Raw genomic sequence first — 288,358 nt, 5'->3', positions numbered from 1 at the left:
GGCTCGTGATATGCCCAGTGAAGAAAATGAAATAAAAAACCCCAGTGGGTTGAAAACACAGTCCTGTGCTGAGAGGTTGCACCTTATTGCTTAAATCCATGCTCCTCTGGCCCTTAGATGCTGTTGTCGGTTGGCATCAGCAAAGACACGCAGAGCGGCGGGGCTTCAAACGCGACCGGACTAGCCGCCTTTAGATCCACAAACAGGTTGCCCTTGTTGAATGAAGCCACACAGCCAGAGGTATAAATTCAGTGATTTTATTCTGGAGAAAGTAGCAGCCTGAAAGCCAGAGCAGTGTCCTCACTCTTCGTTTGCCCAATGCGTTTCGTGCTTCGTCCGGTCGCGTTTGAAGCCTTGCCGCTCTGCGTGTCTTTGCTGACGCCAACCGACGACAGCATCTAAGGGCCAGAGGAGCGTGGATGTAAGCAATAAGGTGCAACCTCTCAGCACAGGACTGTGTTTTCAACCCACTGGGGTTTTTTATTTCATTTTCTTCACTGGGCATATCACGAGCCACTCACGGAAGCAACACTGGCCCAGCACTACTATGACCATCAGGCAGTTCTTGCTACCACGCCCACTGAGGCGAGCATCACTGAACACAGGTGCTGGTAATGGACTGCGTGACTGCCTTTAAGAAACCAGCCCGTGATCAAGTGCTCAAGAAGCACGAAACGCGTTGGGCAAACGAAGAGTGAGGACACTGCTCTGGCTTGCTACTTTCTCCAGAATAAAATTGCTGAATTTATACCTCTGGCTGTGTGGCTTCATTCAACAAGGGCAACTTGTTTGTGGATATATATATATATATATATATATATATATATATATATATATATATATATATATATATATATATATATATATATATATATCCCACGTTTGCAGTCTCCAAAAAATCCGTGTCCACGGAAAACAGAAACCACGCAGATCCAAAGTCAGGCACAATAGTTGTTATTTTATTTTAAAGCCGAGTCTTCACAAATATCTGACGCGTTTCGGGCATCCGCCCTTGCTCACAGACAATCAGTTCAATAAAATGAGCCCATTTTATACAACATGACTTTCAATTGGCTGCATTTTTTTCACCGTTTTTTTGCACCATGTGACATTTAGAAAGTGAAGACACACTACTCCAACCTCGAAAGTCTGTTTTCCAAACAATACATTCAAGACCACATTGAATATGTTGTGCAATTCAGTAACAGGTTAAAATCCAAACAAACTCAGGATCCTTATTCAGTATGAAATACATAAAACTCCATATTCATTGATTCAATAATATCCAAACATAATTGACTGTGCAAAATACGCAATAAAGTGCAAATATATTCGATTAAAATTCAATATATATACAAATAATGTGCAAATTACGCAATGATGTAAACACAAAAAGTTGTGCAAATAACGCAAAAATTGTCAATAATTGAATTTGATTATTGGATACAAGTATCGAACCATGGAGATAAAAATACAAAAAATATCAAAACGCATAAAATGCAATTAGCATAATCGAAATGATGATCCTATTGTATTGTTAAACACCTGAGAGTTGAGATATAATTATAAAGCATTGCAAGTGAATTCACTGTTGTTAATCGTATGGTCCAAACAGACATACCTCAGAGTCTATGTCTAATTAATGAAGTGAAAGAAAACACATTAATCTATTCCTAAATCATGTAGTTAAACACATTAGGAAAGATAGAATTGTAAGTGTAAAAAGAAAGAAAATGGGATCAAAAAACTGGAAATTCATAATCTATATACGTGGAAGCAGGCAGGGCAATACACTCCATAGAAATTTAACCTAATACAATACAAGATGCAAAGTTAAAGGAAAACATGAAGATCCTCAGTTGCATTAAGCCCATTTGGGAATCTGCTGTCTAGTTTTAAAATATATTCCGATTCTAGTCTTCTAAGCATTTTATCACGGTCACCCCCTCTCTTGATTTTAGGAACTGAGGCAATAACAAAGTAATTGAGGCATTGTAGATTGTTATTATGACAAGCCTTAAAATGCCTCGCCACCGGATATGTTGCATCATTGTTTACAATGGCACGTAAATGCTGGAGAATCCTAACGTGTACTGGTTGCCGGGTGCTCCCGACATATCTTAGATCACAGGTACACGTTAGTACATAGACAGCAAATTCAGTTTTGCATGTGAAAGATCCACGTATATTAAATGGAACTGGGCTAAAAGGTGTGCAATATTGGTTGGTGTTTTTACCAAATTTGCACGCTCTACATGTAAAGCAACGCTTAAATCCCGGCCGGGATTTCAACCACTCTTCTTGTTTTCTGAGCTCGGGAAACTCATGGCAAACTTGGGTCCTTAAAGAGGGTCCCCTCCTATATGTTATTATGGGCCCATCAGATAACCTGGGTTTTAAGACCAAATCAGTTTTTAATATCGGCCATCGTTCTTGAACAATGGACCTGATTTGTCTCGCCTGTTTGCTGTAGGCTATGATGAGTCTGGGGGTCTGGCTATTATTAGTCGAGTCACTGTCAACAGAAGAGTTAGATGTTGTTAAAAATAATGACTCACGCGTTCTAGCTTCCATTTTCCGAACTGCCTCCCTCAAAATGGACTCCCTATAGCCTCTTTGTCTGAATCTTTCCAGAGCTTCAGTTGTACATAATTTGAGATCATCTGTTTCACTACAAATCCGTTTGAGCCTCAATAATTCACCAAACGGAATATTATCGATAACATGTTTGGGATGCGCACTGCTGGCATGGAGAGTATTATTTCCAGCAGTGCTTTTTCGATAAAGTTTAGTGGCCAAATGATTCTGATGTACAAATACTTTAACATCCAAAAAAACAGCTTCACATTTGCTGATAGAAGAGGTGAATCTAAGATTTTGCTGATTGTTATTTAGTGCAGTAACAAAATTAGTCGCACTGGCAACATCACCACACCATAAGATAAAAACATCATCAATAAATCGCACCCAAAGTGCCACATGTTCTTTGTAAATATCGTGGTGCGTTAGTCTGAGGACATGCTCCTCCCACCAGCCTACATGTAAACATGCATAGCTGGGAGAGAAGCATGCTCCCATCGCCACACCACGCTTCTGAATGTAGATATCATTACCAAACAGAAAAAAGTTGTTATTGAGACACCAACTGGTAAGCTCCATCAGTAATTTGTTATGGTTGTAACAATTAATCGGCCTTTTGCCCAGGAAAAATTCCAGGGCCCGAAGCCCAGATGCATGGTCAATGCTTGTGTAAAGCGATTCGATGTCTAAGGTGATAAATAGCATATCGTCGCTCCAACCAGCATCCTTGATCTTACCAATGAAATCCCCAGTGTCTCTGATATAAGTGGGAAGATGCTTTACCAAGTCCTGCAGGAAGTAGTCGATGTATTCAGTCACATGTTCCGCTACTCCCGCAATGGCAGAGATGATAGGTCTCCCAGGCACCGGAACAACTTGTTTGTGGACCTTGGGTAAAAGATATAATTTTGGTAATAATGGATGCTCAACATGAAGAAACTCAAACTCCTGTTTAGAAATCATGCCTTCTCTTTTCCATTTCATCAAGAGTTTTTTTAGGACTTCTCTTGCTTCATTGAAGTCCTTGATGGTACTTTTAGAGTAGCATGAAGGATTATTGAGCTGATTCATTGCTTCCATGATGTAGGCTTCCTGCGGCCAGATAACCACGTTGCCTCCTTTGTCAGCAGTGGCCACAATGATCCTATAATCATCACTCAATTTTTTGGTTAACAATGTGTAATCCTTTTCATGCTGGCTTTTATATCTTTTTTTGTGCTTGATCCTGTGGTGCAGCTTTTTAAGATCATCTACAATTATATCTTGAAAAACATCAATGGAATCCCTAGGCATTACCGGGATAAATTTTGATTTGGGTTTGAACGGACTCAGGCTGGCTCCAAGTTGTTCAACCGAGGCCATTCTATGTTATCTACTGGTGGTCGCCAGTAGATAGTTATAGTTAGGACCGTGTTTCCATAGGAAATCCACAACATTCTATTTTGAATAACTTTGGCGCCGGTTGACGAATCCTCGCGAAATTTTCAAAATAGGTGGGGCGCTCCGCACCGCTCCGCTCCTACCCTGAAAGTCTTGGGGGGATTCGTCAAGCGGGGGCTGAGAAAAAACGGGGGTCCCAAAACGTGTTTTCCCCATGCAGTTTTCCATAGGGACCTTTAGTCCAAGGTACAGTCCAAATGACTGAACAGAATTATTTGAAATTTGGCAAAGATAAAGTCATCAGGTCAGGGATGTGCCTTTTGCATAACTGGAGTCAATCTGTTCTGTAGTTCCTGAGAAAATTGCAGTTAAAAGTACATACATATCTATAGCCTCGCACCGTAAGCACACCGTACGCGCACGCTGCCGTGCGCGAGCGTAATTCTGATTGGTGGTTACATGACAGTAAACATTCCAGTCGGTCGAAATCAGGAAGTGTCGGCCGCCATTTTGTGTGTCTTGCACTGAAACACAAAGGTGAAGAACGTGAAAAGGGGGCAAGGTAGAGAGTTGCAGACCCCTAGCCTTTGTCAGGGGGTCCAAGAAGGACCCAGAAGTGTGAAAAATACTTTTTAATTTTTTTTAAAAGAATCGCGGGGTACGCGTACTGTGCGCGTACGGTACGCGTACGGCAGTAAAAAAAAATAAAAAAAATAGAATTAAAAATCAAAATTAAATGTTTAGATGTTAGGTGGCTCTAAAAAGAGCCGTTGTGTTTATGAAGTGTTTTTTTGGTACCTGCAAGTAAGTACCGATGCAGAGTCTAAAGTTCAAGAGGAAGACTCTGTTCCCTTCATCATTGAAATGTACACCGTCTACTCTATAAATGTCTTGCATGTTGTAACGCAAGTTGTTGTGGTATATAGAACCCATACCATAGTCTCTGAGGAAAGCAGAAACAGACTTATTGACGTGCTTTCTTGCTTTGTCAATCTGCGGACAAAATTGGTTGGACCAGTTCCACTTTTGCCTTTGGCATATATTAGAATTTACAAAGGCAGTTTGTGGAAAAAGTGACATCAATTGCACAAAGGTGTCCTTAATAAGCATTTCCAGACCTGCCCCAGATAAAGTGCCTAGGTCATTTCCACCACAGTGCACAATAATAAGGTCAGGCTGTGGAAGATGTAGAAAGGTTTTCACCAAAGGTATTAATTGGTGCCACTTTAACCCTCTCTGACCAATCCATTTAATGTCTACATTTGGCAAAGCAAGGTCTTTCACAATACCTCTTTTTTCTGCAAACTTTTCACTCCAGAAGACATAGCTATGACCTACAATCCACACTGTGAACATCTTTCAAGGAGATCTGGATGCACTCAGAAGGTGTCTTTCAGTAGAATGGCAATATAAAAAGAAGATAGTTGTAAAATGGAGGCTAACATATTAAAAAAAAAAAAAAAGAACTGATTGGCTGATTCAAACCATTTTACAGTTAAAACTAGGCTGTATGTTTAGATTTTTACAAGCATGTTGTGTATTGGTTCAGAAAAATGTGTACCCACAGAACATTACTTTGGATTTGCTGTTAGGTTTGAAAAGTCAAGCACTCTTGCTCTAAGAATTAGAAACATTGTGTGTTGAACTTATAACCTCTCTGCTCACACCAGTGTTCCATGACCTGTTGGTATGGTAGCAGGCAGAAGTCATGTTGGGGGAAGGAAGGGATCATTTGGAAAGGCACCAATAGAAATGTGTGTTTCCATTTGAAAAAAATGTGGGAAGCACTGTGATTTGGAGTTAACATGTATATGTGTGAATAAAGAGAGGGAAACATTGCCATTAACTGGTTCTGGTGAGAGGAGAGAGGTGTACAGCTCAGAGATTGTTGCTGTGATAATCTGCTGTTTGAGTGCCACATTTCTTTCTGAACTAACTACTTTTAAAGGTGAGTTATGAATTTGATAGGGGATGTATGTGGTGCATTTTGATATAAATAATAGAAATGTGATTCTTCTTTTAAAGTTGTGTTTCACATTTTGTGTTTTGGGAGATATTTAACTGTCTTGAACTTGTAAGATATTATTGAGTATGTCTTCACCATAAGTTAAGGTGTACTGGTATCACCCAGGAATACTGTTTTCTGCCTAGAATCACACCATGAGTCTGTGTGCACACAGGAATTGTTCTCAGAGATGTAATTTGTGTTGCTCTTGCTCTGTTAGCCTTGCACTCGCAGGAAAGGGGCAGCTTGTTTTCTTGAACTGTGATGGTTAGCATTCAGCAGAAATCACTTTCTCACAAATGAGAGGCAAATGCTAACACATTTGAAATTAGCATGGTACATTTTCCTTCCACTTTTAAAGTTGTGTTTTACATTTTATGGTAAGGAAGATATTTAAGTGCCTTGAACTTGTAAGATATTATGTAGTATGTCTTCTCTAGAGGTTAATGTGTACTGGTATCACCCAGGAATACTGTTTTCTGCCTAGAATCACACCATGAGTCTGTGTGCACAAAGGAATTGTTGTCTGAGATTTAATTTGTGTTGGTGTGGTTCTGTGAGAATGGCATTTATAGGAAATGGGCAGCTTGTTTTTCAGAACTGTGATGGTTTGTATTCAGCATAAAACAGAATCTCACAAATGGGAGGCAAATGCTAACACATTTGAAATTGATATGGTAGATTTTACTTTTAATCATGCAATGGGTAAGGTTGTTCCTACATGTACAAAACTCCAATTAACCCTTACCACACATGTACTTTTATATACATCACTCCAATGTTTATGCTGTTGTGGAAACGTCCATGCACATGTCTATTGTAACTGAAAATACACAGTCTGCAGAAGCAGACTCTTACCACACACTCAGCTGCTTATCTTGTACTATCATGCTTAGTGTTCACAACTGTGTGGTGTTTCAGATAGTAGTGAGTAACGCTAATACATTGAACATCACCAAGGCTCATTTCCTTTGCTGGAGTGTAGTACGTCATCCAGGTTACACATGTTCATGGTCTCAAAAAGCTGTTTGGGCATGTGCTCTTTTCTGCTTTTGAAAATTATAATGAAAATGTGTCAGACTGTTAGAGCAATTATCACTTGCTCTACCACAGTAGTAAGTGTGCTTTCAAATTGCAAATCAAATTTCGTTTTCTGCCTAGAATCACACCATGAGTCTGTGTGCACACAGGAATTGTTGTCAGAGATTCAATTTGTGTTTCTCTGGTTCTTTTACAATTGCATTCGTAGGAAAGGGGCAGCTTGTTTTCTTGAACTGTGATGGCTAGCATTCAGCACAAATTAATATGTCACAAATGAGAGGGCAATGCTAACACATTTGAAATCAACATGGTAAATTTTCCTTCCACTCCTGCAATGGGTCATGTAGTTTGTACATGTTCAAAAGTTCTATTAACCCTTACCACACATGTAGTCTCACCTACATGTCTCCAGTGTTTATGCAGTTGTGCAAGCGTCCATGCAGATCTCTCTTGCACCTGATAGTAGACAGTCTCCAGAAGCACACTCTTAGCAGAGAGCAAGCTGTTTCTTCTGTACAGTCATGCTTACTATTCAGCACTGTGTGGTGTTTCAGATAGGAGTGAGAAACGCTAATACATTCAACATCACCAAGGCTCATTTCCTTTGCTAGAGTGTAGTACGTCATCCAGGTTACACATGTTCATGGTCTCAAAAAGCTGTTTGGGCATGTGCTCTTTTCTGCTTTTGAAAACTATAATGAAAATGTGTCAGACTGTTAGAGCAATTATCACTTGCTCTACCACAGTAGTAAGTGTGCTTTCAAATTGCAAATCTAATTTCGTTTTCTGCCTAGAATCACACCATGAGTCTGTGTGCACACAGGAATTGTTGTCAGAGATTCAATTTGTGTTACTCTGGTTCTTTTACAATTGCATTCGTAGGAAAGGGGCAGCTTGTTTTCTTGAACTGTGATGGCTAGCATTCAGCACAAATTAATATGTCACAAATGAGAGGGCAATGCTAACACATTTGAAATCAACATGGTAGATTTTCCTTCCACTCCTGCAATGGGTCATGTAGTTTGTACATGTTCAAAAGTCCTATTAACCCTTACCACACAAGTAGTCTTACATACATGTCTCCAGTGTTTATGCAGTTGTGCAAGCGTCCATGCAGATCTCTCTTGCAACAGACAGTAGACAGTCTCCAGAAGCACACACTTAGCAGAGAGCAAGCTTTTTCTCCTGTACAGTCATGCTTACTATTCAGCGCTGTGTGGTGTTTCAGATAGGAGGGAGTAACGCTAATACATTCAACATCAGCAAGGCTCATTTCCTTTGCTAGAGTGTAGTACGTCATCCAGGTTACACATGTTCATGGTCTCAAAAAGCTGTTTGGGCATGTGCTCTTTTCTGCTTTTGAAAACTATAATGAAAATGTGTCAGACTGTTAGAGCAATTATCACTTGCTCTACCACAGTAGTAAGTGTGCTTTCAAATTGCAAATCAAATTTCGTTTTCTGCCTAGAATCACACCATGAGTCTGTGTGCACACAGGAATTGTTGTCAGAGATTCAATTCGTGTTACTCTGGTTCTTTTAGAATTGCATTCGTAGGAAAGGGGCAGCTTGTTTTCTTGAACTGTGATGGCTAGCATTCAGCACAAATTAATATGTAACAAATGAGAGGGCAATGCTAACACATTTGAAAACAACATGATAGATTTTCCTTCCACTCCTGCAATGGGTCATGTAGTTTGTACATGTTCAAAAGTCCTATTAACCCTTACCACACATGTAGTCTTACATACATGTCTCCAGTGTTTATGCAGTTGTGCAACCGTCCATGCAGATCTCACTTGCACCTGACAGTAGACAGTCTCCAGAAGGACACTCTAAGCAGAGAGCAAGCTGTTTCTCCTGTACAGTCATGCTTACTATTCAGCGCTGTGTGGTGTTTCAGATAGGAGTGAGTAACGCTAATACATTCAAGATCACCAAGGTTCATTTCCTTTGCTAGAGTGTAGTACGTCACCCAGGTTACACATGTTCATGGTCTCAAAAAGCTGTTTGGGCATGTGCTCTTTTCTGCTTTTGAAAACTATAATGAAAATGTGTCAGACTGTTAGAGCAATTATCACTTGCTCTACCACAGTAGTAAGTGTGCTTTCAAATTGCAAATCAAATTTCGTTTTCTGCCTAGAATCACACCATGAGTCTGTGCGCACACAGGAATTGTCAGAGATTCAATTCGTGTTACTCTGGTTCTTTTAGAATTGCATTCGTAGGAAAGGGGCAGCTTGTTTTTTTGAACTGTGATGGCTAGCATTCAGCCCAAATTAATATGTCACAAATGAGAGGGCAATGCTAACACATTTGAAATCAACATGGTAGATTTTCCTTTCACTCCTGCAATGGGTCATGTACTTTGTACATGTTCAAAAGTCCTATTAACCCTTACCACACATGTAGTCTTACATACATGTCTCCAGTGTTTATGCAGTTGTGCAAGCGTCCATGCAGATCTCTCTTGCACCTGACAGTAGACAGTCTCCAGAAGCACACTCTTAGCAGAGAGCAAGCTTTTTCTCCTGTACAGTCATGCTTACTATTCAGCGCTGTGTGGTATTTCAGATAGGAGTGAGTAACGCTAATACATTGAACATCACCAAGGCTCATTTCCTTTGCTAGAGTATAGTACGTTATCCAGGTTACACATGTTCATGGTCTCAAAAAGCTGTTTGGGCATGTGCTCTTTTCTGTTTGTGAAAACTATAATGAAAATGTGTCAGACTGTTAGAGTAATTATCACTTGCTCTACCACAGTAGTAAGTGTGTTTTCAAATTGCAAATCAAATTTCGTTTTCTGCCTAGAATCACACCATGAGTCTGTGCGCACACAGGAATTGTTGTCTGAGTTTTAATTTGTGTTACTCTGTTTCTTTTAGATTTACATTCGTAGGAAAGGGGAAGCTTTAATTCGTGTTGGTTTTATTGTGTTTTTTTAGATAGTATTATAAGATTTGAAAAGCTCCAAAAAAATATAGTAAGATATTTAAATTATATAAAGGTCTTTTTTTTAGTTTCTTTCAGGTATTGTTGAACAACAGTGAAATAAATTAAGGATGCCTATAAAATCAAGAAAGAGGAAAGAACAGAAAAAACATTTATATTTGAAGACAACTGGAGGACCCAAATTAGTTGAAGATCCTCATGTTGGAAAAAAGAAAAAGTCTTCTGGTAAGCAGACTAAGGAATTTTTTAAAAATATCTTCAAGAAAAGAAAACATTTGAAAAATGTCCCCACTGCAAATAGTGTTTCATGTAGAAAACAACAGGACAAAAGTGAGAAATTAATAAATGCTAATGTACAATCAGAAGCAGTAAAGATTGACTTAAAAAGAAAAACAGCATTTAAAGACATTCGTAGAAAAATGTTTCAGAGAAGAGTGAGGTCCAATTTGCTAAAGGATGTGAAAAAATATAAGAAGAAAGCGAAATTTTATAAGAGAAAGCAAGATATAGAATCAATTGAAGCTAAGGCTTTAGATTTAAAAAGAAAACTATTCATTTTAATTTTGAACAGGATCCGTACATTAGATAAAATGGTCAATGTAATGAAGTCACAAAGCAAAACGAAAAGAGTAGTGAAAAGAAATAACTTTTGTAAAGTGTTTTTAGGAGAATGGATGCATAGTTCAAGTACGGAACCATTTTTTAATGAAGAGAGTTATTTTCAAAGTAATAGTTTGCTGCATGCAGTTGACACCAGAGGTCGTGCTTATGAAGTGAAAGATGGTTGTGTAATGGAAAAGGAGAAAATGGTTCCAAGAAATGAGGAAGAAGTGATAGCTGATGAGGTTATGGGGAGACGTCCTAAAGCCCCAGTGTACACACTTGGAATTGTAGTAGTATTTGTACTGTACGACAAGAATCTATTGATAAATTACGTGAGTTTCTAAGAGAATATGATAAAAAAAGTGTTAAACAGAAGATTAAGGTGCTTCAAAGACTAGATCCATGTAGAGTGAGAGAGAATACTGGTTTGCAAGGACATTCTCTGGCTAGTCTTTCTAGGAAAGTTTGCCAAAGTGTTTTTCACCATTTTAGGATGCTGGCAGTTCATCATACTGAAATGAGAAAGTTTGTGAGAAGATTGTATTTTGCTAAAAGTCCAGCACAAAAGTTAAATGAGTTGAATAGGGCTTTGTTCCGTGGATCTGTATTAGATGTACAGAAGGTTACTGATGAAATTCAGTTTTGTTACTTTGGTTCGGAACAAGAAAGTGCAGGTAATGACACAGTTATTGAAGAAAATGTGGAAGAGAATGTAGAACCCACTGTTAGTAAAAATTTTGAAGATCAAATGACAAAATTTACTATCATCTCTAATGAAAGACCAAATATTACTTGTATTTGTTGCCGGAGAAGCCATTACAAAATTCAAACAAGAAATGTTGATCTGTATAAAAAAAGTGAAAATGAAGATAATTATAAGTGGAAGGATTTTGCAACATATATATTTCTGGAAAATAGTTTTGATTTGGGTGAAGATCAGCGTATTTGTAAATACTGTTATAACAAGTTAGAAGAAAATAGAATGCCAGCCAGAGCTGTACATAATAATTTAGAATTGGTTGATATTCCTGCAGAACTTAGGGGCATATGTATCAACCGAACTTTTAATCGCAAACGCTGCGATTCGCAAAAAACAGCGTTTGCAATTAAAAATTTGCAAAACGGGATGTATGAGGCAAATTCTCATCGCAAATTTAAGGAATCGCTAATTTAGCGATTTCTTAATTTTGCGTAAGCATTTAAGAAATCGCAAATTGCGATTTCTTAAATGATATGTAAAACGCACCAAAGCATTGCGAATTATCCTTAAGAAATCGCAAATTACCACCAACTTCTAGTTGGTGGTAATTTGCGATTTCTGTTAAAAATGCACTTTTTGGAATTTTACAAAGTGCCACGTGGCACACACACATGCCCTTAGGGCATGTATGTACGCCACATGCACACACATGATAATTTCAGGGGTGCATCAGGGTGTCATCATGACACCCTTGCACCTTTGAAATTATTCTCAAATTGCGATTAGCAAATTGCGAATCGCAATTTGAGAATTACTTCCCATTCATTCCTATGGGTCTCCTGGCCCATAGAAATGAATGGGAAGGTATTCCTTAATTGCGATTTCACAATTTGCTAATCGCAATTAAGGAATTTTAAGAAATCGCAAAAGTTTTGCGATTTTTTAAATACATCCCGTTTTGCAATTCTCAAATAGTGATTCTTTAAAACTCGCTATTTGAGAATCGCAAATGGAGATGTTGATACATATGCCCCTTAGTGATTTAAATACGTATGAGTCTATACTCATTCAATGTGTCCATCCGTTTCAGACCATAGTGCGTATGGAGCCAAAAACAGGTAAATTACCTCCTTCGGATTTACAAAGAGGTTTAAAAGGAAGAGTTGTCTATTTGCCATTGGATTTGAAAAAAAATATGGAAACAATTGATGCAGATAGATTGGAAACTGAACCATTAGTCATTCTGGTTAATGGAGTACCAACAAAGAATAAGAAAATTTGGCAGGAGCTGGTAGATGTACGAAAAGTACAAAGAGCAAATTTATATTTGAAAAGAAATAATAAATGGTATGAAACAATTTATATGAATGAAGATGAAGAAGATTTACTACCAGATTCAGGAATACCAGCTGGGCAAATTGAAAAAGTGGATAAGTCAAAAGAAGAAGAAATTTATGAACATTTCAGCATACATCCTCTTCATTCAAGAGAAGTTATGGCAAACACTATTGATCTGTTTCAGATGAAAAAAGCACAAGGAACTCCCGTGAGTGTATGGGAGGAGAGCTTGGAAGCTCGTTGTTTTCCCCAGCTGTTTCCTACAGGAAAAGGTGGACGATATGATGAACGTCCAGTACAGATTCCTGCTTCTGAGTATCGGACTACAAGATTATATGCAGAAGATCCCAGATTTCGTCAAAGTATTCCTTATTTGTTCCATCTTTTATTTGAAAGTGACTTGTCTGCACTATCTTATGCAGTAAATCACATTTTAAAAAGTGGAGTACATCTACATAATGTGTCTGCAAAGGATTTTATGAACAAAGTGCAACAGCGAGATGATCATTTGGAATCACAATTGATAAATTTGATGGCTTGTCAGCGTGGAACAAATGAATATTGGTACCGACGCCATGGAGAATTGAAATGTATGTTACGGAATTTAGGAAGTCCTACATGGTTTCTCACCCTAAGCTGTGCTGAGTATTCTTGGGATGATCTTCTGGATTTTCTTCGAGAGGCAAAATTCAAATATTGAAAACATCCAATACAAGACAGCAGGAGAATTGTGCTCATTGGATCCGGTTAATGTTTGCAGATATTTCAATCATAGATTTGAGGCTATGATGTCCTTCATCTGCAATAAAAAAAATCCACCTCTTGGAGAAGTTGTGGATTTCTTTTGGAGAAAAGAGTACCAAGCAAGAGGTGCTCCTCATATTCATATGCTGTTGTGGATCACGGATGCCCCAAAATTTGGAACAGATTCTGATGATGCAGTTTTAAGTTTCATCGAAGAATATGCAACATGTGCTATACCTAAAAGCACAGAAGAGAAAAACTTAAAAGAGCAAGTTTTACGTTTCCAAAGTCATCGGTGTGGAAAATACTGTCGACGAAAGTACAAGAGTAAAGAAAAATTCTACACAAAATGTCGATTTGGATTTCCACGACCTGTTCTTTCAAAAGGAAGAGTCAACAGTTTTATGTCAGCTGTGCGACATACTATTACAAGAAAATCTCCCAAAAATACGTACAACCTAAGAAGAAAAGAAGAGTCAAAATATATAAATGACTACAACCCAGTCATTTTATCCATGTGGAATGCTAACATGGATATACAGTATGTTGCTGACAATTCTATTGCTGTTGCTCACTATGTCACATCTTACATCACTAAATCTGAGAAAACTGAATTGAAGGAAATGTGGGAAGAGATTTCTCACGAGAAGACTGTCAGTAAGAAGCTATACAGTTTCAGTTTAAAGATGTTATCGCATCGAGAAATTGGATCCTACGAATGCTCAGATAGGTTATCATCTGCAAGTCTGTACTCCAAATCCAGAAGAATAATTTGGGTAAGTTTAGGCCTTGCAGGAATGCGAAATCGGGTACTGAAATCTGTTGGAGAAATTGAATATTTGGCAGAGAACAACCCGGAAAGTACAGATATTTTGAAACCAAACATGTTGGACACATATTACCCAAAAAGAAGCCGTCATCTTGAGAACATGTGTCTCTATGAAATGCTGCAGAAGTACATTTTTACACGGAAAGCCACAGAAGACATCAACAATGGAAAATATAAAGTCATTGGTGAGGAAGGATGTTTGGTGAAGCAAACAAAAGGAAGTTTGATTAATCACAGGAAGCTGAGTTGCGACATTTCTGACAAAAAGGAATTTTACTACTTAGCACTTTTACCGCTGTTTAAACCATGGCGTTCAGAGGATGAATTACTTGGAGATTTTCACAGCTATGAAGATTCCTTTAAAGCATGTAAAGATACGATTGAATGCAGTACTTTCACAAATTATGTACAAATGTTAAATGAAGAAATTGAACAGGAAGCTACAATTGCAGCTGAAGTAGCTAGAGACAGTTCTCAAGACAGCCAAAGTTCTGGAACGCTCAGTCAAGATCCCCTAGGACAACCAATCGTAGAAAATGAAGCTGCAATAGCAATGACTGAAGTGGAAACAGCTATGAATCAAGCTCAGGAAAATTTAATAGACTTACCAAATCTGGAACAGCAACTGAATGAAGAACAACAACAAATTTATGAAGAAGTCACAAAAAAAATTGATCATGGATTACTACATGAAAAGAAAGAGTGCTCATGCACATCATTTGAACCAATCTGGATGTATGTGAGTGGACAAGCTGGAACTGGAAAAAGTTTCTTAATTAAAGTAATCAGAAGCTACCTACAGCAAAAAACAGATTCTACTTTGTCTTGTGTTGTTACTGCTCCAACTGGGTTAGCAGCATATAACATAAAAGGAATTACCTTACATCGCTTGCTAATGTTACCAGTGGAGAATGAGAACAAAATAGAATATCACAAGCTAACAGGAGAAGCATGCTTCGAAGTTTCAAGAGTGTTGAAGAAGATGCAAGTTCTCATTATTGATGAGGTAAGCATGTTATCAAACTTAATGCTTGCCTTTGTGCATTTAAGAATGCAGCAAATTCTAAAGAAAGACTATGACGTGTTATTTGGTGGAAAACATGTTATAGTTTTTGGGGATCTTCTGCAGCTCACTCCAGTTAAAGGACAACCAGTGTTTAATACTGTGACACATGAAGACACGAAGAAGTCATTAGGAAGTATTGGTAATGCGAATATTTGGTCATTCTTTGAGTACAAAGAACTCACTACCAACATGAGGCAAGCAAATGATGAAGATTATGCAAGTATTCTGAAAGATATCAGAATTGGACTACTCACAGAAGTTGGCAGAAAAGCATTACAGAGTCGGTTGCTACATAATTTATTTCCAAGTGAAGAAATAGTTGCAGAGAAAATATACCAGAACATTGCAGAAAAAAATACTGTAATCTGCTTAATGCCAACACAACGTGAATGCTCGATATTCAATGAGGAACTTTTGAAATTGGAAAAGGAAGAGATTAAGAAAATGGAAACAGTGGACAAAATTCAGCGTGAAGGAATTACTATTACATTAACAGGCAAATTGAAAAATAAATTGGATTCTCTAGAGAAGAACATTTCGAAAACAGCTGGATTAGAAAAAAATCTTTATGTTTGTATGAACTGTCGAGTATTTTTAAGAAGAAATTTGGATGTAGAAAAAGGTTTAGTGAATGGAGCTATGGGTAAAGTTGTGGGTTTTGTGAAATACCAGAAAAAAGATGGGATTGAATTTTTAAAAATAAAATTTGATCAGATTGAAGACGTTAAAGACATTAGTCGTTGTTCAGTCCATTTTTTGCTTGTAAAAGACATATGTACGTAGGAAGCAGTTTCCGTTTTCTCTAGCATATGCTGTAACTGTTCACAAATCTCAAGGATTAACTGTAGATAGTGCTTTTGTAAACATTGGTTCTACTGTGTTCAAAGAAGGTATAGCATATGTTGCTTTGTCACGAGTGACAACATTATCTGGTTTATTCATGATAGACTTTGATGACTCAAAAGTTAGTGCTGATGCAAATTGTGTAAAGGAGTATAATAGATTAGGAAGAACCTATGCTCCTCATTTAGGTCAGTATCCTGTGTTTAAAAAACGTGTTGTTTCTCGGAAAAGGAGAATTGCGAATATTTGTAATGAGGATGTACAGAAGAGAAAACAAAAGGAGAGTGATGTGATTGCAAGCAAAAAGAAAAAGGACAATGTTGAAGAGGTTAATGGTTGTCATTTTGAAAATCGCTCTGGTGTCAACTGCTACGCTAATGTAGTGCTGAATGTTGTATTTTATCTTGAAAGTTTGCACGAGCAGATAATAGTAAATCATGAAAAAAGATTCTGTTCTCTGCTGAGTTTTCTTTTTGAGAAGCTGAGTATTGATAAAACTAAAATAGAAAGTGTTTCTGATGTTAGAAAACTTTTAGATGTATGTTCAGGATGTACACAGTTTACTCAAAATGTCCAGCAAGATTCACAGGAATTTTTGATGTATATGCTTATGGTACTGGAAGATGAAGGGGTAGAAATAGAAAATATGTTTGGTCTCTCTTATAAATGGGAACATAGTTGTGAAAACTGTTTCAACACATGCAGCTCTAATGTTGATTCAGAAAGGTTTATATATTTAACATTACCAGAGAGTAAATCAGTGACTTTTAGTAAATTAGTTAAAGACGCCAATCACAACATGGAATGTTGTAAATGTAAATCAGACATGTTTTCAACGTTATTTTTAAGGAAATATGGACAGTATGTGATTTTAATGATGCAACGTTGTAGAGCTGATGGTTCAAAATTGGACACTTTAATAAAGAAGTTTACAGGACATCAATTATCAATATCTGGAAAAACTTTTGTTGCAGTTGCAATAATTTTTCATGATGGACCTTCTATAACTTCTGGTCATTACACAGTTTATCTTAAATGTGAAAAAGGCTGGACACTGTGTAATGATTCTCAATTGATTTTCAAGCAACGTTTGCCTGCAGAATTACCAAATTCCTATTTAATTTTTCTGAAACCAAAATTTTAGATACAAATTGCAACATCTGAACAAATCATTTTTGCGATTTAATTGGATTACCATTGGATATTTCATCAAAAAAGAATTTAAAAATTACCATTTGGCCTCATGGAAAGGTAAAAATTTCTATTGTGGACTTCTTTGACAGATATTATTTTGGTGTATGAGCTTAAGCAACAAGATTTACAGACGATATTTATTGCGAATAGTTAGTGTTCTTAGATGATATTTTTATTAAATATGTTACATTTCTATAAAGGTATGTTTTACTGAGAAGAGATTCAGCGCTTTTTTTAAACAATCTTTCTGATTGTTAATTTTTTTGCCCGCTGTTAAGTGATGAATGCAATTGGTTTCACGATTTACAGTGAAATTCAATATATTCTGAAAACAGCAAAAAAAGGGCAAAATATTGTTTTTTAAAATATGAAAATATGTGTACTGTATTATAAAATGTATTGTTAAATATTAATACTTTTTTCTTTTTTTTCAGAGTGAGAAATAAAATTTAGAAAAATTAATCCTTTTTTCTAGCAATTAAAAAAAACATTTATTGATAATTGTTATTTTGATGGTCAGGTAAGTTTGAAATATCTGTATTTATCACACATTTACTTTCATGCTCCCTTTTTTCACTGCTCCTCACTCTGCTTTTCTCATTTCCGTTGTTGTCCCTCAAGGACTTTGAAGGGTAAAAAAAATTTTTTTTTTTTTTTAAAAACAAAAAAATGGGTGCGCGTACCGTACGCGCACGGCGGAAAAAAAAATTAAAAAAGGGGATTAAAAAAATTTAAAAAAGTTGTGAGGTAAGGTTGGCTCTTAAAAGAGCCGTTGTGTTAATACAGGGAAAGAGGAAGGAAAGAATGGCAATAATATAAGGTACCGCACTTGTGTTGCTGTATCTTATTGTCTATAAGACGAATACTGGACTCCCCAAAAGCAATAAGAGCATAGCAAGTATTGCACCGTATATGTACCCTCTGAAATCAAGGGTAACATCTGAACAAATCATTTTTGCGATTTAATTGGATTACCATTGGATATTTCATCAAAAAAGAATTTAAAAATTACCATTTGGCCTCATGGAAAGGTAAAAATTTCTATTGTGGACTTCTTTGACAGATATTATTTTGGTGTATGAGCTTAAGCAACAAGATTTACAGACGATATTTATTGCGAATAGTTAGTGTTCTTAGATGATATTTTTATTAAATATGTTACATTTCTATAAAGGTATGTTTTACTGAGAAGAGATTCAGCGCTTTTTTTAAACAATCTTTCTGATTGTTAATTTTTTTGCCCGCTGTTAAGTGATGAATGCAATTGGTTTCACGATTTACAGTGAAATTCAATATATTCTGAAAACAGCAAAAAAAGGGCAAAATATTGTTTTTTAAAATATGAAAATATGTGTACTGTATTATAAAATGTATTGTTAAATATTAATACTTTTTTCTTTTTTTTCAGAGTGAGAAATAAAATTTAGAAAAATTAATCCTTTTTTCTAGCAATTAAAAAAAACATTTATTGATAATTGTTATTTTGATGGTCAGGTAAGTTTGAAATATCTGTATTTATCACACATTTACTTTCATGCTCCCTTTTTTCACTGCTCCTCACTCTGCTTTTCTCATTTCCGTTGTTGTCCCTCAAGGACTTTGAAGGGTAAAAAAACATTTTTTTTTTTTTTAAAAACAAAAAAATGGGTGCGCGTACCGTACGCGCACGGCGGAAAAAAAAATTAAAAAAGGGGATTAAAAAAATTAAAAAAAGTTGTGAGGTAAGGTTGGCTCTTAAAAGAGCCGTTGTGTTAATACAGGGAAAGAGGAAGGAAAGAATGGCAATAATATAAGGTACCGCACTTGTGTTGCTGTATCTTATTGTCTATAAGACGAATACTGGACTCCCCAAAAGCAATAAGAGCATAGCAAGTATTGCACCGTATATGTACCCTCTGAAATCAAGGGTAAATGTCCAGAGGGGCAGAAGAGGGTGACGCTCCCACCGCAGAGGAAGGGCTCTGCTGAGCTGCCGATGATGAACTCGGCTGAGCTTCTGCGGATGGGCTCAGCTGACTTACTGGAGGGGTTGCTTCAGTATGTCGAGCAAAAGTCGCAGGATGTACATCCCGAATGTGTCTGAACATAGTGAAGATTCCAAAAGAGTACTTCTTCTTCGGATCTCCTCTAGACAAGACACTGCCACAAAGTTGGCAGGTGACTTTTGGAGCATTGACTTTCTTCTGCCCCTCTGGAAATGTAAAATATTGCCAGACAAAAGAATCCTTCTGTTTCCTCTTTCTCTGTCTGATAATGCTGTCCTGCTCACTCCTAGAAGTGGATTGCTGCTCTGCCATTGTATCACAAAAGTAGTTCAGGTCCTTCTCCTAGGGAATCACAAGCAATAATGAGGGGAATGGGTGTGGTGTAGGAAGATTCTGGAACTGAAAGTACTTTAAACCAATGAAAAGTGTTGTTTCTGGATCACATGACCTACCGTACACGCTCGGTAAGCTTACCGAGCGCGTACGGTAAAAGTACGCATGCGCGTACGTAAGACGCGCGCATGCGCGCAAGGAGCACGCGCGTACGACGCATGCGCGCATGCGCATTAGAGGCACATGCGCATGCGCGAACGGCAGTTCCGCGTAAGGAGCACGCGCGCATGCGCAAAAATAAAACGTGCGCATGCGAGTAGGAAGCCAGCGTGTACGCGTCGCAAACGAAGTTTGCATGCGTACTTAAATCGCGTACGCATGCGCACATGGAGCATACATATTACGTATCCACACCGTACTTATAACGTACGGAGCGCGTACCGTAAGCTTACCGTACGCGCACGGTAAAAATTCCTTAAAAAAAAAAAGTTTTAAGGTTTGTAGAAGATATTAACTATGTTGTTCAACTATATTTAAACATTTATTTAATAAAGGTGAAAAATTCCATATTGCAGGATACAGTAAATCTATGATTATATACATAGGTAGCATATTGTTTTAAACAATATAAAAAATTCAAAAATTAGCATTTAAAAAACCTTTGAAATTCACTGAAAAACCCATAGGTTTCACACACGTTATAGTTAGGAATTAGCATTTAAAAAACCTTGCAAATTCACTGAAAAAACCATAGGTTTCACACACGTTATAGTTAGGAATTAGCATTTAAAAAACCTTGCAAATTCACTGAAAAAACCATAGGTTTCACACACGTTATAGTTAGCTGGACATTTCTCTCGTAAAAAACCCTAGAAATTCCCCCGTTATAGTTAGTTCAGATAACTATAACTCGTGCACCCGCAATCCACTGTTGATGACGTCACATATTACATCACTCATGACATGGTCAGTGACATCACTGATGAGATCACTGATGACATCTCAAATGACATCACTGAGGTATGTTGGTGATTAAAAGACAGACTTTAGTAATGTGCAGATGTCTAGCTACTAAAGGTGATGTAGTACCACTGGGACCATTTATAAAGCACCCTATGGCATGGTATATGGTTAACCCGCAAATTTGCATGTTTTAATACGTTTTGCTGATGAGTGTTTCGGAAGATATCTGTTGAAATTAAACCTCTGTATGGCTATAGTGGCGCTTCCAGGTTTGCTGGGGCTCTTTGTTTTATTGCATAAAGTTAAGCAAGGGCGGGTGTGGAGGTGGTGTGGTGGTACTGGGACTATTTATAAACCGCCTTATGGTATGGTGTATGTTTTACTTGGAAAATTGCAGGTTTCAATACCTTTTGCTGATGAGCGTTCCGGCAGACACCTGTTGAAATTAAGGCTACGTATGGCTATAGTGGCGCTAATGGGAGTGCTGGAGCTTGTTGTTCTGATTTCGTAAGGTTAAACAAGGGAAGGAGTATTGCTGATTATAACACGGACATTTGTAACGTGCATATGTTTAGCTAGTAAAGGTGATGTAGTGCCACTGGGTCAATTTATAAAGCACTCTATGGCATGGTATAAGTTTTATCCGGAAATTTGCATGTTTTAATACCTTTTGTTACTGGGCGTTCTGGCAGAGACTTGTTCAAATTAAGTCCCTGTATTGCTATAGTGGCTCTACCAGGTTTGCTGGGGTCTTTCTTTGATTTCGTAAGGTTAAGCAAGAATGGGGATGAGGGTGGTGTAGTGGCACTGTGCCCATTTATGAAGCGTTTAAGGTATGGTATACGTTTTTCTCGCAAATTTGCATGTTTTAATACCTTTTGGTGATGAGTGTTCCAGCAGACAGCTGCGCATATCACACAACATTTCTGTGGATAACAAATCTTTGTGCTGATAGACACTCTTGCACTGTGGTAGAAGGCTGCCAGCATTGATGGCAAATTATGAAACTTGGTGCCATTGTACATTTAAATGGAAGCTTGGACCATTTCTTTGTCACTATGGTGCAGTGAGGGCTTTAAGTGGGAAAAAACTGGGGGTGCTCTAAAAGGGGCGGCGCAAACCTGTTAGAGGGGTGTGGGCTATCCAAGTAGGGGCGTGGTCTACATGAAGATAACTAGCATTGTGTCCTTAAGAAAATCCCCTCGAATTATCCTACGTTCGGGAAACACGCTCTTTAAAGGATTGCCCTTCCTCCTACAAAGTGGCTCACGTAGCATGATGTCTCCACTTCTCAGTAGTGAGCAAAATGAGCATGCACACATCGAGGGCCGAAAATAGAGCCCGGTATAGAACCGTTTCGAGTTTTTCTGAAAATAACTGCCGGTGCTCAGAGCCGGCCCACTTAAAGCCCTGCATCCATTCATCCTAAGCACTGCGTCATCCAACCATCTTTCAATTCATTCAGACATTCCTATCTACATACATACATACATCTGTCCCTGCAGTTATTCTAAGTATCTATCAGCCCACTCGCCTATGGTAAGCACTGTGCCATCCATCCAGTTATATGCCCATATATTAATACATACATCTGTCCCAGAACCAATCCTACGCATCTATCAGCCCACCCGTGTATCCTAAGTACTGGTCCATGCATCCATGTATCCTTCCATTCATCCATATATCCATTCATCCATCCATCTAGCTATTCATTCATCCATCTGGCCATCCATCCATTTGCCCTTTATTCAACTATCCGTCCTTATTTTCGTGCACTCTCTGCTGCCGATCCTAAATACTGCATATTATACTCCACCCAGCCTCTTAAGGGGCCGAAAAGGCTGGCGATAATCATTGAGAGGCAGATGAAGTTTCTGATAAAGAACAAGAAAGCTTTGTGTTGCTCTTTGTGGACCAGAGTTCACCACCCTTCTCTGGTGGTGTTTTAAACAAAGGTTGATGTAGGGAAAGAAATGTAAAGCAGCTTTTCAGTGTAAGACGTTAATTTAGAAAGATAACGGGGTATATTATCAAGAATGGCGTTAAAATTATTACTGCTTTAGCGGCAGGAAACTGCCGCTAAAGCGGCGATAATGGGCTTGATAATATGCCCTTGTCAATTCCTATAGCCGGCCAGTTGGTGGTGTGAAGCTGGGCTTCTATGGGAATTCACAAGGGCATATTATCAAGCTCAATATCGCCGCTTTAGTGGCAGTTTCCTGCCGCTAAAGCGGCGATAATTTTAACACCGCTCTTGATAATATGCCCCTAAGTGAGCCAGGCAAAGCGTGTGTTTTCGTAGCACTACAACAACACCCTGTGAAAGGTGAGAGCAGGGTTGTGTTGGAGTTGGCTGTGTGTGGTCGTATCCAAAGGCACAACCAGAGTGAAATTTCGGGAGAGGCTAGTTCTTTCAGCAATAGGCAGAGTGGAGCTGTAGGGGCTCTAAAAAGGGGTGGAAAAAAACAGAGCATCATTTACAAGCAAATGGTCTTTTGAAGACCTGTGAAGTACTCAGGTGCGGCTCTGTGTGTGCTATTGGGAAGCTGTCTCAGGGAGTCCGGGGCAATGGGCGTTGTGCTCCTGGTGGTCTCTCTGCTAATCACTCCACGATGATGTTGCTCCTGCGCTGCAAAAAGAGAAATTGTGAGAGAAAATGGCTCTCTTTAAAGGATTTATTTTCTCCTACAACGCGACTCACCTGGCATGATGTCTCCACTTTTTAGTAGTGAGCAATGTGCATGGTCTCACTGTCTCACTACAGTCCAATAAAAAAAAAAAACAACGGACTACCTTTGCGGGGCCTCTAAAATAGAGCCCCATAGAGATCCGTTTCGAGGCCCCCAAAAATAAACTGCCAGTGCTCAGACTACCTCCCCTCTAATTAAAGCTTTGTGTGTAGTGTTATGTTTGCGAAGTTTTAGATAAAATTGTTCAGCTAATAATGGTCATTTTTCTGTGTGCCATTTGGTTGATAATATCATCCTAAGTATATAGATTACAATTTTTAAAAATATTATCTATAAAGTTGTCTGCGGTGGGTTGCAGAGGGAGTGTGTGGGGTGGTGGGGTGTGGTGGAGAGGTGAAAAGTACGAGGTAGTGCAGTTACATGTAAATTGTAAAGGTGTATGTCAATAATTAAATAAATACTTGCTGTATGTTCTATGGCACTACCCGTCATCCTACTGCTCCCCTGCCATGCTCCACCACGTTGCAGCACTGCCTCTGGAAGCCGTCAGTAGAATTTATGTAATTGTATGCTATTATTGTAATATATTGATCTGATGTAAAAAATAATTGAATATATTATTTTTTCAGAAAATTATTTCGTTTGGATACAAATTTGAAAATGCCTAGAAGAACTGAGAAAAAAAGACAAGAAAAGAAGCATTTATATTTGCAGAAAAGATTTTGAATTACAAAATAATGAGAGCACTACACAAACAGTTTCTTCTGGTAAAAACTCGACAATTTCTGAAAAAAATATTACGAACATTTAATGAAAATAACATTACACAAAGGAAAAAGAAGAATTTTTCAAGTAAGGAGAAGGAGACTTCAATTTCAAATACAAGGAAAAGAAAACATGATAAAGAAATAGTATCTGTTACCCGGAGACAAAAACAATTTCAAGAAATTTGTCATAGACTTTTTCGAACTAGAGTGATTCAGAAATTAATGAGAATATGCTGCAAATATAAAAAGAAAGGGCTGCAATTCAAACAGAAGCAGCGTATCGAAAGTATAGTGGATACTGCTTTTACTTTAAAACAGAAGTTATTCATTGTGATTTTGAAGAGGATTAAAGTATTAGATAAAATAATCAAAGTGTTGAAAGAAAAAAGTAGAAGAAAAAGACTTGTGAACAGAACCAACTTTTGAAAAATCTTTAGTGGACATTGGAAACATACTTCTAGTAGTGAGCCTTTTTTTAATGAGGAAAGTTACTTCCAGGAAAATAGTTTACAATTTGCAGTTGATACTGGAGGTCGTTGCTACGAAGTTCAGGATGGTTGTCCCCTTCCAAAAGAGGAATTGGTTGTTAAAAGTGCTGAAGAGTTAATAGTTGAAGAAGCGCAAGGGAAACGTACACAAGCTCCTGTGTATAAGTGGGGTTGTAGCAGTATTTGTAGTATTCGACAGGAATCTATTGATATAATGCAAAATTTGCTATGAGAACATACACAGAAAAGTATTAAACAGAAGATTAAGTTGTTGCAAGGACTAGATCCATGTAATGTAAGAAAATATACTGAAAAACATGGGCATTCTCTGGCTTGTCTTTCAAGAAAAGTGTGTAAAAGTGTTTTTCATCACTTGAGGATGTTAGCAGTACACCATTCAGAAATGCGGAAGTTTGTAAGCAAACTGTACTATGTAACAAGTCCTGCATTATGTTTAAGTGAACTGAATACAGCTCTTTTATATGGTTCTTTATTAGATGTTCAAAAAACGTTTGATGATATTGAAATAGAATATTTTGGTTCAGAAGAGCAGTCAATAGAAAGTGAAAGTTTGACAATTACAGATGTTGAAGGAGATGGGAAAGTGATTAGGACTGATCAGTTTGAAGAAGAAATTGGAAGGTTTAATGTAGTGTGCTCTGAAATACCAAACAATGTTTGTGTTTATTGTCGACGTACTCATTATAAAAGTCAAACTAGGAATGTTGATTTGTATTTGAAAAGTGAAAAGGAGAACAATAGTAAGTGGGAAGAATTTGCAACCTACTTGTTGGTGGAAGGTCGATTTGAATTAGGTAGTGATCAACATATATGTAAATATTGTTACAACAAATTAGAAGAGAACAAAATGCCTGCTAGAGCAGTACATAATAACTTAGAATTAGTAGCTATTCCAGAGGAACTGGCAGAATTGAATACATATGAGTCGGTTCTAATTCAATCTGTTCATGCTTTTCAAACTATAATTCGGATGGAGCCTAAAACAGGTAAACTGCCACCAACAGACTTGCAAAGAGGGCTGAAAGGAAGAGTGGTGGACTTACCTTTGGATTTTAAGAAAAATATTGAAACTATTGCTGGAGAGAAAGATGACAATGAGGCAGTAGTCATTCTAGTAAATGGTGTACCAACAAAGAGTCGGAAAATTTGGCGAGAAATTGTGGATGTTAATAAAGTTGAAAAGGCTACCTTGTATCTTATAGAGAACAATATTTATTACAAAACTGTAAATGTGGATAAATAGGTAATAAGTTTAGAAAATGAATTTGAAATTTCAAGTGGTCAAATAGAGAAAGTGGACAAGTCAAGGACTGAAGAGATTTATGAAGATTGCACAATATGTCCTTTGCATTCAAAAGAAGTAATAGGAAGCAACATTGAGTTATTTCAAATGAAAAAAGCACAGGGAACTCCAATGAGTGTATGGGAGAAGAGCTTGGAAGCTTGTTGTTTTCCACAGCTGTTTCCTACTGGAGAAGGTGTACGATATGATGACTGACCTGTACGTATCCCAGCTTCAAAATATCAGTCAACAAGATTATATCATGAAGATCCTAGATTTCGACAGTGCATTCCATACATATTTCACCTTTTGTTTGAAAGTGATTTATCTTTTCTGTCGTATGCAGTGAACCACATACTTAAAACTAGAGGTTATCAATCACTTCTTTCTGCAAAAGAATTTGTGGAGAAAGTTGAAAAAACAGATGAAAATTTAGAAGCACAGTTAATCAATTTGATGGCATGTCAACGTGGAACAAATGAGTATTGGTATCGTCGTCATGGAGAACTCAAGTGTATGTTACAGAACTTAGGTACACCAACATAGTTTGTCACACTTAGCTGTGCAGAGTATGCATGGGAAGATTTGCTTGAGTTTCTAAGAGAAGTGAATTCCAATATTAAAAATGTTGAAATAAAGACTCCTGGTGAACTGTGTTCATTGGATCTTGTAAATGTGTGCAGATATTTCAATCATAGTTTTCATGCTATGATGTATTTTATCTGCAATAAAAAGAATCCACCTCTTTGAGAAGTTACTGATTTCATTTGGAGAAAGGAGTACCAAGCAAGAGGTGCACCTCATATACATATGCTACTATGGGTCAAGGATGCACCTAAATTTGGAACTCATTCTGATGAAACATTGTCTTTCATCGAATAGTATGTGACATGTGAGATTCCGAGAGAAGAAGGAGATAGAAGCTTGAGACAGCAAGTTTTACGTTTCCAAAGTCACCGTTGTGGAAAGTACTGCAGAAGAAAATACAAGTCTAAAGGAAAATTTTACACCAAATGTCAGTTTGGTTTTCCACATCCAGTCATTTGTAAAGGAAGAGTAAATTCTTTTTTTTCTCCTGTAAGGCACACAATAACTCGGAAATCTCCAAAGAATACCTACAACTTAAAAAGAACAAAAGTGTCAAAGTATATCAATGACTACAATCCAGTCATTTTAAAAATGTGGAATGGGAACATGGACATCCAGTATGTTGCAGATAACTCAATTGCTGTTGCCCGTTATGTTACATCGTACATAAGAAAATCAGAAAAAACAGAGATGAAACAAATGTGGGAAGAAATTGCCCAAGAGAAAAGCGTTAACAAAAAATTGTATAGCTTTACTTTGAAAATGCTTTCCCACCGAGAAATTGGATCCTATGAATGTTCAGACCGCTTGTGCTCTTCAAGTTTATATTCAAAGTCTCGAGGAATCATTTGGGTAAGTTTAGGTCTTGCCTGCCCACGGAATAGAGTGTTGAAATCATTAGAAGAAATTGAATACTTAGCAGCAAATGAACCAGACAGTACAAACATTCTTAAAACTAATATGGTCGACATCTGGAACAGCCATGTCTGTATGAAGTACTTCAACATTACAGCTTCAAAAGAAATGTTAAACAGAATTTAAAAGAAGGAAAATATGCAGTAGTTGGATGTCATGATTGTTTAGTAAAAGATGCAAAGGGTAATCTTATAAACCACAAGAAACTCAGTTGTGAAACTCCAGATAAGCAAGAATTTTACTATTTAGCACTTCTCCAACTGTTGAAACCATGGTGTAGCAAAAGTGAATTACTTGGAGACTTTGACTGCTATGAAGATTCTTTAATGCATGTAAAGATATCATTGCATGTGCAATTTTCCCTACATATTTAAAAATGTTGAATGATGAAGTTGAACAGAAAAAGACTATTACAGTTGAAATAGCTAATGAAAGTTCTCAAGATAGTCAAAGTAGTGGTCAATGTAGTCAAGATCCTCTTGGACAACCAATACTGGAAAATGAAGCAGCGATTGCTATGCATGAAGTTGAAATTGCAATGCAACAAGCACACAAGGTGGAATATTACATTGGAAGAGTTAGAAGAACAACTAAATGTTGAACAGAAAGAAATATATGTACAAGTGAGAGAACAGATAGAACATATTTGGTGCATGAAAAAAAAGAATGTGTGTGTTCATCTTTTAAACCTTTTCTGATGTACATCAGTGGTCAAGCTGGGACAGGTAAAAGTTTTTAATTAAAGTTTTGACCAGTTATCTTAAAAAAACTACTGGTTCACATTTATGTTCTGTGGTTACAGTTCTAACTGGATTAGCTGCACACAATGTTAAAGGAGATACTTTGCATAGGTGACTGATGTTACCAGTTGAGCATGATAGTAAATTACAATATCAGATGTTGTCTGGAGAAGCTTCTCATGAAGTGTCAAGAGTGCTGAAGAAAATGAAACTATTAATTATTGATGAGGTGAGCATGGTCTCAAACTTAATGCTTGCTTTTGTACACTTAAGATTGCAACAGGTATTAAAAACAGATTATGACGTTCTCTTTGGAGGAAAACATTTAATTGTATTTGGAGATCTGCTACAATTAACACCTGTAAAAGGAGACCCAGTGTATAAAACTCTTCTACATGAAGACACAAAGAAATCTCTGGGAAGTATTGGAAATGTTAATCTGTGGTTACATTTTGAATATAAATAACTCACTCAGAATATGCGACAAGCAAGAGATGAAGATTATGGAAATATTCTAAAAGATGTAAGAATTGGTGTTCTAAGCAAATGTGGTAAAGAAGCTTTTCAAAGTCATCTAATAAAGAACTTGTTTACAAATGAAAACACACCAGCAGAAGTAATGTACAAGAAAATGAAAGAAAAAAAGTCTATAGTTTGCTTAATGCCTACAGTGGAAGAGTGTTACACATTTAATAGAGAGCTTATGAAATTGGAAAATGAAGAAATAGTTCACATTGAAGCTATTGATAAAATCGAGCATCAAGGAAAAACAATTCTTCTTTCAGAAAAACTACAGACTAAATTGGATTCTTGGGAAAAGTCTGTATTAAAAACTGCTGGCATAGAAAAAAATGTAGATGTATGTTTAAACTGTTGGGTAATTTTGAGGCGTAATCTGAATTTAGAAGAAGGTTTAGCGAATGGAGCAATGGGGAAAGTTGTTGATTTTGTGAAATATCAAAATAGAAATGGAATTGAATTCTTGAAAGTTAAATTTGATCAGATTACAGAGGTAAGACAAATTGCGCATTGTGCTGTACGTTTTTTGCTTGTAAAAGACTTGTATGTTCGTATAAAACAGTTTCCCTTCTGTTTAGCATATGCAATAACTATTCATAAATCTCAAGGTTTAAGTATAGATAATGCTTTGATAAATGTAGGAAGAACTGTGTTTAAAGAGGGAATGGTATATGTTGCATTATCTCGAGTTAGAACGTTGTCTGGTTTGTATTTAATTGATTTTGTTGAGAACAAGGTTAGTGCTGATGTTAATTGTGTAGGAGAATATAATCATTTGAGAAGGCTTTGTGCGCCACGTTTAGGTGAATAGCTTATTTATGAGAAACGTGTTGTGTGTTCTAAATGCAAACATGGTGAAGAATCAACTATGGTTGGAAAGCAGAAACAAAATCAAGAGAAAAGAAAAGATGTAAAGAAGCAGAAAATACAAACAAGTGATGATGTTGTCGGATTCCAATTACAAAATGCTTCTGGTGTCAACTGCTATGGTAATGTTATTCTAAACGTTATATTTTATCTTGAAGATGTTTATGATGAAATTATGGAAAGTCAGGAAAAAAGATTATGTTCGGCACTTTATACTTTGTTTCAAGAATTGAGAACTGATAGAAGTAAGATCCATTCTGCTTCTGGTATTCGCCAACTGTTGGATACATGTACTGGATCTTTAATGTTCAGTGCTAATATACAACAAGATGCACAAGAATTTTTGGTAGGTATGCTTGAAGTACTAGAAGATGAAGGAATTCAGATTGAGAGTTTATTTGGACTCAGTTACAAATGGGAACATAAATGTGAACAGTGTTCGTTAATTTCAAGCACTGTAGTTGACAGAGAACGATTTCTATATTTGACAATACCTGACTGCAAATCTGTACCATTTTCCAAATTACTAAAAGAAGCAGATCATGAGATGATCTGTTCTCGTTGTAAATCAACAATGCTATCTACATTATGCCTACAAAGATATGGAAAATATTCGATTATAATGCTACAACGCTGTAGACCAAATGAAAGAAAAGTGGAAACCAAAATTAAAAGTTTTGTTGCTTGTCAAGTATCTATTTCTGGAAGAACTTTTGCAACAGTTGCTATTGTTTTCCATGCTGGAAGTACTACCACAAGTGGACATTATACAGTTTATTTAAAGTGTAATAATGGTTGGAGTCACTGCAATGATACACACTTGGAAATGAAACCGAGATTGCCTTATGAATTACCCAACTCATACTTGATATTTCTGAAACAAACATTTTAGATACACCATTCGGCTTTGTGGGAAGGTGTAAAGATACTTTACGGAATTCATACTGGATGCTTTCAAAGCGAAATTTTTGATACATTATATGGTGTATTGGGAAAATGTTCACAGAAACTACGAAGTAAAGGTAAGATTTGAAGATTGGAAATAGTATTGGATGTATTTGTGTTGATTTTGTATTATATTTGTGAGAATTAGGGATTTGTTTTTTTTAACAATCTTGTTGATTTTTTTTCCCTGCTGTTTATGATGAAACTACTCTGTCATCACTGTGAATAGTGAAGCTAAGTAGTAGCTGATGACAGCAAAAAATGGGAGAAAAATTGTTTTCTGAATGTTAAATTATTTTGTATTATTTAAATCCTCACTATAATTTGTGAAATATATCACATTACATAGTAGTTTTGCAGTTTATTGTATGTAGTTGAAAAGTTAGAAAAAACAGTAGTAATGACAACTAGCACAATAGTAGTTCGATATTTAAAAAACTTTTGAAATTCACTGAAAAAACATAGGTTTTACAGACGTTATAGTTAGAAATTTGCATTTAAAAAACCTTTGAAATTCACTGAAAAAACCATAGGTTTCAGGGACGTTATAGTTAGAAATTAGCATTTAAAAAACCTTAGAAATTCACTGAAAAAACCATAGGTTTCAGCGACGTTATAGTTAGCTGGACATTTGACTCATATAAAACCAGAGAAATTTGCCTGTTATAGTTAGTTGAGCTAACTATAACTCGCGCGCTCGCAATGCACTGCTGATGACATCACATATTACATCACTCATGACATGGTCAGTGTCATCACTCATGACATCACTGATGACATCTCAAATGACATCACTGATGACATCATCCATGTGATAGTCTGACACACCCCTTCACACTCTAATATAACCTTTAATACACCCACTCTAAAATACAGACTACCATTTTCGAAACCATAGACACACCAATACCAGATACTAGATACCCATCCACTGATTCCTATCTATATATTGTGAGCCGGAGATACACTGACACAGTCACTCATCATTACATCAATATAATATCCACTCATACACCTATACATACATTCACACAGTGCTACTGATCCATAGAGTTACTCACACATCTACTCAGTCATGCCAAAAATCAATCACACACCCATGTACTCACCTATTCAGATATCTACACACCACCTGACTTATTTATACACACACCACTTCCCTTATTTATATAGATACTATCACATACTTACTCTCTTATACAATCACTAATACAAGTACACATTCGTGTATGTAGACACTCTTGCAATCACTCTCTCTCACGTATAGTCAATTATACACCCCAACACTCACATATACTGTCTAAAACATATATAGTTAGTCACAAATATACAACTGAGACATCAATTCACTAATCAAGACACCTGTACACACAGTTAGCTACCCATACAGCCCTTCCAAGATGCAGTTTTGAATGTATAGAACCAGTGAAACAGCTATTCAGACATGAATGCAAAGAGTCAGACACCCCCCACCCACCCAGATAGACACTCAGACACCCATACAGATACTCATACAAACAATCAATAACCCATATAGACACTGATGTAGCTACTCATCAACCCATGCACCTGCTAACACACCAACTGAGAGACTAATAGAGACATTCACACAGTTTAGTCACTAATCCATGTTTTCAGTAACATACGTTCAACCAGTGACTTATAGAGTCAGTCATGCATCTACTAAAAAATCCATTCAGGCACTTATAGATCGACTCATTCTTTAATAGACCTTGGCATAGATATATAAGAAAAATATTTACAGTTTACATAAAAACACATTCACTGGATGATGTCATCAGTGATGTTATTTGAGATGTCATCAGTGATGTCATGAGTGATGTCACTGACCATGTCATGAGTGATGTAATATGTGACGTCATCAGCAGTGCATTGCGAGCGCCGAGTTATAGTTAGCTCACCTAACTATAACAGGCTAATTTCTCTGGTTTTATATGAGTCAAATGTCCAACTAACTATAACGTCTCTGAAACCTATGGTTTTTTCAGTGAATTTCTAAGCTTTTTTAAATGCTAATTTCTAACTATAACGTCCCTGAAACCTATGGTTTTTTCAGTGAATATATATATAAATAAATTAAAACTGTATGTGATACAATTAAAATTACAAATAAAATTAATATAGTTCAAAGTCTCACACATTACCCACATTAAAAGTAGACTAAAGGAAAAGCTATTTGAAAGAATCTGTTTAAGAATTATTCAAGGCCATCAGGGCAAGACTCTTGCAGAACAGAGCTGGCTCTAACAGGGGGCCTCCTGAAATGATGGGACCCTGGGCCAGAGCCCACTTTGCCCATGCCTTAAAACATCTCTGCCTGTAGCATTGCAAGGTGCCATGGTTCAAGCAAGGGAAATTGCCCCTTTGACCACTTTTTGGGTAGTACAATAGACCTTTATGATGGATCAATGGGCCCCTCAGGGATTTGGCCCCCGGTGCCACTACACCTGCTGCACCAGTAGTAGTACCTCCACTTTGTCTGCGGTGTGGTGCTTAGTCACAATCAAATTGAACTTTGCCTTCAGTTTTAAGACTTGCAAAAAGTGTGAAGTAACAGCAGTAACATTTGGTGCAGTTTGGAGACGCTGTTATAGCCCATGGCTTAGGCTCATAAGGAATGGCTGCGCCTCTCAACATTTTCAGGTAGCTTGGAGAGGGATTCCCAATATATAAATAAATAAATAAATATACACATACATACATATATATATTCACTGAAAAAAAACATAGGTTTCCGGGACGTTATAGTTAGTTGCACATTTCACTCGTACAAAACCATAGAAATTCGGCCGTTATAGTTAGTTGAGCTAACTATAACTCACGTCCCCGCAATGCACTGCTGATGATGTCACATATTACATCATTCATGACATGGTCAGTGACATCACTGATGACATCACTGATAACATCTCAAATGACATCACTGATAACATCATCCAGTGACTGTGTGTTTCTGTAAAGTTTAAATATGTTTTATAAATATACTGGCCAAGGTATATGGAAGAATTAGTGGGTGTATAAGTGTGGGGATGGAGGATTTAATAGGTGCGTGACTGACTGTATAAGTGATTGATTAAATGTGTCTTACTGAATTCATGGGTTAGTGACTAAACTGTGTGAATGTCTGTATCAGTCTGTCTATTGCTGTGTAAGCTGCTGCATTGGTTGATGAGTAGCTACATGAGTGTCTATATGGGTTATTGATTGGTCTCTTGAGTGTTTGTATGGGTGCCTGAGTGTGTGTGTGGGGGGGTGGGAGGTGTGTGACTTTGTGCATAGATGTGTGAGTTCTTTATTCACTGGGTGTATGGGTTCCAGACTGCATGTGGAAACAGCTGTATGGGTGGGTGAGTGTGTGTATGGGTATGTTGGTGAGTGAATGGATATCTCAGTGCTACATGTCCAGGTAACTACATATGTAAAACGCAGCTCATCAGACAGTTGGAGTATATAAATGACTATACGTGAGAGTCAGTGATTGTGACAGTGCTGTATGGATGAGTGTGTACTTGTATCAGTGAATATAGAAGACAGTAAGTATATGTTAGCATCACTATGAATAAGTGAGGTTGTGTGTGTATAACTGTATAGCTAAGTAAATAGAAGTGTGATTGATTCTTTGCATGACTGACTAGATGTGTGAGTAACTCTGGGTGAGTGGCGGTGTGTGAGTGTTTGTAGGTGTATGAATGCCTATAATAGTGTTGTATTGATGAGTCACTGCATGTATGAAAGACTGAATGGGTGAATGAGTGGATGTGTGTGTAGACCAAGGAATCAGAGTGTAGTAACTGGTATTGGTGTCTCTATTGTTTTGAAAATGGTAGTCTGTATTTTAGAGTGGGTGTATCAAAGGCTTTATTAAGGTATGAGGAGGTGCATCAGATTTTCACATGGATGATACATCAGTGATGTCATCAGTGATGTCACTGACAATGTCATGAATGATGTAATATGTAACGTCATCAGCAGTGCATTGCGGGGGCGTGAGGTATAGTTAGCTCAACTAACTGTAACGTATGAATTTCTATGGTTTTGTACAAGTGAAATGTGCAACTAACTATAACGTCACTAAATCCTGTGGTTTTTTCAGTGAATTTCTAAGGTTTTTTAAATGCTAATTTGTAACTATAACATGCCTGAAACCTATGTTTTTTTAGTGAATTTCAAAGGTTTTTTAAATGCTAATTTCTAATTATAATGTTCATTAAACCTATAGTTTTTTCAGTGATTTTAAATTATCATTCCATTCTCAACCTGGTGAAAACAGTCAATATCGCCAGTTTTCCAGCGATAGCTTCCGGCAAAAAAAAATCGCCACAAATGCGAGCAACAACTAACGCTAATAATATGCACAGTAGGCGTTCCTATGCAAAAATAACACGAAAACACCACTTCCCGATATTTTCAACAAGCAGCCAAATCTGCGGTGTGATCCAAAAACAGGCAATAAGCTGCGTTAGCAGTAGGGGTGGGCGGCAAATTCTGTTCCGCTCGCGGAAATTGCGAAATTTCGGCATTTTCTCGTTCCGCGCGGAACGTGAAAATGTCAAAACTTCCACGATCCGTGGAGGAATGGAATTAGGGGGGCATGAGGTATTTCAAACCTCACCAGGAAGCACTTGCATTAGCCCGTGTCCACTTCTCTGCCTCCATCCCTCACTCCCTCTCTCCATCCCTCCCTCCCTCTCTCTCTTTCTTTCCATCCGTCTCCTCGATCTCGATCCTACTGACTTGCTGGAAAACTTCCTCCATTTGTTCCCCAGTGAAATGGATCCAAAATCAAATGAAACTCTGTTGCTGGAAAAGCAGCCTGTTTCTTTCATTTTTCTCTTTTAATGTGCAGTGTCTGGATGGAGACACTTGCAGGAGCCCGAGTGTCAATGTCCACTTTTCTGCCTCCCTCCCTCCATCCCTCCCTCCCTCTCTCTCTTTCTTTCTGCCCGTCTCTACCGAGATCTCGATTTGAGATCGAGGTAGAGACGGACGGAAAGAAAGATAGAGAGGGAGGGAGGGAGACAGAGAAGTGGACAGTGACACTCGGGCTCCTGCAAGTGTCTCCTTCCAGATGCTGCACTTTGAAAGCGAAAAATGAAAGAAACAGACTGCTTTTCCAGCAAGTCAGTAGGATTGAGATTCTCGATCCTACTGACTTGCTGGAAAAGCAGTCTGTTTCTTTCATTTTTCTCTTTCAAAGTGCAGCGTCTGGATGGAGAAGGGCGGAAAAAAAAGTTTAAGAAAACGTGAAAAATAAATAAATATATAAAGCATGGCACGTTGGCCGGAAAGCGGCAAATAAATACAATAAATAAATAAATAAAGCAAGACGCGGTGACCAGGTTGGTTTAATTTATTGAAAAATCATGAATGAACAGGCGGTCAAGAGAGAGAAGCTAAAATGGGAGGACAAGAACTGATGCCCAGCAACAAACAGAGAGTTTGCTAATTCTGAAACCTACAGACAGAAGTAAGCGTGTAGATAGTGAGAACAGAGACAGTTCAGTTGCATTTCCATCAACTGCCAAGAGAGGCCTGTGTCATCACTTGGTCATCCTTAGGTCTTGCTACTACTCCTCTAAGCCTAGAGGCAGACGTAATAGCCAAGATCAGAAGAAGGCGATAGATTTAAAGCCAGAAAGAGAGATCGACCAAGGTCGGCCATTCATATCTCATGTGATGAAAATAGTATTGCAGTGCATGTGAAAATTAAAAAGGGAGTTGGGAGGGATAAATGAAAATTTTAATGTACATCTCTCTGCCAATCCGATTAAAAACGTGTAGCGGCAACTTTTAACAAATAGGTTGCGTCTCAAATAGGTCGACTAGTTTCAGCCTGAAGGGATTACGTTCCCGGCTTTCTTCAGGACCAGAGGTTGTAATAGCTACTGCAAAATAGTGAAAAGGAAAAACATAAAACAAGTTGTCCAACAATACAACCTGATGTGGTAAGATCTCTGGACAAGTAGGGTGTATTTCACTCCTGTCAGAAAAAAGAGAGAAAATACAGACATGTATGATCTAAATATATAGGCTGCACTCAGTTCAAGTCTTCCTCAAAGGTTTAGATGTCTCTCAGTATCAACGTTAGCAGTATCACAATGTATACCCTAAATGTAGAGAGCAGAAAACTCACCTTACTTGTGTGAGAATCTGACCTCACCTCACCCGGTAGCCAACTCAGGTAAAGGAGACCCCGCCCTAGAAGAGTTAATCATACACGGCGTATCAGTGGAAGATATACGAATCACTTAATATATCGTACATCTAAATTGAGTGGTCTTTTTAAAAAAAATTCTAGCCATGAATTCAGATAGAGGTAACAAACAACAGGATATCGGGTAGACAGCAACAATTGATGATCATGGTTCAGAAAAATACGATTAAGAATGACCCAAGCTACCTGTTGTTGCATTTATCAGCAATGAGAATTGTAACTTGACTTAGATGAACCCCAAATGAGGTTAACACTCAGCGTGAGAGTAACAAAACAGGTGGTTATATACCTCAACATCAAACACCGGTCAATGACGTGTACAGTGTGTAATCAGATAGACAGGTTGATACAAGTGCAGGGGGTTCGAGCATCAAAGATATGGATATAAGCACATAGTCCCCAATCTTATAGAGAAATGCGCATTGTGCCAAGCGGTTTGTAATACTAAGGTCGTTAGTCATTAAGTATGGCTAAGGCAGGCAATCGCTCTACTTATAGAGATAGCCGCTATCTGTTTAGAGTACCATCTAAGGCACGCTTAAGCATCGCAGACAATTTGACTGAGAAAGCTATGCGCAAAGACGCAGGAGTCGGTCACTAGAACCGCTTACCTCTCCGTCGGTGTCTCGGTCCCTCCTAAGTTTGTGGAAGGTACCGAGATTCCGACCGATGTGTATTTGAAGCGCCAGCGTATCACGGGACTCGGCGTGCTGCGTGCCTCGTACGCGCAGGGTGATGACATATACAAACTACAGGATGACGTCACCAGAGGGGGAAATGGTAGTTCTAAAGCAATCTCGTATTCGCGCTACGGAGTGTGTCAGCTCTATGTGAGGTAAAAAAGTCTTCCACATATTAAATGGCCGAGATAGCCATGAGGGCACACCAGACCATATGACTAAAATGAATTTGGGTCATACTGTCAATAGGTATGTCAGACATGTATAATCTTTCCAAACATTGAGGAGGAAAAGGGGTGGTAAAGCGTTGGAGCTTACCATGCTCTTTGCCTTCTCTCAGGTAGAGGCAGGTTTATCGAAACATATAAATGAGTGTTAATGCTTCTCCTTTCCCTGCCTCTTAACTCATATAGTAGTAAGACGCTTGCAAGCCTGGTTACAAAAGAGTCCAAGGAATCGAATCATTCAGACCTTTAGTGTCACTTTGCAGTTTGAAAACCCAACGTTGTTCTTTGATGAATAGAAACCTCGCTTTATCACTGTTGTGGGAAGGTATAAAGGGCTTCTCCAGCACAGTCCAAGAAAAGTCATCTGCTTGGTGGTTAAGCTCCACAAAATGTCTTGTGAGTCTCGTGTTTGTCTTTCTACACCTACCTGGTTTAATTTACTCTCACGCAAACACAGTAGCGCCACTTTACAGGCAATACTTTCGACGGGCGCAGCAAAATCTCCGCGAGCATGCGAAATTTCGCGTTTTCGCAGAGATTTCTTGCTGTTTCGCGGAATTTTACGAAAGGCAACTTCGCAAATTCTGCCCACCCCTAGTTAGCAGTCGGAATGTAACATCTGCCTTTTACTGGTGTAAAGTAGGACAACTACCTACAGTGTGAAAGGGAGCCCAGCCCAGAATCCCATCTGAAGACCTAGACATAGAGCTACTGATTAAGCATCTCCCACACCCAATAAGGCCACAAAACAAAACCCACTGCTGCCACCATCAGGACCTCCCCCCGGACCACCCCCCCTACTACCACCGAGGCAGTGCACAACAGGACAGCGAACCTTCCAAAAACGGCATGGCCCCTCAGCCACATATTAGCTGAATGTTGCAAGATGTGGCAACCAAACAGGTGTGAAGGACGCAAGTCACCCACTAATAATAATACACACAATACAAAGTGTAGCGGTGATGTGCTGGATAGACCTCACTATGCAGAGCACAAACCTCTCCATGTGTACATATACTGCTGGTGTTTGTAGTGTTGTGGACAGTGGATGCAACCATGTTACCTCAGGCAGTGGGGTAGATCTCGGTCATGTACCTGTGTCGTCGTCCCCTGTAAGCGGATGCGCAGTGGGCTGGTCCAACGTACGCCACTCCAGCGTAGAAGTGTGAATAAATAGGATGGGGCTCTGGGTGTGGTTCACTTGCGTGAAGGCCAATGCGTCTGCCAGAGCGGCGGCCCTAACCCTGCCATGTGGCTGCTGCCATGACCACGGGCCTCCTGGACACAAGCCCCCTGCGAACACAGCAGTACAGCACCGCAGAGGTACACACTACTGCCTTCGAGCTACACAGCGGACAGCAGGACTCACAATTCAGATGGAGTTGCCAATGCGGCCCGCCCAGACCACGCATCATTGCAGGCTGCCTACACGCTGAGCGCCAGAGGTACCACTAACTCAGTGCACCACAAGTCAACGCCACGTGGCCTTACTGAGGCAGAATTCATTAGATAAAAGACATTGCTACCAGTGCGGCCTGCCCGGACCACGCATCATCGCAGGGTGCGCACACGCTGGTTGCTTCAGGTGCCTCTAACTCACTGCACCACAAGTCATCACCATGTAGCCTTATTAAGGCAGAATTCATTAGACAAAAGACATTGCTACCAGTGCGGCCCGCCCGGACCATGCATCATCGCAGGGTGCACCCACGCTGAGTGCTCCAGGTGCCACTAACTCACTGCACCACAAGTCATCGCCACGTAGCCTTATTAAGGCAGAATTCATTAGACAAAAGACATTGCTACCAGTGCGGCCCACCCGGACCACGCATCATCGCAGACTCCGCACATGCTGGTTGCTTCAGGTGCCACTAAGTGTGCAGCTCAACTCAACGGCACGTGGGTATGGGCCCTAGCTGACCGCTGCCTCCGGCCTACACTGCGGTCAGCAGTGCTCACAATTAAAATTAAGTCTTGATTCATTAATTACAGAGTCTATTAGGCAACTAACTACAACGTCTTCAAAACCTAAATAATATCCTTTTAGTATCCTTGATTTAAGAACTTTTTTGACATCAATTATAGCTTTAGTACAATGACCAAATTCATCTTGCAAGTCCAAAGGAAAACTGCGGACAGCAGAGCTCACAGTTCGAATTCTGTTTTGATTTATTTATTGCAGAGTGAACTGTACTCTATGTTGTTGGATTTTCTCAAGAGGAAGTCACAAAAAGCATTCCTCGATGTCTGTGCTGACTACTACCTTCGATCTACACTGCAGACAGCAGGGCTCACAATTCAGATGGAGTCGCGATTGCAGATGACGCAGTCCAGTAGGCAAGAAACATTGCTGCCAGTGTAGCCCACCCATTCCACGCATCATTGCTGGCTGCGCACAAGCTGAGCGCCACACCTACCACTAACTGTACAGCTCAAGTCAACGTCACGTGGCTGTGGGCCCTTCCTGACCACTGCCTCCGATCTACACTGCGGTCAGCAGGGCTCACAATTGAAGATTAGTACGGATGCAAATTGTGTAAGAGACTATAATCGGTTAAGAAAACCAAATGCTCCCAATCTGTGCAGCTAAAGTCAATGCCTCGTGGCTGTGGGCCTTTGCTAACCGCTGACTCCGGCCTACACTGTGGTCAGCAGGGCTCACAATTCAAATTCAGTCTTGATTCATTAATTTTAGAGTCCAGTAGGCAACTAACTATAACGTCCCCGAAACCTACACATTTCGACAATGTAGTCTATACATATTTCATCTTTTGTTACCTACACTGCGGTTAGCAAAGCTCACAATTTACAGTGAGACATGATTTATTAATTGCAGACAGAATTGTACTCTATGTCCTCGGATTTTGTCAGGAGCAAGTGACAAAAAGCATTCCTCGATGTCTGTGCTGACTACTGCCTTCCATCTACATTGCGGACTGCAGGGCTCACAATTCAAATCGAGTTGCGATTGCAGATGACTCAGTCCAGTAGGCAACAGATATTGCTACCAGTGCAGCCCTCCCGGACCACGCATCATCGCTAGCTGTGCACATGCGGAATGCTTCTGATGCCTCTACCTCAGTGCACCACAACTCACGGACCCTTTATGATAGAATCTTTTGAGTATGATTTCAGATCTGCTGCCCCTACCTCAGTGTACCACAAGTCATGAACCCTTTACGATAAAATCTTTTGTGTATTATTTCACGTCTGGTGCCCCTAACTTAGTGCAGCACAAATCATTGACCCTTTATGATTGAATCTCTGTGTGTGATCCGATGATTACTGTTGTACTTGTTGCCAGCACCAACCATTCCCGGCGGGCTGGCTTATACTCACCCCACACGCACCCAGCACAGATGTTACTGGACATGTGATCCGGGTAATAAAAAGGAGTCGAGCGCACTTGCCCGTACCCAGTTCCACTATCTATCTGTGTCCGTGTGTTCATTATGTATGCAACATGATGCCCCTGGGCCTTACCACATTACAATGTGCTCTGAACAGCGTATGCAATCAACTTACCTTTGACAGTGGGAGAAAACTTTGGTTATGTAACTTTGCCTCAGTCATTGTACAAGGACGTACATAGAGACTGGATGATTAGAGTAGTGCAAGGAGAGTGGATAGTGAATTTATTAGTGCGTGGGGATTGGCGGAGTGATTGTATAAGTACATATGCCGGCGCAGTCTAACTCCAACAACGAGCTTGTCTCTAATTGGCTGCCTTCCATGACCCAAAAAGTGAAATTTGGGCTTTGCAGGACCCTGTATTGCTACAGCTGCAATACTCCACTGAATGTGCAATAAACATTCACATCCACACAGATGTGTCATGTCTACCATCTTTTTTGTATGGAACTATGGATGAATGTAGGGTCATTTATTCCCCGTACCTTCCATGTTGGCCATGTTGTGGCACTTGGCTCACAGAGTGACACATTTAGGCTTGCGACCCGGGTGACGGCAGCACTACAACAAGAACACCAGCATGGCAGTGTTGCTAGATTTTTTAAGCATTCTCTAGCCCAAAGCCAACCAAAAAGTAGTCCAAAGTAGCCCAATATTGCTACTTTAGGGAAGTAGGGACAGGGATATCGTCAAGAAGGGGGTGAATGCATTGGAATTGATGTTGCAGCAGGCTGCCCAGTAAATATTTGTCTAATAAAGCACTTTAACATACTACTTTGCTGGAGCACTGTATATATATTTATAATCTGGTAACTAGCACAAACCAAAATTTTACCGCACAACCGGGAAAAATGTAGCCCAATTGGGCATGATCTAGCCCAATATGGCAACAGTGCCACATCAGTTGATTCCTCATACAGCACACGATGGAGCCACGCCCATAGCACCGGAGTCATTCTTCACAACCTCACGCAGGACTGGCATATGCCAGGCCAGCCCACTCTGCTTAAGCTTACAGGGAAGGACAACAATGCTACATGGCCCAGATTTTCATTGTAGTGATCTGCTGGTCACAGGTCTAGTTGTCAGTATGCCACAGCCACTCCCTCATGGCTGGTATACACCCACACCACAACCATCCAGCACAGGCATCACAGGACACGTGACCCTACCAATAAAAAAGACCGGGCGCACGTGCTCTATGCCATTTTAGAATTGCTCCCACCGCATGCACTGTACTGGCCCGTCCCGGTGGTCCGGACACCTCATGTAGGCCTGGGCCATCGAACAGGGGGCCCTACCGCCACAAGTGTGGCCTCACTGGTCACTGAGTTAGTGGCAACACAAGGACTGAGCGGGTGTGCAACCTGCGATGATGATAGGTGCACTAGTATGTCTTCTGCCATGGAAAAATCAAGACGCAGCTCCAAATGTAAGACTTGTAGGCTTGAGGAGCATGGCTGCATGATGTGGAGGGTGCCCTGTCCGCGAAAAGGTGAGGAGCGAGGCCTGGGTGTGCAGTGGTGGGCAAATATGTCTGGGCGGTGGGAGTGGATGGGGTGTAGCAGCCTGGATGCAGAAACGCGGCACAGCAATTTAGGCGTACGCAGTCGTACATACTCTGCCATTACCAATTCTGTACCATGTTTCAGATGTGGGAGCTTGAGGGCTCCACTAGATCCCGGCACATGGTTAAAGACACAGCGGTGGCGTAAAGGTGAGCTGTGAGGGTTTTGTCCACAGTATGGATACTCACTGCCCCTCTTCATCTCTTCCTTTCTCTCCTTCACACTCTTTCTATCTCTCTCTTCCTCTCACACTGTTTCTCTCGTTCTCTCTCTCTCTCTCTCACACTCTTTCTCTCTCTCTCTTCATCTATCTCACTGTTTCTCTCTCTCTTCATCTCTCTCACTCTTTCTCTCTTTCTCTCTGTCTTCCTCTCACTTTTTCTTTCTTTTTCTCTCTCTCTCTTACTCTCACTCTCACTGTTTCTCTCTGTATTCCTCTCTGTCCTCCTCTCACTTTTTCTTTCTCGCACAATCTTATCTTGCTTTTTGTCTAGCAGGCCTGCGATGATGTGTGGCCATCCTGCAATCAACACTCAACCTAAATTGTGAGCTCCGCTGTGCCGCGTGTACAAAATGGGTGAGGAGGTTTCTTCGGCTCTCTCTCACTCTTTCTCTCTCTCTGCCTCTATTACACTGTTTCTCTCTTCCTTGTATCTCACTCTTTCTCTATTTCTCTCTTTCTCTGTCTTCCTCTCTCTCACTCTTTCTCTCTTCCTCACTCTCACTCTCTCTCTCTCTTCATTTCTCTCACTCTTTCTCTCTCTCTTCCTCTCTCTCACTCATTCTCTCTCTCTTCCTCTTTCTCACTCTTTCTCTCTCTCTTCCTCTCTCTCACTGTTTCTCTCTCTCTTTGGCTGTCTCACTCTTTCTCTCTGTCTTCCTCTCACTCTTTCTTTGTTTTTCTCTCTCTCTTCCTTTCAATCCCACTGTGTCTCTCTTTTTCTCTGTCTTCCTCTCTTTCTTTCTTTTTCTCTCTCTCTTCCTCTCACTCTCACTGTTTCTCTCTTTCTCGCTGTATTCCTCTCACTCTTTCTTTCTTTTTCTGTCTGTCTTCCTCTCACTCTTTCTTTCTCTCTCTATCTCTCTTTCTCTCCCCTTTGATGGACGCATGATGCACAATCTTATCTTGCTTTTTGTCTAGCAGGCCTGCAATGATGCGTGGCCATCCTGCAATCAACACTCAACCTGAATTGTGAGCTCCGTTTGGCCGCGTGTATGCAATGGGTGAGTAGGTTTCTTTGGCACGTGGTGGACCCTCTTTGACACACGCCAGTGGCGGAAGGTGAGCAGAGAGGCTTGTTTGCGCAGTGGCGGGCAGTCACCTCTGGGCAGTGGGAGTACATGGGGTGCAGCAGCCAGGGTGCACAGTGACTGTCATACACCTCTGGCCCGTTGAGAATGGATGGGGTGCAGCAGCCTGGGTGTGCAGGGGCGGGCAAACACCTATCGACAGTGGGAGTGGATCGGGTGGAGCAGCCTGGGTGTACAGCAGCGGGTAGACACCTCTGGGCAGTGGGAGTGGATGGGGTACACTAGCCTGGATACACAAAGGCAGGACAGCAATTTAGGCATGCACAGTTGTATGTACTCATCCATTACTGATTCCATACTATGTTTCAGATGACTAAGCTTGAGGGCTGTCCTATATCCTGGCATGTGGTTGTAGACACACCGGTGGCAGAAAGGTGAGCTGTGAGGATTTTCTCCACAGTGTCAACACTCCCTCTCCCTCTCCATCTCTTCCTTTCTGTCACTCTATTACACCGTTTCTCTTTTCCTTGTATCTCACACTTTCTCTCTTTCTCTGTCTTCCTCTCTCACTCTTTCTCTCTTCCTCACTCTCACACTTTCTCGCTCTCTCTTCCTCTCTCTCACTCTCTCTCACTGTTTCTCACTCTCTTCATCTCTCTCACTGTTTCTCTCTCTTCATCTCTCTCACTCTTTCTCTCTGTCTTCCTCTCACTCTTTCTTTCTTTTTCTCTCTCTCTTCCTCTCACTCCCACTGTTTCTCTCTTTCTCTGTCTTCCTCTCACTTTTTCTTTCTTTTTCTCTCTGTCTTGCTCTCACTATTTCTTTATCCCCCTCTCTCTCTTTCTTTCTCCTTTGATGGACGCATGACGCACAATCATATCTTGCTTTTTATCTAACAGGCTGTGATTCACAAACCGACGTACCCCCCAACACCACCACAGCTGAACACGTGTACAACCTGTGATGATGCATGGCCATCCTGACAACGCCTCAGAAAGTTGCTTCGACACGTGGTGCACCCTCTTACTCACACGCCGGTGGCGGAAGGTGATCAGAGAGGCTTCTTTCCTCAGCAGAGGGCAGTCACAGACACCTCCGAGCAGGAGTGGATGGGCTGCAGCAGCCTGAGTGTGCATTGCCGAAATAGAGAATTAGGCGTATGCAGTTGTATGTACTCTGCAATTACTAATTCTATACTATCTTTCTGATGACTAAACTTGAAGGTGCACTATGTCCCGGCACGTGGTTGGAGACACACCGGTGGCACAAAGGTGAGCTGCGAAGATTTTCTCCAGTGTCAACACTCCCTCTCCATCTCTTCCTTTCTATCTCTCACACTTTCTCTCTTTCTCTGTCTCTTCCTCTTTCTCATTCTTTCTTTCTCTCTCTTCCTCTCTCTCACTCTTTCTCTCTCTCGCTTCCTCTCTCTCACTCTGTTTCTCTCTCTCTTTTCCTTGTATCTTACTCTTTCTCTCTCTCACTCTTTCTCTCGTTCTCTGTCTTCCTCTCTCTCTCACTCTTTCGCTGTCTTCCTCTCTCTCACTCTTTCTCTTTCTCTCTTCCTCTCTCTCACACTGTTTCTCTCTTTCTCTCTTCCTTGTATCTCACTCTTTCTCGCTTTCTCTCTCTCACTCTTTCTCTATTTCTTTGTCTTCCTCTCTCTCTCACTCTTTCTTTGTTTCTCTCTCTCTCCCTCACTCTTTCTCTCTTTCTCTTTCTCCTTTGCTGGACGCATCACCATCTTATCTTTCTTTTTGTGTTGCAGGCTGTGATTCACAAATGGTCCAGTGATGACACAACATGGCTGTACTTAGTTTTATTTGTTGTTGTTTTGTTTTAATAAAATGTTTTATTTGTAAATCCATACATGACTAAGATTCTTATTTGTCCAACCTAACGTGACTGTCACATTTGTTTGTGGGGGTGGGAGTGAGAGGGGATGGCGGACAAGGAGCTCCTCCTGGGGGATGTCGGAGCAGTGTTGGGTGTCCGACCTGCATGATCGTTGCCTTCATTGCCTCTTTTCCCAGAGACTTACGAGCTGGTGGGCTGGCTAGTAGATGAAGAGCTGCGAGCCGACTGGCAGGTTTATAGAGGGAGAACCGCTGCCTATCAGTTCGCAGAGGGAGAGCTGCCGGCCAGCTCGCAAAGGAACACCTGAGGGACGACTGGTATAGGGAAAGGTGCGGGCCGTCAGCTTCCACAGGGATAGCTGAGGAACAGTGATGTGGGGAGAGGGAGCGTGAACGGGGTATCTCACAGAGAGAGACCTGTGGTATATTTCCAGTCTTGGCTTCACAGATCCAACTGCGGGCCCGAGAACTCACACCCGAAGAGCTGTGAACCGACATGTGGTTCGTAGAGGGAGACTTGCGGGCCCAAGAATGTTGTTGGAGGTATGCTGTTGATGGGGGAAAATGGTGCGTTACCTGCTGGTGTAGGGAGATGCAGCGTGAAAGAGGTATCTCGCACAGACAGAGCTCCGGTATATTAAATTGCCCCCGGGACCTTTCTTTTATATTTTCACTCGATGCGAGGCACAAGATGGCTGCTAACACTTCCTGGTTTGAAGTGTTAGTTGCCAATCAGACGCAAGCTCGTGCTCAGGAGTTAGGCACCGTCCAGATATATATATCTTTTTTTCCTTTAATATCTCAAACACTACTGAACGGATTTACACAATGTCGACAATAGAGAACTTTCTGGACCTTTCTCCCTGCCAAATTTGGCGTAATTCCGTTCAGCAGTTTGACCTGTAGCCTTGTCTAAAGTTTCCTATGGAAAATGCATTGAGAAAACACTTTTTCGGACCCCCCTTTTTCTCAGCCCCCCCTTGACCAATCACCCTGTAATATGTCTTCGCAGCTGGATGGCTCTGGTCGTGGGTGCAAATATCTCGCAATAAACTTGCTTTCAATCAACATTCAACCTTGTACGTCCTCCACACACCCTTTAACTTTCAAGATACGAGCTGATCAAAAAAGAGAAACTTTCTGGAAAATGTAGTAAAGAATCGTCAAACGACGCCAAAGTTATAAGCACATGGAGGGCTCCAGGAGGGGGGCCGCGCAACCCCCCTCCCAACATGAGTGCGGGGACCCCAGCGAGCTCCTGCAGCCCCATCGAACGCTGGCTATTATTTTTTAAGAAATGCCCCCGGACCTAGCTGACCCCATGGTCTCATTAAAATAAAATGCGGGAACCCATGACCTCAGCGTGAATTCCGCCGATATATATATATATTTTTTTAAATACTTTCTGTGGCCCTGAGGGTCCTTCTGGGACCCCCTAAGCAGGCCTAGGGGGTCAGGGTGTTTCTACCCTGCCCCCTTCTCTTGTTTTATACCTTTGTTTCTCTGTTTTCTGGTGACTCGCTTCTACCGAGTCACAAGATGGCTGCCAACACTTCCTGGTTTGGAGTGTTGACAGCCAATCACAGTGAAGCTCGTGCACTGGACTTAGGCTCCGCCCAGATAAGGAAACTTTTATTTTTCTAATTTCTCAGCAACTTCGGAATGGATTTACACCATTTAAAAAAGGTCGCTTTCGGATCCAAGCACTACCTTTTTGCCAAATTTGGGGTAATTCCGTTCTGTAGTTTTGACTCTAGCCTTGCACAAAGTTTCCTATGGGAAATTGATTTTTTGACTCTTATTCTTTGAATTTCTCAAAACAGAGTTACCCCATTTAAAAAAAGGTCACTTTCTGAACCAAGCTCTACCTTTCTGACACATTTGGGGTAGTTCCGTTCAGCAGTTCGGGCTGTAGCTCGTCGCAAAATGTCCTATGAAAATTAACATGAGGAAAACGCGTTTTGGGACCCCCTTTTTTTCTCAGCCCCCGCTTGACGAATCACCCCCAAACTTTCAGGATAGGAGCTTACCTGGATAGACTTTTTTTTGAGAATTTCGCAAAGATTCGTCAAACAATGCCAAAGTTATTAGCAAATGAAAAAATGCTTTTCCCATGGAAACTAGGTTGTAACTAAAACTACCTACTGGCGACCACCAGTAGGTAATATATATATATATATATATATATATATATATATATATATATATATATACATACATGTACATACACACACATGTGTTAGGCTTATGCCCCCCGGCTCTGACAGGGTGGCTTTGATGGAGCTGGAACTGAGTCTCCCTCTGGCATATGAACTCACAGCACTCCACCAAACAAGTACGTCAAAGCCTGATTCCAGGATTCAAAGCAATTTATCAGACAAACATGTACTTGGCAACCTACTGCAATACCAATCCCAATGCGATTCAGCTCCTCTTTGAGCCTTGATCACAGGAGAAATGAAAGTATCTGCATTGAGAATGACCACGTATTTTTAAAAACGCCTTAGATTAATTAATAGCGTTGTCCTCTGGTCATTCTTGCCAGCGTGCGCAGTGAATATTAATAGATCATTCAGGGCCAGATGTACAACCATTGATGTTTGCGATTCGCAAATTGCATTAAATTGTGAGTCGCCATTTGCGAGTCGCAAACATCAATATTCAACAGTGTCAGAGACACTGTTTGCGATTCCTAATAGGGTCGCAAATTGCATGTCTCATGCATAATAATGAGGCTGTCGCAATTTGCGACCCGATTGGGAATGGATGGCACTCCCTGGGATGGTGGCCTGCTAGGGTCAGCAGACCACCATGTCAGGGACTGCTTTCTCAGTAAAGCAGTTTTAAAAAAAAAATGCAGCCCGTTTTCCTTAAAGGATAACGCGATGTATTTTAAAAAAAAGAAATGAAACATTTTTGTTTCATTTTTTAAGGGCAGGTGGTGGTCCCTGGGAACCCCTTCCTGCTTGCGAATGGTTTACTACCCTCTTGCGAGTGTTTGACGATCGCAGAACACTCTTACATAGGGTCAGAGTCGCTATTAGGAAGGGACGCCCTTGGAATGCCCCTTCCTCATAACGAGTCGCTAACAATATTTTGCAAGTCGCTATTACATTAGTGACTCGCAAAATAGGGTCGGTACATTGTGCTACCATTTTTTGCCATTGCATAAGGGCAAAATGCCCCTCTGCGACCGCAAAAAACTGTCGTACATCTGGCCCTGAGTCCTCTTCAGTGTTAAAATTAATTTTAAATTTGAAGTAACACTGCCAATATCCTTATTTAGGCAAGTTGCGGTGCACAAACAATACTTCAGATTAGAGATAGCAAACATACAGTCTTTTTATTGTCTCCTGCTGAGCCTTTTAAAATCATGGCATCCGTAAGTCTGAAGAGGTTTCAGTTCACAACCAATTTCTTTGAATATGTTTATGTTATGAAAGAGGTTTTCATCTGAGACAACACCTAGGACGTCTACTGACCTTTGTGCGGTAGACAGGTCGAAACAGAGGGATATCTATCATTAGTGCAGTGTCACCGGAGTCCAAGAATACAAGGAACCCATTGCACCCTAATTATGGCTAATAGCCATCAATTGATCTGCACTCTACTTTTCTACACTACCTTTTTATGTGTATGCCACTGCCACACTTCTTATGCCTCTCTGTGCCCTTCCCTCTTCTGAGTACTTAAAAAATTATTTTTCCTTACCCATCCATCTCCTTTCCCGCTCTCCACCCTGCCCTATCTCTGATACATGTGGCACACTATACCCACGATGTCCTTCCTCCAGAAGGTCTCAGACTGCTGGGTACATCGACTTCAGTGAGCCCAAATCAAGCATGCTTGATGGAATCGTTTGCTCAAGACAATTGCTCAAGATTCTTCCACTTCCACTCTTTTTTAAACTATGGCTAGGTGTAGTGAGAGAGGGGACAGGCCAATAACTCCCAGTTCTGTCAGGAACTGATCCGAGGTTTTTATTTGTTTAGTTATTGCTACATGTGGTAGCTGTAGCTTAAATTGTACCAGTGGTTGTAAGTGTTGGTCAACAGAAAATATGACTTGTATAGCCTGATGGTTGGCTGATTGTGCAGAAGAGGAGCATCGGTAATGAAAAGTAGGAAACAGAAGGCGTACACGTTCTCTCCTGAAACCAATTCCCATATTACCGAGGAGAAGCCATGTCTCTCTCCCTTGGAACATACCGTTAAAGTTTATCTCTGCCGCCCTCGGCTCCCCGGGCAGGCAGTTGCAGCAAAAGGAGAAAAGTTAGAACAGATAAAAAACTGATCCTTTTACTAACACATTTTTAACACTCTAAAACTAGCACAAAGTAAGTTACAAAATATCCAAAGGTTTGGCTACCTGCACAAACCAATATTTAAAATGTAGCCCAATTGTGTGTGATCAAGCCCAGTTAGGCAACACTGCCACGCCGCATATGACTTAACCACGCATATACGTGGTAAAGGCACTTAGCGTTCTAGCATTGGAGCGAGTGTGCAGGGGTGTTGGAGACTTCCTGCAGACAACATTATTGGGAATGGTGGCTTGGTGAGTAGTTTCTTTACTTTTATATAGGTTTCAGGGCAGGGGGAAAAGGCGGTTTTAAGGGCTGGAGTGGTTTTAGGGGTCAGGGCAGGGTATTTGGGGTCAGGGTAGTTATTAGGGCTGGGGTCGGTTTTAGGGCTTAGGGTGGGGGGCTGGGGCTGGGTAGCTATTAGGGCTGGGGGCCATGTTATAGGGCACAGAGTGGGGGTTGGGGTAGTTTTTAGGGTGGGGCAGGGAGGTTTGCAGGACTCGGGCTGGATTTTTGTGCACAGGGTGAGGGGGCTGGTGTCTGATCTTTAACACGCATATGTCTTTATCAATCATGCCTTTACACCAAAAATTGTTGTAAAGGCATGCGTGATAAAGGCATGGGTGGTGAAAATGCAGTCATGGTTGAGACCGCGTTGTTTAGGCATGCGCTGTTGAGGCATGCGTTGTTCTGTGTTTGTGTACTGACTCAATAAAGGAATTGCTTGCAGTTGGGTGCATCTTGTGTCCTCTCTATGGGTATTGGAGAGTTTCTTTTCATAAATAGACGCCGTAGCCCAACGGCGCCTGCAAGTGCACCACCTTGAGAATATTAGTTCTGTGCCGCCAGGAGGAAGACGGGTGGCTGGAGCCATCGCAGATGAACTGCGTAGAGGGCCCGTATTGCTGTGAATACATGGTGACTTTGGGACTGCTAGCTGGTGAAATTGTTTTTAAAGGACACAAACAAGGTGAACCCACTTGGGCTTGAATGAAGATAAAATGGTTTATCATTTTTTGAAAAGCGGCTGCATACTAGAATATGTAATTGTAAGGACTGTGTTGTACCATCTTAACCACAATGCAGTGGGAACCAGCATGCATTGAGAACGTTTTCTATTGGTTGTCCTTCAGCAAGTATCAAACAACATCAGCTGCTTTCGCAAAATTGTTTGTTGCAGCTGGAACCCATGATTAAGGTGTTAAGACCGAAACGCGTTGGGGAGGCACACCCGTGTTTGTGTCCTGACTCAATAAAGGAATTGCTTGCAGTTGGGTGCATCTTGTGTCCTCTCTATGGGTATTGGAGAGTTTCTTTTCATATATATATATAGATATATATATTCACTTAAAAAACCATAGGTTTCACACATGTTATAGTTAGCTGGACATTTCACTCGTGAAAAACCATTGAAATTCCCCCGTTATAGTTAGTGCAGGCAACTATAACTCACGCGACCGCAATCCTCTGCTGATGACGTCAGATATTACATCACTGTATTTAGACACTTATTTACCCATGTCTTCTTCCATTAATTTTTAGCTATACATATATTACAAATATTTTTTTTTCAGAAAGACACAAATGTCATCAGTGATGTAATATCTGACGTCATCAGCAGAGGATTGCGGTCGCGTGAGTTATAGTTGCCTGCACTAACTATAACGGGGGAATTTCAATGGTTTTTCACGAGTGAAATGTCCAGCTAACTATAACATGTGTGAAACCTATGGTTTTTTAAGTGAATTTGCAAGGTTTTTTAAATGCTAATTCCTAACTATAACGTGTGTGAAACCTATGGTTTTTTTAGTGAATTTGTACGTTTTTTTAAATGCTAAGTTATGTATTTATTTATTTTTTTTAAGGTTTTTCACCGTGCGCGCTCCGTTACGCAATTCGCGTAATTTTTCCGTTTATACCGTACGCGCACGCTACGCGTACTCCGCGATTTTCCGTAAAAAAATTAAAATACATTTTGGCCCTTAGGGGTCATTCTGGGACCCCCTGACAAAGGCTAGGGGGTCAGGAACTGTCCACCCTGCCCCCTTTTCACGTTCTCCACCTTTGTTTTTTATCCCCTCACACTGCGAGACACAAAATGGCGCCGACACTTCCTGGTTTCGACCGATTCGAATGTTTACTAAGATCTAACAACCAATCAGAATCGCGCTCGCGCACGGCAAGTTTTACCGTACGCGCACGGAACGCGCCTATAGATATATATATGCTTTTAAATGCTATTTTCTCAGGAAATACCGAACAGATTTACACCAGACCTGCAAAAGGCACATCCCTGACCTGAGGACTACCTCTCTGCCAAATTTCAAGAAATTCTGTTTAGCCGTTCGGGCTGTAGCTTGGACTAAAGTTCCTATGGAAAAATCGTCAATCGGCGCCAAAGTTATTCCAAATAGAATGTTGCGGATTTCCTATGGAAACACGGTCCTAACTATAACTATCTACTGGCGACCGCCAGTAGATAATATATATATATATATATATATATATATATATATATATATATATATATATATATATATATATATATATATGTGTGTATTGTAGTTATAGTTAGGGCCTAGTTTCAATAGGAAAAGCGTTTTTTGTTTTCCCAATAACTTTGGCGCCGGATGTCTAATCATTGCGAAATTTTCAAAACTAGTGGTGCGCTCCGGTCAGCTCCTGTCTTGAAAAGTTTTGGGGTGATTCGGCAAGCGGGGGCTGCTGTTAATTCCCATAGGAAACTTTGGACATGGCTACAGCCCGAACTGCTGAACGGAATTACTGGGGTCCAACTAGCCCACCAGGTACCTCCAGTAAGCGCCACAGAGCCGCGTTGCAGAGAGGTGTAAAAAGGGGCATGACGTAGACCACCTCTGTGATCATTTTATTGAGTGTATGCAGACAAATGAGACATGCTCACAGAGCAACACCAAGCGCTGAACTACGTGAACCATAAGGCAAAGCGGGCCATGCCCACAGAGGCGATGTAGTATCTTATAAAGAAAAAAAAAGACTGTCTCACTGTGACAAAACGCCATTGAAGAAGGGAGACTTTTACCCGAAACGCGTCTGGCGTCACTGCTGGTGTTCCGGCTTTCATTGTGCAAGTTTGAAGCTGCAAGTAAACTCGTGAAAAGCAAACTTACCTGTGTTGGCTCTCTGTTTGGGACAAACCTTTCTTATGGATTTATAAAGGCTCGTCCAAGCCATGGAGAAGCCCCGCCGCACAACAGCGGACCCAGGCGGCATGAAGAGAATCAAACATTGTCGCCGCAATGGGAGGTATTTCGTACTTATTAGCAAAAGATAAGCAGTCTTGGTGATGTGACCCCGAACATCGACCCACTGTGGTCATTTTATTGAGTGTATGCAGACAAATGAGACATGCTCACAGAGCAACACCAACCGCTGAACTACATGAACCATAAGGCAAAGCGGGCCACGCCCACAGAGGCGATGAAGTATCTTATAAAGAGAAAAAAAGACTGTCTCAGTATGACAAAATGCCATTGAAGAAGGGAGACTTTTACCCGAAACGCGCCTGGCGTCACTGCTGGTGTTCCGGCTTTCATTGTGCAAGTCTGAAGCTGCAAGTAAACTCGTGAAAAGCAAACCTACCTGTGTTGGCTCTCTGTTTGGGACAAACCTTTTTTCTGGATTTATAGCGGCTCGTCCAAGCCCTGGAGAAGCCCCGCCGCACAACAGCGGACCCAGGCGGTATGAAGAGAATCAAACATTGTCGCCGCAATGGGAGGTATTTCGTACTTGTTAGCAAAAGATAAGCAGTCTTGGTGATGTGAGCCCGAACATCGACCCACTGTGGTCATTTTATTGAGTGTATGCAGACAAATGAGACATGCTCACAGAGCAACACCAACCGCTGAACCACATGAACCATAAGGCAAAGCGGGCCACGCCCACAGAGGCAATGAAGTATCTTATAAAGAGAAAAAAAGACCCGCTCACTGTGACAAAATGCCATTGAAGAAGGGAGACTTTTACCCGAAACGCGTCTGGCGTCACTGCTGGTGTTCCGGCTTTCATTGTGCAAGTTTGAAGCTGCAAGTAAACTCGTGAAAAGCAAACTTACCTGTGTTGGCTCTCTGTTTGGGACAAACCTTTCTTATGGATTTATAAAGGCTCGTCCAAGCCATGGAGAAGCCCCGCCGCACAACAGTGGACCCAGGCGGCATGAAGAGAATCAAACATTGTCGCCGCAATGGGAGGTATTTCGTACTTATCAGCAAAAGATAAGCAGTCTTGGTGATGTGAGCCCGAACATCGACCCACTGTGGTCATTTTATTGAGTGTATGCAGACAAATGAGACATGCTCACAGAGCAACACCAACCGCTGAACTACATGAACCATAAGGCAAAGCGGGCCATGCCCACAGAGGCGAAGAAGTATCTTATAAAGAGAAAAAAAGACTGTCTCAGTCTGACAAAATGCCATTGAAGAAGGGAGACTTTTACCCGAAACGCGTCTGGCGTCACTGCTGGTGTTCCGGCTTTCATTGTGCAAGTCTGAAGCTGCAAGTAAACTTGTGAAAAGCAAACTTACCTGTGTTGGCTCTCTGTTTGGGACAAACCTTTCTTCTGGATTTATAACGGCTCGTCCAAGCCGTGGAGAAGCCCCGCCGCACAACAGCGGACCCAGGCGGTATGAAGAGAATCAAACATTGTCGCCGCAATGGGAGGTATTTCGTACTTGTTAGCATAAGATAAGCAGTCTTGGTGATGTGAGCCCGAATATCGACCCACTGTTGTCATTTTAGTGAGTGTATGCAGACAAATGAGACATGCTCACAGAGCAACACCAACCGCTGAACCACATGAACCATAAGGCAAAGCGGGCCACGCCCACAAAGGTGATGAAGTATCTTATAAAGAGAAAAAAAGACTGTCTCACTGTGACAAAACGCCATTGAAGAAGGGAGACTTTTACCCGAAACGCGTCTGGCGTCACTGCTGGTGTTCCGGCTTTCATTGTGCAAGTCTGAAGCTGCAAGTAAACTCGTGAAAAGCAAACTTACCTGTGTTGGCTCTCTGTTTGGGACAAACCTTTCTTATGGATATATATATATATGTGTGTATTGTAGTTATAGTTAGGGCCTAGTTTCCATAGGAAAAGCGTTTTTTGTTTTCCCAATAACTTTGGCGCCGGATGTCAAATCATTGCGAAATTTTCAAAACTAGTGGTGAGCTCCGGTCAGCTCCTGTCTTGAAAAGTTTTGGGGTGATTCGGCAAGCGGGGGCTGCTGTTAATTCCCATAGGAAACTTTGGACATGGCTACAGCCCGAACTGCTGAACGGAATTATTGGGGTCCAACTAGCCCACCAGGTACCTCCAGTAAGCGCCACAGAGCCGCGTTGCAGAGAGGTGTAAAAAGGGGCATGACGTAGACCACATCTCTGCAACGCAGCGCAGTGGCGCTTACTGGAAGCACCTGGTGGGCTAGTTGGCCCCCAGGGGCCCTTAGGATTGAAAGGGAATTAATTCTCTTTCAATCCTGAGTGCCCCTGGGGGCCAACTAGCCCACCAGGTGCTTCCAGTACTGGAGGTACCTGGTGGGGTAGTTTTAATCCCCCTGCCTTATTATGTAGTAGGGCCTTACAGAGGAGGTCATTCTAATCACAGGTGTACCCTAACGCATAGTGTTCCCTAGTGTATGTAGGTGTTTTCACTGTATTCTATGTGTCTTTTAGCCTAGCACTGGCTCTAGGCCTGGTTAGTCAGAGTCAGTTACCACCAGTACCCATCTGGAAAAGTTGTGGGCACAGGATGATTTTGCAACAGGCCTCTTTCTGCTCCTCTGTTGGTTCTTTCTGCACATGTCTTGCTTCTTCCTGCACTTTTCTTCGTCTTTGTGGACTTCTGTTGCTTCTTTCTGCATTTCTTTTGCTTCTTTCTGTGCGTTTTTTCTTCTTTCTTCACATGTCCTACCTCTGTAGGCATAGTTAGAAGCTAGCATTTAAAAAAACCTTTAAAATTCACTTAAAAAACCACAGGTTTCAGGCACGTTATAGTTAGAAATTAGCATTTAAAAAACTTTAGAAATTCACTGAAAAAGCCATAGGTTTTAGGGAAAGTTATAGTTAGTTGGAAATTTCACTCGTACAAAACCATAGAAATTCTCCTGTTATAGTTAGTACAGCTAACTATAACTCGTGCCCCCGCAATGCACTGCTGATGACGTCACATATTACATCACTCATGACATGGTCAGTGACATCACTGATGACATCACTGATGACATCACTGATGACATCTCAAATGACATCACTGATGACATCACTGATGACATCATCCATGTGATAATTAGATGCATCTTCTCATACCCTAATATAACCTTTGATACACCCACTCTAAATTACAGACTGCCATTCTCAAAACCATAGACACTCCATCACCAATAACTACATACCCACTCACTATCATATGCACTCATACACCTATATAGACACTCACACACTGCCCCTCATCCATAGAGGTACTCACACACCTAGTCAATCATGCAAATAATTAATCACACTGCCATTTACTCACCTATACAGTTATACACACACCAGCTCAATTACTCATACAAATACTAGCACATTCTTACGCTCTTATACAATCAGTGATGCAAGCACACACTCATCCATACAGCCACTCTCACAATCACACACTTTCACTTCTAGCCATTTATATACTCCAACACACATATATACTGCCTCCCACAGTATATATATTTTTTTGTAAAATTGATTGTATAACTGACTGATTAAGTGTATCTTAGTGAATACATGGGTTAGTGAGTAATGTTTAAATATGTAAATATCTGTATCAGTCTCTCACTTTGTGTATAAGTGGCTGCATGGGTTGGTGAGTAGCTACATGAGTGTCTATATGGGTTATTAGTTGTTTTTTTGAGTATCAGTATGAGTTTCTGAGTGTCTGTATGGTTCGGTGGGGGTATTACTTAGTGCATAGATGCATGAATGAGTGACATACACTTGTATGTGTTGAAGACAGCATGTGTGCAGGACTGTATGGGTGGATGAGTATGTGTATGGGTGAGTTGGTGAGTGAATGACTGTCTCAATAGTGTCTTTATGAGTAACTACATATGTTTTAAACTAGTATATGTGAGTATTGGTGTATATAAGTGAGTATATGTGAGAATGAGAGATTGGAAGAGTTCCTGTATAAATAAGTATGTGTTTCTATAAGTGATTGTTTAAGAGAGTAAGTATGTGTAAGTTTCTGTAGAAGTAAGTGTGGTGGTGTGTGTCTAACTCTATATGCAAGTAAATGGATGTTTGATACTTTGTTTGCATGTGTGACTATGTGTGTGAGTAACTCTATGGATGAGTGGCGGTGTTTAACAGGATGTATAGGTGTATGAGTACATATGATGAGTGAGTACATGTATGAATGACTGTATAGGACTGTTGGTGAATGAGTGGATGTGTGTGTAGATCTTGAAATTACTGAATGGGTATGTTGTAACTGGTATTGGTATGTCCATTGTTTTGAAAATGTTAGTTTGTATTTTTGAGTGTGTGTATCAAAGGTTATATTAGGGTGAGAGGAGGTCTGCCACTCTATCACAAGGATGATGTCATCAGTGATGTCATTTGAGATGTCATCAGTGGTGTCATGAGTGATGTCACTGACCATGTCATGATTAATGTAATATGTGACATCATCAGCAGTGCATTGCGGGCGCGTGAGTTATAGTTAGCTGAACTAACTATAACGGGGGAATTTCACTGGTTTTATACGAGTGAAATGTCCAACTAACTATAACACCCCTGAAACCTATGGTTTTTCAGTGAATTTCAAAGGTTTTTTAAATGCTAATTTCTAACTATGCCTATCGAGGTAGGACATGTTCAGAAAGAGGAAGAAAGGTGCAGACCTAAGCAAGAGAAATGCAGAAAGAGGCAACAGTAGTCCTGAAATACAAAGAAAGGTGCAGAAAGAAGCAAGAGAAATGCAGAAAGAGGCAACAGAAGTCCTGAAATACAAAGAAAGGTGCAGAAAGAAGCCATAGATATGCAGAAAGTACCAACAGAGGTGCAGAAAAAGGCCTTGTTGCAAGGTCATTCTGTGCCCCCAACTTTTTGCTGACTGGTACTGGTGGTAACTGACTCTGACTAACCAGGCCCAGAGCAAGTGCTATGCTGAAAGGCACTTAGAATACAGTGAAAACACCTACATACACTAGGATACACTATGGGTGGGGTACCCCTGTGATTGGCATGACCTCCCCTGTAAGACCCTATTACGTAATAGGGCAGGGGGGTTAAAACTACCTCTAAGTCAGAGGTGCAGAAAGAGGCAAAAGAAGTACAGAAATAAGCAACAGAGGTATAGAAAGAAGCAAGAGAAGAGCAGAAATAGGCAAGTGAGGTGCAGAAAGAAGTAAGAGCAGTGCAGAAAGTACCAACGCAGGTGTAACAAGAGGCAAAAGAGGGGTGCAGAAAGAGGTAGGAGAGGTGCACAAAGAGGAAAGAAAGGTACAGAAAGAGGCAGGAGGGGTACAGGAAGAAAGAAGAGAAGTGCAGAAAGAGGGGTGAAGGGTACAGAAAGAGGCAAGAGAAGTGCAGAAAGAAGCAACAGGGGTACAGAAAGATGAAAGAGGGGTGCAGAAACAGGCAGGAAAGGTACAGAAAGAGGGAATAGGGGTATAAAAAGGCAAGAGAGGTGCAGAAAGAGGGAAGAGGGGCGTAGAAAGAAGAAACAGAAGTACAGAAAGAGGCAAGAGAATTGCTGAAAGAAGCAACATAAGTGTGAAAAGAAGCAAGAAAAGTACAGAAAGAGGCAAGTGAGGTACAGAAAGAGGCAAGAAAGGTGCAGGAAATGGCAAGAGAACAGCAGAAGGAGGCAAGAGGGGTGCAACAAGGGAAGAAGAGTGCAGAAAGATGCAAGAGATGTGCAGAAAGAAGCAAGAGAAGTGCAGAAAGAAGCAACAGAGGTATAGAAAGAAGCAAGAGAAGTGCAGAAAGAGGCAAATAAGGTACAGGAAGAAGCAAGAGGAGTGCAGAAAGAACCAACAGAGGTACAAAAAGAAGCAGGACACGTACAGTAAGAGGCAGGAGGGGTGCAGAAAGAGGCAACAGAGGTGCTTAAAGAGGCAAGAGGGGTGCAGAAAGAGGCAAGAGATGTACAGAAGGAAGCAACAGATGTGCAAAAAGAGGCAAGAGGGGTACAGAAAGAGGGAACAGGTGTGTAAAAAGAGGCAAGAGAGGTGCAGAAAGAGGGAAGAGGGGTGCAGAAAGAAGCAAGAGGGGTGCAGAAAGAAGCAAGAGGGGTGCAGAAAGAAGCAAGTGAGGTGCAGAAAGAGGCAAGAGAGATGCAGGAAATGGCAAGAGAACAGCAGAAGGAGGCAAGAGGGGTGCAAAAAGGGAAGAAGAGTGCAGAAAGAAGCAAGAGAGGTGCAGAAAGAAGCAAGAGACATGCAGAATGAAGCAACAGCAGTATAAAAAGAAGCAAAATAAGTACAGAGAGAGGCAAATAAGGTGCAGGAAGAAGCAAGAGCAGTGCAGAAAGAACCAACAGAGGTACAAAAAGAGGCAGGACACATACAGAAAGAGCCAGGAGGGGTGCAGAAAGAAGGAAGAGAAGTGCAGAAAGAAGCAATAGAGGTGCTGAAAGAGGCGCGAAGGGTGCAGAAAGAGCAAGCGAAGTGCAGAAAGAAACAACATAGGTACAGAAAGAGGCAAGAGAGATGCAGAAACAGGCAGCAAAGGTGCAGAAAAGGGGAACAGGGGTGCCGAAAGACGCAAGAGAGGTGCAGAAAGAGAAAGGAGGGTTGCAAAAAGAGGCAAGAGGGCTGCAGAAAGAAGCAAGTGAGGTGCAGAAGGAGGCTACATAGGTGCAGAAAGATGCAAGAGAGGTGCAGAAACAAGCAAGAGAAGTGCAGAAAGAGGCAAGAGAATTGTTGAAAGAAGTAACAGAGGTGTGGAAAGAAGCAAGAGAAATGCAGGAAGAGGCAAGTGAGGTACAGAAAGAGGCAAGAGAGGTGCAGAAAATGGCAAGAGAACAGCAGAAAGAGACAAGAGGGATGTAAAAAGGGAAGAATGGTGCCGAGAGAAGCAAGAGAGGTGCAGAAAGAAGTAGGAGAAGTGCAGAAAGACGCCAGAGAGGTGCAGAAAGAGGGAAGTCAAATGCAGAAAGAGACAACAGGGGTCTAGAAAGAGACAACAGAGGTACAGAAAGAGACTACAGAGCTGCAGAAAGAAGCAAGAGATGTGCAGAAAGAGGCAATAGAAGTGCAGAAAGAGGCAAGTGAGGTGCAGAAGGAGGCAAGAGAACTTCAGAAAGAGGTAAGAGGGTTGCAGAAACACGCAAAAGGGGTACAGAAAGAGGGAAACTGTGTGCAGACAGGGGCAAGAGAGGTGCAGAAAGAGGGAAGAGGAGTACAGAAAATGGCAAGAGAACAGCAGAAAGAGGCAAGAGGAATGCAAAAAAGGGAAGAAGGGTACAGAAAGAAGCAAGAGAGGTACTGAAAGAAGCAAGAGAAGTGAAGAAAGACGCAAGAGAGGTGCAGAAAGAGGGAAGTCGAATGCAGAAAGAGACAACAGGGGCTAGAAAGAACCAACAGGGGTGCAGAAAGAGACTACAGGGGTGCAGAAAGAAGCAGGAGAGGTGCAAAAAGAGGAAATAGTAGTGCAGAAAGAGGCAAATGAGGTGCAGAAGGAGGCAAGAGAACTGCAGAAAGAGGTAAGAGAGTTGCAGAAACAGGCAAAAGGGGTGCAGAAAGAGGGAACCTGTGTGCAGACAGGGGCAAGAGAGGTGCAGAAAGAGGGAAGAGGTGTACAGAAAGAGTCAAGAGGGATGCAGACATTTGCAAAAGAGGTGCAGAACGAAGCAAGAGCCGTGCAGAAAGAACCAACAGAGGTGCAGAAAGAGGCAAGAGGAGTACAGAAAGAGGAAGGAGCGTGCACAAAAAGGCAAAAGTAGTGCAGAAAGAAGGAAGAGAGGTGCAGAAAGAGAAAAGAAGGGTGCAGAAAGAGGTAAGAGTAGCGCAGGAGAAAGCAACAGAGTTGCAGGAAGAGGCAATAAAGGTGCAGAAAGATCCAAGAGAGATGCAGAAAGATGAGAGTGAGGTTGAGAAAGAGGCAAGAGAAGAGCAGAAAGTGGCAAGTGAGGTGCAGAAAGAGGCACGAGAGGTATAGAGAGAGGCAAGATAAGTGTGAAAAGAGGCAAGAGAAGTGCAGAAAGGGGCACTTGAGGTACAGAAAGAGGCTTTAGAAGTGCAGAAAGAGGCACGAGAAGTGCAGAAAAAGTCAAGAGAGGTGCAGAAGGAAGAGAGTGAGGTGTAGAAAGAGGCAAGGGGGATACAGAAAGAGGCAAGAGAGGTACAGAAAGAGGCAGGGAAGTGCAGAAACAGGCAAGAGAAATGCACAAAGAGGCAAGAGAGGAGCAGAAAGAGGCAAGAGAGGTATAGAAAGAAGTAAGAGATCTGCAGAAAAAAGCAACAGAGGCCCCGAAAGAGGCAAGTGAGGTGTGGAAAGGGGCAAGAGAAGTGCAGAAAGACGACAGTGAGGTGCAGAAAGAGGAAGAAAGGTGCAGAAAGATGCAAGAGAAACGCAGAAAGAGGCAAGAGAGGCACAGAAAGAAGAGAGGTTTGTGGACCATTAGTACCAATTTAACACCCACATTTAGCAATAAGTAACATGTGACCATTTCAGCTTTGCAACGGGCCTTCCACCACGCTGTAACACGTGACACTGCATTTTTGGGAACATTTGAGCCGTTTGAGCTAGAAACAAGGCTTTTTTGTTCAAGTCTGCAGATTAGGCAGCAGATGATGGAATATTTGGCAAATGCGAAAATATTTAATTATGTGAAAATTGGTGCAGCTGAACAGTCACATAATTCCAGTGGCCCTGCTCATAACTCTGACTAGGTCCAGAAGTGCTCCTCATTGAATTTATAGTTTATTTTCTATGGAAACGAGGAAGACTAAACCTGAGGTTACCACTCCACAACACAGACTACAATACCACATAATTACTCTCCAAAACACAGAATCCCACTCCACCACGGGGCATATCATCAAGGCCCTGCGTTAAAATTGTCGCCGCTTTATCGTCTGTTTTCAGGCGAAAAGTGGTGATAATTTTATCGCACTATCAGCAAGGTCACGCTATTGCGTGAATCCATGCCTTAGCGCCCTTTACCCTTAACGCCCAGCTTTGCATCTCTAATGAGATGCAAAGTGGGCGTTCCTCCCCAAAATAACATGAGAAATGATGCTAACAGACATTTCTCCTATCAGGAAGCTGATCGCTAACCTGCGTAGCGATAAGAAAAGCAGCGCTAACTGCGGTTATCGCTACTTTCCTTACGCCTGCTTTCAGTCTGACTTAGCCATTATATCCAATGAAAGGTGGATATAATGGCTAAGTCTGCCCTGCCCTATCATCAAGCTATCGCCAGACGTTGTGCGATTATCGCTGGATTTCCAGCAATAATTGCACATTTGCCAGCTTGCGCTTGGAATTTTATCACTTTGGAGATAAGCGTCGCTGATAGCGATAAAATCCAGCGATTGCCGGCGATAATTATCCTAGCGCTAAGCAATAATTATCACCTGCCCTTGCTGATATGCCCCTTAATTCCTATACAGTAAATACCACATACTTTCTATTCACATAATTTCACTGCATAACATACCACTTAATTCCACTACACACAACGTACATCCACTCTACACTAAAAAACATTAGCAAAAACCTTTTACATTTCCAACGCCAATAGCTCTAACTTTCGCAAAGCGAAACCTATTACATTGCAAATGCTTCTTTAACTAGTAGTCACGTTTGCAGAGTGGTGGAGAAAGGGTGCTGGGCCTCCAACCAGCGCTCAGGAATTCCGCTGTGTAGGAGTTACAGGAGGTACCAGGAGGGCTTCTTGGCCCCCAAAGTCCCTCAGGAGTAAAGTGGACTTCATCCCCAACCAGTACTGTCCCAGGAGGCGCGTTTGCAGAGCGGTGGAGAAACGGGGGACGTGGCCTCCAAAGACCTCTTAGCAATCCCACTGTGGGGTACTTAGTGGAGGTAATAGGAGAGGTAGTGGCCCCCTTTCCTCACCACTCTAGAAACTCACTCCCTAGCGCGCTCTTGGTTGGGGATTAAAGTCCCCTTCGCCGCTGAGGGTCCTTAGGGGCCAACTAGCCTACCTGATACCTCCAGTATGCCCCAAATAGTGGAATTGCTGATAGGCGGACACATGTCATGCCCCCTTTGTCCACCACTCTGCAAACGCGCCTCCTTGCACGTTCTTGGCAAGGGAAGCTGCTAACATGCAGCTCTCCTTGCCCAAAAGCAATTCTGCTTTGCTTTGTTGAAGCAAGAGCAGGTTACCTGCTCTCGCTTCAACGAAGCAAAGCAGTGTTTGCTATGGCAGGGCGGGAGCAGTGCTCCCGCCCTGCCATTGCAAACAGCAATGCCCCGAGGGTGGCGGTCCCCAGGGCCATCTAGGGCTCTAGGAGGGGGCCGCGCTGCCCCCCTCCCTACATTTGCACAGCCCTGGGGAGGTGGTGGTCCCCAAGGCCGGGGAGCCGCAACGGACCCCCATATGTAAATGAAATGTTCCCCGGGGAGGTGGTGGTCCCCGGGCCGTGTGGGGAGCTCGAGACCCCACACACATTTTTTTCACAATCAGAACCCCGGGAAGGTGGCGATCCCAGGGCTGTGGGGAGGCTGCATGCCCCCACATTTAATTATTAAAGCCTCAGGGATGTGCCGGCCCCCAGGGCTGCATGGGGGGAGGCATAAGCCCCCCACACCTTTTAATTTTAACAAAGCCCTGGGGAGGTGGTGGTCCCTTGGGCTGCGGGGGCCACTGCGGGCCCTGGCAATATACTTTGTGATTGCCCCGGGACCTGGCCCACACAGGGGCTTAATTAAATGACCACGGTTTGTTTTTTCAAAATTTCCGGCTGGATACGCAAACCCAGCGCAAATTCGGCCATTTTTTTTTGTATTGCTTTTTTTGGGTCTGGAGCAGACCTAGGGGTTCAGGGTAGTTCTACCCTGCCCCTTTTTCTTCATTTTTAACTTTTTTTCCTTTTTCTTGTGACTCGGTTTTATCCAAGCCACAAGATGGCTGCCAACACTTCCTGGTTTGGAGTGTTGGCAGCCAATCAGAATGAAGCTCGTGCTCGGGAGGATTCGCGGCTCCTCCTCAGCGCTCAGATATCAATTTTTATTTTAATTTCTCAGGAACTACTGACCAGATTTACACCATTTAAAAAAAAAGGTTGTTTTCTGAACCAAGAGTTACATTTTTGCCAAATTCGGTGTAATTCCGTGCAGCAGATCTGGCTGTAGCCTGTTCCAAAAATTCCTATGGGCAAAATGTGTTTTGGGACCCCACTATTTCTCGCCCCCCATTTGACGAACCACCCCGAACCTTTCAGGAAATTAGCTGACCTGAGTGAAACATTAGTTTGAAAATTTCGCAAAGATTCGTCAAACCGCGCCAAAGATATTGGCAAAAGAAAAAAGTTTTTTGAATTGAAAGAAGGTCCTAACTATAATACTTACTGGCGACCGCCATTAGGTATATATTAGGCCTGGGTGAAAATTTCGTTCCGTTCGCGGAAATTGCGATAATTTGACATTTTCGCGTTCCGGGGAGAGCGCGAAAATGTTAAAATTTCCGCTTTCCGCAGCTTGGCGATAATTTGTTTCTTGCTCGCGCTGTAAAATAATACATTCTCGCGCGCGCGCGATCGCCTTACCTGAATCCCTGCGTTCGCCGACAAGTTTTCTTGATCCGGTCGCGTTCTCCATGAGATGTTGTATTGTTTTTAGCCATTTGCGCTGTCTCGCGACAGTTCGCGCCCGCAGTGACGTCATGCGTCGCGCGATCACGTCTTTCTTCTCGCGATCATGCACCGTGAGACAACTCAAAACAGGATGGCCGCGCCCGCGAGCAACCACATGGGTAAGTTGGCGACCCGCAACCATGCAGAAAATCTCGCGAACATGCGGGAAAAAAACTTCCGCATCTTCGCGATATTTCCGCTTGTTTGCGATAATTTTAAACATTTTCGCGATAATTTGCGAAAGTGGATTTCGCAAATTCCGCCCACCCCTAGTATATATGTGTGTGTGTGTGTATATATATATATATATTTTTTTTTTGAAACAGGTACACTTCTGTCACCCATTCTTTCTAGCTGTACTACATTTGTGGTTTGCAACTTTGTGGCCACCCTTTTTCTGTGTAACTATTTCAGATCTGCCATCGTAACAAAAAACACCTGTTAATGGGCTTCAGCTGTTTAGAGAATCCAAGGAAAATCTGGAAACCCACCCAGTGAAGCGGTTTACAACTCACCTTCCCTGGCACTTTGTCATATTGATTATTCACTAGGTGATTGTATGAAGAATGCTGACATCACGTGAAACTCTGTGGCACAGTGTGAGTTGGCAGGAGTGCAATTTTTAACAACTTGATATATCAACACTGCTTACACGGGCTTGAGAAGATCATCGTGGAAATAATTGACTTTTCTATTTCCATCATTTTGTTTCTGCAGACTCTAATATTCCCATTCATTTCTTTTCATGCTCTTTTATTTCTTTCACAGGAAGTGTGAAGTTTTAGACATGCATTGCAATGCTAGAAATTTTTACACTCTATGCACCTGCTGTACAGGATTGTTTACAAATTTGTATGTATCATGCAAATATGATAATCAAGTTGAGGCATTTGGCGCATGATTGTTTGTCTGATTATTGATTTAGTGTCTGCTTGTCCTAACATTATTTTCAAAATATTAAATAAGATAACATTGACAGTCAGATCTTATAAAAATTCAGTTATTGGACCATAAGTGAAAAATGGACTTTCCGCGAATTTGCAGCAATCAATCTTGAACAGAGGCAGTGGGCGAGATAAAGTGGCCTTCATCTTGTCACTGTTTAAGTCCCAGCCTTGTTCAAACTGCAATAAGAAAGAGATAATGTGCTGTTCCATAATGAAAATAAAAGTATGCTGTGTGCCATCTCTGAAACTCAATTACTGCTTTAGCTAAAGTTAGCATAGTGCCTACAAATAGCATAAGGGTGTTGGGACAATATGAAATCAATGACAATATTAGAGGGTTTTGTGCTGTTTTTATTTTCCTTTTAATGTTTCACTGCATTAGCTTTCATATTTTATGTGATTACCAATCGCATTTTTTGTGCTATGATTTTAAAATAAATACTTTAAGGTACATGTACTGTCTCTTAGTACAATCCTTGAGTGTGCTATTCATGAACGAAAGAGAGTTTGGAGTTCCACTGTGTCCCTGAAGTCATCTTTTGAGACTGATCATTACCAGGAAACAGCAAACAGTATTGTCCTGGGGTTGTGCAGAAATCTGGCCCCTACAACTCTGGGAAATAGACACCAGATAATGTATAAATGGCAGTCAATAATAAGGGCAATATTTAATACCCTTTGCACCGCAGTGTGGTAAGGTAATTTACTCCACTGCGTTGTGTGAAAGGGAAAGAGCAGAAATGCACCATATCTAGTAAGGTGCACTTCAGGCAGCCTAGTGCCAAAGCAGGCACCCTAGCACCACGCTGTATGGGTGCCTGCGTTACAAGAATTGTTTTTGTACAGGAAGGAATACCTTCCTGCACAAAAACAATCTCTTGAGGCATTTTCCTCTTACAATGTGTGCTGCACATTGCAGCACACAAAAAAAGAGGGAATAACTAGGAGAAAATAGGATTTTTCTCCTCGTTACGCCATCCTCTTGGAGGCATAGCGATTTCACGCAATCCAAGGTTTACAAACCTTTGTAAATCTGGGATTGCGTGAAATCCATGGGTGAATGCATGGGAATGCCCACGGAATGCCTCCCAGAATGAAATGTACCACAATGCAGCACAGGCTGCTGCATTGTGTTACCTTTTTTTTTATAAAGCCATGCTAGGTGGCGGAACTCGCCTCTTGCGTGGTTTTGTAAATATCTACTAGCATTGAGCGTCATGGATGCACCACAAGAATGATGCCCATAACACAAAATCTTAGTAAATCTAGCCCTTTTTAAATAGAGTTGAGTTGTCCAATCGTGAAATACAAATGTGGATGGTGCACAACAAAGGAACATAAAGGGAGAGATATTTATGAGTAGAAAATAAACAAGAAAAAATGGTGGAGCACCCAGAGCAGTGAATAGCAAATACATAGCTGTTGAAGGTTTCAGCTCTGCATGTTTTAGGACAGAAGATAAAAAATAATCTTTTATGGCAGAAACCATGCAGCATACATAGTCTGATAACCATCTGTTTTTATGTAGATAACAACACTGAGAAACATAACTAAAAATAACTATCTCGAATGTGGTAAACACAATCAAACATAGTTTCGAAGGAGCATGGTTCTTATCTTGGTTTATGTTTCCGACAGGAACTATCATATTTATTGGCCAACAAATGTCTGACGAAGAAGGATATAGATGCAAATATATTTCAGTTTATTGCATGTAGTTTTGTAGAGTTTTGTTTTTACATATATGCAACATAAAAACATTTGGAATTGAATTACAGAACAAAATAATATGCATAACAGTGATCAATTCGCTGCATTTACAATATAATTCCTGAAAAACCTTGTGAGTTGTCTGGCATACACTTCTTTCCTCTGAATTACAAAGAAAGAGTTGAGACCAGTATGGAAATAGGCTTGAGACTCACCAATTATATGTTGGCACACCCTCACAAAACCTGCGACATTATCAACTGACAACATCAGATCACTGAGGGGCAGATTTACAAGCCCCTTGCGACATCTCTACAACACCGTTGCGTCACTTCTGTGAGACAGCGGCATCATAAACAATGCGACATTATACGACATATTTACAACGTGATGCATCTAGGGAGATGCGTCATGTTGTAAAGCCCTGAGCGACATTATACCTGCGTCAGGTATAATGTCTGCAGGGTGGGCGCTCCGTCGCAAGGAAGCCTAGTAAAAGTGACGCAGATTTCACTGAGTCACTTTTACGACCACACTGCAGCGTAAGGAGTGGTGCAGCACAGCAAGTATAGGCCGCCCCTGAGCAGTGCTGGAGTTGCGTCGCACTTGCGATACGACTCCAGCACTGCGTCACCTTTGACCCCACAGATGAGTCATGCATCTGTCTATCCTTGCGCCATGGTGCGCTGCATTGTAAATGCAGCACATTCATGGTGGCGCAAGGCTATTTTTCCATCACGCACAATAACTGGTGCATCCCTGCTAATATGCAGGGATGTGCCAGTTATTGTAAATCTTCCCCTGTGTCATTAACTAGCTTGTCAGATTTTGTGGGGACCTGGTAAAATCTACTTAGTGGCAAATTTTCTACTGTTCAGCTAGTCTCAAAAACCGAGAGATATGTCTACCATCCACATTCCGAATAAAATTAGGTAGGTTAATCTGACAGGGAAGCTCTACCCTCAATGTCACCTCTGCCCAGGTATATTTATGCATCAAAAGTTCATTTCTCTACTATGTTGTCTTTTCCGTCACTTAATGGCATGGCAGAGTGCAAACACCAGAGACCAGAGCATTGACGAGATTTAAGATTTGAGACATGCATTTATTTGATTTCCTTCCTGGCAAGTCTAGTTTACCATGGAGCACAGTTTCAGCAGTGAGATGAATACTTCACGTGTTTCATCTAGTGCTGGTACTATAAGTGAGAACGTCAATTGCCATCAGTGGCAACACCGCCATTAAAAACCAGTAGAATTTAGAGGTTTGATACAGGGTTTGTGCAATCAGTGGTGGTGGGCCACCCTGCCGTAGAGGCACTTCCTTTACTGCAAAATCACTGATGTCACCCAATAGGATTTTTGTTTTGGGGTCTTCTTTCTGCAAAGCCAAACATAATGTCAGACAGCTGCCAAAGGACAGCCATCTGTTGGCACTTCCATTTTGGCAAATGTGCTTCTACCACATTGGTGGAAGTACTGTTGGCATAAAGATCCCCACTGACATAGTGGGATGTTTGAATACAGTGGGGTTTTCTCATTGGGGAATCTGACCTGGCGGGGTCGCTGGCCTCCCCTGGCAAACTTAAAATAACCTAGTTAGTCATTTATAGTGCCAGCACCACCTGTGCAATCTTTATTAACTTGGTCACCATCACTGCACATAATGTTATTTAACTGAGTCCCTATCAGAAGTCTCTATCAGTGTACCATTGCTAAATTCCAAGCCTTGATAGCCAGTTTCAACTGTGTTACTAGCCACTATTAGCGACTCACTTGCCACAAACTCCAAAGCTGTAAGTGCCACACTCATTTCCTCATCAGCATTCATTCCATCATTTGTTTTAGTTACACTTTTCACCCTAAGTAGGATCGGTATGCCCAGACGTGGGACCCTTGCTCACTGTGCTACCGGATTCAAGGTAGCCTGGCTGATAAAGGGTGACATACCCCGAAACTGAACCCAGGATTCTTGTTTCCTGTCCAGGGAGGACCTGGCGTGGCAGTTCAGTCTGGACTGTTCCCATGAGGCACAGGGTCAAGACTGATTTGCATGTGGCTGGGTCCAAACTGGGGTGGTGTAGTGGGCAAAAGAACAATGGAATTAACCCAGATCTCTTGACTGGGGGAGAATGTTTGAATCATTCAGCATTCCATCCATCATTTGTTCCAGTTACACTCATTTCCTCATCGGCAGTGTTTCTGTACCATTAGATGTAGTGTTTGGAACTCAGTCTCCACCGTGTGCCAATTATTGATTACTAATCCCACTAAAGTGCCCCAGCAGGACCATTGCAAGCTTCAGAAACATGGACACAATCCTGGTAGGACCGGCATAGAAGCCATTAGTAACAAACTCACATTAGTGTGGTATCATAGTGCAAATGTTGTAACTGTACCACGGTCAGCTACTGTGACAGAGACACATCTTTGCACCGAACAACCCAACCACCTGCAGTATATGTCCTGTCAGTATAGGTGTTAGTACCTCTATCAAAACAAACACAAGGTGATTGAGGGTCTAAGGGAACATTTAAAGACTGAGCTGGCGCCAGGTGAGGTGAGGCTGTTTGCTAGTGAATTATGGGTAAGCACAATTGAGCATGTGGCAACAAGTTGTATACTGTTTAGGTACTTGCAATGCTGGATAGCTTTGATCCACACTTTGCATAAACATTAGGCAGTAGCATTTGACCTTCTACTGTTCTTTTAAATGTCACCTTTCTATTTAGGTGCTAACAGCATTCTGTAATCCACTGAGGACCTAGACATCAAGTCAGAAGGTTGTATTTGTTCCAACCTTGTGTGAAGTTTGTCTCAATTAGTCACTACGCAGTAGCAATTATATATCTAGGTCCTGAGGAAGGCCAGGATTACATATAATCCATATGGCTGAAACATGTAGACCCTGTTTTTGGACTCATGCAGTTAATATTTCAGAACTGCATCTGCACTGTTTTTAATTTGTATATCAAGAGACAACGAATACAACTTTTTTCTCTTGTTACCCAATTTTACTTTCCACTTTCACTTTTCACACCCATGCACTGCGCCTATCACTCATATCCATCATAATTCTTCACATCTGTCAGATTTCAGGAAATACTAGCAACGCTACATTCCTTTAAAAACATCCCTGAGCTCCTCCCTCTCAGTGAGGAGGTTGTGGCCCTTGGTTACACTAGGTTTTGCAACCAGGAGGAGATCCCAGATGATGAAACATGCCACTTCGGTGAGTGATGGGAATCTGTCCTTTAAAAAGGATTTTCTTTGTTAAGAATTATTTGAGATTACAGTCTAAAGGTCTCTGCTTGTGCCTAGGGCCTGTTTAGGCTTGCTTGACCCGTGAATATTTTGTTGTGTTTATAGTTAGTACCTCTGTCAACATGAGTGCCAGTAGGTCAAGCCTTTTGCAACACAGTCATCAAAGTGTCAGAACCCGTCAACTTTGGAAATGGATGGGCACATGGGATATGCTCAATCCACAGAATATAAACAATGGTGCCATCGAATGTCCATGATCAGTAACTGTTCACTTATTCTTCCCTGGCAAAATATAGCTCTCCAGAGAGAGTAGCTCTATCCAGATACGATCAAGGAGGAAATGGATTTTTAAAGGTAATGTATAGGGTAAATGTTCTTTAAGACAAGAGGCCCTACTTTAATCCATACGGGATGGGTCCTATATTGCATTTGTTACCTTAAATAATTTATGTTCATATGCATCTGAATTGAAAAAATGTATATATTCTCTTAAGATGTTCTTGCTATGGCGTTGTAATAACCCTCAATCACAAGGAGATAATGGACGGAGCACTGAAACCTTTCAGACACTCACCACGAACTACAGATCTGGGTTGAATCCATCATCATTCTTTTGCTCACTTTGCCACCCCAGTTCAGACCCATCCATATGCAAATCAGTCTTGAACCTGTGCCTTATGGGAACAGTCCAGCCCGAACTGCCAAGCCAGGCCTTCCCTGGACCGGAAACAAGCATCCTGAGACTGGTTTGGGTGTAACACCCCTCATCAGCCAGGCTAGCTCGAATCCAGTGGCAAAGGACCCATGTCTGGGCACACCCTGCCAACTTAGGGTGAACAAAGCTAAAACAAGGACTTGATGGATGAAGTGCTGCAACTTTTCAAACACTCACATCCAGTCACAGATCTGTGTTGAATCAATCATTGATCGTTAGCTCACGTCCCCACCCCAGTTCAGACACAGCCATATGCAAATCAGTTTTGACCTTGTTTCTCATGGGTACAGTCCAGCTTGAACTGCCAAGCCAGGTCTTTCCTGGACCGGAAACAAGCATCCTGGAACCTGGTTTGGGTAACATTCCTCATTATCCAGGCTAGCTTGAATCCAGTGGCAAAGTGAGCAAGGGATCCACGTCTGGGCATACCCTGCCAATTTAGGGCGAACAAAGCAAACACACGGAAATGATGGATGGAGTGCTGAATCTTTTGAGACACTCAGCCCTGGTCACAGATCGGGATTGAATCCATCATCGTTCTTTAGCTTACATCGCCACCCCAGTTCAGATCCAGCCATAAGCAAATCAGTCTTGACCCAGTTGACAAAGCCAACACACTTGTCTTATCATAGATTTGGGACCACCTGAAAAAGGCAGACCTGTCTTATTTAAAATGACAACCTCCCTTTACTGTAAAGTTCGACCTGGTATAGGTGTTGGCTATTGTGAATTTAGGGGTCTTGACCCAGTCTGGGTCAAAGGTGATTTAACAATGTCACCAAAGTTAATTACATGTGCCTGATGTATATATTTGTAAATTACTATGTAGCATTTAATAGTATGTGTGTACTAAATGTACTTTTCCTTTTTCAAAGAAAAAAGAGTCATTGGACAATCATTTTGTTTTCTTGGATCAACACTTTGCTCCTCCCTACATGGATGCTAGGAGGTGCTTCAGAAACCCTCTCTGGGAGGGGCTCACAGTTTTCTTAATGTTCCATTTTTAATTCATGTTGGACCTGGCCCTTTTTGCAGGGTCCCACTCCCCCGAGTTTTTTGCCTCCTGTTGATAAACCTGTGTTTGTTGGCACTGGGTCTCTGTGCACTCTTTCCCTGCTAACCAACGGTACAGTGCTGTGCTCTCTCCCTAATACATCAAACAATTGGCATATACCTGATTGGTACATTTAATTTACTGGTAAGTCCCTAGTACATGGCACTATATGTACCCAGGGCCTGTAAAGTAAATGCTACTAGTGGGGCTGTAGTACTCATTGTGTCACTCACACGAGTAACCTTTCAAAACATGTCTCAGGCCTGCCACTGCATTCTGTAGGGAATTTTTAAACTGCCATTTCAAACTGGAAAAATAAACATGTTTACTAAGCATAAACCTTCCTTTTTAATGCATATCAGCCACCCCAAAGGTAAACCGTAAAAGCTCACAGGGCAGGGCGCATTATAAATTAAACGCAGGACAGGTGCACTTCAGGTTTGCATGCCATTAAAGTGAAAAAGTCTTATAGTCCTTTTTCAAGATTGTAAGGCCTGTCTTTCCCTTTGACTAATACTGGGTCACCTCATTACAGGTAATACGTGGTAATTGTGGCAGCACATAGAGCTATGGTGTTTACACTCAAATGAATTGTAATTTAAAACTCATCTTTAATGGTAAAGTAAGATTTTAACTCATAATTCCGAAAATGCCACTTTCAGAAAGTTGCCATAAGGTGATGGAGTGCTTGAATTAATCAGCCACTGGAATTCGCTCAGGCCGCATCTGTTCCACTGTTTTTCACTCCCAATGCCACTTCAGTTTGGACCCAGCCATCCTTGACCCTGCTCCTCCTGAGAACAGCCTAGCCTGAACTGCCAGGACAGGTACTCCCTTAACCGGAACACAAGCATCCCATCCATCACTGTTTTATATACCTACTTTAAGAAAGTTCGCATTTTCTTGTCTCAACCATTTATGTCTTCTGCCAGTGTCCTGGGTCACATGACTCTGTTGTTGGGGTTTGTGTATACCTCCCAGGCAGTGACAAGATGTTGGCATAATGGGCCATCATGGCCAGATCGCTGGGAGGAGGAATGTGCCCCACCCCACTTACCCTTCAAAAGGCTTGCCTCCATCACACACAAAGAAACTTGATGCCAGCCTTTGGTCACCTCAGACAGTTTAGAGCCTTGATAGGAGAAGGGAGAAACTTTCCAGAACTAGATGTAGGGGTAGGAGATGGAATTCCCTGTACAAAGGCTGGCATCAGGTGCAAATATTGGCCCTCCAGAGCCACTCTTCAGAACACTCCTGGGCCTGTGGAAATCAAAGCAGAAGGACTGCACTGCTGCTTCAAGACTGCCTTGCTGTCTGACAAGAAAGACTGGATCTCCTTCCTTTCATCACAGTCTAACCCAGAGTGCATCCAAGGGTCAGTTGGCTGACCTCCTGTATGAGCTACAGAGACACAACAAGCTCCAGATGCCTCCCTGCAAATACCCTGCTGACTTGAACCTACCTGGATCTGCAGCTGGACCTGCGTGAGCCCTACTGCTGTGGACCTCAGAATGGAATGATTCCTAATCCCCAAGAGTGGTTCCCCTCCTGGTCCTGGACTCTTGGCTGGAATCAGAATGTAGTCTTCTTTGCCTAACTGTGGGTTCCATCAAATCTGATGTGGCGCAACACAACCTGATGCAATACTTTGCATAGCAGCACTTCACAGCTTCTGATCGAAGTGAGATGCAACTCAACGCAGGATTGCAACACCGAGCAGCTCCTGATCAGAACTAATGCCGAGCGAAGCAAAGCCTCCTATAAAGGACATAAGGTACAACTTTTGCCAAGATGAAACTGGTCCTTCTATCCATCCCACGGTCTAATCTGGTCAGGCTGAACTTGTGACTTTTTCCCAGTTCCCAGACCAGCATGACCAGATAAGCACAGATGGTTATTTGCTCAGCTTGGTGCTATATAAAGTTTAAAATTGAATATCTCTGGGTCTACTGTTTGGATTTTTGTCATTCTGGTATCATTCGATTTCTTAAAATGTGCTCTCTTTTTCTAAATTGGTTTGGGATTTTTCTTGTGTTGTGTTTTCAATATCTCATTGTTTGTGTGCTGCCTAAAAACTTTACACATTGACTCTAGGTTCAGCCTGAGTGCTTTGTGCCACGCTAACAGAGGGTTAAGTAAGGTTAATTTAGTAGCTTTTATGATTTATCCTGACAAGGATTGTAGTTGTTGCCTGAATGAGGCTTCCTCCCCCTCAAACAAAAACCCAATTTCTTACAACTCTCACTAATGTTTGCAGCAAGAGGTTCCCTTTGATTTACTGGCCAAATGGGTCCCTGGCTAGTGCCTCCATGTTGGTTTGACCCAGATGCTGCTCCTTTTCTTTCGGGACATGATCACTCACCATAATAGACCTGACACTTAGATTTTGAACCTTGTGATTGTATTTCATAGTTATTGGTTATTGTTCTGTACTGTTTTGCTGAATAAGGAAAATAGAGTCAAATTTAATGAACAATTTGACACCGAAATTACTAAAATCCAATAAATATATGCAGAGATATGAATTTTTAAACTTTTAAGTAGTAGTGGCACCAAGAAGCATGAAGTACCATTGATAGTCAATGGCGCGCTAGACCGTAACCTAGGCACAATTTAACGATGACCTTGATAGAGCGCAGGTTGAATACACCAACCAAGTTCATTCCGACCAAAGATTTTACTTTTTTACTTTTATCCTTTAAGTCACAATCCACCACAGGGTTACACTTCTAAAGCCACCCAGGCCCTCGGGGATGCACCTAGAGACTCACAGGGTGGCAAGCAAAGGCCAACAGTAGGGCCCAGTACAGGCCTCTTGTTGCTTATTGTTCCACTGAATCTTTTAAAGGGGGACAGCTCTATGACCCTGGGAGTCCGCTTGTTTTTCCTGGGTACAAGAGACAACATGTCCAATAGTTCAGGGCTCTTCACAGACAGCAGACAGCAAGTTCAGTATTCTTCTGATGTTCCCCAAGTCCACAAGTGGTCTGAAGTGGGTGCCTGGAAATGCCATATTTATGCCTGGCACATGCTAGTGGATTGGAGTGAATCTTTGGCATGCCCTAACCAATGGGGTAAAAGTTTCTTGGCCAACCCTGCCCAATTTGGGCATTTTCAAGATGTTGAATGTCTTCGGCTACACTAACCTTGGGCTTTGACGGCTGGGGTTATATGTGTTCACTAAACCATGGTAATACTAGGGTTCTCCCACATCAAATACCAAACTCGAATATGAAGCAGCCACAGTGCCCCCAATAAACCTAGAGACAGAAGTCTAGCAGGAAAAAGGAGAGTTTTCTGGCAACCAGATAGTGGACACACAATAATTCTTTCGGCATCCTATTTTCAATTTTTTCAAAGGCAACCCCAGTATCCAGTAGTAAATTTATTGTATGATTAATGTAAAATCTCTTAAATCATTAAAAAGTGATGCATTGAAAATACCTCAAGACCAGGAGTAATGCCTGGTCCAATGATAAAGGCAATTATAAAGTCAGGGAAAATCGTAGCAGCAACAGGTTTCCACCAACATGTAATATAAAGTGCTTAATTATTGGCAACGTGCTGTCCATAATAGAGCATAATGCTAGGGTCTAATAAAGTGCAAGTGCCTGTGGATGAAATCAGATGAAGTGTTAAGCAGAGTTTGTATAGCTCCAGGAACCAAAGATGGATGTAGCGTTCTACTTAAACATTCAATCAGGTCCCTTCCTGGGTATATTGACCTAGCTGCATAAGTTGTCATCATTTGTTGAGCGGTAATTTGGTTCTTTTCCTAGGGGCTCGGAATATTATCTGGCCCCTCTGAGTAAGATGTAATAAACTCACTTTACATGCACATACTCAAACCCCGCCAAATGGTCAGATAGACGAACTAGTTCAAAACATGTCCATTTTCCAGCATCAGTCTGGCAAACCTTGTGAACTTCATTTAGACGTGTTTGTGTGAGGCTGATGTATTTACCAAATTTGGCCAACTCATTAGGCTCTTTTAAGAAGAAGACCAGTTTTTTTGCCTCGCTGCAGGTGAGAATTACGTGCACATGAAATAGTGGTTTTAACAAAGAACATCACGCTTACAACAATGCTGGGCATCAGCAAAGTAGGTGTTAAAATACTCGTACTTGTAGGTGAAAAGTCTGCAGCTAACAATTTTAGAGAGCTGACCATTTGGGATTTAGTACTTCTATCTGGAGGCCCATTAGCCTCCAACCATTATTTTCTTAAGACAGATTTTCCAGGGCGGGGTGGAGAGGTATGGCTGCGGGCAGAAGGGAAGTGGCTGCTTGGCTGTATCAATGTAGGATTTTTCCAAGGTCCCTAATGGCCAATAGTCCATGAGTTTCCCAGGTCACTTGTTTTGGAGAGTTTACTCCTCTGGATTTTTTTAATTGTCTTTAAAGCTACATGTGAGAGATTAAGCCTTTTCAGCTTCATTCTATCAATTTGGAGAGAGTTGACAACTCTTTAGACACAGATTGACCAAGGTTCTTTCTGGATTCAAAGATATACTGAAGGAGAACTTTTAGCACATTAGGTGGAGCTTTCATGATCTTGCAGTAATACTTTAAGAACAATGCCATGCAGGCCCACGATTGTCCCCCTATCCTGAAATCCAGCTTAATCAGGTATCCTGGGATGTATGATGGTAATTTAAAGACCCTTTTGTAGGCCTTGAGCTGAACTTTTTCAGTAACTTTGACAAATTGGCACTGGAAAGCTTCATGTCCATAATTGATCGTCGGGAGAAGTGTTGACCCTATTACATGTCTTATTGGCTTGGTGGAGGGGCTTTCAAGAGAGTTGTTGATTTGAAATATTCTGAAGAGAACAGGTTCCAACTTTCCTTCCAGGTGCATTAGATGTACTTTAGCTCCCCCTTTGACGACAATCAAGTTACTAGATAGTTATATGATTCAACACTTTGGCTCTTTGGTGGTCCGAGGCTCCAAGCAACTCTTATGTCTTGGAACTGTTTACGGTCAATTTGTAAGCTAAAAGAGTCAAAACAACTGCTTGACAGAGGAGGTATAGTGGCCATTATCCTACTCTATCTCAGTGAAGCATTCAACACGGTGAACCATGACATCCTCATTAATAGAATTTACAGTGAAGGTGTCATTGGTCCGGCACTAAACTGGCTCACCTCCTACTTAAAAATAGGACCTTTTAAGTCTTAGATAGATCCTGTTCTTCTGACATCTTTTCCCTGAAGTGCAGAGTCCTACAGGGTTCATTTCTGAGGCAAATGCTTTTAAACTTATATATGTGTCCATTATCAGACATAGTACAGTCATTTGGGATATTCCTGGAGTCCTATGCAGAAGACACCCAACTGATGCTCTCTCTAACCCATGGAGATGACTCCTATTCTCCCACATTGGGAACTTGTCTGGAGAGAGTAGCTGCCTGGATGGCAGAGTTCATGGTGCTAGGTAATAACCTCAATACCCACCTCGACTTGGATTGGCCTAATTGCTTAGGTGCCCCCCTTCGCCCAAGGCGGTTACTAAAAGCCTGGGGGTATGGCGGGGCAAATTATTACGCATGCAGGCTTAGGCCACAAAACTTTCTGCATGCTGTTACTGCATTCTTAGAATGTTCCATAAAATATTGCAAAAACTCCCCCTACACTCCAGAAGACTTGTAGTTCAGGCAGTCATTCTTTCTTACCTGGACTAGTGGAGCTCTCTCTATCTGGGAGCCTCAAAATCAATCATCAAAAAACGTCAAGTGTTAGCGGCGTATCATCAACACGGTGTGCAGAGGTGATGTGAAATCCAGCGATAGTGGCGTAAGGCAGCGATAGCGGGATGAATCCTGCGATGATTTTCGGCGAAAATGAAAAATCTCGCTAATACACAAGAGTGGACTTAAACTTAGAATCCACCTCCCATTGTAAGGATGGTTTAGTCAAGTTTTGATCAGGCGTACAATACCTGCGATACTCGCGGTTAGCGCTACTTTATTTATCGCTGGTGCTGCATTGTAAAAGTGCAAAGTTGTGCTTGCGTCGTTTTTCATGCGGTCTTTGTAAGGAATGTGCACTTTGCATGTCATTAGCGATAATTATCGCTGATATGCAAAGCGTTAACAAAGCGGCTGCTATCGCAAGTAAACTAGCACTACATCATCTTAGCGCGGCCTTGCTAATAGTGCGATAATTAAATTGCCGCTTTTCGGCCGAAAAGTGCTGATAAAGTGGCGAAAAGTCACTTGATGACATGCCCCTGAGCCTTTCATGCTCAGGTGCCTGCATCATAATTCGTGTGGCCATCTATGGTATCTTCTCTTTCCAGCCCAGATACAATTATGCATTGCCCTTTGAATGTAAGTATACAAAATAGTGATGACGGATTGCTTGTGTTCCGGTTTAGGTTTTCATGTATTGCCCTTAGTGGCATGGGTATCCACAGGTGTCACTGGAACCCACCTGTACCTGGATGATGAGCCCATTACTAGGCTGAAACTGGTCATGGGTTGCTTGTGCTCTGGTTCAGGGAGGATCTGGCATGGAAGTTCGGGCTGGACTGTTCCCATGAGGAACAGGGTCAAGGTTTATTTGCATATGGCTGGGTTCAGAGGTGGCTTCGTGAGCAAAAGAACGATGGGTTGGAGTGCTACCCCAAGCTTTTGCCAGTGGGTAGACTTATTGCACGCAGCCTCCAATCACCGTATGTGGTTTTCCTTTGACATTTCTAAAGCATTATAGCTGATATCGACAACAGTATTGTCTGAAAAAGAAGCAATATTTTGCCCGAGTTGTCATTTTCATCTCAGTAAACCTCCAAATCGTGATATCCACTTGCCAAGTGGCCTACTACTAGAATACCAAGTACTAAATAAAGTGCTAAAATATATCACAGCCATAACATCAAATACAAAAATATATTGTTCAGGTATGTTAATGTAGGGAAATATAAGTTCACCATACTCAATTCCTCATATATAGATAATACATACCTACTAATATGTGCTTACCTTCACAATATTCTGACAGTTTATATTCTGAATGCTGTGAATGATGTTAAAATTAGAAAACTGTCAACCTTAGTAGATAGACTTGCTACTAACACCGCCGGTGCTTTGAGCATTATTATTAAGGAGCTGCTTGTAATGAGAGCCATGATAAGACAGAACCACCTTTCTTTAAAAATGCTTCTTGTCAAGGAAGGTGGAGATTGCAAGGTGTGTCACGCATGGGAATGTTGTGTGAACATTTCGAAAATAGATAACCAGATTAACAGCTATGTTGCCAGTATCACTAATATCACCCATGAATTAACTGAACTGGAAGAGACAGGTCCTTGGGAGGCAATATGTTCTGTGGTTGGATCTATTAGAAAGGGATTTGCCAAAATATGTGAGATGCTAGGAGGCAGGTGGAGGAATATTAAAATTGCTTTTGACCCCTCTTCTGGTCATACTAATTGGTGCGGCATGTGTGCCTTTCTTTCTAAAACTTTGTAAAGGATTTTTATCAAATGGTGGGGTAAATTGTGGGAAAAAGAAGCTGTCAGCAATGAGTGGAAGCAAAGGGGAAAGAACAGATGTTAAAATCGAGGAGACTCAGAGTGAACTTTGTGACAACATAAAGGAACTGGAATGATCCAAGCAAAATTATTCCAGACTAATGACAACTATTCTGTAATGAATAAATCAATGAATGTGATGATTTTGAAATCAATGGGATAGGTGGCGGTTGTGAAGTCTGTTTTTCAGACTACACCGTACATACTGGTTGAGTAATTTGGATTTTAGTAAGTTAGGACAACTTTGTTATGTCGTCCATATTGGCCCACGACACCGTAGTTTACTATTATTTTGCTATAATATAGAATTGTAGGCCTTGCAGTGAAAGACTTGGACTTCCCCAACTGCAATGAATGAAATGTACTTTTCCAAGCACAACTTGACTGTCTCAGACAGAATGACATATTAGGTACCTAACCATGTTGCAAGTGCGGACTCTAGGTACACCCGACGTCACTGAGAAAACTCCGGAATGTAGTTTATAGAAAAAGTTTCTTTTTGCCTGGTGTGGCTGCTCTATTGGGCCGCTGGAGTGTCACCCCCCACCCCCCCTGAATGTTTTGCCCTCTCTGCTCCAGAGTCCAGCAGTAAATTAATCTAAGATTAATTTGGTTTATGTTGGTGTTTCCCGGCCGGGTGGGGCTTCACAGCAGGCTTGGTTTTAAGTAAAGTGCACATGCCAGGTTGGACAGGTGCCTTTCTGCGTCCAACATAAGATGCACACTTGAGGGTTCCACTATGTGCTACATAGTAGGCCGGGGGTGTTGGAGCTGCAACCCCTCGGTCTATTGAGGCGCTGGGTTTGCTTGCTCCAGCCAATCCTGGTGCTGCTCCCATGCTATTTGATAACATAAAAAGCAAGGAAGAAGCATCTGGATTGGCCCAGGAGACATAGGTCCCTCATATTGCAAACGGCCACTTTGGAGTTTAGCAGCACCCCGCAATTTTCTTTCTCGTTGGACTGGGAGACTGAGACAAAATACAGAGTGTGACCCAAAACTGAGCTGCCAGCTGCTGTGTCAGAAACACAAAGAGGACTCGTATATTGATTCTTAAAAATGTATGCCTTTGATATTTTGACGGGGCAAGGTGTTTTCACATTGATGAACAATAACACTTTTCACAAAATGCATAATAAAACCATGTGAACTTGTTAGGCTAGGTCAGAAAGTGCAGGACCACGTGTGAAGCAGCAGGTCATGGGCAAAATGGGGATGTGTGACAGGAGCCAAAGGAGAGAATTGTAAGGGTCTTGTGAACGTGGAGGGCTGAATTTGAAAGCTGAGTCCGTAGCATGTTTTGGGTTGAAAGGGGTTGTAACACTAAACACAGAATCTGCTGAAGTTCAAAAGCAGTCTCGGACAATATTTTTGGGACCAGTTTGTGTTGGAGCAATAAAAATAGGTCTCGAATACCCAAACAAGTCCACGATAATGGTACAGTGTATTGTGAGACAACTTGTGTTGGACCCATTAAAAAACTTGGCAACTCAGTAGGTTAATGTCCCTGCTCACCACCCGTATTACCATGGAATGAGTCCGGTTTAATATAGCGCTGACATGCTGCTTACCGCAGCCTTGGAGCACTTTGGAGCAGTTCAGACATTTGAAGAGAGTAGTTGTGATATAGACTCTGCCAGTGGTACATGAACCAAAGGGTTTGGTTGGGCATTGACTGTACACAGTGGTGTCTTTTGCTGCAATGCAGCAACGGCATCACATATTTTGTGTGGAGACCACTGGGATGGAAATACCTGAGAGCTGCTATACATTGTGCTGCTCCTACGTCTAACTGAAGCAGTTTATTACCAGTCATGCCCAGATTCCTACAGTAGAACTGAAGGGGCACACCATCTTTCAACATCACTTATAATGCTGACGAGACAAAGCTCGGTGGCTTGCACGTCATTTGAGCCATTTAGCTCATCATATATTCCCAAAATGGTGTGCCTGTCTCAGCCTTTCTTCCCCTTGTGGTTAATACAATGAGGATGACTAAGTTGGGCTGTAGTAATAGGTGTATATAGCGCTTCAACGTGCGAAGACTGATCAAACCACCTACGACTGCTCAGTGTTCCTCGCTTCCTTAAGGCCAGGATAGGGGGCAGAGCGTTCATGGTGTAAACGGCAAAGCTCTGGAATACTATGCCCCTTCACCCCCGCATGATGGAGCCAGAACAGGCCTTTAGGAAGGCTCTAAAAACCGGGCTCTTCAACCTGCCTTAGATTGACCCTCTTGTTACCCTCACAGCGAATCTGTAATCTAGCACCGGGACCCCTCTGTTGAGGCAGTGTTTGCTCTACAAACTACATTTAATTGAATTTAAAGACTGTGATAGCAATCACAGCACAAACACACTGGTTATTATTACCCCACACAGGCAAGTTTATCACAGGCAGATGCTTGGTAAAAGGGTAAGGGATGGAGCAACAGCTGCATCCTTGCAATCATGAAGAATGTGTCTTCTCAAATTGTAGAGGGGGCTACATTAATTTTGAGCATTACCCCCCTTTCTCCTTTTTTTCATTCCTTCTTATTTTATTTATTTAGTTTTGCCCTAACTGTTTTGTTCCCCTTCTCATGGGCAGTGGATGTCTGTGTGAGATCACAGGGTGTCCCTCCAACTATCATGTCCCCTTCTAAGCTTGTGCCTCTCTTCCCAGTGAGAGGCTGCAGGAAGGGGATGCTGGCTCATTGAAGACCAAATTAGTAATAAGTGCTTCAAAACTGAAATGTGAGGGGTGTTGTTGAATTTGACATGAGTGTGATGATGGGGTGACCAGGGTGAAAGGTTCCAAGTTTCCCAGGTGATGCGTTAGCAACTGATCCAGTCAGGATTAATTGCTTTGCATTCTGGGGATATATAGTACTGACTTTATATAACACAGGAACATGTTTAAAAGGCCCAACATGCAAAGCAAAAATCTGGACTGACTGAGCTATTCCCGCATGAACCTGGGAAACCAGAGAGCTCTATGACCTATATATTTATTTTTGTTTTTATTTTTATTGTAAAGTTTTCTATAGTGCCAAGACCCGTGAGGGTATCAGAGCACTTTACATTAAGGGACAAAGGAGATAAGTAGGAGACAAGAGAAACAGTGGCGGCTGGTGACATTTGAAAGTGGTGTGGCGTAAAGTTATCATGGTATTGCCCTGAGGCGAGCGAGCGAGCCCTAACAACTCCTCCGATAAAATTTTGAAAAAAGAGTGGATAAATGGAGCATTTTCAAGCAAATTTGAGGAAGCAGGAAGGTTGATAAAGCACTTGCGAAAGTATTATGACAGGATCTGTAATAACATCTTTATACCCATCAACTTTACCCCAACACAAGTACACACACACACTCAAACTCTTTCAAGTACACACATAAAGCACAAGTCACAAACATTTGTTTAGGCTTAAACAAAAAAGTATACAGAGACTGCTGCAGCTGCAAGCAGACGTGAAATACTCGATTTACTCACAAAGTGACAAACACAAAACCCGCAGCTAGACATACTGGGCCCGGTGCCACCTCATAAGCACCCCTGGTCACACCTTCCCCTTTCTGGGAGCTTCCAGGAGACGTGCTGGGCAGGATGAGGAAATACTGAGTGCTTGTCCCAGCAAGTCGAGTTTCTTTCTGTGTTCAAAAATTACCACCTTCCTTTTTCTGCCTCCCACTCATTTCTCAACTTCGCAGGACGTCACCGCGGGACACTCTTCTTTCAGTACCGGGGCCCGGCTGTCAATGGACAGGCTACAGGAGGGAGCCCCATCAATAGGTTAGCAGGAGCTGGGGGGAAATCCTGGCCTGGGGCAGCTCTGGTCTCTGACAGGAGCATGGTCATCCCGGGGCACCGTGGGAACTGTTGGAACAAACTTTTTGAAGCATATTAGGTAAGCGTTTTCAAGTGTGGGGCAAGGCTGCCCCCACAACCATATCACAGCTTGTACCCTGACCTGGAATACCAGGATGCGGAAATGGTCAGTGCAACCATGCAGAGAAGAGGCAGGTTAGCCATGGCTGGGCGCACCGGTCCAGGCTGAGCACCTTTGGAGCAGTCAAATCCGAGGTGGGCGCCTTCTAGGGTTTCTCAGAGACACTTTGAACTCTGTAACTCGGTAGAGGAACTCCCGAACTGGGTGACAGTTCCAGCGTGCTAGGTTTCCGTGTACAGCGCCTCCCACAAGAAGGACGAATGAGCAAGGGCTAGGAGTCTAGGCACTAGGCAGAACAGGAACGATTCCGCGTGAGCTGGGAACTCGAGTACTGAGTCACTGGGGCCTACCGGGGCCTCTCTAGCAAGAGAACAGTTAGTATGGGCTGGGAATATACATGCATTGTCTCTTGCAAAGGGGTCAGAGCGAGCAGTTACACTGCTTCACACACCCCACCCTCACACTGACATGCCTTCAGCTGCTCCCAGCATTACCTTAACTATCCCTTATTTTTCATATCTGTGAAAGTCTGAGGAAATCATACCCTATAATTTACACTCTTGCTCTAAAATCGCGCGCAAAAAAACTGCAGTCCAAATAACTTATGAGCCTGGTGTCCTCCGACCTTTCTAAGTGTTCTGCCCAAATTATGTGGCAAAATGCGCAATAATTTTATCTGTAGTCAATTCGAATTCGGAGGCGTTATTATCGTATATTCAATATTGTAAATATCGGTCTGCTTATAGAGACGAACACCCAGCTGAAAATGTATAGTTTCATTGTTCATCAAAATTCTAGATATAATTTTCACAAATAAAAGGAAAAAAAAGAAACTAATCTTCGCTGTCTTAGTCCTAAATTGAGTGTTGATCCTCGCAATGGTTTTTTCGATGGTTGAAAGCTCTCTACATAAATTTGAACCGGAAAAGTAACTTATGGAAGTGGAACCCCCAAGCCCCTCCGATCTTAATAAAGCATTCCAAGCTGAAATGGGTATATTTGTTTTAGGAAAGTTTTGTGTAGATTATTGAAAAAGGGCCAGCGTGATATGCTGTCCAAAAAATACAGTTTTCCAGGAAATACGATTCGACCGCAAACGTCACAATTTATAAATGTTATGCACATACAATCTACCCCAAATACTGCACACTTTTTGCCATTAAAGATATATTGTGTGACACAGCCATGACATCTTCATTTAACAATTCGCAATACTAGCGGGAGAGGGGAGGAGGTCGCTGGGGGTGGGGGGGGGATTACAATTTAAAAAAGAAAGCTAAGCTTACCAGACCAGGTCCGCGCGGCGCCTCTCTGCTTCTCGGCCGGGTCCCGTTGGCGCCTCTTCTAAGGAACAGCACTGGTTGGCAACCCCTCTAAACCAATACTGACGCTGCTCCAGCAGCGCCAGCATTGGCTTAGAGCAGGGTGACTCACCGCCCGCCTGCCCATTAGGAGACCGAGGTTTGAGCCTTTGCTAAACCCTCGCTCTCCTAATGGGCATGCGCCAGCCACAGCAGACAAAAGTGCGTATGTCTGGGCACGGAGCGAAAATTCGCCTCCTTCACCCAGCATGCGCACTGCTGCCTGCTGTGCGCTCTGCGCCACCCCTGGTCTGCTGTATCATGTCAGTCACTCAGCAGCATGACGTCGGACCGCCCTCCCCCTTCAGAATCTGAAGGGGGTGGGCAGTCCGAGTTCATGCTGACTGTGACTGACATGATTGTCAGAAAATTCTCCCTCGACGCCGAGGGAGCTGCCGGTGCGGGGGGCTTGTGGGGCAACGCCCCAGCACCCTTAATAGACGCTCCGCCACTGAAGAGAAACAGTCACAAATACGAGAAAGGTGCAAACAAGGAAGATTAACAGGTTGATAGGTTTGACCTCCATAGGAAGTCAGCAATAAAGTGGGCATCATAAACAAATGAGTCATAGTCATCGATAAGATCATAAAAGCAACAGTAATGATCTTAGAGCAAAAATGTGTTCAGCAGAAGTGTTTTTACTTCTTATTTGAAGGAGGCGGTAGACAGAATCAAATGGATTTCCAGGGGAAGAGAATTCCAAATTTTTGGCGCTTTACCCAAAAAGGCTCTGTTGCACGTTTTCTTTTTATGGAAAATCTGTGGTTTCAGCAGCACTGAGTAATTTGCGATGTTCTGCATCTGCCCCATAGTTTTTATGCCAAATACCAAGGGGTCTTGAAATGTACGGCTGAATGAGTCATGCACACAAATTATAGTTGTATTCTTGCCTCATAAGAGAGCAAGTTCAAGAATTTTAGGTCAAGGGAGATGTGCTTATTTATTTTTGTTCCTGTGACGAGTCTGGCAGCAGAGTTAAGGGAGGCCCGTAGAGGGGCTAGATTGTATCCAGGCAGGCCCGGGAGTATTGCACTCCCGTAGTCCAGTTTGGGAAAGACGGATAAGGAGACACACTTTATTCTGGTCCAGCATTTTCAAAACATCATCCACTATGTGAGTGACTGCTGATTCTGTTCTGTGACCTTGACGAAAGACGGATTGGCATTGGTCAAGGAGTTGGAAATGATTTACGTGGTTGCAGAGTTGGATCTGGATACATTTTTCAATGTTTTGCTAGAGAGGGAATGTTGGAGATTGGGCGGTAGTTGTTGAGGTTTGAGCAATCAGTCGTTTTTTTTTTCAAAATGGGGGTTACCCCTCCTACTTTTAGGCAGTCAGTGATAGTGCCTTGGTGGAGCGAGGTGTTTACGATCTTGGTCCATAAAGGGAGAATAGAGGATCTGTCCTCCTTGAAGATATTTGGCGATAAAGGGTTAATGAAGTGATTAGATGGTTTCAATGCTATAAGCATGTTGTGAATGTCACTTGCATTGAGGGGTGTGAACGTGTGCCAGGTGGTATTATTTTGGGGGGAATGCCCAGAGTGATCAGCAGGATCAGCAGATTGTGTGGGATGCGGAGAGATGTGTGGTATAGAAAGCAGGCGTTCCCTCACTGACTGCAATTCATTTTCAATGATTTCTGTTTTTCTCAAGAAGAAGGAAGGAAAGTCCTCACATTTTGGGAGCATGTTGGACTCAATGCAAAGAAAGTTTGGTATCCTGAGCGATTGTTGCTTGACAATTTCAAAACGTTTTTGGGGCGATTTCTTGCTAGGTCAAGCTGAATTCTAAAGAAGTTGACTTTTTTTTTTTTTTTTTTTTTTTTTTTTTTAAAAAACCTTTATTCGTGCATCTTAAAAGAACAAATACGGGCCTACAACCGTCAGGCCGGCCACGATACAATGAAGCACTGATACCCACATTAAATCCCCCGTGCGTCAACAGTCAGGATTAACAACAAGTTATGGATCACATGCTGGAGATATCTTTGACACCCGGGGAAGGAGAAGTGAAGGTTAATTTTAAGTTTTTTAGATAATTTTATCAAGAAAAAAGTCAATGAAGGATAGGAACAAAGGAGACTCGAGTCCGCAAGATAGCCTCACCACACGGGAGAGCAGCAACAGCAGTAAGAACAACAATTGAAGTAAAAACTCAAACAGTGAGGCGGTGCAGAAATATAAAAGGATAGTCACATGAGCAAGTACGCACCCCTCCGGAGCCGCCCCCACTCGATCCACCCCACACCCGGACCCCGAATCGAAGAAAGTAGAACGCAGAGACATAAAGGAAAAAAGGCCCATAGAACTAATTAAGAACAGAGTATTACCCCCCCACCCTACACCAATGCGGAGGCTACGGCCTACCCCCCCCCCAGCATAGTGCCTGTCGCCCAATGAACCCGAAATATAGAGGAGAAAGAAAGTAGGAATAGAGGAAAGAAAGTAAGAAAACAGAAAAGAAGGCGGGGAGGAGCCCACGGGACACCAGAGCGCCCCAAACCATCAGCCAATCATGGCCCCCACACACTGAGAGCCCACTACGCCAAAAAACGGCATGCAAAGATACCATGGCACCACAGTGTAAGCGAAGGGATACAAGTCGCAACAGTGCGCGCATAACATACATACAGTTCCAGTCCCAGGCCAGCCCGTCCATAAACCATGACAATAGAAATCAGTCTAGCCCTGGCCCGATCGCGGGCTTGGGATTAAACCAGCCCCTGCATGAAGGCCCCGTGTCCCGAACAAACAAAAACAAGATGGTCGCTTGTGAAAGGATGGTGAAGTAGGATCACGAAATGGCCGCCGCCCATCGATTAAGGTCCCTCTTTGCACCACATAAAATCCAAACCTGGCAAGTAAGGTACAGGAGTTCCACAAAAAGTCAGCAGTGGGCCACCGCGAACGGTTCCTCGAAGCCGTTAGGCATCTCTCAACAGGATAGTCCAGTGGACGCGGTGAGGCAGGCAACAATGAAGCAGGCAGCCATGACCAGGGGGACAAAGCATCCGCAGTTGAGGTGTAGAGCGGTGTACCCTGGGCGCCGGGAGCGCCAGGTGAAGGCACCAGTGTAACACAGTCACACACCGCCGTTGCGTCCCCGCAAGCGGACAAAAGCACCGGGAGACCCACGCCCTGTAGATGGCACACAGTGCGCTCACGACCCGCGGCCGACAGTATGGGGTCAAACCGCTCACTCAGCGCCTGCAGGCCAGCGCACATCTGTAGTTGGAAGTCCCGCAGGGCAGCCAGAACGGAGCCGCATGTAAGCGGAGGCTGGGCCCCCACAGCGGCAGCAATCCGGGACGGCACCGTGGAGCTGGTGTCCGGAAGAGGGGGGGCGAAGTGGGCAGCAGGCGAGACCGGAGTATCGCCCCCCAGCCGCAAGCAGGCACTAAACGCCATGTTTTGCCGCTATACGGTGCAATGGCCGGGGGGGGGGTCGTAGCAAGGAGTCAATTCCCCTCAGGTCTACGCCGCAACGGGAAAGGCCAACAGTCGCTTCTCTTCTCGCAGGTTCCCTCCGCCGCTGGCTAGGCAATAGGTGAAGGGGGCAGCTGCCTCCCACAGCGCGGTCCTCAGAGCGGGGCAGGGGACCCGCCGCACCGGGGCCCACCCCACAGCTCCAGCCCGTCCGGCACAGGGTGCAGAAGGTGTCCGGCCGTCCCTCTCCGGGCTCGTCCGGCAACGATCCGTGGTGCGAGGTGAAATCGGGACCGCGGGGCTCAGGTTAGCGCTAGCTGGTCCGGCAACTGCGGAGCTTCCAGGGGGCCAGCAAAGGCCGTAATGGCGCAGGGTTTCAGTGCAGAGGACAAAAGCACCCAGAACTCGGGCATCCGGGCGGGCTGAGACTCCGGGAAAGCGGCAGCGCGGTCAGCGCGTCTTCGCACACGTTGCACCTCGAAAGTCGGCGAGGATGGGCATCAGGATAGTAGTCCGAGGCCACGGACCGACGGAGCCGGGCGCTCAAGCGTCTGCTCCGGTCGCCATCTTGGCTCCTCCTCAAGAAGAAGTTGACTTTTGAGACTCAGATTTTTCTGCTGCTAGTGTTCCTCACTGCTTTTAAGCATTATAGGTGCTCATTGGAGGGAAAGGCTCTCCAGCCTCTTTCCGCTAGTCTCAGCTTGCGTCTTTCAGTATTAAGGTTGTCGTTGAACCAAGGTTTAAAGACTTTGGTATATATGTTGTTCCGCTGAAGGGGGCGATTGAGTCAAGTATGTTCAAGATGGAGGTGTTGTAGTGCTCTGTGAGGTCGTGAAAATCTTCCATGTCCATCTGGGGAGTGGGAGAGTTGTTGCAGAGGACATAAAAGTCATCATAATTTATGTTGCATAAATTTCTTTTCCATTGTTTTAGTTTCTTTAGTTGCACTTTTTTGGGGAACACCACCACATTGATTCAGAAGGTGAATTGGTGATAGTCTGTCCAGTGTAATGTTGTCCGTTTTAGCAATGATAAGGTCTAAGATTTGTTGTGAGTAGGGTTGGCACAGATTTGGGTCAATTCGAGGTCGGATAGAAAGGATTTAAAGCTGTTCACTGCATGGTCATTCAGATCATTTTAGTGAAGTCCGAAGTCCCAAAAGAAGATCTGGATAACTTGATGATCATCATTGGTTGAGATGAGCTCCATGACTTGTTCAAACAAAGTTAGATTGTCTCCAGGAGGGTGGTAGATCGCATGAAGTTTACAAGTAAGTTTATCATTGCTAATATTGCTGTGATTAAGCTAAAGTCTGAGGCCGATTACAAGTTGGGTGAAAATGTCCTGATAACATCTTCAGCACACTTGGAATTAAGAAGACAGCCATTTAAGTGCTCCCATTGCATGTTCACCGGGAATATCAGGCAAGAGTTGGTGTGTCCACACCGATTCCTGTATGGTTTGCAAAGTATTTCCCATGGAGTTTTGGCTGGAAAACACCACACCCGCGATGTTTCAGCTTTGTTTTTAATTCAGATGGGGCCGGCAACTCCTGTTATCAGTCTTATCGGATACATACATACATACATACATTACCGGGCTATTCAGATTGAGGCCCTTAAAAGAAAGCCCTGCTTACTGTTCAAATAGCCATTTAAATTATGTTTGTTTCAGCATCATAAGAGGAATTATTGTTATGCTCCTCTGTTAGGAGCAGAGGAGCTTTATTAAACACGAAACAGTGTTTACAATGTGATCCCCCCCTATATGTGGAAGATATCATGTGTTTTTATCTAGAGGTTGAAGATTCATTTTTTAAATACGTATTTTTATTTGGTCTATTTGACTTGAAAATTAGCATGCTGTGGCTCGATGCGGACAGGTTAAGATTTGTAGTGAAGTTGGATTGCGTACTTATCTACGTTGCATTGTTAGGTCTGTTTTATTGTTCATATCTTTTTCCAAGCTGAACACTAAAGATATTAAAACACAGTTAAGGTTTTTCAATGGTGCACACATGTGGCATTTCGCAAAATCTTTCATTACGGTTGTGTCATTCATCAAGTGTAGAGTTTGATGCTTACTATGTATCCATGCCCCAAACGCTAAAATAGATTATTCCATACATTGGCCTATTTTCTTCTCTGACTATGATGTTTCATTAAAGCTGGAGAACATAGCCTTTATTACGCCTGTCTCTGAAGTTCCGATTCAGGCAGAAATTGTGTTTCACCAGACTCTGCATACCTGTGTAATTTTCAGCTCTGTGTGTGAAGGGGGTACATACATGTCAAAATAATTATAAGGCAAAAGTAAAAAAAAGTACTAAAATGTGAACAAGTGCAGTGTATGTTTGGGGTGGTGAAATGAGGGAGATGCGAAGAAGTGCATATTGGGGAGAGTGCAAAGAGAGTGCAATAATGGAAAGAGAAGAACTGAAAATGTGCAGATGGATCAAACAATCAATCATAACATTTATAAAGTGCACTACATACCCGTGAGGGTCTCAAGGCGCTGGGGGGGAAGCTGCTACTGCAGAGGGTGCTGATGCAGGAGGAGGAGATGGCGTTGACCTGCTTCGTCATGGAAAGGGTGGAGTCGAGGATTACCCCTAGGTTGCGTGCGTGGTCGGTGGGTGTGGGGGGTGCTCCTAATGCAGTCGGCCACCAGGAGTCGTCCCCGGCCGAGGGGGTGGATCCGAGGATGAGGACCTCCGTCTTGTCCGAGTTCAGCTTCAGTCGGCTGTTTCTCATCCAGTCGGTGACGGCCGTCATTCCTTTGTGGAGGTTGGTTTTGGTTGTGTGGTAGTCTTTGGTGAGGGAGAGGATCAGCTGGGTGTTGTCAGTGTAGGAGATGATATTGAGGTCATGCCGTCGTGCAACGTGGGCGAGCGGTGCCATGTAGACGTTGAACATAGTTGGGCTGAGAGATGAGCCTTGGTGTACGCGGCAGATGATCCTGGTGGCTTCGGAGCGGAAGGGGGGAGGCGGACGCTCTGTGTTCTGCCGGAGAGGAAAGAGGTGGTCCAGACCAGGGCCTTCTCTTGGATTCCGGTGTCGTAGAGGCGTGTTCGTAGTGTGCGGTGGCAGACTGTGTCGAAGGCGGCTGACAGGTCCAGGAGGATGAGGGCCGTGGTTTCTCTCTTGTCAAGCAGGGTCCTGATGTCATCGGTGGTGGCGATGAGGGCAGTTTCGGTGCTGTGGTTGCTGGGGAACCCGGACTGGGACGGGTCAGGATGTTGTTCTCCTCAAGGAAGCTGGTCAGTTGTTTGTTGACGGCCTTTTCGATGACCTTCGCCGGGAACGTGAGCAGGGAGATGGGTCGGAAGTTCTTGAGGTCCTTGGAGTCCGCCTTGCGTTTCTTGAGTAAGGCGTTGATCTCTGCGTGCTTCCAGCTCTCCGGGAAGGTCACTGTCTCGGAGGAGAGGTTGATGGTTTTCCAGAGATGGGGTGCGATGGTGCTGCTGGCTTTGTTGAATACGTGGTGTGGGCAGGGGTCTTCCGGGGATCCAGAGTGGATGGTGTTTATGATCTTGATGCTGTCGTCGTCGTTGATGTTGGTCCAGGAGAGCAGGTGGTTGGTGTGGGTGGTGGTCGTGGGAGCGGGGGTCTCAGCGGTTGCCGTGGTGGTGACGGCATCGAAGCTGTCGTGGATGTCTGCGATCTTGCGATGGAAGAAGGTGGCCAGTGAGTTGCACAGGTCTTGTGAAGGTGGGATGTCGTTGGTGTTGGAGCTGGCGTTGGAGAGTTCCTTCACGATATTGAAGAGCTCTTTGCTGTAGTGTGCGTTGTTGTCTAGGCGGTCTTTGAAGGAGGTCCTTTTGGCGGATCTGATGAGGTGGTGGTGTCTGCGGGTGGTGTTTTCTTGTGGGCTGTGTAGCTTTTCGGTGTTCGTTCACGGATCCAGTGTTTTTGAGTTTTTGGCAGGTTTGCTTGGAGGCCTGGAGGTCTTCGGTGAACCAGCTGGCTTTCTTGCTGGTGTGGGTGTTGGAGGGCTTCTTGAGCGGGGCGAGGGTGTTGGCACAGTCGTTGATCCACTGTCTGAGGTTGCGGGCTGTGGAGTCGGGGTCAGTCAGGTCTGCGGGTGGGCTCTGGGCAAGGGTGGTGGTCAGCTGGTCTTTGGTGACTTTGCTCTAGCGGCAAAGAGGCATCTGCTGGGTGTGGTGCTGTGTGGTGGGTTTCCGGAAGGTGAAGTGGATGCAGCGGTGGTCTGTCCAGTGGAGTTCAATGGTGCGGTTGAAGAAGACGTAGGAGCTTGCTGAGAAGATGAGGTCAAGCGTGTGGCCGGCGGAGTGGGTGGGTGCTGTGACGAGTTGTCTGAGTCCGAGGTTGGTGAGGTTGTCGATCAGGGTGGAAGAGTTGGAGTCGTTGTTGTTCTGGAGGTGGAAGTTTAGGTCCCCGAGGAGGATGTTGTCCGTGGAGGCGAGGGCGTGCTGATGAAGTCGGCGATGGAGTCGCTGAACTGCGGTCGGGGTCCGGGGGTCTGTAGACGAGGGTAACTCTGAGGGTGGTGTTGGGGTCGGTGTGGATCTGGAAGTGCAGGTATTCAGCGGAGCTGAGGGTGTCGTCGGTGTATGTCAAGATTTTGAGAATGTTCCTGTGGATGATGGCAATTCCTTCTCCATCTCCGTTGCTGCGGTCCTTGCGGGTGATCTTGTAGCCTTCCGGGATGGCTATGGTGATGTCAGGTGCTGAGGAGGGGTTCAGCCAGGTCTCCGTCAGGAAGGCGACATCTGGGGCGTTGGTGTCGAGTATGTCCCAGAGTTCGATGGCGTGTTTGCGGGCGGAGCAGGTGTTGAGCAGGATGCATCTGAGGAAGTTGGGTTCTTTGGTAGGTGGGTTGGCGGGCCGGATGCTGGTGAAGCTGCAGTTCCGGCAGGAGAAGGGTCCTTGGGTGTGCTTCAGGGCGGCCAGGAAGCAGGTGTGTGTTCGTCCGGTTTTGAGCACGTGGAGCATGCTGGAGCCATAGCGGATGCGGGTGTCGTGGCGCTTGCGGGGGCCAGGCGCGGACGGGCGCAGACGGGCTTGCCTTAGGCGCGCCTTTGGTGCGATAGCGGCGCACCCGCTGCACAGCCTCCATATGAGGGGATGTGGTGTGGAAGGGAGGAGCAGCTGGGAGGCGGGAGTGGGGTGGCAAATGGGATTGCACAGGGCGAGGCTGCAGGGGTGCAGCGGCAGGAAAAACGGGCGGCGGGAAGAACGGGTGAGGAGCAGAGATTAGGCACAGAGGGAAACAATATGGAAACAGAAGGGAAAAACAATAATTAGGCACAAGAGAGAGAGAAGTTAAGCAGGGAAACAACAGGTTAAAAATACATCAATGCGGGTGCGGGCGGCGAGGCAGGCAAGACTGGCAGAGCCGTGCAGCAGCGTGGGGAGCGACCTGCCTGCGAGCAGGGTCAGAGGTCGATGATGAGATGTGCAGAGAGCTCACAGAACGGAAGGGCAATACTCCTTCCACAGGCCTCAATAATATTTAATTCACGGTGTCACAATTTAAGAATTGAAATATTTCCAATGTTTTAATTATTTATAACAAATCATTGTTGTTACTGATTTATCTTAAACAGCTAACAACCATTGACAAAGTCAATCGTATTGACAGGCTTTTGGTGTGTCGGTTGTTGTGTTAAATATCTGGATACCCAAACATCTCAGACAGAAACCAAAATACTGGTCGGGTAGCAAACTATGGGAATCATAGAAATGTATTTTGCATGTTTCCTTTTAGAGAGCCCCCACGTTTTTCATCACACTTAAAGATCTGTGTGTGCATATTTCTATATGACTGAATGCAACCAGCAGCTGTGGGTGCTTCCTGCTTAGAGCATGTTCTTCTAAAGTCGATGCTGCATGTAGTGCAAGACAGTGGACAAGCACACACCTTAAACGGTCTGATGTTGTCAAGCTGAACAATTTGCGCATTAAAAAACATGCAGGGCCCGATTCACAGAACAAACTTAAGACTAAATCCTAAACTTAGTACCAATCTGGTATTCACAGAATGCACCTAGTACTTCTGGTATTCACAGAATGAACTTACTACTTTAGCGATTCACAAAATGAACTTAGGACTTTTGCTATTCACAGAATCCATTTACGACCACTAAACTTACGTCCGCACCCGGGCCGAAATTTCTGCCCCCGGAGCGGAGTTTCCGGGCCCGGAGCGGGAAGTCCGCATGCGGGGCGAAAAGTCCGCTCTGAGGACGGAATACCCGCTCCCGGGCCGGAAACTCCGGCCTCGGGCCGGAAATCCCGTTTCCGGGCCGGAACATCAGAATTGGGACCAGACTACATTACTGTTGCCATTGATCATTTGAGCCAAGGGGAAACACCTGTTCAAGTCCCTACCATCCCCCACCATGCATCAGCTGACGCACTCCAGCCAATCCCAGCCAACAGCTCCAGTTAGCCATCATGTTGCTAGTGCCTACCATCCCCCACCATGATCCAGCTGAAGCCAATTAACACAGATTGACCAGCAGCAAAAAACATTTAAAAGCAGCACACAGTGAAGGAACCGGTTTGGCCACACGCAGTTTGTATTTCCAAGCAGAGACCGGCCAAGAAAATGGAGCTCCTGAAGAGAAAGAGGAACTTTACAGCAGAGGAGACCACCATGCTTGTGGAGTTCATTGTCAGGCACCACAAACGCCTCTATGGACTCTCACCCTACTGCACCAGTGGGAGCCAGAAGGCAGCCCTGTGGCAGCAATTAGCCACTGCTGTCACAGCATTGGGGGAGGACAGGCGCACTGTCCAGGACGTTAAAAAAAAATGGCAGGATGAGCAGCTGAGGGTAAAGGATAAATACTCCAGGATGGAATTACAACGGATCCTCCTAGCCGCACACTCTGGACCACGCATCCGCCTCACCACACAGGAGGAGGACATCCTGATGACCATACACCCCCACTTGGTCCATGGTCTGCCTGTCAGTGACGTCCGCTACGTGGTACCAGGTAAGTGGGATGAAAAGTTAAAGTGCATGAATAGAAGGTCTGTGTTGCACTGTCAGTGTGAATAAGGAAGTAGTCCAAAGTGTATTAATTAATCCGTAAGTCAGAGACTCCTGTGTCACCCTCTGTATGTAGCACTACAAGTCCCACAATCCTTAGGGATGGAAATGGCAAATCCCTCCTCCACTTCTGAAAACATGGCCACTGTCCAGTTGCATTAATACACCAGCCCGCTAAGTAGCAATTGACAAATAACAGCAGAGATGCGCCAGTAACAATGCCACACCCAATCCAACTCTTGTGCAACCGCGGATGCGTCACATTGACAATGCGGTGCACTGTGGCGCTGGGATAGACAGATGGGTGTCGCAACTGATGGCATTAGGGGGATGCTCTGCTGGAGTAGTGTCGCAAGTGTGACGCAACTCCAACTATGTCCATGGACCGCCTACACCTAACGCTCAGGGCAACTCATTACAGGTGCCTCAAGCTGGTTTAAGTTTGCATGGCAACACCCTATGAAAAGTGACTACGTGAAATGCCGGCGATTACAATGCATCACTTGTACGAGGCATAACCAAATAAACACACACCCTGCCTACATCACAGCTGATGCATGTTTAATGTTGCGCAGGACCACACACCGTGAGGCATCCCCATAGATGCATAACATTGGGAATAAGTCTAAATGTGTCACCTGTATTACCCCACCGCTGTGTCACAGAAGTGACGCAACTGCGGTGTCAATGTATTACAAGGGGCGTGGAAACATGCCACTAAATCTCTAAGAAGTAAATCACCCCGTGCAAGCTGAAAGCACAAAGCAGAAGGTGAGAGAACCATCTGGTCCAAAAGTCAGACACCTATTCTGTTGTACATTTCCCACCCTGCCACGCCACTACGACCCCAATGCACCACTGCTCCTACCTGCCCAGTCAGCAGCAGTACTGCAAAACACTGTTAGCATGCAGAAGAAATGGGGAAATCACAGAAATGTTCCACAAGCACATATTCCAGATGTTTAGTTTTCTCTCTTCTCACCCATTGACACATTCAGCCAGAGCACAGACAACTGCCGTAGCGGAGGTCCCTGCATCTACTGGGAGGCATCGCCACCGTTCACCCTCACCGACTGGTAAGTCAAAGTGGCCAGGAGATGGTCAAAATGCATACATTGCCAGGAGTGACCGAGGGACATGTAGTGCCCACATATGAAAGTCAACCAGAGATGTACAAATAGCTGCATTACTATTGGAGTAGTCAATGGACATCCACCTTTAGATAATTATAATTGTGAACAGCTGAAGACAATATATTACATGTCTTGGCTCATCAAACCTTCGTAATTGCGGAACATGACATGTTTTACAGCAACAGGCCCAGACCTGGGAATCCAATCCTGTTATCGAGTGCCACAACTACTCAAAAGGGTGTCCCCACTATGTTGTAATGGTGTCTGTAGACGTAATCAATCAAAGTAATTGACTGAACTATGGCAATGATGAACAAGTGAGATCCCAGGGTCATTAGTATTGACAATGCATACGCTGTCCAACTTTGAATGTTTCCAATATAGATCAAATGCCCAGTCCACACAGCTGGTCATGTACCACTTACATTGTCTGGCTTCTGTGTTGCCCATCAACAAAACACGATAGTGGACCTCACATCAGGATCCGTAGACATGTCATTGTGATATAGGTTGCATCCAGGTAGTGGGCCCATTCGAAGTAATGTGGGAGCAATCATGATATTACGTATAACACACTAATGCAACGCTGGTGCCCACAACTGCTTGTGCTCATCCTTTGTGCCAGAAATCTAGTGCATCACATGTGGCTGCCGGAATGTGAAGTAGCAAAACACACTTATCATTGTAGGTACAACGAGGTCCTCCCAGAATCAAAGACACACACTGACTTCTGCTACAAGGTTGGCTGTGACATCTGTTCAGGGCCCACACACTGTTCCGGTGCTGGGCCAAGGGAGGGGAACCCAAGAATATATCAGGCTGACTGCTCAAGAAATGTGCCTTTCACGTCCGCCGTATGTTGCATGTGTATTACAACACTGTTGTCCTGCATCACAATATGCTCACATATGGCATTTGAACCCATGCAAGATCAGACCCTGGTGGCTAATAAAAGGATGACACAAAATGTATGCCAAGTGAGTGCAGAATGGACATTCAATAGTACCATGAGTCATATGAAGTGACCAAAACACAACTGGCTTGCAATTCAATGATAGGAAACACCACGATGAAAATAGCATGGCTGAGGCCAACACTGATGCCAGTAGTGTACCTTTGAGATGAATGTAGGGGCTGCTAAGGTGAATCTTCATGTAGTTACACCTGCTAAATGACTAGGCTGAAGAGCAACACGCTAATCCAGTGCAGGCAGAAGGCCTATCCGCAATGTTACATTCTGCTTGCCTCCTCTCCTACTGTATTCACATGTATAGGTTAGTGTTTGACAAAAGAGGTTTGGATGTCTGCTGTACAAGACACCAATCGTCGTCAGCTAAGTAGTACCATGAGCTGGGAAATAGAGTACGCAAAGAGAGGACACTCAAAGGACGGACGTAAGACATCTGTGTTCTCTCATACAAATATGTGTGACTTCATGCGTGGGGAAGCACAAATGAGCAACATCATGTCCCTGACTATTGTAAATCTCACACATGAAACCCTTTCTGACTTGACAACAAAAAACATGAGACTCTGGAAATATGTAAGTCTGAATGGCAAAGGTGATAGCAGTGTAATGGGGAGGAATCCGGGTCATTTATCCCTTCCTATCAGTAATCTTCTCATACATGTGTGTCTGTTGATGTGTCATCTGATTGATGTCACTGCTGTGTGGAGGGAACGGCTGGCAACTGCTGGATGTGAGCAGGTGCCCAAATGGAAAGTTCAGGAGCTACACATGCTGCACATAGTCCTGGATTACCCACAAATGGTCTTTGAGAATGACATGTTGGCTCAGAACTACCATCTGTTGTAGCAAAATATAGACCTGTATGTCTTATCACAGATGCTGACCGGATTACACCCCAGCAGCGTGCACCATCCCGGGCACTCAATGACATCCTGGCTGCAGCTGTTCACCCCTCGCGCAGCCGTCCTTCAGGTAATTCTAGCATGAGGTGTCTGTTGATGTGTCATCTGATTGATGTCACTGCTGTGTGGAGGGAACGGCTGGCAACTGCTGCATGTGAGCAGGTGCCCAAATGTAAAGTTCAGGAGCTAAACATGCTGCACATAGTTCTGGATTACCCACAAATGGTCATTGAGAATGACATGTTGGCTCAGAGCTACCATCTCTTGTTGCAAAATATAGACCTGTATGTCTTATCACAGCTGCTGACCGGATTACACCCCAGCAGCATGCACCATCCCGGGGACTGTATGACATCCAACCCTCGCGCAGCCGTCCTTCAGGTAATTCTAGCATGAGGTGTCTGTTGATGTGTCATCTGATTGATGTCACTGCTGTGTGGAGGGAACGGCTGGCAACTGCTGCATGTGAGCAGGTGCCCAAATGTAAAGTTCAGGAGCTAAACATGCTGCACATAGTTCTGGATTACCCACAAATGGTCATTGAGAATGACATGTTGGCTCAGAGCTACCATCTCTTGTTGCAAAATATAGACCTGTATGTCTTATCACAGCTGCTGACCGGATTACACCCCAGCAGCATGCACCATCCCGGGGACTGAATGACATCCAACCCTCGCGCAGCCGTCCTTCAGGTAATTCTAGCATGAGGTGTCTGTTGATGTGTCATCTGATTGATGTCACTGCTGTGTGGAGGGAACGGCTGGCAACTGCTGGATGTGAGCAGGTGCCCAAATGTAAAGTTCAGGAGCTAAACATGCTGCACATAGTTCTGGATTACCCACAAATGGTCATTGAGAATGACATGTTGGCTCAGAGCTACCATCTCTTGTTGCAAAATATAGACCTGTATGTCTTATCACAGCTGCTGACCGGATTACACCCCAGCAGCATGCACCATCCCGGGGACTGTATGACATCCAACCCTCGCGCAGCCGTCCTTCAGGTAATTCTAGCATGAGGTGTCTGTTGATGTGTCATCTGATTGATGTCACTGCTGTGTGGAGGGAACGGCTGGCAACTGCTGCATGTGAGCAGGTGCCCAAATGTAAAGTTCAGGAGCTAAACATGCTGCACATAGTTCTGGATTACCCACAAATGGTTATTGAGAATGACATGTTGGCTCAGAGCTACCATCTCTTGTTGCAAAATATAGACCTGTATGTCTTATCACAGCTGCTGACCGGATTACACCCCAGCAGCATGCACCATCCCGGGGACTGAATGACATCCAACCCTCGCGCAGCCGTCCTTCAGGTAATTCTAGCATGAGGTGTCTGTTGATGTGTCATCTGATTGATGTCACTGCTGTGTGGAGGGAACGGCTGGCAACTGCTGCATGTGAGCAGGTGCCCAAATGTAAAGTTCAGGAGCTAAACATGCTGCACATAGTTCTGGATTACCCACAAATGGTCATTGAGAATGACATGTTGGCTCAGAGCTACCATCTCTTGTTGCAAAATATAGACCTGTATGTCTTATCACAGCTGCTGACCGGATTACACCCCAGCAGCATGCACCATCCCGGGGACTGTATGACATCCAACCCTCACGCAGCCGTCCTTCAGGTAATTCTAGCATGAGGTGTCTGTTGATGTGTCATCTGATTGATGTCACTGCTGTGTGGAGGGAACGGCTGGCAACTGCTGCATGTGAGCAGGTGCCCAAATGTAAAGTTCAGGAGCTAAACATGCTGCACATAGTTCTGGATTACCCACAAATGGTCATTGAGAATGACATGTTGGCTCAGAGCTACCATCTCTTGTTGCAAAATATAGACCTGTATGTCTTATCACAGCTGCTGACCGGATTACACCCCAGCAGCATGCACCATCCCGGGGACTGTATGACATCCAACCCTCGCGCAGCCGTCCTTCAGGTAATTCTAGCATGAGGTGTGTCACTGGCTTCGACTCCAAAGCCATGTCAGAGATCCTGATTCCCCTCTGCATGTAATCAGCAGTTGTGTACAAAGTGAAATACAAATCAGGAGTGTCATGTGCCTGTCTGACAATTGGTGATGCAGATAATTGAGAATGTTGTCACTTCCCTCTACAGCTGCTGGTTCAGGGACAGCTAGGCCCGTGAGGAGACAGGTCCAGCAGGTGACACTAGGGGGGAACACCAAGGGACAGAGAGTTGTGGCTGGAGCTGGTGAGTTTGGCTGTATCTGTGTAACACCTCAGTGCTATGGTGTGAGCTGTCATTTGTGGTGGTACCCTACACAGGTCACATGATCCTCATCTGTTGATGCAAAGTACAGTTGATACAAACCCTTGTTTTGCACCACATGTCATACCAGGTCAATCCCTAATACGGTTGCAACCTCTGTTCCAGGGGATGCTGATGACGAGGATGACAGGCCTATGACCAGTGCGGGCCGACGGGGAATCAGAGGGGAGAATCCCCTGATCCTCCAAGCTGTGATGTCGGCTGCAAGCACTGCTCAGGAGGAGGAGGAAGAATATCCTGAGGACTTCTGCTTGGTGGATGATGAGGACTACATGTCTGACGATGAAGATGCCAATGCGCGATATCGTGCCAGACTGGCTAAATCGGTCAGGGCATCAACTCCTCTGCCAAGCAACGTCCCTCCGCCTCCTCCCAGGCATACCATGGCCTGTCCCCAGACTCGAGCAAACCAGCCACAGCACACACGCATCACAACACAGACATCACTCCCTCACAGTCCTCACGTCCAGGACCAACATGGTGGTTCCCCTACCCACTCTTCCCTAGACAGTGTATCCCTGCCATCCTCTCCACCATCTGGGGGTAGTACCAGCCTTGTTCTGCTGCTGGAATCCCCTGGGCACCATTCACCTGCCCACAGGCTCCCACCTCCCACCCCACCCCCTGCCGTAGGACCTGCACATCCCATCCATGGCAGACAGCTGCAGAGAGGGCCTGCACCTGGCTGTGATGACCAGTGGGAGCAGGACTTCTTCCAACAGCAGAGCGATGTGAGGCAGGACATTAGTGCCATAGGGGCTACCCTGTCCACCATGTCGGACTCCCTGCAGGACATGGTCCACTTCCCTCAGGCGGTGGAGAGGCTGAGCCAAATGTTGGATAGGATGGATAGGACTTGGCAGGACATGTCCAGAAATATGCGAGACATGCTATCCATCCAGAGGGAAGAGAGTGCAAGACACCATGCCTTGGCCATGAAGATGATGGAGGGCATATTGAGATAGAGCCAACCTTTCCCTTCACGGTCAACGCAGGGAGGGGAGCCATCATATCTGCCCACAGCACATCCCCACACCTGTACCAACTGCACACCAACACAGCAAAGGGAGACATCCACACCAGCGGGCTGAACTGGCACTCCCAACACCACCCCCTGTACAGTCACTCCTGCCACCTGCACAACCACCACCACCTGTACAGTCACTCCCGCCACCTGCACAACCACCACCCCCTGTACAGTCACTCCCGCCACCTGCCCAACCACCACCACCTGTACAGTCACTCCCGCCACCTGCCCAACCACCACCACCTGTACAGTCACTCCCGCCACCTGCACAACCACCACCACCTGTACAGTCACTCCCGCCACCGGCACAACCACCACCACCTGTACAGTCACTCCCGCCACCTGCACAACCACCACCACCTGTACAGTCACTCCCGCCACCTGCACAACCACCACCACCTGTACAGTCACTCCCGCCACCTGCACAACCACCACCACCACCACCTGTACAGTCACTCCCGCCACCTGCACAACCACCACCACCACCTGTACAGCCATCAAGTGTGCATACACCATCTGCCCCAGCACATGTGGATGACCCTGGACAGTCCCTTGGACAGTACCCACCTCCACGTAGGCGGCGAGCCAGACCTGAGCACTCGGAGCGGTCATCCCCCCCCAAATTGCGGCGTCGCACTCACCAGTGACAGGAACCCGGGACAATGTGATCACGTGTTTGTGTGCGCACCAAATAAACACCTACCAAAAATAATAATCTGTTGTGTATCATGTCCTGTGTAACGTTGCAAGTGGCCTGGAGATGTGAGAAGGTATGTGTGTGTGTGACACAGTTACAAGTGTAACCCATCGTTGCAACCAGCCATTATGTGCATAGCAGATGACCCACCAAATATGTGTCCATATTCAGAACCAGACATTCAGAATGAAGTAAAACAAGTGGAAGTTATTAGTATTCCGAATTGTATTTTGAGAAGGTACAAAAGAACAACCGTCCGTTTGGAAGGGAGAAAGGAAAACAAATGATGATCTTAATGCAGAGGGAGATGGGAACCTGGATTGGGGTGGGGCAAAAAAAATATAACACGTCAGGGAGCGTCAGGGAAAACAGTCTATTTACAAGGGGAAAATGAAATAGTTGTTCACGTCAAAAGTCAAGTGTCCTTCTGGTCATCCTCTAGGACCACAATGTCCAGATCCTCTGAGTCCGATGCAGGCACACGTCTGGCGGGTGCAGGAACAGGCACCACTTGGGTTCGTGCCACACGAGGAGTACGGGGGGAAACAGTGTGGGGCAACGGACAGGGGGAGACATTGACAGTGGTATGGGAAGGGATTGGGGAAACAACAGACGAGATGGCTGCGGGCAGTGAATTGATGCTGGTGGTGAGGGTGGCCATACATCGGAGCATGTCCTCTCGCATCATGCGTACCTCCATACACACTTGTAGCTGGATGCGAGCGGACATTTCTGGCTGACCCTCACACATCCACATCAAGTCCACTGGCACAGCCACAGGAGGAACAACACTGGGAGGGGCCTGGGGGGAAAAGGAGGGATGTGGTGCCTGAGGTCCGGAGCCAATGATGTTGGGGAGCTGGCGGCTACGATGAGGGGGACTGGTTGCAGGGGATGCAGCTGGGTCCCCCGATGGAATGGGGAACTCTAGAGGTAGGGAGGGGCTGATGGCAGGCCCAGATTGTTTGTTGGCCTGCCCCGAGGACACCTTTTCAGGGACCACAGGTGAAGATTCCTGAGGAGAGTAGCTCTCCAACACCTCATGGTCCGAGGTGTCGTGTTCACCCCCCCCGATTCAATGTCTGCAGCCTCCACCCGGGATGTGGCACCAGCATCAGGGTGTCCCTTGTCAGTCCGGGTGGGCTCAATCCCCTTGCCTCTTGATGTTGAGGGTCCCTCCTCATCCTCCTCTTCCTCGCTGGTGGAAAGTGGGTGTAGCCGCCGCCGCACTGGTGGCCTCTTGCTCCGGACCAGGTCCTGCTGCCCTTCTGTTTCGCCAGCTGTGCCTGCTGAAATGTAAGCAAAATCCGAATGTTATGTTTGTGTCATGCAGGACGAGACACATTCATAGGAGCCAAGGTCAGACTTATTTTCCTCTGATTACACTCAATATTTGTCAGTGTCTATGAGCTGACATTACGTGTATGTTCACCGTCAGTTCCTGGATTGAGTCTGACATGGCCATCTCACGTGGATGTGTGTGGCTTACACGACAGTATTGGCCAACCCTCAACCTGGCATTCTGGGGATCTGTGTGTCCTGCCACAGCTACATGTGCAGGTTCCACAAGCAGTCCACCAATGGAGAACATGAAGTCCCGAATCTCAGATTATGGCCATTCATAGGGAGTCGCAGCTGTTGAAGGTCTGGACAAGTGTCATCTGCTTTGTAGCATTGTATGGGACACGACAATTGGCGAATGTGGGTCACACATGCACTGAGGCTCTGGCCTATTTCTGTAGCTAAATTGTGAGTCTAGCCTTTGGCTGTCCCCACACATGTACTGACAATCCAGTGGCACATATTGGCTTTGGTGACTGATATGGTAATGCAGTACACCGCTGAACACTGGGGGAATTTTGTGACAGCTACCTGTACATGTGAAATGTGAAACAGGCCACTGAGGCTGAGACGTCTGTCAGTGAACACCCCTTGTAAATTTAGAAGCGCTTAAGAGTGATGAAAGGATGTCAAAGTCTGTCTTGACTCCATGGCACATGATGTTTTGTCACAATTGGAACCCACACTCTAAAAATGCAATGCAAGTCATAGCATCCAATACCCTTTGGCCTGCCATGCGCACACAGGACAGTGTCTGTACCATTGCTCATCCAATGCACAAATGATTTCCTAGTGCCAATTGTAGTGGTGCGGGAAGAGCTGATTTCAGTACAAATGCACAAATATGGCTCATTTAGCCAGTTGTCATGGCGAGACTCCAACTCCCAAAATGCACTCTGCCCTGTACAGTCCATATGCCACAGTGTGCCTTTTTAAGCTTGGTTACTACTGCATGGACACGGAATCTGTGAATGGAGGCATCGGACACACAATGGTACAGCACTGTTTCACTCACATCATACTCCCAGACACATTTAGCATATGATGCACTTACCATGTCCCTGCTGCTCATGCTCCTCCAGCTGAGCATGGAGGGTCGGCCAAGCTGATCGCAGGACCCTCCTGTACAGTGGGGATAGGCGAGGACGATGCACATGGTGCTGGGAAGACTGGCCCACCAGCTCCTCAGCCTTGTGCCGGGCCCACCGTTTTAGGTCCTCCCAGCGCTTGCGGCATGCCCTCGCACTCCTGGTGTGGACTCCCACTGCACTGCAGCGCTCGGCGATGTTGGCCCACAGCCTGGCCCGGGCTGCATTGCTCAGCTGGTGTTCAGGGTCCCCATATAGCTGAGAAAATTTGGCCAGCACCCCCTCAGCCAAGATGTCCAACTCACTTTCAGTGAAAGGGGGTGCCTTCTCTTCGTAACCCTCAGCCATTATGGGGATAATAAGAAGGATGAGAGCAGCAGGATGTCAGAGGATCTGTCTGTGATAGAGGATGACTCAGAATGAACACAAAATGGCTGCAAACTATTTCCTGTGATGTATTTCCTGCCTCCCACTTCCTGTAAAACATTTCCTGAATGAAATTATGTGTTCCGGGTCATTTTCGGAGTTTACGGCCCGTAAGCGCGGTTTCCGGTTCCGGAGCGGGAGGTCCGCACACGGGCCGTACGCTCCGTAATCGGTGTTTCCGCACACGGGCCGTACGCTCCGTAATCGGAGCTTCCGCTTTTTGGCCGCAAATTCCGAAAATGACCCGGAACATATAATTCCATACAGGAAATGTTTGACAGGGAGTGGGAGGCAGCAAATACATCACAGGAAGTAGTTGCCTGCCATTTTGTAGTCATCCAGATCCATCCACAATCTGGAATCACATCTACTGCCATCCTGCTGTTCTGTTGTGGATAAAAAAGAAAAGACAGTGCATGTGAGAATTATTTAAATGTGACAAGAGGGTGAAGTGACCATTTCAAGACATGTGTGCAGTTTCTGTTTCAGTTTCTCATGCTTTGCATTATGGTACATGTAGTCCATATTAGGTGCTCATTTGCAGAGTTGTGTGATGTGTTCCGGAACATTGTGTTTGAGAAGTGTGGATATATCACAGACACAGGGGGGCAGAGTTACGGCTTCGGGCGCATCTCTGCTAATCAGCAGAGATGCGTCAGAAGAGTTGCGATGCATCTGCCCACCCGTGCGCCAACACAGATGCGCCGCATTGACATTTCGGTGCACCGTGCAGCTCGGATGTGCAGATGCGTGACGCATCCCCCGTTGGAAAGGCGGCGCATTGCTGGAGTTGCGTCGCATGCACAACGCAGCTCCAGCAAGGCTCGGGGGTGCCCTATCCCTATGATGCTGCGTCAATCCTTACGCCTGCTTCAAGCAGGCGCAGGGTTTTGACGCAGCATGGCCTTAAAAGTGACTGAGTGAAATATTGTAGATTTTTAGGAGGCGTTTCTGCGCCCGGAAGGCCCCCCCCCTGCTCCAGAACGCCTACATGTGGCGCAGGCCTTTACAACGTGACGCATCTCCCAGATGCGTCATATAGTACATTGCCCGCAGCATGGGGCTGGCTTTGCACCACCGCAGCGTCACAAAAGTGACGCAACGGCAGCGTGAAAGGGCCGCAAGTCCCACATTAATCTGCCCCATGGTGTCTGATTGACCCATTGCATCACTCACGTCGTGGGCGCATCATTTGTGGGGGAGTCACATCTGTTGATGGCACAGGGCCGACAATGCTATGGTTATGGCCTTTTCTGATTAAGAGACCCATCCTCATGAGGTCCGGCTGTGTCTCTCAGTACATGTATCATCTTGCATCTGCGGCTATAGATTCTTTCGGGACATCCACTACACTGATCGCTGACATGGGCACATGTGCTGATGCAGGCTCAACGTTTTGACTACTGTCAAGAGCTGTGATTAACATGCAGTTAGTGTGGCTTGCAAAGTTGCCTCAGGAAGGAATTTATTGACACAGTCGTGTATATCCAAGTTTCATCATTGGCAACAGACAGCAATCCACATTTGGTCCATCCCACTACAGGTTGCTCATGTGAAGAACGTGGCAACAAGCTGCTCACGGACTTGCATGCCCTGACCTCGGTTATGTGCCATGGCCCGGTTTCCCAGATTCATAGGTAGCCGAGGTTCCTGTGGTATCTGTAAGCCATGCGTTAAGGCAATGTTGTGCAAGACACAACAGGCTAAAATGATCTTGCACACTACTTCTGGGGAGTACTGCAGCACCCCCCCTGTACGGTCGAGACATCTGAATCGCGACTTCAACAGACCAAAAGTGCGCTCTATGATGGCTCGAGTCCGTATGTGTGCCCTATTGTACCTACGCTGTGGTACAGTGTCTGCACGCCTGTAAGGGGTGAGGAGATGTGGGGTGAGTGCATACCCAGCGTCACCTGAGTAGAGGGGAAAGGGCAGTTGGTTAGATTTCCCTCTTTGACTTGCACAGGACATGATCTATACTGTATTACATGCATTGTCAGGTGGGCCCTGTATCTAGCTTTATGATTCTTAAAGTACTATGGTTAATTTTGGGGGGCATTCAGACATTTCAAAAACACATATTCCTCCTTTCTAACGCTTGGTACTTACCCAGTAGCCACATGTTGCCAAATTCTTCCGCAGCTATCCGCCGGGCAAGAGGGGACATGCGGAATATGAAGCTGTCATGGGTACTGCCGGGGAACACCGCATGCACATCAATGAACCTCCCTCTGGCATCACAGACAGCTTGCACGTTGATGGAATGCCATCGGTGTCTATTGCAGAAGATGTGTGCAATGTGGCGGGGTGGCTGAAGGGCCACATGGGTACAGTCAATTGCACCCAGCACACGTGGAAATTGTGCAATGCGAAAGAAATCTCGTGCTGCCCTTTGTCTCAGGGCCAGTGTCGGTGGCATATGTATGTGGTGGTGGGATCTTGCAGTGATGCATCGCAGTACCTGATGCAGGCACCGCGACTGGCTCGCCTGGGATATGCCCACATGGTCACTGGAGACCCTTTGGAATGAGCCAGTGGCGAAGAAATGGAGCGCTGATAGGATCTTGAGGTATGATGGTATTGCATGTGAGCAGCAGGTCACGGAGTCAAGTTCCTGCTCCCACTCACATACCATATCCAAGATGATTTCTGGAGGGAAACGGTACCTGGCCCTTATATCTTGACTGGACATTCCAAATAAGTTGATCCTCTGTCTGAAGATCCTCTCTGCTCTGGCTCTCCTCCTCCTCCTCCTCAAGTGGTTTTGCTGCATGGCAAGGGGCAGTGCAACAAACACATTCAGTGACATGTTGAAAGGGTTTGTGTGTGTCTGCTCTGCAGTTATACGTGCTGCCGAGCTAGGATTGGCTGGAGTGTGTCAGCTGATGCATGGTGGGGGATGGTAGGGACTTGGACAGGTTCACCCTTGGCTCACATGATCAATGGCCACCAAACCGGATTTCCGGGCCCGTAATCGGAACTTCCGGCCCTGATGCGGGATTTCCGGCCCGGGGCCGGGAGTTCCGACCCGGGAGCGGATATTTCGCCCTCGGAGCGGACTTTCCGGCCCTCGTGCGGACTTCCCGCTCCGGGTCTGGAAATTCCGCTCCGGGTCCGGAAATTCCGGCCCGAGTGCGGACGTAAGTTTAGTGGTCGTAAATGGATTCTGTGAATAGCAAAAGTCCTAAGTTCATTTTGTGAATCGCTAAAGTAGTAAGTTCATTCTGTGAATACCAGAAGTACTAGGTGCATTCTGTGAATACCAGATTGGTACTAAGTTTAGGAGTTAGTCTTAAGTTTGTTCTGTGAATCGGGCCCATAATGTGGTAAGATGTGAGGCAGTTTTTAATGTGCTTAGTATTTAAAGACTGTAAATTCCCACTGCTTTATAAACCTTGCTTTCTCACTAAATTCATTTGCTTTCAAATGCACCATTAGTCAGTCTGTTTTAATTTTTTTCCAGGGAAGGAGGACCCACCCAGGACAACACGTATGTCTATTAAGTTTTCTCGCTTCGCTCATTACATTAAAGTCATACCCAACTTTTTACCCCACCACTTTTAAAAATTTGCATGCAATTCCCATTGATTCCTATGGGCCTCTAGGCCTCTAGGTCCATAGGAATGAATGGGAAGCAATTCCTTATTTGTGATTTGCAAGTCGCAAATAAGGAATGTATAGGAATCACAATTTTTTTTGCGATTCCTACATGCATAAGGAATTTCTAAAAAATCGCAATTTAGGAATCGCAATTCCTAACTTTGATGTATGTGGCCCTAAGTGTCATCCTTGTTACAGGGTATTCTGTCTAGTGCCAGGACACTCTCACAGTAGCAGCACGATCTACAAATCACTTAATTAATTAATGTATTCATTCATTCATAATAAGGCATAATTTTAGAGCTTGGAATATTGCATAGAAATTGGATTGTTCCACATTGAGAACTGGCAGTACACCCCAGAATGTAAGTGTTTGCAGATGGCCTTCCTTTTTCCCTGCACTTCAACTTAAATAAATCAAAGAATTGAATATACCTTCTTGGTTGATATGTGGTAATTCTCACAGCTGCCTCCTATGCATTGTTATTTTCTCACAGTCCACCCACCTCAGAGGGACAGAAAATTCACTAGACACCAGGGTTTGTTTCTATTTGAAAGAGAATGGAGTGAGGAGGCATCTGTCTTGGCATTGGGCTGAATTTACCACCAATGGAGCCCAAACAGTCTTACGGTCCTCCTAGGGGTAGACTGGTGGATTTGCCCTAACTAGCCATCCTTGGGGAGGCAGGGAGCAGGTGGAACACCAGAGATTTACCAAAAAATAGAATGAGTTGGCGATAGAGACACTGGGCCACATTCGCCACTGCTATAACTCAAACACTCCTTCTGCCTACCTGGAACCTGAACAGTCTTTCTCCAAACCCATCTCTGAGGTGGCAGATTATAGAGCTTAGCCCCAGGAATACTAGACATGCTGATTTGTTTTTAAAAAAAAGACTGACCTGGAAAGCCCCAACAGTCTATCTGACAGGAGATGCATTGGGGGACTTACATCTAATGTGGGAGGTACACTAATTGCACCACAAATAAGTGACACACAGTCTGTGAATCTCACGAAGGTGCCCCTTTGTAAGTGACCACAGGGGTCCCAGAGACCTCCTTTGATTCCCCCTGGATGTAGTTGCAGCAAGACACTGCACCCACCTGCAAGGATGGGGGCTTTCACTTCCTTCAAATGAGGGTGGCCCACCTCCAGTGAAAGAAAGAGCTGTATTTTCAACTGGCATCCTTGTATTTCTTTAATGCACTTTCTTCATTGCATGTGGGTAGCATCAGAGTTTGAGTTTACACTTGCGCTGAGGGCAGCCTATTTTGTAATTGTCTGCTCTGATTCAGTCTGGCCTGGAGAACCTAATTAGGAGTGCACCATAGTACAAACAAGGAAAATGTATTCGAAAAGTGTAATTTGGGCCTAGGGTTTTATTAGCCACTACCTCAACCACTCCTCTACCCCTGGACCTTAATCAGTCTTTCTGACCCCCGCATAACCCACTCTTGTCCAGTCATAATACTGCAGCCATAACCATGGGAAGTGACAGGACATGTGATTCCTTTGGGTGTAGTTTTGAGAGATGGGCCAGCACAGAGGTTGTAAAACCCCACTCTTTCTTCTCCAGGTCACAGAAAGACTATCTAGTGCCTGGGAGAAGGACTCATGGCCATGTTCTGCCAATTGGTTTTCTGTCCTTTGGAGCAGGAAGCTAGGAGAAGAACCCTCCAATCTTCCCCCTGAAGGGGTAAAAAAGCTGTCTGGTACCCGGAAATGGGGGCTGTGCCAGGAAGGTCATGTCCCACACCCCATGCTGTTTCTAACTTTTTTTCCTGATGGGATGGTGGTCTTTCAGACTCCCTCTGGATTGGGAAGTGAAAAGTAATACCTCTTTTTGTATGATCCCCCCCATTTGTTTGGACTTTTGCTGTTGGTTTTTAGACTCTATACACTGAGACCCGTCTACCTAGGCCCCAGTGCATGTGCTCCGACCCCTGAAAACTTGTAGAATTGGTCAAATTCGCTGATTGGCACATTTTACTTACCTATTCGTCCCTAGTGTATGGTACCCCGTGTGCCCAGAACCTGTAAGTCAAACGTCACTAGATGACTATAGCACTTATTTTGCTATCATTACTAACTAAAGTGACCATGTAAAACAGGACTCTAGGTCTGCCCCAGCAGCCTCACTCAGTAGTTTTAAAACTGTAATTTTGACCTGTTAAAATGATCCTTTTTGCTGGCTTATACCTTCCCTTTAAATAGTAGTAAGTCACCCCTAAAATAGGCCTTACCAGCTTTAAGGCAGGGCGCATAGTATCTAAAAGTAGGACATGTATATGTAACATTTTTACATGTCCTTACAGTGAGAATGGGTCCAAACCTGTTCACATTCTTACAGGCAGATTGGGGGTAAGCACCCAATTCTATCCATCGAGGGCCACAGGAAGACCATCAGACTACCACAGGAAAAAGTGTGAAAAGGAATGGAAAAGTATGCTGGATCATCTTGGCATCCGGCACCACCCCTGTGCACTAGAGAGTGTTTTTACACTGGGAAGGCAGATTGTGGGGTTCACCCCAACTCTGTCAACCCATTAGACAAAAACTATGTCCAAAGAAATACCAATTTTGTCCCACTTGCCACAGGAGAATGTCAGCAGTATTTGGACTCTGGGTCAGCAGGTACTCAAGAATTCTTCCAACAATCGGCATGTCTGAAACCTAGCAAACCAGGGTAATCCAGGCTAGTGTCGTTTTTGTGGATGTCAGCATTTTCCCTTAAAACGAATACCCAGCAAAATGTAAAAAATATGCCTAAAAACCCATTTTTTTCTCTCTGTCATGGAGTGAGGTCTACAACATTTTGGGCTGGCATTAGCTGATGCACAGGGAAACCTATAAACCCTAAGCAGTTCTGAAACTTGGTGTCCCTGGGGAACCCAGGGCCATGTGGTTTGCGTAAATCCCAGCACATTTGCTTATACATTGTACTCTGAGTCAAAAAACACTATTCTCCTCTTATTTGTGCTCAGACATCTCAAACAAAATAATGGGAGCAATGGTCTCAGCCTTTTTTTGCCAATCTTGTTTCTACATTTTACCAGACAAAGGAATGTGAGAAAAATCTGTGATTTTAGCCAAAGTTTGGCATTTTCAGGGCAGGCTGAGTAAGAAACAATAGTGGGATCCATACAAGTCATACCACTCTAGGCTGCCACAAATGCCTAGTTTGAAGAAATATATGAATTTGATAGGTTGGTAGGTTTTCCTGGGTTGGTCAGCCGGCTGTCCCAGAGCACAAGATTTGCAGCTACCCACATGGCCACAATGGTCGAAATTCCAAGAAAAAATCTTTATGTCTCCACAATGCCTTTTGGAGTCTTTCCTATCATGGAGGATGCACCTCATATGGAATATATAAAAAGAAAAACCTTCTGGGTCATAACCTCCAATTTTGATTTGTGGTAATCAATTCAAAATGTATCCCACACATCTTGGTAATATTGAAAAAGTAGATGCCAATGTTAATAATGATTTATTCATCTCCATTGCAGCCCCCAACTTCTCACTCTTCATAACGAGGTACGGACACAGCAGCACAGCCAGGCATCACAAAATCCTGGGGCTTATTTATGAGCCCTTGCGTCACTTTTGTGCCGCCGGTGCGTCACTTTTTGTGACGCACCAGCGGTGTAAAAAATGTGCCATGTTGCATCATATTTACAAAGTGACGCATCTAGGTAGATGCGTCACTTTGCAAGCCCCTGCGCCACATTATACCTGCGCCAGGTATAATGTATGCAGGTTGAGTGTTCTGACGCAAGTAAGCCTCGTAGAAGTGACGCAGTGCAATCTATAAGATTTCACTGCACTACTTCTAGGACGCAAATGCATCAATATCTTACGCCTGCTTCTTGGCAGGCGTAAGACTGACGCAGGCACATTTCACATGGGACTTGCCCATGTGAAATGATTCATAGCTGGAGTTGCGTCACTTTTGTAACACACTCCAGCAATGCGTCATTTTTGCACCTACATATACGTCAGAAATACTGACGTATCTGTAACTCCTTGAGACGTGATGCGTCATACTGTAAAAATGACGCATCGTTGGTGTCGCAAGGAAGGCGCAATGGAAAGTGACGCATCGCTGTTTTCACTCAGCGATGCGTTACTTTTCATAAATGAGGCCCCCTTCGTTTTATTAGATTTACATCACCATTGGATGCAAACACGAGACCAATGCGTTTCAGCTATAACCTTCAACAGGGTCATAAAGTTTTACAGGTGCAGAGAGTATTTTTAAAGGGACAATCCCCTTAATTCCACCACCATTAAAAACAATGTCTAGACTGCTGCATTTCTTACAATTGTGACAAAAACTCTTTACCTTGTTGTTTGCAATTAATTTTTAGAACATTTCCTAAGACCATTTAAATTTTAAATTTCCATTTTACAGTCCATTAGATATACAATTTGTACCAGATTTGTTTTAATAGATTTGTGTTACTTTTTGCACAATTTTTGTAAAGTATCCAATTCTACACAAATGATACATTCATATGTAAGAACGAAATTGCATCTCTATTATCGAAATTCAACCGTCATGAACTCTCCGTCAACCTGACTGAGAAATACGTGGTTAGTGAGGCTCTGAGACCTAGGCCTAAGGTTACTGATTGACAGGTCACAGGTGGGCTGGCACGTAGCCAGCAGACAAATGTGTGAACAGAAAACTCAGATCAATCCCACAGATAGAAGCAGCGACACCACAATGGTCCAGGGAGACTGGTCCCACTAAAGCACACATGGGCGGAGGTGTGTGCGCATTCCCAAACCACCAGAAAGTCAGATGTCAAATGAAGTTAGAAATCAGGACACAGCACACACAGTACACGCAGTGATAATGCACCCCCCATGCCGGACATCAGGACACACTATCCACTGGCCCCCATTGTGTCCCCGCAATATCGAGGCTCACCTGTGTTTGGTAAAAGGGACCTTATTTATGACGCCAAAGACAAGGCCCGAATATTTTTCACAAAAAGGATCAACTGAAACATTTTAGGATAGCAAAAGAAATGTATAAAATCTTGCTCAGATCGATTGTACTTTGAGACAGTCCTCAGACCCACTTCCGTAAGTGTACTCCTGGCCAAACGATTTAATTAAACCAACTGTGTTTGTTTTGCCGAACAGCTCTTGTCTTTTGATTTTTTAAAGGTAAATTCATATTCAAGCATCAGTATCATAAGGAGGTGAAATAATGCTGAGGTCAGACACCAGTCTATCAGATAACATTGCCACCAGAACCTTTTCAAACTACCAAGATCAGTATCGCCATACCAAATTAGCCTAGAGTTATTGATAAGGCAGACCCTTGAAAGGCCTGGAGCATTTATAAAGTACTGTCATTAGCTGAGATCTGCTGCCAAGGGATCGTTAGCCCACTGTGTATGGATAGAAATGAACCTTTAGAGAGGAAAGGGCAATAACAAAAAATATCTTGAGGAAAGTATAAAAAAAACTTGGCTGGGCGAGCTGTGGAAACTAGATACAACTGGGCCAGTGTTCAAGAGATTGGAAAATAAATGTGCCAAACTGCAGAGCAGGGTAGAGGACAAAGGAATGGTGGCCAAACGAGCACATGGGTGGCTGGTGCTGAGTGCCTATGATGATGAAATGAGCTAGTTTCTCCTGGAAGTCACCTACTCCCTCAAAGTCAAGCAGATGTTGCTGTTTATGAGATTGGGAGAACTCACCACCCTAGACTTCAAGCCAAATTGGCGGAAGGAGGGACAATGGGGGGGACTTGAAATGCTGCTTGTGCCGCCAGACAGACGAGACACTGATGCATGTCCTCTGTATCTGCCCCTGTCTGGGCCTACAAAGAAGGACCTTGTTGAGAGACAAGTTTAAAGCACTAGGAATTAGGAGATGCAGATCAGCTGCATGCACTGAAATCACTGAAAACACTGAACCCATGCAAAAAGTGATGCTCAACATTGGATTGGTCCAGTTCATGGAAGCCTTCAAGAACCTTGCTAAGGCTAAGACTTCTGTTGAGATCAGGCCTGATACAGAATCTTAAATATTTGCCTACTGCAGTTTATCATCATCTTCTCCTTTTCCTGGTACAGTGTGGCTAAATAGATGTCCCTGGGAGGGGAGATGGTGATTTAGGGTTAGTGTACCAGCTGCCTGAACTCAGACGAAGGTGGGCTTCAAGGGACACATTTTGATTTCTTACCCTTGAAGCCTTGAATCCCTACTCCACCTTGTTGAGCATTGGCCCACCTCCCAGTCTCTATATGTACCTTAGCACTTTTTGTTGGCTAACCACTCCGGGCTTTTAAGGGGATATGGCTTTTCAAGAAAGTAAGATTTATGTTTCATATATCTTTCTGGGACCCTGACGAGCTTTGGTCCATCTCCAGGGTTACTACACACACCTTAGCACTTTATGTAGGGCAAAGCCATAGGGCATTTGATTGGGAACAATTATATGATATTAATTTTTTTATATCCATCTCTGGGGCAATAGAATCCGGGAGGGAACGTAAAAGAGTAGACCCATGGCCTCTTGCCCAGGGCTGGTCTTTTAAAGGTGATTTCACTTTTTTATATCGTTGTATTTTAACAAGTACTGTTTTCTCTCTCTTTCTATCATGGCTGATGGGCCCACCCACAGAAGTCGGGTTCCTTTTTATCAAGAGAATTATGGGAACACAGAATAATAAAACATGTGTTCTTATTTAGTACATTTCTCTTAATTAGTGGCTTCCAAATGTAAGCTAGTGGGAAAGTAAAAACATATTTTGCAAATTGTTCTCTGTTTCACATGATATTCAGAGGAGTACGAACAGCCACTATTTCTAAACTCAGATTCCTGAGCCTAATTTAGAAATCCCCCTGCTTTCCTATCAGATTCATTTATCAATTATTAGACTCTATCTTATAACTGATGCATGGTTGGTACACAATGAAAAATCATTGAGAGCTGCAGCGCTTTTGTTGGCACTTGTGTTAACAATTTTATGTGTTTATATTCTTGGCCATTATTAATTACATAAAGAATTTATTTTCTCACGTTATTACATATGTATACGCTGATACAGTATTGTTGCTTTTGAAACTCAGGGCCAGATGTACGACCCTCGGTGTTTTCGACTCGCAATTCTCATTTTTTTGCGACTCGCAATCACTGATGTACAACAGTGTTTGAGACACTGTTTGCGATTCCCAAATGGGTCACAAAGGACCTGCCTCATTAATATTCATGAGGTGGGTCGCATTTTGCGACCCATTGGGAATGGCCGGCACTCACAGGGATGGTGGCCTGCAGGGATCTGCAGACCATCATGTCTGACCGTGGGACCACTGCCTAGTCTTAAAAAACATTTTCGCTGCCAATTACAAAGGGGAAAGGGGCCCCTGGGGACCTCTTCCCATTTGCGAATGGCTTACCACCAATTTCAAATTGGTGGTTAATGAGATTGGTTTGCGATCGCATTTGCAGTCGCAAAACAATCTTACATCCCCCTGCAACTCAATATTAGGAAGGGACGCCCTTGGCCCGCCCCTTCCAAATAACGACTTGCAAAACCTATTTTGTGAGTAGGTAACAGGTTACCGACTCACAAAATAGGTTTGGTACATGCTAAAGCACTTTTTAGCAGTCGAAAATAGACTGATTTCACGCTTGCGACCGCTAAAAATGTTCATGCAACTGTCCCTAATTCTCTAGGATGTGTAAAAGTGTGTTTTTCTGATTCGCATTAACCAGGCCACCAATTTACATATAAATGCCATTCCTGTAGTGGGATAGTGTTTAGGTGAGAAGGCAATATGACATTTAATGTTACTGTGCTCTGATTTGCTGATGAAATGATGTATTTGCACACACCACAATGATTCTGCAGTTTTGCTAATTTCAAACATGAAAATAATGTACAAAAACCCTTGCTTTTTTGGGTGAGCCAGAAGACTTTCCTGTTCTACTAGGAGTGCTGTTTGTTACTCTCCCAATGTTGCTGCCCACTTGGGACCTAACATTGTTTCTGATTTTGCATATTTCTTTATTGCACTGGCTCTGTAAAGCTTTGCTCTAGAGTTCTGTAATAAAACGCTTTAACTATTCATCTAGAATTCAGTTATTGCGTGGGAACCATTCATTTATTAATTGATTGTAATTCTAATTTATATTGATGCATTGAGAAGTGCCTTAACATGGGGACTGATTACATCATGAAATTGAGGTTTAACTCTATCTCACCTATCTATCGATCCAGCAAAAGTGGACATTTCGATTGAGTGAATTTTGGGGTGTCTAGAATTCGGGCTACGCTGCACCCACACTAGGCATCTCCTGTTTTTGGACAACCAGCAGACACAATGTTTCCCTGCAACCGGTGGAGGCTGAGAAACGTAATGGTATATTGGTTTTGCAGAAATCCACTAGGGTAAAAATATACAGATGAATACATTATCACATATTTCTATTTTTCCTACTTACTGTCATTTTGTTATTTACTTAAAAAATAAATGTGTTTCTTTAGGAAAACCTAAGTTATCTAATCCAGTGATCCCTTGGTGAAATCCAAATTGTGCAAAAGTTTCTGAAATGTACAGCTTTCTGGGTTTACAGATTGCTTTTATAACTCTTTCCCTCCTAAATTGCAAGTAGGTACAAACTACCAAACTAGAAAATATTGATCACTACTTATAAAATTGCAAACATTTTGGTAAATAATTGTTTGCATTTTTACAACACTTCCTATTCCTGAAAGCTGGGAGGAGAATCTTAAACCATTTGTTGCTGCCAAAAAACCACACACTTTCTTGCACAATACTTCTTCTAATTTTCAAAAATAAACATACGACATTTTGCTACATTTTTTCAGTTTACTCAGTTCCCTCTAGAGGAATCCAGAAACAGTGGGGACCTTAATAATCCCCAACATGTGGGAAAAATGCACAGAATTGGTCTGGAAACCCTTTGTGGAAAAAGGTTATGAAGTTGTAATCATAAACTGCCCTAAATTTCAAAAACGGTCCCAGCACTAGGTGGGAAAAGAAGGGGTTAGGTCAGACAGAAATCGAGCAAACACCACAACACAGACAACTGTTTAAATGGAGTTTTAAGCATGTAGACTGGTGACTACTTTTTAAAACGAGATTTGACTTCATTCTTTCAAAATGTGCAGTGAACAAAATGGCAATTATGTAAATGGAAGTGTTACTCTTTTCCTGTCTGTTTACGTGCATTTGTTATATATTTCCAAGTTTTCTTTCTTGATGCTTTGTTTTTTGTGCTCAGAAAATCTTTATATGGCAATTTTGCTACCGTCAATAATGTGTTTACCACTTTGTGTTACAGAACCCACAAAATGGCATACTTGTCCTCTGATGTAACACTCAATGGAGGTGCATAGTTTGGCGGCAGCATTATATTTCAGAAAAAGGCATAAAATACCATGCTTAAAATGTCAGAGTTACTATATTGTTTTTGGAGTTAAAATGCTTTACCAGTTGTATTCACTTCCAATCATGGACTGCAGCAACAGTAGTGGTCTCTGCTGCTGTCATCATGGGTTCGCATGTGCTGATTAAGCCCCCAACAGTGAATAGTTTAAGTGGCAGTAAGTTTTACAGAAGATATTAGATGCACAAATCTAAAAGGGCTATTTGTGTTCCTTTTAAGTACGGTGGAGTAAATTTAATGTAACCACATTTGCTGCTGGTGCAAGATGTTCACTGCTCTGCAAATAAGGTGGTCATTCCGAAGCAGGTAGAAATAGGGGTTTCCCGCCCAACACCGGATTTGGAACTAGTGGACAAATCTGAAAACAGACCTGGTACTTGGCTTACACAAACATTTGCCGGGTAAGACTGGGTGAAAAATGCAATATTCTGAGTTTTGCCACTTAAAATAAGGCAAAACATGTAGAATTGACACATTACCACAAAACGTAAAACACCAAGGGGCAGATTTACAAGAACTGGTGCATCTCTGCATATTTGCAGAGATGCGCCAGTTGATTTGCGTGACGGAAAAATAGCCTTGCGCAATCATGGATGCGCCGCACACCGTGGCGCAAAGACAGACAGATGCATGACGCATCTTTTGTCGGAAAGGCAACGCATTGCTGGAGTGGTGTTGTAAGCACGACGCAACTCCATCAATGGTCAGGAATGCCTTTTCTGACCATGCTGCGTCACTCCTTACGCCTGCTTCAAGCAGGCGCAAGGTTTTGATGCAATGGCGTCCTCAAAGTTACTCAGTGAAATCTTGTAGATTTCACAGAGTTACTTTTGTGAGACTTCCTTGCAACAGAATGTCCACCCTACATACATTCTACCTCAGGTATAATGTAGCGCTGGGCTTTACAATGTGACGCATCTCCCTAGCTGCGCCACGTTGTAAATATGTTGCATCATGGTGCATTGTTCACGATGCCGCTGCGTCTGATAAGTGATGCAACGGCGGCGTAAAGTTGGCGCAAGGGGCTTGTAAATCTGCCCTAAGTGGGAGTTGACTCATGTGTAATTTAATTCTGGTGAATTTCTGCATTACTTTAGAAGCAGATTTACAAGCCCCTTGTGCCAACCTTATGCCGCCATTGCATCACTTCTGATGCAGCGGCGTCATAAACAATGCGCCACGATGCGACATATTTACAATGGGATACATCTAGGGAGATGTGTCACGTTGTAAAGCCCTGCACTACATTATACGTGCTTCAGGTATAACATTTGCAGGGCGGGCGTTTTGTCGCAAGGAAGCCTCGTAAAAGTAACTCAGTGAAATCTGCAAAATTTCACTGAGTGAGTTTTACGATGCCACTGCATCAAAACCGTGCGCCTGCTTGAAGCAGGCGTAAGGAGTGACGCAGCATGGTCGGAATAGGCATTCCTGGCCATTGCTGGATTTGCGTCATGCTTACGACACCACTCCAGCAATGCATTGCCTTTCCAACAAAAGATGCGTCACGCATCTGTCTGTACTTGTGCCACGGTATGCCGCATTGTAAATGCGGCGCATCCATGGTGGCGCAAGGCTATTTTTCCATCACACAAATGAACTGCCACATCTCAGCAAATATGCAGAGCAGCCATGGCCCAAATAGGGTGTGCTACCGGGGCGGTGATGTAGGGCAGGGGAGGGGCAGGGTGGGGGGTTGTAAAATGCGGCATACGGACAATTTCAGGTAAGTAACGAAAAAATATATAAAACGAATTTCGTTGCACGTGCTGCATCGCCAAATGCGATGCAGCGCGCGCAACAAAATTCGTTTTTTTTTTTCGTTACTTACCTGAAATCGGCCGTATGCCGCATTTTACAACCCCCCACCCTGCCCCTCCCCTGCCCTACATCACCGCCCCGGTAGCACACCCTATTTGGGCCGTGGCTGATGCAGAGATGCGCCAGTTCTTGTAAATCTGCCCCTAGGTTTGGAGCTACAAGTCCGTTGTGTCACGAGAGTGACGTTTTTCATAGAACTCGTCATTCTTTTACATGTACCAAATGATTTAAAAGCAAAGCGAAGTAAAAGCGGCCTTTCTTGCTCCCGTGTATCATCACATTTTGTTGTTGTTGCTTGTCCGTTGTTGACCCAATCTCGATACATTGCTGGTTAAATCGATTTGTTTGATTACACGGCACGGAAAATACGATAGGATTAAACATAATAAAATCATGATAGCACACCTGTTGTTTCCTGCTCCTGCAAAGAAGTGATTATTGGTGTTATTTCGTTTTTCGATGACTAATGCCAACATTGTAGGATGAAGGATGGAATTGGGAAAATAATGTATTACATACCTCTGTTCTTTTTGATGATAATTGAAGGTTTCTTTTGTAGTCTGTTGGTGTGATAGATCTGATAATTTTTAATTTAATTCATATTTTTGATCGGTAGCTAAAGAAATAAAATAAAATTAACAATTATCGTAGGAGCAGGAGCGTCTGAAAATCGTAAAAGCTCACTGATTGCCTCATTGTTTGGAGATTGCCTTTTCAACATAATCCTTTCAGATAAAGGTATTCATGTATGAGTCAGTGTATCCAGCAGGCACCCACATGTAGAAATAAGCAGTTGCGTTTTAATCCATGTGTGTTACTAACTTCCCTCTATTTTTGTCGCTCTCACTAAAACTGTTGAAAATGCTCATTTTTCACTTTAACTAAGAAGCATGAACTTTAGATCGTGAAATATGTATTTGAACCTGTAAGAGAAAGGCTTTTGCCAAAAAAACCGTTTTGGAGAGGTGGCGCGACATAGACATTATGTGAAAAACTGTAACCCATAACGAAGAAACCTATATATCAATAGAATTACAGTTTCAACGTTAATCACTAATTTTGTGAATGGGCCAAATGTGACTTGAACAGGTATGTGGGTGGTGTAGCGAGAAGGACGATAGTAGAAGTGCTCCACAAAATAAAAGAAAAAGTCAAAATAACAAAAACAAGCATTTTCAATGCAATAGGACTCGCATTTACGCGTGACCTATTGCATTGCAAGTGGTAGTCAACACGGACAAGGGGAGGGAGGGGTTTTGGAGAAGGCACCGACAACAGGAGTGCGCAGGGGGGGTGGGCATGAAGGCACTGGACAATGGGAGGGAGGAGAACAACCTCATTCAAGAAAATAGTGCTCACAGTCTAAATAATACGTCACATATCCTGTAACACTGGAAGTAAAGGGGTCAGTAGGCATGGGAGGAAACCAATGACGACATGGCCATAATAAGGAGGGACTAACAAGCCTATAAACGAATCCGAAGGCAGCATTTAGGAAGGACAAAGACACAAGCCAACAAATAATATAGGCGGGGAGTGGGCGGGGCTTCCCTCACCTACTGAACAATCACAGATCTTCACCAGAGCAGCGCTTGCTCATTGGCTCTAGACTTGAGCTAAAAAAAAAAATCATGCTAATGGTTTGTTGGTAATGGGTTCTTAATTTAGCATCGCTCCATGAGGTTCATTGCACCAATGCTAAAGATCTGTGTGAAGGTTTATCTGTGTTGCTTCGGGTGTGTTCGTCCCGCCATTTTGCAGCTCACTTGAGTTGATGTCTACATTTTGTAAGTAAGCGAGCTTTAAAAACTGTTTGGGACTTATTTAGAATTTGGCGGACTGGATGCTCCACCACACATGTGATAGAGTGTCCTGTCCATCAAACTCCCAGTTTTAACTACCCTGTTTAGAGTTGGAGGAACTGCCATGTTTCCACAGGTAGAGCCTGTTCTGCTGATGGAAACCTTTGACCAACACCCTAAAAGACATTGAGCTGTCTGCCAGTTGTCATCAGACCATCTCCCCTCTTGAGTGTGGATATTCTGATACCATTCTTTTCTTTTGGGAGCCATATGGGAAAGCCTGACTGTCGCAAACAGGAACTTGGATAAATGATCCGCACACCCTAGGAAAAAACCCAAGGGTGGCATGGACATTTAGTTTTTGGTTGTCAAAAACAGACTTCTGCTTTGGGAGGTTTTTTAAAATTGAGTTTTGTGAACACATTGAGCATAGTGCCTTCACGCAAAGCTTCAGTGCTTTCAGAGGAGTTGCTATGTTGACGGCTCCTCTGAAGGCACAGAGATCACCAACTGCCTGGCAGAGAACTCTAAATACAGTAGGCTGTAGTCTGCCAATGTCAAAATAAGTGTGGTTAGGAGCCTTATTTAGAGGTTGGCAGACCAGGACAGCCACTAAAAAGTAACTGATGCCCTATCTGACATATTTATAGTACCATTGACAATTTGACATCAATGCACCCTTAATATGGTGGATGGTACATCTGTCACTTTTCGGTGGTTGTCGCATATCCTACCAACTCGAAATATGACCATAAATCAGGAAGGAAAACAAAACAGGGTAGTGAGGAGTTGAGATAAGCTCATTTCTCCTCCCTTTCTGAATATAAGAATCAATGGAAACAAGCTCATAACCGAATAACAAAGCATCAAAAATGCCCTTTGCTCATGTCTCAAGAGAAGAACCCATTATGCTATTAAAAGAACCCTCACCCACTAACCTAGTTAGTGGCATGCTTCATCATAGGGTTCCCACCAAGACGCCTAGCGTATCTGGGTGTGCTGTGATGCCCGAATTACAGCAAAGCATCATTTTTTTGTGGGTGAGTTAAAACTGCCTCAAGGTGGTCCATCCCTTTAGGTCAGTTTAATAGAGGACATCTTAAAGCAATATAAGTAGGTCAAAGATCACGACACTCACGACAATGTTGCATCACAATTTGTGCAAGTGTTTTTGTTCACGTTAAGCCTTACACCTCGATGCATGAGCATGTGTATCACACTATCTTTGTGAGATTCCAAATAGGAATACGTTTCTTGAGGAGACACCCACATTCCCGGGGTAGATATGAACAACACCTTACTGCATTATTGTCATTGCGGTGGGTTCATAGTGTGGAGTCACTAGACGATTATGTTTGTTGTGCTGAGAGGTTTGATCAAGCATGATTGGCACATTTGCATGGCACAAGCATACTGCGCTGGCTATGCATAACACTTTCCATGCTATGTGCTACCATGATGTCTAAAAAATGCCTTTTTATTATATATCCACCCTAAACTATTGAGAAGATTGGTGAAAATGATAAGTTACGAATAAAGACCACTAATATCCCATGCCTTAACGCCCATACAACCATAGGCTAGGTTGTTTCCTAGCAACTTTTTCCTGAAGAAAGCCACTGCGACTCTGTGGGCATAGATGATTGGACGAAACATGTCGGCCTAGGATGTGGGAGATCATGATAACCTCACCTCACATCCACCATCAGTGGTTTTAACCCTGCGCAATGTGTCCAGGATTACAAAAACCTTATGGGACAGACCACCTCAAGGCAGTTTCAACTTACTCACCAAAAAAAAAATACTCTGCTGTAATTCCGGTTTTGCAGCACACCCAGATGCACTACTCATCTCAGGTAGAAAGCTCTACCTAACTAGGGTAGTGGGTGAGAGTTCTTTTAAAAAACATATGGGATTTTCTCTTGAGACATGAGCATGGGGCATTTTTGATACTTTGTATTTCGGTAGCTCGTTTCCATTGATTGTTACAAAAGTCAGGAAGACCATGGCCATTTGCTAATCAATTAAACTCAAACTGTTTCAAGATCTAATAAAGTTAGTCAAATGAAAGTCTAAATAAATAATCACAATTGTTTTGGGCTGATATTGTGTTCTTTCATGACCAGTATTCAATTTTTATTAATGCATTTAGAAAATAGCAACACAATATATGCAGTTTTTGAGAAGCCTGAGACCACCCTGAATTTATCTTGCTTTATTCAGGGTTAGCTAATTGTAATAAGAATTGATATACATTTTGAGTTCCTTTTGTTACTTTCCTAATAATGAGACCTTGTTAAAAAGAAGTATTAGATTGTCCTGGAGGACTGCCTTTAATGTCTGATTTTGAAGAAGGGTAGAGAGGGAGCCAACATCATCATGAATGGCAATCATTCTACTTCCAACATGCCAAAACCTTCCACCTCTTGGAGATAGGCCTACATGTGGTGGTAGGTGACCAGTTGCTCAAGCCAGGTTTGAAAAAGTGTTGTCCCTAGCTGCCCCCTTCCTACCTTCAACAAACGTTTGGTGAATTCACACTTTCACTGTGTTGCACATGTGTGATAATGCCCAGATAAAAACCATAAGCTTCAATGAGAAATCTTCCTGGCTGCAAAAGCAGGTCAATTCGATCAAGAAGCACTTCCAAATCACACTTGAGGCCACATTTGGCATCGCCACGTTTAGTGTAGTAGTTGTCCCACCTTCCAGCCTGGAGGTTGAGGGATAGGGTTGAACACTGGATGGAAGTCTGCTGCCACCAGATGCTCTATGCAGTGTTTATGTTTGGGGAGGTGCCAAGGTCTTCTTTTGGTATGTTTGCCCATAGAGATTTTTCACTGAAGTTCCCTGTTTGTAGTCCCTGCCAACTAAGCTGCTTAGCGAGGCACAAAACATATATTACAAGTCAAAAGGCAAGAAGAAACACCTGAACCTGTGGGCACCCCACAAACAATTGGGACTTGGTTCCCTCCATCTAGCAGACCTGGAATTCACTGATATAGTATGAGTGCACCTTCAGGAATAGGACCTAGTTTGAGTGAAGGCCTAGTGTACCATTTGTGTGAAAGTTTGGTGTCCTAAATAGGTATAGGTAGTAAGGGTCCATTCAGGAAGTCCACAGTTGCTGCCTCTTAGTGGTTGATAAAAGACACCAGTATATCCTTATAGGGAGCAACAAATGACTGCTGGTGGCAATTGTAACCAGAAGGCCTGACATTTCTATTATTCCTTCAGGTTCACAAGACCTGCATCATGCCTTTGACTTATTTTCAGAAAGAAGATCTAGTAACCATGATGGCAAGGGGAAGAAATTGTATCAGTTTCTGTGCAACTTGCATCTTGGATATGGGAAAGGCACAGACTGAACACATTTGAAAAAACACAGAATTGCTGTTAGGACGGAGCTGTTATTATACCCTGATTGTTAGCATAATCTGATAACTATGAAATAGACTATTCTTGTCTCTAAGTTATTGCGCATCCCAGCAAGACTACTTGCTGTGGTGTGTCAAATGGAGAGGGCAGGAATGTACCATGTTTACTAACATATGGTGCATTCCTGCTGTCTCTGTGTGCTGGCACACTTGTGGCTGCAAAGCTCCAAAGCAGGCACACGTGCCCCATGGTGGGGTGTCTGCTTGATACCCAGGATTGTTTTTGTGCAGGAATAGGCAGCTGCCTCAAAGAAAATAATCCTTAGAGGCTTTCTTATTTCTAAGTGTGCTGCAGAATGAAGCACACTTTGAAAGAGGAATAAACGTGGAAAAATAAAGATATTTCTCCTTGTTGCGCTTCTCCTGGAAAGGCATACCATTTTAACGCATACCCGAGTTTACTAGTGTTAGTAAATTTGGGAATGTGCCAAAATATTTTGATGAATGTGTAGAAACACTCACTCGCCACCCATGTAACATCTTCCCAGCACAGAGTAATGCAAGGCAGCGACTTATGCTTACTTGCATTACTCCAAATTAGCCAAGCCACGCAGGGCCGCACAAGGTGGCTTTGCGTGGCTTGGTAAACCTGATTTAAGAACTCACGTGCCCTTGTGTCACCTTGTGGGATGCAAGGTCAAATCAAGCCATTAATAAATCGGGTAGCAAGGGTCTATTAAGGAGTGATCATGCCTTATATCAGTAAAAATGCATCTGCTGGGAGGAGGTCCTGTGATGCAGCCAGCCAGATCTTTCCAAATAGGGTTTGATAGCTAGGTTCCAAACTCCACCCAAGGTAAATGTTATTTGTTTAAATTGTAGATGGAGTCAGTTTACTTTTTAAAATAGCTGCGACATAAGGAAGGAGTGAGCGAAGCCGGTCCGGAGACGCTGGCACTACTACTTGCGTTTCCCAAGTCTTCAAGAATTCAGGAAGGATATCACTTGCTGTGAGCACGTCAACTACTTTGTAGTTTATCCACACTTTGGACTTCTGAAGGAAAGAGACAGATCTTGGAGAGTCTTAGAGGGCGTCTGACTATTGCACGCAGACCGAGGGGACCAATACGACCTGGAAGGCGATTCCGATTCTGACGTCACATGCGGCTCGAGGTGCATGCTGCAAGGAGTGAAACGAGTGCAGCGTGATTCCCGCGTCCTTCGCTGCCCTTCGGCGTCCCCCCACTGGCCCTAAATCGGATGAGTAGCCCCGTAACCAGAAGGGGACCATAGTTTGGCGCTAACAGGTAGCCAGGAGCACCCAAAGCAGCAGAAAGAGAAGGAAGGAGGAGCGGAGCGGTGACGAGAGCAGCGGTAAGGCCAGCAATGGTGCAATAGTGCACCCCTTTTAATAAAGCAAATGGACGTTGTTTTAGATGTTAAAAAATATCTCTGAAGTAAGTTCGATAGTCAAGAGGGCTTATGTAGAACAGCAGGGCGATCCTCACGCTAATATCATATACTATTTTGAGGCCCAAATGGAAGAGATACTCAATTTAAGCTTTAAATCTGCTGGACCTCACTTGATTAAACAGGGCACCCCTTCGTTGGAAATATTAAGTCAAGAAATTAATCGACTAGTCTGAAAACAGCACATACAATTCTCTATGGGTCGACAGCAGGAACTCAATCACCTTAAGCGAGTAAGAAGCCGCCCTATACTCAGTGAAAAGAGAAGGGAGCATGACACCAGGTGGATTGGGTTGAGGGAAGCCACAATGGCCAAAGATTCAAGAAAGTACTGGCACTTGATTGTGGAATATTGTGATTCAAGGCAGAGGGCTCTGCCTATACCGATCCCAGAAAAGGATTGGGTGGATTATATCTCCCTGTTATATAAAAACAACAGCCCAGTTGTTCCTGTGACGATTGGTGTGGATGAGTCTTATCTTCTTGAATTTGGCCCCCTGTCAGGGGATGAAGTAGTTGGTTTCATAAAGAACGCCAGAACCTCCGGTGCACAAGGGCCGGATGTATTTCTGATTGTGCTAATTAAAAAGGAGTCAGTTGCATGGGGAGCTCTCTTAGTGCTACTGTTTAATTATTGTTTTCGAACAAGCAAAATCCCCCCCTCTTGGAAGGGGAGTATTATAGTCCCTTTGTATAAAAAGGGTCCAAAAACCTCACCAGCTAGTTTCAGACAAATTGCACTACTGGATGCTTCGGGCAAATTATTTGCAAAAAGTATACTATGTCATCTGCAACAGTGGGCCCATGACCAGAATATTATACCACCAGAACAAGCTGGTTTTAGAAAGAACCATAGTACCCTGGACAATATTGCGGACGTTCAGACCATTGTAAAGAAATATGTCTTTTCACGAGGTATGTCAGGTTATACGGCATTTATTGATTTCTCCACGATGTTTGACAAAGTGGATCACCAAACGCTGTGGAGAAAGCTCCTTCACCTCGGTATACCATATCACCTTTTGGGTCTTATTACAGAATTACACACAGATACCTGTTGCCAAGTTTTGATGGGAGGTTCGCTGGGGCTATCATGTAAGATCAGAACATATAATGGACTTAAGCAGGGCTGTCTGCTAGTCCCACTTTTGTTTTCTTTATATATATTTGATCTCCCTGGCGTCTTGAACTCAGTGAGGGGGGATGCCCACAGAATCGGTACAATGTGCGTTGGTTCTTTATTATATGCGGATGACGTGGCAATTTTTGATTTAACCCCCATTGGTCTGCGTTGCCGTCTGGATGCCCTGACTAAATATGCAGAAGCCCACTTTTTGAAAATTAATATTGCTATAAGTAAGATCTTGGGCTTCCGCAAGAAAGGGCTTAGTATAAAGAGGTGTTTTAAGAGGACGTTGGGGCTTGAAAAACTGGAATTGGTTGATTCCTATTTATATTTAGGGAAGGTTTTCTTCAAAAACAGGGCGAGATCTACAGCATATCAAACTTTGTGTTAGCAAGGTTGTCTCCCAGGCTAGCGCATTAAACAGATTCTATAAAACTGGTGGGAGACGCCATTTTGGTCATGTTCTGTCAGTCTTTAAGGTTAAAATTCCCCCTTCATTAACATATGCTGTTGAGGTATTGGATATGAACCATTGGCTTTCCTTTGATAAGGCCGAAGGCCGAATCCTGCGCCAAATCTGTAATCTAAACTCTCTGGCTGCCCCACATGTTTTATGATTTGGATTTGGTTTAGTATCCTCATATATTTTATCCTTGGCAGCGGTTCTGAGGTGTGGTAACTCAATCTGTCAGGGGGAGGAGGGTACTCTTAGGGCTGCCTTGAGAATAGAAATTTTTTATAAATTGAAAGAACAATCAACATTCTTTAAGTCCTTTGCACAAGCAACTGATTCTTTTGGGCTCAGCTTGAACTCTGACTCCCGCATGCCAAAGTCTGTATTGAAGCTGTTTCTAAAGAAGTCCTTAACTTCTATCAGTCTGGCTAGAGACCTTGCTTTAAGTCAGTCTAAGTCCAGTATTGAGGTTGTCTGTGGGAGCGTTTTGGGGAATAAACCACAGCTTTATTTAACTTGGAATCTACCTCATGGGATTAGAAGGCTGATACTATTGAGAATCAACTTGCTGTCCCTAAGAGAAGTTACCGGTATTTGGGATAAAATACCAAGAGAGGAGAAAATTTGTGATATGTGTTATTTACAAATTCAAGATTTTAATTGTGCTATTTGTGTGCATGGAGTTACAAAGGACCAGGCACATGTTTTTAAGATCCTTATTTATCAAATTTAATATCCATTCTGCCCAGGAGGCCCATTCATTTGTTTTGTCCCCACCAAATGAAATAGTTTGCTATAGAATATATCAATTTTTGAAAACGTTTCTGTCTATTTATTAGGTAATTTTTAATTTTATTCTGTATGTCACAACACTTGATGGTTGGATATTTGATTGTATACATGTTTTATTATTTCTCTTCTTGTTCCATAGGAATGTTTTAATTTATATTTCTATTTATGTATTTCCTTTTGCAGACCACACAGTATGTTTGATAAAAGTCGTTTTTAGGAGGAAGCAATGTATAAAGGAAGAATTTGTATTGCATGTTAAGTATCTCTCGTTTAATTTTTCTGTGTATTTTTGTCAACCTCCGTAGGAGTTCCATATCAAAATAAATAAAAAATTGTAAAATTGAATTGAATAAATAATAATTCATTCATGTATTCATGAGCAGTGTCAGTGGAGCCAATAATAAAGGTATCGTTTCGGACAGTAAGTTGAGCGAAGATGTATCTTCCTTCCAATTCTGACAGTTACTTCAATGCTCTCACCTGCAGATATTTATGTATGAAGATCACCACACCTCTTTTCCTATAAGAGATAGGGCTTAGTGTGGCATGTTTGTTTTTGTTTGTATGACCTGACTCAAAAATACCGTTACCAACCTTGTCTCTTTTAAGTTTTTTGATTCTCCCTCAGAGAGGTGTGTTTCTTAGAGTAAAAAAAGTCTTGGTTCTTGGATGCCAGGGATATCATTGTTTGTTTCTGTTTAACAAAGGAGGATGAACCATTAACATTTAATGATATAAGGGAGAGCACACTGATAGTGGTCATGTCTCTTATTTAACCTGAAATTATTTGCAAGGCATGTAGCATTGAGTCAGAGATACGATGTTGTTATCAGAGGTGTGGAAGAACATTCCAAAGGAGCTGTGGGAAATGATACATAAAAAAACGACATGTTAGTTTGCGGTAGTATAAAACTACATTACTGCTGAACTTCAACCAGTGTGTTTTCCTTTGGTCAATGGCAGTGGACAAGGGTTAAAAGTAGTAAAACCAAATGTTGGATTCTCTGCTGAATCCTTATTTGTCTGATCCTAGGTAAATACAAATAGATAGGAGTGACTTGTAAGATCTATCTTAGTGCTTTAAGGGTGACCTTAATTTATCCCTTTCTTTAGGAGTTAATTTCTCTAAATTGCTTTCCTTAAAATTATTTCTTGGGTCCATGGGAGACGGTTCAATATGTAACTAAATTGTGATAAGGTTAGTTCTGTCCAGAGATAGAGAAAGGGTTGGTAAGATCTCGGTGCAGTGCTGTTGTAGGACAGCCGGCTGAGGAAATCACCAGCACCCACCCCCTGCTATTACACATGGCCATGGGGCAGCAAATGCTAGGGCCGTGCCATTGGCGGCCATAGGTCTAGCTATGCCACTGTCCATCGATCCATTATTGTTGCTGGATCTTTCAGACTATGTGGTGCATTTTCGGTCTGTAAATGCAGCCTTAGTGCAGGTAATTTCTTTCAAATGATATGCGTATCATAAGAGTAACCTGCCTGTCAGAATATTTTGTGCCCTTCTTAATTGTATAGGCCATGTTTCTTGAAGTGTTGAAGGAGAGAGAGTTGTTGTAATAGGCTAGCTGTGATTGATATGGGGGTGGTTATTTCCTATTTTTTATGTCTGTCTAAGTCTATGGACACTCTGGATCTCTAGAGGTGGATCAAAAGTAATGCCAGTAAGTTATTGTAGCAGAGCAGACAAAAAGAGAGGCATATCTGTATCTCTGTCTGATTTATGTACACCACAAATTCTAAAGTCGTTGTGTTGGCTTCTGTCTTTGGTTATGGAGAAGTTGTGTTTCGAGATCATCCAGTCTCTTTTCTGATTTATCCATCCATTGTTGAAGGGAAGTTAATTCCATGTGTTTTGGTTTGATGCTTTGTTTCTGTTGGTGCTGGCTGCATCTATTGCATTCAAATAAATTTAAAGTAATTGTATTTCTGACAGAAAGGTGTCTAAAGTGGCCGCTGCTATTGCTGTAGATTGCGCTTGTGATATTGGTTTCCCTCCATCTTCCTCCAATCACCACTACTTTTAGCATGTGAGGAAACAACGCAGGTGTCCTTAGAACTGCATTGTTCATGTAAATATTATATCAATAGTAAGGAGGGCAAAGCATGCTGATTTGGTAGATATTTGCTTTTTGAAACACAACACAAAGAATAGAGTTACAGTTTATAATGCAAAGCCTTCTTTAATTGTTGAATTCACATCCGATATGGTCACCTCCAGGAGAATGTCTGATGTCATCACTTGGGAATCAGCTAAACCCAAAATGGCGGTCCATTACTGAGGTGTTTGTGCCTTGCGGAGGGTATCAGGTCAGGTGCCTATGCATACACCACAGCACACCCTCTTGGCATCCAGTGCCGGAGATTCCTCTGTCTCTAAGTCATCTCATCGTCCTCTCTCCACCCACGCATCGTGTCACAGAGGGCAGTTAAATGTGAGTGAACCTGTTGCAGCACCAGCACCTTCTTATGCCGTTGTTTGATTCTAAGGCTGTACAGAAACACCAAAATCAGGTATGTTACTCATCCCGTATTCCAAGCTCCTGGTCTTTACTGGAATCGGGGATGTGTGATAGCAGATGTTCTGTGCAACCTTGTCCTATACATTGGACAAACAGCCACGGAGCACTACCCAGTGAACAGGAAACCATTTCACACACACAGAGCACAAACACACTCTTTTCTCTCCAAGCGAAACACTCAGAGGAAGAAGGTGCTGCTTGCTCATGGAAAGCACCACTAAAAAAAACTCAGAAAGTGAACATATTCTGGACTTATCAGGAGCCTGGTGTAGTTCTGCTTGCAGTTTCTCCTCCAGCCAGGTTCTGGATGTAAAACTAGGCCCCCTCTGGTGGGCCATCAGCGGCCAAAGGCACAACAGAAAACTCCTCTACAACAAACATCGGCCTCAAAGGAGAAAAGCCAACATGGTGGGGTGGGTCTTTCAGACCCCATAAAACATGGAGTGGAAAAGTGAGAAAATGTGAACCACAGAAAAGGTGCAAGCCATGGCCACCACAGGAATATGGAGGGTGCACTGATTTCCCACCACAAATAACATAAAAATAGCACGGGTGCCTTGTGTACACCAAACACAAACTGCACCCCCTGTAATCTAACTATGCTCAGAGGGACAGAAAGCAGTAGCAGAGGAGCGTCGCCCCACTCCTCAAAAGTAGAAATAAAATGATAATAACGTAACATTATTATCATTTTGTTTTCCCTATTGTAGTCAGTGGCGGGGAGGGCAGGGCTGGCTTGAGCAGGAGGAAGTGTGGTTTGACCTCCCTAAGTGCTCATAACTGTTTGGTTTTCCCATCTTGGGCTGGCCAAACCGTCATGCACACTTTGCATGATCCCCACCAGGCTGCATTACACAGCCTGGAGATGAACATGCACAGGGTCGCTGTCCCAGTCTGAGCGTCGTACCACGGTGCTCAGACCAATCACAGCGATGCAATGCAGCGTTGTTATTGGCTCAGGGGAGCCTGTGTGCCCAGGTGCTTCCTGCTGCTGGGCAGGACTGAGACAGGAAGATGAAGAGGATGGAGAAGAGGCGGCAGCCGGCCATTTCAGGTAATCCCATTTTTTCCTATTTTTTTCATTGCCTTCCCCCAACCTCACCATCCCCATGTGGTAGCAGCTGCTACTGGCAGAAACAGCCATAAACCTCCTTCACTCCATGTGGCCGCCGGCTACTCACCCAGACGTTGATGAAATTGGAGCCTGGGATTTTAGAAGGAGCAGCAAAATTAGGCCCACAATTCCTGGCTGTCCAAAAGCAGTGAGTTGTGCAGGGCTGTTGGTCACATTTTGTTTGTGGGAGAAATGATGCTTGTTGTCCAAACTCTCAAGCCTCAGACATTTTGTGGTGAGGGAGAAGCCGGGAAAGTCTGTATGGAACAACAGGCATTTCTGGGTGACTGATCTCTCTCACACAAGCCCCTTGTTTACGTTTCACTTTCAAACTGAGAACTCTGTGGATAAGAGAGTTTGGGCAGTCATGAATAAGTTAAATTTCCCACAATGCCAGGCGGTATCACTTGACCGTGCTTCATGGAAGGGTGACCGGCTCCAGTTACAGCACTACTTCCTCAGGCAGGACGCGCAGCTGATTAGTGACATCCATTATGTTCAGTCTTGCCAGATTTTGAGACTCGTCCCAAGCCCAAAGCTGTGCAAGTTGAAGCCCAAATTCAGCCCAATGTAGACTAGTATCACCTAAAAACCAGCCCAAAGTTTCAACTCTCAAACTTTGCAAAACCAGCCTTAGGGAAACATTTTGACCATAATTTCTATTTCTGTTCAATATACATATAATTTGAGGAGTTTCAATGAGCACCTATACACTTCTGCAATCCTGCTCAGATTCTACTAATAATTACTGATTTTGAAGATTGGCACCCTCTATGACCTTCTAAATAGCACTTCTGTCACCACATATCTAAACCCAACTTAATGAAGTCCAAGTCCAGTAGTGGTCAAACGCTTTAAGTAAGGAGGCCCCTAAAACAGTATATTTCCTGGATCTCACAGGATTAAAACAGTACAAGAGGCCCACTCATTCTAGTTAAAATGTAAGAAGGCCAGAAAAGCGCTAGTCTAGTACACTAATGAGTTCCCTGCCCTCCACGCCAAAGTTCTTCACCATGATAACTTAATCTGGCACTAAATGTAATACAGGACCTACACTGTTGATTTTTTGTGGATACACATACTTGACTTAAGCTCCCAATGTTGGAGAGAAGCAGGTGGGTTGGTTTAGGGTCTACATGAAAAAAGGTTTAGGTGCAAAAAGGAAACAGGCCCCTTTCCCAACACATTTAGTGAAACATTTAGTGATACACACCAGTTCAGACCAAGCCATACGCAAATCAGTCTTGACCCTGTTCCTCCTGGTATCAGTTTATTCAGAACTAACACGTCAGGTCCTCCATGGACCGGAAACAAGCAACTTTGAGCGGCATCTAAAATTGTTCCACACACATGAGAACACAAAGCGGGACCTTGGAGATCTAGAGTGATATGTTGGAAGAGCTGATGTCTGAGGAGATGCCGCAGGCTACACCTTCTGGGTAGTCACAGTTGTGGGGTTGGCTGTCCCCCCAAGGACCTCGAGAGTGGATTCCCTGAATTCCTGAATGATACGTCGCACAGTCTGAGTGTATGTGGCAGTATGGAGGGGTGTTTGGACAGAGTGGAGGGGCAGGGGAGAAGATTGAACATATCTCCTTGCAATGCCTCTAGGCAGAGCCTGCTTTGGAATGGGTTTATCTCCACAGCTGCTGTGGCGTTTGTGTCTCCGTGGGGGTGCAGCTGTTTTTGACGGATTTGACTCTGAATCAACTTGGCCTTCTGGTTCTCCCCTCCTGGGGGCCGCCCCCTGTGGGGGGTGTGACTCGGCCCCAATTGGGCCCCCTGGATCCCCGGTCCTGCCCTCCCTCCACCCTTTTGCCCGGCCACCATGGAAGGATGAACATTTGCTGGTTTGCTGCTGCCACTGCTGTTGTTTATTGCATTGTTTGGAGGGTTTATTCTTTGAAATCGTGCATTGTTGCTTATTATCCTGTATTCTCACTCTATTCTGCACCTGCATTGTGTTAGCTGTGATTTTATTGTGCATGGTTGGGATTCTCTGAGACTGCCAGAGACGATGCATTATTGCCTGGCTGATGAGGGGTGTTACCCTGAAACCAGTCCCAGGATTCTTGTTTCTGCTCCATGGAGGACCTGGCTTGGCAGTTCGGACTGGACTAATCCCAGGAGGAGCAGGGTCAAGACTGATTTGTGTATGGCTTAAGCTGAACTAGGGTGGTGAAGTGAGAAAAAGAACAATGATGGATTTAAAATAGATCTAATAGTGACTGGGGGTGAGTGTCTGAAAAGTTTCAGCACTCCATTTCGTCATCTCATTGTGTTTGCTTTGTACACCCTAAGTTGGCAGGGTATGCCCAGATGTGAGTCACTTGTTCACTTTGCCACTGGATTCAAGCTAGTCAGGCGGATGAGGGGTGTTACCCTGAAACTGGGGCCAGGAAGCTTGTTACGTGTCCATGGAGAACCTGGCTTTGCTGTTCGGACTGGACTGTTCCCATGAGGAGCAGGCTCAAGACTGATTTGCATATGGCTGGGTCTGAACTGGAGTGGTGATGTGAGAAAAAGAACAATGATGGATTTATTTAACCCAGATCTAATAGTGGCTAGGGGTGAGTGTCTTAAAAGCTTCAGTGCTCCGTCCATCATCTCATTGTGTTTGCTTTGGTCACCCTAAGTTGGCAGGATATGCCCAGACATGGTTCGCTTGCTCACTTTGCCACAGGATTCAAGCTAGCCTGGCTGATGAGGAGTGTTACTCCGAAACGAGTCCCATGAATACTTGTTTCCGGTCCATGGGAGGACCTGGCTTGTTAGTTCAGAATAAACTGATACCAGGAGGAACAGGGTCAAGACTGATTTGCGTATGGCTTGGTCTGAACTGGCGCGGCGTAGTGAGCAAAAGAACAATGATGGATTTAACCCAGATCTATTAGTGACTGGGGGGTGAGTGAGTGAAAAGTTTCAGCACTCCGTCCATCATCTCATTGTGTTTCCGTTGTTTGCTCTAAGTTGGCAGGGTATGCCCAGAGGTGAGTCCCTTGCTTACTTTGCCACTGGATTCAAGCTACCCTGAATGATATGAGGTGTTACCCCGAAACCAGTCCCAGGATGCTTGTTTCCGGTCCCGGGAGGACCTGGCTTGGCAGTTTGGGCTGAACTGTTCCCATGAGGAATCCAATCTTAGTGGAAAGGACCATGCCCTAATCAGTAATTATTTCTTGTATTTTCAATGTCTTTGATTGGGTCTTGTCATAGCATGAATCTCAGTGTTCAAATATTTCACATGGGAGTCTTGTCTTTCATATCAATCTTGATGTTTATTTATTCAATCTCATCACTAGTAGTCCACTCAGCCCAGCCAACGCGTGTTATCCACAAGGACATCATCAGGACTGCAAATTTTAAAACATGTACATTTAAAAAATCAACCGTTCTATTATGACAATAGGCATTCCGTATGGAGAAATGATAAGAACATGTAGAAACTGTAATCAAGAGGAGGATTTCAAGACTAGTCTTAAGGACCTTCATAAGAGGTTGTCAACACCTGAATATTCAGAGCACAGTCTTAAAAGAGCAGCGACCAGGCTATACAGGGTCCATAGAGAGGAAACCTTGGCACAGAACCTCAAAAAAGAATCACAAGGGAAGCTAGCTTTCATCTCCACCTACATTATTGATCATAACAAGATTTACAAAGTGCTTAACAAAAATTGGAATCTCTTGAAGGGAGTACCGGGCTTAAATGACAGCATTACGGACAAACCATTCGTAACCTATAGGAAATGCCCTACGATTGGTAATAAGGTTATGAGAAACTACTTGGAACCCAAAGGGGAAACAGGATTTAGGTGGCTACCAGAGCAACCAAAGGGTTTTTTCAAATGTGACTTTTGTAATATGTGTGGTTTGGGGTGCAACAACTTGAAGGTTTTCAGGTACAACACTCGAAAAACATATGATGTAAGGGAATTCATTAATTGCAACAGCTGTGGTGTCATATATGTGATTAAATGCAATTGTGATAGAGCGTAAATAGGCAGTACGAAACGTGCTTTGAAAATCAGGATACAAGAACATAGAAGGTCAATAGGTAATAAGGACAGTAAATCACCTATTTACCAACATATGTTAGAGAGCCACCTTGATAACACTAGTCTCAGATTCCGTGGTATACAAAAAATAATCCCGAGCAACAGAGGAGGTAATTGGGAGTTGAGACTACCACAAGCAGAGGCAAAATGGAACAACAGATTAAGGACAGTGCAACTAGTCCTCAACATTGAGAATGAGCTGCATTATTTTTTGTAAGAAGGAACATTGGGATACGAAGTGGATTCAGGAGCCTGAGAAGGTATTTGACAAGAAAAATTATGATGTTGATGACCTTTTTGGCTCGCCTTTCTAATTTAATTGGATTCGGTTGCATTTAGGGGCAGAGTGTAATACGGATGGCCCTCTGTGTGAATCGGAGTGGTAATCTGCACTCTTGTTATGTTGAAAAAGCCCTAGGCCAATGACTATTTAAGGGGACACAGACTTGTGGTTTTCATTGTTTTCGGATCGTTTTTTCTTTCTGCCTGACTGGTTGTAGATTGGTAGAATGTTTAGTGTTAGTCACCATAAATAGCCGGAATGACACTCCTTGAATGGATATGGAGCGCCCATTGGACAAGCGGAGACCGTAATAGAAAAACACCTTGTTCCAATTAGCGTTGTGGGGTCGATTCACTTTTAATTCCGACCCTACGGCTAAACAGAACTTAAACTTTGCTTGGATTAGAGATCTAGGGTCATTCAACCTTTAAGTCTGTCTGTACGACGTTTGGCCACAGATCTGGTTTAGAGGTTGGTTGGCTGCTTCTGCATCCGGTCCTCAGAGTTGATGTTTGGCTATATTGCAATTGGATATTCGGGACGGGTTCCCATCTGGTCAGATTCAATGGGGATTGGCCAGATAGCAGGAGTGGGCGGTCCTTGTAGACACACACATGGGTGGGCCTATTTCCTCCCCGGCCCAACTTGCGGATTATTGACGAAACAAGGATAGAATCTTGAAACAGTTAACAGAAGGGTGGTGCCGTGTAACCAAGGAATGAGCAATCGATGTATTGGACGATTGCCGTTTCTCTAGTTATCCTTTGAGACAGGCACCACGCCGGACCCACGGCTTAGTGATTGGCCAGAATAGGAATCAGAAACAGGGAGATATGTGGACTCGATGGGATAGGAGAGTATCGAAATACCAAGTGTCGATTGGTTGATTCCACCAGGAAATAGATAGAAATATTAGAGGCTTTTGATTGGCCTTTCAGCGGGGGGACTACAGAGGAAACTTTCATCTGTCATTACTTCATTTTATGAATATCCGGCTGAACAGATGGTATAAATAGAAAGTGGTTTGCAGTCATAGGCACTGGATGGAATACTTTGACACGGGATGTGGAGTGGAGAGGAGGTCTTGATGGATGCAGGGTGGAGATAACGAGATCAGTAAGGGGAGGGAGCTAGACCATGCTGAATGGAATGTAGAGGGATGGGTTGTGTCGTAATTAGCGTGGCTGATTTCAAGGAAGTATTTGAGTAGAACTATAGTAGGAGAAATAGCGGATACCAATATACATTTAAAATTTCTTGTTATGAATAAAGGAAACAGAAATGTAAGAGGGAAGTGATATTTTAAACTATTTGGTGAACTGAGACTTATTTGGATGAAGAATGGACACAGAATTGAATTGAATTAGTGTGTCTCTTATTTGTAGAGAACATAGGAGATGTAGAAGTCTATCTCAACTTGCCTCATCCTGCCAGACTGAATGGAAGATTGAAATGAGCCAGCTGAACAATATTGTGATCAAGAGGTAAAGATGAGATTTTGTTTCTTTTGCTCGAAGGGAAAGAGGATACCCAATTCCTAATTGGGGAGGGGAAAGAGGGTTATACTCGTGTGTGGAGGATTCACTCTTTCAAATGGAAAACTTTAAATGGGTAGGACAACAGGATATAATAAAAGAATTGGATTAAAGCGTGATGGCTGCAAAAGTGTATTTACATGAACTAATCTATAGTTTAAGCGGCTAACAGACATTCATTTGCAAATGTATATTATTGTGTTTTGGGGATTCAAAGCATCTTGAAAGAATGTATCTAGGTAGGGGTCTTGTGGAAGGATATGGGAAGTTGTTTGGATTAAAAAGATATATAAATTGTCATAATAGAATGGTTGACACTTAAGTAGAGGGTATCAAGTGCATGATTTTTTAAATGTACATGTTTTTAACTTTTGCAACCCCGATGATGTCCTTGTGGACGAAACACGTTGGCTCGGCTGATTTGACTACTAGTGATGAGGTTGAATAAATAAACATCAAGATTGATATGAAAGACAAGGTTCCCATGTGAAGTTTCTGTACATTGAGATTCATGCTATGACAAGACCCAAACAAAGCCATTGAAAACACAGGAAATAATTACAGATTTGGACACGCTCCTTTCCACTAAGATTGGATTCTTCATGCATGTTGCCCAGGGGTGGTGGGGCAACTGAGAGTTGAGCGTGGGAAAGTGAAAGTCGAACTGTCGTTGCAATAACACCAGTGCGCTTTTGTCAGGAGCCCTCACTGCCTTGGTGTATATTTTTGGGATTGTGTTCCCATGAGGGGCAGATCCCAATCCATGCTGTGTTTTGTGGAAGCCAGTCTGTTCATGCTTGAAACTCCATTACATATAATCCTCTGCTCACTGCTTCGTCTCCACCCCAGCAGGCCACGGATGGGTGGAGGTTTTCAGTTCACCTGTGGCTGGCTGCTGCTAGCCTGCCCACAGCTGATGCACATGATTACGGTGAGCTCTTTTAAGCACCAGCTCCCTTCAGTAACTGGGTTGGTCATGGTAGCTGTGTTCTGGAGAGAGCAATCCTTATTTCCCGAGGTTTGATATTCCTTGTTTCCTGAGCTATACTTATTTCTTGTTTCGTTTCCTGAGTTGCAGCGATTCCTTGTTCCTAAATAGCACTGCTTGCAGTGCTCTCTTGTTTCCTGGCTACTGCTATCCTCGTTCCTCAACTAGCACTGCCTGTAGTGTTTCCTTGATTCCTGTTCCTGAGCTATAGCATTCCTTGTTCCTGAATTAGCACTGTCTTCAGGACTACCTTGACTCCTGATCCTTAGCTATGACTAGTTTCTTTGATTTCTGAACTAGTACTATTTAATGAACATTGAATCCACTATCCTGTATTTCCTTTGTCCCAGTTCCTGCTTTTCCTCCCATTACTTCTGTTTCCAGTCCTTAGATGCTGTCCTCCTGTTCTGTTGGTCTTTCTTCTAGCTTCTTTGTATGTTACTTGCTCTCTGCCAAGCGTGTCCTTGTTTCCCTTCTTTCCTATTAAGCACTTCCCTTGCTAGCTCCTTGTCTATTGTGCTTGTATGTGCCTGTTTGAATGCCAGGATCCGTGGGCACAGCTGACAACCTAGGTGGTATTTCTTGTCTACTGTGACTATTGTCTTTGAGTTCCATTTGTAATATCACCATAGGTATCAGCTCCACAGACACTGCCTTTGCATGTGTATCCTATTTGTTGGAATTTGCAGTCAGTATCTGTAACAGCAATTGTGGGTGAGGAATTTACTGAGCTTCAGTCTTACCGTGTGGAGCTCATGAGTGCTTTACCCCACATTCCCTTTATTGCTAATGTTGTTGTGTTAATATATGTCTTGCATGTCCATTCTGGGTGTAGTTATTCTGAATGCTAAATTGCCTCTTGAGAGCCTATCCTTTCTGAGTCTTAGCATCTTGTTCCTTTGTTCAGTCTTCCCCTTTGGATCACTTTTCTCCACTGACTTCCCATGTGATCCTGGGCAGTGTGGTACTCCTTTTTCTGCTTACGTTTTCTACTCAGTTGCCAGTCCTTGCCCAACTCTGACTGTGTTATTGACATATTCCTAGACAGTCCTTGACAGTGGGTGTTTGAAATGTTTGAGTACTCTGTCCATCATCTCATTTTGTTTGCACTGACTACAAGCCCCATAATACTCCTGTTTTCTTGCACCTGAGCCGCATTGCCTCATCACCTCTGCTATATAAAGACCAAGTGCTCCAGCAGCACGGGATGCACACGGGCGGTGCCCGGGTAAAGGCCAGGCCAAGGGTGGGCCTGTCCTGCGCCTGTTGAAGCTCAGAGGGCGCCTACCATTCGGAGGTATTGCTAATAGTTGTTTTACCTGCCTAATCGTTTCAATAAAATTGTTAGCAGAATGTATTTTTTTTCTGTCCATTTAAGTTTAAATCATTCTGGTTTTCTGTCCTCTAGGTTGTAATTGATGGCCAAAAGAAAGCTTATGGAGGGAGGCCACATAGCAGCTAAAACTAAGAAATCCAAGAAGACCTTTAAGTCTGCTAGGGACAATCGTGTCCCTGAAAGGATTGACAATTTACTAACAGAGTGTGAACAAATCTTGGTGTCTGAGCTGATTGATCCCCCTCCCAGTGTTCCCAGTGCTTCTATTCATCATGAAACCGAGAATCAGCGGAAAATACCTGGGATCTTTGTAAAACATAGAAAGCATGGTCAGGATTCCATTACCTCTGTTCAAATTGTCTGACCCCCATTTTCCTTTCCTGTTTCCCGGCTTTACCAGTTAATTCCACCATAGAAGCATGTGACGATGAAGCCCTTTGTTGTGCTAATTGTTTTGCCCTTTTATCGGAGAACATCAGCTGCACAAATTCCAGAAATGATTGATACAGAGAAGACAGGGCAAGACAGTCAGCTTCACACATTTCAGCAGATGTCGATTTGCGTGGCAGAATCAACAGGGGTGGTCAGATCACAGGGGGTCAAAAGAAAGGACGGAAGATCTCAAAATCATCAAGGGATTTATTGGCTCCTACCTCTTTTGCATCTCAAATGGACATTGGCTTAGCTAGTGGTGCAGCGTCTGCTGCTCCTATTTCTACGTTACTGGATCTAAATGTTCTCAAACATCAGCTCAAATCTTTTCCGGAGTCTGTGCTTGGAGTTTTTTGATTAATTATATTGTCAGGCTCCATGGAAGACTGCCGCACAAAGATGGGTATATTTGAATCGGCTGTAATTAAATTGAAAGCTTTGGATGTAGGTAGTGGGGGATCATCCTTAACCACTAGTGATCGTAATGTGCTGGGGGTTTGTGGTTCACCTGGTAGTTCTTGAGTGCAGACTGCCTAGGTAGGATCGAGCTTTGTTGATGCTTGCTCCACAAGGGAGGGAGGTGCTGGTGGGGTAAAGGGTGACAAATGCAAAAATAACAATTGATGGACAGAATGCAGAACAATGTCATACATTCACCCCAGTACAGAGATCTGGGCCTAAATCCATCGTTTTTTTGCTCATCCATGCCATTCCAGTTTGAACCCAGCCATATGCAAATCAGTCTTGACCCTGTGCCCCATGGGAACAGTCCAGCCCGAACTGCCAAGCCAGGTCCTCCCTGGACTGGAAACAAGCATCCTAGGACCGGTTTCGGGCTTTCAGCCCTCGTCAGCCAGGATAGCTTGATTCCAGTGGCATGGAGAGCAAGGGACTCACGTCTGAGCATACCCTTCCCACTCGGGGTGACAAATGCAAAAATAACAATTGATGGACAGAATGCAGAACAATGTCATACATTCACCCCAGTACAGAGATCTGGGCCTAAATCCATCGTTTTTTTGCTCACCATGCCATTCCAGTTTGAACCCAGCCATATGCAAATCAGTCTTGACCCTGTGCCCCATGGGAACAGTCCAGCCCGAACTGCCAAGCCAGGTCCTCCCTGGACTGGAAACAAGCATCCTAGGACCGGTTTCGGGCTTTCAGCCCTCGTCAGCCAGGATAGCTTGATTCCAGTGGCATGGAGAGCAAGGGACTCACGTCTGAGCATACCCTTCCCACTCGGGGTGACAGGGAGCAGCACACAGAGCATAATTCACCATCCCACAGTGGAAAACTGGCAGGTAGTCATAGGCCTGTATCTCATAACCCACACTGCATGGGAGAGGTGTCCACCCTGGCCTATTAAGTCCATCAACAGCCTTGAAGTCAATCTTTCTCTCAAAAGAAGGTATTGTGAGTTATTTGATCAAGCTGCAGCTTCCCTCCAAGTCAACACCTTCACCTGTCATTCTGGGGGGTGTAACACAGTTAAAAGATGGGACGGATCAATCCACTCCTGCGCTAATGCGCAAGGCGAGGCATTTGTGTGACAACTATATGGGGCAGGGGTAGAAAGTATCTTCACATTTAATAATGGCTAGAAGTGGGGGACTGTATTGTTTACATTTTAAGCATCAGGGTTCTGTGAGGAGTCTATTACAGCACAAGCAATGTAGAAACGGTACGGTTACTGGCCTTAGAGTTCTTCCCTTGGGTTACTTTTACCCCCCAGTGGTTCTTCCCCTAGCGTATATTATAGGGTGATGGGGGGCTTAGGGATTGACAGAAAATCATGTCTAAATAACAGGTTTCAACCCTTGGGTGGCTTGGACTGTATTGATTGACTAAACTCTAGTTGTAGGTGATCGAGTTAGGTAGAGGAAAGCAGGGTGGTTGGGACTATAGGCTCGAATAAAGTAGGTTTTTCGGGTAAAGTAGCCTTTTGGAAAATAGCTGGGCTTAACAACAAAAAAGATGATAAGAGGCAGCTGATTTTTGTAGGAGGCCACCAGATTATAGCCCTGCAGGAAACTTTGGATATGGGCAATTCGTTTATTATTGATGAATACTCATTCTTTTTTAAAGCAGCTATACCTTTGAATCATGGAAGAGTTCACTTACACTTCTTTCATTGGAACATCGTTGAACACCTATTTAAGTCACCCAATGCAAGCGCGCAGCGCGCGCGCGCAGCGGGCGCGCCAACGGCGCGCCGGAGGCGCGCCAGAGGCAAGCCCGTCTGCGCCCGTCCGCACCCTGGACGCTCCCAGCGCCAGAAATGCTGCTCTTCCAATTAACAATTTAGAACGACTGACATACAGTAGAGATCAACTACTACAGTTAAATCTACCAAAGGGTCACAAGCCGGTAGGCGATAGTCTTACTTGCGGCCTAGTAAACAGCCGCTCGCTGGTTAAGCACTCCTCCGAAATCTCTAGCCTCCTGGAAGACATGGAATTAGACGCACTCTTCATAACAGAAACATGGGCCACCGCTGAGTCCACTATTGGCTTGAGCGGGGCCTGTCCTAGCGGATATAAAATCTTCCACAAACCTCGCAGCACGGGTAGAGGAGGAGGAGTGGGCCTGATTTTTAAAGACACCTTAGATTTCAGACGTTGTCAGATTGACGAGGTGGGGGGGATAGAAATCATGGGCTTCTCACTACAGTCTCCTAGCGGGAACTTGCTTACGGGAATGCTATGTTACAGGCCCCCGGGCGCGACTACACAATTCCACCTTTTTGCGGATACCATCATCAATTTAAAACTTGCCCACACCAACATGGCCGTTTTAGGTGATTTCAACCTCAGCGAGGACGGAGGCCTCGGTAGCCAACGGAGAGACCTCCTGCACACCTGTTCAAACCTGAATCTCCATCAATTGGTGGCTAGCCCTACTCATCAGAAGGGGCATATCCTGGATCTAGTTTTCGCTAACCCTGCCACAACAAGGATAATAAATATAATGCCCTTGAATTGGTCGGACCACTTCCTTATACATCTGAGCATGGTGTTGCCATGCCGGAAGAACATGCCCAGCCAGCAGTGCTCTTATAGGATGGACAGAGAATGGGCCAAACTGGCCATAGTTGACCTCCCAACTACATCTTTGGACGCCAGTCTCTTCTCCTCCAATAAGTCCGTGGATGAAAATTACAGCTCATTCACTGGACATATAACTAAGTTTCTAGATCAAACTATTCCCATAAAGCCATTAAAAAGGTGAGGAAAAGATCAGCGCCTTGGTACAATGAGAAGCTGCATCAACTCAGACTCTCTCGTAGGCAAGCAGAGAGGAAATGGAGAAGAAACTACATCGAGGATGATAAAAAAGATCTAAGACAAATCCAACTACAATATAAAGCCCTTATTTTGAGATCTAAGGCAGATTTCTATGCCACCTCCATTACACAGGCCTCAAACGGGACTAAAGCCCTCTTCAAGATTGTCCGAGACCTCTCAAATCCAGACTGTATGAACAATAGAATAACTCCCTCACAAGCCCTGTGCAATGAAATTGCCTCCTTTTTTCAGGAGAAAATCTCTAACATTGTAAATACTTTACAGGACAACACCCAGGACGATCCTGAGGAAACAACTAGCCTGGCCGAGGGAGACTTACAACTGACTGCGGCCTTAGATAGCTTTCAACCACTCTCCCAGGCGGCTTTTGACAGCTTGATAGAAAGCGTGTCTTCTGGCTCTCCCCTAGACCCTCTCCCACACAAAATATGGAAGCGTTATGGGCGCAATACTTTTCCTTGGCTGAGGACGATCTGTAACCAGTCCCTGATGGTTGGATCTGTACCAGACTGCTGGAAACTAGCAGTGGTAACTCCACTGATTAAGAAATCGAATCTGGACCCTCTGGTACCAGCTAATTTCAGGCCCATCTCCCTCTTGCCGTATCCGGTGAAAATCTTCGAAAAGTCAGTAAGCAGGACTCTGTCCCAGTTTCTGGAGGAGAACCTTCTGCTTGACAGGGATCAGTTCGGGTTCCGTCCTGGTCACGGAACCGAAACGGCTCTGACTACCATGCTGGACCATCTTCGACTGCGTGCCGACAACGGGAATGCCATGATTCTAGTGCTTCTCGACATGTCGGCAGCTTTCGATACGGTGAGCCACCCTGTCCTGGTGGAGAGACTCAGGCAGATAGGTGTCAAAGGTAGAGCGCTGCAATGGTTTCAATCCTACCTAGAAGGTAGACAGCAGGTAGTCACCTTGACACCTTTCTCCTCCAGTAGGTCTCCAGTTGCGTACGGAGTGCCGCAGGAATCTGCAATTAGTCCCATCCTTTTCAACATCTACCTGCGACCCCTGTTTCCGCTAATTAAATCTTTTGGAGTCAGCCTGGTGAACTACGCTGACGACACGCAGCTGGCCTTCTCTTTAGAAGGGGATGACGCACTATCTATGGACAGATTTCACCAATGCATGAACCAGACCACGGACTGGCTTAGAAGAAATTCTCTCCAGTTTAACAGTGGCAAAACCGAGGTGGTCTTTTGCTCGCCATCTAGGATCCTTAAACACCTCCCCCCCGATTTCTGTCTCTCGCCTGAGGAAGGATCCCTTCCACCGGTTAGGAAGGTACGCAATCTCGGGGTGATCATTGATGACGACCTCCAGATGGCATCCCAGGCCAGCAAGACCGCCAATGTCTACTTTGCCCTGTTGCGGCTGCTCCGAAGTATTCTACCCTTGCTCCCTAGGGAGTCACGGGCTACAGTGGTACGCAGCACGGTATTAAGCAGGCTTGACTACTGCAACTCCCTGTATCTGGGGGCCCCACATTACATTTTCCATGGACTGCAAAGGATCCAGTCAGCTGCAGCCAAATTAGTGCTCGATAGACGTTGCAGCTCTTCGGCCACCAGAGCATTGAGGGACTTACACTGGCTTCCGGTTAAGGAAAGGGTCTTCTTTAAGTCCTTGTGTCTGACATTTAGAGCAGTGCATGGACTCGGTCCAGCCCCCCTACAGGACAAGTTCGTTCGTCACCTACCAATCAGGCAACTTCGATCTTCTACAGCTGGCCTACTGGTAGTCCCGAGATTTAAGCGCTCTAGGGTAGGTGGAAGGGCCTTCAGCATAGTTGCTTCTGGTATGTGGAACAAGCTCCCATTGAACTTGAGACAGTGCAACTCCCTATTAGAATTCCGTAAGGGACTCAAAACCTGGTTATATCCTAAAGCATAATCGAGGCCGGCTCTCCATCCCGTCCTCTGTCACCCTTGATATTGGACCATCAGTCTAAGCGCCAGGATGCCCGTAGGGCGATAGTTGCGCTATACAAGTTCCACATCAATCAATCAATCAATCTATCCTTGTTTAATAGATTCCAATTAGTTGTCAAGCTAGACTTTAAGAGAGGGCAAAGTCTACTTGTTATTATATTTTTATAACTCGTTTATGCGGGCTCATGATCATTTGCTTAGCCTAAAAAAGGTGTTTGACTTCTTTCCCAAAAGACAACACCCCCCTTACTCGGTGCATATTCTTGGCCATTTTAATGTGCAAAAGTGCACGTTGTGGTGCATAAATAATGATGACTTATATGAAGATGATCTAGAGACTTCTCATCTTGAACATACCCCACACAATGAGTTATTAGAGATCATCCTGGCAGACTTCCCCATCCCTTCTTTTATTGGGAGGAGTTGTAATTCAACAATTGATTACATTTTTATTTTTGCTTCTGAGATTCATAGGCCCAAATATTTTGAGATCAGGATGAGCCAGTTAAGTAATCACAATCTCCTTGTGTTTGAATTAGATTGGGCTATAGAGGTATCTGTGGGGCTATGCGTGAATGGAGGAGGTAGGGTGATAACAACTAAAGATCAGGGCTGATGTGTAAAACGGGAAAAAATTATGCCAGAATCCTTTGTTAGTAATCTCCATAGGGTCTGTGAACCTGACTTTGATATTTGTCTAGATAAGAGCGAAAATGATGAGAAGGCCTTCACAGCATTTCATCGGATTTGTGGACAGGTGGCTAATGATCTTAGTAAGCCTGTTGGGAAGAGGGTTGTAGAGGGAGAGAGATGGTTGGATCAACCCTGCTCAAGGGCCCATCATGATCCGATGAGGGACCTGAGACAGTCCATCCAGAGATAGAAACATGATAGCAAAGAGGAGGAAAGCTTACACACAAGCCCTGCTTACTTAGGAAAACAGATATAAAAAAGCATGGAATGAACTTCTGCAGGTTATTGTACTTAATTTTAGTGCACATTTTTGGAAAGTGGTCAATAGGCCCTTTTTAAAGGAGTTTAAAAATGATGCAATGGATTGTACTATCACTCTGGATACCTGTGTCTCGCATTTCCAGGGGATCTATGACACTGCTATGAATGAGATAAATATACAATGGCAATACCTTCGCTAGTACACAATAGTACAATGCTATTGCACAATATCACACAATTATATTAAACAATAAGATGTCCCAATATTTATCACATTTATTGTATTAAAAAACATACATGTATCACATTTAAAATCAATTGTACATTTCCCAAAACATATTAAAACATATTGACCACATCATTACAAAATTGTCAGTTCATATACAAATAACAACCTGTTATGAGCCCGCATAACAGAAAACCACAAAAGACAATGCACTTTGTCATATGTTACACATCCTAATGGGTCATCAATTTGTGTCCGCAGTTTGTGATATATTAGACACAATTAAAAATTTGCAAACATTCGTGACAAGAATTTTCAATTCTATTAAGGACAAGGAGGCGAGGATTATGCTTTCTCATTTCTTTATTAGAAATGCCCAGCAGCCAATCAAAACCGTTTATGAAACGAAAAAACTACAGTACCCATGAGTACCCGGGTACCACGTGACAACCATAGAGTCTCTCCTATAAAAGGCACAACAGTAGATAGTACGTCCTCTTTCTTTGTTGAGGAGCAGTTCAAACATGAAATCCAATGGAAAAAGAAGCAAGCCAGGAACCAAGTCCATCAGCCACAGTCGGTGATCATCCGGACGTTAGAAACACAGCAAACGCCAAACAGAGGCAGGCAGCAGATGATCCAAGCGAAGTAAACAGGATAAACAGTAGAAATCACTATTTCGGGTCAGAACCTGAAAAGAAAGTATAGCCGTAATACTCATCCAATAAAGAGAGTGAAGGCAATAAAAGGGAAGGGTAAACATGGAGAAATACAATGCATTGTCATAAATCAAATGCCACTGTGACAATGAAAAACATGATAATCAGACATGAATTTGGGTGGGATAATCCTCGCCTCCTTGTCCTTAATAGAATTGAAAATTCTTGTCACGAATGTTTGCAAATTTTTAATTCTATGTCAGGACAGGAGGCTCCGATTATGCTTGTTCAAAGCTGATCCACCACAACAGAAGCAATGTGTTCAATAGGCTTGTAATAAAACGTTTTGAACATAGAATCAGAAGACCAATCTGCGGTTTTCATGATGTCCAGTAATGAAACACCCATCGAGAACGCTTTAGAGGCCATGGCCCCGCGAGCCGAGTGAGCACCAAAAATGGAAACATCAATTCCAGCCTCAGATAAGAGCCATCTAACCCAGCGAGCTAATGTAGCAGGAGTAACAGGACGAAAAGGTTTTTGCAAGGCAATAAGTAGTTGACCCTGTGTATCAGAACGTAAAGGTGCAGTACATACCTCGTAATCCTTGACACATTGAACAACGCAAAGGTTGGGATGATGAGGAAAGGAAGGATAAATAACCGAAGAGGTAGCAGTCTTGGTGCGTTTAGAGATTAGAAAAGTGACACCCTCAGGTGTAAATCTTCGACCTGCCAAGTCTAACGCCCGCACGTCAGACACTCGTTTACAGGAAACGAGACATAACAGCATAGTCAATTTAGCAGAGAGCTGTTTACGAGAAAGTAATGAATTAGGAGGCCAAGCCTCCAAAAATCTCAAAACAATGGAGACATCCCAAAGCGAAACATATTTAGGGCACGGAGGGTTCGCTAGACGAATGCCCTTAAGCAACTTGGAAATTAAAGGATGTTCACCCGCCGGTTTGCCATTAATGGGAACATGGGCGGCAGAGATGGCGGAACGGAAGTTGTTGACCGTACGATAGGCCAGACCAGAAGAAGCGAGAGAAGCTAGAAAATTAATAATCAGAGCCACATCCGCTGAAGCGGGATCAACTTCTCGCTGAACACACCAGTCACACCAACGCTTCCATGAGGCTCTATATCTTTTGTGAGTACTGGGAGACCAGGCGTCACTGATGAATTTGGAAGCGTCGCATGAAAGGCCTGGGAGCGACCAGCGATCCCCGAAATTCGGCACGCCAACAGTAGGAGATTGCCGGATAGAACCAGGGGATGCGGATCGCCTAGGGGATCCAGCAACAGATTCCACTTCTGGGGAAGAAGGAACGGAACCGCACAACACATCTCCAGAAGGTCCGGGAACCATGGTTGAGCTCTCCACAGCGGAACAATGAGAATCAGCTCCGTTTGAAAACGTTTCGAGTAGGCCAGGACCCTGGGAATCAACATGAACGGGGGAAAGGCGTAGCACAGAGTGGACGGCCAAGTCTGAAGAAATGCATCTGTGGCCAGGGCTTTCGGGTCCGGCCTCCAGCTGAAGAATAGAGGGAGTTGAGTATTCAGGCGAGACGCAAACAGATCTAGGTGACAATGACCCCAAGTCCGACGGAGAATGCGAAAAATGCGCGGGTGAAGGCGCCAATCGCTGAAGTCGCGAAGATGGCGAGAGTTCCAGTCCGCAATCTGATTGCGGCAACCGGGAAGATATTCGGCAATAACTGTGATCTTCTGTTGAAGACAGAAGTGCCAAAAATCCTTGGCGATCTCCGCCAAAATCTTGGATCGTGTTCCCCCCAACTTGTTGACATACCGGACCGCTGAAACGTTGTCCATGCGGAGAAGAATACAACAATTGGTCTGATGAGGGGAGAAACACCGAATCGCAAAAGACCCCGCTAGAAGTTCTAGGCAATTGATGTGAAGAGACAGTTCCTGGGGAGACCAGCGACCCCCGGTGGAGATTGGTCCGCACCTGGCTCCCCAACCCCAAAGGCTGGCATCCGATTCTATCACCAGATCCGGAGCGGAGCCGAACAGGGCTCGTCCATTCCAGGCCTCCATGTGGTCCAACCACCATTGCATCTCGCTCTTCGCATCCTCGGAAAGAGGAATCAGATCTGAATAGCGAAGACCTTTTTGGAGGTGACGAATCTTCAATCTCTGAAGTGCTCTGTAATGCAGCGGACCTGGGAATATCGCCTGAATGGAGGACGCCAGGAGACCTACTACCCGCGCTAACGATCTCAAGGACACAATCTGTCTGGAAAGAACAGACCTCAATTCTCTCTTGATATACCGAATCTTTTGGTGTGGTAATAAGAGTTGACAGGATAGGGAGTTCACTTGAAAACCCAGAAATTCGATTACTTGAGTAGGATTCAAGATAGACTTTTGCGGATTGACTAGGAAACCCAGGGATTGTAGAAGGTCGATAGACCATTCCAGATGGGTTAATACTGTGAGGGGTTTGTCCGCCATGAGAAGAATGTCGTCGAGATAGATTATCAGGCGGACACCCCGAGCACGCAGACATTCCACTACCGGCCTCAGAAGTTTCGTGAAGCACCAGGGTGCTGACGAGAGGCCGAATGGGAGAACTGTGTATTCGTACCATATTCCTTGCCAACTGAATTGAAGAAAACGACGATGAGGCTCGTAAATGGGAATGGAAAGATAGGCATCCTTGAGGTCGAGCCGAACCATCCAGTCCCCTTCGCGCAGAAGATCGCGCAAAAGATGGATTCCTTCCATCTTGAAGTGTCTGTAAACTACACCTCCGTTGAAATCCTTCAAGTTGAGGACCAGACGATTGCCACCCCCTTTTTTCTGAACCAGAAAAACATTGCTGATAAACCCGTGAGGGTGGGGGATAGTTGACCTGATTGCCCCTTTGGCGAGAAGGGAGTCTATCTCTGCCGAAATAAACTTTTGGTCCTGAAGAGAAAAATGGAGAGGAGGAGGGGGGAGGGATTGATGTTGGGCCTGATAGAATTCTATTTTGAAACCCTGAACAGTTTGCAGAACCCAAGCATCGTTGGAGATTTGACGCCAGTTCTGGAGAAAAGAACGTATTCTGCCCCCCAGAACCACCTCGGAAAAACAAATCAAACTCACCTGAGGTATTAGAGTCTTGGTAAGCACCTTGGTTGCCACCGGAACGGCCTTTCCGGAATTGACCTCTTCCTTTTCGGGAAGGATAGAAATTTGAGCGGGTGTTGTAGCCGGAGTCCTGACCCCCGCCTCTCTGGGACTGATAACCTCTCTGGGAGGAGTTATTGGAGCCACGGCCGAACGAGCGTCCCCTATGTCGTCCGGCCCGGGCAAAAACCGGACGAAGTGCACGCTTGATAGAAGCTTGCGCCTTGTCCAAACCACTGAAGGTTGCTACAAATTTAGTAAGTTCCTTAAGGAACGGTTGGCCAAATAAAAGACCCTGTGCCACCGGGCCCGACTCGGAAGTGGAGAGTTCCGCCAATTTCGGGTCAATCTTCAGAAGAATAGAGCGGCGACGCTCACTAGAAATGGCACAATTTGCGTTGCCCAACTGGCAAATAGCCCTCTGAGCCCATTCTATGAGTTCATCTGGATCCACAAGAGATTCTGCTTCCTTGGCCTGAAATCCGAGATCAAGAATCTTGGTGAGGGGTCCCATTAAATCCAACATTTTATCTTGGCAGGACCGCCAAGATCTGTCCAGACCCTTTTTAGGGTCCTTAGCAAATTTCTTGAGATAAGAAAGCATCGTGGGGTCAATTTCAGGAGTGTCTGCCAGGTGATCTGCAAGATCCGGGCGAGGGCACTCGGAGCGGAGGCGAGCTCTAACCTCTTTTTCAAAAGGTTGTCGGATGTGCGCCTGGACATATTCAGCTACTGCAGGAGAAGGAAGCCAAGAAGATGAATGGGGGTGATATATCTCCGAAGGCTCAAAGGTTAGGACTTGCGGGTGAGTAGGAGCGTCCACATAATGCTCCTTGCGAGCTTTCTTGCGTGGTGGAGGGACATCTTGGTCAGATGAGGAAGAAGGAGGACCGTCAGAATCAGTGTGACAGGCTGTCGAGGTAGAAGCGCCTACCAAAGGACTTGAGGAAGCCTTTTCTGAGGCTAGAGTTTTAGCCAAACGTTTGAAATCCGCCCTGTGTGGATTTATGGGGGATTTGGAAGAGCGAGAAGAAGGCAACCAACCTTGCTGCTTGGCATATTGCGTCAAATGACGCTTCAATGGGTTAATAGCGTGGACCAGGGCTTTGGTAACGGAGTGCTGAACTCCTTGGTCCAATGCTTCGACTAAATCTTGCTCAAGGAAACCTGAGCTCTCCTCTTCGTAAGAGTAATCATCTTCATCAAAGTACTCTTCCATTATTCTTAATTTCACTGGAAAAAGTGAAGTAATGCCCACCAAATGACAATTTAATGTCAAGTAATATTACAATGCCAAAGGCACAATTCAGGGGGAGTGAAAAACCCCACAGCAAGCCAATTAATGGACAGAAAAAAGGCTGACCAAAATAAATAATTAAATTAATTGTGGAGGGAGGGCTTGCTGAGTCACTCTAGGCAGAGCCTATGCGTAATTATACAGCCCTAGGCCTTTAACCAGCCAAGGGCGTCGATGGGGCTGAAGATAAGCTGAGGCAGTGGGCAGCGGTGTGGAGAACAACCGATTCCTGTGCTCCGTGTGAAAACACGGTTTGTAAACAATGAAAATGGCCGCCGCGCATGCGCGGAACGGCCGCCTCAGTTTGTATGTAAATAGAGAAGCACGCGCGTTAGCGCGAGCTTCTCAGCCCCTATTCTCCCACTCCACTAAATTCCGGACCCGACGCTCGAGCGAGCGTCACGGTCAAGGGAGGTGAGCTCACGCTCCCTGCATGCGCGCCGCGCGAAGCGGAGCAAAGGAAATAAGTGTACCGGGACAGCGCGCAACAATGTAGCAACAGTTAATACAATGTAGAAGCGAGCGCGTCCCAACAGAAGTGCACAGATAATAATGCAACAATGTAACACTAATAAACGAAAAAGGCACTTAACTGGCTGCGGAGCAGCAAAGAAAGAGGACGTACTATCTACTGTTGTGCCTTTTATAGGAGAGACTCTATGGTTGTCACGTGGTACCCGGGTACTCATGGGTACTGTAGTTTTTTCGTTTCATAAACGGTTTTGATTGGCTGCTGGGCATTTCTAATAAAGAAATGAGAAAGCATAATCGGAGCCTCCTGTCCTGACATAGAATTATATCTCCAAAAAGCTACGATGGTCCCTCGGATTGTGTTTTCAATTGCGTTGACGCGTTTCGATGGTATTTCTTATAAGGCCATCTTTTTCAAGACAAATCATAGGCTTAAATCCTTGTCTGTTACATTCAAACCTTTGTATCTACACTCTGTTAACTCGAACATTGCTCCATATTTTCTTATTAAATCACGTCCTCTGATGCTGTATGTTCTCATCCGTCATGTGCAGGATTAAGAAATGCTTATTGTTGACTTATTAGAGAGATGAATCACTCGATTTGTACTTTCAAAAGGCGGCGGGGGTCCGTTATAATCCTCCCTCGTTTCGCGCCACCTTACGGCCTGTATTTTCTGGCGTCAATGCGGAAGTGGGAGGGACCACGGTATGCTATTTTCAAGTTGATTTAAATTTAGTATGTGTATTTATTCAGCAAACCAACTTAAACAAACATTTTGTGAAAACAAGCGTTTTGTGACCATACACGTATTTTCCTCTTCTTTCTTCTCTTTACCTTTTGAAAAGATAATGTACTTACTTCAAACACTTTAAGCGCGTTGCGCTAACATCGGAGAGTGCAGTGGTGTGTTACCATGGAAACCGGAATTGACCTCCGTGTGTGTGATCTCATGCACACGTACGCGTCAAACCCTTCGTGACGAGCAACAAACAAAGATGAAAGGTTGAGGGAGCCGTTGATCGCTAGTAAGTCCTGTATATATTTGAAGCATTACCAATGCTGTTGACTTTGCGCGAACAAACCTCTCCTATCCAATGATTGCCACTCTTGGGTGGATAATAAGCACGTAAATAGCACGCGATGAAATTAACAAAATTCAAAATGGCTCGCAAATTTTAACTCTCTCTTCCGATTACGGCACACATAGATACGCAAATTTCATTTCCCTCTTCCGATTTCGGCATAGATACATCCAAACGAACATGACTTGTGCTCAGCTATGCACTTCAAAACGTTCTCCAACTGTTCAATACAAAAGTCAGAAAGTTCAGGAAAGCACTTTTACGTTACTTCCTCTGTTTCCGTTTTTTCTTGTTTTGAAGCAAAACGTACAGATGTAGCGATGTACAATTAAAGCCTATCAGCCGCAGGTGAAATCATGTCACGAGAGTATTAACAGCCGCAGGTACCCTTAGAGTACATAGAATGAAAGAGTTCATACAGATAGCTCACCAAAATAATAACTTTGAAGAAATAGGTTCCACCACTGAATTACTTCGCGCTGCCCAGTGGTTTCCCGTCGTCGCCAATATTATGAAGATAAAATCCAAGGATTGAATATTTGATAGATGAATCCTTTATTGGCAGCGCATTCAATACACATCCAACATCCCCAGTAATCAGCTTCTTTCTCATTAACTGTTATCTTTCCCTGAAGCTCTCACCCATAGAATGTAGAACCCCAGTGAAAACATAATATGTCACATGCAGCAGCATGCGACCCAGAACCCAACTTAAAGAAACATAACACTATAAACTTTAATACATGTAACACAAGGTATTTTATTTTTGTCAAATGTGTGTGTGATTGTCCTCAGATGATGGTTGTTTCCCCATTCTCTTCCATTTCTACCTCTCACTTAATTCAGTACTAAACTGTATAGAACTACCCCTATTGGCTGACTCCCAAAATACACCGATAAAGTTACTAGTAGTAATGTTGCTGTTGTATTTGAGTAATTCATGCTTACACCCCCTTATGTAAGAGTTTGAAGGTACATACTCCTATTTCTGGTGTAACACCTACCTGGACTTAGTGAAATTCACCCAGGTGGAGATTTCCCCCAGGCTTGGACGGAAGTTATCATGTATGGACATCTACAAACATAGGTTTTCAAATGTGAATAGGGCCCACTGCATTATACAATATGCTCAAGTAAATAATTTTTGCTATACAAGTATTTAGTTGGAAAATTAGAAAGCTATGAAGTTTGTATTAGTGTGAATTATAGAAGCAACTAATTTTGTAACGCCCAGTTTGATGAAGTGGCAAAGGGTGCAGCATAAGTATTTTGTGAACATTGTGTAGATTTCACCGTTTATATTAAAACAAAGCGTGTCCATTTTTTATTATATAATAAAGTTGCATAACACTTGTAGGTTCAGGCAATATGCAAAATTGCAATAAGTCTCCACATTTAAAAAAAAACAAATCACCCCACACTATTCCAGAGCTTGATATCTATCATTAGGTGATGAGCCTTCTTTAGTGCAACAGGAAAGGTTTGTAATGGCCTTCACCGAAAGATCGATCATAGTGCGGACTGTCCTGCACACTTCACATTCTGCATTGGAATTTCCTGTGAATGTGTTGTGACTTGTTTTATGAGATTCTAAACTATTTTTATAGTGGAATTGTTATTCCATTAGCTGTATATGTAAAACAATATGAAAATGATTGATTAATTAATAATCAAAATTATATCAATACATTTACCCCATAGGTTTGTACTTGTATCGTATATTTCTTTTTTTTTTTATCTAGGACCTTATTTAATAGGCCGTGCGTCACTTTTACGCCGCCAATGTGTCACTTTTTGTGACTCACCAGCAGTGTAAAAAATGCGCCATGTTGCGTCATATTTACAAAGTGACGCATATAGGTAGATGCGTCACTTTGGAAACCCCTGCGTGACATTATACCTCCGCCAGGTTTAATGTATGCTGGGGCGTTCTGACGCAAGAAAGGGTCGTAGAAGTGACGCAGTGAAATCTATGAGATTTCACTGCGCCACTTCTAGGACGCAAATGCGTCATTATCTTATGCCTGCCTCACAGCAGGCGTAAGACTGACGCAGGCACATTTAACATGGGGCTTGCCCCATGTGTAATGACCCATTGCTGGAGTTGCGTCACTTTTGTGACACACTCCAGCAATGCGTCACTTTTGCGCCTACAGATACGTCAGAAATACAGACGTATCTGTAACTCCTTTCGACATGATTTGTCATACTGTAAATATGACGCATCATTGGTGTTGCGAGGAGGGCGTAATAAAAAGTGACGCATCGCTGTTTTCTCGCAGCGATGCGTCACTTTTCATAAATGATGCCCCTAGTACTTAGACTAGCTCTTCTCCTCTATTGAGAGAAGTACATTTGACAAGTGTATAGAAACTGTGAAAAGATAGTGTAGATAGTAAATGCTAAAATCGTTTGCTATACTTACAGCTGGATACAGACTCGGCCAGCCGCAGCATATGAAACAATAAAGTATTGATGGGGTTTACAATGTTAACCCCTTCCCCGCTCATGACGGAGCCGCTCCGTCATGAGCCACGGTTGCCGTGTGCTCATGACGGAACGGTTCCGTCATGACACGCCCGTTGGCGGCCGCTCCGCCTACGCGGCGCTGTTTCCCCGCCTGTGCGGGGGGACAACGCAACTGGGCGGAGTCATGACGGAACCGTTCCGTCATGAGCACAGCCCAACCGTGGCTCATGACGGAGCGGCTCCGTCATGAGCACAGCGCCACCGCGCTGCCCCCCCGCACCCCCCAGCACTGCGGCGGAATGTCCGCCGCAGCGAAGGGGTTAATTAAAACAGTCCAATTTACTGTTATAGTTTGCAGATTGTAATACCTACTGATATACATAATCACCCATCTACGTTTGTGATGAGTGATTTCACAAAACTGTGATCTGATGGAAGTTGAACACAAATATATTGTGTTTTTAATTTGAATCATTAATAAAATTCAGGATACAACTCTGCTTCCATAAAAGTCTTACTGCCCTTACCTCAACTGTATCTATAATGTCTTCATGATCTTGTTTTTGGAACAATTTCTAGAAAATCGCTTAGGATCTCTTTTTTGTTTGTTTTTATTCCTGTAGAGGACGGCATTGATGCATGCCATTTGGAAAACTCAAAAACAATCATGAAATATTAATTTTGCTATTTATTTATTTGATTCTTCTGATATGGCGCCTTCAATGCCCTGGAGCTTAAAGGTACATTAGGCAGAACACTGCAAAAGCAATAATGTGGGGACAATAATTATACAAAAAGTTGCAACAAATATCAGCAGTAGGAACAGCAAGAAATATCAGCAGTGGGAACAACAAGTGAACATTTTTTGAGTTCAGTCATTGCAAAGATCAGCTTGTGCGGCGGCCCCTTCAGCAACTGAGCCCTTTAGATGTGACACTCTACCAATACATAACCACAAGGATTATCAAGGGAAATAAAATTTCAGGGACTGTACACATCATAAAAGTCAGTGATATAATAAAAGAACATGAATTTGAATGTATAGTGCGTAAGTCCTAGAAAAGTTCGTATTCGGACATTCTGGAGAGAAAAAAACAAGTGAATGTCATTGTAGATCTGTATCTTATAATACAATTGTATTGAATTTAATTGAATTGAGAGGAAAAAGGCACTTCACATGAACTCAACAAATAGGACAGGAAGCTTTGAAGAAATATTATTTGTTAAGGAATTGATAATATAGGGCGAGGTGTAATACTCATTTAACCCTCCAATTCATCTTTTGCGACTGATAAAATAATTTTTGTCTGTGGGCTTATCCTGTTTTAGGAGTTGGAAAAGTTTTTCTGTATCTCAAAATGGGATACAGGTTTGATGTCTGGAAGAGGTAAGTTGTAGATGTCCCTTTCGAATACCAAATCAGTATTATCTATCTATATACAAGTTTTGCATTATGTTTCTCTCATCACATAGCAGTACGTCCCAACGAGAGAACAACCACACTTATTTTAGTACCCGCTGCAGGCTTCTTTACTGCTCAGTGATGCTTGCACCCTCAGACGTGCTTCTGTTTTCATATCACGGGGAACATCCTGCAACATCAGACTTTACACATATATGGTAATGTACAGAAGAACAATTATGTAAATTCAAACTGCTATAATGGTGTCCCTCAACTCACAATTGCAATGCTCTCAGCTCACATGTTTGCGGATATGTGCTGGTGCACTGGGTTGCGCAGCACTGCCCATTTGAACATTAGAAGACTGAGGCTTACTGGTTTCAGCACACAACTTTGGTGCCTTACACAGAATTATCATGAATACATATATATACACAAAAACAGAACTCCAAATAACTCTCCATGCAATGAAAGAGTTTTAAAACAAGGTCTTTGGTCACTTTTGGTAAACCCATAATGGAATAACCCTGTTTGCAAATCATCTCAGGCCCTTTAAGTTCCTTTTAAGGTCAAGATGAGAGTGCCAAAACTTGTAGGTCTTTGCTCTCGCAAGCACATAAGCCCACATATTCAGCTCCCTATAGGCCTTCAGAAAGTTTCTGACTGATGGTATTTAGGAAAGTAGCACAGAATTGCTTCAACAGCCAATGAAGTATTGTGAGCTCCAAGTACCAGCAGAACCCCCCACTACTATTGCATATAAAAATGGACCAAGTAAGGTGAAGAGCAGAAGACACCATGGACACTTGTCTTGCTGACACCCAAACCCTGACCATGGTGCTCACTCTGCAAATATTTAGTGCCTTGAACACAGATGCCACAGTGGCGGATCCATTGAAGGCATAGAAATTCCCACCTGCCTTGTGGCAGGTGTCCTTTGCCAGGCGAGCGTAAGCCATGGCCTTGCAAATCTGGCAGGGTAGCAGATCACCTGCCAGGGTCTAAATGACCCTTTTAGTCTATTGGCAAAAATGTAAGCCAGGTTATTTGGCACTTTCGATATTGGTAGAGAACAGTCTATGATGTAATTTGAATTTGGCCATTTTTTATCTGAAGATGGGACATTAGAGAGGAGATATATGTAAGAACTTAGGGGCATATTAACAAGGACCGGCGATAAATATCGCAAAGCGCGCTTAGCACTTGCATATTTATCGCCGGCTATCTCTGGAATTTATCGCACGGTTAGCGCGTTATCAACAACGCGAATCGCCGAGGTGATAAAAATTCCAGAGATAGTGTGGATATCGCCGTTTTCCATGGTGGAAAACGGCGATATCCTAGATGATAGGGCCTGTGGTCTTAGCCACAGAATCCACCCCCCATGTTAAGTATGCCTTAGTCAGGAATTTAACAGACATTAAATTCCTGCGTTAAGGCATACTTAACGCGATTTAAATAATCGCTACCCTTCCTTGTTAATATCGCGAAGTTGCCTTTGCGATATTTTCCCTGGTTGGTTTCACAGCCCCGCCTACTTTGCATCTCATTAGCGATGCAAAGTTAGGCGTGCTGGAAACGTGCGCTAAGTCAGCAAAACACACAATAGCGTGTCTTTGCTAATAAGGCGATGACATTATCGCTGCTTTTCGGCCGAAAACGGCCGCAAAAGCGGCGATAATTTTATAGCGCCGCCTTGTTAATATGCCCCTTGGTTTTGTTAGGATTTGATTAGGTGGCCTCTAAGAATGTAAATTATTAAGAATCAATGTCAATATGCACATATCAGCATGAGAAGAATCCTCCAAACAGAGCTAGGTATTGTCATCATATTGAAAATTGACGATAAGATACGCCATATTAGTTTATGATGTTGTCTAAATGTTCAAATTAGTTGAAGGGGAGCTGTCTGATAAATTGTGATTGATTAAGACCCTTGATTTCAATGGCCAAGGAGTATTTGGTAAGTGAATAAGGAAATTGTGATTGTCGGTACCAACCCTGCTAAAAGATCAAATAATCAGCAGACTTGAGTTACTTCATCATCCATGTTTTCCAATATGGCTATCTCTGCTAGCTTTAAAACTACACTGGAAACTTTTTAGAAGATTATTAGCAATGATAAACTGTTTACATTGGTTGCAAACACAACTTTTCAAGATTTTATCAAACAATGATAGAACATGATTGGTCAGTAGTAAATTATCAATAGTATTCAAGTATGCAATCAGTTTATAAATAGAGGAGAAACTGGTTTACCCTTTAATGAGTCCAGATAAATACATTGTGAGAGTGAGAGCTTAAAAAGGTTGGATCAAATAGGTTTAATAATAGATGAGATGCTTGTTTAACCTTTAAGCACTCCAGAAACATTATTGCAAGAGTGAGAGATTAATCAGGATAGACCAATGTGGTGCAAGAGAAGAATGTATGATTTTGGCTAAGTTAACTGGTGTAGCATAACCAACATGGCTGGCGAACTTAATTTTAAAGATGGCGCAGCGAGGTTCCGGCACAGATATTCCTTTAAAAATAGATCTATTTTTCTGTGATTTTCTGCACAAAATGAGATGATAAGTGTTACAATATGAGTGGATGCATGATTAGTGGTGATTTTGATTATCCCAATGTCAGACTTAGCAATTAGAGATGCCAGGGACCCACCTTCTCAATGCCCTACCTCTTCCCCAAGAAAACAAGTATGACTGCCAGAAAATGGGATAAAGCCCAGAGAAGAGGGCCTTCCCTCTTTCTGCGTTCGACTGTCAAAACTTCCTAACAAATGGCATAATTACTTAGGGGCATATCATCAAGCCCCGGAGATAAAATAATCGCCGCTTTAGCGTCCATACTCGGACGGAAAGCGGCGATAATTTTATCGCCTAATCAGCAAGGTCTCGCTATCGCGTGAATCCTTGCATTATCGCCCTTTCCCCCAACGCCCATCTTTGCATCTCTAATGAGATGCAAAGTGGGCGTTCCTGCCCTGACATAACTGGAGAAATGTCGCTAAGCGACATTTCTCCAATTATCAATGAGCACGCTAACCTGCAGAGCGACAAGCAAAGTAGCGATAATCTCTGTTATCGCTATTTTCCTTACGCCTGCTTCAAAACTGACTTAGCCATGATATCCTATGTAAGGTGGATATCATGGCTAAGTATACCTTGCCCTATCAGCAAGCTTTCGCCAAACCTTGTGCGATTATCGCTGTATTTCCAGCGATAAATGCACAATTGGCAGCTTGCGCTCTGAATTTTATCGCTTTGGAGATTAGCGTTGCTGATAGCACGCTATCCTCGCGATAAAATTCAGAGTTGGCCGGCGATAATTATCCTCGCGCTAACAGCGCTGAGTGATAATTATCGCATGGCCTTGATGATATGCCCCTTAATTGCTCTGAATATCTCTTTATGGACCCCCTCTTGTGAGTTGAGTTACGTTCTCCAAAAGCACCTACCTGCGATCAATTGGAGAGATGGATCTTAGCGCCTTGTTTGTTGAGAACCAGATTAGCTTCTCTGAGTTCCTCTTGATTAGGGAAGAGTGTGCGTACGGCTATCTACAAGAAAACATATGCAATATTTATTAGTGTTAACTTCCCCAACAGTTGTTTCTACACACATTTCTTACATGGACTGATTCTAATGTATTCACTTACTTTTAAACGTTCAGTAGTTACTAAATCAATCAATCAATCAATCAATCAATCAATCAATCAGGCGTTTGTTAAGCACGACTACTCACCAGTAAGGGTCTCAAGGCGCTGGGGTGGTGTGGGGTTAGCAGGCTCCAGTCCATCAAGGGGGGGAGTCTGTCGAAGAGCCAGGTTTTGAGGTTTCTTGCAAAGATGGGGAGAGATGTCTGTCTGAGGTGGAGCGGCATGGCGTTACAGGCTCGGGCTGCAGGAAGGAGAAAGAGCGGCCTCCCGGTCTTTCTGGTGAGGGGGACCACAGCGTAGGAGAGCTGGGCAGATCGTACGGTCCTCTGGGGTGCTTGGAATTTGAGTCTGCTTTTTAGGTATGCTGGTCCGGTGTTGTGGAGTGCCTTGTGGGCGTGGGTGAGCATCTTGAAGGTGACTCTAGGTTCGATGGGGTGCCAGTGGAGTGTGCGCAGGTGCTGGGAGATGTGGCAGTGTCTTGGCAGGTCGAGGACCAGTCTTGCAGCTGCGTTCTGGATGTTCAGTAGCTTGCAGTGTGGTTTTTGTTTATTCTGGCATAGTGTGCATTGCCGTAGTCGAGTATGCTGGTGACCAGGGCGTGAGTGACGGTCTTTCTGTGTTTGAGGGGGATCCATTTGAAGGTCTTACGTAGGAGGTGGAGGGTGTGGAAGCAGGAGGACGAGACGGAGTTGATCCGGCAGTCCATTTTGAGCTCGGAGTCCAGGATGATTCCCAGGTTGCGTGCGTAGTCCGTGGGGGTGGGTGGGCTTCCGAGGGCGGGGGGCCACCAGGTGTTGTTCCATGTGTCGGGGTTTGGGCCCATGATGAGAACTTCTGTTTTGTTGGTATTTAGTTGTAGGCAGCTGTTTTTCATCCATTTGGCGATGGCTTCCATGCCTTCTCGAAAATTGTGTCTGGCGGTATTGGGTTCGTTGGATAGGGAGAGGGTGAGTTGGGTGTCGTCTGCGTATGACACAATGTTAAGTTCGCAGGTTCTGACGATGGGGGCGAGCGGAGCCATGTAGATGTTAAAGAGTGTAGGGCTGAGGGAGGATCCCTGGGGGACTCCGCAGGTGGTAGGTGTAGGGTCGGAGAGGAAAGGGGGGAGTCTGACCTGCTGCGTTCTGCCGTAGAGGAAGGAGCAGATCCAGTTGAGTGCCTTGTCTTGGATCCTTGCGTAGTGGAGTCTGCGTATTAGGGTGCGGTGAGAGACTGTGTTGAACGCCGCTGAGAGGTCAAGGAGAATGAGGGCTGCTGTTTCTCCTTTGTCCAGTAGGGTGCAGATGTCGTCTGTTGCAGCGAGGAGGGCGGATTCCGTACGGTGTTTTTTTCTGAAGCCGGATTGGGAGAAGTCGAGGATGTTGTGCACTTCGATGAATGTGGCGAGTTGGCTGTTGATGGCTTTCTCGATGACTTTCACAGGGAATGGGAGCAGGGAGATGGGTCTGTAGTTTCTGAGGTAGATGGGGTCCGCCGAGGGTTTCTTCAGGAGTGGGTTGACCTTGGAGTGTTTCCAGTAGTCGGGGAACGTGGCGGTTGCCAGGGAGTGGTTGATGATGTGGCAGAGCATGGGTGCGATGGTGTCGGCGGCTCTGATGAAAATGTGGTGAGGGTAGGGGTCCGTGGGGGCCCTGGAGTGGATTGATTTCATCGTCTTCAGTGTGCCTTCGGTGGTGAGGGCTGTCCAGTTGTCGATCGCTGGCTTCAGGGTGTCGGGGTGGTTGCTGGGGTTCAGTGTGTTGGTTGTCTTCGTCGAAGTTGTCATAGATGCTCATGATTTTTTGGTGGAAAAAGGTGCCGAGTTTGTCACAGAGGTCTTGTGAGAGAGGGATGTCAGTGGACTTGCTGGTGGGTTGGGCAAACTCCTAGATGATGTTGAAGAGTTCTTGCTGTTGTGTGCGTGAGTGGAAATTCTGTCTTCAATTGCTTTTTTAATCGTTTGAATGATGAGTTGGTGGTGGGCGTTGGTGGCTGCTCTGAAGTTGTTGTAGGCTTCTGTGGATTTGGTGTTCCTCCAGGCCTTTTCGAGGCAGCGGCAAGTGCGCCTGGACTCTCGAAGTTCAGTGGTAAACCATCTGGCTTTCTTGGTGTGGGTGTTGTTGTTTTTCTTGAGGGGGGCTATGGTGTTGGCACTGTAGGATATCCATCTGTGCAGGGTTCGGGCTGCGGTGTTGGGGTCATCGTTTTCCGCGATGGTTGGGGTGGAGTTGCTAAGTGATGAGGTTAGCTGGTTGTCGGTGATTGTGGTCCAGTTTCTTCATCGGAGCAGGTGCAGTGTTCTGAGGGTGAGGTGAACACATCGATGGTCAGTCCATGGGAGTTTGGTGGTGTGGCTGAAGGTGATGGAGTTACCTGTTGTGAAGAGGGGGTCGAGGGTGTGTCCTGCTGAGTGCATGGGATCGGTCACAATCTGGCGGAGTCCAATGTTGTGGAGGTTGTCCTGGAGGGATGTGGTGCTGAGGTCCAGTTAGTTGTCGAGGTGGAAGTTGAGGTCTCCCAGTATGGTGTAGTTGGTGGATGCGATGGCATGTGGGAAGATAATGTCCATGATGGAGTTGATGAAAAGTCCGCGGGGTCCAGGGGTTGGGTAGATGAGGGTTCCTCGGAGGGTGGTGGTTAAGGGTGAGCGACAATTTCCGTTTCGCTCGCAGAACTTGTGAAATTTTGCATTCCGCACAGAACGGAAATATGCAGGGCAGGATTCATTCTGGCACGATGCTCCTGTAATTAAACCTCAACAGGAAGCACTTACAGATATAAATAAAGCAGGTACCCGAGTTGAAGCTCAAATTCAGTAACGCATTAATCAACACAAAAGATTTGTGAGCACGGTGGAGGCTAGGCAGGTGTGCTTTCTCCCCATATCTACCGTCAACAATTTGCTGTAATCCTTGATGGAGGTCTGTGCATCCATGAGTTTCTCGAGCGCAATCCCCGTGTAGTTCCTGACACCAGGAGGTTCTGTCTCCTCATCTGCTGCTCTGGTCGGTCTCTGACCCTTTATAAACAAGAGGCATGTGAACTGCATACAAGCCCCGCCCGTTTGGCCCCAGCCCACACACCAGCGGTGTGCAACGTCTTCCCGCCCTTTCCCCACTATGATGGACAGCTCACTCGAGGGACCCCGGCGCCCACCGGCGCGGTGGCAAAAGTTACAGACACACATGGTGCTGGAGACAACTCTTCTGGCCCTTTACGCAGCTGTAGTGTAGGAAAAGCACTATACATTTACCCACTGAGGTAGCACTTACTGATTAGCCAGTAGAGAGTACTCCAGTTGAGTAGAGGTATTGCACAAAACGGTGGCATCTTCTTGGATAAATATGCAGGGCAGGATTCCTTCTGGCACGATGCTCCTGTCACAAAATTAAACCTCAACAGGAAACACTTACAGATATAAATAAAGCAGGTGCCCAAGTTGAAGGTCACATTCAGTAACGCATTAATCAGCACAAAAGATTCATGAGCCCAGTGGAGACTAGGCAGGTGTACTTTCTCCGCATATCTACCGTCAACAATTTGCTGTAATCCTTGATGGAGCTCTGTGCACCCATGAGTTTGTCGAGCGCAATCCCCGTGTAGTTCCTGAGGTTCTGTCTCCTCATCTGCTGCTCTGATCGGTCTCTGGCCCTTTATAAACAAGAGACATGTGAACTGCATGGAGGCCATGCCCGTTTGGCCCCAGCCCACACACTAGCGGTGTACAACGTCTTCCCGCCCTTTCCCCCACTATGATGGACAGCTCATTCGAGGGACCCCAGGGCCCGTCAGCGCGGTGGCAAAGTTACAGACACACATGGTCACGGGAGACAACTCTTCTGGCCCTTTACGCAGCTGTAGTGTAGGAAAAGCACTATACATTTACCCAACGTGGGTAGCACTTACAGATTAGACAGTTGAGTAGAGGTATTGCACAAAACGGTGGCACCTCTTGGGTAAATATGCAGGTCAGTATTCATTCTGGCACGATGCTCCTGTCACAAAAATTAAACCTCAACAGGAAGCACTTACAGATATAAATAAAGCAGGTGCCCGAGTTGAAGGTCAAATTCAGTAACGCACTAATCAGCCCAAAATCTCCGCGAGCACGCGAAATTTTACGTGTTCGGGGAGATTTTTTGCCGTTTCGCTAAATTTTGCGAAAGGCAATTTCGCAAATTCCGCCCACCCCTAGTGGTGGTAGGGCTGGCCAGTATCTTGAAGTGAAGGTGTTCCATCAGGTCTGTGGGCTCGTCAGGGAGTGTGCTCAGGCGGAGGTTGGATTTGTGGACGATGGCGATTCCTCCTCCCGGTTGGGATGGGCGGTCCTTCCTGGAGATCTTGTATCCTTGGGGAATGGCGATGGCGATGTCCGGTCCCGAGGTGGTGTTGGTCCATGTTTCAGTGAAGAACGCCACGTCCGGGGTGGTGCTGTCGAGGAGGTCCCAGATTTCGGTGGCATGTTTGTGGATGGATCGGACGTTGAGGAGGATGCATTGCAGGGTCTTCGGTTGGGTTGTGGTCCTGCAGGCGGGTTACGCCGGGTCTGTGGTCTTGGCGGTGCTGCAGGTGTGCCGGCAGCGGTGACAGCTGAAGGGTAGGTGGGTGCCGGCTGGTGATGCTAGCTTGCAGTTCTTGTTGCGTGCTGGGTTGAGAGTGTGGAGTGCCGCTGGGTCGTAGCATTGGCGTTGAGGAGGTCCAGGGTTCCTGGCGCTGGTCATGGTCGGGTCACGGATGGGCGAGGATGGGCTTGCCTTTAGTGCCCACGTCAGCTGCGCATCCATAAGTAGGGGTCGGGGAAGGCTGGAAAGCTGGGAGCAGGGAGGGGAGCTGGATTGGGCCAGTCGCGTTGGTCATGCTGGGGGGGAGTGGCCACGGGGGAAGCAGCGGCAGGGAAAAACAGGCAGAAAAGGCAAAAAGAGAGGAAAGAGTGAAAATGGGGCAATGAAAGGTGCAAGAAAAGTGGGAGAAAGACACAGAAGGAGAGTGAGAGGCGAAAATTAAATCAGTGAAAAACGAGTGAAAACGGAGGAAAGCCACAGGGGGAGTGAAAGGGGAAGATTGAAATCAGTAAACAATGAGAGAAAACGGAGTAAAGACACGGAAGGAGAGTAAAAGGGGGGAGATAGAAATCAGTAAAAAACAAGTGAAAACGGAGAGAATAGAGCGGAGCAAGGGACAGAGGTCCTCTGCACCTCCAGGGATGAGGCGCAGGTAAAACCTGCAGGTGGAGGAGGGTCTCGAACACCAGCATTTGAGAGTGCAGGGGCTCAGGGGAAGGCCTCACTTGATGGTGGAGGTGCGAGGGGGGAGAGCAATTTCACTGACAATGAGTCAACTAAAGGTTGTAGTGGTATTTCCTTCATTGCAAATCCAAGTCCCTTTTCTGTTTGGATTTATGATAAGCTTTGCGTAGTCGTCTCAGATCAAACTTGTTCTCTTTCGAAGTTAGTTGAGGCAGTGATAAGTGCTTACTTGACCTTTGTCTGTTTTCAGGGTTTCCTCCAGAATTTGAGCCTGAAACCAGAAGGGCAAGCGTGGCCACGGAACTGCTGAGGAGGCAGATGGGCGTTGCAGGTCATTGTTGTTCTTCCCATCAAGTTCTCGAGGAAAAACATGTGTGCACTCCTCGGCGCTCTTTGAATACAAACACGCCCAAGATTCCTGCCGAGATTTTCTGAAATGTCACAAGACTTCAGCAAATCTCGTGGTAGGAGAAAGAATGTTCTGGACTGTTTAAAAAACTTGCTGGTGCATAACACATAAACCTACTTCACATGTGAGAGCATTTCCCACACATTGTATGTGAGCGCAACAGCACTGGGAGACTGAGACAAGATTATTTCCCAGAAACTCAGAATCACATTATATCTGAGGACAACAGTACTGGGGGGCTGAGATGTAATAACGAACTCTCACTGCAGAGAGGTGTCTGCAGTACAAGGTAGTGTGCATGTGCTAATGACTGTTTGTGCACAAGAGTGTGTATGCTGGTGTGCATGTGCTGGTGGCTGTTTGTGTGTTAGTGACTGTTCTGTGCTGGGCTCCAACAGTACCCCTCTCCTAAAAGGGCCCCGAAAACAGGATCAATATGGCGAGGATTGTGAAGAAGAGATGATGAAATGCCTACATTAATTGGGAGGTATTCTGAATATTGGATATAGGTTCCCAAGATCGGTTTTCCAGCCTGTGGCCTTTCCAGTCTACCAGGTACTGAAGTTTCCCTCAAATGCGTTTGGAATGTAAGCTTGAGTTCACCTCGTATTCCCAGTAGCCATCTATTTCTGTTGGTGGTGGTGGGTAGATTGTTCTACTGTCTTGGTGTCAGGGCTTGAGCAAGGATAATTGAAAGACCAGATGAACCCTTAGCTAAAGAGCCAATTTCAATTTCATGGCTACAGGGTTTAACACCATTGGAGATTTCAATTGGACCAATAAATTGGATCAGTAGCTTTTTCTTGCTGTGTAAGGGTATATTTTTTGTCGCGAGGCAGACCCTATCCCCTACTGCATACACAGGTTCTTGGCTACAGTGTTTGTCAGCAGTAATCTTATACACTTCCTTAGCTTTGGCTAAATGGAAGTGAGCCTTCTCTAGAAGACCGAGTAGGTGAGCTTGGTCATTCAGAACTGCAGGTATCTTAAGCTGTAGCATATCATTTCAGTGAGTCATCCAAGGATGGTATCCCTGGACACAAAAGAAAGAGGACATTTTCTGGGAAGCGTGATCAGAACTGACCAATCTCCAAAGAATCTTAGTAACAAACAACATAAGTACTTTTTCATTGTTTGTTTTGTCCTCTCTGCTTGCTCATCAGTTTGGGGATGGTAGCTAGAAGACAGTTGCACGTCCATGTCCAATGACTTGCACAATGTGGTCCAGAATTTTGAGATAAACTGTGATCAACAATCTGTGACGAGTATGGTAGATAAACCTTATAATATCACTATATTGGTCATCAAAATGGAAGTCAATTCAATTGCAGAGGGGAGTTTCTTCAATTGAATAAGGTGGGTCATCTTGGAAAGGTGATCCACAATAGTTAACACTTTTTTGTTTCCAGGGTTGGTTTTTGGGATTTCCATCATAAGCTCTAACTATAACATATGGCATGGTTTGGGTTGGACTGAGATTGGGCATACAAAACCCACAGGAGGTCCATGGGGTGTTTTACTTTAGACGAATGTTGCATACGTGTGGACATGTTGCTGAATGTCATGGGACATGGATGGTCAGCAAAATTTTTTTTTTACAAATCGTAAGGTTTTTTGAATGCCAAAATGCCCCGCTAACAAAGTTGTTAACATAGTTGTAAGACTTGCAGTTGTAATGATTTGTTTGGTACATACAAACATTCTCCTTTTCCAAGAGCCCATCTATGCTCACACGTTTGTCTATCTCTTGTAACCATTGATCTAAAGTTATTGTGTCTATGTGCACTCTCCGATACTCTAAAAAGGTTGAGATTAGTACACCTCCCTGAAAGTGTTACATAGAAATGATAGACTTTGGTTTGTCTTCTGTCTGGATGACTTCTGACTCCCTTATCCGGGAGAGAGTATCTGCGTTGATGTTTTCCTTCCCTGGGCTGTAGGTAATAATGAATTTGTAGTAATTAAAAAACAATGTCCATCGCAGTTTTCGTGCTGTGAGAGCATGTACAGAATGTAGAAACTATAGATTCCTCTGCTCAATGTAGGTAGTGATAGATATCTTGCCCCTCAATAGGTACTGACACCACTCAGGAAAAACTGCTTTTATCCCCAATAGTTTGCAAACATCAATTGGGTAATTTTGCTTGGCAGGAAGTAATTTTCAGGAGTAATAACCAATGGGGTGCATCTGGTCTGTTTTCTTGTCTTGCTGGGACAGAATTCCCCCAAGTAGCAGTTTGTGAGGCATCTGCCTATACTATAAAGAGATTGGCAGTATCTGGGTAAGCCAAAATGAGAGCCATGGTAAATTTTCTTTTTAGCCCTTGAAAAGCTTGTTCTACCTCTGATTCTCAGTGGAACTTAACACCCTTATGTAGGAGTTGAATAATAGGAGTGATCATTTTAGAAAATGTATCAATGAACCGCTGATATAAATTGACAAAACCAAGGAAGCTTTGGATCTGTTTAACATTTGTGGTGGATGGCCATGGAGTCATGGCATCCACCTATTTTGGACCCATCTTATCCCCAGTTGGGCTAAGACTGTCACCTAGAAAATACACTTCAGTGGAATGGAATTCACACTTTTCCAGTTTGGCATATAGAGTTGTTGGAGAGTGTTGTGTACCTGTTTTACGTGCTCTGGCATTGACGGAGAATATATTAAAATGTAATTAATATAAACTATGCAACAGATATCTAGGAATTCTCTCAGCATCTCATCAATAAAAAATTGGAAGGCAGCCGGAGCATTACAGATCCCGAAAGGCATGACTTGGTACTCAAACAAACCAAATTCAGTCTGGAATGCCTTTTCCACTTATCACTCTATCAGACTCAAACAAACGGTAAGTCCCCCGCAGAACCAACTTCATGTAGATCACAGCATTTTTAACCTGGTCTAACAAACTCAGAATGAGTGGTAGGGAATGCTTGTTCTGTGCTCTGATGTTGCTGAAAGTACAGTAGTCTATACAGTCCATAAACCTACCCCCTTTTTGCCCCAAACGATTATGGTGAAGATACAGGTGACTTTGAATTTTGAATAAACCCATTCTCTAGGTATTTGTCTTGGTACTGACCGAAGTGCTAATTCTATTTTTCTTTGAGGGCATACGTTTGACTGCATGGTAGCGTAGCTCTGGGTACTAAATCAATTTGACTGTCAAAGTCCCAAAGGCAAGGTGTTATACTTTTTTTAATCACTTCTATCAGCCTGATCTGCATAGATGTCATCAAGACCGTCACTCACTGATATACTTCTCATATGCCAAGGGATTTCTCAGGGTAGGATGGTCTTATCATAAAACAATGATGATTACAATACTCAAATCCTAATGTAATCACTCTAGTGTGCCAGTTAATGTGGGAATTGTGCTTAACTAACAAAGGCAAACCTAGGACCATGCGAAGTTGTGGAGCATCTATTATGTCAAAGCAGATTTCCTCCCTTGGAGCATTGACATAGTACTTGAGTAATTTATCAGTGTTTAACTGTGTAAGACCCGAAGTCAACTCCTTAGCATCTACTACTCTTACTTTTTTGGGTTTGTCCTTGTGCTGGGTAAGATAGCCTAGTGTCACTATAAACTAGGTATTTATAAAGTTTCCGGAGACTCCAGAATCTATCAGAGATTTTGCCTCCCAGGAACGTTCTGAGATGGCCTGTAGATTTATAGAAATGGTTAGGTGATAGGCTACACAAGGGTGGTTTGAATTTAAAAATAAACCCCGAAAGACCAACTCCTTCCCCTACCGAGTTGACTCTTTTTAAGCCGGCTGGGTGACTGTGAGGGTGGCTGCTGTAGAAGTGACTGTGGAATTCTTAGCCTTTAATTGGCCGAGTTGGACACTCCTTGTCATAATGCCCAGTTTTACTACAATGAATGCCTTGATTTAACCTTCTTCGTTTGTCCTTCTCATCTATTGATAAAGGACATCTGATTGACCCTATCTGCAAGTGCTCAGAAGCGCCTGTTGGTTTGACTGGAGAGTTTATCGTAGTCTTATTTTGAAACCCTATCATCTTGTGCTTAAGGTGTCTGCCGTTTTCAGATTTTTGTTCAGTAAACCTGTGATTTAGTTTTACCTCTGAATTAATACATTAATTGAAATCTTCTGGAGGTTCCAGGCATGAGAAATCAAGTCATTGGGGTCATTCTTAGTGCCTCTGTAAAATAATGCCACTTGTTTATTCTTTGGCCAATTAGCTTCTACAACTAACCAATTGAAGGCAGAGATGTAGTGTAAAAGGTCAGAGGACCCTGCTTAAGGCTCAATAGAAATTCTCAGCTGACTGTATCAAGGAATGGTGAGCAATTAGTCTTTTCATGGCTTCTTGGAAGTTTTGAAAGTTATAAAATAACAGATCATTATGTTACACCAGTGGAATATACCAGAACACATCATCTCCCTCTAGATAAGAGAGAATGAAAGCCACCTTTGTGCACCATCCGGAAAGGCTATTGGTTTAACAATAAAGGGTCAATGGCATTGGGTCATAAAAACTCCACATTTATTGCTGTCCCCATGAAAGCGCACTGGCGGGGCCAATGGGATTGGGTCCAGAGTTTCAGGATAAGTAGGGGCAGTAGCACATCCTGTAGCCTGAAAACTGGCAGACTTCATAATTGGTTTAGCCTTGCTATGAACTGGGGGTGGTGGAGCCCAAGGAGACTCCCTTTTTTGGGTTAACTGTTTTTGGCACACCGTTATGTCTCAGGGTTGTATTCTCTGCCTGAATAAGTGCCAACATATTGGCAATATCTCGAAACATAAAATCCTGTGAATCATATCCTCTGGGCAACTCGTGCTTCGTGCACTTTGCCTTCTGACAGACTTAGCGATGCAAGTCTTACCTTAAGGACTTGCAGCACGATGTTGAAAAGACAATAGGGACCCATGTCCTCAACGCCCTACCTGTTCCTTCAGAAAACTATTATGCCAGCCAGAAAAATGGATAAGGCCCAGGGAGGAGGGTCTTCTATGATATCTTCCCTCTTTCTGTTTCCAGTTGCCAAACCTTTCAAACAAATGGTTTAATTATTCAATTGCTCTGAATCATCTTTATGGACTCTTGCCTCCACTCATGAGTTGAGTTATGTTCCTCAAAAGCGCCTACCTGTGATCAACTAGAGAGATGAACAACACCACTCTATTTGCCGAGAGCCAGATTATCTTCAGGGGTGTGTGGCCAAGATGGCGGTCTAGGCAGATGTCTCTGCATGAGCACTATCAGTGCCTGGCCTAATCCTGGGCCTTGTGTGGTCCTCGCCTTGCCTTGTGGCCTTGCTGAAGACGCAGATCGAGCAGTCTGCTGGGTTACTACTGTGGCCAACGCTGAGATTAATAGTCAAAGGCTCAAGAGACTCAACAATGAGGCCCATTGCTGGCGCCCCCAAGGCATACCTGCATCTGCTGCGGGTGAGTTCTCCATGTCGCCCCTGATAGGGGCCTACCAAACTGTTTGCCGCATGGGTCGGTCTTTCTATTAGTGTGAGGTGGGTCCCATTCTGTGTTCAGTAGGGCTGATCATGAGTGCTGTTTGGAGGATCCCCACTACTGAATCTGGGCCCTTACCTGCTGGACTTCAGCTGCTGGTGAAGAGTTGGGAAGGGGCTGGACTTGACTCCCTGTATCTAGGCGCTCTGCCTAGTGAGGAAGCAGTCGCCTTGGATTGTCCTGCATGGCTAGCCCTGTGGCAGGGCCCTTGTGGCAAATTATCCCACACTGGAGACTCATGGCCCGGGCCTAGGAGGTGGAACCCCTAACCTGCGCCCAGCAGTGAAAGAGAAAGGGGGCGAAGTGCACCCCCCCGGTGATTGCGCCTTGATCCTGAGGTGGTTTTGGTTGGATTGGTGCTCAGGGGGTCCACAAAATTATCTGCTGACCATGTAGGAGCCTCTGTGATTACCTCCTGTGACTGGGTGAGCTCTTTTCTTGGGGTGACTGAGCCCTGAGGCACAATCCAGACATGATGAAATCCTAATCATGCAATCACTCTGCTCCGACAGGGGAGCAGTCCCTGATCCAGGATGGAATGTCGACAGAAGAGTATGGTGCTCTACGCCATCTCGAAGCCACCCTTGATAAACCTTCCACCCAGTTTGAGTGGATTTTGCAAGGTACTATAATAAATAACGGTTCAACGCCGGACGGTCCAAGGGAAGTTTTAAGACCACACAAGGTTTATTCCCCAGTAATAAGATGAACAACCATACGAAAACCTTGAGGTCTAAAAAATAGTGAAGACGTATGAGTACTCACTACTACAAAGTTAAATCAAGTTGAAAAAGTGAAACAAAATCAGTGTCTAAGCCCAATAGATCTATCTAAGGGCATATCCCTATGTAGGACGTAATCCCTCACTCACCAATAGTGACATGCTTCATCATTTGGGATGCTCCTCCCAGAGGAAAAACCTGGTTCCTCTGGGGGCTACAACCCCCTCTCTGAGAGGGAGGAGCTCAGGGATGTTTTGAAATTTAGTATTGGATATATAAAATCCACAAATGTAAAGCTACTAATGTGAGTGAGGGGTGCAGTGCATGTGAAGAAAACTGTGAAGATTAAAACTAGTTCAAGAGCATGAAAAAACTTTATTATGAAATGTTCTTGACCAGGATTAAAATAATGTGCACCAACAGTCAAAATATGTAAACCGTGGTGATAGAAAAACACCAATGGGTCAACATGTTTCAGCCATATAGCCTATTCGAAGGCTAGGTTTTCATCAGGACCGCTGATGCTACTGCAAAAGTGGAAATGTGTATGAACACAACAAAGGATACAAGGACACAAAATCTTTAGATGTGCCCGTTGATGGTGTATTTTACCTGCAAATAGATAAAGATATAGAAATACTGGGTATTAACATAACATCGATGCTGTTTCACAAAATCAAAAAAACAAAAAAAGGGGAAAATGAAATAAATTCACCCGTAAAGACTGGGTAAGTCACCAACCTCTACCTGGCAACCGCTCAGGAAAGGAACACCGCTCTGAAAAATACGGTGATAGCCAATTGTAAGACAAAACATGTTGTATATATTTAAAGGGGAAATGTTACATCACTTCTGTTAATCACCCTTAAAAAAGCATGTTGGAACGAGCCAAAATCAATAGGGGGAGACTAGCATATATATCCAAAATATATAGCAAACTTGCATAGCTCAAAGCTAGAACTAGGGGTGGGCGGAATTTGCGAGATTAACTTTTGCAAATTATCGCAAAAATGTTTAAAATTATCACAAACAAGCGGAAATATCGCGAAGATGCGGAAGTTTTTTTCCGGCATGTTCGCGAGATTTTCTGCATGGTTGCGGGTCGCCAACTTACCCATGTGGTTGCTTGCGGGCGCGGCCATCTTGTTTTGAGTTGTCTCGCGGTGCATGATCGCGAGAAGAAAGACGTGATCGCGCGACGCATGACGTCACTGCGGGCGCGAACTGTTGCGAGACAGCGCAAATGGCTAAAAACAATACAAATTATCGCCAAGCTGCGGAAACCGGAATTTTTGACATTTTCGCGCTCTCCGCGGAACGCGAAAATGTCAAATTATCGCAATTTCCACGAACGGAACGAAATTTTCACCCAGGCCTAGCTAGAACACATATAACAGGATTGAAATAAAATGAAAATATGTGTCTGGGCAATAGACCAACAATCAGAGCAAGAGAAAATGTCCGATATTGTCTACACGTGGCAGGCTGTATGAGCGATGTCAAAATAGCAAAGAAAAGGAATTCTTAAATGGCTCAAAAAACGCAGCCAAAGCTCAATGGACAAAAACAAGAGCACACGTTATATAAACGCCCAACTGGGGAGACCTAAGGAGGCTTACCTGTCCGTCGGTGCAATGGCGTGGAAGAGAGCCTGAAGCCGGAGGTACCGCGACAGGTAAGCCACTCCCTTAAGAGGCCAATACCAAAGGTGGTTAAACCAATCGGAATACGTGGTAGAATGACAAACAGGTGCATGTAGCAAGGAACCTTGGATACCAAGGCAGTGCCGGAGTCCAAGATCGACACAGTGTCCTTGGAAGTTGGGCTACTTTGTGTGGACCACTGCAAGCTTGTGGAGTGGGTAGATGACACTGAAACAGTTCTGACTGCAATACGCCTCACAGTCCAAGACTTACAATCCCAGGTAAAAAAGATGAAGGTCAATAACAGCTCCGTGCAGTGGAGAGTGAAGGATGTTGCGGGTCGCTCTCGGCCCAATAATGTGAGACTTGTGGGACTTACAGAGTGCTCCAAAGGTCACAACATGAAGCTCTTCCTCGACAAATGGCTGATGGAGACAGTGTTGGCGGGTAGAGTACTGACAACCTTCTTTATTGAGCAGGCCCACTGCCTACCGAGTTAACTCCCTCTACCGAGCGGATGCTGACACCCATTGATTGCCCGTGTCCTCAAACATAGGGACAGAGTCTTGCACTTCCAACTCTTCCGAGCAAAGGTTCTCTGAGAGTTTGAGAACTGTGACATCACGGCATACCCAGATTACACTGGTGAAGTACAGTGCCAACGTGCTTCATACATGGCCATGGAAACTCAACCACACACCTTGGGTCTTAAATACACTCTTCTGTTCCCTGCCAAGCTCTGTATCACAGATGGAGGCCACACTCATTTTTCACGACCCTAGAGAATGCTTGGACTTGCCTGCATGCCAAGGCCCTGGCGGAGAGACCGGAGAAACCTCAAGACTTTGAGGGTGGGTTCACCCAATTGTAAAGGCAATGTCATCCCTGCAGACCTTGTTCTAAACTGACATCCAAGCAGGAGGCCAAAGAGCAAGAACAGGCAGTGTAGGGGGAGCTGCAGCACATCCATAACCCCTTTGAAGTCCTGCACTCTGAAAGTGCCTCCGACAGCAGCTCGGACACTGGTGGTACAGAATCCACCAATGATCACCCCCTTGGTCCTTCATTGACATCACCAGATGGATGACCTGTGAAGTTAAACTTTTGTTCCTTCAGGGCAGTAAGCTGAATGACTGGCTGCATGGCCCGGTTACTGTTTCATGCCGGGGAGAGGTGATGGAGTGGTTCAGAGGACTATCTACAGGTGGCTGCAATCAAAGGGCTACCTTCTTGAATGTAACCCACACCCAAGATTACCATAATGGACTGGAGGATTACATTGTTCTTATCATTTGTTTGTATATTCTATAGTTTTGTGGCAGAGAACCGGGTGTCATCTTGGCTAGGAGGGTGGTGAAGGGGATTGTTGTTTGTATTATTATTTTGGGGATTAGATTACCAACACACACACTGGCCTGACCATCTGACACCTGACTTACATGCAGACGCATACAGTGCTGGGAAAGATGGTGATCCCACTGGAGGAGCCTTGGTGCCTAGAGGGTGCAATTGCCTCTTTCCAAATGCCGCTTCACAGCCCACATGATACCTAATAAGCACACAACCCCTCAGTACAACTTACTGACTTGGAATCTGAGGGAAATGGTTACACCAACTAAGCCCTACCATGTTCACACCTACCTCATGCGATGACACATACGTGTGGCATATCTACAGGATATGCACCTGACTGAGGTGGAACTCCAAAGGTTCCACAGGAAATTGAAGGGTCAGATTTATGGAGCCACAATGTTGGCTTATGCCAGGGGATTCTCATCTGGATAGTCCTTGGGGTCCCCTTTGCCACAGACTTTCATAGGATTTATACAGACAGCAGGTGTGTTGTGGTGGACCGGAGCCTGGGTGTTATGCCCCTGGCGCTGGTAGCTGTATATGCCCCTAATGTAGGCCATCCTGCTTTTGTGGTCAGGCTCACTCTGACACTGTTGCATGACCCCTAAACTCCAACTATTTGTGGTGGTAACTTCAATTGCGTCCTAGATGTGGATAAAGACCAATCGAGTCCCCCTTCCCGTTGCAGAAATATGAAACCTCTGCAGGATTGTCTGACTCACCAAGGGGTGTGTGACATGTGGTGCATATGATTGGAAGAAAATAACTACAATGACGAATTGCTTGTCAAGAATAAACCTCTTGGCGTTGCTGATGCTTGTTGATTATATTAGGAAATTACAGGTAAATTACAGCTTACATTTCTTCTCCTGCATCTTAGTGCTTACATTTTTATTTAATATCGAATGAGGGTACATTTCAAATAAGTTGATATGAAATGTTGTAAATGCAATGCACAAGAATACCAATAATCTACACTATGTTTGAGAAGATCACAAAACATATTAAATAATAAAGCTGAGGTTTTACCTTAAGAAAAGGGATTGCGGTGACTATTCTGCTTCATTGGAAACATAAAGCTGCTTCTGAATTATTTCTCTAGAGTATACATTATTCTTGTGAAAATCAGTAAAGTATACCTTTCAGGCAGGCTTTGTACACATACCACAGGGAGGATGGAGCATAAGTATCCATTAAATGGGATAATGTTGCTAATCATGGAATTTAAGCACGAGGAGTAATAAAGACGAAATATGCTTCCGTCTATAACAATTTTCAAGCCACCTATAAATATGCCCACATAACGTGTAGCCATTTCAGAAAGGTGCAAGGAAAATATTGTATACATGAAGAGAATTAAGTAGTACTGTTATTGGAAAAGTTAACCATTCTGTCGCATGCAGCCTTGCATGCATTATAAGCTATTCAGGCAAACACGTGCATTTCTTGGAAAGAAACTAAGAAAAAAAGAAAGAAAGGAAGAAAGAGACAGAGAAAGAAGCAATGATTGATAGAGTCGTATAAGAGTACCTATTATATGCGGACATACTGAATATTCTTACACCAATGATATCACACAGGTGCTCTCAGACCCCAAGAGCAGCCCATGACCGGGTGTGGACCCGGTAATATCCAAATCGTCAAACTCCAAACTTCAGGAGTAAATACATGTGCCCTCTAATAGCAGGTAATTGCTTGTAAGGTGTATTGAGCAGCACATTCAACAAGTTTCAACACCATAGTGTCGTTATGACTCGTTGGGTGTGCTGCTCAATACACCTTAAAAGCAATTACCTGCTGGGAGTGAGCATGTATTTTCTCCTGGGATTTGACGATTTGGATATATATATATATCTTTCCAAGGAAAATCGTTTTTTGACTTGCCTATAGCTTTGGCGCCGTTTGAAGAATCTTCCCGAAAATTTCCCAATAAAAAATTCTGGTGAATCTGGTTCTGCATAGAAAGTTTCAGGCTGATCCGTCAAGTGGTAGTGAAAAAAATGGGGGTGGGGTTAAAAAAAAGTACCTTTCTCATGTTAATTCCCATAGGAGTTTTGAACACGACTACAGCCCCATTCACTGGACAGAATTACACCGAATTTGGTAGAAAAGTAGATTTTGGTCTGTTGATCAAGATTTCAGTTATTTGGTGTAAATGCGTTCAGCAGTGAGAAATTAAAGGAAATCCAAATTTGTATATCACGATTGCGAAGCTTTCACAAATAATGACGAGCTGGAGCAGAGATCTGCAGAGCTCTGATTGGCTGCCAACACTTCAACCAGGAAGTGTTGGCAGCCATCTTGGGTCTTGGCTTCAGAAATAGGGGAATCTGGAGTGGTGCTCCTTGCAAGGATCTGCCACTTTTTTTTTTACTGTGAACCCTCTCCAAATATTTTGTCTAAATGTTTTGTATATTTTGGGTGAAAACACAATTTCTTGCTGCAGTTTCCCGAAAGAGAACATTTTTACTGTCAAGCATTTCAACTCTTCACCTGATCAAATTGGCACCCAACAGTGTGGGTGGGGCAATCATACCAGACACTATTGATTCAGTGGATTTATATTTGAGTCAAAGGCCAGTTAGGTTGTCTGAAGTATCTGTGTCCGGACTTGATCGGCACCCAGGAAAACCTACTGACATCATACAGTATTGTAGATGAGGGAACTGAGGGAATCCAATGTGATTTGGCTTGTGGGGATTCCAACACAATTTTCTTGTAGTAATGTAACAGAAACATCTGGGATTTGCAGGGAATTGCAAAATTCCTAGCATCCACATTCCAACTCTTCTTCTACAAAAACACCACAATTTGTTGAATGGTTCTAATGCATGAGTCTGGAACTCACCAAATCTGCAACCATTACAATTCATTTAGGCCTATTCCTGCCTGTCATAGTTTTTGCCCATTTCTGTCCTTGGGGTAGGCCCACCCACACACGTTGTCATAAAAAAAAACTTAAAACAGGATGGCAAGATTTTTGCTGCTAGCTGTAATTACCAGTGTTGAACTGAGGCTAAATCTATCGAAAATATTTTTTTCTAGACGTAATATAACATTTTTAAAATACAACCCCCCAGTTTACTATTGGTGCTTTCAGCCCCAAGGGGGTTGAATTGGTATTACTGATAGGACAACCACTACCTAGACCTTGGGGAGGGGGCTGCTCTGTGCAAAAGAAAAATATCTCTGGTGTTTCTGTGGAAGATTTGTCCTCATGGACTGACCTCAAGTGGTGCTCCCCAAGTGGCAATCCAAATCTTCAAAAATACTGCTGGAAAGAGAACAGTCTCCCTTTTCTAACAGTGCATTTCCTCTCAGAATTGGTGCCCAGGGAGCTGAGCTATGCTCGTGTGTAGGGGTGGATTTAACTCATGTGATTCCATGTAGTGTAATCATGTGGAATTACCTAAGTATTCCATAAGATTATGCTTGAATTATGCGAGAAGAGGAATTCTGCGTTTATCTCTATTTCTTAGCAAAGAAATGCCCTCTTGAATCCTATTGGACATGAGGATGCATTTTGTGTTAAGAAATAGCGCTAAATGCAACAGAACATAAATAGCGAGTGGAAACTCATGCTCGAAAAATTGGCCCTTAGAAATAATTGCAGTAAATGCAACAGAATACAAATAGCAAGCACAATGCGACGCTCATACTATTTTCTTAGTGCAAATTGCCTCCTTGAATCCACTTTGTATGTGAGGTTGCATTTTGCGATAAGAAACAGTGCTCAATGCAGTACAACACAAATACTGTGCTAGATGTGCTCTTGCATTAGGAATTTTCCCACCCAAAGGTTCTCTTAATTACAAAAGGAGGCGTAATTTCCTAATTATCGGTAATTCCACATCAAAGAGTAGCATGGAAGTACCAAAATTACTCTGATTACTCAAGTGTAATTAAAATTCTGTCCAGGCCTACTCTTGAACACCAATTATCTTGCCTGTCCTAAGAGAGAGATGTCTGTGGTGTCTTCAGGGTTTTAGATGAATGATGACATAAGCATGCTTTGTGCACTGCACATCATTTGTAAAAAAACAATACCCTGCAGGGGAAGCAGAAACAAATTTGCTGCAAATCTGGGAGTGGAAATAGGCAAGTAATCCCTTTGATGCTCCAGGAAATTCCCTGTTGCTGTATTCCTGGACAGGACCTCTGCATCCATTCAATGCCAGTTTATAGAGCTGAGACAATTTATGGGATCCCACGACGGCAGAAACTTAGTGGGCATTAGTCACCAGCTTTACATAGCAAGATCTTCAACGCCTCCCATCGTGCTGCCTTTCCGCCGCCTTACCTTTCCGTTGAAAGAACCAGGATCATTGTCTTTTTCTCCCACCTCTTTATTCTCTTCTCTGTGGTCCCACCCTCTCTAGGATTCTACTTCACAATGGAGATAAGTCCCGATCCCAATGGTTCCAATGCCTTCATCATCAATTATCCAACTGACCTCTCTAAAAATGCGGCAAAAAAATACGAACACTGCATACTTAAAGCTAGACCAGAAATTCTATTCTCAGACCCCTACTTTTGCACCAACAAAGGTACTCTGGTGAATGCCCTCATCTTCAATACCAGAAAACGGGCATGCTGGCGATCAGTGCTCTACTCCTTGCTTCGCATAACAGGATCTAAGAAAACCCCACATGGCCTCAAACTAACAACATCTCCCTCGTCCTCCCTCAAAGCCTCCACCACTATCACCCTCTACAATAATGGTATCATCCTAATCCAAGCCTCTAATATCAATCTAGCAAACATGACCAAATTTTACCCCACTCTTAAAAATGCTGTGCATGGCAACTCCTCTGACTCCTACTCAACCTCTACTTCTCCGCTGGGCTGAACTAGTACGCCCCCTTAACAGTTACGAGTACCCCACTCTCCCCCAACCCCTCATCTCTTATAGCTGATCCCAGCTCCGTCTTGTCCCCGGTGGAATGATGTTAACCCACTAGATCTCCCTCTCAGGTGGCGGGCGGATCTATGGGCTCAATCTCATCACCGTCTGTCAGTCAGTTACAGGGTTTCTCTCAAGCTGAGAGGTTCCCTCAAGACATACCGTTTCCTCGATTACTCGACAATGCCCCTTCCCCCATCCATATAACCTTGTCACAGACTATGCCAGATTCTGGACAACGAGCCCTCACACAGGCCTCAACTGACTTACACAGATGCTCCCCATCACCGACCGTTTCTCCCTCACACCCTCCACCCCTAGACCAACACTCAGACCTGGTTGCACGCCTTGATGAGATTTCTAGACAGTTGCTCTTTCTCACTTCTGAGCTACACGACCTGAAATCCCTCTCAAATGATTTTTTCCCAGTGATCAGTTCTCTCTTCACCTTTTTGAATTGTCCTAGATCGTCCACCAGGGATTGTGACCACACGGATCAGCCACTAGCCCCCGCCTTTTTGAAATCCTTTCCCCTACCCAATGCCTCCGCCAGTCCCAGTGGATGTGGGACACTCCCAGCGTCCACTGATCGCCTGGACAGTCACAATTCTAGTTCTTCTTGTTCCAAATCTAACATGGTCCAGCCAAGACAAATACATCCCATCCTTTCCAACCCTAACAGAGAACCTCCTCGCAATCCTTGAGGCAGCAACTCAGACAACCTCACCTGTGTGAACATCTCCCAGACTCCTTCCCCCCCTTATCCACTACGACTTTAATGTGTACTACTTAATTGTAGTTCAGCCAGTAAATACGCCTCTGATATCTTCGACCTCATCCAACACAATGAGTTAGACATTATCATCTTCACTGAAACTTGGTTAAATCCCGTGTCTACCCCTATCTTAGACCTCCTGGTACCCCCCACTCATGACATAATTAGGCTAGACAGAGTTCTGAAGTTGGGGGGTGGCCTAGCCTGTATCCACAGGAACACACTCTCGATTTCTCTCTTGGAGTCCTCTGCGTCTTCTTCCAGTGAATACCTGTGTCTCAGCATCTCTAGTATGAACCTACCGGTTTGCAAACTTCATACCTTTTATCACCCTCCGGGTGACAATCTCCCCTTCATTGAGCATCTAATGGAAATCATCACTAGCAATGTCGACTCAGCTGTGGCCCAAATCTTCCTTGGTGATTTCAACCTTCACTGGTCTAACCCCAATGACTCTGCTGTATCTTGCTTGAAATCATTCTTAATTGATCAAGATCTGACTCAGCACTGCGACCAACCAACTCACACTAAAGGAGAAACTCTAGACCTCATCATCTCTAAAGAGCAGACCATCATCCTAGATTCTATTTCCCCTTGTGACTGATCCGACCACATAGCATCCTCTTTTACATTAACAGGGAGTTATTGTTGAGGAAGACTCAACCTTTGAAATCGAAGATATGGAAAAGAGACCTCAGATCAATAAACTCTGACGATCTAGCTGCCCAATGTAAGTCTGCCCTCTCCACCCAAGTTGATTTGGTTGAGGTGCCATCACTCACCGACGCCTACAACTCAACAATTTCCAACATCATGAATGACATTGCTCCACTCAAACACAAAATTGCCTCAACTAAAATATCTAAACCGTGGTATAATGACAACTTAAACACTGAACGACGCAACCTGAGGGCAGTTGAACTGGCCTGGCGATCCAATCCTTCCTCGGACCAACTAAAACTCCTTAGAAATGTCAGGAGCCTCTACAATAAACAAATCAGGAGTCCAAGGCTGACTATTTCAGACACCAACTGGATCAAGCGGCAAACCGCCCCAAGAAACTGTTCGAATTGGTCAAACAGCAATCAGTCGTTGGTCCAAACCACTCTGAACTTGATGGCTGCCCACCCTCATGCAACGATCTTGCCGCTTTCTTCTCAGAGAAATCAAGACTCATCTCTGCTGACCTCGCCTCTAAGAAGGCTCTTTTGCCTCCCTCTGGTGCAGCCTCCCCCCTTGACCCCTTTGATAAGGACAAACTGACCACCAAGAACACCAAGAACAATGCGTCATGGGGTACTTTTACCCCTTTTAGTGAAAATGACATCCACAAGATTCTTCAGAATATCAACCCCTCCAACCACTTCAGTAACCCGTTGCTCCCGGCTATCTTCAAAGAAATCAAGAATGCACTTATCCTCAAATGGACAAGGATAGTAAACACTTCTCTTTCACAAGGCACGATCCCCAGGTGCCTAAAAGCAGCCCAGGTTTCACCTATTCTAAAAAAAACTAACGCTGACAAATGTGAGCTCAATAATTTCCGCCCCATTTCCAACATCCCCACTGTAGCGAAACTTCTAGAAAAATGGGTTCAATCCCAACTTGAGCGCACATAGAGAACTATCAACTTCTAGACCAACATCAATCTGGTTTCAGGAAGGGACACAGCACCGAATCGGCACTCACTCACGTTATGGATGACATTTTAAAAATGCTTGACAAAAACGAATCCTGCCTCTTGATTCTCCTTGACCTTTCCTCCGCTTTTGATACGGTGAATCATGACAACCTCCTATCCATCTTGCAAAATAGATTGGGTTTTGCTGATCAGGTTTTACAATGGTTCTCGTCTTTCCTTCATCACAGATCACAAAGAGTCAAGGCGAACCACTGCCTCTCCCAGCCCTCTCCTGTACTCATGGGGGTCCCTCAAGGGTCCGCCCTATCTACCATCCTATTCAACCTTTTCCTGGAACCTCTCACTAACTCTTTAAACTCCATGAACATTCTCTTCCACATGTATGCGGACGACACGCAACTCTATTTGAAAATCTCATCCTTGGATAACATCATCTCCCTCAACACTACTCTAACGTCTACTCAAAACTGGTTAACGGAGAACCATCTCCTGCTTAACACTTCCAAAACAGAATTCCTGCTCATCTCCCCTCCGAACCACATCCCCAAGATAGACCTATGGCTGAGTCACCACACTGCTTTCAATTGCACTCCTCTCATCATAGACTCAGCCAAATCCCTTGGAGTCACTATGGACAAGCACCTGAATATGAAAAATCATATTAGCAATGTATGTAAGGGAGCAAACCATTTGTTGAGGTCACTCAGAAATATCAAACCTTTCCTTCCACTAAAGGATTTCAAGCAGGTAGTCCAAGCGCTTGTCTTGCCGAGGCTGGATTATGGCAGCGCTGCCCTCTGTGGACTTCCCAAATACGCCCTGGTTCCACTAAGGTCAACTCTGAACCCGGCGGCTAGACTGGTCACAGGCACCAAAAGATACAATCATATATCCCCAGTCCTAAAATCTCTCAATTGGCTACCCTACGAAGCTCGAATTCAGTTAAAGATTGCTGTTCTGGCTCTCAAAGCCCTTCACTTCAATACTCCCAGGTACCTTGCGCAAAAGCTTTGGAAGTCTCTTCCACCGGAAGTCCGCAGAATCTCTTCAACGATATTAGAAATGGGGGTCTCTAGTTGGCACTGTCCAAGTAGGGACCCTTCTTCCTAAGTCAGAGTAAGCAGACTACACCCTTTGATAACCCCTGCTCAACCCTGTGGTAACGTAGCACGAGCAGCTAAGCTTATCTCAGAGGCAGTGTGTGAAGCATTTATGACCATACACAGTAACACAGTGAAGAACACTACAAAGGGACACCACACAAGGAGTTATAAAAAATAGGTATCTTTATATATAGACTTAACACAAGACCAATAACAGTAAAAATCCACAATACTAGAAAATAGGGTTACTCTTAAAATGCTGCAAAAATAGTTCAAGGTGTGCAAAGAGGAGTTCAGTTCAAGGCAGTGGTCTCTGCGACCCTTTTACTCACAAGATACCTGGATTCTGTAGCAAAGCAACAAAAATGCCGCTAAGGAGTTGTAGCTATGATTTTCCTCCCGCTAACCAGCGATGCGTTGAATCCTTGCCGCAAGGGAGGATGATGCGCTGATTTGTGTGCAGGACAAAGCGACAAACTTCTGCACGCTAAGCCGGCGATGCGATAAAATCCTTGCCGCGAAGGGAGGATGATACGCCGAGCTTGTTGCGTGTGTGATCTTGTTGCGATGAAAGAAAATGGCGCTCCGCGAGGGAGAGACGATCCTGATGCGATGAAAATGGCGAATGCTCGGTGTCCGCTCTGCGATGTCGTGAAGAGATGAACTCGATGCGATGATCTTTGGTTAGCGAGCGCTTTGAGGCCCGCAAACATGCAATGTGATAATCTTCAGGTTAGCGAGCATTAGGCAGCCCACAGACAAGTGATGCGATGATCTTTGGTTAGCGAGCGTTTTGAGGCCCGCAAACAGGTAATGCGATAATCTTCGGGTTAGCGAGCGTTTGGCAGCCCGCAGACAGGTGATGCGATGATCTCCGGTAGCGAGCACTCGGCGGCAGCAGCGCGACGATTTTCCTAACGCTCTTCAGCTGCAGCGGCTCGCTAACGGGCGTTAGCGACGATTTTCAGCACTCTCTTCTCCACAGTAGAACTAGAGGCCCTGGAACTCACAGGAGCCTCACCTGCAGATAGAAATCCTCGCTGGGAGGAAACAGGAGGCTGGTGGTGGAGTCTGGTGTGCCTGAGACTCTTGCAGGAGGCTAGCACTCTTCTAGCCCTTGGGTGATTGCTGTAGCAAAAATAAAAGTTCCTTCAAAGTCCTTTTCCTCTTCTTCCAAGTCCATTAGTAACCACTGCAGGCCAGTCCAAGAAACAGCACACAAGCACAAGGACAGTCCTTCTCCTGCAGATTCCTTCAGTTACACGGACAGAGGTTCTTCTTGTTGTCCAGGAGCAATACCAATTGTAGGGGTTTGGGCACAGATATTTATACCCCAAAAGTCTTTGTTCTCAGAAGCTACAAGTCACTGAACCCAGCCAGAACCAGTTCTGCCCAGCCCTGGACCACTTTGTTTACCAGGCTGCATCCTTCCTTTCAGAAAGACGGGCTCTGCCATCAGACGCACAGTGGGAGGTGGAGCCAGCATTCACCTTGCCAGGCACATCCCTATTCAGGTCCAGGAGCTACCCCTCCCCATGCTCCAATGCAGATCTCTCTATTCAACCCAGGTCTGACTCAGCCTGCCCTGTCCCTCGAAAACCAGACAGCCAATACACATAACAGCAGAGCACACTGGAAGGCTTAGGCAAGAAAACACCTACTTTCTAAAAGTGGTATTTTCAAACACAGAATATAAAAATAAACTTCAATAAAAGATGTATTTTAATATTCTGAGCTCAGGCATACTAAATTCGTTTTTCTACCATATTCTGTGGGTCAGTTAGGACTATAGAATGTAATAGCCAAACCTCCCATTCTAGCCTATGGAGAACAGGTAGCCTTACAGTAGTGAAAAATGAAATTGGGTGTAATTCACTACCAGGACATGCTACACACATCAGAGCATGTCCTACCTTACACATACAATGCACCCTACCATAGGGGTGGCTTACATGATGCCAAGGGAAGGTTTAGGGGCTGGGAAGTGGGTGCACTTCACAGCCAAGATGGCAGTTCTAGACTGCACACAGACACTGCAGTGGCAGGTCTGAGACACACTTTACAAGCTGCTTCTGTGGGTGGCGCAAAACAGCGCTGCAGGCCCACCAGCAGCATTTGGTTTACCAGCCCTGGGCACACACATGCCACGCTACTAGGGACTAACAGGTAAACCAAATAAGCCAATCATGGATATACCAATTCACATGTCATCTTTACACAGGGAGTATTCGCGCTGTGGCACTGAATGGCAGTGGCACAGCGCCCAGAGCATCTATTACCAGCAAAAACAGAGGAGACAACAGCGAAAAATGGAAGGGAGACCCATGCCAATGGTGCCAGGTCTAACAAACGAAGGCTTTCAAATTGGAAGCTAAACGATTCCTTATGAACTAATTCTTACCCTAAGAGGGATACGTTTACTTACTCGGTTGTTGATACTGCATTTATGTTATTCCTCCCATTCATATTGTAAAGCGGTCTGTTATCCTTCGGGATCTTGTTCGCGCTATATAAAACTTTATAAATAAATGCTGTTCGACAAGTAGTACTTTTGAAGTGAGCTCACATCGCTGCAACCAACTGGTTTATCAGCACAAGAACCACAGTAATGGGCCAGACAAAATGACCAGTTAGTCAGATCTGGTAACAGAGTGGGCAGGAACTTCAAATAGATTTTGTGTGATCACTACATGATGTTTGCTCACATTCACAGTACACTGCATATAGATCTGCCCATTACTCCTGCCACAGGTCTCATTGAAATATTAGTACAGTGAGAGACCCATACCTCCAAGAACACCCTTTCCCCTCTGAGAAAGTGAGATAGTGTCATTCACATTAGCAAACCTACATCCTGTGAAAAGTTAGAAAAGGGAGTGGACAGAGAAGGACTGGCAAGGGATAGGGGTAAAGAAACCTGCACCCAAAGCAGTTTTCTCCGGCATGAATCTCTGGGATTGTGAATCTGCTCCAAGGGCTGGTGGTGTTAACTTCTTGCTGAACCACCAAGAGCAATGGGACCATGTCTTGCCAGTGATGCCTGCTTGGCCAGTCAAATTTCTTTCCTACATTTAGAGATGCACAAGGGTCCAGTAATAGAAAAATATGTGACCAGCCATGAAGAGAGCAATGAACCAGTTCCTACTGCACAATTATCTTTTTCCTTGGTATTGTGAAACTTTCTCCTGTGTTTGAGGAGTGCAAAATGCACTTTGTACAAAACTTTGGAATTAGTTGGAAGTCTGCATCTCGCTGTGGACCTCAAATGGAGTTGAAAGCAGACCGCCTGCAAGTTCAATCTGTGAGCTGGTGTCTGACGAAACAGTCTTGAAATCATGGAGACTTGGTAAATCAAGAAATATACATATCCTTCTAAAAAAGATGGGACTTAAAAACATTGAATCCGAAAAAAGAAGCAATCTAAGCAGCATCATTGATTTTTCCTGCTCTGGGTTTTTAACACAAAGTTTGCTACCATACCATACTGCTCTACAGATATTTCTAAACTCATAAACCCTTACCTGCTACAACTTCCAGATTTTCACCCTTAAGAAAGTTTATCATTCCGAAGGTAAAACTGTTACCTGTGATGCTCATCCAACTTTTACAAAGTTGTGGTCAGTCCTCAAAGTTGGCCGTAGTCTTGGTTAATCACACCACTTGGATTAACATTATTTTTCGTCTTTCAATTCGTTTGTAATGGAACAGTTTTTTGATGTTCTTAAACTGTTCATTCACATTTACTGTATTTTCTTTTTTCCATCTATCCTGGTCTTAGAATGTAAACTTGTTTATTTCTTAGCTGTATTGGTATTTTGGTGTTGTTGCACTGGTACTTGCTGATTAGCCAAGCTAGCAGCCATGAGCTAGGGCTTCTCCTGTTTAAGTTTTAGGAAGCAAATTGTTTGGACTTAGTGGGAGTTCAGTGATGGCTCACTTCAGCTCTGTGACACCTCTTGTATGTGGATTAGGAGTTTAATTTCACGCAATTGTGATCATGCACATCTAACTGATTTGGGAACTAGTACCTCCCTCTTTATAAGCAATATATAACACAATCCAAATACCTGACAGATTCCAACTCACTTATGCCGGGAAGACACGGGGAGAAGTGAGGGAGGCTCGTGGAAAAGTTAAAAAAGTGAGGAAACATATGATCATTAAAGGCTATAAAGATCACAGAAGCTACATATTTCTGCTAAAACTTCAACCAGGAGTCGACCTAAGATTATCAATTCTACATAAAAGAACCACATCGAGAAGCATAGCAGAGCATACCAAGACTCCACATGTTGCTCTGATAGACAAATGAGATAATAACACAACGTGCATCACCACTAACAATAGCCCACGTTTCTGTGAACCCCAACAAACCTCACTCTGTATATTTGATAGAAAACCTCAGAGGCAAGATGAAAAGGTGTGTGATTTTACTAAATATGAACTGCACATATATTAAAATGAGGAATTGTCATAGTTGAAGCTGCTCTAATGTTTTAAAAAAACCACAGAGAGTACTGCTGAAGACTACATGCAATATTATTTGCATGGAGCTCAGTGTGAAAGAACAATACAGTCACACAGTGTTGCTGCTTAAGATCAAATACCACCAGATGAGGTTGCAGTCAAGCAGAACCAACTACAGAAAAAGACTCAGATGTTGCTGTGCGGCTTTGCTTCTCAAACTACCAGCAAGATTATACAATACACAGAAATATAGGGCCTGATTCACAAAGGTAAACGTAGACCAAAAGTCTTAGTTTAGACCTAAAGTCTAACTTTACTACTAGTAAAGTTAGACTTTTGGTCTATGTTTAGACCAAATGTCTTACTTAGACCAACAGTCTAACTTTAGTAGTAGTAAAGTTAGACTTTTGGTCTAAGTTAGACTTTTGGTCTAAACTTAGACCAAACGTCTATATTTACTAGTATAAAGTTAGACTTTTGGTCTAAAATAGACTTTTGGTCTAAACTTAGACCACAAGTCTAACTTTACTAGTAGTAAAGTTAGACTTTACGTCTAAACCAAGACTTTTGGTCTAAGTTTACCTTTGTGAATCAGGCTCGTAGTCATCTAGAGTTGAACAGGAGTAGGTTAAGGAGTAGGTTAGAGGAAACAATAAGGCAGACATTGATGAGCAGATTCTGAAAATACACAGTGGGCAAAAAACAAATATAGATCTGCACTAATGTGGGTATAGCTACCAGGGATTGGGGCAGATGATGGGAGAAATACAGCCAATGCAATTCTGGTGTAGGCCACATTACCAACTCGACCACAATCATGGATCACTGAAGTAGCGAGTAGTTCAGATTATGAGTGAGTGCATTCTATTGCACTGAATATCATATTTCTCCCAGTTGGTAAGGACATATGTCAGTTGACAGCGCTATGTATATATAGGCATTCTCCCAGGATATGAGAACACGTGGAAGGCAAACTTACAATAAAATACATGGATGGCATTGCCTCAGTGGGATATTATTTTAGCAGCGCTTTCATTGGGACCACTTGGATGGGCCTATTCTGTTTACACTAAGCAATAACAATGTTCACAGGGAACTTATTTTAATTAAACAATTAATCGATAAGGAGTACAAATTTATATACTCATAACTGATTCAATCCAAAAGCAGGGAGAAAAACATTTCAAATCAATTGAAAAATTACTTCAGTAACCTTGAGAATTGTTTACTTCAGCCGAAGTAAATATAATTTATTTCATGAATAGCAATTTACTCACAAAAATTATTTCAACACAGATTTTTGATGCTACAGGCACACGGATAGGAAGTGAAAGAAAGAGCCCAGTGAAGTGATCAAAGCCTTTAAGGTGAAAAATAAGTGAATAGGGAAAAGGTCTTAAAAACAATGAGAGGCATTCAACAATAACATAATTCTTTGTTGCTCTCTCTTGGTTTGTGTCGACGACGTTTCAACCCACGTTGGGTAGGGGGTCTCTTCAGGACAGTTTTCTGGGGACTGAAAATTAAAATATTTGATGTGCCAGTAGTAATTTGGAACCATCCGTCTCATTTAATTATATGGACGTAGGTTACTGATTCGCTTACCAATGTAAGTCTCGTATCTCCACAAAATTCTACATTGAACCCACTGATCGAAACAGGGTATGGGTAGGATTAAATCTCTTCAATTCAGCCTAATACAAACAATATAGACAGACGTGTCAATTCAGTAGGGCATTCTGTCAGGAGATTAACACAATTCAGTACAGCCTCATTGAGATGGTAGAGGATTTTTAGCTCCACTAAAGCTACAGTCTATGGCACTTGGAGAGCCCATTATCATCGGTCTATATCTACCACCATTAATGTAATAGTTAGCTTATGAGGTTCAATTAACCCCTCATGTTATTAATTATAACACTGAAAAAATGATAGAGGAACACTCACATGAGTTGTAAGTCTCTCTCACTTGTCCATGATACAGATGGGCCGCAACAATGATAATGCTGAAAAAACCAGGGAATTATTAGTGGATGCCTATTAAAGTATAAAACTCGCGTCAGTCTTAGCCTACGGTATAACTGCACTTACTAAGTATAAATCTCTGGGACGACGAGTTAAGCGTCTCCTTCGCAACGGCTGCAGTGCCGACAATCCTGCGAGGGTAGTAAAAATAGAAACTGGACCTTTCCCCGCATGCGCAGTAGAGTTGGCACAGGTAATCATCACGGCCATTTTGGAGTGCCTGAACCTTCATAGTCTTTCCCATTACTAATTAGAGGTTATAATCCATTCCGTTAGATGGTATCTCATCCCATCTATTCATGTAATTTAACTAGTTATTTCACCAGGGAGGGTGTTTGAAGCCACTAACGATGTATACAGTGAATACCACCCCATGTTCGCGCATGCGCTCTCAACGCTCGCGGCCATCTTAGAGCGGTTAATTTCTCTAGAAACAAGGGGCAGGAGCCCATATTTTGATTAATCTTTTCTCAATAGATCCGGGAATAATAGGGGGAATCAGTCAGCATCACCGTTCATAAGGAAGGCATGGATAGAATTCCGAGCAGATGCCCCAACAGTGTACAGTCAGAAATGATAACCCAACATAACTCTGGGGTTATCTACTGATAGGGGACCAAGGGTCATAATCCCTACGAGGAGCATGGATATACAGTGTGTGAGGGAGTACCACCAATGTACTGTCGAAACTGATGTCCACACATACCTAAGAGATTACCAATTAACTCATGGTCATCCTGAAATAACAAGGTATGCCTGACTGATATACATTTCCTATGATAAGAATATAAAATTGAATTAAGGTCTCACAGTAATCAACATCACGGTCAATATTTACAACAATCATTTACATTTAGTTCAAAGTATTTATGGCAAACATCATCATTGATCATAGTATCTCCCCGTCCAGCAAGGAAGAGTATTCAATTGAGCAGAGCCCTACTCAAACCAGTATCTCTATAGACCCTTTCAATGGAGGCTGATGAATCTTCGCCATTCTTCCAGACTATTCAACCCTCTACTTGTCGATTGACATTTGTCAATCCATTTACATTCTAGGGTTTGTAATAGTAGAGAAATATAACCTCCTCTAGTCGGTAACTTTGCTTTTTCAATCACCTGCCATCTGATGTCATCTGGTGAATGTGCTTTCTCCTTATAGTGTTCAATATCAATAACGCCTCCAATCCATTTTTTAACAACATAAGGTGTTGGAGGCGTTATATTGATGATATTTTCTTCATATGGAAAGGGGAAGATTCTGATCTGCACCTGTTCATTGAATATCTTCATGAATGTCAGTCTGCCTTGAAATTCACCTTTAATTGTGAAAAAGAGATGGTTCCATTCTTGGACCTTAAAATAAGGCATAATAACAACCACCTTAATGTTACCCTCTATCGCAAACCAACAGATAGAAATACCCTCCTTCAATACAACAGTTTCACCCGAGGGCATTGAAAGATGGGCTACCATACGGTCAATTTTTAAGGCTCAGAAGAAATTGTACAGAAAAGGAAGATTTCTTCACAGAAGCCAATATCTTGAGCACTAAACTAAGGGAAAGGGGGTACCCTAAGAAATTGGTTAAGACATCGATGAAACGAGCGTGGTATAGTCCCCGAGAAATTCTCCTGGAGAAAACAATCAAAACACCAAATACACAGATGATATGTGTGACCACCTTCTGTCCACTGAGTACACAGATTCAAAAGATCATTAAAAGTCATTGGCTCACTCTGAACACCTTGGAAGTGGGTCAAGAATTACCTATGTTTTCTTTCAGAAAAGGTAAAAATATAAGAGACCATCTGGTTCACTCTGATACCAGTATCACCAAACCCAAAACAACTATCAACCCAAGTAGTAAAGCACCCCACCCACAAACTAAGCAATGCACTAGGTCCTATACTTTTTAACATTGATGGTCTCTCAACAGATATCCCTACTCCTATGTGCTGGTCCAACTACCATCTTGTACCGTTCTCCCTGAGCATTCCCGGGAGCACTGAAAAACAGCCTTACTTCAGAAAGTCAAAGCGTTGTTGGTCGAAATTGGATACCGCAACCTGGGAATGCTCCCTAGCAGAATCAACCCCAAAAAGGGAAGAAGGAATTGACGAAAGACATAAAAATTGTGACTGCTGGCTCACAGATTCCCTGGATGATTTAGTCCCTATGAAGCCCATGGGCATAGGATGCCCTAAAGGTCATTCCCCCTGGCAAAAGGAGTGGAAAGAGAATGGAGAAAGTCGTATGATGGGCCAAGCAAGGCGTCATACAAAAAAATCTCTATCAAAATAACAGTATGCCACTAAAGAGGACAGAGTATTGTACTTTAACACCAAAATAGAATATGCCCCAAACTATTTAAAGGAACTATTCAAGCCGGTGAATAGCCTCATGAAGCCAGCCAAGGCCCAGAGCGGACCTACACCATGGTGTAACATGCCAGCAAATTTCTTCTTGGGGAAGGTGAACAGCGTCCCGCTCGCCCTTCCCATAAATACCATCCAAAACTTTTTCAACACTGTCGCAGCAACAGTAAATTCTACATTAATTGTGTTTCCCCAATTGAGCACTGACACAACCGAGGAGACCCTCAAGACAATCAAATCAGGATCACCTCTCGACCCAGCTTCTCCAGATATTTTTAAAAAAATGAGGAAATACCATCCTACTTGAACAAACCTCCTCAATCACTCTCTAGACAGTAGCATGGTCCCCCAGGCATGGAAACATGCATCAGTCAAACCCTTCCTAAAACAAATCACTGCTGACCCTCTACAGGTGGAAAACTACCGCTCTACCTCACTTCTTCCCGAGGTAAGCACGATCCTTGAAACGCATATTAACAAACATTTATCTGCTTTCCTGGAAACACATGCCATCCTGCGCCCAACTCAAACAGGGTTTAGACCCAATAGCAGCACCGAGACTGGCCTCCGAATGGCAACAGAAGAGGTTTTTTTTTAAATTGTTTTTTGAGTTTTACAGTTATTAACATAAAATAAAACTACCACTATTATTTGTCCAACATTGTTAGTGAAAGAGAATTACAAAACATACATTGTTCATATTATCCGACATGTATGTGTTTTACATAGGCTTGGTTATTTACAGCCAGTAAAGCTGGATATTGCCACGACATATTCATGCAGAGCACACAACCTTTTTATCGGCCAAGCGTCAAAGACGTCAATTGGATCTCTCACAAAGTGGGACCCGTATGTACCCATGTCTGCTGCCATGGGCCAGCGTCCAGCCAGTTAATGTGTTAGACTTACAGAGTTTACGGACCAGAACATGTTGTGTTTGTCTGGCGCCAACTATAGCGCATCTCCATGTGTATAACGGAGCCAGCATGTGAATGGGGACCAAACGTCTTTGGGGCAAGAACGGACTGGTATAAGTTCCCAGTAACATGTCAACTGATCTCTGCAATATGTGACATCTGCTACCCAGGCTTTTATGGTTAGGGCATTGCCTTCCCCCAGGGCATGCCCATTAACCTTTTTGCTAGCAGAAGTAGGAGCGCTGTGAGTTGCCTCCCTGCGGTCTGACTGTTTCTCACGTACCTCAACAGCGCCACCAGGGGGGTTTGTGTTAGTTTCTGATCTGTTATGTCCTGTATGTGTTTTAACACCTCAACCCAGAATCCAGCTATGAGCCGGCACTCCCAGGCCAGATGCAAGAAAGTTGCCGGTGAAGTCCCACATCGCCAGTATTTTGTGTCTGGCCGTAGGCCCATGTGGTGTAGTTGTGTCAGGTGCAATATAAGCGGTGCAGGAATTTGAAGTGTATTAGTCTGAGGCGGTAGTTAAGGGAAAGCCGCTCTAGTTGACCGCAACAGAAGGCCCATTGTTCATCCGAGAGGGCAACGCCATTGTCTGTATACCAAGCGCTGGGCGTACTAGGTGTGGTGACCAAGGATTCGCGCAGCGTGAAAGTGTAGGTGTGGGTATTCAATTTGCGGGCCGATGTTTCATTAAGCATGTGTTCCAGTGGTGGGAGTGGTGGCGGGGCAATGGTAAATGTATTGTATCTTGCGTGACATGCTGCCCGGAGCTGGAGGTACAGTAGCGTGTCTAGTGGCGATGGCTGTGGCAAACAACACAGTTGCTGTAGTGTAAGGAATTGGCCATTGGAGTACAGATCATTGAATGTATCCAAACCATTTTGGTGTGCGGGCACCCTTGCGCTCTACTCTATAAACAGGGGAACTAGTGGGTTGTTGGCTAGTGGTATGGATGGTGTGTATAACCTGTCCAGGTTTGCCCTCCTACGAAGTCCATCCCAAGCCCAGCGTAGGGTTTCTGTGGTGTCAGTTTCTTGACTGGGGCATTCGTAGCTTTGATAGAACGCTGTTGACGGAAACAAGGGGGCAACCCTGTCTATTTCGATGGCAACATGTGGTTGAAATGGCGTTGGGTGTTGCCAGAAGTGTAAATATTGGGCCTGAGCACAATAGGCATATAGCATAAAATCTGGAGCCACTAGGCCGCACTGTACTAGTGGTAGTGTAAGAAGTTCCCAAGACGCCCTGGGTTGTTTACCTGCTCAGACTAGCTCACCCATGCTTGATTTGAGGCGTTTGAAGAATTGTGCAGTCATGGGCATAGGAATGTTTACAAAGAGCTACAGTAATTTGGGGAGGATTATAATTTTTGTAATCGCAATGCGACCTGAGAGGGACAGGGGCAAATTCTTTCATCTTTGGATTCTTTCTTCTATCCATGTCATTACACTGCCATAAATTGGCCGTCCATATCTCTTGTATGTCCCTGCATATCCAGACACCCACATTACATGTTGGTCCATCCACCCAGGCTATCTTGAACTCAGATTCAAAGGCAACAGTGCCAGTCGTCAGCGGGAGGATTTTAGATTTGGGCCAATTGATGTGAATCCCTGAAATACCCCCATAACACACAAGCTCTCTAGTGACAGGTGCGAAGTTAACCGCGGGGTCTATGACATAGAGAGTGAGGTCATCTGCATACATAGACACAATCAGGTCCCTTCTAGTGAATCCTATACCACTATTCACATGGTGTTGTCTAAGTCTCTCTGCAAGCAGCTCTCTGGCGATAGCAAACAGTAGGGGGGCTTGTGGGCACCCCTGGCGAGTGCCCCGCAAGATTGTAATGGGATCAGAAATGAGTCCATTTACTTTCACTCTGGCGGTGGGTGAAGCATATAAGAGTTTAATTTGCTGTATATAAGTATGGCTCATTCCCAGCCGAGCTAGGAGTATGGAGAGAAATTTCCACTCTAATGAATCACATGCCTTAGTAGCATCTAATAATGCGGCAATCTCAGAAATATGTGGGGCGAGATAATGCATCAGTGTAAAGATTATCCTTAAGTTGTGAGGAGTGGAGTGGCCTGATACAAACCCAGATTGATCCGGCTCCATGATAAAAGGGAGCAGCGGCTGCAGTCTGTTCGGCAATAATTTAGCGAATATTTTATTATCTATATTTATTAGGGAGAGTGGGCGGTATGAGTCGCATGAGGTTGGGTCCTTGCCCGGCTTGAGCAGCATAACAATGACAGCGTCGCACATTGATGGTGTTAGTGAACCTTTTTTAATAGAATGCAGAGGTGAGCCCATCCGCCCCGGGGGCCTTATTCCCAGGAAGTTTCTGAATGACCGTCTGAATGTTCTCAGCAGTGAACGGCTCATTCAGATATTCACCGTGCACCCCACTTAACCACACTAGTTCTAATGAGTCTAGATATCCTACTATTTCTGAGTCTAATGGGGCTGTCTTTGAGGTGTATAGTTGGGTCAGGGGAGTGGAGCTTAGTGGGTGGCTTTAGTAGGTTATCAAGCATCCTTCCAGGTCTGTCCCCCTCCCTGTATTTACAGGCCTGTGCATGTTTATGTAGGAATTTGGTTTCCCTTTTGGCCTCATCTTGGAATGCCGCTAGTTTTTCTTACACTGTAGCCCGCACTTCAGGTGCTTGGGATTGGAAGTATTGGTATTCCAATTCTCAGATCTCCCCCTCCATTTTCGCAAGGCAGTTACGGATGTCTCTTAGAATCCCTGACTGAAGGGCTATGCTAGCCCAGCAAATTACAACTTTAAAGGCCTCCCATGTTGTGCCAACTGAGTCTACTGAACCTGTGTTATATTCAAAGTATTCTATTATTTAGTTCCGGACTTCTTCCTGAAACACCATATCTAGCAGCGCATTTTGGGGAAATCGCCACGTGAAGGGCTGTATGTATGGTCTCGGGGCTTAAGCACCACTGGTGCGCGGTCTGACAGTGTGTGTGGGTAATGTTTGGCCTCATTGGCCCAAGAGTGGATATCTCTGGATGTGAGCCAAAATTCCAATCTGGACCATGCTCTATGTTGCTGAGACACGCAGGTGCCCTCTCTAGCATCCGGATGTAGTGCACACCATGTAGTGCACGGGGATGTGTAGTTCAAGTGGGTCCCTTGTAGGAAACAGATGTCTACTTTATGCCTGGTCAGGCAAGAGTGTACTAGGAGCGCTTTTCTATGGCCATTCAGACCATGTACATTCCAGGTGATGCAGTTTAATGAATTCATATTAGCCTGCGTAGAATTGTTTCGGGTCTAGGTCAGGAGCGAACGGCCCAGTATGTGATCAACTGTGTAAGAGACGAGGCGTATAGGAGTGTGTGCCGTGGCAGTGAACGCCTATGGGTCGGTGACGTGTGTCTTGGTGGAAACATGCAACAATAACAACTGAACATTACCTACCCCCTCCTACACCAACCCCACAATTGGGTTGAATAAATATCCCCACCGTTAAACCCAAACAAAATGGTGATTGAAGAATTACCGAATTGGTACATGGGAATTACCCCATGGGGAACGAGGAGTCGCCGTCATACACCCCTGCCAGTTAAGGCTGGGTGGACAAGCCCTGAGAGATCTCGAATTATGAATCTACGTTGACTATGTGAATGGTAGTTAATCACATAGCATTTTAGCAAGATAACAGATAGGCCTAGCATGAGTGATGGTTAGGCTGGTCTCGAGAACATATATGGAGAGCATCCTTAACATTAGTTTGTATTATCATGAAAACCAAACCGTGCTAAAGTTCAGAGACAGTGCATTCAATCATTGTCACTCAGGTGGCCTTCTGGTGAAGTGCCACCCACATGCTTCGGGCCAGTTTGTGTCTTTGCCTCCTGCTTGGCGAATTTCAGCCCGGTTCTCACATCCGTGAAAACGAGAGATTTGCCTTCAGCTTGCACTCTGAGCTTTGCGGGGTATAGAAGAGCGTATTTAGTTCCTGTTTGTTGGAGCAGTTTCTTGGCTGGACCGAATTCCCGGCGTGCCGCCTGAAGCAGCTGAGTGAAGGCCGGATACAGGGATATTGTGTTGCCCTGGTATTGCACTGATCCGTGCTCCCGGGCCATCTTCAGGACTGTGTCCCGGTCTCGATAGTTTAGGAGGCGAGCAAGAACTGGGAGCGACTGCGCCCCGATCTGTGGTTTGCGGCCGAGAGAGCGGTGCGCCCTTTCAACAAGGAACATGCTGGAGAGTTTGCTGCCAAAGAGGTCATTCAACATGGTCTCCACGTGCTTCTCCATGTTTAGTATATTTGTCGTCTCCAGGATTCCAGTAAGTCTGACATTATTATGTCTGGATCTAGCTTCTAAATCCTTGTACCGATTTGTTCGCCATAAGTTGGCAGGGTATGCTCAGACGTGAGTCCCTTGCTTGCTTTGCCACTGGATTCAAGCAAGCCTGGCTGAAGACGGCTGAAATGCCAAAAAACGATCCTAGGAAGCTTGTTTTCTGTCCAGGGAAGGCATGGCTTGGCAGTTCGGGCTGGACTGTTCCCATGAGGCACAGGGTCAGACTGATTTGCATATGGCCATGTCTGAACTGGGGTGGCAGAGTGGGCTAAAGAATGGTGATGGATCAAACCCAGATCTGTTGACTGGGTGTGAGTGTTTGATTGGTTCTGATGCTCCGTCCATCACCACCCCCTTTTGTACCGCTTTGTTCGCCATAAGTTGGCTGGGTATGCTCAGACGTGAGTCCCTTGCTCGCTTTGCCACTGGATTCAAGCAAGCCTGGCTGAAGACGGCTGAAATGCCAGAAACCGGTCCTAGGAAGCTTGTTTCCGGTCCAGGGAAGGCATGGCTTGGCAGTTCGAGCTGTACTGTTCCCATGAGGCACAGGGTCAGACTGATTCGCATATGGCCATGTCTGAACTGGGGTGGCAGAGTGGGCTAAAGAACGGTGATGGATCAAACCCAGATCTGTTGACTGGGTGTGAGTGTTTGATTGGTTCTGATGCTCCGTCCATCACCACCCCTTTTGTACCGCTTTGTTTGCCATAAGTTAGCAGGGTATGCTCCGACGTGAGTCCCTTGCTCGCTTTGCCACTGGATTCAAGCAAGCCTGGCTGAAGACGGCTGAAATGCCAGAAACCGGTCGTAGGATGCTTGTTTCCGGTCCAGGGAAGGCATGGCTTGGCAGTTCGGGCTGTACTGTTCCCATGAGGCACAGGGTCAGACTGATTTGCATATGGCCATGTCTGAACTGGGGTGGCAGAGAGGGCTAAAGAACGGTGATGGATCAAACCCAGATGTGTTGACTGGTTGTGAGTGTTTGATTGGTTCTGATGCTCCGTCCATCACCACCCCCTTTTGTACCGCTTTGTTCACCATAAGTTGGCAGGGTATGCTCAGACGTGAGTCCCTTGCTCGCTTTGCCACTGGATTCAAGCAAGCCTGGCTGAAGACGGCTGAAATGCCAGAAACCGGTCCTAGGAAGCTTGTTTCCGGTCCAGGGAAGGCATGGCTTGGCAGTTCGGGCTGGACTGTTCCCATGAGGCACAGGGTCAGACTGATTTGCATATGGCCATGTCTGAACTGGGGTGGCAGAGTGGGCTAAAGAACGGTGATGGATCAAACCCAGATCTGTTGACTGGGTGTGAGTGTTTGATTGGTTCTGATGCTCCGTCCATCACCACCCCCTTTTGTACCGCTTTGTTCGCCATAAGTTGGCAGGGTATGCTCAGACGTGAGTCCCTTGCTCGCTTTGTCACTGGATTCAAGCAAGCCTGGCTGAAGACGGCTGAAATGCCAGAAACCGGTCCTAGGAAGCTTGTTTCCGGTCCACGGAAGGCATGGCTTGGCAGTTCGGGCTGTACTGTTCCCATGAGGCACAGGGTCAGACTGATTTGCATATGGCCATGTCTGAAGTGGGGTGGCAGAGTGGGCTAAAGAACGGTGATGGATCAAACCCAGATCTGTTGACTGGGTGTGAGTGTTTGATTGGTTCTGATGCTCCGTCCATCACCACCCCCTTTTGTACCGCTTTGTTTGCCATAAGTTGGCAGGGTATGCTCAGACGTGAGTCCCTTGCTCGCTTTGCCACTGGATTCAAGCAAGCCTGGCTCAAGACGGCTGAAATGCCAGAAACCGGTCCTAGGAAGCTTGTTTCCGGTCCAGGGAAGGAATGGCTTGGCAGTTCGGGCTGTACTGTTCCCATGAGGCACAGGGTCAGACTGATTTGCATATGGCCATGTCTGAACTGGGGTGGGAGAGTGGGCTAAAGAACGGTGATGGATCAAACCCAGATCTGTTGACTGGGTGTGAGTGTTTGATTGGTTCTGATGCTCCGTCCATCACCACCCCCTTTTGTACCGCTTTGTTTGCCATAAGTTGGCAGGGTATGCTCAGACGTGAGTCTCTTGCTCGCTTTGCCACTGGATTCAAGCAAGCCTGGCTGAAGACTGCTGAAATGCCAGAAACCGGTCTAGGAAGCTTGTTTCCGGTCCAGGGAAGGCATGGCTTGGAAGTTCTGGATGTACTGTTCCCATATGGCACAGGGTCAGACTGATTTGCATATGGCCATGTCTGAACTGGGGTGGCAGACTGGGCTAACGAACGGTGATAGATCAAACCCAGATCTGTTGACTGGGTGTGAGTGTTTGATTGGTTCTGATGCTCCGTCCATCACCACCCCCTTTTGTACCGCTTTGTTCGCCATAAGTTGGCAGGGTATGCTCAGACGTGAGTCCCTTGCTCGCTTTGCCACTGGATTCAAGCAAGCCTGGCTGAAGACGGCTGAAATGCCAGAAACCGGTCCTAGGAAGCTTGTTTCTGGTCCAGGGAAGGCATGGCTTGGCAGTTCGGGCTGTACTGTTCCCATGAGGCACAGGGTCAGACTGATTTGCATATGGACCTGTCTGAACTGTGGTGGCAGAGTGGGCTAAAGAACAGTTATGGATCAAAACCTAGATCTGTTGACTGGGTGTGAGTGTTTGATTTGTTCTGATGCTCCGTCCATCACCACCCCCTTTTGTACCGCTTTGTTCGCCATAAGTTGGCAGGGTATGCTCAGACGTGAGTCCCTTGCTCGCTTTGCCACTGGATTCAAGCAAGCCTGGCTGAAGACGGCTGAAATGCCAGAAACCGGTCCTAGGAAGCTTGTTTCCGGTCCAAGGAAGGCATGGCTTGGCAGTTCGGGCTGTACTGTTCCCATGAGGCACAGGGTCAGACTGATTTGCATATGGCGATGTCTGAACTGGGGTGGCAGAGTGGGCTAAAGAACGGTGATGGATCAAACCCAGATCTGTTGACTGGGTGCGAGTGTTTGATTGGTTCTGATGCTCCGTCCATCACCACCCCCTTTTGTACCGCTTTGTTCGCCATAAGTTGGCAGGGAATGCTCAGACGTGAGTCCCTTGCTCGCTTTGCCACTGGATTCAAGCAAGCCTGGCTGAAGACGGCTGAAATGCCAGAAACCGGTCCTAGGAAGCTTGTTTCCGGTCCAGGGAAGGCATGGCTTGGCAGTTCGGGCTGTACTGTTCCCATGAGGCACAGGGTCAGACTGATTTGCATATGGCCATGTCTGAACTGGGGTGGCAGAGTGGGCTAAAGAACGGTGATGGATCAAACCCAGATCTGTTGACAGGGTGCGAGTGTTTGATTGGTTCTGATGCTCCGTCCATCACCACCCCCTTTTGTACCGCTTTGTTCGCCATAAGTTGGCAGGGTATACTCAGACGTGAGTCCCTTGCTCGCTTTGCCACTGGATTCAAGCAAGCCTGGCTGAAGACGGCTGAAATGCCAGAAACCGGTCCGAGGAAGCTTGTTTCCGGTCCAGGGAAGGCATGGCTTGGCAGTTCGGGCTGTACTGTTCCCATGAGGCACAGGGTCAGACTGATTTGCATATGGCCATGTCTGAACTGGAGTGGCAGAGTGGGCTAAAGAACGGTGATGGATCAAACCCAGATCTGTTGACTGGGTGCGAGTGTTTGATTGGTTCTGATGCTCCGTCCATCACCACCCCCTTTTGTACCGCTTTGTTCGCCATAAGTTGGCAGGGAATGCTCAGACGTGAGTCCCTTGCTCGCTTTGCCACTGGATTCAAGCAAGCCTGGCTGAAGACGGCTGAAATGCCAGAAACCGGTCCTAGGAAGCTTGTTTCCGGTCCAGGGAAGGCATGGCTTGGCAGTTCGGGCTGTACTGTTCCCATGAGGCACAGGGTCAGACTGATTTGCATATGGCCATATCTGAACTGGGGTGGCAGAGTGGGCTAAAGAACGGAGATGGATCAAACCCAGATCTGTTGACAGGGTGCGAGTGTTTGATTGGTTCTGATGCTCCGTCCATCACCACCCCCTTTTGTACCGCTTTGTTCGCCATAAGTTGGCAGGGTATGCTCAGACGTGAGTCCCTTGCTCGCTTTGCCACTGGATTCAAGCAAGCCTGGCTGAAGACGGCTGAAATGCCAGAAACCGGTCCGAGGAAGCTTGTTTCCGGTCCAGGGAAGGCATGGCTTGGCAGTTCGGGCTGTACTGTTCCCATGAGGCACAGGGTCAGACTGATTTGCATATGGCCATGTCTGAACTGGGGTGGCAGAGTGGGCTAAAGAACGGTGATGGATCAAACCCAGATCTGTTGACAGGGTGTGAGTGTTTGATTGGTTCTGATGCTCCGTCCATCACCACCCCCTTTTGTACCGCTTTGTTCGCCATAAGTTGGCAGGGTATGCTCAGACGTGAGTCCCTTGCTCGCTTTGTCACTGGATTCAAGCAAGCCTGGCTGAAGACGGCTGAAATGCCAGAAACCGGTCCTAGGAAGCTTGTTTCCGGTCCACGGAAGGCATGGCTTGGCAGTTCGGGCTGTACTGTTCCCATGAGGCACAGGGTCAGACTGATTTGCATATGGCCATGTCTGAAGTGGGGTGGCAGAGTGGGCTAAAGAACGGTGATGGATCAAACCCAGATCTGTTGACTGGGTGTGAGTGTTTGATTGGTTCTGATGCTCCGTCCATCACCACCCCCTTTTGTACCGCTTTGTTTGCCATAAGTTGGCAGGGTATGCTCAGACGTGAGTCCCTTGCTCGCTTTGCCACTGGATTCAAGCAAGCCTGGCTCAAGACGGCTGAAATGCCAGAAACCGGTCCTAGGAAGCTTGTTTCCGGTCCAGGGAAGGAATGGCTTGGCAGTTCGGGCTGTACTGTTCCCATGAGGCACAGGGTCAGACTGATTTGCATATGGCCATGTCTGAACTGGGGTGGGAGAGTGGGCTAAAGAACGGTGATGGATCAAACCCAGATCTGTTGACTGGGTGTGAGTGTTTGATTGGTTCTGATGCTCAGTCCATCACCACCCCCTTTTGTACCGCTTTGTTTGCCATAAGTTGGCAGGGTATGCTCAGACGTGAGTCTCTTGCTCGCTTTGCCACTGGATTCAAGCAAGCCTGGCTGAAGACTGCTGAAATGCCAGAAACCGGTCTAGGAAGCTTGTTTCCGGTCCAGGGAAGGCATGGCTTGGAAGTTCTGGATGTACTGTTCCCATATGGCACAGGGTCAGACTGATTTGCATATGGCCATGTCTGAACTGGGGTGGCAGACTGGGCTAACGAACGGTGATAGATCAAACCCAGATCTGTTGACTGGGTGTGAGTGTTTGATTGGTTCTGATGCTCCGTCCATCACCACCCCCTTTTGTACCGCTTTGTTCGCCATAAGTTGGCAGGGTATGCTCAGACGTGAGTCCCTTGCTCGCTTTGCCACTGGATTCAAGCAAGCCTGGCTGAAGACGGCTGAAATGCCAGAAACCGGTCCTAGGAAGCTTGTTTCTGGTCCAGGGAAGGCATGGCTTGGCAGTTCGGGCTGTACTGTTCCCATGAGGCACAGGGTCAGACTGATTTGCATATGGACCTGTCTGAACTGTGGTGGCAGAGTGGGCTAAAGAACAGTTATGGATCAAAACCTAGATCTGTTGACTGGGTGTGAGTGTTTGATTTGTTCTGATGCTCCGTCCATCACCACCCCCTTTTGTACCGCTTTGTTCGCCATAAGTTGGCAGGGTATGCTCAGACGTGAGTCCCTTGCTCGCTTTGCCACTGGATTCAAGCAAGCCTGGCTGAAGACGGCTGAAATGCCAGAAACCGGTCCTAGGAAGCTTGTTTCCGGTCCAAGGAAGGCATGGCTTGGCAGTTCGGGCTGTACTGTTCCCATGAGGCACAGGGTCAGACTGATTTGCATATGGCGATGTCTGAACTGGGGTGGCAGAGTGGGCTAAAGAACGGTGATGGATCAAACCCAGATCTGTTGACTGGGTGCGAGTGTTTGATTGGTTCTGATGCTCCGTCCATCACCACCCCCTTTTGTACCGCTTTGTTCGCCATAAGTTGGCAGGGAATGCTCAGACGTGAGTCCCTTGCTCGCTTTGCCACTGGATTCAAGCAAGCCTGGCTGAAGACGGCTGAAATGCCAGAAACCGGTCCTAGGAAGCTTGTTTCCGGTCCAGGGAAGGCATGGCTTGGCAGTTCGGGCTGTACTGTTCCCATGAGGCACAGGGTCAGACTGATTTGCATATGGCCATGTCTGAACTGGGGTGGCAGAGTGGGCTAAAGAACGGTGATGGATCAAACCCAGATCTGTTGACAGGGTGCGAGTGTTTGATTGGTTCTGATGCTCCGTCCATCACACCCCCTTTTGTACCGCTTTGTTCGCCATAAGTTGGCAGGGTATACTCAGACGTGAGTCCCTTGCTCGCTTTGCCACTGGATTCAAGCAAGCCTGGCTGAAGACGGCTGAAATGCCAGAAACCGGTCCGAGGAAGCTTGTTTCCGGTCCAGGGAAGGCATGGCTTGGCAGTTCGGGCTGTACTGTTCCCATGAGGCACAGGGTCAGACTGATTTGCATATGGCCATGTCTGAACTGGAGTGGCAGAGTGGGCTAAAGAACGGTGATGGATCAAACCCAGATCTGTTGACTGGGTGCGAGTGTTTGATTGGTTCTGATGCTCCGTCCATCACCACCCCCTTTTGTACCGCTTTGTTCGCCATAAGTTGGCAGGGAATGCTCAGACGTGAGTCCCTTGCTCGCTTTGCCACTGGATTCAAGCAAGCCTGGCTGAAGACGGCTGAAATGCCAGAAACTGGTCCTAGGAAGCTTGTTTCCGGTCCAGGGAAGGCATGGCTTGGCAGTTCGGGCTGTACTGTTCCCATGAGGCACAGGGTCAGACTGATTTGCATATGGCCATATCTGAACTGGGGTGGCAGAGTGGGCTAAAGAACGGTGATGGATCAAACCCAGATCTGTTGACAGGGTGCGAGTGTTTGATTGGTTCTGATGCTCCGTCCATCACCACCCCCTTTTGTACCGCTTTGTTCGCCATAAGTTGGCAGGGTATGCTCAGACGTGAGTCCCTTGCTCGCTTTGCCACTGGATTCAAGCAAGCCTGGCTGAAGACGGCTGAAATGCCAGAAACCGGTCCGAGGAAGCTTGTTTCCGGTCCAGGGAAGGCATGGCTTGGCAGTTCGGGCTGTACTGTTCCCATGAGGCACAGGGTCAGACTGATTTGCATATGGCCATGTCTGAACTGGGGTGGCAGAGTGGGCTAAAGAACGGTGATGGATCAAACCCAGATCTGTTGACAGGGTGTGAGTGTTTGATTGGTTCTGATGCTCCGTCCATCACCACCCCCTTTTGTACCGATCTATAATGGGGTGCACACCTGGATGCTGATTACGTTTATCAAGCTCAACAGAATAGGCATTTTTTATGATGGATTTCATATTTCTGTCAATGCTACAGGGATTATCGTAGTAGTGACCTAGTCCTATTTCATTAAATTTGCCTTTCACATAGCTAAGCCAGGGGACGGCCTTGGCATTATCCAGGGCCATGCAATCCTTAATGATCACCATTGTAAGCTTTAAGTCTTCCGACTGCCAGACTTTAGCCCACAGAATCAACGGGGCGATGTGAATCAGATCTTCAATAAAGCCCATCCCTACCTCAGAATGGCAGAATGCTGTGGAGGCGCATTTTGGAAGCATCAACAGAACTTGTTTTCTAATGTTTGCAACTGGGTGCCTTTATGAACTCCCCAAACTCCCGCCCCGTAGGTAGCGATAGACAAGCATTTTGCTTTGTATAAAGTGATCATTTCTGCTACGGGTTTATGGCCTAGCATCCATGCAAAACGAAAAAGGCCTTCCACAGCTCGGTTGGTATTCATCACCCTAGATGTAATAAGGGGATTCCATTTCAGTTTATTATTAAAAACGTTCCCCAGATAGTTAAAATTAGAAACCTTCTCAATTTGCTTTCCTTGATTTGGTGTGGCATGGACCGCAAACCATGATATAAGGTTTGGTGAAAGTAACTTTTAGGTCCAAGTCTAACATAAAGTCAGTAAAGGTATTCAAAGACTTCTGCAGGCTATTTGCCATTAGAGCCATTAAAACCGGGTTGTCCGCATAAGACAACAACGGGACCGGGGTGCCACCAATTATCGGGAAATCTGGATTATTTTCTCTTAGGGCTGCTTCTAGGCCATTTGTGTACACGAGGAAGAGAAAGGGTGCCAGTATGCACCATTGTCAAACTCCCTCTGTGGAGACGATGGGACCTGTCCTCTCTCCCCCTAGACCAAAACGTATGGCTACCGTGGTGAATGCATGCAGCCTACGGAGGTGGGTAATTAGGGGCTCCTCAAAGCCCATTTCTCCCATCATGGACCACAATTTTCCCCTACTGACTGTATCAAACGCACTGGACAAGCCCATGAAGGCAAGGTGGATTGACCCCTTCTTTGCCTTCATGTACTTGCCCATAATCAGGGTCAGATTGATACACTGCTCATTTGTCCCCCATACCTCTTCTGAATCCATATTGAGTTTGGGACATGAGCCCAGATGAATCTTCCCATGTCTCAAGACGTGCCAGGGCACCCTTCCTATCACCTTCACTGTGGCATCAATCAAGGAGATGGGCCTATAACAGGCCGGGTCGTCCTTGTTACCCATTTTTATACAAGGGTACCACTATGGCCTCTTTCCATGAAGTAGGAATGGGGCCACATATAGCCGCTCTAAAAACATTTGTCAGAAGGGGAGCCCAAAGTTGAATATTACTTTTAAATAAGTCGAGGGGTACCCCATCAGGTCCTGCGGCTTTGAGTTGTATGCCTTTTGTTAATGCTTCCTCAACCTCGCTCACTGCTATGGAAGAACTCAAAAAATGTGCAGTGGCTTGATTTGCTGGGACGTCGTGGCGGGTGATACCCTTTGGGTTAAAAATATTTGTATAATGCAATTCCCACTCTTTCTCTGGTATTAATGAGTCCATTCCCCTTTTATCCTCTGAGAATAAAGGGTGGTTTATAACCTCCTAAAAACTCCTAGAGTCTTTGAGTGTGCTTGCTTTCTCTAAATCTGTCCAGACTTGCTTTCTAAATTCTTGCTTCCGCTGCGCTACTGCACTCTTGTAAGCCTGCCGTGCACTCTTGATTAAGATTTTGTCCCTAGGGGTCATATGTAGTGCCTTTTTTAAGTCCTTTTGGGCCCTTGAACACTGTGCGCTGAACCATTTAGTCCCCATAGTTTCCCTAGCTGCTATTGTGTTTGTCAAGTTTCGGGAAATGTCCCTACAGATGCCCTCGAAACCCTGTATAACCATTTCCAGGGAGGGGAGTTGTGATCTAAGCAATTCAGTATGGAGCTTCAATTAGCTTTGACAATGCTCTCCTCAAATTGCGGGGGGTTTATCTTATTCCATTTCATTTTCACCCCATGGTTCCGGTTATACTGGATGGTGTGGTCATCGCCTTTGACCTCCTGAGCAGTTACACGTACGGAGGCGATAAGGGGGTTGTGGTCACTGGCATTGTTGGGCTCCACTTCAAAACTGTCCACTAAAAAGGCAGAATTTCTGGATATTAGCATAAAATCAATGACACTTTCACTCCCTCTGCCCATGAAGGTGGGATATTTAGTTAATGTGTTACTAACTAGGGTATCCACAAAAATCAAATCTTTCACTATGATAATGTCATTTAGGGCACCTCCCTGTGGGGTGTGTATAAAATGAATCAGGGGTTGTCCTTCAGTGTCCGTTAACCCACATACTCTATCTGTGCTGTGCCAACATATAGAACAATTAAAAAACCCCACCCATTAAATACACAAGGGCTGCCACTTCCCTGCGATCTGATCAATTTCTTCTTTAAGATTTACAATAATATCACACATATTTGAGTCAAAAACATTATAATACCAATTAATTAAAACAGTCTTCACTTGAAACAAGTTAAAAATCAAAATCACTTGATACCACGGTGAGTCCAAGACGGCTTTTCTTTAATTGACCCGTATTTAAGGGAAATCAATGTCGCTAATCCTCCTTTTGCTCTTCCTGCTGGGGATGCAATCGCATGTACATTTAGGGAACAAAAGCCATCTAGTTCAATATTCTCCCTAGTCCATGTATCCTGAGTACAGATAACATCAAAACCATTTATATACTTTAACCACGTTTCATCTTCAAGTTTCGAATGAATACCTGCGATGTTCCAGGAGAAGATTCGAAATGGGAGAGTTTTGGGTGGTCTTATACCTAAATCCTCCCTCTGCCTGTCACTCAAGGAGTTCGAGCCGTGACCTGCATCCCTGGATTATATGAAGTTAAGTGTCTAGATGGTGTGTCCACAGACTCCAAAACCTCAAAGGTAGGAAGAGTATCAGGTGATTGAGATATGTGGTGGTCCATCTTTTCCGATCCCTGGAAGAATGTTGTCTTTAATTACCCCCCTTGCCCTTGACATCTTACTTAAATTATGTGGAGCCCGGGGTAGTCAGTCAATTTCTGATAGGCCTGACAATACCTCAAAACGATTGGGGTGAAGCCAATCAGGGAACTGAGGGATATTGTTTCTATTCTGGGGACGCGGGTGAGACATAATTCCCCCTTGATAAGGAGGGTAAAAGAAGCCTAAAGGGTAGGCCTGTATGTACTCCAAGGGGGAGTCTCTAAGATGCCATAGGGCAAAATCCAACAATCTTCCATCATTAAAATTCAGGACCACACAATCTCCCTCTCTATCTTTTTGTGTTTGCCCTACCCAGCTCACCCGCCGTGCCATTATAATGTGGTTGTGCCAGTTGACCGGAGACTGAATTTTGCTGGCGCACCAATAGGCAGGTTTATTAATGATGCTCTGACAGTTTTCACAGTGACCAGGTGGTACACGTGGCACCCCTGTCAGGACCAAAGTGTATGGAGTGCATTGCGGGGGGAGATTTATTATAATATTTTCATCCTGCCTGGGTGAATCAGAGCCCTGAATCGACCTTTTCCTGCTCTCTGTGTTCCCTCTAGGAATACTTTCAACCCTCAGGGGATTGGGTACCTTTTGAACCCTATCTTTGCTAATAACCCTCCTCTCCTCTCCACTTAGCTGGGTGTGTGACATTATTTCAGGCTCGGTATGCATATCCCTATCCTGATTTAACTCTGTAATGTTGACCTCTGCTCTTCTGTCCACAGGTCCTTCTTCGGCTATCCTCCCATTATCAGGAAGTAGAAGGGTGGCTTTTTTACCCCTCTCAGTCGGCTCATTACCCATCGACCCTCTCCCATTAAGACCACTTTGACTCACTGTACTCCCTTGTGACGACAACAATTGACCCAGCAACTCTTCTATTCGAGACAGCCAGGCGAAAACAGGTACCAGGGAATCTGAAACTATTTTACCAAAACAGGCTGACATCAAATCCACATCGGGCAATGTCTTTGTCTTTATAGGCCCTGTTCTCCCTCTGGGTTTTCCCCCCTGTAGGAGGGTTTTTTTTCTTTGTTCTCTTGGTTCTTGGCATATTGACCAAGGGCCATTGATCTGTCCCCTTTACAGTCAAGTCAGTACGTTTCCTTTCCCCCACCACGTTTTGATCCTCCCCGGCTGTTGGTATTACAGATCCCCCCTGCCTTTTGGCTCTCCACAAGTGGAACCCTGATTCCGGATGATGCAAGTGGGTGAAAGTGCAATTGGAGGGTCTTCTTGATCTTCTTGTGCAGTATGGGGGGATAGTGATATTATTTGATTAGTGTCCTCTGTAGTTATAAGGGGGTCGGGCTGGGCCGGGCACAAGTTCGAGGCTGGGAGGGAAGGTGATGAACCCAACGAGAGCCTGCGTTCAGCCAGTTCAATTTCCTTGTTCAGGGCCCCTACAGCCTTCTGCAGGAAGCCGTCTAGTGTGTTGTCATTACCCTTGTGCGTGGGCATTGTTTTCTTTCTCCCCATCTCCCTTTAGTGCGTTAGTTCTCAATGTGTACAAAGCAGGATTCGGGATAAAGATTGGCCTCCCACCAGTCCAACCCTCTTCCTTGCTCCTTACTTTAACTTAGGTGGTACCTCCAGCAGTGAAACCAAGAGATGTGGCCCAGACCAGCCTCCTCCTGCCGCTGACTGGTGCAGATGGGTCCGCCCTTGGCCCGGGCTTTGCCCGGGCACGGCCCTAGCACGCCCGTGTGCATCTCATGCTGCGGGGGAGCAGCGGTGGTTTTATCACACCTCCAGGCACGTTTGCAGCGTCAAGGGCGCAAGGGCTGCTGGGAGCTGTAGTTGGGCCATTCCCCTCATGGTCAGGAATGAAGGTTTTCAGTAGTTCCCCTCATGGCAGCAGCGGAGGCTGCTTGGCAGAGTCCCGGTTACTTAGCGCGTCCCGCACTGCAGGGGACCCGCAGTGGTTTTATCGCGCCTCCAGGCGAGTTTTCGGCGTCAAGGGCGCAAAGGCTGCTGGGGGCGGTAGTTGGGCCGTTCCCCTCACAGCCAGGAATGATGGTTTTCAGCCATTCCCCTCACCGCAGCAGCAGAGGCTGCTTGGCGGAGTCCCGGTTGCTTAGCGCGTCCTAATTATTTTTATATGTATAAAAAATAATGTAAAATAAATTAAATAATATATCTAAATAAAAATAATTTATTTTTAGAAATCTTTGTAAATTTGGACAATTATAAGTAATACATTTCATGTAAAAATATATTACACATACATATATAAAATGTAATATATGTATTTACTTAATGATAATGAATAAATAATGATTTTAATTAATTATAAATATATTAGAAATATATTAAACATTATAAATAAATATATATATATATAAATACACCTGTAACAAACAATTATGTTATAAATTAAAATATTAAAATATGTATTCTTTTTTAAACGTACATTTTATACTACATTGAGGGCAACAGTAGAGAAAGTGTTGGATAGCGTAGGGCAGTGGTTCCCAAACTGGGGTCCGGGGACCCCTGGGGGTCCCCGAAGCCACCTGAGGGGGTCCCCGACTACTTTGAAAATCAAATAATATTAACAGATCAATAAAGTGTAGATATATAAAGAGGCTAAATGTACAATTGACCATTTTTAAACATACTGTAAATGTGAAGGAATTTGAAACTGGAGGCTAAAAATTAAATTAGTATCCTCAGATTGATTTGCGGGAGCAGTGCAAGAGCATCAAACTGAATATAGTGTGGATGATGAGCGGCCTCAATTGAATTTAGAAAAGCTCCAACCATTCTATTAAAATAACATTTTGATTTCTTCTTTATTTATGTTTTCTAATGAAATAAAATGTGTTATTTGTGTATTTGTTTGATGAATGCTTTTTTATATTTGTGTATTATTTTGTGGTTCAAATCATCAATAGTGCTTAGGCCGGGGTCCCAGTAATGACTCCAGGGACCCCCGGATTCGAATAATGATTCAGTTGGGGTCCCCGGGTTCCAGTAATGATTAAATGGGGGTCCCCAGAAGTCAAAAGTTTGGGAACCACTGGCGTAGGGGAAACAATAACTTCCCACTCCAGCGAGAACAACAGTAGGGAAAGTGTTGGATAGCGGAGGGGAATAATTTACTCTTCCCACTCCAGCGAGTGCAACAGTACGGAAAGTGTTGGATAGTGGAGGGGGATAATTTACTATTCCCACTCCAATGATTGCAAAAGTAGGGAAAGTGTTGGATAGCGAGGGGAATAATTTACTATTCCCACTCCAATGAGTCCAACAGTAGAGAAAGTGTTGGATAGCGTAAGGTGAAAATTACTATTCCCACTCCAGCAAGTGCAACAGTAGGGAAAGTATTGGATAGTGGAGAGATAAAAATTACTATTTCCACTCCAGCGAGTGCAACAGTAGAGAAAGTGTTGGATAGCGGAGGGTTAAAAATTACTATTCCCAGTCTAGCGTGTGCAACAGTAGGGAAAGTGTTGGATAGCGGAGAGGAATAATTTACTATTCCCACTCCAATTAATGCAACAGTAGGGAAAATGTTGGATAGCGGAGGGTTAAAAATTACTATTCCCACTCCAGCAAGTGCAACAGTAGGGAAAGTGTTGGATAGCAGAGGGATACAAAGTACTTTTCCCACTCCAGCGAGTGCAACAGTAGGGAAAGTGTTGGATAGCGGAGGGGTAAAAATTACTATTCCCAAACCAGCGAGTGCATCAGTAGGGAAAGTATTGGATATCGGAGGGGGCAAAATTCACAAAACATAGATACATAATATAATGTAGCAGAAATGTAAAATTTACACATTTTTTTTATTATTAAAAGAAATACAAACAAATAACTATCTTATAATAAAAATTAATTTTAATCCATAAAAAGATAAATTACATTAAAGTAATATTTTTTCCTACCATATAACACCACACAATTTGCAACACACATCTAAATTTAAAAAAAGTATACCTCCATAATTAACACCATTAATTTACATTTATATAAATATTAATTATTAAAAAACACATTTAAAAGGTAAAAATGAATGTACTAACACAACATTACAGCTATAGAACAGAAATACACAGACAAAATAAAAACTAAACAATTAACACAAATATATATCAATTAATTAATGAATATTAATGATCAAGTAATGATTAATTAATGTAATCTAAATTACTTTCCTCCCTATACCCCAATAAACACCAAAACTAACAAATTATTAAATAATGAATAATACATTATTTTCCACAGTTAACAATATAAAATAGTAAATCAATAAATATTAATTATGAAAAAATATTTTTATTTTAATTATAATTACATTACTTCCCACCCTATTCCCCTATAAACCCACAACCTGCTCCTAAAAAGATGACACAATTAACATATTTACCAATTAAGTAATCAATACAAATTAACAGCCAATTACTAATTAGTTAATAATAAATGAATTACCATAATTAACACAATAACATAAAAATTAAATAAATACTAATAGATAAAAATGTATATTCAATTTATTATAATTAAATTACTTCCCACCCTAGTCCGCTATAAACCCACAACTTGCTACAGAACTAAAATGCAAAATTTAATTTTAATAAAATTAATTTTCAATTTATTATAATTAAATTACTTCCCATCCTATTCCCCTATAAACCCACAACCCGCTACGGAACAAAAACACAAAGTTTAATTATAATAAAATTAATAACTTCTAAAAATTTAACACATACATAAAAAAATGCAATATTTAGACAAAAAAATATAGCACATACATTTAAAATACACACTAAAATACATAACAGTAACTAAAACAACGATATTTTTAACAACTGTATTTTTGCAAACGATATTAATGACTTTGATATTTTGGAAAACGATACTTCTTACCTTAAACTCGATATTCTTGACCACGATATTCTGGCAGTCGATATTTCTGTATCACGATACTTTGCACTCAATATTAGTGCAAGTCGACATTTCCTACTCGATATTCGGATTGTTTACCGCGCTGGCAGGCTCGGGATCCGTCCTGACAGTTCTGGCCAAGCCACTCAGTCTCTAGTTGTTTTGCCGGCCCAGCATATCCCCAGGTAGTAGACGTCCATCGTGCCGTGCACAAAAGAGGCCCCCATCTCATCAACATCTTGTAACCTCCTATTCACCAAAATGTACCTATGATCAGAGGGTCACAAATTACTTTTTGTCCCTAAGGTCAAGAAAGCAAGAGGTGGCGGAAGTTCCTTCGCATTCCAGCCTCCAAACTGTGGAATGCGCTGCACTTTCACTTCAGACTGGATAGTTCCGACTTCAACTTCAGGAAGCAACTGAAAACCCATCTATCTAACATCAAGTAAGCACTTAACACCTTAGTTTGCTTTTACCAGTGCTGGAAGGCCGGTTGGGTAGTCATGTGATGTATAATCACTAGAATAGAATAGAAGAAAGGTACCATGTCTGTGAATTAGCAAGCACAGGCCCAGCAGGATGATGATGATGTGTAGGGCAATCTGTGTTTGAATCTCGTTGTTCCCTCTTTGTGTCTTACACCAGTGTTCTTGTTCACCTGGTACATATAATTGGCAATGTTTGGCACCTCTTCCTCTTGTTCCTGTAGTGACCACCATTCCTGGTGCTGTGAACGAGTCTGTCTCCTCTGTCCACAATAAAAAAGGACATGCAGTTCCTAATTGTTCGTAGGGTACAGAGGGGTTTGTTTGGTCATGAGATACAGAAGGGACGGGGGGGTTCCTCCTGTTGGAATTAGGGCCTCACACACCCGGCTGGGGGTCATGCTTCATCATAGGGCTTTTGCTCCTCGTCAGGTCGGCGCTGCAATACCTGACGGGCTCCCTATTAGGGGCTCTTTGGCAGATATCTTTGATTCCAATTAGCCGTATGGTGCCGTGGGGGTAAGTGGGCTAAACGGTGTAGATGAGGTGCATGGAGATTTTGGGAATCTTGAAGGAGATAAAACAGGCAATGGAAGTTCCAGAAAGAATAACTTTAATCAATAGGCCTTCCAACCTGATTAAAAACGGAGTTGCGCCCTGCTGAGGTAATGTCTCAGACTAGGCGCTTATTTTTAAATAGTCAACATGTTTCTCGCCTTTCAGTCAAAGGATCTAGCAGCGATTCGTCAGGACCAAAGTGAACAATTCTATCTACACAAGGGTAGTTGTCTGGTGAAGTGTCCCTGATTAACCAACCTAAGAGAACTCAAGGTGAAGTACTTGTTAGAGACATGACCAACACTATTTGGTTGGACAATTTACCACATCGCACCCCGGCAGGTATTAACACATGGAATTCCCTTGTGTCGTTTGCTTAGTCGCAACCTCACCAGCGGACCAACCCTCTTGTTCTGTCTCCTCTGTGCCTGGTCCTTGCTGCTATTCAATTCTATTTTGCTTCCTGTAGTAATGAGAAGATCTAGTATTCTTTTCCAAGGGGGAAATGGTCCTTATGAGACTATGAGGGTATGTTCCTATTCCTATATCTGGGAGCAATAACTAGAAAGCTACTAACGCCTTTTTGCGACCCTGTGTGCTTCTTTAATGTCAGTGGGAGCATCGGATTTGTGGATTTGTTCTGGGCCTCCTTTGCACTTAAGGGGCAAATGCCACTTCTTCACAAAACTGGCCCGAATGCAACTGCTTGAATAGTTGTGCTGGTGACACTTGTAGTGGATGTCCCTGTTTGTCCAGAATTGGGAGTCACATGTTGACTACCATGTTTTAGAGCATGAGTTAGACAGACCCACAGTAAGTACCCTGACTTCTGCAGGTGAACTTGGTTTGTGTAGAAGCCCAGGGGGCAGGCACAAGAAGCCTTATTTCATTACCCCAATGGCTATCTTGATTGTGAATTCAGTGTAGATGTGCATGCAGTTGTAACTTCTCAGTTATCAATTGACTGAGCAGCGGCAGGTAATCATCACACGTGACTGTAGTGGATAACTTCTATCACCTGTCTCTATGGAGTCAACAGAGATGGGGAGTGTGAGAACAAATGCACGGGATAATATGTGTGCATGAATGTGACTTATTAAACATGTAATATGTCCAGTATATGTTTCTTTTCATCCATATAGAGACCCTATTGACATCAAGGATGGTGGTCTCCTGCACAATCCAGAGCAGTGATTGGTGTATGCTATGAAATGTAGTTGGTTATTGCATACTGGCCGGATTTTGAGATACATTTGGATTATATAGAGCTGTGTCTGTATAACCTTGGGATGCTGAGGTCAATGACTTCTATGGCAAAGAGAGTGCCAGAATCTTGTGAAAGTCTTGTGTGATCCTATGCAATTTGCAGGGAAAGGTTGCACAATATGCCACTTGTACTGGGAGCTAGGCATAATGCCTCAATATGGAAATGAACAAAATGAATTTGTGGGCGATCTAAAATGCCAGAACCACAGTGAAAGGGCATGCTGCAAATTAAGGAACCTGTATGATAACACAATTTGTGCATAAAATGATATTTATTCCTTTATTGTATCTGAGTGGAGCAAAACAAGGATTTTGACATTTTTCGTCACGTTGTATGATCTTTTCATTTTGCAGATGACCTTTTCTTTATAGATGTGGAATACATGCACCTGAGGTACATAATAGGAATGTAGGTTATGTCATTAAAAGATATTTCGTGAAGCGTAGGCAAATATCTGCTACACAATCAAAACTGACACAGAAATCTAGGACTCAGAAATGTTGCTTAAGACTTGGAATATGGGCTACTACATAAAGCAGGTTAACAAACACCTAAGGAGTGAGGGAAGAACCACACAGAACAGCCAAAAGAGAATACCAAAGGCAACACTTTCAATAGCAAAGTGAACTGAATTTTTGAACGAAATTAAAACCTGCCTCTATAATTAATTCTGCACTCAACTTTTGCTTATTCTTTTTTATACAATATTTATTCTTTTTTGCATTCAGATAGTTACATCCGTGCTAATTGCACTTCACTTTAAATTGTTTCTGAACTTTTAGCTCCACTTCGGAAAGACGTCAGTGCAATCCTGAACAGTAAACAAGCACGCGAAAAGCCTTTTGGTCTAGCATTGGCTGTCAGCCTTTTGTTTTTTGTCAGTGTTTGTTTTTAGCCTTCTGGTGCCATGGTTTTGTAAAACTTTATTGTTGGGGCACCTGCTAGGCCCTCGACAATGTAAATACATTGTAGCACACATGGGGTTAGTATTCCTTGGTACTGAAGGAATTGCTTTGTGTATGGACGTGCTCTAGTTAAAGAGCAGAATGCTGTCAGTCACAATGAACTAAGCCTATGGCTAAAATGGGCTGATCCTTTGGCCAGTGCGGTGTGCTATAGTGGGTCAAATAAAATGTAAATGACACAGCAAAAGACTAATGGATGAAGGAGGCTGGCTGAAAGCTCCTATAAATTATCTATCTATCTATCTATCTATCTATCTATCTATCTATCTATCTATCTATCTATCTCTCTATATATATATAGATATATATATATTCACTGATAAAAACCACAGGTTTCAGGGATGTTATAGTTAGAAATTAGCATTTAAAAATAAAATAGAAATTCACGGAAAAACCATAGGTTTCAGGGATGTTATGGTTAGTTGGACATTTCACTCATACAAAACCTGAGAAATTCGCCCGTTATAGTTAGTTGATTTAACTATAACTGGCGCACCTGCAATGCACTGCTGATGACGTCACATATTACATCATTCATGACATGGTCAGTGACATCACTGATGACATCTCAAATGACATCACTGATGACATCATCCACATGATAATCTGATGATGATGACAGCATAAAACTATCTCTTGCTGGGTGGGAGCAATCTGAGTTTCCCTCCTTGGAAACCCCAATGGGCGTTTATTTATGTAGTTTTTTAAATTAGTCGTGATCCCATGAGAGTCTCTTGAGTCTTGCAGGTGTCAAGCAAGATTGACAAAGAATGTCATTAAAGCCGAAATGCGTCTCACCTGGTAGCTGGGTCATGGGAGGCCCATCACTATAAAGAAGCCGTATTCCTGCTATCCTCGTGTGCATGCTCTTTTCCTTCAGGAACAGCGGTCGTGTGTCATATCTATATATATATCCACAACACCAAGGTTTGCCCTCCTTCGCTTTCTCCTCACCACAGTCGGAACAGAAGGGCACAAACTCCACTTTTAAGGTCGCAAAAATTCCTCTATTGTTTTACACGATCATGCTGTCATTACGCGTTTCGGTAACAGCCGTTACCTTGATCACATGATTCAAATGCATTTCCGCCTCACATAAATACCACCTCCTGGCTGTGACATCATATCATAGACATAGTAAACAGCCTATTCAACCTTTGCTGACTCATGGGTTTGTAAGCAAATTCTCACATTACAACGCTAAAAAAACAATTCAATGAGTATATAGTGCATCCAAGAATAGATAAATATATATTTTTTTAAATCATATTTTAAAACTTCAACATAATCAATTAAATTAAGATAAAGGCATTGTCGTTTATCTTTTATACATCATATCAAGATTTAAAATCCTAAAATTTCATTTTTATGTTTCATAAATTATTTAATTAATTAATTATGTCTGCATAAATGCATAAACCAATGTACTTTGTTGTAATCATTATACATTGTAGTAAAACTTTCTGATGTGTACATTGATGTCATTTTGATATATATACTTTTATTTTGAATTGGAGAAAAATCCCAATAAACACATTGTCTAATAGCAGCAGTCGAAAAAAGTTTTTAAATTGCTAATGTGCTTTCCTTAATAAAGTGCCTATTATGAGATAACTGTGCAAAAGTGCCAAAAATAGTGCAAATTTTTCTAAAAAAATGAAGTTTCCTAATGTTTAAAAATATTTATAAATGTTTTTAAAAAATATTTTTAGGCTAAAAAATGGGCGGAGGAGTGATAGCACCAAATATTGTCCCAATATTAACAAATTGACATTCCTAGGAAGATTTGTTATAAACAGTTGTGCATATCTTCATTATTATTAAGACCATTGGGAGTCTTGCTGTCCAGCTCAAGTATCTTGCGTGTTTCAAGCTGGCGTAAGAGTTTCTCTCTATTGCCTCCACATCTTAAACTTGGGACTGCATTGATAACAAAATATTTTAGACACTCAAGATTGATGTTGTGTATAGCCTTAACGTGTCTGGCCACAGGGTACATAACATCATTGTTTACAATAGCCCTTAAGTGCTGTAGGACTCTCACATGCACCTGCGACCCCCCCACGCCAGAGCGTACCTTGCCCCCTTGAATGAATGTTTTTCCTTTCCTTAGGACAGGGCACTAATGCCCTAATTGCGAGTCTGCCGGTTCTTGCACTGCCAGACTCACAGGAATGTGGGGATGGCGGTCCAGCCAGCTACCACACCAACAGTCTGACAACCCTATTAAGAGTTGGGTTGTCCAACCGGCAGTTTACCACTACAGCCGCCAGAGAACTGCCTTTTCCTGGAGGTGGTGCAGCAGTCGGAGGGCCGAAATATCCTTGCTCGTGCCCTGAGGCACAACCAACCATGTTACAACTTTCCTCACTGCTAGCGCTGTAATGGAGGTTCTTTCACCATGAAAAAGCTTGTTCTGAGAAATGAACCTCTTGCACCTGAGCATGGGGGTGCATTATTTCCCCAGCCCCTGTGCCTGCACAGGAAGAAATGCACGACATGGTGCATTTCTTCCTGTTTCGCAATGTGCACTGGCGGTCCCGCGGCTGTGCTCTTCCAGGCTGACAATGAGCCTTTAAACAGCACCGCTACTGAACTGCCACAGCGCCTGCCTGCCAGTCCACAAAAATACTTGTAATCAGGCAGGCGGGCGGACGGCAGCGTATCTTCATGGAGCAGGAGTGAGGCAGTGGCATTCCGCCCGCACTCGCACAGCCAATAGTAATAATCAGGCCCTTGGTCCCTGAGTCCTGCAATGGCTGTCTGCAACATTTTTCCCTAACCTCAGGACAAGGGAATAAGTCTGCAAGTCCTGTAATGGCTGTCTGCAACATTTTGAACAGTGCTACCGCAAAGCCTGCTGAACAAAATTACACCAATTTGGCACAAAGCTAGAGCTTGGTCAAGAAAGCGTGCTTTGTGTGATTTAGTTTACATCCGTTCAATAGTTTTGGAGATATTAAGCTCCAAAGATATTTGAATATCTGGACGGTTGGGATCAATACACTCCTGCAAGATTCCCTATAACCCAAATGTAAAAAATTTTGCCTTTTCATTGACTGGCCCATGGGGCTTTTGAGCCGACTTTGAGGCATATCAGCAAGGGCCGGCGATAATTATCGCTAAGCGCGCTTAGCGCTAGGATAATTATCGCCGCCTATCACTGGATTTTATCACTGAGATAGCGCGCTTTCAGTGACGCTTATCTCCAAAGCGATAAAATTCCAAGCGCAAGCTGCCAAATGTGCGATTATCGCTGGAAATCCAGCGATAATCGCACAACATTTGGCGATAGCTTGATGATAGGGCAGGGCATATTTAGCCATTATATCTACCTTCCATTGGATATAATAGCTAAGTCAGAATGAAAGCAGGCGTAAGGAAAGTAGCGATAACCGCGGTTAGTGCTACTTTTCTTATTGCTACGCAGGTTAGCGATCAGCTTGCTGATAGGAGAAATGTCTGTTAGCGACATTTCTCACGTTATTTTGGGGAGGAACGCCCACTTTGCATCTCATTAGAGATGCAAAGCTGGGCGTTAAGTGAAAGGGCGCTAAGGCATGGATTCAAGTGATAGCGTGACCTTGCTGATAGTGCAATAAAATTAGCACCGCTTTTTGCCCGAAAACGGACGCTAAAGCGGCGATAATTTTATCGCGGTGCCGTGATGATATGCCCCTTTGGTTTTCCAACTCTAACATGGCATTTGACTCTTTTACTTTTAGCACCTTCTACGTGGCATGTTATGAACATGCTTCCTTCTATCTTTGTCTAGGTTCTTCAGTATGACCCAAATTCTGTTGTTCAGAATGTTTCTCCTTTCGTCCTCTAGAGGCAGCGTATTGTTTTAACTGCCACCTCAGTGCTATGCAGAAGCAAATCCTGGTGTGCTACGCTTCATTGAAACAGACTGAAGTAGTCTCTTGGAGGCTGACACTTCCAGATCCTTACCTGTTCGCCTTGGTAATTTAATTTACTTAATTATTTTATGGATAAGTAGAACCATGCTTGGAAGAAAAATATCGTGTCTTGGTAAACAATTAATTTCAATGTTTTCAATTTCACACATTGCAAATTGCATTTCCTTATCTTAATTACTGAAGTCGATTGCATCAACTTGAAAACCCATTCTATTAGACTGTTGCTAAATTGCACTATTTTTGGTTCTATTTTAAAAAGAAATTATTTTAGTGAAGGCGGGATCACATATAGTGAGAACTGGAGGTTTGAATTTAAGGTACAGCGTAGGCCAATATATGACAATTGACTATTGTCATATAATGTGGAAGCATTTTAGCAGAAGTACTTTATCACGATTCACATTGGGTATATGGGGCCCTTCCTGAGAACTTTAACGAAATGGCTGATTTTGACTTAATGCTAATAACATTTGATATAGACTGAAAAGAAACTAAATAGCACAACACAGCATAAAACCACCTCAACAGCACAGCAATTCGTGATAAGACGGAACAAAACAACCACAACAAAGTCAGCACAACCACAGAAAAATTACAGAATGGTACCAATACAACATATGAGTAAAACAAATCATACGGAACAATAACAAAACACAGCAATGCTGCTCAGAAACAACACAACCATAGATAAGTAAATGCAATACACCACCAACAAATACATTGAAATGGAGCACAAACACAAGACAGCAACATAAAACAACAACTCGCCACAAAAGCACAAAAGCACATTACAAAAATACGACAAATGTCATGATGAAATACAACACAATACAATATTTTCAATAAGGACGTGCATAAGCAAATACAAAAATAAAAAGACAAAAGAGAACACAGCATAAAAGATCCACAAAACTATACATCATAATAACAACACAATAGTACAATAATAATTCAACAGCACATCATAATATAATAATGGACCACAAAGCAACATAAGACCACAAAAAAAAGCTCCTTAGCAACACAATATCACAATACCAGCACACAAGAACACAACATAACACAATAAAAACACAGCCAAAACAAAATTGAACAGCAGCATAAAGCAACAACATTCTACAACAAAATATCAACACTTCACTAAAAACCAAAACACAACACAACCACGAAAAAATGAGGTCATCAATTGTGTTACTTAAGGGAAACCTATGAGAAGATCGAAATTGCAAAATAGTCTGTGTTCATAAAATGGGCAGATAATTATCACTAAACCCATCAAATATTATGTTCATCATAGGAGTACCTGGGATTGAAAAACAGTTGTTAACCACCCAAAGCGTGAACAAGTGTTCTGTAACTGACACTCAAGGAGTTAGCTTGTCATAAGAACAACAACCTGAAATTATCAGCAGGCCACAAGATCTCTGCAAGGTAAGACCCCTACTGTTATGCTATAAATTCTGTCCACTCTTCCTGTATTCTTAAAATGAAAACCATTATTACAAGCCTGACTGCATAGCCCGGCTTAGCAATATTGTTATTCATCCTATGTTTCCCATGGTTCTCTCTGACGGTTTACATATTTTACCTACACAGTTATATTTAGGAATGGATAAAGTTATGTAGTTTGTGTTCCATATGTAGCAAGTGTAAATCGCACTGGAACTGCTTATTTTATGTATGCTACACGTGGTTAGTTGTCTAAATTAAAATCATCTGAAAAATGAGCACTTGTGTACAGAAATCCTTGCAAGAGACACCAGCTCCATGGTTTGACTTTCCAGTTGCTGTAAGCTCTGCAGGGAATATTGCTTTATTGCACATGTGCCACATCTCACATCTGGCTTTAAAGTTCCTGCAAGACATATATGCTCAAACCAAAAGAAAGGTACATTGTTGGCACAAGCATAAGAAAAATAGGAAATTGATCAAGCTATTGGTAGCGTAATAATTGAGATCTAAAGAAGAATAAGCTGGTGTAATAACTATTAAGGTGCCGATTCGGATCCTGGAAAAATTTCCCCCGTCCGAATTGAATCTGTACTTTTTTCCGTCCGAATCGTACAAGTAGCGTACAAACTGCCAAGTACGATTCGCATGGGAAAAACTCCATACGAATCACATCGGAAAAATTTCCCCACACGTCCTCGGGTCGGGAAAAGTGTCCGACACGTCCCCGAACGATTTTCCGTACGAATCGTAAAACTGAAGTCCGAGCGCGCAAGTACGATCCGTCCCGTGCGTCCGATTGTACAACCGTATGGAAAAAACAACGTACGGAGCGAACTTCTATAGCAACCATGGAGACATGTGCCCCCATACGCGCCGTCCCCCCCAGCCCCCGTATGTATGCGCCGTCCCCCCACCCGTGTATGTACGAGACGTACCCCCACCCGTGAATGTACACCCGTGTATGTACGAGACGTACCCCCACCCGTGTATGTACACCCGTGTATGTACGAGACGTACCCCCACCCGTGTATGCATGTATGTATGGGACGTACCCCCACCAGCGTATGTACGGTGCGGACCCTCACTCCACCCGTGTATGTACAGAGCGTACCCCCACCCGTGTATCTACGGTGCGGACCCCCAGCGCGTAGCGCTGGGGGTCCGCACCGTAGATACACGGGTGGGGGTACGCTCCGTACATACACGGTGGGGGTCTGCACCGTACATATGCCGGTGGGGGTACGTCCCGTACATACACGGGTGGGGGTACGTCTCGTACATACACGGGTGTACATACACGGGTGTACATACACGGGTGGGGGTACGTCTCGTACATACACGGGTGTACATACACGGGTGTACATACACGGGTGTACATTCACGGGTGGGGGTACGTCTCATACATACACGGGTGTACATACATGGGTGTACATTCACGGGTGGGGGTACGTCTCGTACATACATGGGTTTACATACACAGGTGTACATTCACGGGTGTACATACATGGGTGTACATACACGGGTGGGGGTACGGCACGTACATACGGGGGCTGGGGGGGGACAGCGCGTACCGGGCCCCCTATACCGCTCGCATCGCAGCGTACTTACCTTTTCCGGCACTTTTTGGGTGCCGTAAAAATATTGACGTCCGGACTGCTGTCGGTACGAATCGTACTTGCTGATACGTAAAAACATGCCTAACTCCGTCCGGACGTCACGTCCGCGGTGTCCCGGATCACATTTGTATGTATTTTACTGTCGGTCGGTGTTTTGTCCGACTCGTACGGAAATGGTGTTTCCGTACGAATCGTACTTGCAAGTTTGTAGGGTTTTTTTCCCGGGTACGAGTCGGACGGAGAAAACGCTCCGACCGACGGTTCGTACCCGGTTTTTCCAGGATCGGAATCGGCACCTAAGTGTGCGCAACTTGTATTGCCTACTTGTCTTACGTGTTCAAGGAGACTCCCCAGCGCCATGAAAACAGCTGAATGACTTGTTCAAATGCTTAATTTTACTATCACTAATCTGCCCTTCAAATTCATGCATGCAAATACAAAGCCTGATTTAGAGTTTGGCTGGTGGGGTTTACTCCATTAGGGTGATGAAGTAAAGTATTCTGTCGCTCTGTGGGAGTACCTGCACATTGAATTTAAAGATGTTCGTCCGCCTAACGGACAGATTTCATTGGCATGAATGGCCATCAAAGCAGTTCCTGTCAATGCGGTGAAAATGTAACAGGCAGCCCCATAAATATAACAGAGACATTTGACACGCTTTCAATATTTATTTATTTTGAAAAACTAAATCCCAAATCTGCATTCTATTTTGGAAAATAAAAAAAAGCAAAGATATTCTGACCATGAGGCATTTCTTCCATGCTTTTCACTGCCCTATAACACCAGTTTTTACCTGGCAGTGATAGACAGTGAAGACTGACCATTTGCCAGTTGAGCAGTCAAATGTTCAAATCTCCCACAGGACTTACTCCTTAGGTAAATTAGAGATGTATGTCAGAAGCGGACTGCTGACATACTTCACTTCCACCCACTCGAAATAAGGACAGAATTTCAGTTTGGCATAGAGGGTATACCATTGCCGTTTTGATGAAATACCCACTCTGCCAAACTCTAAATCAAGCCATGGTATTTTAAAATTGTATAAAAGTGTAATTTACAATTCCAATTTCAATCTTTCCTTTACATTCATTCAATATCAGAGGCTTTGGTTCAGACGGTCAGTTTGTATAACCCGACGAAATGGCACAGTGCCCATTAAGGTGTAACAGTTGTGGGTGCACCTGAATTCAAAGGACTGCATGCTGGAAATCTGTGCTTAACTATTTCTATGAATTTAACAGATTCATAAAGAATCAAACTTTGGCATACAATTGACAAACAAATAACCCACTTTTGACTATTTTTAAAGAACATCACTGATAAGAGGCATTCTTTTAAAAAGGAAACCTTTTGGTCTTGCATTTGCAAAGATCTGTTTTTACTAAAACTATAGATACTGTATTCTTACTCATAGAGGCCTTCATCAAGCCCTCTATTGGTCGGTTGTGTTGTCATTCCCATTTTGTTTCCACCCTCTGCAGCATGGGGCAGTGGGTCAGCTCACTTCAGCCATTGGCTAACTTCACTGGGAGTGAAGATATTCTGCTCTTTCACAAGATGCACAACTTCACATGCAATAATGTCTTTTTTTAGACAGTAAATATTTTTGCTATTGGCCGATTTGGTATTATGTTTGTAAAAGCTCCCCCAACAACATTTTACAAAAACCTAAGCAAAACAAAACAAGCATTCCAAAGTCACAAGCCTAGCAACTAACACCAAACCTGTTGGCTTTGCCAATGCATCTTAAAAATATGGAAAGATATATGCTACTGCTGAGAAACAACACCAAATCCTGCACTGTGTCCTGATATGGTGCTAGCAAGAGGACAAAATAGCATCACTTCACCACATACTAAACAGTGAAACTCTAGCGCCAACCGGCAAATGTTCTTTGATCTGGCCCACATACTTTAGTAATGAGAATGGAATGGGGGTAGATATACACTTGGATACATTAGTTATATATATAGTCCGCCTATTGATCTTTCTGTGAGGGAAGTATTAGAATTTTAAATGTTGTAACGAAGATGACACGCAGTTAGTGGTCACCCTGTCTCCAAATTCGGTGCAAGCAGCCAGCAGATTTGCGGACTGCCTAAAGGACCTTGCCTTTTGGATGACAAGCAATTGCCTGAAATTGAACGGTAATAAAACCGAGATACTGGTAGTTGGAAAGACTCCATCCATCTGGTCTTCGGCCTGGTGGCCATCAGTCTTAGGCCCGACTCCCACCTCTAAGACAGAGGTGAAAAACTTAGGAGTCTGGCTGGATTCTACCCTCTCTTTCGAGACTCACACCAGGAAAGTTGCTGGCAAGTACTTTGGAACCCTGAAAATGCTAAGGAAAACTTTGGACATTCTCCCTCCTTCCGCTAGGAAAGCCCTGGTCCATGCCCTTCTCACATCTCAATTGGACTATGGAAATGTCCTATATCTGGGTGCAACAAAAAAGTGTATTAATAGGCTGCAGTGTATCCAGAACGCGGCAGCTCGCTTGGTTCTGAGCTTACCCAGGAAGCTTCCTCTTAGAAAGCCCTTGATTCTCTACACTGGCTACCTATAAATAAAAGGATTCTCTTCAAGGCGCTGTGCTTCTGTCACCGTAGGACAAAGGCCTGCTTTACTTACGGGACGTTCTCATCCCTTATAATCCAGGAGGGCACCTCAGATCCACCAGGGCTCACCTGGTCAAAATTCCCAATATAAAAAAAGCACGAATGGGCGCACGTTCTTTTGGCTACCTAGCAGCCAAAAACTGGAATGCCCTACCTTTGTTCTTCCGTGCGGAACCTTCAGAGAACCTCTTCTGGAAAAGAATTTAAAAAAGGGGCTCTTCCAACTGTGAGCTAATAATTCTCTTTCATGTTTCCTGACCCTTTCTGCCCTCCTTCTCTTCTCCCATTTTCTGTTGTCTGTAAGAGCAGCTGCAGGGACACACAAGTGGTGTAACCAGGCTCTTTATAAATGTTTTAATAATAATAAACTATTACAAAACATTCAAATGTATTGCAGAAAATATTTCCTAGGACTGAGGTCAGATTTCCAGTATTTTTAAACACATCTTGTAGCATCCATCTTCAAATGGTTCACTTTCCACTTCCAGTCAAGGAACACATCAATAAATAAGCAATTGTGTAATAAGAGAGTGAGTCGTCGGGTATAATTACTCACATTTAACATGAAACGATATTAGGTGTAAATTTGGGAGAGAATTAACAGCATATTTTGTTGAAATTGAAGCCCAATAAACCTTTCAGACATAGGTGCCCTTTTTTCCATCAGCAGCGTAGCTTTTAACATGAGATAGGAACATCCCAAACCATTGAAATGATTTTGTTCTAACCACACTTCAGATTGTTACCTTTGATCTATACCAGCATCATTTTTTAAACAATGATTCCTAAAAAACGTTGAGCTTTTCCGACTTTTGAAAGATTATGCGATATCACATATTTTCCAGAGCTAATTAGAAAATCTTCAAATGTGAATCTTTAACTGAACTCGTGCAATGCTTCAAAAATCAATGACTGCAAATGAATTTTCAAATTTTCTCACAAGAGGACATATGAAAAATGAAATATGAAGTAGACAAATCAACTGGCAAAAGGAGAACCGTGGTATAATTGTATTTTTTTTTAAGTAGTGCAGTTCAGTATTGCCTTATCAAAGCACTTCAAAACCAATGTCACTATTGCTTTATTTCATACGTCACAATTGATTGGCAAAAGAAGGGTGAAATCTGAATTGCTGTGCTGGGATTAAAACTGTGTTCTGTGGTTTGCAGCAGTGAATCTGTACATGACTGAGCCATTGTAAATTTAAAACTATGCGCTAAGAAAACCAAGCAGAAAAATACACATATACCAAATTGTATCATGACACCAGAAATTTTTTCACCGGGCAGCGATGGGGGAGGACGTTCTAAAACGCTTTTATGACAAAACACTTGTTCCATAAAGCTTCAGACTTGGGGCCGTTCTTAGAGTTCGGAGGACAAGCGTGTGCTCAGTTCGCCAAACTGGAGGGCCGGTAACTCTCTTTAGAATCCACCAGACCACAAGTTTCCTCAAGTGGTGCCCATGCTGGCTCAACCAGCAGAAACCCTACATCAATGGTCTGTTAGACTTAGGGTCATCGATGGAAGTGTGTTGGACTGTCTACCTCATTTAGAACAGATGGTCTGATGTACTTTTTTATTTTCTGAACTGCCAGAAAAAGTCTGGTGGTCATAAAATAAAAAGGCAAAATGATCCCGGCACTCATTTTAGAACTACAAACTTCGGGCCTGATTCACAAAGGTAAACAGAGACAAAAGTCTAACTTTACGGCTTTCGGTATTCCCAAAGGGCATTTACGAGCAGTAAGGTTAGACTTTTGTCTCAGTTTAACTTATGTTTTGGTTAAACTGAGTCGAAAGTCTAACTTTATGACTTTTGGTATTCCCAAAGGGCATTTACGAGTAGAAAGGTTAGACTTTTGTTTCAGTTTAACTTAAGTTTTGGTCTTGAGTCTAATTGGGACCAAATCGTAAGTTAAGTTGAGACAAAAGACTAACTTTACTACTCATAAGTTCCCTTTGTGAATACCGAAAGTAGTAAAGTTAGGCTTTTGTCTAAGTTTACCTTTGTGAATCGGGCCCTTCCACTTAAAAACGTTGCTGAGTGGCCACAGGAAACATAGTGACTATTCAGCAAACTTAGAATGACCTCAGTGGAGCCGACATGGTGGTGGCTTCTCGGAAGCCATAGAGGTCTCCACAATAAATGCAGAGATCTCTATGGTGGGCAGCAGTCCCCCTGGACAGGTACCCTGGTGGGCTGCAGGCCATCTACCAAAGCCTAGATCCAGCTGTTTGTTATTTATAGCAGCTTTTAGAAAGCTCTTCCCCAATCTCTGCTCCATTGACAATTTGCTTGTGCCATGAGGCAATTTTTCGTATGTGCTTTTTATAGGGTTCCTTCCTTATGTTAGCAGCCAGCATATGCAGAGAGTTAACTGCCAGATAATGGCAACATATTTTTCATGAATGGTTACCATCTGCCCTCATCAGCAGCAGCAGCTCCTCTGTTATGGCGGAGGAGCGTCGACCCACCTGCTGCGCTTGCAGCATTCACACACATTAATAGAATGGTAATAAGTACCATTTTATTAATGTGTCCCAGGCTTGCGCTTTTACAGCGCGATGGCAGGGGGTGGGGCTGATTAGTGCAATTACACTATTAATGCAGCACCCTGCCAGTGCACACCTCAGATTGGCCAGCTGTCTAGAGCTGGCCAATGTGACCTGCACACTACAGAGCCTGCAGTCCCAAGGCTGAGAAACAGCCTAGGGATTGCAGCCGCAGGCCCTTAGCCTCAAAATGAGCACTGGATTAGCCTGCTCCAACCAATCAGTTGGTTTTACTCAGAGACGTTATAAGGCATGGGCAAAGTGGGCTCTGGCCCAGGACCCCCGCCTTTCAGGGGGTCCCCTGATAGCACCAGCTCTGTTCTGCAGAGAGTCTTGCCTTGATGACCTTGAATAATTCTTAAACAGATTGTTGCAAATAGCGTTTTCCTTTCATTTATTTTTAATCTGGGTAATATGTAAGAGTCTATTACAGACATTTTGCAGACAAATGTGTTTTTACTTCATGAAACATCCATAAAAAATGTTTCTTTTAGATACAAACAGGATCTCGCATATGAGAAATGGGAGGATATTACAGTGATTATTTGCAGCAGTATTGAGCTTCTACTGTGTTACAATATTGAAAACATACATCACTAGCTCCGAATATTAACTATAAACACATTTAGAATTTGAACCAGTGTATCTGTGCACTGTTTACGATCTGGCCAAAGAGGACATGAGAGACCTGAAACTGGATCATAAATTCAAAGCTGATCTACACAGGGGACCCAAAAATACGTTTGGCCCAGTGCCTCCAAAATCCTTAAGATGTCCCTGGTTTTGCGTTGTATTAGGGAGGAAGTCCTTTCCGCCCGAGTCAACGCTAAGTAGAGCTCCAGGAGGATGAAGGAGACTGCATCCAGAACGTGCGCCGCAGTGTAGGACATGGAAAAGAGCGTTGGGCGGCAGGAGGAAGGGAAGTTCTTTTTTCTTTTTTAAATGTGTAATTGTTATCCATTTCCCCTCTTTCCTCCCCACCTCCCTAATGTCCCCCCGCCCTCCTTCACCCGCATGCCAGCCGCCACTGCTAAGCAGTCGATATACTATAAGCAGTTGCAAAACAGTCACAAAACATTTCTGTTTTCCATTGTGTATCATACATTTGTTCACTCCTTTGCTTCTCCTTTCCCTTACAACTCATAATTGTTGTCATTGAAGCGTCATGTTAACTCTACTTTCGGAGTACATTTTAGATGTCTTACGTATTTTATGTATTGATTTTCCTGCTGTTATTTTAGTTTTATTTTCCTTTGCCAGAATACCTATTGGGAAGTTGTTGGACTCCAGGATACTTTTTATTTTCCCCGTCTTACAAGTGCCTTTTTTCCCTGCAAGCCACGTCCCCTTTAGAGGCTGGGCTATATATTTGGAATGGCTGCGTGTCCGCGCAGCCCTTTGTGAGACTCTACCTAACCGCTGGGAGCAGCCTGTGGTTTGGGAATCCCCCTCACCACTCTCCTGTCTTCACGCTAAGATGGCGCATTGCTTCATCATTGTTTTCCTTGTACGGCGCATGCGTCGCTTTTTGGAGTTGCATGGCTCCTGTTAGAAGCTCCATATCAGCTGCACTTTCTGAGTACATTTGAGCTGTTTTAGGGGCATATCATCAACAACCGGCGATAATTATCGCTAAGCACACTTAGCGCTAGGATAATTATTGCCGGCTATCGCTTGTTTTTATTGCGGAGATAGTGCGCTATCAGCGACGCTTATCTCCAGAGAGATAAAAATAACCGAGTCAGCTGCCAAATGTACAATTATCGTTGGGATTCCAGCTATAATCGCACAACGTTTGGCGCTAAGTTGTTGATAAGGCACGGCATACTTAACTATGATATCCACCTTCCATTGGATATCAGGGCTAAGTCAAACTAAAAGACGGCGTAAGGAAAGTAGCGATAACCGTGGTTAGCGCTACTTTTCTTATCGCTATGTTTGTTAGCGTGCCGATTGATAATTGGAGAAATGCTGATTAGCGACATTTCTCTAATTATTTTCAGAAGGAACGTCCACTTTGCATCTAATTAGAGATGCAAAGGGAGGCATAGGGAGCAAGGGTGCTAGCATGCGATTTTGCATGTTAGCACCCCCTTGTTGATAGGGCGATAGTTTTATCTACGCTTTTTTGGCTTTTAAAGCCAAAAAATCTGAGATAAAGCCCTTGCTGATATGCCCCTAAATTATTTTATAAATTCATTTTCCCATTGCTATTTTAGTTTTCTTTTTATTTATCATCAGTATACCTACTGTGAAGGGGAGCCTGCACTAGTAGTCTGTGAGGTGCTTTTAATTCCCCCCCTGCCTTGCGAACGTGTTTCGTCACGGCTAACCACATCCCCCTTAGAGGCTGAGCTATGTATTCAGAATGCCTGCACATCCACACAGCCATTTGAAGCACTCTTCCTAACTGCTGGGAGCAGACTCCCCCTCGGCATTCTCATGACTTCACGCTAAGGTGGTGCATTGCTTCATCATTGTTTTCCTTATACAGTGTGTTGGACTTGGCCCTTTTTGCAGGGTCATCCCTAAACTTTTTGCCTTCCTCCTGCATTTTTTCTGACCTGTTGTTGGCTGTTTTATGACTCTGGGCACTTTACCACTGCTGATCAGTGCTAAAGTGCATATGCTCTCCCCATTGTAAATTGCTATGTTGGTTGGATTCCATGATTGGCTTATTTGGTTTACTGTCAGACCCCAGTAAAGTGCACCAGGAGTGCCAGGGCGTGTAAATACAAATGCCGCTGGTGGGCTTGCAACACTGGTTGTGCCACCCACAGAAGCGGCCTGGTAAAATGTGTCTAGGTCTGCCATTGCAGAACCTGCGTGCAGTCTGGTACTGACATGCTGACTGGCAAGTGCACCCACTTGCCAGTCCCTAAACCTTCCCTTAACTTCATGTTAGTCACCTCTATGGTAAGCCCAAGGGCAGGGTGCATTGTAGCATAAGGTAGGACAAGCCCTGATGTGTGTGGCATGTCCTAATAGTGAATTACAGCCATTTTCGTTTTTCACTATTGTAAGGCTACCCTGTTCTCATAGGCCAGAATGGGCTGTTAAGATTATTACATCCTATGATCCTAACATGCCCAGGGATCATGGTAGAAGATCGAGTTTAGTATGCCTGAACTCAGAATAATAAGGTACATCTTTTCGTAAGGTTTATTTTAATATTCTGCATTTGCAAATGCCACTTTTAGAAAGTTGGCCTTTGCTTGCCTAACCATTTCAGCCCGCCTCTGCGTGATGTGTATCTGCTGTATGGCTTGTGTGAGTGACAGGGCTGGGGAAACCCAGATGGGCAGGGCTAGGTAGCCTGGTGGTGAATAGAAAGATTGACAGGTAGATGGGTGGGAGGAGTACACCTGGACTCTGAATAGGACTGTGCTCTGCCAGCACAATGCCGGCTCGGCCCCCTGTGGAGCGTCTGATGACTCTGCCCTGCACTCTGAAAGAAGAAGCCTGCATCGCGTCAACAAAGTGCTCCAGAACTGGACTGAACTAGGCAAGGGCCCCCCTGGCCTGGGAGAACAAAAGAAATGTAGTATAAATGTAGGAGCCCTTCTCCTAAGAAATCAGATCCGCTTTGAACCAAGAAGAATCTCTGCCTGAGGAGGAGGCGCCAGGAAAGCTGTAAGGAGGAAGACTGTCCCTATCCTGGGGGACTGGCCTGCAGTGGTGACCTTGCTGCCAAAGGAGAGAAGAGGAACCCTTTACTAAACACTTTGCTTCATTTTTATTTTCATGAAACTTGTGCTTTCAAAAATGATCTCCAAGGGCCTGGAAGCGAGCTTGCCCCCTGAACTGAGCCCCAGGACCATTGGGCTCATCCTGACCTTCACTCGCCTACCGCTGGACTGTGGTGTTCCTTCCCTCGCCGGAGCCGTGACTCCCGTGCCCATCAGCCCCTCCTTGAGCCATGACCAGACCGCTTAGCCGCCCCTGCCTTGGGAAGAGCCTCGGTCGATCTGAGCGGCTCTCCCTACGCCGTGCTGGGCTGCCCCGTCACCTCGTTTGCTGGAGGCCCACTGCGCACTTTCACCCCTCCCGCCAGAATCGGCGCTGTGAGCATCTCCAAAGCCTCGGACGGCCCGGGCGTGGACCACGTACCCGGCCACCCCGCTCTGCTCACTTGCCACCCTGAGACACCCCGCTCCTGCTGTGAGCCTGAAGGACCAGACCCCCTTGTGAAGCGTGGGAGCCCCCGGACGCCGCCTCGCCCTTCTGAAGGGCCGCTGAGCGCCCCGCACCCGCCTTCACGAAAAGAAACATGGTACTGTAACTTACAAGATCGACCGCGAGCTCGCATCGGATCCAGGGTCCGCAACGTTCTGTTTTCCCTGCCGTCTGATGCGTGCTGCCAGGTCACTGTCTCAGCGTGAAGCGCGCTAAGACCCACAGTTCACCTTGTTGCCCCGTATACGAAGAACTTTCCGCATAAAAGAACTTTCCGTAACAATAGAGATCGTGGCCCCACCGTTTCACCGTTGCTGGGTCTTGTACTAAGTCTGCTGAAAATATATAAAAGCCTTATTTCTGTATACAACCTGATTGGTGTCTGTTTGTGGTGCATGCAAGGAATTTACTGTGTGTATAATTGCAAGTGCTTAACTGTGTACGCCCTGAGGCTTAGCCTTGACTGCTCGCGCCACGCACCTAGAGGGTGAGCAGGGGTTATTCTAAGGAGCCATCCTTCGCCCTGACTAGAAGTAAAGGGTCCCTGCTTGTCGCTGGTACTTGCCTGCGCCAACCAGAGCCCCCTCATTTCTAACACAGTGCATGTGCCCCCTTTTGAACTTGCCTGGCTCCATTTAAAAGCACCATATCAGCTGTACTTTCTGAGTACATTTTAGATGTTTTCATTATTTTATGTGTTAATTTTATCACTGCCAATTTAGTTTTCTTTTCATTTACCAGTATATCTACTGTAAAGGGGAGCCTCCACTAGTAGGGGGAGTTGGTGGACTCCAGGTAGCTTTCTATTTTTCACCCCTGCCTTATGAGCACGTTTCTTCCTGGGTAGCCATGCCCCCTTTAGAAGCTGGGCTATAAATTCGGAATTCCAGTGCATCTGCACAGTGGGTGCATACAGCGGTCTCACCTCTGGCAGGCAAATGGCAAGTCCATCTGCGCCTAGCCGTCACGAGGCTCAGGGTCAGATTTAAAGCCCCCATTATCTTTGCAGTACTCACGAGCTCAGTTTCTGGAGTTACACTCTAAAGGTAAGAATGATTGGTGTCATCCTGTGAATTTAGACAAAGTGACTGAGATTTCTCGCCCTAACTGTGCCTTTCATGTTAGCTCGATGGGCAGGTAGAACTATCCCCATTCCCAGGGGCGTAACACAGGCCCCCGCTTCCCCTGCAGTGCGGGGGCCCCCAAGCTCAGCACAATTCTCCGGTACGGGAGCTCCTGATTGAGCCCCGAGGGGGCCCCTCCACATACCTTGCAGGGGGGCCCCCTCAAGTTTCGTTACGCCACTGCCCATTCCTCCCTCAAAGGTTAGGTCAGGAGGTATGACAAAGGAACCTGATAACCACACGTAGGCTGAATGTTCTTCAATCAACGTGCGTTCTCTCATTAAACATAAAAATGAGGTCATGGATTTAGTTAAATCCATGGCATTAGATCGTCTCTTTATCACAGAGACATGGACAAAAGAGGTCTGATCTTGTTGATGATGCCCCTGCAGGGTACGAACAATGATTACTGGACTTGACTACCCCTCTAAGATGGGTGGCAGGCTCACATGCTACATTTAGCTTCCTGGAATCAACATTCTTGGGGATTTTAACTTTTATTTAGAGGATTCTTCCTATTGAAATTCTGCTTTTATTTCTGAAATTATGGTTAATCTAGGTTGTTCTCAGTTAGTCCAATCATCCACCCACACTGCTGGTCATACCTTCGACAGGCTTTTTACCAACGTATATGGGATTTTTGTGGGGACATATTCTCTCGGCATTGGTCAATCATTGGGTGGTTACCCTTGGGTTCTCATTCTTCCACCCACTGACTAGCACTGAACATGCACAGAGTAGGTCTCAGTCTTGTAGAAATTGGAAAAGGATCACGTTAGGAGATAGATAGAACTCCCATAAAATCACAGCATCACATATAGACCTCTCCTCTTGCTACCCAGTGGAAGATTTTGCAAGCTGGGTGGAGGCAGCTTTAGAAATTGCCGCCCAGATGAAAGTCAACATTTTTACTAGAAACAGAACGTCTGCCCCTTGGTTCTTGGATAAACTTAAAAAACGTCGGTGGCTGTGATGTAGACAGGAGCGCAAATGGTGTATTAATTTGGATCCAGTCAGGAAAAACATGCATAAAGCATTACTTTTAACATAAATGCTCCATTTTCGAGACAAAACTACTTTTATATGAACAAAATATTGTGAGCCAAGAATTTCTTTAATTAATTATTTTTAACGTTAGCAAGTTTCTTTTCAACACACCCTAACAGCAACTTGTGAATACTTCACAAGTTTTCTGTGATGAGTTAGCTAACTTTTTAGAGATAACATTTTAAATATATATTCGAAATTTGTTATCTCTAGTGCACTTGAGGATCCGATTAGGATTCCTTACTCCTATTCAAATCTTCCTTTATCTGCTTTCACACTGATTTCAGCTTCTCAAGTCAAGGGACTTTGGATGGGTATTAAATCTGGTTCCCCAGTAGATCCTTGCCCCTCCCAACATTTTGCAACTTGCTTCTGATTTAGTTGAAAATTATTTGGTGAAGATTTTTCTAGGCTTTGGAAAGAAGCCATTATCATCCCCTTACTGAAGAAACTGAATGTGGACTTGAAAAACTTCGCCCTATTTCTTTGCTGTCTACCCCTGTTAACATTTTAAAGAAATATATCAACCAGGAACTGATGAAATGTATTAGTACCTATCACCTTCTTTACACTTCTCAGAATGGGTTCAGGAGAGGGTATAGCACTGAGATTGTACTTGTGACAGCAGCAGACTGTATCAGAAGCCGGGTGGTCCAGGGAACAATTCTGGTTATGCTGGACCTATCAGCAGCCTCCGATACTGTCTCACCCTTGTGCATGGTCCACTGTTTACAGCATCTTTGTGTAGATTCCAAAGAGCTTTTTCTTCTTTCACTCTTTTCTTAGTGACAGGGCTCAAGTCGTCAGCTGGGGACAGTTCAGTGCTGAGGCTTTTAGCCTACCTTGTGGGTGAGGCTGGGCTCCTCACTTAGCCCTACTCTTTTTAATCTTTATGTCTCCCCGCTAGCGGCATTGGTGCAGTCTTTCCGCTTCCAGGTTCTCTCGTATGCTGAGGACCTATGTTCCCTGTAGGCTGCGCACATGTGCGAGCAGTCTACTTTTCACTAGCGCCCAGTATCTCTCCATAAGCGCTCATGATAGCCGGCACCAAGAAAGAGCGAGAGATCCAATCAGCCGTTCATTCAAAAGAGGCGCCGCCTTTAGATAGAATATTATTTGCTTCTTTGAGTTCAGCCTGCTAACTGAGGCATTTAAAGTTCTGACATGATTTTGTTCCTGCAGGTTTTAACTGAGACAAGCGAAAAATAAAAAATGACCGAAGGGTCATCTGTGTGCACATTACTGCTGATAGTTCCAACAAACGTACCTAAATACATCTCTCCTTTAATCTATTCCCCAACACGTATTAGCCTTTTGTAATCAGTAAAATGGAACCCACAGCCTCCATTACTCTCCAGTAAAACAATAATCTCCCCCAATGTGAACATAAAAGAACTGAACTGTCTAGACATGGAACAGCAGTAGTAGTAATCAACAGCAGATCTGCATGAGCTAATCACAATGGACCCCTTGCAATCTTAAGTAAAACTTACCTGATGAACAGTAAACAAAGGTAGTGGTTTACTGCCCGCCAAGTTCTGTGGGGCTCCTGTAACACTTTTATCAAAGGCGGAAGTCTAACTAAACATGGCGACTGGTGTCACGCCCTCTGAAACAGCTGGATTTTCCCTATCCAATCGCCATAGCTGATGTCTAGGAAAGGGATGAGACATTTGGCACTGAAATTTAAACTTTTGTTTGCAATTCACATCAGTGAATTGCAGCCTGTTATTTGGGAAGAGCGAGACCTGACAAAAAACGCTAACTGCTAATCAGCATAGAAATAGACACCTCATGAGCAACTTTTCTTGCCTAACTACACCTTGCATTCTGGGACTTGTAGTTTGGCTATGTCATTACAAATGGGATTCGAATTCCTACCATGCATCCTTTAATGTACTATTTTATTGAATTACCAGTAAAACACACAATTTCCGAATGCATTTCCAGCTCTTTGTAATTTCGATTTGTTTATATTTTGTTTAAGAGGCTAAACCAGGCTCCCTATTTACATTTTGCATTTCTTCCTATCACAATCTACATTAACCCCTTCGTTGCGGCGCGAATTCCGCCGCAGCGCTGGGGGGATTTGGGGGGGGTCGATGGCGCCGCTGTGCTCATGACGGAACCACGCCGTCATGAGTCACGGGTGAGCTGTGCTCATGACGGCGTGGTTCCGTCATGACTCCACCCACTGCGCTAATCGCCCGCACAGGTGGGGAATTAGCGCCGTGTGGGAGGAGCGGCCGCCAACGGCCGCAGCATGACGGAACCACTCCATCATGAGCACAGCGCACCCGTGGCTCATGACGGAGTGGTTCTGTCATGAGTGGGGAAGGGGTTAACAGAGCGGCAACATGCAGTTAAAGAAATTCATGAAAACATTTAGGGGCATATCTACAAGTAAATAGAGCAGCGTGGCTCTGCGGCAAATTTTGCAGTGTCGCGCTTTGCCATTTCAAGAACGCAGGGATGGATTGTATTTACAGCGATACGGCTCACCTGTGTGTTTTTCCTTGTGCTGGCGCTAAAAATAGCTGCCTAGCGCCAACACAGACACCCTCACGTCATAGTGCAAGGGTGCCTGTGTTACAGGGAATTCTCGTTTATGTGCAGAATGGTGTCTCTTCCTGCACATAAAAAAACAATATTGGTGGTTTGCTATTTCTATATGTGCTGCATTTTGCAGCACACATAGAAGTAGCAAATCGCCATTATTTAATAATTGCTAATGTGCAGGAAGGGTCACCTTCCTCCATGTAAACAATAATTTAAAGATTTTTTGCTATTTCTATGTGTTCAGCATAATGCAGCACACATATAAAAAATGCAAAAACAAGAAGAAATAAACGTATTTCTCCTCGTTGCGCCAATCAAATGCTTGCTTTTGCATGATGTTAGTTTTTGGTGCTGCCTCAGATTAACAGGATCTCGTAAATCTGGGGCAGCATCAAAAAGCAATGGGTGTTGTGGTGGAACACCCACAGCAACACCCATTGCACGACCCCATTCATGCAGAAAACTGTGTGAAAGGGACCCCTATTTATAAAGCGGCATTAACCCACCCAAAGTGGCTTAACGCCACTTTGTTAATATGGTGCAGGGCATTGCGCCTCCGGAACTTCGTAAAAAGTGACATTCCGGTGGCACAATCCCCTTGTATATATGCCCTAAATTAGGTGGATAAGTCCATTTTTGAGGGCTTAGCCATACTTTGGCTTTTAAAATAAAGCCAGACCCTTGGCTCGGCTCTGGCTCAGCTCAGCTCAGCTCATAAATTCTCTGCCTTGCCCACCTCTACCTAAAACAGAAACTTTAACATAATATGGGTTTTCGAGAAGCTTCATGAAACTTTCTTTAACTAAAGTTGTATATGATGCCGTACCTGCTCACATGTTATGTTTTACTTCACCTTGCATTTCCTAAAATAGTTTTTTCCAAGTGATGTTTTTCTGTATTTTTTCACTCAACATGTGACTGTTGTATAGTGCATTTTGTGAACTGAGTTTCCTTCAGTTATCTGGGTAAGTTTGAGTTATGGATTCGTGTTCATGACAGGGCAAGAGTGAGAGCGGTGGAACTGAGGCGGAATGCTGAGCACATCTAACACAGTTTCTGGTAGTTGGTCATAAAAGTGGTCACATTTCATACACATCCAGTCCTTGGCTCCCACATTAATTTCTACTCACCCATGAGTTTACTTTATGTATCAAGAAATCACTAACATTATTATAAAAAAAAGAGTCACAAAATCAGCAATTGTAAGTAGTAAGTAGTTCACTGCCAAAATGGTGTACATTTGTTTAAGTTGCAGGAAGGATTTTGCTGCATTGGTTTTATGGTGACTTAGGTGTAATGCTATCCATCCTTATATTAAATAATAAGGTATTGCTATGTACAGCCTAAGTGCATGAAAACAGAAACCTAAAAGGTTTATAACAGCAACAAGCTACAGTGGACAATTTATAATCTATAGTCATTGTAGAGGAATCCTTGTAGAAAGAAGCATGTGCTGTCTTTTGATTAAGACCAGTATTAATATACTGGCCACCATGTTTGGCAATAGTTATGCTTTTTGGGGAATAGAAAAACTGCTGAAAGATTGACCGCCAGTTGACCAGCTGACAAGCTGGTTGTTAGTGGTGGTTTGATGTGAGATGTGAATTTGTTGTCCCCGGATCACTGCAAGTTGAATTGCTCTATTCTCTGAACCTTATTCCTGTGACTAGTTTTGCTGAGCAGTTAGTGAATGATAGGAGCCAAACCTTGCTCAATACAATGAATGCATGCAACTTGTGAATGGGAAAGAATGAGGTGATATCCTAGTCCAAAAAGATCAAATACTCTGGTACTTCATGTATTTTGTTTGCACTCACAATCACCATCTTGATAATTTGTCCTGGTGTTACTATTTTAGCATAGTTGAGAGATTGTAAAGTGACATTTTGCCTCAGTGTATTTTTTTACAGGTAGAATGGGAAATGATTTGTGATAAAAACTCATGCATGTCTTTGAACTGACCCATGCCATCATGGTGACTTTCAGCCAGTACTGGTTTTAACCCCAAACTGCTAAGCATGCTGGGACTTGAACACTGGCTTGAAAGTAACTTTCATGACTTTGGACCAGTTGACGACTGTGCTAGAGATAGTTTTCCTTAAAAGCAGAAATTGTTGGGCTATTTGGGGCTTATATTATGCGCTTCAATTGAATCAGTGGCCCAGAATTGTAAAATCATGCTCAACTATGGCCCAACATAGGTCAGAAAAAGTGGGTCCATGCTAGATTGTCCAGATATGCACTGACCAGGAACATTAGTTTAATCTAGCATCAGCTGTGTGCATTTACCTTATGTGGATATCCTGGAAATTTGGTATCAATGTGACCGTCTTAGAGCTATGCTAGATAACAGCCTCCAAACAAGACAATAAGGACCTCTGTATTTTCTCTATGTCAAAGTACAAGTTGCTGATGTAATCCGTTTGGTTTAAAATGCAATTACCTTAAATCCTTTGCGTCAAAAATAATGATTACATATTGATTAATGGACCATTTTGCATTTTTTTCATGCACACAGTCATTGGAGTAAATACCAATAATTTTAGAAGCTCACGCATTGTGTTCATTTGCCTAGAGTATTTTCCCCAGCCTTTAGTGTACATAACCTTGGCTACGGTGCACAGAGGTCCATCACTGCCGCAAACAGAGTAAATTAGAGGGAGCATTGCTGATAGTATAACATTGATTGCAGCTAAATTCCAACACTGTATGGCTAGTATTAGTATCTGGATCAAAGACACTTTTTAAAGTTGAATACAGATTGTAAGAAAACAGGCTTTTTGCAGATGTTTCCCCACTTTTTGCCTCCACTTGGACTTCTAGATGCTGGGTTCGACTCTGAAAGTGCATTGACGTCTACTACCCAGGCCCCAGTGCCAATACTCTCTACCTAAATATGATATATGGGAATTGGTAGCCTCAATTGCCAAGGACTTTAACCCTCTTATAAGTCCCTGGTAAATGGTACCAGTGAAACTCAGGGCATTGAAGTTTAGCAGGTCACCAGGGCCTGAGCACTGCATATGCCATTCTCAGTGACCCAGTTGAACAGATAATAGCAGTACTGCTATTGTAGACTGCATGAGCAGTGCAAACTACTCAAACTCGACTTGCCCTCTACAGTTGTGGGAAGGTCAAAGAACTATTTTTAATGTATGCCAGAATCCCTAAGGCAGGCCGCCTGAGCCCAGGAGGCAGTGTGAATTATATTGAAGATGTGGATATATAATTGCAAGCTTATATGGCCCTATAGTAGCCTCTTTCCATCAGGGGCCAGAGGATAAAAATGGGATGGCACTCAGGCACCCCTGAGGTGGCCAGTCCTATTATGGTCCCACTGAAATATGTCATTTGTGGTATCAAACAACTTGTATCATCATCCCAGACGATTCCCATGTCAGATTTGATGTAATATGCACCCAGTTGGCTACCTCAGAGGTTGCCCACCTGGTTGCCCCATACTTTCCTGTACCCAGGCTGACAACCTGCAGGCCACTGCCACTCAGACAGCAATCTGACAACCCTACCAGGAATTGTGAAAACTCCCATGAGTCAAAAACAATGGCATGACTGGGAAGGGGATGGCACCTTCCTGCCTGACATGATTACTAGTTAAGTGGCACATCAAGGCAGTGAGCTTCAAAGCTTACACTGCTGCTGAAATGCATCCAGGCTACCTCCCAGCGGAGGGCACAGCCATCCCCCTGTTCCCAGGCAAATTTCCACCCAGGCAGGTGGGAAAATTATGTAGTCATGAGATGTACACTAGCAGAAGGCTAGCCACACTTGTCGGGTGGGCTACCCAGTCTGGACAGCCAAAGAATTGTTTTGCTATTTTTAAAAGTGGCAGAATAGAGGGTTCTGGGCTGCAGTGGTGACACACATCCCCAGATGTGGTCACCTCAAGGGCAGATTAGCCACCTTTGCCAGTAGTTCATTGGCCACTAGGACTCACACCCCTAACACCCCTTAATCTAGGATTAAAGGAATCCCTAGGACCAGAACCTCAGCTTTGATTCGACTTGCAACAAAGTACTAAGAAGAGTCCCGCGTCTGTGACCTCAGGACCTGCACAAAACAAAGGTGCAATACTCTACACCTGTGGCAACCACCCTTCAACTGCACAACCAAGACTCTCCTGGGCCAAAGACAGGCTCTCCCAGATAGAGGGACCCCTTTGAGCGTCAAAGGCAGCTCCAGACTCCAGATGGGACAAGATTCCTGCAGCCCGCATGTAAAGGCACGCTCCCTGAACCAAAGAATCGCTGGTCATTGGGCGCTCAAAGGGATCCCCCAAAAGTAGATGGTCCAGTGCATTGTGGGATATATATTTCTGACCTCAAGCAAGTTTCAGGTGGCTACCATATTCCTCTGGATTTCCAGACACCAAATCAACTTCACGATGACCTTGCCACTGCCAAAGCTTGTTGGTGGCCAGTCGGGCTACCACTTCCTCTATATTCAACGCTGCAACGTGAGCGAACTCAGCAACACTCACAATCGACCACCTCTGTGGCCCCATTGTTGACTTTTTGCATCCGTTTCCTCACCAGCACCATCTAAGCGGTAAAATCAGCTCACCATTGGCTGCCTCTTCAACACCAGGGACAGCCAGAGCAACTCTGCACCTAAAACCTATTGCCCAGGTAAAATTCAACTGTCTGTCATGGCCTGGCGCTAGGACCTGCATCAGCTTATCCCCCAGTGAGTTCCATGCAACTCGATCTGCAAGTGACTAACTGTCACATATGCTTTTTACCATTTACCGCAATGCCAAAGTTATGCAGTATTGAATTGCATTGATTTATTTTTTCTTTTAAAATCTATAACTCTGGTTATAGTCATTCGATTGTCTTCATTTTGGTGTCTAAATTTATATAAAAATCTGCTTTTCGTTTATAAATTGTTGTTATATTTCTGTTGAGTCATGTCAATTACTAATCGTCCATGTTAGTACTCTGAATGAAATGCTTAACAAATGTTCCTCTAGTAAAGCCTGACTGCTCTGTGCCACACTACCAAGACTGAGCTAAGGATTTTTTAGTGTGAATCCAAAGGACCTATTTTCGGGCATTGTGAGAATATTACATAGTGAAGTCTAAGCAGCCTCAATGCATAACTTTCCACTTTCCTACACAGATAAAATGGAGGTTTTGCTCTTTAGTGCCCAGCAGTCCATTCGGTCTGAACTATGGTGGCCTTAATCATGTGGCCCATTACCCACTCCGGTGGAGCCAGCCAACACACTTTTTTTTGGGATAACTATTAATATGCATGTCAATCATATTACCAGTTTCTGCTTTCACATTATTCGAATTTTGAAAAAAGTTTTTATTTACAAATCAGTGGCCATTGCTTTGGTTGCTCTGATTACATCTAGCTTAGACTACTGCAGAGCACTTTATCTGAACATCAATCGTTCATCATTGAACAAGTTTCATGTCATCCAAAACACTACAGCAGGTCTTATTTTGAATACCCCTAAACATATTTCTGTCATAGATGCCTCTGGGCCCTTTACTGGCTCCCAGTTAGGAAGCAAGTGATCTTCAAAGATATTTGTACAGTATTCCTTGCACTACACCAAAAGAGACCCCTTCTCATCAGATCTTCTTTTTAGTGGTAGGTGTGCTACGCAGACCACTTAGATTGTCATCTATAAGGAATGTGGTAGTTCCGAGGTTCCACAAAGCAAGAAGGGAAGGACATTTCTCCGCTGTCCATGCTGCAAAATTATGGAAACTCTTCTGGCTCACATTTCCAAAATTGAGTATCTGCCTGTTTTCCACACACATCTTAAAACCTGGCTCTTCTCCTAATTTTCTATCTCTAGGAGACCTTCTTGTTGCTGTTACTGCATTTTCTTTAAATTGGCTTAGTGCTTTGACACTCTTGTGTTTAGTGCACTTTACAAATTCTTTTTTATTGCATTTTATTTCATTTAATTGTTTGCACTGAGATTATTAATGGCTGTTACAGAATAAAATCACTTTTTATTGTGTAGTGGGACTTTGCATCTACAATGTTAGATGTGGAGTCTTCAGCAGAGAACATTTTACATGTTCCATAATTACTTGACGTTCAGGTAACTCATGATAAGAGCCAATGAAACTGAAGATTTGATGTTTTAAACTTTTTGGGTCAACAACTCAAAGCAAACTTGTAACCACAGGCCACATGATTAATGAGCTGCAATTCTCCCTTGACTGGTCCAAATGATATCTGGAAGGCTGCTAACTGTTACTCAATAAAACTAGTGGTTATGAATGAGATCCCTATCTAGTTCAAAGATTGTGGTTCTTCCACTCTATGGAATACCACAATTTACAATAGAGTAATGTTACAAATGTGATTAATTCTCTTAAAATGAGCAGCCAGACATTACCTGTGATGCTAGAACTTTCACCTCAGATATCTAATACGGTGCTTATTATGACTTGGCTGGACAATGCTGACCCCTGTGCAAACTCCTGTTTGTGCAGCTTTCAGAATTGTAAATTGTGTGAACATTATCTCACCCGATAAATGACAGGTGTGATAAAGGCTGTACCCTTGTTAAATTTTAGGAGGTCAAACCTGCCAGGATCTAACTGTGAAAAGACCAAGCAATTTGACAGACATGCATCATTTTGTAAGGTAAGCACTAGCATTTGTATATTCCTCAATGTTGGCACAAACTCAAAATAGGGACTATTTACTAAATAAAATGTTTTATGTCAGTTCTCTGCTCACTGTGCCACTGGAACCAAGCAATACTAGCTGATGAGCCCTAATAAGGGTGACGCCAGTCATGAATTGCTTGTGTTCTGGTTCAGGGAGGACCTGACCTGGCAGTTCAAGCTGGACTGTTCCCAGTGGAGCAGGGTCAAGCCTGATTTCCATAAAGCTGGGTTCAAAGTAAAGTGGCTTAGTGGGTGAAAAATGATGGAATTGGGAAGCAGGGCGGAATTAATCCTCATGAGAGTCAACCATATACCCTTTCATTAATCCAAACTAAAAGTTAATATAGTTCTTAAACTATTCTGGGCTAGTTAAAAAGGTATCTCGTAGGACGCTAGAAGAGTTTCTATTTTAAAGTGTCCTTGCAGCATGATTGGTAATGAGGATGTTGAGTTGCCTCACCGTATTGGTTATTTTTAGTTTAAGGGATGGTGTGGCCAACATGGGAACTATTGCAATTTTCATAGTTCTTACCAGTTATCTTTTATGAATTTGTATATAGTGCATGAGCCGATTGGTACTTTGTCTGCCTTAAACCCCCTGGTCCACTTAAATAATTTGTGGATGCAATGCTGATCGTACAGGAAATAGTTAACAAGGGAATATAGTACAAGGCAAATAATAATAAGGAAGATCATAAGGAAAACTATAGAAAAGGAGGGGGATGTAAAATTAAAGTTAGGAGAGCACTAAATAGGACAGTTCAGATAGCATCAGAAAGCATTGCTGAAATTATGTTGCTCCATTGTAGATAATAAAATGCCACTGTCCATTTTGGGCCAAGAAGCATGTCGGACTAAGCATAACAATCTTTTTGCATGCTTCATCAACTATTCCACTGCCTTCGATAAGGTTAATAGATCTAAGTTTTGGGCTAAACTGGACATATGGGGAATAGATCAAGGCTTACTAAAGATCCTAATTGATCGTCATAGGGACACATGGGTAAGGGTGAAGTTATCGGATACCAAAGGTCTAACACTAAAATTCAACACCTTTAATGGACTAAAACAAGGTTGTATGCTGGCTCCACTACTATTTAGCTATACATTTTAGAAATGTGAGAAATTTTACAGCAGGAAAGAGGAGATTCACCCAAATTGGCAAATACAAAAATTCCATAACTCACATATGCGGGCAATTTTGTGATGCTTTTAATGGCACAGTGTAGAGTAGTTCCTATATCCTTGATAGGCTTTGCGCATTGGAATAATATACACTATAGATTTGACATAGGACTACGGTCAGTATGTCTCTATCGAGTATATTAAACTTAATTACTTGTGTGTGCCAGCTAACTCAGAGGTCACTAGAAACTTCTTGAATATACAAGAAGGGATTAGTCTCTGACAACCGCATAAACATGACAACTTTGTATCCCTTTAGAATCGGAACAGTCTCAGAATCGTGGAAACAATAGACAACAGTTTCACTCAGTCAATCGTGCATGCTTCGTTTCTACAGAGTTGCACAGAAATACAGAGACGGGCGTTTCAATAAAAAGGGTTTATTGAATAGTCTTATTTCTCATGCAAGAGATATGAATTTCTACAATCGTAAGACAGACTGCGAAGTACAATATGTATGAGGTTAGCAGTAAGATAAAATAATACTGCAATAGCATGGTTTGTAGCTATGACATATATTAATCAAAATACATACATAAATAACATAAGCTAAAATGTGATACTCATCTGATGCTTCTAAATTGTTCTACCCCAGTGTACCTAACCTAAGTGCAGTACGAGGTTTGAAGTAGGTGCCATTTCTAAAGAATAGCTAGCTATATTTTAGTTTAGCCAAGAGTTGCCAAAAGATTCTCTAAGTTCTAGTCAGCTCCATAACTTAGAATGATAGAGGTTGGAATCTCTTTTCTGGACTCGATAGTCTAGCCCCCCGCAAGGGAAGTCAGAGAGTACTGGAGCTGGATTCTCTGCGAGGAGGATGACAGCGTCAGGTCAGTGCATCAGGCTGGAAGTTGATCTCCTTCCAAACTTGCCGTGGCGAACTGCGTAGTCTGGGTTGGATCGAATCCTCCGGGAACCGCAATTTGCCAGGGCAAGTGGTGGTATATTTATACCTTGAAGGTGTCTAGTATTGACGTAAAAGTCGGGCAGAGGTACGTCATGAATGAACCCCTAAGGAATAGATGTTCATGCATTCTTAATTAGTTCTTGGAGAAATCAATATTCAAGCTGAGGGAAATTCCTAAAGGCTTAAGGGTCTGGTTTTCCAAGAATTTGTTGTGACGTGGATGGAGGGATGGAGGTGGCCATGCCTGTATTTGGTTTGTACGGACAATGTCTAAATAAGGGCCAGATTTCTATGTCCAAATAAGGGCAATGTGAATTGTACCTATATAAGGGCATAAATCGGGAAACCTATATACGGAATCTAAATCTGCCCACAACAACAAATTTGTCTACAGATTCAATTGTCCAGGGTGCATGCGGTGCATTCTTTTAACATGGATAATAATTTGCGGATTAACATTAGGAAAGCAAATGTTATGCTATTTGGAAACCAGACTCAACTTCAACCTCTAACTTTGACTACGACTAATCCGGAGCTGCACCCCCAATGCCCCCCAGCGCCTTGAGACCCTCACGGGTGAGTAACGAGTTTTAAAACCCCTGATTGATTGATTGATTAAATAATAAAAAGAAAATGTGGGCCATTGAATCATTGATTAAAACACAAATCTGGCCATTATTTTAATTCAAGAATGCCATATAGCAGAGGGGAAGTTAGCTGATTTTTCAATGTTTAGGTCTTGGGCAGCATGTCGGGGCTTCTCCTCCGCATCACATCGCGGTACGGCGATTTTCCTGGGCAAAAAACTTCAAGCCAAGGTGGTTAATTTTGTAAGTGATCAGAGAGGTAGGTGGTGTTGGGTGACCTGTAAAAATGGGAAATAGATTTTTAACCTTAGCTAGCATTTATGCTCCTGTAGAGGATAATGCGGTACTATATGAAGAGTTTTTCCAATCTCTAATACAAACTCCCGGGGAAGTGATTATAGGGGGAGATTTTAATTTCCTAGTAAATCCAAAAATTGAAAAATTTAAACAATTAAAACCAAAAAACTGTAGAATTATTCAAAAATTTAGGAAAACTCTAGATATATTTGATCCCTTGAGGGCAGCATTCCCAACTTAGATTGCATACACCTGCTTTTCGGGTGGATTACGCTCCTCCTCAGGCATCGATTACTTTCCTATGTCTAAGACCCTGATTTTTAGTAAGCAGGAAATCCTTCCGAATGGTTTTTCAGATCATGCAATGCTCATTTTAGAGCTCGAGCTAGGTAAAATTTCAGCTCATTCTAAGAGATGGAGCTTAAATAGGCAATAGTATCAATCAATCAATAGCTTTATTTCTATAACATGTATCATAAAAGCATTGTTCGACAGGTGTGCAATAAATAAAAGCAAGTACTCGATGGTAATAGATCTTTTTAAATACATAGATTGGCTAAAAGTTGTATTAGCACTGTATTTTAGACATCATATTATACCACAAAGCATTAAAACCAGTTATCATTAAAACAGTTATCTAAAAAGTGTGTATGCGAATTTCTGCGAGTTCATTCCATAAAATGCACACATTGGTTAAAAACAAATGCAGAAAAAGAGAATAAAAAAGGTAGCAGATCGTCACAGCGGTGTTATGTAAAGTGCAGGTGCTTTGTTAATCAGGAGACTCTTTCTTGGGTTATGGTGACTCCCCGGTATAACCTAAGGTTTGGTGAGTGCGGCATCTCAAGGCTTTTACCTGCCTCCGGTATTGCCCATGGTCTGCAATTAGGTGATTCGGCCGCCCCACACAGGGCTTTATGCCTGACTATCCAGGCGTGGCTTTAAAACTTAGCCACCCCACAAGCGAAAAGGACGCATGGGTCGAATTTCAAGATACACAGAGCAACCCTATGGTCACGGGTGCCCATGTCTCTGCAGATTGGTTTTAACCATTTAGACCTTACATTGTTATAGGCTGAGCAGGCAAACATGACGTGGGTAACACACTCCAGCTGGGCTCCATAACAAATGTAGCCTTCTTTTGTGTTCTTAGCTGAGCGCCACTTTGATGTTAAAGTAACAGGGAGTGAGCCAAACCTAAATTTTGTGTACAAGGCCCTATCACGTGGGACCTGGATTACATCTAGGTATAGCTCGAGGCTTCTGGTCTGCTTAAAAGTAAGAAATTAATCTGTTAATCTCCCCATATTAGGGATGCTGAGCTCCTGACTGTCAATCCAGCCCCAGTATAGGCTCCTGAGCTCTGCCTTGCTCGGGGGTTTTTGGGTGTCCCATGAATCTTTAAGGCCCAATAGTACCAACGTTTTCCTGACATTTGATATCCATTTGACCATGTGGTCTACATCTAGGTTCGTCACCTCCGTTGGAGCTGTGGCATATTTGGTGAGCTCAGGGGTGCGCCTTAGGCGAGCCCAAAAGAGCAGTGGGCGGAGGTTGGCAATGTCTCTGACTAGCCGCCTACCCATATCATACATTAGAGGTGTTAGTGGGGTATTACGTGGTAGCATCACCAAATCCCTCAAAAACTTGTGCTCGGATCTACTAAGCTTGTCTACATTCTCAAACCCCCATAGCTCAGCTCCATATAGAGCTGAGCTAACTGCCTTGGGATTGTAAACAATTTCACTTGCACTTTAGTCTTTATCTTAGCCATTTTTAATAGTGATATTAAATACTGAGTTATGTTCCTTGTTGATCTCTTTCATGTTTATAAGACTATTTTAGGAAAATTGACTCCTTAGAATCTGGTGTATGGAATGTTTTTTTCGTACTAATTCTATTTCGAGCACTATTGATAAGGAACTATAAGTTTGTATCTTTTATGGTATTATAAACCCAAATAAAGATTTGATGATGATAATGATGATGATTCATAAGCATTTTAGCTACATGGGGCCTCCAAAGCATTTTGCCAAGGCATTCAAAGGTACTGACTCTCTCCAGAGGATTTCCATTCAGTGTGAGGTTGTTCCTGAAAGATTTGTGGGGGTTGAAGACCATGAGCTTAGTCTTGGAGGTGTTAATGACTAAGCCCCGGTAGTCACAGAAAGATTGGTATCTATGTAATAGTTTTTGTAACCCAACTGGGGTCTTCGACAACAACAGGGTGTCGTCTGCCAATAGAGCGTCGGCACTTTGTCGCCTGCCAGGATTGGGGCATCAGCTGGATCTTCTTGAAGAAAACTCACCACCCCATTCACTTATAAAGAGAACAGGGTGGGGGCCATGACGCAACCCTGGCGGACTCCCTTGCCAACAGGGATCTGCTCTGTCAGCTGACATTTAGCCCCCCATCTCACCTGGGCGTAATTTCCCTCATGAAGGCGAATCAACATGTTAAGGATTAGGGAGGGAATGCCCATCTCTTTGAGGATCTGCCACAGCCTGGTCCTAGGTACCAGGTCGAAGGCAGTCTTTAAGTCGATGAATGCAAGGTAAGGCCGCCCTTTCCAATTAACACGACTTTCCAGTATATAAGCATTAGCCTAAATACCTGGTCGATCGTCCCGATGCAGGCCCTAAAGCCAGCCTGGTACTGGGAGAGGACATCCTCCTCTTCGGACCTCGTTAGGATTCTCTTTAAGAGGACACTGCCTAACACCTTTTGCATTACGTCGATCCGACTTATTGGCCTATAGTTTGAGGGATCTTCCCTGTCACCCTTTTTGTAAATCGGAACCACCTCAGTGCCTTTCCAGGATTCTGGGGCTGAGCAACCAGCAGCTTTAGCATTGAACAGTAGCTGGAAGTAACGCAACTAATCTCTGGGGTCAGCGAGGAACAGGTCTCCTGGAAGACCGTCTGGTCCAGGTGCTTGGGCAGGGACTAACTTCTTAATAGCTGCCTCAATGTCGGCCAGCGAGAAGGGATCACTAGCATTCCCTGCTAAAGGGACGTCTATGGGGCCCCATGGCTCCTCCAGACATCTGTCCTCTGTAGTGGAATACAGTTTCCCAAAATGATCATGCCTGTCTTGGCTTGTAATATGATTAGGCGGGGTGCCTAATTCCCTGCTGTTGCCCCGGCTCGCTAATTAGGGGATTCTCGGGGAAGACTGCCCTCTCGGAAGACCTGCCATCGACTTCACGACAAGGTGGACTCAGCCGGTGGGGGAGGGGCCCACGTACTGTGTCTGCGGCCTCTCCTCTACCGAGAACTACTGGGACACCGGGGCTTCGGCAGGGGACTCTACGGAGCCTGGACCTGGATTATATACCCTGCGGAGCTGCGCTTTACCCAGCAAACACCCTTCTATATATGTTGGAGACTCATTTTCAAGTGCATCTTTTACAACAAATGACGGCCAGCAATAGGAGACTTGAACTTCCCGCAGCATAGAACACTTGCTGCTGGGAGCAGGACTAAAAAACGGCGCAGATCCTCACCATATAGCACGATCCCTCACGCGTCCTGGGGGGCCTTGACCCACAACATCTGGCTCGTGGGAGTCTGGTAGGCACTTAACATTTCATGGGCAGGGGTGGAGTGAAGACTCCGGGGCCCTCTTTAATGCCCCTCCAATTCATGCATGGGAGATTAGTGAAATAGTGACCAGGCTTTATATTGGGTGCATAGATTTAAACCACGAAGAGAAGATAGCAGCAGGCTCACCTTGTCCTATGGCTGTGCCCTGCGCCCCATGCAAATCAGCACCGCTGGGGCCCTTCGACGCCCCGGCTGCAACAGGGCACACTGCAATGAGCCCCACCCCCTGTGCTCCTATCTGGATCACCGTGTTGCCTGACCTTAAAATGGTTGCCACCAAGAGGTTTATGTCACCCGTGATCTTTCTGATCACCTACCGAGGCAACAGATCCCCTCGCCTCTCAGAATCCTGAAATTAATTCTGAGGCTAGCCCTTCAGTGGAACGATCCGCAATTTATTGTTATTCCCCTGTGCCGACTTTTCTTTGAACGCCCTGCCTGTCCTCAAGATAGCCACCACACTTGTGTTTTAACTTTAACACAAAGTCCTCTATGTGATCTGGTGTCGGAGGCAAAATCAACTGCACACACAATCAAATAACCTTTTCCCTACAAGGATGGAATCTTCTGAATGAACTATGACTATGCCCCATGAGCAGACTCTAAAACTTTTTTACCACGCAATACACCATTATCCCTAAAGTTTCCACCATGGTGTGTGCCATGTACCAAAGCACTCCTTCACCCCTTGTTGGGAATGGATCCAGCATTTATACCCTGGAGTCTCAGAGACCCCCCGGAGAGAGTCCACAGCGTCAAGGGAGCCACACACAGTGGAGGTGTGGGAATGGCGCCCCTTGCAAAAGCACTTCCTCTCCCCTTGTTGGGGAGGGACCCAGTATTTATGCACTGGAGTCTCAGAGACCCCTCTGAGAGAGTGCACAGTGTAAAGGGAACCACACACAGTGGAGGTGTGTGAATGACACCATTCCCACTGGGATCACTGCACACCGGACGTTTGGAGATGGTTTTTCCTCATCTCCCGGTTATGTTTTCCTTCTCCCTCCCCCACCTCTTTCCCTCTTTCATTCTTTGTCTACCTCCCCTGCTCCTATCCTCGCTCCCCTGAATCTCTCCCCTTGCCTTCTTTTTCCCTTACGTATATGCTTTTAACACATGTAACTACGCTCCAGCAACTTGTAACTATGCTCTTAAAATGTGTAACCTGTAACTGTGTTAACTGGTAACTATGCTCTGAAACAATGCTCGTCCTCATGTAAAGCGCTCTGATGCCTTCGGGTCTAGCCAGCGCTATATAAAACTTTTCAAATAAATAAATAATGACCAAAAATGGTTTGTGTTCTTTCCAAGGCTAACATTCTTTAATTCCTGCCAGTGCAGTTCCTCCTACTCGATCTTTGATTTGCACAGGGTAGCCCTGTATTCCTTCCTAGCCAGTTTGACCAGGGGGCAGTTCTTATTTCTAACTACCAAGGATAGGGCCTGTCTTTTAAGCCTGCAGTTCTTAGAGTACCATGGATGCTGGTTTTAATGTGGAACACACGGTTTGTTGTGCCTGCTAGGTACTTGAAAATAAGAGCTCAGTTGTTCTATTGTGCGAGAATGGATAACGGGGACAGCTGCCCTCTCGCCTGTGTCCGCGAATGGAGTTCTGATATGTTCGTGGAGAAGACCTCCCGGATGCCTGCTAAGTTGGGATCTTGCAAGGAAACCTTGTGCCACTTCAAGTGCCTTTTACAGTTTGAGGGGACGACATCAATGATAGAGTTTGAGACCCCACTGGTTTGAGGGTGAGATGGTAAAACCCATGGGATCTTCATGGTCATATGTAGAGGGTTATGATCGCTGTCAGTCGTGGTGCCCACAAACTTGTCAGTCGTCTTGTCCCAAAGTTTTACATCGATTAAGATGTAATCGATGCGTGATGGACAATTGACTCTGTTAAAAATGTTTGCCCCCTGGGTGTCCGATGGAGTTCTACCATTAGCTGCCCTTAAGCCGAACTCCGTGGTGAGCGCATTAAGTTGGATTGCTAAGTGGGTCCATCTTTTGACAGGGGGTATATTAAGTGGAGGGACTGCCCATCTGCTATCGACTCCTTCATGCTCCAGCATGTCCTCAGAGTTCAGAGGCTCAAAAGTACAATTGAAGTCACCTGCGATCAAAATTCTTGCATGGGGCGAACAGCTGGATATGGCTTGTTCTAGTAGCGTGACAGTAGGCGAAGAGATGGATCATAGCCCCCTGCAGGAAAACACCGGAACTGCCCAGCAGCGATTCAAACATCCCGCTCCGTGGGATGTGAGCAGGGCTTATGAGGGCACAGATGACGCCTCCCTCTCAGCTGGAGAAGGCGGGAAACACGTGTTGCACCATGGGACTTGGAGTCCCACCAGATTGTACGTCCGTGCAGTGATGGGCACTGAAGAGGGAAGGATGTGCCCCAGGCTTGGCAGGTGACAGGAGGGGCTCGAGATGGATCACATCCCCCACAGGTAAACACCAGAACTGCCCAGCAGAGATTCAGGCAATATCTTTTGGAAGAAAGTTGGGTTCTACTCTGTAAAGCAGAGATAAAGGAGTCCCTTGTAAGAAACCAATGGACGGCTCCTCTCCATATTGTCTGGAACTCTCTGAAAGCTTTTATTTGGGGTCTAGTTATTGGGAAGGATGCAGAAAGTTCTAGAAAAATTAAGGAAAAAAAGTGAAATTTAGAACAGGAGGTGCTATGATAATTTTCTCAGTAACCCCTCGGCCTCCAACCAACGTAATTTCGATCAGGCCAAACGGGATCTTACTGAAGCTTATTATGTAGAATGTGAAATTCTTAATAGCAACTGTAGGCAGATGGTATATGAAGAGAGCAATTTCACCAGGAGGTTCCTCGCATGGCAGGCTCGGGAGCAGGCTGCAAGTAACCGGATTAGTACTTTGAGATGTCCGGTAACTGGGACTCAAAGCGAAGATCCAGCAGTTATAGGGGACACAATGCTTCAACACTATATGAATATTTAATGTCAACAACAACCTATTGATAAGGCATCCCTGGATAAGTTTCTCCAGGAACAGGAAATTCCTGCTTTTTCGGAGGCCGATCAAAGTAGAATGATGCACCCTTTTTCAAGAGAAGAGTTGGTAGATATCATAAAAAACCTCCTGAATGGCAAAGCCTGTGGACCGGACGGTCTCCAGGACGAGTTTTTTTAAACATTTTCAGATGTTGTTTTGGACTACTTTTTGCTGGTTGCCAATTCAATTTCAGCAGGAGGCCCGATCCCGCCTTCATTCCAAAAAGGAAATGTAGTCATTTTTAAAAAAAAAGGGAAAAGACTGCGAAGATCCCAATGCATGCCGCCCACCTACACTTTTAAACTCGGACAATACGATCACCACCAAACTTTTAGCCAACAGATTCAATGTTATAGCCCAGAATCTGATCCATTCCGACCAAAATGGGTTTATAGCAGAGAGACAGCTTGGGGCTAACACGCATTATCTTGCAGAAGGATTGGATTATTTTGAGACCAAGAAAATACTAGCCTTGGTCCTTCTGTTAGACGCCGAGAAGGCGTTTGACCTCATGGTCTGGGACTCTTTATTCCATATCCTCTCCAGTTTTGGTATACATCCTAAGATCACGGGGTTGATTCAGAGAATATCTCTCAACACAGAAGCCAATATTATCGTTCCCGCCTCCGAGGCAGAACAAATTAGTGTAAAGACAAGGCTGTCCATTGTCCCCCATTTTATTCGCTTTTTTATTAAACCTTTGGCTATCGCTATTCGGAATAATGCAGATATTCGCCTCCCTTTACCTTGTATGGGGAAACCAAAATTATATGCGGACGATATCATGCTTATAATTAAAAGTGATAAGGGGGTCCAAGCAAAAGTCTTTGAGGTTTTTGAGCAGTTTCAACTGCTCGCAGGGTATAAAATCAATAAAAAGAAAACTAAAATAATCCAATGCGGATGCAAGCCCAATGTGTTACATTCCGATATCTTGTCCTGTCTAAATTCTAAACCAAAAAGAAATCTGGGGGTTTATTTCTTGACTCGAATCGTTGACTTGTATGATTTAAATATTCTCCCACTTTTGCAGAAAGCACAGGATTTCTGCTGTGGTGGAACTCGCTCTCTTTAACTATTATGGGTAGGGTCTCACTGATTAAAATGTCTGTTCTCCCGCTATTTAATTTTTTTTTCTCTGCAATTCCCTGTGTTTTAACAGTACCTTTTTTTGCTAAACTAGAGTCCATGTTTACATCCCTTCTTTGGGGAAAGAAAACTCCCCGAATTGCGCTAAGCACTTTATATGAGGAGGATGGTGGGTTAGCTCTCCCTAATCTCAGGGATTATTATTTTGCATCTTTTGCACAATATATGTCTAGGTTTAAGTAAGATTTCAACACAGGTCCATTCGTAAATTATTTTATGAATTTAATCTGTAAAGAGCATCAGATACGCTGTCCATTAAAAATCTTTAAATCTCCTAAATTAGTGCGTTACAAGTGCATGCTGTGGTTCTTTAATAAACGTCAGGACTTTTATAGAAGATATTCAATCCCAGTCATAAATTCTTCTTCCCGCTCTCCGAACTCACTTCAGCAATTTGGGCTAGAGAATCCACCGAAATTATTGAAAAATGGGCTAAGGTCGGCTTTCGGAAGATCGCAGATTTTATACGGATTGAAAGGTGGCTGAACATGTCCGAATTGTACAACCTAATTCTGAATTATTTTCTTCTCCTCTGGTCATTTAATGTTCTTATCAGGTTTCTTAACAATCTGGATCTGTTACAGATTATCGAATGTAAAAATCTGGCATATGCTTTTCTTGAAGAAATCAGTCAGGAAACCAGGGGAGTGGAAAAAATGTATAGTCCCTATCAAACGTTCGGCTCTCACTGAGAAAGCAATAACAAAATGGGAAAAACACGAAGGTTTGGAGGTTACAGAGAGTATGTGGTCCGAATTAAATAAACCTAATTTTAGAACATTAAGGGAAGCTAATTGGTACTGGATGCTATATTTCAGCAAATGGCTTCGATATAGAATCCCACATATTCTTCATCTAAGGTTTACCTTAGCCAAACCGGTCAGTGTTTTCGCTGCTCAAATCATCCGATTTCCAATTGGACGCATATTATATCACAGTGCACTTTAATTCAGGGGTCCTGGAATGAGATTTTTCGTCATCTGGAGGCTGAATGCTTCATCATAATAGACTCCAATAATTTGCTGAAAGTCCTTGGCTATGACCCTTCTTTACTTCTCACTGGTAACTTGATAAATTATTATATATTGCAATGGCGGTCGCCAGGCCACTCTTGATTCAGAGATGGCAATCAGACCTGGTACCAACAAAAGGCGAATGGGTTTGGAAAATGAAGCAGGTTAGGAATAGTGAGTGCCTGTATGCATTACGAATTGGTGGGATTAAGAAGTTTGAAAAAATATGGGTGGCTCATTTTGATTGAATTTGAATTTTTTTTAAAGGTTGTTCTAAGTATGCAGAAATCTTAACTAATGTTATCTGTGTTGACATATCTGTATACTCAGTCGCACTTTTTTGCACTATAGACACCTATTTTACAGCACTTTATTGCACTATAGACACTTAAGCCTCCCTTTTAAAAATGGTTTAAGTCACCAGGCCAAAAACATTAACTATGACATATATGTTGTCATTTTTGCACAATTTATTGGACTTAATATACTATAGACACCTTAAGCTAGTTCTAGATTTGGCAGGCAACGTCGCATCTGATTTTTAGTACGCCAAAACCGCACTATTATTCTTTAATTTTGGCAAAACTTTCCGCTCTACCTGGACTTATATTTTACTGTTTTTAAGGGCACTTTAGTGTTTATTTAGTTATGAATGAAAGAATATTATACCTGAACTTTAATGCTTCGTCAAATTTAAGGTTATCGTTTTTGTTTCTGACTATGTAATCTGTTTTGTTTCAATATGGCTATTGTGAATGTTTTTTTTTCATTGGAAATTTTAATGGTGCTATTTTGATGAATTTGTGTATTCTTGATGGATCTCAATAAAAGAAGAAAAAACAGAAAAATACAGTCACCCATACAGCTACTGCTCACACACCTACTCACTGACCCACACAGTCACTCACATAGCCACTCGCTCACCTATACAGTTACTAAAATATCCACTCACTTACTCATACATATACTAACACATGTACTCACTCACCTGTACAGTCACTGACACAAGCACATATTCTCCCATACAACCTCTCTCACACTCACTCATACAGCTACTCACATACCTATTCACTCACACATACAGCCGCTCACACACCCAGACACTCACTCACCCATACACCCATTTACAGACTCAGTCACTCACCAATGAAGACACTTATGTACCTGCTTAGTCACCCATTCAGGCACTCATGCACCCTCTCATTCACCATTTACAGCCATTGACCCACCAGCAGACTCACCCACACAGCCACTCTTTCACCCTCTTTCGCCAATACAGCCACTTAAACACCCACTCACTCACCCATACAGATACTCATACAGCCACTAACTTACTCATACACCCACTGACAGACCAACTCGCTCACCCATGAAAACTCAGATGCACTCACTCATGTCTACAGTCTCTCACATAACCACTCACTCTTCTATATACCACTTACACACCCACTCTCTCAACCATACAGGCCACCACACCATACAACCACCACAGCAACTTCCGTTAGTATATTTCTGTTTAACACTCAGTACCTTTGAGAAAACACTCACAATCACTGGATGATGTCATCAGTGATGTCATCAGTGATGCCATTTGAGATGTCATCAGTGATGTCACCAGTGATGTCATTTGAGATGTCATCAGTGATGTCACTGACCATGTAATGAATTATGTAATATGTGAGGTCATAAGCAGTGCATTGCAGGGGTGTATGTCATAGTTAGCTCAGCTAACTATAACTGCTAAATTTCTCTGGCTTTGTACGAGTGAAATGTCAGCCTAACTATAATGTCCCTGTAACCTTTGGCTTTTTCATAGAATTCTTTACATTCTATTTCAGAACTATAACATTCTTGTAATCTTTGGTTTTTTAAGTGAATTTCTAAGGTTTTTTTATTTAAAATTTTCTCAGTAAAACATTATTTATTTCAAATTTAAAAAATATTTTGGAAATTATTTTTCTATTTATATGTACTATTTTAGTAGTAGTTGTTTCAAGAATCCTTTGATATTTTTAAAGGTGTTTTTTTACAACTGTGTTTTGTTTCCAAATACTTCCATTGCTTATGGCTTAATTGTGAAAATATTTAATGTAATTTCATAGTCTTCTTTCTTATACATGTAACAACTTTTTTGTTTGGCCTATTTGTATATATATACACTTTTCTAAATTGAAAGAATTTTTTTATATTTTATAATCCATTTCTAAACTGTTTCTTTTAAATGTAAACTATTGGTAATTTGTTTTGTTATTGAAAATATCTTAAGGTATTTTATTTTAGTTACGTTGTACTTCTGCAGTTTCCGTGAGACATGCTAGTCAACCAGAACTCTATGGTTTTCTACTCCGATCACATGATCGCTATGGAATCGCAGTGCACCAATGGCAGTTTCCTAAAAAAATTACAAGGTAACCATTAATGGCATCCTATTCAACTTTGCTTTCAAGGTTACAGAGGCTGCAAACAAAGAGAAACACTGTGTTTCATTTAATTCCCTTATTAATCATATAGCTCTTCTGAATGGTCAAATTTCTTAACCCTTTGTTTGACTCTTCTAAAGAAAGCTCAATTTGGTAGCGGTTTTGGACAGGATCTGTGGATTCACGAAGAAATCCGCGGAGCTCAGCGTGGCCCACCATGCAAACCTACAGTAGATCTGGGGATCCGCATGGCAAATCCAAATCTTTTTTAAAATCTACTCCTAAACACTACCACTTACAAACCACTTCCTACAAATCCCTAAATTTATACCCAAACAATCTTCATTCATTATTCCTTTCGTGAACAATGTCTCCTCACTTTGACATTCTAAGCTTTTTTGTTTCCTTCCCCCATACTTCTGGAGCTCTGTTTACATGGTGACAAAAATGTTAACTACTCTTCTAGCAGTAAGTCACAAGTTCACAACAGTCTCTACAGCAGCATGCTAACTCTTTAACGCAAGACAGTAGGTATGGTTGACTCTATGCAATTAGAAACATATCCCACTAAGCCAATCAGACATGCACTTACTTTAAATTTATAGCACAGCCTAGTTTTAAACAGTGCCATTATTACAGCATCCAATCAAAAGTGGTCTTTTATATTTTACTTACTAGGGCCTCTTAACATGACTTCATTTTGAAAACTGACTCATTCAGCTGCAGCCTTCTCCAGCCTTCTCCTATGTGCTACTGCTCCATCCTTCAAAATGGTTAGCGTGTGGATTAGAGGTCAGAGCTTTGTGTTTTGGGCTAGAGAGTTTGCTACAAAGAGTGAGATTGGCAGGGACCTGGGCTTGCCTAATGTGGCTATTAGTTGTTTTGGCCAGAGAGAGTTAAAGTGGCAGCAAATTCTACCATTGGTTGAAAGCATTATGGATTCCAAACATCCAGTCCTCATAATTGCGCACTGTGGTGGCAAAAACCTGGGCATGCTGACTGGGGCAGGACTGGAAATCATAATGAAGAATATCTTTGAACAATTAAAGCAACTTTTCCCTCACATCGCCTTGGTGTTTTCTAACATATGCTAGAGGCAGAAATGGAAGTAGTCCTCTGAAGTTTGTCCCCAGATAGAGAACGCAAGGAAACATGTTAAAAAAAAGTGTTTCACCATTCCTCAGGGACCATAATATGGGCTCTAGCTACAATAATAATCTGCACTTCAATATGCATGGAATACACAGGAGAGATGGTATTTACTTCACGGATGAAGGCAACAGAGGATTTCTGAGCAACTTGAAACTCTGCATCTGCTCATATATGTAGTCAATATATGCACACAATGAACACACCGGCTCTTCCAACAGCTACCCTACGTCCCAAACAGTTATTTGTTTAATTTATTGAATTGGTGGATCCATCGCTGAACCCCAAACCAAAAGCCCACATTCAATGCAAAAGAGCACATAATATTTCTAGTAAAGGGTTCTGAATGGATCTCACAGAGGGTATGACAAAGCCTAAATTGGTATCATTTTAGGTGCATAAGTGTCTCAATAGATATCTTAGTTGCTGCAACAGTGTCTGTATGAGTATATCAGTAGGTTGAACTCTCTATATCAGTATCTGAGTGACAATGAAAGTGTCTATATAGTTGTAAGTCTGGGTGTGAGAGTGTCTGTATGGGTTTCTGAAAGGGTGTAACAGTGTATGTAGGATTTCTGACTGGGCATGACACTGTCTGTACGGCTATGTGAGTGTGTGTAAAAGTGTTTATATAGGTGTAAGTGGGGGTGTGAAAGTCTGTATGGGTTTGTAAATGGGTGTAACAATGTCTGCATAGGATATGTGAATTGGTGTGAAAGTTCCTGTCTGGATGTATGTATGTATGTAAGAGTCTCTGTATGGGTTTGTGAATTGATGTAACAGTGTTTGTAGGATATGTGAATGGTTGTTACAGTGTCTGTATGTGTGAGTGGGTATAAAAATATCTATATAGGTGTAAGTCTGGATGTGAAAGTCTCTGTATGGGTTTGTGAATGCAATTAACAGTCTGCATGGGTGTAAGAGTGGGTGTGAGAGGGTCTGTATGGATATGTGACTGAGTGTGAAAGTCTCTGTATGGATGTAACTGTAGGTGTGAGAGTCTCTCTATGGGTTTGTGAATGGGTGTAACAGTTTCTCTGAGATATTTAAATGGGTGTGACAATGCCTGTTTAGGTATGTGAGTGGGTGTAAAACTGTCAGTATAGGTGTAAGTGTGGGTATGAGAGTCTCTGTACAAGTTTGTGAATGAGTGTAACAGTGTCTGCATAGATGTAAGAGTGGGTGTGGGAGAGTCGGTATGGGTATGTGAGTGAGTTTGATAGTCTTTGTGTATACATTTTCAGTCCCGGGGACAGTTTCCCCAACAAGCAAAATGGTGGCTGAAACTTTTCTGGGAAGGTGTAGCAAGCCAAACATGACTTTGCTTTGGCACATGAATTTGCCGATTACCGATGGGTGGATCCACGGAGGGCCCGCGTCCCTATAAATACGAATGTGTTTTCTGGTTAATATCTCTAAAACTACTAAATGGATTTACACCAAATAAGTTAAAGCATGGTCTGCGTAACCAAAACTACCTTTTTGACATTCAGTGTAACTTCCGTCCAGCAGTTCGGGCTGTAAGCTTGTTCAAAGGTACTATGGAGAGTAACATGGGGAAAGCGCGTTTTGGGACCCCGTTTTCTTGGCCCTGGCTTGACAGGCTACCCCAAAACTTTCCAGACACAAGCTGACGTGAGTTTTTAATTTCTGGGGATACCTTTCTGAAGATTCGTCAACTGGCGCCAAAGATAAGGCAAGTGAAAAACTGCTTTTTAATAGAAATTAAGTCCTAACTATAACTACCTACTGGTGACCGCCAGTAGGAAGTTATAGTTAGGACCTAGTTTCCATAGAAAGACCGTTTTTTTTTTGCCAATAACGTTTGTGTCATCAGATGAATTCTTTGAATTTTTCAAAACTGATAACGCTTTCTTCAACTGCTGGCTTGCCAAGTGGGAGCTGAGGAAAAGGGTGGATCCCAAAATGTGTTTTCCCATGTTAATTCCCATAGAGATTTTAGACACGACTACAGCCGAACCGCTGAATGAATGTACACCAAATTTGGCAGCAAGGTAAGTCAATCCATTCAGTAGTTTTGGAAATATTGAGAGAATTATTTTTGTATATATAGGGATGCGGATCCTCTGAGGCCAAAACTTCAACCAGGAAGTGTTGACAGCCATCTTGGGACGTGGCTTCAGCCAAGTCCTACAAAAAAACATTTTTAAAAAAAGAAAAGGGGGCAGGGTAGGAATACCCTGACCCCCTAGATGTGATGATATCATGGCAAAAAAAGCATTTTGTTTTCATTTTCAGGGGAAGCCATGCTGAATCTGTGGCTCCAGTTTAATTTTTGTTTTTTTTAAAAGAAGCCCACCTTTTCTAATGTTTAGCACTTGGGTGCGCCAGGTCCCGGGGGCATGAACAAATATATTCACGAGGGGTCACACAGGGCACCCTTTGTAGGGCTTATAAATGCCTCTGGACTGCCACCTCCCAGGGCACTGGTTTAAATGTATGCAGGGGTGCCCTACTGACCGGTACCTCCCCAAGGCAAATGTCAAATAAATACAGGGGGTCCACACAGTCACCTGCTGCCCCAGAGCAACCACCTCCCTGGGGCAATTAAAATCATGTATGTGGGTGGGCACACTGGGATCGCCCGTGCCCTGGGGACAAAAACAGACGCTTGCATTCCAATTATTGTAGTCCCTGACGCGTTTCGGAAGATTCACAATTAAAAAACGGACTTTCGTACTGAGGCCCACTGGAGGGCTCTGAAAACTTTAAAATATTAAAGTAAATAACTATCAGAACACGGTCCCCACTGGCGGGGAAGAATCAGCACATTCAGGCACTACAATGCCCGGCATACACAGATATCTTCACTTACCTGGGAGGCCCACCGTAGGGCAATCAATTGTATCATGCAAAAGAGAGGAAATGCGTGTTTAATGCACCTGTGACTGTCAGCTTGCCCTATGATTAAGGAGCAGCAGCTCCGAAAAGCGGCAAGGACTACAATAATTGGAATGCAAGTGCCGTTTTTTGTTTATAAAGATTCAGTTGAACCATCTTCTGTGGAGTGCGTTCTCAAATCAGGGCACCTTGGGATCATATTTCATCATGGCGGTCCGGCTGTTAATTGCACCACCTGCATAAAGAATTTATGGGGCTGCAGGGTTTGGAACTGTTCTGTGCCTAACAGTAGCACGGAAGAGTCACAATTAAAAACTGGACTTTCATTCTGAGGGCCACTGGGGGCTCTGAAAATATTAAAATAATAAAGTAAATAACTGTCGGAACACGGTCCCCACTGGCAGGGAAGAATCAGCACAAACAGGCACCACAACTCTCATCTTAATAAAGATTCAGTTGAACTGTCCTGAAATCAGGGCACCTTGGAATATATATATACACACACACACACACACACACACACACGCACAGGCACACGCACACGCACGCACACACACACACACACACACACACACACACACGCAGTGCATTGCGGGGGCATAAGTTATAGTTGGCTCAGGTAACTGCAACTGCTGAATTTCAGTGGTTTTGTACGACTGATATCTGAGCTTACTATAACGCCCCTATAACCTTTGATTTTTTTCAGTGAATTTAAATGCTTTTTAAAATTCTAATTCCTAAGTATAACTTCCCTGTAACCTTCCATTTTTTCAGTACATATATATTTATCCCCATTTTGCACATGCACTTTGCTGAAATCTCAAAACTTTAAAAAGAATGCAAATGTTTCTACATGAACTACGAACCTGCTTTGCTTCTGTGACCTGCTCGCTGCTGTCTTCCTGCGCCCACGATAAATGGTGTGTGATGCAAATATATGGTTATATATATTGTTATGGTAATAAATGTAAAATATTTTTACAACTATATACTGGTAAACAATTATTTTATTAGTTATGTTTCCTAATATCCACAAAAACTCTGGTGGGAAGACTATATCAGCTCAGGGGACTTTATTTGAAAACGCATCTGAAGATGTAGACAGGTTCCTCTGACCTTAAGTACAAAGCCTATCTTCCTGTTCTTTGATATATCTTGGAAAGATGATTTGGTTATAGTAATAATGGATATAACTCTATTGTGTACTAGTATACTAAGGCAAAATGAAAAGGGGGAGGACTAAAACAGCTCCTGTTACCAAATCTACTAAAGCGTGCAAAACATCTCCACAGTCTCACCTTGGGTATTGCATGCAGACCCTGCACTGGAACAGACACTTAACACCCTCTTACAGCCCATTTTGACCAGACTGTCCAAAATAGAGGAGAGTCTAAAGCTTTTCCTTAAAACTGAACTGGTGAATGAGTGGCCTGGACAGGGAAAATCACACGAGGGAAACCCAAGCTATTTACAATCACTGTTGGGTTGTTCCACCCATTGCACCGACTTAATATTAACCACTGGGGCTGACATTTGCCTATCACTATTAATATCAAACAGGAGCTCGGAAGCATTATGCACTGAGGTTAACTCTGCATATTCAGATTCAAATATCAAGGCCATTTCTGCTTGGCCACAACAGAAGACATTGATATTGATGACTGCAGAGATCTACTAATGAATTAGTTATGTGGATTATTCAAATTTTGTAGCTCGGAAAGAGAACAACAATAATGGCAGCTGACAGTTCCATGGCAATGTACAGCCCTATGATGTTTGACTACGGGTTCACAATATATTCTAAATTGCCTTATTTCTTTAATTAATACATTTAATTATTATCAAGTTACATCATTTTATCTGGCACATGACCTAAATGAATTTGTCAGACACCAACTATGTGCAATGATTTATTTTCGTCACTGTCAGTTTTGCCTAGGAAACAAAATATCCTGAGTCCAGATATCACCAGCTGTGATGCACCATCTGTGATGTCTGACTCGCTGCATAAGATGCACTAGAGTTGTCTTCATTGGCATCTTCAAGACAACCAACCATAAACATCAATATTGGACTGGAGTAGACATATCAATTTATCAGTGCCATGGAAAATCTATCTGTACATGACTCTACTTCGTATTAGGACTTTCGCACAGGATATGGACATAGACTCAAAAACATTGTAGGGGTAGTGCAAGTGACATCACATGCTTTTAATCCAGTGTCATCCCAGTAAGTGAAATCATATGACATTTGACGTAACGTCACCATAGAAAGTGATGCAACATGAACATTCATTCTGATAAAATCACAAAGCACAACATCACCATAGTTAAGAAATAAATGCAAGATAAGAGTTACGAAAACAGCTCCATGTTTATGTCAACTATGATGCTACCGACCTGTGCCAGAGGCATATACACCCCACATCCAAGTGCAACCATCATATGCCAAAGGTAGTCACCTGCAATAGCAGCGTAACATGATCAGACACATTTCCAATGATGATAGGCAACATCTTTGTCTTTTATTCTGCTACCTGGGTTAAGAAGTCCTTAATATACACTTCCAGTTATGGTCACTCAATGAGAATGAAGTATAATTTTATTACGTGCGCCACCCTGCATGTTTTGATGTATTTTTCAAAAAGGGTGTGTGTTTAGCGATATTTGAGAGTGCCTCTGATATACTGCAGGTGTTGGTTTCTTATGCCCAAATATACTAAGTCCTTGCATTGCCATTGCATCACGCTTGGCGACACAAAGCAATGCAAGGGCTTAAGTGATATTTACTAAGCCACGCAAATCCACCTTGCAAGGTTCTGCATGGCTTGGTAAGTCAAGAGTAACGCACAGCAGTACAAGTCACTGCATTGTGTTGCTCTGCATTGGAAAGGTGTTCCATGGGTGAAATGTGAGTGATCCCACGCATACACCCATGGATTTTGGCGCATTCCCATGTTTACTAAGGGTAGTACGTCTGGGAATGAGTCAAAATGCAATCCCATCCCAACAGAGACATAACAAGGAGAAATATATATTCATTTATCCTTGTTATTTTATCTTTCTACATGTGCTGCATTCTGTAGTACACAAGAAAGAGGAAAATGCCTCTGAGATTTGTCTGTGTTTAGAAAGGTGTCACTTCCTGCACAAAACAATCTGGCCTGTAAAGTAGGCCCCGATGTACCCAGGTGCCTGTGTTGGTGTTATTCAGCACGCAGTGCACCAGCACAGAGTGAGAGCAGGAATGAGCCATATCTTAGTAAATATGGAGCATTTATCCTTTCTGCAAACACAAAGAGGTTTTAAGGTCCAAAAAACCTATTGGTGGCTAGAGGGTAGAGAGGTCCTCTGGAGTGTGAATAAAGGGATACACCCTCCCTGTCAAATACTGTTAACCTAAGAGTACCACTTTTGGGGCGACAACGTCTCCATAAAAGACTGCACAGGATCTGTGATGCACCACACCTATACACCACTCTTATTAGAATGGGAAATGGAAAAGACCCTTTTTTATGCAACCTTCACCCACTCTAGTAGTGACATGCTTCATCATTGGGTTCACCCTGACTCCTAAAGGTCACAGTGGGATTGACCACATTTCAGGGAGCTCTTATGAAGAAGGTTGTTTAGGGGGTGTAACGTTAAGGATAACATTCATCTCCTACTCCCAAGGTATCCTTGGTGGGTGGGAAGGTTAAAAATTAACACTATAAGGATGTAAGGATGTGATGGTCCTATGACCCTAAAATATCAACATGTTTCAGCCCTGTTCTATTGGCCTACCTAGGTTCCTGGGGTTTCGTCAGGGTGGGTTCATAAGTAAGTTACTCCCCCAGTGACGTGTCTAACCTGTTGTTCTCTTTAAGTATCATGCAAATAGTCAAAGCTTGCACCTAGCGTTTAATGCTTGCCACTATGGGATATTACCTGAATTACAAATAGAAAAAGTGAGCACACAAATGATGAAAAGATGAAGCACACCCTTCATGACGCACCAATTAGTAGCTGTCACCTATGCATGCACATCGGCATGCCGATATAAGTGTATGTGTCATTTTTCCAAACATTGTGTTTTTACTGTGATCACATACACACACTTTTAAAAGAAGACATTTAGTGGAACTGACACAAATATGGTATGAGGCGGTGGGACACTGTTCCATCTCCCTGCCTCGTAAAAGCAAAAGCCTCTCCATGCAAATGTATGCTCAGGGTGGAGTATGATGATTATTAAGTGATAAAACCCTGTTCTTCACAATGACAAATGGACTACTGTGCATATTATTATGAGATATTTCTGAACTGAGACGAAACAAAGGGCCAGGCTTTTACCTGAAGACATATTTTTAAACTCTGTACTGCTAAAACCTACTCACCCAAAGTGTTTGAAAAAACTGTCCCCACAGTGGCTTGAGTGGGCGGCTCTATAGCCAGACTCTAAAGAGATAACAACGGAAGTAATTAAAAGGAATAGTAGAGCCTAAGTACAATATGTTTTATTAAAAGTCCCCATTGTAAGGTATTAGCAAAAAAAACGCGGAGAAAAAATCAGCGTGAGATAGCCTCTTATAAAAACACTTACTTCATCGAGGGTCTCATCCCATTCAAATACCTATTTGGCTCAGCGTCCCTGCTCGCAATTGTAAGTGGCTGGTTTTTATATATCCCCAGTGCCCGGCGTGTACGGTACAGTTTTCTCGTAATCACAGCGCGGTGATTGAGAAACAGGTGCTGACAGTATGCCGTAGGTCGTGGGGAGTGCAGATCGGTGAAGGGCGGGGGCTCAGTTGTATGTACAGAGTAAAGTGTGCCTCTGTCAGAGCATGTCTCTCCAGCTCAGCGTGGCGTGCATCTGAAATGGAATCATGGGATATGTAGTTTCCCAAAGGGTAGGGGTTGTATTTTTTCGCTTGTCTTTTTGGAATAAACATTAAAGAAGCCATTATAATGGTTTCTTTCTTTTTTATAAAACAATGTATATTTAGGCCTGGGCAAAAAACTGAGGAATAATTATTGATTCATGTGAAATAAGTCTGTTGTGTCAAACTTAAATTCGTATTTATTTATCAATAGATGGTGTATATGTTTCTTCCCTTATCACAGAGGGGTGCCTAGATGGTAATGTTGTTGTGATTGGAACTACAAACAGTTATAGTCTAAGCCGCAACTAAAGAAAAAAACTCTAGTGTAGGAAGTGTGCAGAGATGCTGAAGTAGAGGGCATAAGTGTAGTATAGTCAATCATTCAAAATAAGCTTTATTCGAATTCACACGTGAATCATAAAACCTACATCCATAAAAAATTTATCAAAAAGCGGTATAAAAGTTAAAACAAATTAAAAAGCTTAAAAAACTACAGCACATAGATTCAGTGCAAAAAAGATCATCAAATGCACACTCAATTATATTTTCATGTTCAAAGTATAGCTGCTTCCTGCGATTGATAATGGCCCGCAGATATCTAGATATAGCGGGACATATATAGATGTTAGGTAGCATTTGCAAATACAGAAAGGCTGGTCAGCATTGCGCAAAGCCCAGCTGCAGTAACAAAGGTTTGACATGTTTCTTCCGTGTCTCAGAAAAATGTTTACAAAACAGGACAGTGTGCATGGTGCTCTGCAGAGAGATATCGTCACAGGTACATTTCCCCAGGTCAGGTCACCAGTTTTTGATGGTGGGGAAGCTGATTAAATGATAGAAAATACCCAAACGGAATCGAGTCAGCGCAAACCTGTGGCGCGCATTGAACACATTGGCTTAATAAAATGGCATATTGAAGCTGGTCAGTATCATCTGATTCCTAAGGACAGGAGATTTCAATATTTTAGATCCTAATCTCGTTTCCTCTAGTAGTGATAAACATTTCATTTTGAGTACTTTTCTTTGAACGAGAACCAAGCTCTCAGGATGGACAAAGTACTCAGGATGACCAATGTCTGCCAGAAAGTAGTGCACAAATTTGAGCCAAGGGATTTTAAGGTTTGACGCAGATCTAAGACAGTCAGTTATAATCGATCGATTTAGTGTGGTATATTCCGATGACCACATTTTATGCCATAATAACACTGGCTGTATCCTAATCAGGTCTGCAATGTAAGAGGTTTCTCAAACAAGCATTTTCTACTAATTGAAGACTATCAATCTGTCCATGTCCCCAGGGTTCGGACCCATACATGGCAGTGCGTCTTCATTTAGCCTTATAAATGGTCAGCATATCCCTCGGCTGTTTAATTCCTTGAGTACCAGCAAACTGCAGCAGGGCCTTTGTAGTTCTAATAAAGTGAATTTGCCTAGATTTTAAAACCTATTGCCACTTTCCAGTATGACTAAATACTATCCCCAGGTAAGAGAAAGTAGTTGTGTGCTGAATTGTTGCGCCCTCAATAAAAATGTCACAACATTGGGAGGCCATGCGCCTAATTTTTCATGGCGAAGGTTTTACCGATGATAATTTTCAAGCTGTGGTTCTGCATAAAAATAACAAATTCATCGACTAGACGCTGGAGTCCGAGGGGAGTACGAGCCATCAAAACGTCATCGTCAGCGTAAAAGAGCACTGGGATTGGACGATGACCTACTTGGGGTAAGTCAGCACACTTGCTTGCCAAGGTATCGCCTACACTGTTAAGCAAGAGATTGAACAGGGAGGGGGCAAGTGAACAACCTTGTCATATCCCTCTTCTTATATTAAATGGCTTGGTACAGTTGCCGTTAATGCCGTAGCATACTCTGCCACGGCCTAGTGCATACAAGTCTCTGAGAACATTTACGATTGTGCAATCTACTCCCAGGCTAGTCACGGTAGACCATGTTTGTCGTGAACCACAAAATCAAAGTAGAAGATAAATCCACAAAAACTAGAAACAGATTCCCTTCCTTAATATGCATGTATTTGCCAATAAGAACATCCAGGTTAATGCCCTGTTCTGTGGTCCCCAAACCAGGCCTAAAGCCATACTGCAGGTCCAACAGAATATTGTTAGGTTCTGCCCAGTCTTGCAGTCGATTTAGAAGAATATGCCCTGCCACCTTCACTAAGGAAGCTAAAAGGAAAATTGGCCTGTATTGTTCTGGGCTGTTATGATCACCCTTTTTGTATATTGGGACAATGAGAGGCTCAGGCCAGGTTTGCAAAAAACCCTTTTCCCAACAGGCTGTGAAGAGCAAAGTAATGATGGGGCCCCATAGGTTAGTGTTGGACTTAAACAAGTCAATGGGGATCCCACCTGGGCCAGGGGCTTTGCTACCCTTGCTTGACTTCAGTGCTGCAACTACTTCATCCAAAGTGAAGACCAGATAATTATCTTGGTTGGGGGGTTAGGTGGTGGCAGACTCACTGGTGGAAGGTGCGGTGATCAGGGGAATTTCAATGTCATTTGTGGAGGAATACAAATCTGTAAAGTAGGCTAGCCAAGCAGCCTCAGTAATGGCTATCGCAGCTTGGGGGCAGTCTGCAGGGTCATAAGAAGGAGAATTAATAATACACCAGAACATAATGTTGTTATTGGACATGCTGGCTTCAAGTAAACAATTCCAAGCATCCTCCTTTAATGAAAAATTCAGTTGCTTAATGGCCAATTTATATGCAGATCTGCATTGCCGTACCTCCAAGACCTGTTGCGGCTTTCTAGCTAGGGCAAGTGTTAGAATTCTGTGTGTTTTAGAACATGCTGAATCAAACCAGCTAGGATGGGATGCCCTAGTTTTGCTCTGGTTTACATAAAGCCCTTCGCCGATTCCCTTTTTTATATGGTCAAACGCTTGAATGAGCTCATGTGGCTCTGTATTCTCATCAAGGCACTGTTCAAAAGCCTCCCTCTTTTCCCAAATTAATTTTGCTAAAAAATTGGATGGATCCACCAGGGACTATCTTAATGCATACCCATTACGACGGGAGATATCAATATTCTCCAAAGTACTGTCACTATGTGCGTCCCCACTCTGAGTCAAAAGATTGATGGTCAGGGCGACATGATTGCTGGTTGCAATGCCATATATAGAAAACCCTAGAACCAGCTCAGAATGACACAGGGAGAAAAGTAGAAATCTATCACGCTGTTCTCACCTCTGCCATTGTAGGTGCAGCTCACTGGGACCAGAGTACTAATAAGCTGTTGCAGGGATTCTGCTCATGCACAGAACTATGCGCAGGAAACCAGGACCTCAGTGAATTGTGGTGTACCAAAAAACTCAACTCAGTACCCAGAACCCCTATCCGACCAGCATCAGTGTCCCATTCGTTATCCGTATTATCGCGGAGGTCCCAATTTATAGACAACCCAGAACAAGCGACTTAGAGTATTCTCAGGAATGGTGGGAATCAGAAATACCTGTTCACTATTATTCATATATCAATCCACAACAAAGTAATCAGAGACACGGTAAAGTTTAAAAGGTTTATTTTATAAACTACGTGTCCTAAGATGCAGTACTTTGGCTAACATAAGCAGACAAATGATTAGAATTAAAACCATCAGCATTGTTACAATACCATAGAAAATGAAAGGAGAAATCATAGTATAAATGACAGTGGAATGCAGCCACCTTCCTTTCGCCTGTAAACTAATATTATTAGGCTAATAGAAGAAGGTCTCTAGGCTTGAATGGGGAACCCCATACCGTGAAGATCAGCTTTAGATGAATCACATCACAGGATCCGCTTTGCTCTGCGCCTGGAAATGTTCTTCTCCAGAATGTGTTTCTAACGCATGCAAACAGTAATATTAAAGGCTCTCGACACCCAGGTATTTGCAGCTGTGTGCATATTATGGCTAGAGAGTGGGCCGATCAACCTGAACTCAAAAACATACATTGTCTGGCGGCTCAAAGTGTTTTGCACACAATGTTCAGACCAAGGTCGCAGTGCACGTCTAGGGATGTGAACAACAGACAGTTCTCATGTGAAGAAACGGCAAGCAAGCAGTTCTCAAATAATAACATATCTCAGCAGTGTCGTGTGCAAAAGCAGCAAAAGTGGCAAGATGGCTTTCTAAAAGCTAACGCGCTTATGCTAACATAGCAATGTATCCACAAGGAAGCTGAGTGGATCAGAAGCTCTTCCTTCTCCCTCCAGTTTGATTATTATAATAACATAGCAATGTATGCATCTAAATCGCTACCTTCACTACACCCCCCCTTGATCGGACCACGAACAAATAGGGATACAAAAAGGAATGCAGAGTTCAAGTTCGACAGAGCAGAACCAAGTGCATGTATTGGAAATCCAAATAAAGAACAGTGAAAGTTCGAAAATCGTAAAAAAAAACACAATGTTGGAGAGAAAGAAAAAAAAATGGGAAGACCATACATCATTCAAAAGCTCAATGAGCCCAGATGTAGCAACACACAAAAAAAATGTGTGGTTTGTGCAAGGGAAGCTAGACGACAAGGAAGTTAATCCATAAACGTGTAAGCACAGTACGTAGCAACAGCTTCCAAAAGGAAGTCATTGGAACGAGTTGCAAAAGTGTCCGCCATCCAGTCTAACAAGATAAATGAACATACATGTTCTTCGACCACTGGAGCTTGTAGCACGTTCAGAGGACAACTTGCGTGTTCTTCTAAATAACTTCGTGCCAAGAAGTCATATGCTGCCGTTCCAATTAACCAATTGCCAAGGACTCCATGTGCCGCTCCACAGGCCATAATCCTAACACCAGAACAGTCCAACTCATGAGCCACTAATGGACTCATTAGTCGATCATAATCCCGGGCAGGAGACACCGAGTTTGACAAGCACAAATCCAGAGCCCATTCGAAAGGACAATCTAGGCAATGAAAAACAGGTTGTACGCATGTAAAGTAGGAAAACCGGAAGGATAATCCATAGGCTATGCTCAGGGTAGCCAGTGGTAAAGTTCCATAGTATTCAAGCATCCGGTTACGAAGATGAAGCAGCCGGGACAGGCAGTTGCGTAACACACAGTGTGCAGCCATTGCGCAGTATGCAGACCAACAGCAGCACGCCAGCCGCGAGGGTGAGAATCAATGGGAGCCCTCCAAAGACGCTGGAAAAAATAGAATGAAAAAAGGCCGGTATCACACCAAAAATAGTTTGGAAGGAGGTCACGAGGCCGGAGCCCACAATTTTTAAAAAATGTACCAATCAGTTGTTGACGAGGCGTTAAATATAGTTTGAATCAGGGCACCAAAATGAAGTGGGAGATCAGTATTTAAAAGTTCCTTCACCTCGGTACGGGTGTTAGCTACGTGAAGGACAAATGTTTCACAGAACGAAGTCAGAGCGACCTCTTTTTGAGACAATAGAGCCCTTATTCTGCTCATCTTGTTGAACTCTGCTTTCAAGGTTGAAATGGAAGGCCAGATGGATACATCCAGCCGCCCATGCGGGGGTGGGAAAAGGACATTTTTACAGCAGACTACTCTCTGTGATACAGTCACAATGTAGGGAATTCCCACTAGCATTCCGCAGCAAGCCTTGTTATTCAAAAGCAAGTAACTACCGTTAGCTAGCAATTTAAAAGAAGGTGTAATAGCTGGCACTGGAATCCCTTTCAGGACGCATGCTAAATTAGGTGCTTGCACATTGCACGTGCCATGCAATTGGATGTGCCTACAGACTACAGAATGATCACGTGTGGAAGAACATTCCTCACCCTTCAAGTAAACTTCTTTACCTTCTCTCATGCACCTGTATGTAAATGGGAGTGACCATACTTCATGCAGGAAAGCAGTACCCAACGGTTCATATCTGCCTAGGGCATAATGTTTCATGCTCGAACTGAATTTAAACAATGGAAATGGCAATGTGATTAACCCATGGATAAGCCACACAGCCGAGTTCAATTCGGCCACTGAGAAAGGCAATGGTTCTAACTTTTCAATATGCAGTAATAAGTATGTTGAATCTTTCATGGACATGAATTGTTGCTTCGCAGTTAGATTAAAGGGAAGGAATAAAGATGAAGCATTCATGTAGTCCCAAGGGACTTTCCCAGCCTTTAACGTTTGCAAAGTCCATGCAAACTGCATTATAGAACGCAATTGATTCTGACCATGATACAAAACAGACATATCATCCTGCACAATATCAACAACAGATGAAACAATATTATCCAATGTGTAAATTCTGGAAGAAAGGGTGTTAATGCTATTATCTATAACAGCTAGCACTTTTTCCATATTGGCTTGATCAATAGCTCTCAATCTGGAAGCAGCTTCAATTTGTCATAACTTCCAAACTTCGTTATAAACAGCATACACCCATCTTTTGGACCTGCCACCCACAGGACCCTTAACAAAATCATTCAAATCTATTTTGTCATGTAATTTTGATAAATGAACTTTAACAGATGCCAAGGTGGAATGTTGCAGCCAAGACTGGCATAACTTCCCCACAGTAGGTAGTAACAGAATGAGAAGATTCAAAGCGGGGGTCTACGCGAACCTGCATATACCCAGGCTGCAGACCCAAAAAACGATGTTGACAGGAATCTGAGCTCGTCTGCCAAGTCAACCATCCTTCCGAATTTAATTTGGAAATATTGAATGATGTGTTAGTAATGTATGACTGCATTGCATCAAGGGACAGATCTGTATGATTATCCCAAAGTGGATAAGCACCCAGATCTGGAATCGAGGGGGAATTCAGCTTTTTAGAAGTAGCCAATCCAAAACAGGTGGTCTGAAAAATAGTCGAATTCAAAAATAATATGGGGTTCGGGATGAGGCAGGCACGATGCAAAGCTTCTGTTCCTTGTACCTACCATGGTTTAGAACCCCAAACCAATTTAAGATCAATAGTATCTTTCCACAGATTATAACCCCTGACCGCTAAATCATCCATAAAGGATTTGGAATACAATAATTTAGTGTGTGTCAGCCTAACCTTCGATGCAGACCCCGCTTCCATTTTAAAATAAAAGGCGGCAGGTTTTGAAACACTGAAATCAGTAAAATAGGCAAATTTGTTCACCAATGTGCTGGAGCTGCCTAACATTGGCGTTGGACAATGCTCCCATTGTGTATAATTCACAAAATTACGAAACGTATTGGCTTTATGTAGGAAATGATTGCCATAATGTTGATAGCAAAACAGCTCCCCGTAATCAGCAGCATCTAAATACAAATCTTCAGCCTCAAAAGCGGCATAATATGTCAAATCAGAAAACAGTGCTTCTATGGCCTGAACGTCCCAATCATCAGAGCGGATGTTTTGTTTAACCACATCACCCATAGAAACACGAAATACATTTGGAACATTAATAACCTCAGTGGGTCCATGAATTTGAAATTTAACAGCATCCCACGCAATCCCATCTAACACAGGCCAGGCAGTAATATTCACAAAAGTCTGGTTTCTCTTCATGATGTGTGATGAGGAGTGGGGGGCCAAAGTTCCACCAATTAATCTAATTGTCGATCTTTCTTTTAGGTAGTGTCCGTTCACAAGACGAAAAAATACCACCACAAATCCGATGGACATAAATAAAAAAATACATATGAGCATCAGCCAAATGTAAGTCCAAGGGGGAATCAAAAAATGTCTTTTAAACCAAACAGCAAAAATAGAAACTTTTGATGGGGCCCTGGAAGTCATAGAGTTAGTATCAAAGGAGAAACGTGACTGGGTAACTGCGGTTGATTGTAAAACAGGCAATGTTACATCTGCAGGATAAGCATACTCAGTATCTTCAGGTAGACCACCAGCCGGTGGTAGCAACAAAGGATCAGTAACTGTATGCATCTCGATGGCAACATCAGGCATGGTGGTAGAAGCCGGAGCCAAAACAGAATTTCTCAGCATCGTAGGGCAAGAGACCGCTGGAGTCATACTAAGAAGAATCGGCCACTCGCTGTAGTTTGACATTATCAATGGAGATGTACCTGTTATCCTTGCGACCAGGAAGTGGAGGTAAAATGACTGTTCTTGTGCTCTGCACGCCAAGTACTGGATCCGGGGCACGATAAGAGGGGCCAAACTCCTTCTTGTTCTCCACCTTCTCACAGACCAGGTCACCAACTCGAGGTAGCCTGCCGACTACCGGAATCTGAAGCGCAGCATCAGATGTGGATGGCAAGTGTTCCTTCGCGAGACTGTCTCTGGTCTCTTGTAGACTCTGTAACACAGCACACTGATCATCTACGTCAAAGGGTGCGGCAGACGCCGACATGTCTAGACCATCAAGGTCCGGGACAAACATTTTTATGCCAAAGAGCATCATGTATGGGGTCCGCCCACCCAGAGACCTTCTAGGGAGATTATTAAGTGCACGTTGAACGTTATACAGATGGGCAAACCAGTTCCGGCCAGTGCCTAAAACCCTAGCTGTAAAGGATTGCTTTAAGTCACGGTTCATTTGCTCCACTACACTATTACCCTCAGGTCGGTATGAAGACAAAAATTTGACTTGGCCCCCCAAGGATTTCATGGCTTCTTTGTACGCCTTAGAGGCGAACGCAGGGCCCTGATCAGAATGAAATGTACCACACGCAAAAATTCCCACAAAGACACGCAAATCCCTTATGACAGTACGGGCATCAGCACTCCTTTGTGGCCATACCCAAAGAAAACGTGTGCACAAATCCACTGTAACTAAGATATACTTGTACGCAGTATCAGAGGAGAAAGGACCGCAGTGATCTAAAGGTTTAATCTGCTGGCAAATGTCACAATCAAGAACATAAGTGCGAGCCTGTTTATATAAGCCGCACCACCAGTAACGTTGTTGTAACAGAGTAACAGTTGCTGCAACGCCGGCATGGGCAGAGGCCATACCCTCGTGAGCCGCTGTTATCAAGGATGGTCTGCAGTCCGCGCTAGGAATCAATCTGTCACCAACGTCGTTAATTCTCACTAATGGGACGTTATCAGGACTTAAGTGATAATGGTAACGAGAAGGTAAACCTCTCGGGTAATTACTTCCCTTCTCTGTAGCAGCAATAGCTGCCAAAATGTCATCATCGATCTTACTTTTGGATCTTGTAACTGCGGCTACTAGATATGTCGCCACTGCTGTTTTCGCTGCCTCGTCAGCCAAGCTGTTGCCGACAGCGTGGACACCAACTCGCTGGTGACCAAGAGTGTGAATTACATTCACGAGAGGTAGATGTTCTTTAAGTTCTGCCACTCGAACCCACAGCATTTTATGCTTAATTGTGCTACCTTTGGAATCACGATATTCATTTTGAGACCAAAAGAATAGATTGTCGTTAAAAGACTGAACACAGTAAAACGAGCCACTCACTATAAGAGTAGTAACCCGAGGATCAGCAAACTCCAGTGCAAGCACCAGAGCACGGAGCCTTGCCAACTGTGCGGTACAATCACCCAATGACTGCGTATGCATGACATCAGACTTGAATTCTCCATTCTCGAAAGTACCCGCTACAATTGCGCAGGCTGCTGAATAGGCGTGCTTCGATCCCGTCGCCGGTTGCGCCGAACCGTCAGTATAAATGACACAATGATAATCTTCGACAGGCGCAAAGACAGAGGAGCCGGATGAACGAATTCATACTGCAAGTACTCCTGCATCTGCAATGAGGCATCAAAGATATAGGTGACATCTGGCGATGTCAGACAGTGGCCCATTGTATCCAACGTGGATGCAAAGCTTTTGAATTGGGTACACTGGCTTTCGTCACTGCCTCTAGGGCAGGATACGGTGTAACCACCAACATGCGTTTTCCTTGCGACAGCGCCCATTCTTTAAGAATCGCCATCTGCACCGCAGTCAAAACTTTTTCGACTAAGGAAAAGTGCAATTCAGCCGAAGTGTACAAGTGTGATTTGTAGGCAATGGGGACTGTGTTGCCCTCATTGAACGTTAAGTACGTGAAACCCACTGCGCCTGGCACAATTCTTATTACCAGGTTTGTGTGGTTATCGCGTGTCAGTAAGTATTTCGAAGCAAGAAGATCAGCCTGCAAAGATTGCAAAATAGCTGAATGTTCTGGCAGCCAGCTTGATTTGAAAAAAGTTGGTTCTACCAAGGCATATAACGGCTTGATACGCTGGGCATAATCGGGAATATACGTACGACCGAAATTCAGGAAGCCCAGTAACTATTGTAATTTCTTCAGTGTTGTCGGAGCACGCAAGCATGCGCACTTTTCCAGAAAGTGAGGAGCTAATCTTCGACCCTCATTGTTGAGCTCGTAGCCCAAAAACAACACTGTATACTCTGCAATGTGAGACTTTGCAAAGTTGAATTTGTAACCGAAGTCTGCAAATATAACAATAATGCGATCAACGCGACACAGATGCGGCCATAACTCGTCATCTGTGAGATAGATATCATCAACATACGAGTACGCATCCGGGTCAATTCTCTCTAACAGAGAGACTACACGTGTGGCAAAGACGCCAGGGCTGTTTTTATAGCCCATGGCCAATCTTTTAAATTGTTTTTGCTTGCCGCCAGATGTAAATGCTGTCCACTAACTACTAATAGAGGACAGGTTATGGCTGTAAAAGTCATTTGATATGTCGAGTGTGGTTTTAAACCTTTTACGCACAAGACTATCAACTAGGGCAGAACTGTGGGTATTCATTACCGCACACGTCCGGCAATGAGAGTTGAGGTGCCGGTAATCCAAAACTAGGCGGTACGACCCATCAGGCTTCATTACAGTGAATAAAGGATTATTCATTGGTGACACACATGTTTCAATAACACCCTGATATTCCAATTGCTCAAGGATTTCCGCGACGTGAGATCTAGCTTCGCAGTGCATGGGATATTGGGGTTGTGGTTGAGGCATAGACCGTAAGGGAATCTCATGGCTGAGGGACAATTTATCCCAGCCTACCTGAGTACGATACAAAGCCGGTGCAAGCACCTGAGCGCACTATTCGGCAAACCTTTCAGCATGCTCCTTTGGCACAGTATGCGCAAAGGACGGGATGATTACCTCCTCCCCTCTAGGAGCTTCTAAAATGAAAATCGGGGGCCAGTCCGCCTCCGCCAAGAGAATGTCATAGGAAGAGGTCAGATTATCCCAAAAAATCCCTTGTATTGTGCGTTGTATGTCACCTTCAATTAAGAGGACTATGTCATATAGTCTGTCAGGGGGAGCCACTCTAGTGTCCGCAGTTTCTACAGTAATGAACGTGTCAGTTGCTGTCGCGTCCAGAAATGGACGTAGTGCTTGCCGCACTACTGTAACCTCCACTGCGCTGTCGAGCAGCGTTATCGCCCATGTCAGGTTCCGAAGCTGCGTCCGCACTATCTGTGGCATACCTTGCTGTTAGCGCAGCAACCTTCTTCTGAAACGTGGGACGTTGACGTGCAAACTCGTCTTGCTTTCCTTTACCGTCAGCTTGACGGGGTTGCTCACGTCCTTGTTGGGCACCCCGAGCTTTGCCACATTCTCCTCCACCGGACTGTGAGGCCGATGTTTCCTGTGAAGAACGAGGAGAACGTTCAGTAACCTGAAATCTGTCAGGTGACTTAATACTAGTGCGATCGCCCAAATCGTATGTGCGCTCACTAGTCGGCTGTGTGGGAGACGCAGGACGAGACCCCTGTTTCTGTTGCTGCTTTCCCTGTTTCTTTTGTCGCCAATTTTGCTTTGGAAAAGTTGGACGATCGACTTTAACAGACGAGCTCACCTTAGTTTGTTGTATCAGGTCAGGAATGACTATAGTTGGTTTAACCCCTAAACTACTGCGGCCAATTGTTCTATACGCCTCCGCAATAATTTTAGGCAACTCCTTTGGCTTATCGAGTTCATCGACGCGGGCTAAGCCATTAGCCACTTGGAATTGTACCGCGTCTCCCTTGAGGTTACCAAGGACGAGAGAGGCAACTACGTCGAATACACCGACAAGTCGCATTCCCAACTCAACAGCCGCCTCCGGACCGTGGTTATCTTGAACACGTTTAATTATGGAGGGAAGTACAGCCATAGACAGAGTGCCAAAGCACTTCGAGTAGACCGCGGCAAAAACCTTACCCCAATTGTCACAATCGGACACTTCTGGGACTAAATCTTTCGGCAAACTAATGGTGAGTATTCTGTGTTTCTCCACTGTTGTAGAGTGTGAAAACACTGCTTCCAGTTGGTCTAATTTCTCGGCAAGCCAATAAGGCAAATCGTCCATATTCTGGGGGCGCTTGCCCATCACCGAATAACTATGACTGGGCTAATAACAACCGCAGGATGACCAGCTGGTAGACCCGCAACAGCAGGTGCCCCCACCTGCACATTGCGCGAAACGTATTGCACCAAAGCCCTATAAACTGTAATTAGGGCAGTATGGGGTACACGCAACTCATCCACCGCAACAGTCAGATAGCGGGGATGAGGCGTAAATCCGGCCAGCACCGGCCATTTGGCCCCCTGGAATTGACAAAGGGTCCATACTAGCCGGTGTAACCGCATAGGGAAAGGCGCCATTTAACCAAATGCGATGCTGCCAGGCTGAAAGGGGAATCTCCTGCGTCCTATACGCCGTATAATTTGCTGGGACCCGTGTGTGAGTATATGAGTGAAACGTATTATCATCCGCATTCACTGCCGGCAGTGTCACCCAAGAGTAAAACAACTCGTAGGGGTAAGACGCATCGGCACTCACTACAAAAATAACGGCCATCCCATTGTCCGGCACCCCATACTGCATCAGATGACGTTGCAGAGGTGTACGGCTATGCGCTGCAATATCGACCGCCATAAGGACACAGAGAAGAAACCCAATGGATTTTACAGTAGCACCAAGGGTTCAGAAAATTGAAAACCTTTTTAATTGACAGGCTTGAGGGAACCTATCGACAAACAGGTAGGTTAAAACCGTCACTCCCGCTATCCGGAAACAAGAGTGAGGGTGTTGTGGACTGATATAAGCACTACTAAGGCGTTTCAAATCAAAAGACTAAACGTTAGGTGCGCCATGTTGCAGGGATTCTGCTCATGCACAGAACTATGCGCAGGAAACCAGGACCTCAGTGAATTTGGTGTACCAAAAAACTCACCTCAGTACCCAGAACCCCTATCCGACCAGCATCAGTGTCCCATTCGTTATCCGTATTATCGCGGAGGTCCCAATGTATAGACAACCCAGAACAAGCGACTTAGAGTATTCTCAGGAATGGTGGGAATCAGAAATACCTGTTCGCTATTATTCCTATATCAATCCACAACAAAGTAATCAGAGACACGGTAAAGTTTAAAAGGTTTATTTTATAAACTACGTGTCCTAAGATGCAGTACTTTGGCTAACATAAGCAGACAAATGATTATAATTAAAACCATCAGCATTGTTACAATACCATAGAAAATGAAAGGAGAAATCATAGTATAAATGACAGTGGAATGCAGCCACCTTCCTTTCGCTCGTAAACTAATATTATTAGGCTAATAGAAGGTCTCTAGGCTTGAATGGGGAACCCCATACCGTAAAGATCAGCTTTAGATGAATCACATCACAGGACCAGCTTTGCTCTGAGCCTGGAAATGTTCTTCTCCAGAATGTGTTTCTAACGCATGCAAACAGTAATATTAAAGTCTCTCGACACACAGGTATTTGCAGCTGTGTGCATATTATGGCTAGAGAGTGGGCCGATCAACCTGAACTCAAAAACATACATTGTCTGGCGGCTCAAAGTGTTTTGCACACTATGTTCAGACCAAGGTCGCAGTGCACGTCTAGGGATGTGAACAACAGACAGTTCTCATGTGAAGAAAAGGCAAGCAAGCAGTTCTCAAATAATAACATATCTCAGCAGTGTCGTGTGCAAAAGCAGCAAAAAGTGGCAAGATGGCTTTCTAAAAGCTAACGCGCTTCTGCTAACATAGCAATGTATGCATCTAATTCGCTACCTTCACTACAAAGCTCAATACAAAAGGACAAGTTGTATTTAAAAAGCAAGTCATTTAGGGAATCCCCAAAAGCTGAATGGAAAAAGTGAGTAACATCGATGTTGTCGGGAGACGCCATGCAACAAAGCTTGTTGGATGAATGCGGCCAGGTGCGTATGTTAAAATCACCACCCCAAAGGATTATTGGGTTCCTGCAATTAACTGGGAAGGCTGTCTCTAAATCATGGTCTAGACATTTAAGAGCTAAAGTGATTTCTTGACTGCAAGCATTGTTATACAAGTTTACGATAGCAATGGAGGAGTGTACCTCTCGCTTGTCCCTTGTGGCCCTTCGTACTCTCCTTGCGACCCTTAGCCCCTGTAGTTACAAAGGCAGTGAACAAAAGTGGATCCTGTTGTCACTTTCCTTTTAGCTCTTCTAAAACGAAACTGCCTGTGGCTGGGCTGGATACCGTATAAACACATGCACTTGGAAACTTCTGTAATGTATCTGATCCCCTAGCAGCCCACTTCCATAGCCCCCTTGGTCCCCCAGCGTGACCAGGCTCCCATTGGATTGTTACATTTGTTACTATGTGCAACATTTAACACAATGTATCATGTCTAGGGGTGGGCGAAATTTGTGTAGTCGCGTTACGTAAAGTTCCGCGAAACGGTAAAAAATCTCCGCGAGCTACGCAGAATTCCACAAGCATGCGGAAATGCTTGTTCCGCTCATTTGTGATGCGTTTTTCCTGTTCGGGGACGCTGTTTGCATGCTCGGGGGCAAATATCCCACGAACGTGCCCATGTGGTCGCCAATTACTGCGGCCATCTTGTTTCACTTGTCCCGCTCGCGATGCGTGTTTCCTGTTGGTGAACCCAGATGTGCGATGGTGCGTCCGAATGACATGTTCGCGACCGCGCACTCTCGCGGGATCGCGCGGCCGGCTACCAACAGATAGGAAAACTTGTCGTCGAACGCAGGGATCCAGGTAAGTCGCTCCCGCTCGCGCAAACACGCATTTTGAAAGCGTGAACAAGGAAAAAATTCCGCAACGCCGCGGATCGCGGAATTTTCGGCATTCCGCGTTCTCCATGGAATTGGCAAAATTCTGCGAGCGGAGCGCCATTTTACAGCCCAGGCCTAGTCATGTCCAGACCATAGAGAATTATAGGCGTGGCTGGCCAAATTCAACATTTTATGTTTCTGGCACAGAAAGGGACTCTGTGTGGGGAAAACAATATTTAAATAAATGTGCTTGAATCACTGCACCCTTTTACCTTCCTCCTACTGGTTAACTGCACAAATTATAATGATTTATTACAGGAACTCACTTTCACAGTTGAATAAAGGGATGATTTTTGTAACCCAAAAATGGGTTGCTGAGGGTTTACAGACTAATATCATCATCAGTATGCAGAGCTCAATGAGGAATGCAAATAGTTTGAAGTCTATTGTGAAGAGTGAACATAGAAAAATATCCTAGCCTTTGTAAAAATCCACCCCCAGTGCAACATGGATTTGTGAGAACAATGCAGAACCTCATTCATGATTCCTCCAGCAAACGGCTTAGAGTGGGAATGGGGTGCAGTGTGGAAAGAAGAACAATTTTATTCCTCCCACCTCTGTGCAGTTATTTATGCTACATGTAAAGTTGTAGTGTCCAGTTTTTCACAATTGTCCCCTATCCAAAAGGAGTTTGAAGATGTGTCCTCAATGCGTTGTCATGGCCATAATTGGTAGTTTTCATTAATTTCCTTTTCTAACCTGGGACAATCAGGTACTTCTCCGTCTTTTAACCTTTATTACCTGGCACCTCTCTACATTAAAAAATGCCAAGGGCTTGCCAAATCATGTCATGATGGCAGGACACCACGTTTTCAGTTCTGGGCCTATATATAACTAAGTGCACTCTGGTAGTCGAAGTCTTAACTTGCTTCAGTTGAGTCAATTACACCAGCATACCCAAAGGTGAGGAGGTTCAGGACTGGAGACAGTGTTCATAATAACCTTGAGTCACATGGTTATCCTAGAAGCCTGCACATGGCATAAACAGCTACACTTGATATTGTGAGGCTAAAATTCAGGATATGTTGGGTGTGCCTGGCCATATGTTTTTTATGTAAGGCTATTTAACGATTACATGGGCATTTGGGGCCTATGGAACTTGTGCATTTTAGTCTGTAATTATGTATGACTATGTTAAGCACATTATGGTTGTATCTGTATAGATGACAGGTTATCAAGACATTGCTTCTAGCGTATCGTTGCAGTACACTAGTTAATATGTGGTTTGTAACAAATTTAGAAAGAAATCAGCGTTAGTAGTGGTTTGTGTTTATATTAGTCCAGTACCTGTTTGTTTTACTTCAATAATTTCACTTCCTGTGACATATTTGTTTTATCATGCAGTCACCAGGATCAAAAGTCACCTGATGTCACTTACTGTCATATGATGAACAAGTGATATCTCTCCTGCTACCCCTGGCATTTTGGTGAATGGACGTCCATTTGTGGAGGGTGAATGCCAAATGTGGGTGAAGGTTGAATTGACGGTGGAGGAAGAGAGCTGACCTAATGCATTTATAGATGTACGCAATTTTATTTATACAGTTAGGCTTTTTCATTAAAGTCTGGCAAAGCCGTTTGAGCTGCCTCTAGGCCAGACATAAAAAAGATCAATCTTGTTTGAAACTTTTACATTACAGTCCTAAATGTTTCCAGGCTACAGCTCATCTCAGATGCCAATTTAAACAAATTTGAAGTCTGATTTAGGGCCATGAGCAACTTAATTGAAAGACACTTTGGAATGCTACATTTTTTTTCTTGTGCTTATCAAATCAACTCCATTATGCACTGAGGTTAACTCTGCATATTCAGATTCAAATATCAAGGCCATTTCTGCTTGGCCACAACAGAAGACATTGATATTGATGACTGCAGAGATCTACTAATGAATTAGTTATGTGGATTATTCAAATTTTGTAGCTCAGAAAGAGAACAACAATAATGGCAGCTGACAGTTCCTTGGCAATGTACAACCCTATGATGTTTGACTACGGGTTCACAATATATTCTAACATGCCTTATTTCTTCAATTAATACATTTAATTATTATCAAGTTACATCATTTTATCTGGCACATGACCTAAATGAATTTGTCAGACACCAACTATGTGCAATGATTTATTTTCGTCACTGTCAGTTTAGCCTAGGAAACAAAATACCCTCAGTCCAGATATCACCCGTTGTGATGCCTAACTCGCTGCATAAGATGGACTAGAGTTGTCTGCATTGGCATCTTCAAGAAAACCAACCATAAACAGCAATATTGGACTAGAGTAGACATATCAATTCATCAGTGCCATGGAAACATCTATCTGTACATGACTCTACTTCGTATTAGGACTTTTGCACAGGATATGGACATAGACTCCAAAAAATTGTAGGGGTAGGGCAAGTGACATCACATGCTTTTGATCCAGTGTCATCCCAGGAAGTGAAATCATATGACATTTGACGTAACGTCACCATAGAAAGTGATGCAACATGTTATGTTAAATGAAATTTATCAAGCGCTCGTTCACCAACGGCTTCTTGGCGCTAAGGGAGTTGTGATACAGCACTAGAGGAAAAGGAGCTAGTTATCGTAAGCCTGAGAGAACAGCCAAGTCTTCAGCTGTTTTCTGAACAGAGCATAAGAGGTGGCTGTCCTCAGCTCCAGCGGGTGCGAGTTCCAGAACTGAGGAGATAAAACTCCAAAAAGAGAACCTCCGAGTTTCTTGCGTTTGAAGGTGGGGGTGACCAGCAGTCTCAAGTGAGTGGATCGTAAGTTACGAGTGGGGACGTAACGTATAATCTTAGATGAGATGAAAGCTGGGCTGTTCTCATAAAGAGATTTAAAAATTGTGCATCCCATCTTGAAAAGTCTGCGCATGGCCACAGGGAGCCAGTGGAGGCCTTTCATCATAGGCCGAATGCGATGTCATCTAGGCTGATGGAAAATCAATCTGGCAGCCTGGTTCTAGACTAGTTGGAGGCATCTAAGCTGGCACGCCGGGATGCCTACATAGAGGGAGTTGGACTAGTCAAGTCGGGAGATGACCAAGGCTAAAATCACTAAAGTCAAGACTCCCTGAGACAGAAATCTGCTGATTTTCTTAATTCGGCGTAGTTGAAAAAACCCAGCAGAGACCACCGAGCTGATCTGAGCTTTCATTGATAGATCATTGCTAACCACTATACCCAGACTTTTGGCAGAACTAGCCGGGGGGGGGGTTGCCTAGGGAAGATGGCCAAAAGTTGGAGTTCCATGGGTTAGCAAGTCCGCCCGTGAGGATCAGTTCCGTTTTGTCGGGGTTGAGCTTCAGTTGATTTCCATTCATCCACTCACTTATGAAAATCATAGTGTCTTGGAAATGGGAAATCGAGGAAGGGTGGAGATTAATATCGAAGACCAATTGGAGGTCATCCGCATAATTGTATGTCACGACTTTCCTGTCCCGGAGAGAGGAAATTAAGGGGAGATGATAGAGATTGAAAAGAAGCGGGGAGAGGGAGGAGCCCTGGGGTACTCCACAAGAAAGTTCCATCTTCTTTGAGGAGAAGTTGGCGAGGCGGACCGATTGAGATCAGTTACTAAGAAAAGAGGATAGCCACTTTAGAGCCAGGCCCTGGATCCTGGCATTGCTGACACGGTCCAGTAGAATTTATGGTCGATGTGTCAAAAGCTGTTGACAGATCCAGGAGAACCAGGGCCTGGGTAAGCCCTCTATCAGCGCCCCCTCTAAGGTCGTCCATGACAGTCAAGATGACTGATTCTGTGGAGTGAGAGGGTCGAAAGCCGGCTTGGTGGGGGTCCAGAATGTGACGCTGTTCGACAAAGGTACTTAATTGAATAGAGACATATGCCTCTAAAACCTTTCCAAGGTAAGGTAGTAATGAAATTGGGCGGTAGTTGCCAAGGGCAGAGGGGTCAGCACCTGGCTTCTTCAAGATGGGGATAATTTACGCATTTCTAAAGAGGTCAGGAACTATGCCTACTTCAAGTGATTTATTAAGAAGAGAAAGAGGGGGGTTGGGACACTTGGAGAAGGCCTCCTGGAGGACGTGAGGGGGGCAGCAGTCTGTTGGTGACCCAGAGCCAACTCTTTTAAGTAAGCCCAGAAAAGTTTCTAAAGAGATATTGGGAAACAGAGTCAGCAAAGCCGACAGACCACAGGTATTAAAAATATCAACTGGGGGAGCAGTGGTCGGAATGCTAGCTTTGATGGCAGTAATTTTCTCCATAAAGTATGAGTTGAGCGAGTCAC

The 288,358-nt window shown here is 43.8% G+C and overlaps 1 long non-coding RNA gene across 1 annotated transcript; it reads right to left on the bottom strand.

The window, feature by feature from the left end:
- Positions 1-148,532: 148,532 nt before the first annotated feature.
- LOC146796279 (uncharacterized) lies at positions 148,533-269,043 on the bottom strand. Its single transcript, XR_014969590.1, has 3 exons — positions 268,861-269,043; positions 162,133-162,234; positions 148,533-148,837 (listed from the first exon to the last, which is right to left on the bottom strand). It is a non-coding gene; the product is annotated as an uncharacterized LOC146796279 (long non-coding RNA).
- Positions 269,044-288,358: the final 19,315 nt, after the last annotated feature.

Source organism: Triturus cristatus, chromosome 10, assembly GCF_964204655.1.
Source record: "Triturus cristatus chromosome 10, aTriCri1.1, whole genome shotgun sequence".
Lineage (NCBI taxonomy): Eukaryota > Metazoa > Chordata > Amphibia > Caudata > Salamandridae > Triturus > Triturus cristatus.
This window is presented reverse-complemented; position numbering and strand designations above follow the sequence as displayed.